This window comes from Lepisosteus platostomus, chromosome 9 (assembly GCF_059453375.1).
Source record: "Lepisosteus platostomus isolate fLepPlt1 chromosome 9, fLepPlt1.hap1, whole genome shotgun sequence".
Taxonomy (NCBI): domain Eukaryota; kingdom Metazoa; phylum Chordata; class Actinopteri; order Semionotiformes; family Lepisosteidae; genus Lepisosteus; species Lepisosteus platostomus.
In genome coordinates, this window is record NC_142619.1 from 31,980,359 (window position 1) to 32,268,716 (window position 288,358).

A 288,358-nucleotide genomic window follows, 5' to 3' on the forward strand; every position below is an offset into this window, starting at 1 on the left:
AGACAACAGCCAATGTGCAAAACAACAACAGGTAACAGGTAATGTGCAAAACAACATCACTTGTGCAAAATCATACTGTACATCAACAGAATGAAATAAAGGATAGAAAATTACGGGGAGTGAATGTCTTGACATGTGAGGTACTGTAGAGGTAGATTTCAATGTGTGTTTGGGTTTTGGTAAAGAGAGAAGCCACTGTGAGGGTTCCGATCATAGGTGAGAGAGGCTGGGAGTTTAAAAGTTTGATAGTGCTGGGGTAAAAACTGTCTTTGAGTCTGAATGCTCTGGTACCATTTTAAAGATGGTAGAGGGTCAAACAGCCTGTAGCTAATTTGACCAGGATGCCAGGGTAACACCCCTACTCTTTTTGAGAAACAACCTAGGATTTTTAATGACCAGAGAGTCAGAACCTCAGTTTAATATCTCATCTGAACACCCCCAGCTGGTCCCACTAATACCACTTCCAGCAGCAACCTTAGTTTTTCCCAAGAGGTCTCCCATCCAGGTACTGACCAGGCTCATATCTGCTTAGCTTCAATAATTTGCCAGTATTGAGTTACAGGGCGATACGGCTGCTGGCCAATACATGCATTGTAACACCTGGCACTCTTCAGTCACTTCATTAATTAGCCCCCAGTTGTTAGGTCTGCCTGCACCCAAGACATCACAAGTACACTTCCCCTGCTCATTCTGGAGCCCTGAACCATGGCCAGGAAGGTGATTTATAAGCCTCAGTCAGGGGAACTCCTGGGAACAGACTGCACCACTGGATATAGGAGAGGACTCGGACACGAGAGGGAGAGCAGAGAAAGTCTCATGCATAGTCTTCCTACCACCTACTATTACACAATATTGAACTGCAATACTGAATGTAGAAAACAGGGCTGATTGGAGTGTAAGGGACCATGTGTTTCGAAATGGCTGTGACTGAAATGAACATTTTGGACACCAAAGGGACTAGACCAGAGTTTCATATTTTTCTTCACTAGGGCAGAAAGAGGAACAGCGGGTTACCAGACAGAGTTGTTTCTGGAGAATGGCAATGCTGGACTGCTCTCTTGGGATATTGATTTTGGGTAACTGGGGTCAGTTGAGTTTTTGTCCCAAAATGTGTGTCCCTTGTGGATACTTTTTTGTGTGCTGGTTTATGATAATGTAAAATCCTGGGTTCGGTATAATGTTTCAGGCATTCATCTGAAGGACAACAGGGCTTTCACTGGCCGATCATCAAACTTTATTGATAAAAACAAAAAACAAAACTAGCCGACCAAGCCAGAAGAAGAAAAAGAATAAAGAATAACGGACACTGCGCGAGCCTGCATTCTCTCCTCAACCTTCCACACCACATTTTCCCCTGGGTCAGAGATTAAACAAAACTTTACTTGCACCAAACAAATTACCACACACTGAACACTGAACATAACCCAAATACAGCATGTCTCACAATAATATAAAGGTAACTGTTTGTAGCCTGGTAGCAAATAACAACTATAATTATGTGAGAGAACTGTCCTGTCTGGCCTGTGGGAGCACTGGAGGTTCTGTGAGACCCAGGTGGTGTCTCTTAAAGTAAGTGAATTCAATTATTGTACAGAAAATTATTGAATACTTATTATTACATCATTTTAAACGCAATCATTTGTTGCATTTTTACTGCCTCCCAGTAGGATATAAGTAAACACGGTCTCACCATCTCATCAAATCTCATCAAAAGTTTATTTGGTCATTATTTTAAATATTACCACCATTGATACGGTGAATACAGGCTAAATTAATATGCTCACACCTGAAGAAGGCTCCACGGCCGAAACGTTGGATTTTCTTTCTTCTTTTTTTCAGCATTGAATAAATAAATTAATATGTAGCTTAGGTAAACACGTTAACTAACCGCGAAGAAAAAGAAACGTGCGCGGCGAACAGTTGTCTTTTCGCAATACAACTCGGCATAGTTTTCAAATATTACATTCCTATCTAAACGTATCTAATATTTAGAGTAAAACAATATTCAAAGCATTTTAATCATTTATTGTACCTTATTAAACTACATCGGATGTACAGTATTACAAAAAAACTTTGGTGTACCTTATATCTGGTTCAAAATTATTATTGCTTATTGGATACTTCCCTATTTTTGTACCTTGTACTACCTATTTATTCATTACCGTACTGTGCTCTCGAATTAATATAGTTAGATTTCCTAAAACATAACTTAGAAATCTACACATAAAATTGCTGTAAAAAAACATTTCATTGATAATGTGGGATACTAATTTAAGTCCCTTTTGATGGTTTCTCTTATTTGTTGCGAATCTGAGACCGAAACTTACAGTAGATATTTACAGTGAACGGAAACCGGAACGAAATCACTATTTACAGTAAATTTTCTGAATGTCATTCTCTGACACACCAAATTGTTACATAAAAACATTGAACAGCAAGGAATTAAGTTTCGGTTTCTATTTAGGCGAATTTGTCAGCTTCGAGTGGAGAAAACAAAACTTAAATTACTTTTTAAGTATTTCAGACAACACCGTTGCAGTTGCTGTCTGTAAGTAACAGCTATCTGTAAACATGTCTACTGTAGACATATTAAACGACACTGAGTATATTAACTGGCTCAAATTAGGGGTCTGTCTAATGGAGATTAGACCTCTATTATCAGCTCTGATTGAAACTAGACTAGAAGACTTCCACCTAAAACTGAAAGAAGAACGGAATGATAAGAGATGTTCTTCGAGATGTTCTGTTGCAAAGGATCAGAAGGTAAAACTATTTCTCCGAAAGATAACTGGAATCGTTACAGGCACATTCCCTGTGAGCAGCAAAAACCTAAAAGAATCACCTTTCGTGATCTATTTTTTTCTTTTAATATTGTGCCTTAACAATTATGGAACTATGAACTTTGATTTGACTTATGATTGATTAATGATTGAGAGGCATTAAAACAAAACAAGTGCTATTGGTTTCCATACCCATTTGTTGCATTTTAATGTATCAATACATGTATATTTACAACTGGGACAATTAGAAGACTTGTTACAAAGCTAAAGTCTTATTTAGTGTCCACGAACAAGCTTTGTGGCATTTTTCTGCTACTGTATACTGTTTGTTCTATTGTGTCAGGAAGACCTGAAAACGAGAGAATCAGACACCAAACAAAGAAAAAACACACCATATTCTACAAAAAGATTGTTATATACATATCTCAAGTAAACGTATTTCTGTGATACTCAATCCCACTTTTGTCACACTGTGGCATTCATGTTACTCTTGGAAAGGTAACATACATACTAGTACAAACGCAATTTCATGGGTGTGTCATCCCTATTACTCCTTTCTGCCAGCTTGCGTGGCTGCTTTTCCTCAGCAATAGTCTTAAATCAGGCAGCTGCATATTCCTTTATGAGACAACTTTGACTGATGTATGTCTTATTATTCAAGAAGAAACAGAGACAATTGTACTAGCAGTTAAGACATACTGTATACAGTACACATAATCATTAGCCAGGCCATTACTGGGTACAGTCCACCTCAAGAGTACCACAGACATTTCATTCAGCTTTAGTTATCCGACTTTTTCTAACAAATGACTTGGTTTCCTCTAGTGTCCTGAGGACCGTTTTCTTCATGGTAATTTCTTCATTCTTTCAATCCATTCCTGTATTTCTTACATTCCACAATGATCTCTTCTTCTAGCATGTCACCCATGTACCTCACTATTAATATACAGTGTGATACCTGCAGTATGCTACAGGTATATTATTATTAATAATGAGTTATTGTTCTATTTTATTACAGCTTACACATCTATGTGAGATATGCAGAGAGTGGTCTACAGTGATCAAAAGTTACCACAAAAAGCCAAAGAGCTACATCTATTGGAATAACTGTAAGCCTTTCCGCTGGTGTGATGATGCCTTGGAGGTTGCCAAGGTGAGTTTCTATCCATCCTAACTGCTTCATCCAGTTCAGGGTCACTGGGCTGCCGGAGCCCTGGCTGGAGGCAGGGTACATCCTGGACAGGACGCCAGTCCATCACAGTTGAAAGCAATTTTATAATAATAATTTGATTAATGCTAGATATAAAGTTATTTGTCTTTGAACATCTACTTTTGTTATGCTTAAGAATATGCTATATTTAGTTTGCTTCACTGCTTTTCAGTGTGCAATTTCTTTTAAGAAACCATTGCACATTGAATTATCAAAAGAACACCTCCTGTATCATAACCTAAGTACTGCATATTTAAGTTGTATTAAATAGGTCAAGGCAGTACAGTATAATAAATACACGTGGTGCGCAATTAACTGAGTATCATTGGGGCTGGTAGGTTTTAGTCTGACAGTCGCTTAGTAAGAAACAATGAGACCAGCCACAAATAAGAACTTGTTTTATATTGTGGTATCCCGAGGGGTACAGTTCTGGTAAAGTGCTTTTGCGGTGTTGTAAATTATGTGTGTCTTAGAGGAGGATCATGTTCTAGTACTAGGGTACAATACTTGAGTGTGATGTTGCTGGCTGATGAGGTTACTTAAAACTGTGAGTCTTATGGCACCAGCTCTTACCGTGTAAAGCCAGTTCCTACTGGATGCTGCTTCTGGTAGGAACAGAACAAGAGAGAGGACCTTACTGCAGTAGCATGTACTGGTTACCACTGTTATACTGTGCTGGTTTCACTGCCTAGATACAGTAGGTGTCAACAAGCAATAGACAGTAAGGTGCTGTGATCTATTATCTTACTATACTGCATTGCCTGGTATACTATGTGTCTTAAGAAAGCAAGTACTGTGCTCAAAGAGTACGAAAGCTATCAATGTCTAAATACTAGAAGATATTTAATGTATTTCAGATTTTATATACTCAACAGATGAAACACAATCCATGCCTTCAATGAAATTAAAATATATTATACTGTATACAATAAAATATATATTTTCCCCTAGGCATACATGCCCAGTCGGCAGGAAGATAATAACCAAATGTCAGATTTTGATATCGCTGCACTTCTGGTTCTGATGAAGCAGTGTACACATTTTGAAAAATTAGTTCCTGAATCAGTCCTTGACAAGGTAAAGAATACTGCATGGAGATTATATTTTTAGTCTTTCTTTCTTCCAGCAAAATTATAATTAAACTATGAACAGCTAAGTAACACCAGGAGTGGAAATACTGAGCTTTGCTGTGTTGGCAAGATATCAGATGTTAGTGATATAACAATGTTTTATATTCAGCTGCACACATACAGCAAATATTGGTACTGAGTAACTTAACCAAGGTAACACATACATTTATGAAACAGAAAATCTTGATTTTTGATATTTATTATGGATATTTAAACAAATCACATCCAATACTTTTTTGGAAATAGTAAAGTCAGAGTCACTGGTTTGTGACAGTGTGGAACAGATAACAGGGACTCTGTTGTTATTATTACAACAAATGAACAAGGTTAATTTTACACTGAAAAACAGAAAGAAGAAACATAATGTCTTGGCTGTTGAACCTTCTTCAGGTGTCTGGTCAAAGGGAATGGTAACAATAAGATCAGCTTTGGTAGAGGGAGTAGATGATTTCTTGGGTTTATATTGTAGTTGAAAGTTTTGATTTCTGTTGTTGTCTGCAATGAGGAACTGGTAGAACTTGAGGGTTCTGATAAAGCAGGTAATAAGATGAATATGTTGTGGAGCTGCTTGTTGCAAAAAGTTATTTGCCTCTCCTATGTCAGTGTAAGGGTGGATCTGCTTTTTTAAGGGAAAGTTTAACAGAAAGCATTAGTTTTCTGAACAATTGTTGGAGAGATTTTTGAGTCTTGATCTCGGAAGTATCAGAATCAAAGGAAATGTGCTGAATTTCAGATGAAATCCTTTCAGGATGCCTTTGTTGTAAAAATGTCTGTAGAAGAATAGAAGGTGTTTGGAAAATCTCCTCTTAGAAAAAACAGATGTGAAGAGACATGCTGGTTTAATAAATGAGTAGGATAAGGTGCCCATGAAGGAAGAGAGATTTAATAGAAGGTATTAGAAGTTGCAACATCTTAAATAAATAATGATACATGCAAGTATTTACCTGCATTGCATCAGAGCTAAGGAATTATGCTACTTGTAATATAAAGATGTTTGAGTGGGAAGTTGTGTTAGCATACTTCTGTTTCAAAGAAACAAGCAAAGGTTAAATCCACACTAAAAAATAGAAAGGAGAAACACAACATTTTGTGTTTTGGCAGAAGACACCTAAAGAAAACAGCTGAGACATCGTGTTCCTTGTGGAACTGCTCCTTCATGGCCAATGATAGTTACAATAGGTGTCAGCTTTGTGATAGGTTCAGGGAAGTACCATCTTGTATTTCAGATGGTTTTCCCAGGTTCCACTCTATCACTCTGTCTATATCAACAGGCAACATTGCATTACAGAGGTGCAGCTCCATAAAGCCTATAGAGATATCAAGCCTGTATGACAGTTGCGATTTGGATAATAAAGTATTATACTAATAATACTTCCCTTGCCTATTTCAGTTTTTAAGTATTCACAATTCAAATTCAATTTCAGTTTTCAGTTTTAGAAATATTTGTATTTGCAAGTTCTTACGGTAAAAGGTGATTCATTCTTACACAGAGAAGTTCATTGCAGAAAATTTAAAATTCCTGATTAAAGAATAATTTGAGCTAATTTTACGTTACACACACAATTATTTTTATCATATAATTTAATTACACTTTGATATGTTATTTTTAATTAAATTTACCCTTTTAAATGAAGTATTGAATACATGTTTAATTTCAATGTTTCTCATGTTCTAAATAATGTATTATACTCACTGGACTGGACACTACTCTAAGAGTAAGTATAGACTGATATGGTTTTGATTTTCTTTTAAGATTCAGGACATAAGAAACACACTAATGCATTCACCAGACATGAAGATTTCCTCCACAGACGGTGAAGGTTTCTTCAAAGATATATTTATGTTTTTTGAAGCAATGAAGAGTACAGACCCTCTACTAGAAGAGACAGTGTGTGAAGTGGAAAACAACACCCATAAGGTATTATTATTGTTGCAAAGAGTAACAAAAAATCATTATTAGCTACCAGAAGATCATCATTTAACTACTTGCAACTAGAGCAAGTGATTGCATTACTTTTATCCTGGAGTCCTTGCATTGGCTTTCCATCATGTTTTGTGTCAACTTCAAAGTCCTCATGTTCGCCTATAAGGCTCTGAATGGCTTGGTACCTCATTACATGTAACATAACTTACCATCGCCCTACGCCCCACCTCACAACCTTCGTTTGTCTAATTCTGGTCCCTCAAGCCCGACATAAAATAAACATAAGTCTACATAATATAAATGACATAATATGTGCCGCAAAGATCTGAAATTCTATCCCTAAGGATATAAGAGAATCACCCTCCCTGAGTGTTTTCAAATCCAGAATCAAAACCTCCTTCTGTAGAAGGGCTTTTATTTAACTGGTTCTGTGTCTGCCCTTTTGTTTTCCAACTGTATTCCAAACCCAACAGTGGTATTCTGCTGTCTCCTCCCGTGTATTTTTTATAAAGTGCTTTGAGAAGCCACTTTTAAAGGTGCAAAATAAAACAACAATTCTTATCATTAATATTTCAGAGATACTGTTAAATATTTGTCATTCTATTAGATTTGCAGATCTCCTCTTAATATCAGTCTTCGGGAAGATCTTAAAAACAGAGAGATCGCTGTCTTTAAGGAAAACATACTAGCTCTTCACACAGGGGCTGACAAAGACTCTTTTCAGGAAGTAAGTATATTGTTTGCTCTTTTACTGATACATGAACAGGTTGAACAGGCTTCCTGGAGGAAGTGCTGTTCTGCTGTTTTAACTTCAGTTTCATAATTTAAAACACAAAGGCTGTACTGTGGAACCAGTTGTTTTAAAATCCAAAATTTGTTGAGAATGTATTAAATGTGGAAAGGATGGGTTCAGTGATAGCACATTAAGAGATAAATGAGTTAAATGAGAAATAATGTGATTTTATGTAAAAACAACTAATTCATTGGTAATGGAGTGCTAGATCTTGCAGTTTTCAGACATACTGTATTTGGATTATTTTATAATTACAAGCAAATTGGATTTTCTCAGTTTTAATATCATTTCTATCTGTAGATGTACTGTATAGTACTTGTTATTTCATCCGGTACACCATTGACGTAACTGTTTAGAATTTATAGCCTAGAAAGATAATACTATCAACTTTGTTTTAAAAATGTAAATGTCATGTTCATTAAGGTCAGTTCAGTCTTTGGAGTTGTTTTTGTGTCTTCAACACAACACAAACACCATCTGAAAAATTTTGAAAACCATACTGTCTAACATATTTAAACAAATCATCTTTCACTCTTTGTACAATAGTGGAAAATATGAAAAAATCAAAAGTGAAGAGATTTATGTTTCTAAAATGTAAAAACTGGTTTCTATATGCTTTGTAGTTGGCCTCTGAATCAGAAGTGTCCATTTTGTCTCCAAAGGCAAATATCAACATTGGTTTTGGAGATATTTGTTAAAGTTTTGTATATTTGTAGCTTTGTAGATCTCTTAATCTCCAGCTTCTCAAAAGCAAAGTTTCAACTTGTCCAATTGAGCAAATACTGTAATTAGTTCAATTATGTACTGTAGTAGTGTCATTACGGATTCAGCTGGAAGGAAAACCAAAAACCTTCTGGCCTTCCAGGAGATCTCTGCACTTAATTAATAACTTGTATTCATATTTTAACAGCAGATGTCTCTATTCTGGTATTTCATCAAAATAATAAAGTATAGACAGATGCAGAACAGCATGTGACAATAATTTAAAGAAAAGAAATACAGTATTAAGTCATTGAAAAGTTTCCATTCTTTTGTAGGTCAATCTCATCCTGCTGAGACGTCAAGAGTGGTGCATCCAGAATGGCAATCCCCAGGGGTTAGCTGAACTTTTAAACAAAGTTCGTGATGAGCTAAAAAAGGACTTTACAGAAATTAAACAGAAAGTGGACTGCATAGACCATAAACTTCAGAACATAGATGAAAGGGTTGCACAGCTGGAAGGTGAGAACTGGTCCTTTGTTTGAGCTTACTGAATTTGATACTGTAATATGCACAATTTTGAAACACTTATTAAAACATTTATTTCTGACAAATAGTACATAAAGCAAAACATAACGAGATTTGCAACTTTCTAATATTTTTGTTTTATGGAGGTAATAATTTTTTGTTTAAAGCTTTCCCTCAATTCACAGGAATTGTTTTAATATTGTTACAAATAGATGGTAAGAAAATAGAAAATTGAGCAGGAAAATCAATAATTAAAATAAATCATCTTAACCCCTGAAATTGTAAAAGATATGACAAAAATATACCCAAGCAGTTAGTATAGTAAGCACCATCTGAGTACTTTGTTTGTTTGGTTAAAGAGTAATGAATCAGAGGCAAACCTTTGATAAATAAATATTTATTGGTAATGACAATAACCCAAACTAAACAAAACACAACACAATATACAAAATTTAAGTTACTTTATTTACAGACAAGGCATCTTAGAAGCCCACATCCTAACCAACCACCACGTTCTTATTTCTCCAAAAACTAACAGAGGACATAGAACAACATTTAAACTACGCCCATCCCACTTGTCCTTATCCAACTAATTATATATATGCTTGTTATTTTTTTTTAACTGAAGCAAGTGGAGGTCTCTAACACAGACAATACAAGACTCACAATATTCCAAAATGGCAAAACATATCTATGTGTAAAGATGTACTGTATGCATCAGTTTTGTCTTTATTTGTTATTGTCTGCCTTCCTCTTTTATTCACAATTGCTGGTAATAAATCATGTGCTGACGATATATGGGTATGGGTCTTGGGATTCAGGTGAGTATATCTATTTCCTTGGTCTTGTGACTCAGTCATCACAGAACCATTAGATGTTTTATTCACTATGTTTGAATGAACATACCATTTTATCTATTCTTCTGTAAAGTACTGTATATGTTATTAAAATTGGATTAGAACTCAATCTTCTTAGTCTTCGTTTGTCTTTTCCATTATTTCTTAAGTAAGATTGAGCCCAAAAATGTTGAGTAAAAATTCTTTCTAGCCCCTTGTGACCATCAGTGGCAGAACAAAGCTAAAACAGCAAGAAATTTCAAAACTTCCTTTGCTCTCTCTGACCAATAAGGCTGTCAAGAGCAGTTTATGAATCAGAACATATTCAGAAACCGCAGACAAGTGTCACTCGCACACTATCAATGTTTGTGCTGATTCCCTTCCTAAACTGGGTCAGTGTGATGTGTGGAAGCTTGTCATCCAACAGCTTACCTATAAGGATCATTTGTAAGCTCTGTGATATTTACTATAATTTAAAATACACTCCTGTTTTTTTTTTTGCCTTGGGTGGTTTTCCATGCATTACTTTGATTTAAAAATAGAGCTCCTAATTGTGCAAACACAAGGTAACTAACTGTTCACATTTGACTTGTATGTATTACTTTCACTTCTATAAAGGCTTTGTAACTGTAAATACAGATAAAACAGGAGGTCCTATAGAAACGTGTTTAATTGTTGCCATATCATTAATTGCTGAAGTGTTGTGAATAATCAACTTCATTAACCAATATCTATTTCACTCCTCATTCTGTTCTCCATGTATTCCAGATCCACAAAATCCAAAAAAGCTGGTCATGTATAAGAATGATCTTATTTCACTAGCACAGAAGAAAAGATGGGAAACACCATTATTTTCAGAGGATATCAAAAATTATGGTAAGAGTCTATTTAAGCATTAATACTTGAATACTTTGCATCCATAATTTGCTGTGATATAAATTTCTATACCATCTTTAAAAATGCAACATATCTGGTACATACTGTAGTGTATTGAGATGTGAATTGTGATGTGAACTTGAAATATTAATAAGTGAATTGAGTACACTCAAAGGCTTCAAAGGATTGTCTCCAAAATGTACTTGAATTCCTATACTGACCTGACAGTGGCATGCCACATTTCGTTAGCATTATGCTGATGAGAAAAATCAGAGAGAATCAGGAAGCAAAAAGTTAACAGAAAGGAGTTTTCTGTATTTGTTAAAGGACAATTTGTATAATGTACTGAGATACTCAGGGACATTAACAGGTAACATATGTATCTTCTGGGAGCTTAGATTATAATTTTATATACTTTTCCCAGCATAGTTTTTTGTACATCTGCTTGTTATTGCATGATCTTATGAACATGACTTCCAACAAAGGATGGTTCAGGAGAAGTACCTTAAACAGAAATTAAGATTTTCTATTTCTCTGCTGAATCACACCAGAAAATGGTTGCCAACATGTTTGATCTGGGACAACAAATCTACTTGCACTTGTATAGAAAAAGAAAGTATTTGTATGCTTCCCAAGATTCCCAGAATGAAACAAATTTTAGAAGTTTCCTTTTTTTCTAAAATCCTCGATTAGTCCAAGCACAGGAAACGGTATGATCAGTCCAAAACACTGACAAAGCAGCAGTTCCCAGACCTGGTCCTGTCACACACCTGTCAGTTCTTATTCCTGCCATGTTGTCAGTTTCAGACAGTTTTTTTTTAAACCTACTAACTATTGTATTTTCTAATTAGAATCAAATCCCAAACTCTTGAGTCGAAAAAAAATATTGCAAATGTTACAATCAAGCGGCTAGTTAATTCAATTAAGGCTTCAATTAGGTAACTAAACTCTGCTGGAATGAAGACCTGCAGGACCAGGATTGGGAGCCCCTGATTTAAAGTGGAGATGCTGCAGTTAATGGAAATATTTACATATTAATCAGCTACTTCTGCTATTAACCCTGTGCTTGGATTTTATGTACAGGTTATGTTGGAAAGGTCAGAGTGAATGGAGTTGAATATAAGGGCGAGACTGTTTATCCATCAAAGGTGGACGCTCATCAAGAAGTGTCAAAAATAGCTCTTGAAGAATTGAAAAATGAATTAGAAAAACAAGAAAGATCTGTAATTCCCCATCCAAGACCTATGCTGAATCTACCCTCAGATGATAAAGGTACAGTTGAATGCATTACTAGATAACCGCATACAGTATCAATCGCAGCAGAAAAATCATTGCTGAAAAAAAGATAAGAATAGCAAATGTCAAAGGCAATTTAGTTGCAGAAGTAGCTATTTTTGCTTGAAATGTATTTTGGATTTCTACAGCTAGTGCAATAAATCCCAAATCACATTTGAACACACAATATTTATTGCTTTTCATGGGTATATGTATTATGACAGCCCATTAGCCATGTCAGAAGATCTTTAAAATAGGTAGGTCCTGGCCAACAGTCACACCAAACAGCTGTAAGTTTCAAAATATCCCTTAATTGAACAGGAAATATACACCACAACCAAACAGAAAAACAAAAGCCTGAGTTCCTTTTCCAGCTATTGACTAAAGTCTTCTTGAAGTCTCTCGCTGTCAAAGCTGACTTTTTTCTGTTTCCTGACTCAAAAAAGTCAAAATTCTTCCAAAAAAAGTCTCAGTGGCTCAATGATGAGTGACTCTGAGAGTCCTCACCATTTAAGCATTTCAAACCTGGTCCACAAAACTCACTAGTTCCTCCAGCCCATGGTCAGTCCTTCTCCTTCCTGTGAATAGTGCACAGGGAGTTTCTACCGTCTCACTTTCACCGACTCACACCAAGCCTCCGCTTCCCACTTTTAATCAGTCACCTGACCTGTGGTCTTCCTAAGTGGTCATGTGACTGAGAGCAGAAGTTCATTCCTCCAGAGGTATCTGTGGAATGTGCTCCTGACAGGGCTGTGCTCCCACTATATCCTGTATTTAAATGTGTGTGTAGTTCTAAAATATTGGAAATGGAAAAATTACATTATGACAGGTGTTTTTAAAATGTCTCCAGATGGAAAGAGATTCTCCTCAGAAGTGACTTGTGAGCTGAAGGGAACTTTTGTAAAATCTTCAGGGAGTACAGAGGAAGAAGCTATCCAATCATCTTACAGAAGAATTGGTTTGGCTCTCGGATTTTTAAATCCCAACTCAGGTATGTGCATTATAAGAGGACCCCCCCTTTTCAGTGCTCAAAGTTCCTTTGTATTCCCTTGTAATCAACTTTTATGTATTTTAATCTGTTTTCTGCAGGCTAAGCCACATTAATTTATTTCAGTTTTAAAAGAAAACTACAGCACTCTCGTGTATACCAAATTTTCATTTTTTAGATGTCTCTCAAGCTAAAAATATTGTTCAAGAAACTTCTAGATCAGATCTGGTGATTTCAGAAGACTCTACAAAGGAAGGAGATGTATATACCTGCAAACTAAAACTTAATGGAAATTGTCAATTCAAAGGGCAAGGTATTGTTTTTGACTTTTAATGTCTGAAAAGATTGTTATATCATTTATATCATGTAACTCTATGGCTCAAGTGAAGTGCACTGAACTTATGTATTTTTTTATCTAATATTCAATTGAATATTATGATGTATGGTTTATACTTTACATGTGTAAAGTATGTGTGCTCCATGTATGTGTGCTACATATTACACATGGAGTGATGGTGATCTGGTGTCATACTTAACTATATCTGTTTTTTATACTTTTATACACATTTTTGTTTTTATTATGTACTGTGCATCAGAATTGAATTTGCAGTGACTTTGCAATTAAAGATGGGACTTTAGGGACATTGCTTTATTTCATTGATTAATTAAATGCCCTAAAATCTATATTCCAAATGGACTGTGGGTATTTTACAAATGTTATTCCAAATTAAAAATGTTAACAAATGAAAACATAGCTGACACACTTTTGCATAACATTTTCACAGGGGATGATAAAAAGCAAGCGGAGAAAAATGCAGCAAAGAAAGCATTCATGGCTTTGGTTGCTATGAATCAAGTTCAAGAAGAGCAGTTGGATTTAACTGAAGACTCAAAATTAGACTATAAAGGAAAACTTCAGTCTTTCTTCCAAAAAAAAAAGCTTCCTTTGCCGAGCTATGACACCAAGGAGTCAGGTATGTTATTTGCAAAATGACAAGACAATAAGGCCTTAAAATTTCCTGCTTTTCTATTGTCTTATTTTAATATAGAGAACAGACCTTCATGCCAATGCTAATTACAAAATCACTTTCACTTTTAAAAAAACACCACATTTTAAATATCCGTTATAGCATTTTGATTATAAAGGTGAACTGGTTTGTTAGTTTTCTTCTATATACTGTAAATTACAGCATTATCAATTCTGTATATTATAAAAACATTGAACTGAGATTTTTTTAACACAATGCACAATTGTATTATGAGTAAAACAAGTAGGTAGCTGTATCAGCATGTGTAGGCTGCAAAGGAACAAGTAAAGGTTTATTCCATGCTGAAAGAGAAGAAAGGGAACACAACATTTTCTGACACAATAAAGTTTCACAAAACGTTGTGTTTCCTTTCTTCTCTTTTCAGCATGGAATAAACCTTTTACTCGTTCAGTTGTATTATATGAGCACAATTGGTTCCAAAATTTCCAAAAGGTGGAATCTTGTAATCTTGTTCTCGGTAAAATCTCGTTCAAATTGTAAAAATACCTAATTCCCATTAAAATATCTGTAAAACTCCAATTCATTCCAAGTGCTCATAACTGGACTTAAACCAGTTAAGTTTAGGTACTTTTCTAGTGTAATATTCTGCATTACTAGCTTTTTACTTTTTTATGAAAGCTGTAAAAATACTTCAAAAAGTAATATGAAAAAGGGTTGGGAAATAAAATTTGCAATATAGTACACAAGACCAAGAACTAATCAAGTGTTATTACTAAACAAATGTTTATTATGTTAGTTAATGAATGTTTTGCAGAATAAAACCCATAATTGTAAAAATAAGAACATCAAGCTGTTGGGTGTTTCATATTGCACACTCTAAAAATGAAAACATTTAATTGTACAAAATATAAAAAATGGGGAGCTTGGTTTTTGTGCAGGCAGAGTGGGGATTAACAGGATGGAGAAGGCTGTTCAAGTTCACTCACGAAGGCTTATTCTTATTACCCTTTTTATTTACAGGGGGCATGCTAGTCACTGGCGAGCAGTAGCTAAGGGCTTGAGGGAGAGAAGGAGAGAGGGTGAAAGGAGTATTTATCTCAATTTTTATAAAGGAGGAGGAAAAAGGTGAGGCTTAAGAGGAAAAGGCAGAAGTTGCTAGATTAGTCTACTCTGGAGGGTGCAGAATGCCACAATATTAATTTGACAAATTATGCATTCAAAATATTATTCTTCCCTCTAATACCCCTAGTAATACTGGCCTTAGTCTTGGTAAGACAGTTACTGTAGGGCAACAGCTGAATGGAATAAAAAATAAAAAATGGACGAACACGCTACACTTTTGGAGCTTGTATTCATTGGGAAAGTTCACACATGCAACAAAAATAGGTTTGTGTAAACTCAATAAGTAAAGCGCTTGTTTAATGAGGAGTGAGAGTATTGAAAACAGAAGAACTCAGGTACTTTTCTAATCTCTGAACAGGCAGCAGGGCAGCAGGGATCAGCACAGAGAATGAAACAAACCTTCCCAATCATTCTGCAGAAAACATAGGTAGGCCTATTGATATTGCCTTATTACTTCTTAATACACAAAGCTCTCAACACCTGATAAGTGTATGTTCTCAGATTCTCTCACGTTAACTTGGATATGCCATGGTGATAATTCTAATGGTAAAATCAGAGTGGGATTTAGTAAAGTCATAGCAAAGCATAGGCAGGAATGGTGAAACATGCTACAAATTATAGAACCCAAGGCAGAGCAAAGTACATCCAGCATGAGCATGGTCAAACTATGAGGAAAATAGAGCTAATACACTAGACAATTGTAACTGTAAAGTCATGGGTTCAAATTCTGAATTAGATGCTCTTGTACTGTTGAGCAAAACGCTTCACCTGAATTGTTCTAGTAAAATATCCAGCTGCTGAAATGTCAGCTAAATATATTAGTTTTCACAATTTTCAAAGAAGTCACAAAATACATTTCATTTAGTATTTTGTCAGTATATACTATACTGTGCTAAACTGACTAAATGGATTCAGAGCTAGGCTTTGGTTTATAGTTTGAATAGTTATATACAGTATTAACTATGACCATATGCCCTCTATACTTACCATTTGCCTTAATCCAACTCTTTCTTTTAAACTATTTTAAATCAGGGAAATCCTTTATTGCTTCTGTCACTGTGAGAATGAGGGATGTTAGAATTAGCACTGATAACAGCTTCACCATTGAGGAAGAGGCAAAACAGTCAGCCTTCACGAAACTTGGATTTGTACTTGGTGCTAACGAATCAGGTAAAGTTGATTTGATTATCTCTCCAGACGTTACGTCCTCGTTTGTCTTTTTTCAACAGTCCAACAAAATGAATTATCAGTCAGTAATGAAAAATTTGGATTGATGTGAATATCAAAAACTTAATTTGATTCAATTTAGCTTCAAAAGAAAAGTTACATTTAGTTAAACAACTCAAGGTCAACATATGACTGTAACTTGTAGCTCTTACAGAATAATTCAAAAACATTTCATCATCCTATGGTTGAGACATAGGTCTGCTTCATTATACAGAAATTCTTTGTGAAAGGATTGTGTCACTTTTGAAGAGAAACTGTCATCCTTAAATTTTGTAAACAAGTTTCCAGTTTAGAACAGATAAGTATTGTGGTGTTTGGACAAAATGATACAGAACTTCACTAAAACCAGCTAAAAATCTTTTTTCAGTTACAGATATTATATAGGCTAATAGCTCAAACATTTCTTGAATGACAACATATTTTATCTTTCTTTAGAGGAAAATGCTGAGAGGTTCGTCCAAGAGTATTTCTCCAAATCAAAAGAAAATAAAATTCAAATTGGGTACGAACATGTCCAGAACACTCTTGCTTGTGTGTTGACCTTTACAGTCCAGTGCACCTTCACGGGTCAGGGTAAGAGATTTATAGTCCTTTTATTTAGCTCTGCAGTTATTGCTGTGCTTTTGAACATGCTTCTACCATGCTGACACTCATCAAATTCACAATGTGCTGAAAGGATAAAAATTCCCAGTGGATTTAATTGAATTTAATCCAGGGATATTATGTTTTTTGAATTTCTTGCAACATTAAAGAACAAAAACAGGTGTACTAGTGAAAATATGACCAATAATTAAACTTTTTAAGTACTCTGTTTTTCTGTGCAACTAGTGTGACATGAGTAACATCTATATATATTTTTTTCTAACGCGCTTTATCCAGTACAGGGCTGCAGGGGGATTCAAAGCCTAACCCAACAAGCAACAGGCACAAGGATGGTACAACAGTCTATTGCAAAGCACACACAGGCATACAGTCACGCCAGGGCCAATTTATACAGAATAGAGTTCACCTACCAGCATGTGTCTGGACTGTGGGAGGGCATTTGATCACCCAGAGGAAACCCATGCAAACATGGGGAGAAATTACAAACTCCACACTGTTATGAAGTGTTTATCAGGACCCTATGTAGACGATAGAATCCGGAAGGGAGTACAACAAACAAGGGGAGGAGATGGTGAGGAACTGGGCAGGTTGACGAACAGGGGGGCGTGACGACAGTGCACTGGTGCTCAGGGGGGCATGGTCCAGGCGAACTAGTTCAAAACAATCCCAAAGGGGAAACCAGGAAGCAGTCCAAAAGTCTAGTACCGGGTGATGCATCCAAGAAAAAACAAATGAGGTTAAAAACCGGAACGGGATTCGGTGCAGGGACGGGGAATAAAAACGGGGGTGACGAGGCCAGGCACTCTGAGCCCCGCACTCAGCTGGGTCAGGACGCCGATAGGAGGCCTATGCCCTCAGCCGCGGGCGTAGGGTGACTTAGTGGTACAGTAGGCGGGCCTCCGGGCATCCGTCTTCCAATGCAGAGCCCAGAATAGAGTGAGCGTCTGGCTTATAAGGAGGGGCAGGATTGGAGGCAGGTGGACATGATCAAGTAAAATAAGAAAGAACCGTACCGCCCTTAAGAGGAGGGATTACAAACGTGACACACACAGATAGGACCAAAGCACCAATACTAATCCTCTCTGCTGTTCTTTTTTCTCTTTACCATATCACTCACTTCCTGCTTCTTCATGCAATTTCCATCTTATCTTCGGGACTACATTTTCTATGTCCTATTTACCCATAAAGGCTGACTTAATAATTTAACTACAATAGTTTGGCCACTGTGGTCTTTAGTGCCTTAAGGGACAAGATATGGTCACTATTATGCAAATGCTCCACAAGAAAGCCCATTGTTTTACATTTAAAGAATGGGGTACTATTATACACTTGTATACTGTGGAATTTAAACATTAAAAAACCTCCACACAACATTGTTTATCTATTTACTGATTAAGAATTGTAGCACACTCATTTTGATTTAATAGTATGTGTATAATCTTCTTTACTTTTCCAGATCATGCATCCTCTAGAAAATCAGCCCACGAAAATGCTGCTAAAGAAGGGCTTCGAAGACTTGCCCCTGTCAGTGAGTTTCACACCGGTACCAGTTTTGAACCTATGGTGAACTACAGGAACAGATTACAAGAACTTTTTCAGAAGGCTAACCAAGAGTTGCCTACATATGAAATTATTCACAATAATGCAGGTAATTTGTTGATTCTTATTTTTTGTAATTGAATGAAATCGTCATGTAAAGTAAATGTACCCTATTTTGAATTCAGTTTCTTGCTCCTCTGTTTTCATGCTATAGGGAATCAAGACAGTGCTATGACAGTTACCAAGAATCTGAAAAGTGAATGTGATAGATTGGCTCTTTTGACAGGTCATATTGGCTATCCATGTACAGTTTACCTCAAATTGTTTAGGTCAGGTTTTTTGTATATTAATTGAAGTGAATTGAAGATTTCTAAGACAAAATCCTGATCTCTTCTTACACAGAATAAGCTGTATTGAAAATAGTAAGTTTTGTATACTGTAGTTTAAGTATAGTTGTAGAAAATGCTATTTGAGGCTTTGAGTGTGTTTCTGATTATCGTAATATTTCTATAAGTATATATTAATCATTGTTTGCCAGACTATGTTTTTATTGCATAAGGTTACCAGTAATACAGTAAGTGAACAATAATACGTTAAACACATTTATATCAATTAAAACATTGTTTTAATTTTTATATAAAATAGCTTTGGATGTATTTTCTCATACATTTACTTAATTCAATAATTATTTATTCATTTATTATTTTAATATCTTGTTAATTATACATGTTGATTGCAAATTGAAGGGAATTGTTTTTCTGCAGTTAGGTAAATATGAAATTTAAGCTTCACTTTAGCAGAGTAAGTTAAGTTAACCCTTGATGTAAGTGATGTAAGTTAACCCTTTGATACCTGACCCATCGTTCACCACAGCGCACAGTCGTGTTTTAAGTATTTTCTATGTTTTATATTTGTATTTTTTATATTTAATAATGTAGTAGAGGAGTTCAGGTCTACTGTCACCATATACATAAAAGAACTTGATTTCCCAGAGGAGTATGACAGTGAACACAAAGCTGTTGAAGAAGCTTGCAAAAAACTGGATTTAGTCCTGAATTCAGCAATGGATAGATCACGTAAGTGTTTTTATTTTATTAAGAAGGTATTGTTAAGCAATATGCATCATGAAGAGGGAATAATTTAATCACTTACCTAAATTAATTACATATTTTTTAGTGTTTATAATTATGTCATACAAAGTAGTTTATCCGTGTTTATAATTTTGTCCCACAAAGATTAGTCGATCATTTTTAACTCTAAATTCTTTTTTATGGCTCTGATCACATCTTAAATTTTGCTTTAGACATGCTGAAAATGTACTGAAGCAAGTTTGTTATATATCTGCACTGTAGATAACAATGTACTGTAGCGGCTCTCGAAGAAAGTCTGAGTAGTTTCAGGCTGGGTTGTGAAATGTCCATTATTATTTAGTTCCTCATTCTTCTCTTCATGCTTTAGCAACTGTGGCTATGTGGCAGCATAAACCACTTTTCTGATTGAATCTTTGAAAGTTTTTTGTTGTAGGAAACTTCTATATTTTATAGAAATATAGAATATCTTCTATATTTTTCAACCCCCCAGAATGCTCTCAATTTATGAAGCTATATCAGTCATGCTTCACTGTGAATTGTTGATTGGTTTTCCCACATACAGTCCATTATTTGCCCAATAGTAAAATCTTGTCCTGTCAAATGCTTCGCTCTTCATTACTTGCTTTTCCTGATGCCTAGTTGTTGGTCAACAAAAATATCTTACATTTGAGGATGGGACACCAGTCCATTCACAGGGCAAACACAAACACAGACATGCATACGCTCAGATCTAGTGCCAATTTCCCAATTAACCTACCGGTATATTTTTAGACTATGGGAGAAAATTGGAGCCCCCAGAGGAAACCTTCATGAATATGGGGAGAACATATTAAACCCCATGTACATAACACTCTAGGTCCTGAACGAATCTCAGGATCCCAGCACTGCAAGGCAGCCACGTTAACCACTCCGCCACTATGCTGCCCAAGGTCCTATTTAAGATCTGTTCTTTGGAAGTGTAATGGAACCCTCTGGAGCTACACAGAGACCACCACAGGTTTCCTGTTTTCCTAGGATATACACATGGCAGACACATGGAGTTAACACATGGCAGACATTCAGGAGTAGCATGCATCATTGTGGTTAAGGCCTGAGAGCACTGACAATGTCCATTATTAAGACATTTAAGTCTACTGTGCATAGTGGGTGGCAACCCTGCCAGGAAGAGGATGTATGTTTTGTGAGGCAAGTAGTTCATGAGGTAACCCTTATTCCAAAGGTAAGAGCTGATGATCTTCAACACAAGCTGGCATCTTCAGGATACATAATGTATAAAACATCACCTGCAAGAATCAGACATGTTGAATGTTTCTTGGAACAAACCTCTTTTGAGCATGAAGTACAAAATGTGTTGACTTTCTACGTCTAATGACAACTGGAATCAACCTCCTTTTTGTTCATGCATCTCAGAAATATGATTGGTATTTAAAGGTCCTAGAGACCTTGTTAGGAGAGGGGGAATCATGAACATTTACACTGACATTTTGGTCAGACACTTGGTTCCCTCATTCAAGAAGCCAGGCCAATAATGGACATTCCAGCATTACAATGATCCAAATAATTAATCCAGATTGACAAAATTTACCCAACTATGCATTAAATGTTCTCAACTGGGCATCTCCAGACCTCAGTAAAACTGAACATTGGTGGTGTGAACTCAAGAAAGCAATTTACACATGGAAGCCAAACATTTTCAAAATCTTAGAGAAAATCATGGATAAACTGTTTAAGATCACTCCTCAGAACTTCACAGCGTACTAAAGGAGCTGTCTTGACAGTGTAATTCCTGGCATAGGAGAGTTTACAAAGTAATAAATACAAGGGTGTGAATAACTGTGATTTTCATATTTTTTTAAACTTTAATGACTTATGACAAATATGACTTTTGTTCTATTTAATGCTGATGTGAGTGCAGTATAATAATATTTTAATTTCTTTAATCAAATCACATTAAGCATTTAACAGTAAATATTTTTACTTATATAATATTTTTGTTTGTTTTTCATCAGAGAATATCTGGAGGGCTTTCAGTACAGGTATATTAGAGCTTGGTCAGCCTGGCTTCTACAATGCCATCTAACTCAAGCAGTTAAAAAAAAAGAGACAAAAAAAGTTTAAAAAATAGTTTTGCATCCACATGACGACATGAATTAACAGGACTGACTCTCAGTTTATAAGCATATAAATTAAGAAAGTGTTGAAGAGAACTCATACTTGTACCTCAAAAAACATTATTTGATCTCTATAAATCCAACTAATGCAAAATAAAGCTTCAACTAAAATAAGCTTCTTTCATGCTGCATTGCTGAGGTAGGATCATTCTGATATTTTAAGAAGAAAATAAATATATTGCAATCTATTAAGCCTAATTTAACCTTTTGAAAGTGGAATGATACAGAACAAACATCAATATTCTTGTGCGATTATTTACCTTAAAAATCATTAATTATGTATGATAACTTCTGTTTTGAAATTGTGTAGGAATGTGCACTTTGTGACAATAATTATGTTTTCCTTTAAGAGCTGTCTGCTTCTAAGGCAAGAATCTTAGAATGCTTGGGAAAAGACAGTGTGAAAGAAAAGATCGTTAAAGTTGCAAACAAATACAAATGCCAATTAATTCTCAATACACCTTTATCTTTTGAAGATGAAGGTAAGAATAATTTAATATTTTCTATTTTTCTTCAGCTATAATAATGTTAAACTACTGTATAATGAGTATATACTGTAAGTTAGGACCCAATAATAATTAATGTTCACATTCTGAAAATATTTCTGTTTTTCCCCTGGAGTCCTGCACTGGTCCCAACCATCTTGTGGGCTTATCCTTTGGCCTGGTCTCAGCCTGTTATAAATCCACTCATTCCAGTTCCAGGAGCACTTCCAGAAGACTGACTCGATGTTGAGCTCCCAATCTCTTGGTTCCGGTGCCAGGCTCCATGTTTTCCATAATGGCTGCTTTTTAAGCACTGCCTGCCAGTTACTCCCTTTAATAATTACTCATCACTTTCCCTCAGCTGTACCGGAATGCTCAACCCCTTTATAGTTGGATCTCTCTACAGTTCCCAACAATTATATCTACAGTTGGGAACTTCCCAATCCCTCGCAGTTGGATTCTGACTAATCACTTCCAAGGCTGTGTCAATTGTATGATCTACATCATAACAGAATGCTCCTGGTTACAGGAAACCCTAATTCCTTGTTGTTTTCATTACAGAGTTGCATTCCCATGTACTGTAGTTCCACAGAAGTCAAATTTAAAACCTTACTTTTCTGATTAAAGCAATTTCAGTTTAGTCCAGCTTTGTTTAGCAAAATTTAATGACTGAGGCAAGTGAGCCAGATATGTAAAGGTTGAATATCTAAGGTGGATTTAACAGGGTGCAAAAACACCTGGAGAAACACCATTTGGTCTTTGTCTGCCCCAATGAAGATAAGCTGATAGCCTGTCTCATGGGAGTTCCAATGTGATGGATACTATGGTGCTATAGTCCGATATTGCACTTGGACTGGAGTTGAAAGATTTCAAAATATTTTTTTTTAATTCTTTCCACAGTCAGGTAATTTCTGAGAAAGAGCAAAATGGTATGATAGCAACAATTGCGGATACATTTTTTCAGTTCAGTTCAGTTCAGTTTATTTGTCACATGCACAAGTGCAATGAAATGCTTATTTGCATGTTTGCTGCAATGCAAAAACATTAAAGAATCACCAAAAACATAAACACAGAAGAGCAGCAGAAACAACAACAAGTTAAATAACATACAAACATCAGTGTGAGTCAGTGGCAGGGGTAGAGTTCAGTAATCTAACAGCTTGTGGGAAGGATCTGTGTCTGAACCTGGATGTTCGTGCCTTTATGCTCCTACAATGCTTACCAGAGAGAAGGGGGGAGAAAAGTGAGAAACCAGGATGAATGGTATCCTCAGCGATACTTCCAGCCTTTCAGCCTTTGTTATCTGAGGGAGTGTAGAGGACATTAATGCAGCTTTGTGATCTCTGTATTCCAGAGAGTGCAGCTTCAAAAACTTCTGCAGAACAACAGGTGGCTTGGTCAGCTCTGCAAAAGCTGAGACCCCTGCTCCGCTGGAATGACTCTAATCCTACCATACTTAAGAAGAACTACAAGGGAGCACTGCAGGAACTTATTCAGGAAAAAGGCCAGACCCTCCCCTCTTACAGCACCAGGTGCATCTATGGTAGGTTGCTCTTTTACCATTTTAAAAGTCATTATGTTTTGTGTCTTGACTTTGTGGAATTTGTCAACCATAGTATGTTCATGTTGCACGCTAAAATATATGTTTTAACTTACAAAAGAGACATTGTGTCTGATTTGCTTGTGTATTGTGAGGTAAAGAAAAGCAGCAAAAGCACATCTAGCACAGAAGTCAGGAGTAAGTTCTGCACATTGCTGGTGGTGGAGAGGAGTCCCCATTACCTGTAAAGTGCTTTAAGTGGAGTGTCCAGAAAAGTACTATATACTGAAAGTGTAAGCAATTATTTTTAATCGTAAGACCCTTGGGTCCAAATCCCAGTGTATTGTATATGCTGGTGCTAGTTATACAGTACATTGTTTAAATAAAGCTTAAAGGTATTTCACAGTGTGTGGACATTACCCCTGTGCCCACACTCCAAGAAATAAAGTTAAATTACAAACCAAACTATCCCTGGTAATCACAACACATGTCTGCTAGTAATAATTTTATATTTTTATGAGTCTTCAGCTGAGTATATCATTCATGGTTCCATAAAAGCTAACCTAGGTAAGATTGAGTGCAAAATGTTTGGTGGTATTATCCATCTGTGCTGTAGAAATGTAAATCTTGTTCATATCAGATTAGACTCTAACGAACAGTCAACAGTATTGCTAAAGAAATGTTGCTGCTCTTGATAGGAAGGGGAAAGCATATGAAGGAGATATCCACATCCGAAACATTGTGTTTCTTTTCTTCTCTTTTCAGCATGGAATAAACCTTTACTTGTTCCTTTGCAGCTTACGCATGCTGATGGAGCTACTGTACATACAGTACCGTACTTGAAGGAGATATCTCATTGTTTCCCCTTTAAACATATCTTAACATAGCAGATAATTAAAAAAACTCACAGACTGTTAAAGTAGTAGTACAGAAACAACAAAAAGGCAAGGAATGTTATCTTAAAAATGAACATAACATTTTCCACCCTGTTTTAATTACCTGCTATAATAAGTGTATCATGGGAAAAATAATTTGAAATCCCCATAAAATAAGTTCACCCTTCCCTTATGAGCCGCCACTGATAAACACTTGAATATGAATACTGTCTTATACAGTGTCCTGTCTCTCAGTCAGACATAATTTGCTCAGTTTTAGTAGTGATGAAATTAATTTAAAATGTTTTTGTTTTTGCTTCAAGGATCACCCTCAAACAAAACAGACCGTAGAAGTGTTAATCCTGTCCCAATAAAAAACATGCTCCCCATTTCATGTTATATAACTGAGGATGAAGAAAGACCAAAAACTGTTGAAGGTACAGTATACCACTACTATTACTATGATTAAAATGATCTATCCTTTTTGTAACCTCTTTCTCCAATTCAGGATCTGAGGAGCTGAAGCCTATGCCAGGAAGTAATTGGTACAAGGCTGGGATGCCACAGATACTGTACAAAGCACACACTCACACCAGGTTCAGTTTTCCCAGAAGCTAGTTAACTTACCAATGTGCCTTTGGACTGTGGGATAAAACTGGAGTACCCAGAGGAATGAATTCCGGGAGAATATACTGTACAAACCCCACTCAGCTACAGTACTACCCCAGGAACAGGAATATCGCTGTGCCACTGTGCTGCACCATGATTAAAAAAAGTTTTAATAAAAGTTCAGGAGGGATGATACCAGCCAAGTTCCAGCCTCAGCTGTAAGTCATCCGTAATCACTCCTGACATCATTTAGTCATCTAAAACATTATAAACACTTTACGTAATTCGCTTCCCTCCCTCACATGCTTGTTGTTCATCCCACCCTCATTTCCATTTCCACCTTTGCAGCTGCCCCTTGGTCACTCCTCATCCTGGGGCCAGGAGGTTAGTCCTCAGCCAAGCGGGTCAAGCCACACTTACTCTAACTAAACATCTCCAAAAATCTTTCAATACCCTTAATTAATAGTTGACGACACTCAATGATCACTTCGCCACTCCCTACAATGGTGACAAGAATCAGGTGGCTTCCCCCAAAAAAGAATGTGCTATATCTTGGGAACAAAAGCAGGACAGATGCTACTTTCAGTGGCACAAACCAGAACAAATGGAGCACAAACAAATGTGGTGGGTTTCCTTGTTTGTGCTGGATGAAAACTTCATGGAGCTTGTCATTCCTAGTGAAAATTCTACTTGTTGTAATTATTTGTGACATGCCTGGTCGAAAGAAACTGAGATTACGGTCAACATGCCCCTAGAAGCCATTTTAGGCCTCTGACATTTGTAAAAGATCTTTGTGTGAAGATTAATTAGATAATTGGATAATTGGAGAAAGATTAGAAGACACATTCTCATTGGAAGTGTCCAAAGACATACTGGTAGATTAATTAGCTTCTCAGAAGACTGTCCCTGATATGAGTGTGTGTCTGTTTTTATGCCTGTGTTTGCCCTGCAATGGACTGTCACCCCCATCCAAGTTGTATCCTGGATTGAGCCCAGTACTTGGCGAGATAAGCTCCAGCTCCCCCGAGATCCTGTATTGGATAAAGTGGTTGAACATAAATGGATTGATGGGAATTTTATTGAATGATAATACCGAACAATATTTTTCAGCAGATTATATTGTATCATGCAATTCTTTCTAAAGATACTGTTTTAAATAAATGTGTACAAATGGGTTAACTGGATTTTTCATTTTACTTTAGAACTGACTGTAGCTTTGGCAAAACACAATATTCAAAAAGACTTTACATACTCTATTTGTAAAGGATATGCATCATCTGTAATTATTAGTAAAAAAAACATCATATTAGAATCTCTGGAATGGTGTGACACAGAAGAGGAAGCACTCAATACATCGTACAAGACGCTAGGCAGGACGTTGTATGATCTTGGCCAAATCTCAGGTAAGGATTTCCTGCAGTAGGTAATAAAGTTGTCATAAAGTTATGCTTTAGAAATGCTGGCATTTTGAAAATTTTGTCTACCGTTTCTGCTTTTAAGTGCCCACCAATACTGTATTGAATATGGACTACAAATTTGGTTTCACCAAAAATCTGTTTAGGAGCACTGGTAATTGGAGTTCTGGATAAATTGGTTCATGTCCAACACAAGACTATTAACTTATTATTGTTACAGTGACAGACCATATCAAACATTGAACAGCAAAGGGTAACATACATTCAGAATGTGGCGCATACAGTATGTTGAAAAGACATAGAAAGACATCCTTTTGAGATTTGTAAAACAGTAGCATGTTTACTTTCACTAATGCTTAGTGGAGCTAAGAGTTTATTTAAATTGAATATTAATTTAAATTGAATAACCATTCTACTGTTGCATTATAATGTTTGATCTTGGTGTGAAACAAAAAAAATCAATCTTATTACCATAATTACCAAGAAAAAGTCATACCACCTTGAAATTATGCAAAGTAGAATTTAATGTTTTTGGTTTATTTTGAAAGAGACCTTTGTTTCCTCCATTTTCAAAGAAACCTGAATAGTTATTACGTCACAAACATAATTTGACTCAAAATATGAATCAATAAATTAATCAAATTAATCACATCAGTGGCAAAGTGAGAACATTTTATTCCATGTTAAAATGACTTACATCTTCTGTGAAGAAATTACTAGCACTAGTATTAATGTATTTATGGAAACTTTATGGAAAGTCAAGGGTTTCCTGCTGGAAAATTCCTCATTCCATCAAAACTGAGATTCCAGATAAATTTCACTGGCACTATTTCTATTTGTGTAATATATGATGTAAAGTATCTATTTTGTAATGTATTGTCTGCATTGTGTGGTGTTGTCTGATGCATGTCCTTAAAAAATCGGCATGCATAAGAATCCCAATGTACGCATACAGGACTGTTCAGTACATAAATAAACTCCTCTATCTCTCTATTTTTCTTTAAGTTATACCTATTGATTGCATCTGATTGCATAAGTTATACCTATTGATTGCATCTGAGGAGGAAAACAGAAATAATAATAATTGCTTACACTTATATAGCACTTTTTCTGGACACTCCACTCAAAGCACTTTACAGGTAATGGGGACTCCCCTCCACCACCACCAATGTGCAGCAACCATCTGGATGATGTGATGGTGGTTGTGATGCCATAGTGCTCCAGGACGCTCACCCCACATCAGCTATTAGTGGGGAGAAGAACAGACTAATGAAGCCAATTTATAGATGGGGATTATTAGGAGGCCATGATTGGTAAGGGCCAATGGGAAATTCGGCCAGGATGCCAGGGTTACACCTCTACTCTTTTCGAGAAACGCCCTAGGATTTTGTAATGACCAGAGAGAGTCAGGACCTCAGTTTTACTTCTCATCCGAAGGAGAGCACCTGTTTACAGTACAGTGTCCCCGTCACTATACTGGGACATTAGTACTCGCAGGGTGAGTGCTCCCTGCTGGCCACACTAACACCTCTTCCAGCAGCAACCTTAGTTTTTCCCAGGAGGTCTCCCATCCAGGTACTGACCAGGCTCACACCTGCTTAGCTTCAGTGGGTTGCCAGTTGTGAGTTGCAGAGTGATACGGCTTCTGGCTATAGCATCTGCACGGGCATCTAGTCACTATAGCCTATACAAACAGTAGGGAGTTCAAGGATAGAGAATGTGTTGGGCAGGGGAATTAAACCCTAGGTACTTCCATTTCACATCTTTGCTCGGGTTGATGTTTAATTAAGCAACTAGATCAATTAGTGTTTGTTGCCTATTTAATGCTTTCTTTCATCTCACAGATAGAATTGAAACTAGAGATGAAATAAAAAATCTATTTGAAAGAAAACAACTACCACACCCACAAGAAACTTGGAAGAGAAAGGACAATGAATTGATGTGCTGTCTTGAGTTTTCTATGAACCTCTCATTTAAAAGTTATGGTATGTGTTCATAAATGGTTGATTCCAGTAATCTTTTTCAACTGTGGTCTAATAGCATAGAATCTTAACATAAATGAATCTGAGTTTTATATAACACCTTTGACAAAAGTTACATAACTGAATTTTTTTAATACAATATACTTTCAGAAGTGTATTTAACATTTTACTTAAACATTGTTCTAATTTAAATGTTAGTAAAAAAATTAAATACTATTTCAAAATTGTTGTACTTGGCAACTAAATATTTTATGAAATTAGCTCTGTGCCACTTTGACCTAACTGGTTTTATTATGATACTAAACAGCTATGAGATTAAGGAAAATGTTCCATGAAAACCAGAAAGACCATCTCAAACAGCAAGACAGTGCAATTTTGATTTATTACTTACAATATTAGCTAACAATGAAGAGGACTGAAGAGGATTAAGATAATACCATTACTGTAAGTCAAGATACAATAACTGGAATTTCATACACTTTTATAGGTAAAGAAGGAAAAATGGCCAAAGAAGATGCAGCAAAGAATGCATTTGCCAAGCTGGCACCCATCTTGAAATGGGATACAAATGAGAATGCAGCTGAGCGTTACGTGGAAATACTAGAGAGACATCTGAGGAATGACTGCCAGTATGAAGAATCATCGTGTGACTTGTATTCTGGGGATGTAGTTTTTTCTTTCAGGGACTTTACTGTATGCACAAAGCAAACACACCCATCTAAGAAGTCAGCTCAGAAAGAAGTCTGTGAAAGGCTCGCAAGTGTGCTGGGGTTGAATGTATCAGGTGAGAAATACTACATAATAAAAAGACTTACTATACTGTTTTAGTGTTGTTTAGAATATCTTTGTCTAAATGATTTTTAAGCTTCAATCCAGCATAATTCAGAGTGCTCAGTTAACCCCCATGATACAGTGCCTTGCGAAAGTATTCGGCCCCCTTGAACTTTTCAACCTTTTGCCACATTTCAGGCTTCAAACATAAAGATATAAATTTTTTATTTTATGTGAAGAATCACCAACAAGTGGGACACAATTGTGAAGTGGAACGAAATCTATTGGATTTTTGAAACTTTTTTAACTAATAAAAAAATGAAAAGTGGGGCGTGCAAAATTATTCGGCCCCTTTACTTTCAGTGCAGCAAACTCACTCCAGAAGTTCAGCGAGGATCTCTGAATGATCCAATGTTGTCCTAAATGACTGATGGTGATAAATAGAATCCACCTGTGTGTAATCAAGTCTCTGTATAAATGCACCTGCTCTGTGATAGTCTCAAGGTTCTGTTGAAAGCGCAGAGAGCATCATGAAGACCAAGGAACACACCAGGCAGGTCCGTAATACTGTTGTGGAGAAGTTTAAAGCCGGATTTGGATACAAAAAGATTTCCCAAGCTTCAAACATCCCAAGGAGCACTGTGCAAGCGATCATCTTGAAATGGAAGGAGTATCAGACCACTGCAAATCTACCAAGACCTGGCCGTCCCTCTAAACTTTCAGCTCAGACAAGGAGAAGACTGATCAGAGATGCAGCCAAGAGGCCCATGATCACTCTGGATGAACTGCAGAGAACTACAGCTGAGGTGGGAGAGTCTGTCCATAGGACAACAATCAGTCTTACACTGCACAAATCTGGCCTTTATGGAAGAGTGGCAAGAAGAAAGCCATTTCTCAAAGATATCCATAAAAAGTCTCGTCTAAAGTTTGCCACAAGCCACCTGGGAGACACCCCAAACATGTGGAAGAAGGTGCTCTGGTCAGATGAAACCAAAATCGAACTTTTTGCCCACAATGCAAAACGATATGTTTGGCGTAAAAGCAACACAGCTCATCACCCTCAACACACCATCCCCACTGTCAAACATTGTGGTGGCAGCATCATGGTTTGGGCCTGCTTTTCTTCAGCAGGGACAGGGAAGATGGTTAAAATTGAGGGGAAGATGGATGCAGCCAAATACAGGACCATTCTGGATGAAAACCTGTTGGAGTCTGCAAAAGACCTGAAACTGGGACGGAGATTTATCTTCCAACAAGACAATGATCCCAAACATACAGCAAAATCTACAAAGGAATGGTTCACAAATAAACGTATCCAGGTGTTCGAATGGCCAAGTCAAAGTCCAGACCTGAATCCAATCGAGAATCTGTGGAAAGAGCTGAAAACTGCTGTTCACAAACGCTCTCCATCCAACCTCACTGAGCTCGAGCTGTTTTGCAAGGAAGAATGGGCAAGAATTTCAGTCTCTCGATGTGCAAAACTGATAGAGACATACCCCAAGCGACTTGCAGCTGTAATCGCAGCAAAAGGTGGCTCTACAAAGTATTAACGCAAGGGGGCCGAATAATTTTGCACGCCCCACTTTTCATTTTTTTATTAGTTAAAAAAGTTTCAAAAATCCAATAGATTTCGTTCCACTTCACAATTGTGTCCCACTTGTTGGTGATTCTTCACATAAAATAAAAAATTTATATCTTAATGTTTGAAGCCTGAAATGTGGCAAAAGGTTGAAAAGTTCAAGGGGGCCGAATACTTTCGCAAGGCACTGTAACTGCACTTGCTTTTTTCATTGTTATGATGAGAACGATTTAGGAAAATAATGTGTTATGAAATGCTTCTCCTTATTGGCAATTCAAAGACTAAATGACTAAAACAGAAAAATATTAATAACATCCTAAAACAACATTAGTTATAAAATTGGGAAGGGTATGATTTTATTCTGATACAAAGCCTCTTAAAGAGAAAAGATTGACAAATGTGCTACTATTGCATTAGTGTGCCATTCATGTACTCAGTACAGTATTTATACTGTACCTGAAGAATTATCTGGCTTCTATGCCTGTAACTTCTTGGAACTTAACTGTGAGTCCAAATATATAATTTAGAGCCTTTTAATATATTATTGTAACTTTATTTTATTTCATATAAATACATACTGTATATGATTTCAGACATATCTAACAAAATACCCTTGAAAAACCGCATCCAGGAATGGTTCCAGAAGGATAACTTACCAATTCCTAAATATGAAGATGATGCAGTAGCAGGTGGAGGCTTTAAATGTAAAGCTACCTTTACTGCAAAAGTGGTTGTGAGAGAGAAAGGTAACTTCAATCCAAGTGCACTTTGCTTTAATTTGTATATGAATTTAAATTCAGTCTTAAGTGTTATTTTATAAAGCAAAACTAATATAACACAGACACTGAAATACTGTTCTTCCTCTGAATGCTCATGTTCATATTGTTTTCTTAATAATCATGTTCAGTCAGTGTCGCATAACCTAACAAGACAGAGCACCAATAAATTGATTCTGTGGCTGAAAACCAACACGCAAAGCTTTGTTAAAAAACAAACTCTAAAAAAGTGATTGAAGATGACATTTTTGTGTTAAGATGTCAATTTTAATGTTACGATGAATGCAGTTTGAACAATAAGCTACGTCCAGTCAGAACAAATCCCAGTGTTGGTTAGTTCAAGCTCCCTGTCTGTTTTACAAACTGGAAGCACTACTGTACTCCCTTTCTTGCCCTTGTACAGAATTATAGCCTTGAAAATACGATTTAAATGTATTTGATGCAAACTAAAAACTAAAACACCATATAATTTTGAAAACAAATATAGTAGACTTATTCCTTCAGCATGTTTTTATACTTTATACAAACAAAAAAACACTTTATGTCTTATCTATTATCATGTTTTCTTTGACTTTGACAGATTGCCTACCAACACCTGACCTTTTGGAAGAAGTACTGCACAAGTCTGCTCTGCAACGCCTCAAGCTCCTAGAATTGTTTTAAACATGAAACAGACATGGCTAAATGTCAGCATAACCCTTGTATAATCTGTAACAATTGTATACGTTTTTAAAGATTGTGAGAACACATGAATGTGTTACATGAATAAAGTTAGAAAATAGGTGTATTACTTGGGTACTGTGTCAGATTATCCCAGCTAAATTGAGCAGGGAATGCAATGACAAATGGTTCGCCACTAGAGGCTGCCAAAGAACCATTGTTAAAAGAGCTCATTGCAAATACAGGGTAACTGTTTCTATACAGGTATCTTTCAATGCTGTTCTGCGTAATTGTTAAATCTGCACATTATAGATGAAATAATACATACATATAACATATATATATATGAGATATATCAGTATATCAGATAGTTTGTCTCATCTTGATTGACAGAGGGAATGGTCTATTGGTAGAATAGTCACAAGTACTGTACACTCTTTGGTTGAATGTGTGTGCTTTGTAAGCAGTTTATTTGTACTATATTAAGGTACTGACTTGTATTTCAATGAGGTCTTGATTTAGCCAGATCTTTATTTGTGCACATTAGAACATGTTTCTTTTTATTTTGTTGGTGAATGGATCCCTTCACTGCTCAATAAAAGCAGGAACAAACCTGGAATTTCACTTGCATCTGGGTGTTGTGTTTAATGTGTTGAGATCCTCATTTGCCATCTGTTCAAGCTCTGAAGAAGTTATTTGAAGTTATTCAAACAAATGTATTGTGAAAAACTGTAGTTTAAAGCAATGCAATTGTACTGAAAGAAATTATTCATAGACCCTAAAACTATTTGAACCATCATATCAAAGTATTGACCACTATACTTTGCAAATTGTAAGAGTTTAATTTTTAACTTTTCCATGATGGTAGTCCTGATTGATTAAGTTAATTTTTCTTCCCTAAAAAATCTAACGTATCATCTAATCCACTTTAAATATGCTTGTATAATACATGCACAACGTTATACACAGATGATAATTCTTTTTTGCCATCTTTGCAAGATACCTTCAGTGCATAGCTGATATGTGGCTACAGTAGGTTTTGGGTGTGTGCTGAAACAGAGCATATTTGGAAATATGTGATTATGTTGTTCAGCTCACTAGGACTGTTCAGCTCACAGTCCTAAATAATCAATCTTAAGGCAAAATGGTGTTTGCTAGCAGGTTCAACTCTTTTCTTAATTTTCTGTTTTGAGTAGTGTTTGAACAATAGTTGATCTTCAAACAACAATGCCTACTTTAAAGCACAGGAAAACAGCTGAACTGTACTGTCCTATACTCTAGGTGGCAGTATGGAATAGCCTTTTGGTTTCTAAATCTCTAACCAACTAAATTTTGTATGTAAAAAAATTCCATAAAAAACATCAAACTGCAGTGCTGGTTATGAATTGTAGGTATCAGGGGAGACAGGGTTTAGGAATCACAGGTGCAGCATTAAAAGATGAGTTCTGAGATGGCACTGAAAGATCACATGCAGTCTTTGTCTAAACCAGGCATCAAAAGAGACCACTTAAAACTGCAACTAATTCACAGAGGTATTTGGAAAATTACATTTTTATTTAGAAAGGATGCTGACAGGATATGGGCAAATTCATGATGTTTATTAACATTTTTGTCTCCAGAAGGATTCATTTACATAAGGAAGTGTGTTGTCCTGCTGGTATGTTGTCACATCACAATAAGTCCATAGAGGGGCAGCAGGTGAGGTCCCAGGACATTTCCAATACAGTGGACTGTCAGAGAGCAGTTATGGTATCATGATGATGTGTCTGTTGATCAAGGGAAGGTGCCATGAATTGTAATCTCCCAGATAGTGTTTTGTTCTTTACACACTGCATTTAGCTGTCTAACCAAGTGAGACATTTATGACTGTGCGTATCTTAAACAACCAATTAAATACATAAATGTTTTTATACTGGTAATAGAAATGAAATATTATCAGGATCCAGCTCCAGACACCAGGCACAAAACACCAGACTGGAGTCTTGTGCAGTGGAAGATGATGCAGTAAAGCTGGGAGAAGAACAGGTTCTGGTTGAATAGATCACTCTAGAGCAGCAGAATGTGTTCTGTCATTGTAAATTGTGGATCAGAATCATGAAATGTTATTGCTTTGTTCCATCATTGAGGTGTGGATGTGAAGAAACAGTGGACTCCAGCAATGGAAAAATAGTGGTCTGCTTAGTCTGAGACTTTTGAGTGATGAGGGAGTGCAGCTAGATAAGAGCAGAGTAAATGAGAGAGCTTTTCCAAATGTACTGTATGTAAGTGTGGGAGGGAGTGGCAGGGGAGGGAGAAGAATCAAACTGCCGAATTGTGTATGAGCAGGTAGGGAAGGATCATGAAAGTAGGAATCCATTCAGGAAAGAGTTGCAGTTCCAGCCGTTGTGTAGCAGAGTAATTATTAGGGTAAGGCAGGTACTGTAAAGGCTGCTCAGGAAGAATGGACTGCAAAGGGCAGGGAAAGAGGATGGGGGATTCAGAGGGAGGTTCAGGGAAGATGAGAAACAGGGCAAAGAAGAAAGTTGGAGTCAGAACAAGTGTCTGAGATTATTTTATTGCATGCAAGATAAGGTGATTGAGAGACCGGATACACAAGGTAGTGTTAAGGGAAGAAGTAGTAAAAGAATAGAAAATTAAATAATTATCAGCATGGAAATGTTGGCAGAAGCCATAAAATGAAATTGTTGACCTGGGGAGCAGATATAGAGAGAAAATGGGTCCTAAGACTGAGCTTTTGGAAACTCCAAAGATATTCTGTGGTAGAGAGTGATCTGAGCCAGAAAATCTGGTAAGTGTGATTGAAGAAATAGGAGGAAATACTGGTAAGACCAGAGCCAGAGATACCAAACCTGGTGGGAGATGAGAGGAAGAAAAAGTCATTAGTGGATTTAAAGGAGAGAACAATCAATACAGGGTTAAGATAGGGAACCATGTAGGAGACAAGTTGAGAGTACAGAGTTAGTGAAGAGCAGTCTCTGTGGAGTGAACAGGTTGAGATCCAGATTGGAGGGGATCAAGCAGGAAGGGGGATGATAGGCAGACAGAAATCTGGCAGCGAGCTGCTTACTTGAGAGCTTTGGAGGGGAAAGGAAGCAAGGAATGAATCAATAGTTCTGAAGGGCAGAGGGATCAAGGTTGAGCCTTTTTTAGAATGTTGTGACATTTGCCTACTTAAAGGGCAGAGAGGGGAGAGGTATTAAGAAGAGCAGAGATGAAGGTAAGGGAAGAGGGACCAATAGCCTGGAGGGGGTAGTGGGGACGGATCCAAGGATAGAGGTGATGTGTTTGTGGCTGTGGAGAAGGGTATCTGATTCAGAATCTGACAGGGGTCAAAAAGAGCAAGTAGAAGTCAGGGTGCTGGTAGGAGGTGGGAGTAAGTTAGAGAGAGAGGAGATGAGGTGTCAAAGAGATTTTGAATTTTGGAGGAGTGCAGAGGAGCATGTAGGGGTTAAAAAGGGAAAATGAAGAAAATATTTAAAACAGTGGTTCCCATCCTGGTCAAGATGAGCCATACCCCTCCAGTGCAGTATTCTTCCCAGTGAGTATGTTAAAGTGCAGATTTAATGTGTGCTGGTTAGCTTCCCCTGCAACTAAATCTCAGCTTTCAGGTGCTGTCTAAAGAGTGGAGATTCCCTCCAGAAAGCTACAGTATGTCTCCAGATGCAGAACATTCACCACTGTCTAGGCTCCTAGGAGGTGACACTGTCCTCTGTAATATGCTCAGGGCCAAATGAGCTCCTGGTACACAAGGTTTATAAAAACTTCAGAAAAATAAGGTTCTCTTCTCTTTGTAAACACATTGTAACAAGACTTTTCATTTGTTTGTATGTGATTAAAAGCAATAACATTGCAAAAATACACAACCATTTTGTCTTGTGCTTTAATTTTTAACACAAACTGTTTTTACCTTGTACATCTTTGGTGACATAGCTCAGAATTCCTGAAACATGCTGTATTTCTTTTTTATTATTCAAAATCAACCATGTAAACCATGTAACCATACTGCACTGGCTACATTCAAGAACACTTTGATGACCAAGTGGCAATAACCCAATCCTAATCTAAATGAAGTGCCAACATACTTTATTCATGAACGTTTGATCTCTATGATATTAGCAGAAAGGTTATAAGATTTAGAAAATCATATCAAAACCTATGAACCGTTTAATGCTATGTATTGTTTCCAAAGGGTAACATATGACTTTTCAAGAGATATACTGTAACTTTATGAATGTAAAAGTTTGAAGAAATTAGCAGTTGGCAGGGTTTGTATTTTTTAAATTTACTTTAGCAGCAGTGTTCTTCATCCTCATTAGACACAAGCGTTCATGTTGTACTCTCGAGAACAATAGGACACAATGGATATAAAACAGAAATTACTATAGTGTTCTACTCTCGAGAAACGAAGTCGATAATCGAGGTTAGAATCGAAATCCTGACATAAGATTTAATACATTCTCGATGTTCTGCACACCACTTGAGGGCGCAATTTTTGCTTAACGGGAGAGGTGAGGCGGACCCTTCGGGAAAAAAACACTCAACAAAACACACAGGGACGTCACTGAGTTTATTTGAACATCACTAGCTACCTGGGTAAATTTTCCCTGTTTTCGGAAACTGTTGCTAACTTTTTGTAGGTTTTCTGTGGTTTATGTCCTCTCCGGATACATCTTTTTCATTCTTTTATAGGAGGTCGGCTACCCTGTGCCCTGCTGCAAGCTCTCCAGTTATCCTCTGTTCTGCTTATGTGACACATTGTGCCATGCGGTAACACTTGCCTGCTTGGGGGAAGTGCGTCCGTTCTTATCCCGTAACAGGTAAGGTAAGATTTTTGTTTTTTGTTTTACTATGCGTCTGAAGCTGCTGTTTTATTTACAGTACCTTCTAAGCTTTGTATTCATGTTTTGGCGTGTCAGAAGAATCGTGGAGCGCAAAAGTCGTCAAAGCAGAGGTTAAATGTGGGGAAAAAACTAAGCCGATATGTATTTAATTGTTAATAGAAATATATGGCGTAAGATTCTTTAGTCGGTTTTATTATACGGTAAATCAGTACTTTCGTCTTCGTTTTTCATAGCAGAAGTAAGATCTTAGTAAGCTTGTAGATTGTACTATTGTACTAAAGCTCGCGTCTGCTCAGATGTTATCGTGTTTTACTGCTTCAGTCCATTGTTAGAAAAGGCTAAGATTGTAGTTTGCTAAAGGTGAACCAAACAAAATGTCCGTATTTAAAAATGTTACTTTTAGCGATGTAGTGTGACGGAAAAAAGTGTTCCTCGAGGGCTTGCTATACTGTACCTCCAGGGTAACCTGATATCTAAGAGTTAGTATATAGAAACGCCACACCTGTATCCTGACTACTCGCCTGGCTCGGTTGCCATAACAGTTTCGACAACAGTCTGCGCTTTTTCCCCCATTCCTAACTCGTGTTATACAAAACCTATTAATACCGGGACCATGAAAGGTTCCATTTAAAGCTAACAAAGGATGCTTTATTAAAACAAAAATACAGGAAACGTTAATTGTAAGAACCCGTAGGCAAAAGTAGCTTTTTTATAGATGCAAAATAAGACGCTCTTTGTGTTGAAGCGCGGTGTTCCCCAAACTGTCAAGAATAGATATTATTGTTATCAATGAACATTGAAACTGATATGATAACATTCCATTTGATAGCCACATACAACCATATACAGCGTAGTCGTTTTTTGAATAGGGCGGTCCTGCTACCATCTCTACTGTAGACTGAACAAATTGAACGCACAGTATGGTGCCAAATAATTGAGTGCTATGGTTGTTTAACTGATTGAAAGGAGGCTCACATCATTGCTTAGCTGTCTTTAAATGGTGGTATGAGAAGAAAGTGTGCATTTATGAATATGGGTTTGTCCTACTGTCGAGCTGCTGCACATTATTATTTTATTGTTGTTGATTTAATAATAATAATAATAATAATAATAATAATAATAATAATAATAATAATTGCTTACACTTATATAGCGCTTTTCTGGACACTCCACTCAAAGCGCTTTACAGGTAATGGGGACTCCCCTCCACCACCACCAATGTGCAGCATCCGCCTGGATCCCCCCGTTTAATTGGGGGTGTTTAATTACTACACATGCCAATATACATATTTAGTAAATAGATTATTGTCAAGCCAGTATTTTATAACTAACTTACAAGTGGGCTAGTTTGCTTTTTTTAGAGATAATAAATATTTACACGATTAACCTTTTAAACTTTCTTTTTTCAGTATACACAATGCTTTCCTGTATGTCCCAAAGGTGTAACATGTTGTTACATTAAAAAAAAAAAACTTCCTCTGTGGCACTGCTCCTTGATATTAAATCAAACATCTGGGATAACCACCAGAGGCATGTGAAATTCCAAGGGTGGGCTGAAGATTACTGTTTGTTAGACACTAGACTAGGAAAAAAAAACTGTCCACTGTCTACCAAAGTTATTTGTTATTTCTGTGTATTTGACAGTTCTTTTAGAGAGTATGAAAGGTCACAAGTGTCCCATTAGTTTTCTTGCCTTGTTTTTTTAAGTATAAATCTACTAGCCTCTTGTAGGTCTCAATCCAGTTTAGAGAATATTAATCAAAAGCCCTGAAACATTTCACTAAAAAGTGGGTGAGGAACTGTCATATAGTTCATAGTCTTGATGTTCTTGATAAGTACATTGAAATTAATATGAAGTGACACTGCTTTGCATGTGCTTTTAATATGTTTTAGAAGTATTATCGCTTTTAGTCCATAGTATAATAGGATGCTTCTGGATCCTTCTGGATGCTTTTACTTCATCCATAGTGACAACTGGCATTGTATTGTTTCTGTTTTTTTTCTGATTTGCTGATTTTAGCGGGGAAAAATTACTCTTTGTGGGCTTTTTAGTTAAAAATAAATTATTTGAATACCAGAGCTTTTATAAAAATTAAATCACCCTTTTAAAAATGTCTTACTATTTTGTTATATAATCTTATAAAGGAAAGCAGTATTTTTATAAATATGTGATGGGGAGTTCCTCATTAGTATCCTGTACCTAATTTGATTTTTTCAAAGGAAGAAATGAGCTTAGATGACCTTTTAATTAAAAATTGTCTCTTTGGAGTTTTACGGGCAGCACAAGAAATATGAAAGTCCTAATTTAAAATGTGTTCTTGTTAAAATAATTGTATTCAAGTTGGGATAAACACTAACAATTGTCAGTAATAGTATGAAGTACTCTAACTCTGTACATATGTAAAATATAACACGGTATATATTTAGCATGGAATATAATATAGCATGGTTTATATGAACTTTTATACAAAAGGTGACACAAACTGTGTTGAATGTAATTACAAGCAATACTATGATCAGTTTTCATAAAACAGAATGGTCTGGATGAGAGCAGCACAACATTTGGATAACTGTTCAATATTCCATTATCTTCTTATGAGCTGTTTTCCCAGGTTTTATGTAGAACTGACTACAGATCACATTTGTGTAGGTCTTGTGCTAGTGGTCTGAATGACACTTTTTTCCAAAGTTCACTGGATACAAATATATAGGGTATAGGGTCTGAATGATTTAAAAACAATTATGAGTCTTAAGAGTTTGCAGGAGCACAAATATTAACAGAGCATTAGCCAAAGTCTAGCTGTTAATTCAAATGCTTCAGTCCACTTACTGAAGCAGCAATACAGCACAATGATGAAATGGCGACTCTTCAGAAATTAACCTACAATAATATTCAACCTTATAAACATTTGTCTATGATAGTGTCTCCCATTTGCTGTTGAAAAATCATAGCATGTAGGTTTTGCTTTATCTCAAGGGTCATTTCATTCAGTATCAGTCTATGCTGACCAGTGTACTTGAGTGATAGAGAAATTAGTTTTCAGTAATACAGTATACAGAATTAATTTTAATTCTCACATAGAATTAAAATTAACCTTCCAATACTTTCTGTAATAAGCATAAGCTAGTATAACAGTTCAACATGTATACAGTATGGTGTTAATGAGGTTTCCAGGTTTTACATTTGGTCATTAGCATTAATAGAGATTCATGTAACACATCAGATGGAATAATATCATTTTCACAACAGTCATCAAGCTAATAAATGGTATGCCTTAGAACAGTCCTCATTGCATATCAGAAAGTGAATGTAATTTAAATATGCAATGCATGTATTTTTTCTGATTATTACTACTGATAAAATTACCGATGAATATGACTCCACATTAAAAGAAAAGTCATTGCTTTGTGTGGCCAGCTGATGTCCCAAAGTTTCAGGCATCACTGTACCTTTTGTTAGTTGTTAAATAGATATTAATTCAGGTTGGAAGAAAAAACCCTTTTCATTCTATCCACTCAGAGCCTATTGCTCTTCTGTTTCTCTTGGACATTAAGGTCTCTTTACTGTGCCAGTTAGCAAATAGTTATTACAGTGTGTTTGTACAGTACGTGACTCTCTCAGGGTGTGCCACACTTACTGTTGTACAGCTTGAGTCAACGTGACCTTACTGAATTAATTTGTATTCTTCCTCAATTCTTGTTAGAAAAGTTGTCTTAACGGTTTCCAGTGTTAGCTTCAGTGTTCTGGCTCTTTTTCTACTTTCTGTTTGTCATTTCCGATGCCTAAAATATACAGTATACAGATTGTGATTACTTTAAGAAGAATCTGTTTACACATCCTACCTCAGAGGCATCCATGCTATTGTTTGGAAGGTGTATGATATGAAATAGAGAATGTTTTTCTTTGAGGGGGAGGGGTGTTGACTGAGAATGATGTCATTCGTAGATAAAGCAGTCGCTGCAGTAAGCAAATTGATGGTGCACTCACCTGACTTAAGACATTTTTGTGTTTTTTAATAATTAAAATCGGAGCTCCAAACCCAAATAAAGCTGGGGTGTCCAGTACCGCTCCTGAATGTCTGGTGTGTCTGCAGGTTTTCCCAGCAATTTTAGAGCAGCAGCAGCAGCAGCACCTGAAGAGCTGGAAGAAGCTGTTAAAACAGTCCAGTGAAGGCAGTAACCAGCTGGTTCAGCTCATTAAGAGCCGAGTTGGAATGAAACCTCATAGACACACCATCGTTCCAAGACCAGGATTGGACACCCCTGATTAAAGGGAACAGATGGCACAGAATGCTAACGCTAATGAAGAAGCAGAATCAGTAATATTTAAAGAGCTGCTGATCACTTCATCATAAAACTTTGTGTGGAGAATGTATTTTATTTTATAGCCGTCATTTAGTGTCCTTATTAAAACATCAAGACCAAAGACTTCATCATATAATATGCCTCAATTTCAAGCATGTATTCTTTTAAAACGTTTTTGTAGCCTGACGTTTTTATCTGTGCTTTGACTCTACATGACCTTAATGTGGAAAATTCTGTTAGTTAAATAAACTTCATGCATTCCACGTAAGTATTTTGGTTTTTTTTTTAAGATCTCCCAACTGATCTTACTATTTTAGCACTCCCAGCTCTTCATTGGCAGCATGTATAGAAACAAGAAGTGTTTAGATTTGCCACAGTAAACTAGGACTGACAAGCAGCTGCCCTGAGAAACTGGATCTGGAGAAAGTCTTTTAATTTGCTCCCAATTTTGTTTTTAATTTTACCCTCTACCACAATGCCTCAGTCTAATTATATTAGATTATTTTAATCTGTTTAAAGAATAATAATAAGGGTCAGCATTCATATGGCACGTTCAGTGCCTGGGACCTTTTTAATTTACCTGACCATCTCAACTTTTGTAAGATAAATTCACCTTGGGTCTCGGAGTTTGGAAAAAGCTAGTCATTTTAAAAAGCCTTCCTTTCCAACTCTGATCTGGCAAAAGTCAATCTAAAGTTAAATGGTGACCTTTAGCAAAATGCACACCCTGCATTTAATATCAAGGAGGTAGATAATATCAATGTGGTACAGTAGCTGCGTCAGTATGTGTAAGCTGCAATGGAACAGGTCGAGGTTTATTCGATGCTGAAAAGAAAAGAGATACGGTGTTTCGACTGTGGAGCCTTTCTCAGGTGTCTTCAGGCATCTTTCCTTTCCAGCTATGATCTGGCAGAAGTCAATCTAAAGTTAAATGGTCACCTTGCACCCTGCACTGAAGATTGATGTCATCACTGTGTGTAGGCTGTAGTAGTTCAGGTGGGTATCACTGTGTGTAGCACATTTTTAAATCAACAGGGTGGTCAAGAAATAAAATATCAGGAGCCCTTAAATAATTTTTGGAAAATTGGTAGACAAAGTACAGTGTAAGTGATGAGTTTTATTCACACTTGAGCTCAGCCCCTTACCATAATTCCAAGCTGATACTTAGGCTTTTTATATGCAGCATCTGGTATCTTTGGATCAATAAGCTACTGACTACCAGATGGGCCAAAAGGCCTCTTGTTTGTTTTGAGTTATTATGTGTGGGACATGGGTCTTTAAGTTTAGCATTGTGGTTAGTATTTCTTTATGAACCTTACTGACCAAATTCTGACTGGTTTCATGTCCCGCCACATTTTATTTACCCCTTCTCAGATTTGAATTTGCACTTTTTCTACATTTAATCTGGTTTCTGAGAATATTGAATAGGTATTGATGAAATCAAGTAGGTAGCTGCATTAGCATGCGAAGCCTGCAAAGGAACATGTAAAAGGTTAATTGCGAGCTGAAAGGAATATAGACACAACATTTAGGCTGTGGAGTCTTCTTCGGGTGTCTTCAGGTGTTTTTATATACCTGCAACTATCCAAAAAGTCTTGCTATCCATTTTCCTAAGGCTAACGTACCATATAGTCCTAGCACTTTAAATGGCACTTTTCTGAGTATTTTCATTATCAGTGTTGGGTATAAAAACTGACACTTTGCGTGGCTTCCACCCTTTGATGTGTGAAACTGCTGTAACCTAGACTAGTTGTGCTTTCAAAACTATAAACTTAAAGTAAACACAATGATTGCCAAATTTTAATGCTTGAGAGCTTAACCATTTCTTGGTTTTTGTAAATATTTTTTTCACTTTTTCACTTTAGATTGACTTTTGCCAGGTCACAGAACAAAGCGAAACTGAAAAAAAAAAGAATAGCATTTCTGACTTCAGAGGTCCTGGAAACAGCCACATGAGTTTTCCCAGCAAAATCTGAAGTTGCTGGGCGATGGCTCTGATTGACTGTTGAAGCCAAGTGTAACAGATATCAGAGTAGCTGCAATTCCTAAAGCATATAATGTATACAACCCTGTGACATTGTCTTCTTGTCTTCTTGTCTTCTTGTTTTACTTTTTAAAACTGGTTTGCCATTTACAGTAATTCCAGTAAAGATCCAGTGTTAGTACTATCTGTAAATTAGTAAAATGCAAAAAAAAAATATCTGCTGATTCAAAAAATGCGATCTTGCCAATACAAACATGCGTGGTGCAGTTTGTAAAGGGTGTTGATGACAAGGTGTGTAGTTGAAAGGAAGGGAGAAGTCGGAGTGCGTAATGAATTGTGATCTTCACTCTAAATGGACTCGCTCCTGGTTTTGGAGATTAACTGTACTGGAGGACAGCAGCACGTTTGTTTAGTGGCTTCCGAAATAAAATGTTGTTTAGGAAAATAAACAGTTGCTAGTTTGTCAAAAAACATGATTGCAAGTCAGACAACACTCCCGACACTCTAAACTATGGATGCTTTTGGGCCCCTATGTATTATTTATTGACAGTTTTGGAAATGAGATGAAAATACTAAAAATTTGTTATAAATCCATCACACAATCGATGTACTACCTGAAGTTAACAGTTGGCACTCATCGGGCTTATTCTGTTAAAAAAAGGGTGAATTTCTTTGTATTGCTGTGAAAAGTGTTCCCTTCCTGGGGAGGAGAAACGTTCTATGTGTGCGAGATGTTTTTTCTGTCTTTGCGCGAATTGAGCATTCTGTAGTGCAGGAAACTTTTATTACCTCTAGAGAGTTGAAATTAAAGACCTAAACAAAAGAAATTGCATTCACAATTTGTGTGGATGTTAGAAATATGTTTAATACTTTTTTCTGTAATCAGTCTGATGTACTGTACCTGCACAATGCAGGTCAGGGTTGTGGAAATCAAGATTCCAGGGGTTTAGGCAGGGTCACATTTTCACTGTGTGTGCCTGGGGGGTTGCCTAATATTAAGAGGCAGAAAGAATAGTTCTGAAAACACAAAGCGTAATAGTCCAGTTTTGTTTCTAGAGATGTAGAATTCGAGTCCCAGTGGTCTTTTTCAGATTAAACAGTGAAACATGAACAGGGACATATAAGTGAAGACTAAATGAAGGTTTCCTTAAAATTGAGAACAGGAGAACATTTCTGTTCCCGAAGAGTTGCAGTAATATGGAACAAGCTACCCAACCATATTATCGAAGCTGATTCACTGGCTTCTTTGTATAAATGGCAGGGTGAGATCCTACGTTTTAGTAACTTATATCCAAACAGGCTAGATGGAACTCTCATTTGTAACCTTTGTTGTATTCTGTATACTAACTGATTTACAGTTAACTCTTTTCACAGGTTCTCTGCTATTTATCCATTAGACTCTAATAGAGTCCTCTTGTCACAAGCACTTAGTTTAGTCTACGCAGTTAACTAGATAATTAGCACTCAGGAGAAAGTCTCTAATGACAACATTTTGTTATTAATATGTTCATCTCATTACTGTAGCAACTAATTAACAGATTGATTGTAAGGTGGCTTCTGGGTTTATTTTGCCCTTAAGGCCCAGTCATTGCACATACGTAATAACGTTGTTTAATAACAGTGATGATTATTATCACTAACCAAGTTTAATTTTTACTGCACATGATTACACTCAAAGTCACAAGTCTCCAAAATTGTAGTCTCCTATCAGACTCAATAAATGCATTGACTCTAAAGTAACAGCATTTAGAAGGAAAATGAGTCTACAGTAAGAATGTTCTGTACTTTCATTTCTTTCATCTTCTATTGTTTGCTTCATAAAATAACAGTCTAATGAGTAAAACATATTGCAAACCATCATGATGGTTTTGCCATAAGGCAATCAACATCATTTGTTCAAACAAATAAACAAAAGAAATTAGAGAGGCATAAAAGATTAAAAAGACATTTTAAGTGAAGACTCATCTTTTTTAACTGTTATAATAGATTTCACAATTATGGGTAAATTTATATTAGTTTAACTTGAATGTGCACATTATAAAAAAATATTAGCTGAACCTTTTACATTTATTTAATATTTGGTTCTCCTTGTGCACTGATACATAATCCAGTTTATCATCACAAATAAAATGTATTTGTTTTTAAAAAAATAATTCCTAGAAATTAATGACTTCCCTTTGCATTTTTACACATTTAGTTTAACTTGATTTCCTTATATTCCTTTCATGCAACAAATATTGTTTAACTCACAATGTTCAAACTCGTGGTAAAAAAAGCAACTTCTGAACTTCTGTTTCTAAACTTTTTCAGAGACTTTATCAGATGGAAAACATATTTTTTGAACATCTGAGCAGTCTTAACATTTGTGCAAATATAGGCATGTACTGTAAGTACAGTAGCTTATGGTGGAATCTGTCATCTTTTAGTCTCTTTCATTATATTTTACTCTACTGTAAAATATTTTAAATACCGTACCTTGAATAGCAAGGAGTATGAGGGGCTCATATGAATTTTAGAAGTGAAATTGGATTCAGTGATAAAGCACAAAAATATAATTCTGAGCCCTGTTTACATGACCTGGCATTTGCACCATGAATTGCAGTCCTGGTTACTTTGTTTTTTCAGTCAAATACTTAAAATTAGATAATACCTCAATCCACTCAGTTACCACCTTCTTAAGTCCTATTTAGCTTGGATTTAGTTTTCAGTTTTACAGTAGGTGTCTATGCTGACATTTTGAAGTGTAGGACTGTATTGTTAGTCTGGTGTTCTGATTTGCCCCCTGTGAGTCATATGTGCCCATCATGAAATACAAGTCTTAATTGGATAAGGAAGAGCATTGATCGGTGGTAACTGGGCTCGAACCATATATTTGAATGTAAAACCAGTCCAGGAGTTTATCAATAGGAAGTTTTTGTATTTTATCTTTCTAAAATGGAGCCAGTCAGCCCTGTGCATCTTGGTAAACTCATAAGGAACACATCTCTGTGTCCCTTAGAGATTTTGTCAGTTTGGCTGAGTGTGGTGCTATTGAAGAAGTTTCCTCTGACCTCATGTCTAGTGTTGTTTTGCTCTTTGTACTCTATTCATAGCCTTATTTCTGTAAGGATTGTGGTTGGACATTCCTCTTTGTTCTTTTTCCTGTTTGCTGTGGCACTTCAAGAAAAGCAAGATCTTTACATAAAATTGAAAGTACAGTACAGAGAATTGTGTATCCCTTGTGATCTTTGTTTACAAATAGCAGCTGTAGACTATACACTGCCTGTCCCGGAAGCAACATGATCTGTACAGTTCAGTCAGGGAAAATATTGCAGGTTTGTGTCTGATAGGGGAGTTGCTTCAGAGGTGCTTGGAAACTGTATCTGTGTGGTATACGGAGCCGGCCCTTGGCTTAGGTGACTGCCTGGGGCAAAAACCAGTCCTCATCCTGGTGGTATAGGTTTTATGGTATAGATAGAAAAATATTTTATTTTGTTATTAAAATCAACACAACTTTAAACTGAAAAGTTAAATACTTTTCAGGCATTTAGGCATAGGGCATTTAGGATACAACAAGAATGTCTTTTAAAATTGGTCTTAATTTGGTTAGAATTCAATATGAGTTCACTATGTTCACTATGAGTCTTTTTCTTGAGTGTCAACACAACTGTTTCTAGAAATCGTTATCAGCTTTTTGTATTTATAGTGCCCTCTTTTGTCTAAGTCTGAATGATTGTATTTAAATCATTATTAAAAGCTGAATCTCTTCAAAGGCGCTTACAGGAGCGGCCTATTTTCCACCAGATGCTGCCACACCCTTTCCATAATAATTTGTTATAGAAAGAACATGGTTGCCTAGCAACCAGTGATCCAGTAAGAAGTTGGGTATTCATGTCCTGGCTGGAAACCCGGTTAAAGTTAGGCTGTCAGCTTGGCAACCATTTAGGGTTTCATGTAAATTATTGTGTGAATATAACATAGTATTGGCTCACTCAGTCATTGAAGCAGTGACGGTCTTATTCTTAGGGCAGTATGTTTGAGCCCTGCGTTCAAAGGTTATCAATATGTTTTATTTGCTGTATCCATCCATCCTTATTCTGGGTGAAGACTGTGGCGACCTGGAGCCCGTCCTGGGAGCCCTGGGGGCAAGTCGGGATACGCCCTGGACAGGATGCCAGTCCATCACAGGGCACTCACAGACACAAGCGCACAGGGGCAATTTAGACACGCCAGCCAGCCTAGCAAGCATGTCTTTGGGAAGTGGGAGGAAACCGGAGCTATTTATTGTTTGAGGTAATGAGAAGTTGAAATAAAGTTTAGCTAAAAATAACTATTCATGTTATTTTCTGTTTCATTAACTTGGAAAGATATGTATATTTTTCATTTTCTTTTAGTATCAGTCAGTGAAAGGGCAAATAAAAATGGCTCGTGAAGTAATTTTCAATTAAAAATGAACATAGCAAATTACAAGTAATTGATTTGCAGTACGTGGTGGTTCTATATTAAGTAAGAGTTTCATGTTGACTCTCAAACCATTACTTGGATTTGGGTTAAGATGTTAACAGTTTACAATGTGGTGTTCTTATGAATTAATAATACACATTTTACAATTAAACTTTTACTACAATTCAAGGCCAAACATAAGCACATTTTTAACATTTTGTAAAAGGCATTAAAAGAGCAGACTTGTGGATCTCTTCTACAGATCTTACATGAGAAGGGAACCTTTCCTATCACTCTCATTTCAAGATTACATTTCTTTCATTGCTCTTAATTTTTAGTATACTGCAAGTCCTAATTGAATGTTTTCTTAAGCAGTAAGTGAAATGATAGGGGTGAAGTTGTATTGTGCAACAGCAAAAAGCAGAGTTATGTTCCTCTGAGTCGGAACTGGTTTAGTTGTTACCTGGCTATCCGAGCTGTAGTTTTTTTTGCAACTACAGGACTTCCTGGGATACCTGATTTGTAGACATTTTTACAGAACTGGCATATTACAGTTTTTGGTCCTATTTACTGTATCTTGAAAGATTATTGGCTGTACATTTTAATGATGTATTCTGATTTTAATCCCGATTGTTTGTCCTAGCGGAACTGTGCAAACCAATTTGATCAAGGATGGTTTCTTTTAATCAGCGGTCAGTATCAGCAGGGTGATTTTTTTATTTAAGAATGACATTTAAACATGCTCAGCCAGCAAGAAGCATTTGAAAATAAACTGATAAGAATGCAGTGGCTGTGCCTTTTATTAAAGAGAACTTGTGATACCCTCTATAAAAAGTCACAGTAATGCCTTTTGGTCTGTTCTTTTCTTGGTCTGTTAAATCTTGTTCAATCTGTTAAATCGGTGGTAGAATTCTGGCCATCACAGAGGACAGTCACCACCCTGGGCATGAGATCTTCGCCCCACTGCCCTCAGGCAAGAGATACAAGATCATACGGACACTGACCACTAGATTCTTCAATAGCTTCTATCCACAAGCAGTGCGATTGGCGAACACATTTAGCCCTGCCCCTCAGACCACACCTATACCATCTACCTCATTATAATTTCTTATTTATTGCCCATCTCCAGTCATTGTTTACACGTCTGTATTGTTTACATTCAAGCTGTTTACTTGTTTACTTGTACATTGTCTACTGTTTGTTTGTATATTGTCTTGATGCACTGTCTGCACTTTGTGTTTGTACACTTGTTTTAACAATCGAGAGACTTTCTGTAAGTAAGAATTCCATTGTACCACTACATGTACCGGTTACATATGGCAATAAAGTTCAAGTTCAAGCTCCTGCTCAGAATTTATTGTGTTGGTTCCCTTTTAAACAGGGAAGGTGCACCTTAGCTTTAATGCCTTCCAAGGTTCTGGTTAGAATGTGTTAGTGCTACTGTAGGGTGATCCCCTTCTTTCTACTACTACTAAAATTGGAAAAAATCATCTCTTCTAGACATGAAAGTACAAGAAACTATTTAAAATACTGATGTTCTTTCTACTTTTGTTTTTACTTTTTCATATAGTGTAGCTGTACAGTATATTTGCATGAATTGAATCTCACTATTAAATACAGTACATGCCCAATTTGCCTACCAGCAGTTTAGTTTCACAAACTATAAACTAACAATAAAAATAAATTAAAAAATTACAAACTAAGCTGAAATGTTTTACCTAGGAGACACTTAGAACTTTTAATGGTACACAGAGTTCAAATGGTAATTAAATAAAATGACTCCTAAATACTGTAACCATTAAAATGTAAGAGCAGAAGGTGAACACTACAGTCCAGTGATAGTAGACAAAGAAAAATAATTGCCAATATTTTAATGTACAGTATATCATAAATAAAAAAGCTATTGATCACAAGTAATGGTAGCAATGCAATATTCCTGTGTTGACTGTATTTTAGTCTGGAATTTCTACAGAACATTCCATAACCAGTGTTGCTTACATCAGGGCGTTTTTTTCCATTCTCTTTTTTTAAGTGGATCTATCTAGTATTGGCCATTTCACTATTTTCCATTATAGTCAGAGTCCAGAATTGAACAGGATTGTTTAACCTTTGGCTTCAGAATGACATTTTAACAGTGTACTGAATTGCTGTGCTCTGTCAATATTCTACTCTTTCACTCAGGTGATAAGAAAGCGACTCCCTAGATTGCATTAAAAAGTAAATGATTGAAAGGGGCTAAAGAACAGGAAAGCCCAGCCTCTTTATTATTGCAATAACTGTGCAGCATGCTGTTAAGTAACTGGCAGAGAGGGAAATGATTGGTTGCCTGTGTTATCAGAACTTTGTGACTAAGTTCTTTCAACATTCTTGACAAAAGTCAAGCTGAGATTTTATTTAGCCCAATGCCTGGTTACAGAATCAGTGTGTTGGGTAGTGAGACTGCGTAGGCTTAGCTGAAACTGGTTTAAATTCCTGTATTTACTGTACTCATTTTTTGTGAGTTAAACAGCTAATACATGTTTAGAATAGAAGTGTTCATGGGCACATATTGACTTTTATCCTGATGGGTAAGTAACCAATTTATTTTTTTATCATTAGAATGTTTGTTGTTTCTTATCAAAGGTTTAAAGTCTACAAGTCCAACAGAACTCTATTGTAGTCTTAAGAGGAATAATTAACTGAGTGAACAAACTTGAGTATTTTTAAAAGTGCATTTCCATGGTAAGGGATCACTTGAGAAAATTGTATTGACGAAGCGCTGTGCTCAGGGCATTCCTTCTTTACTGTAATCAGTGATCCCTTACCTACATGTTGTTTACTACTCTGTGGACATTGTTTCTCGCTGGTCTGCACTGCTGAGGCATTGCACTTCTGACTTGTTCCTGTGCCTAGCTTGTGAATCTGCTACATGTCCAGTCTCTGGGCGTGACGGCTCTTGTTCTGCAGTGACCGTGACAGGGACAGGGGCAAAAATAAAAAACAGGGGTGGAGCGGTGGCTCTGTGGCTAAGGATCTGCGCCTGTGACTGGAAGGTTGCTGGTTCAAATCCCGCGGCCGGCAGAGGAATCCTACTCCGTTGGGCCCCTGAGCAAGGCCCTTAACCCCAACTGCTCCAGGGGCGCCATACAATGGCAGACCCTGCGCTCTGACCCCAAGCTTCTCTCCGTGTCTGTGTTTCCTTGGAGAAAAGCTGGGGTATGCGAAAAGACGAATTCCTAATGCAAGAAATTGTATAGGGCTAATAAAGAAACATTATTATTATTATTAATAAACTCAACCACGCTGAGTCAAGCAAAAAATCTTGTAGCACCTATAGCTGATACACATTTTTATTTATGGTGGTGTTGAACATTTGAAGAAGAGTGAATTTTGCTATAGAGATGCTGTATCCTTGATGGTAAAGCCTGTTGAGTACTACAAAGCAGTAATTGAGGGGAGGGGGGAAAACAAGTTCCTCTTGAAAGTGTAGCAAAACAGGGAAAAATGCAAGAGAATATAAGGCAAAATTTATCATCTAAAGAGCTGTGTACAGTATATGTGTTTTGAACAACTCTGAAACAACTCTATAAAGAATTAGAATGTGAATATGTGGTTACATATTAGAACCCATCAGGTACAAATTTCATGTTCTGTCACTAATAGTAGATTCTAGATCCAAGCCCTCAGTGGTAGCATACGTAGATCTAAGAAGGAGGCAGGAACTCAGCCAAATGGGAAAATAAAATGCATACAGTAGGTGTTTTATTGTGGCATTCACAAACACTTGAATGTTCAGTGCCTGAACTTTACATTAGAGCATAGACTGGAATGAATCCTGCTCCATCTGTTCTGCACAATATGCTTCATACCAGCTTCTGTTTATTTTTTATGAATCATTAATCACAAATGATTGCATACATTGGATTGACATGCTAAAACATTATTACACAGTAGAAGTCTTAACAGGCCAAAGATGTGCATGACTTTGAATAGCATTATACTATATACTGTACTGCTGCTACTGTATATGTTTTGCACTGAGAGGAGGAAAGAACACTTTCTATTATTTTCTGTATTCAAACTATTATGTTTAAATGTTATTTTATTGTAAGTATTTGTTCATAACCTTTGATATCAAATTTGATAATTGATATCAAATTATTCAAAGAATGTTTAAGAAGGAACTAGAAAAGAAAAGGACAAGTACATGTTCTCTTTCAAACAGTATATGTAGACATTATTTGTGTAATTAACAAGCAGTATGCTATCAAAAAGTCAAGAAGATTTTATTTAGAAATTTAAATTTGATTTAAATTGATTTTCAGAAGAATTGATTTTTAAAGAAACCTTAGAATTTACAGATACTTATTGAGTATCATATAATATATGTACCTAGCTTAGCATTATCAGGTTGACTTAATAATACATGCAAAGTTGAAAAAAATAAGCACAGAATTTCTGATTTTTGATTTAACCTCTGATGAAAGAAATTGCTTTTTATCCGGATCTTAAAACTGGGAAAATAATTTGTATTGAATCTATTAGGTGCCTACTTAGTAATAATCTGTACTTTGCAGTTTACAGTAGGTAATAGTGGACATCTGATGTTTAAAATAAAGAGGTGGATTTACTGTATGTTGTGTTGCTTGATTTCTTCTTTTGAATTAAGATCTGATCTTAATCTGATCTGATGAAAGAGACCTTATGAATGTGGTCCTTAATGGATACAAGAACAAGTCATTTTCATTTAACCCACCCTCATTGTTACAGAAATACTTTGATTACTTGCTTATTGGACCAAATTAAACATTTCTTCTAAGGTAATATTTACAACTGTAGTACTTTTAAATCCCATGACTCTCAGGGACCATTCTTTTCTACAGCAGTAATTCGTCGCTTTACCTTCAACTCCTGATGTTTGACGTGTTCATCAGCAATTTCTGCAAAAATGAATGGTCTTGCATGTTGTTGCCTTGACCTATTCTCTTTTTAACCTGGAGAACTTCATCGTTATATACTGCTGAGATGTAACCAGACAATGTTGTTTTATGATGAAAGAGAATCACCCCGAGTCATTTAATCATCTAAGAACATTGATGACAATGCTTCAGTTCTATCTCTATATTAAACATACTCATTTTTCTTTGTTTCACACAATTAAGCAAACCAAGCATTTACTGTAAGTGAAAATGGCTTACTGATGAAAACTTACACAAATGCTGTAATTGTGTGTTAGGGCGAAAGGTTATCAGAAATGGCATATTGGTGTACAGTGCAAATAGTACTAACTCTGTAGGAAACTGAAGTGGCTCACAGGTTCCAGTTAGGATATATCCCAAAACAGAAGGGTTCGTCCCATTGTGTAAAGTGCGCAGTACATAATTTTATATCATTTACTTGTAAGAAACAAGGCACATTAACTTTAGTCAACTAAAAAAGACTTGTTGCACTAAGCAAGCAGAGATCACATGCACTAGGCCTCTGGCACTAAGAGATAGATGTATTTATAGTGAGTTTCATTAAACATGTGGATAGCATCTGATAAAGTGGATACAGATTTAAAACACCATGCAACTCTCTGCCTAAGCACATAACACAATCTACTTTTTTTATTTAAAAGAGTAGTTAAGGGTTCTGTGCTATAAAGCAATGTGCTATATTTCAATAATTGAAATAATTCAGTACATTGTTACAATAGATTGTTAATTTACTACAGTCATTCAATAGGTGTCACTTATTATTTTTGTTTTCTTAGTATATTTTGGTATCTGTCATGATCCTAAGAGGTCCTAAAACTTGTGAATATACTGTATGTAACTCACAATTATGTACTTTATTTGTACCTAAAGCTATTTGTTTGTTGTATATTAATACTTTTACACGGTATGTGTTGAAAATGTCTTCAAATCCCTTTTACCATAGTAACTCATACTGTACTTTTTTCCTTGGAATGTAAAATCCCAGTGGTTTTATGTTTTAGAGTCTGAAGTTCAGTTCTCAAGCTGGTGTCTTGTGTAGGATATTGCATAATGGAGACATGACCATCTCTGCTGGAGTTTGAAGCAGCAAATAAACAGATCACTGCACTCTTTGTGCATTCTGACCAGAGGCCTGGAGTGAATCTTTGCTTGTTTTGGTACTCAGAAAGCCTACTGTTATGTCTTACAACGTGTCATAAGAGGAATCAGCATTTTTATGAACCAGCACAGATAACTAAGTTAATGTACTTTATTGGTTCTAATGTTTCATGGACATGGACTCATTTGCCTGAAACATGAAGGCAGAAGGCTACAGCAACTGAAGACAAAAAGCTTGGATTTATTTTCTAATTTGAACTTGAGATGAGACATCAATACCATAGTTCATGGATTGAAGGAAAAGGCAGCACTGGGCACCTGTGTGGAGTAGTCATTAGGGTTCTGGTCTTGTAACTGTACATTTGTCTGTTCAAATCCCAGCCACTGGGACTGTATCCTCAAGCCAAGTATTTCACCCGAGTTTTTCCAATAAAGTACCCTGCAGTACAAACGGGTACAAATGCAAGTCACTTTGGATTAAAGTGTCAATCTCGTAAATCAGTAGGTAATAATACCTCCTCTCACTAAAAGTTTGTGCACTTTAATTTGTAAAAATGTTTATTCATAACTGCACCTTAATTGAACAGAGGGTAGCATGGCACAGTGATGGTTGGGGCTGCTGCCTCCCTGTTCTTCTTTCCCGAGTTTGGATCTTTGCTCCAGTTTTCTCCAGGTACTCCCGTTGCCAGCTTCTTCCCAGATGGGTTTGGATTAACACTAGAGTATGTTTGAGTGTATGGGTGCCCTGTGGAAAGTGTAGTCTTTCAGTATACCTTATAACGATATACCCTATACCCATGTTCTGCTGGGATATGCCTAGATTTCCACACATTTAGCATGAGCTTTGTTCTGGTACAACACAGAAAATCTCTTGCATTAAAGATTTTTCTCCTAATTTTTAATACATTTTTGGAAGTAATTTAATAATTCTGGAAAAATTATAGTGCTGTGTTTCTGTTTATCTAAGCTTTTACCTGCTATGTCAGAATTACAAATAACCACAGGGCTGATTGAAAAACTGCTTTTCAAATTTGTATCCGTTAAAAGCTGTTGCTAAGGAGTAGAATTATGCTTCCATGACGATAAAGTACAGCATTTTTCTCCCCGACATATACAGTATAAAAGAAACAAAACAGCTTTGCTTGCAGATTGAGTATTAACATAGCTATGTGGAGGAAACTAATTACATTTAGAATCCATTTAGAATTTTCGCTAATGACATTAGGAATGCATTGTATTATGTTGTTCTTTTTCAAGCTGAGCCATGGAATATGCTCGACTATATATGCTCAAGACTTTCCTCAAGACTGTTTTTTCCGTATTTAACAGCTGTCACATTATTACAACTGAGTCTGATTGACTTCAGTGATAGGCCTCATCACATCCTGGACCCATAGATAAAGGAGTCTGAGATAGACTCTGTTGAAGTTAGGACATACATTCCTGAGTACAGTGGGTGGTCCTGGGATATTGATCTGGTCCTCACCATTGTTTGTGTTATTATTTCTGTTCTGTCTTCTGTTGTTTATAAACAGCTGCGTAATGATGGTTACATAGGTAAGAAATCCAGTTGGATACAGTCCACATGATTGGAACAATATACAGTACATGTCTTTTGTCACACAGTCACGCAGTATTGTGTTATAGCTGCCTATTTCACTGTCATACAGAGGCTGCATGAGTTGCACCTTGAAAAAACCCTGTTCACCTGCAATTAACCTGAAATGGTGGCGACTGAAAAATCACACAACTGAATGTTCTGTCCCTTTTACTCCTCAGAACCTGTTCCTTGTCATTTGCATTTAAACGAGCTACATAAGTGGCAGAAATAAATAACAGGCTATTGTGGGAGCTGAATAAGCAAACATTTAAAATAGAGTTGTTATACAATGTACAGCTGACTGTTAACTATACTTGTAGAAAGAGCAGGACACGTTGTTTTGACTTGATCAAGATCTGCCTTTTAAGTTAAATTAAGTCTTTCTAAAGTACTGTTTATTATTTAAACTGTAAATGTTCTTGAGCAAGAATGTTTCTTTTCAAAGTTAGAATCTTGTCTTTTCTGGTATCTTTTACTTATTCATTGGTTTTCAAATGTATGATGGGGAAATGTTTTTTTTTTAATCAAAGCTAAAATTCAAATTAGAAAATGATTTACCTTGGTGTGTGTTCATTCTACATATAGTGTACATTTCTCAGCATTTACCATCTATAAACAGCTAAAACAGTCCAAAACAGTTCTCCATAATAAAATGATACTTTGTGTTTCAGCTTTTGTGAGGCATGCATTTGAGATATACTGTATAGAGAGGAGACATAGATTTGAACACAATATTTGGTAATGGTAGGTGATTATAGTATGTCGGGTACAGTAGGGAAATTTTGCCCAGTGCCTATGTATTTTTCTAGCACATTATCTTTTTCTGCTGTTGTGTAAAATGTAGTGCTGTAATTTACTTGTGAAGTTTGTTGTTTGTATTCATTTTTCATCTTTAATTGCAAGTTTAGAAATCCATAGTTGCACCTTATCAGTTTTAATTTAGAAAATATTGTGTGTGCTCTGGTTACTACATCTGTGAATGCTTGAATTTGAGTCACAATCAGGTGAAAAATATGTAAGATGGGAATAAATAAATGTTGTAGGTAACATAACATCAATACTTCCAGAATAAAATGCATATAGTTGCATATTTAGTAATGCATGATTGAGCTCTGGTAAGACTCCATTTGTGTTTGTAAGTGTAGTCTTGTGTAGTTTTCTAAAAGCATTTACACCTAATAAACACCATATCTCCTTTGAAGTAGGCTTGGTAACGTATATTCTAAACAATTATACTTGTATAATCACTAAGCTAAAGGGTTTTAGTCAATCATAACCATTCCTGCTAATTCGGGAGTGTTTCGGAGCATGCTTAAATCTCTAAACTATCAAATGTTTTGTGAGCTACAGTATGTGGTTGAGATGCCATTGTTTGTGACAAATGCATTGTGCATTTATAGACAAAGGCTTAGATATTAAGATTTGAAGTCTCTTTCCTTAATTTGAGCCATACTCAATAAGTATACTTGCATAAATACATAATATACATAAAGTACACATAAAATATGAAAAAATAATGCAACAGGACATTCACAGTTCGGGGAGTCCTTCCCAGCATGAAGAAGCTTAACCCACAGTTAATGCACACAGTATTTAATTCCAATTGGAAAATCAGCCTTTCCCTGTTGATGTTCTGAAGTACAGTAAAAGCCACCCTTCCATCGTATTTGTGATTTTCTTTTTCTACAAGGTGGTACTTCAGAAAGAAATTCCCTGAGGTCCCCACAGTCTTGATAACGTCCTTTTGATATCATGAGACTGAAGGATAACAGCCTTGGTTTACCCATGTGATTGTGTGGTAGCTGTCAAAAGGGGTGGGATCCTGTCAACAGACACTTCGTATAGATAAGCTTTCATTAGATTTCATGTGATGCCTCCCATAGATTAACTACACAAAGCGTGTCTTTTATGTGTGTTTCTGTTCACGCTCTCCCTGTCTTTAAGCACACACAGAAAAACCATGTGCCCTCCTAATGTACAACAGAAAAATAAATTATTATGTGGTGTTTATGTTTTGATAAGTACGTAAGAACACATATATACCATATATATATATACTGGGCATTATTGTATTTTGTTTTGCAAAATTCACATTTTAATACAGCAAGGTAAAAGATGCCAACAAAAACAACATTTCAGTCACAAAACCTACGGTCTTTAAGCATTGTTATAATTTATGAAACATTTGTTACATAGTTTGGAAATGCCATAAATGGTATGGTAATCTTTAACCATGTTAAAAATTATCCTGGGCAGTGTATGTATATCAGTTGCCTGTTTGTATTGATACGTTTTTCAGTTTAGGTATTTGTTATGTCAGCAAAAATCTAGAAATGATCTAGAAATAAAGTCATTTTCGTTTCCTTGCTATCATTTTTAAGATGCTGTACTGTATATATATTTTCAGAGGTTACATTTTTTTTACACAGTTTATACAAACATGCACTGTATATAAAACATTTGATTGGTTTTCTCTGTGAACTTGCCATACATATCCAACAATGAATCACAGTCTCCATTTCAGGGTGTCTGCACACTAGTGCCCTGGGCCTGAAGCAGGGTGAAGGGGAGGCCCACCGTATCCGCTCGGTTTATTTAGGTCTACATTAGGTTTGACAGTCAAAATCAAAGCCGGTATTTTAGAAGGCCGTTTTCTTTTAGAATCTTCTCTGAAGTATGCAGAAACCTAAAGATTCTTTCACTGATTTCAAACAATATGTAGGCATGAGTTTCCAAGAAATGATTATTAACTAGCACAATATTTTAATTTAATATTTTTAAATCATGGAAAGAAAAGCAAACGTCTAGCCCTAGGAATCCTTCATTTAAGAGTCAAACTTTAATTTTTGTAAAGTTTTGCAAGGCATGGAGCTAAGGATACTCTTTAAAACCGTATTGCTTTTTTACTAAGATACCGAACATGTAGTGTTTGAATCAATTAAGGTGCTCTTCTGATTTGCATATCTTTAGAATCACAGAGTGTTAATAAATGTGTTCAAATATTAACACACACGAAGAAGGAGTAATGTCTAAATTTTGATTCCACCGATGTGGGCTGGTAAGCTTGACAGGAGTAGGCCAGGGCAGTGGAAATGATTACCAGAGACTACAGAAGCAGCCCCTTCTTCGAGTGTTGTTGAGCAGGTGCCGTAAAATTAAAATATTCTTACGAGTCTCACTTTGTAGGCAGTATATTGTAAATAGTGTATGCCTATATATTACAGCATGGTAACTAATTATAGTTATTTCTTTAAACCAATTTAGACCTAAGCAGTTTACTTTACAGTCCATATGTTACCCAGGCTTTAGGTCAATAAAAGGCTTAGAATATGTTACCTCCCACTGTTTATCTAACACGATTCTTCTGGTAGTTAGTGATACAGAAACGGTTCCCATGGAACAAAAGTATATGTAGTGAGCCATCCATTTTCAATAATTGCTTAGTCCTGGGTTTTAAGGGTCCCAGTGAACCAGACCCTTACCAGCAGATAATGGGTGCAAGGCAGGATACACCCCGAATGTAACACTAGTCTATTGTAGGATTGCAGGGCACATACTGTATGTGACAATTTAGAGACTCCAATTAATCTAGATAGTATCCCAGCCAAGTATTCCAATCTGGAAATAACACTAGTTTCATTAAATTTCTGCTCACAATAACATTTCTGAATTAATAATGAACTAGTAATTACATTGACTGTATGTAGCACTGTTTATCTTAAAGGATCCCTTGAATAGTTTAACTTGAGAGATCTGGTGAGATCAAGCTAGTAGTTGGTAACATAGTTATCTTGTGCAGGGAGAAAGAAGAAAAGCAGACAAGCTACAAGCTCCTCTGACCTGCCTACCCAGACAATCATTTGTATTTTAACATACAAACATAGGAACAGGTAAAGGTTCATTCCATTCTTAAAAGTAAAGAAAAGAAACATAACATTTTGGCTGTAGAGCCTTCTTCAGGTGTCTCACAGCTGAATTTTCAATGTTACTAGCATACAGTGCCTCACATTCGGGTTAGTGTTGATCGGAGGTGCAGCTGATAGCCCTGATCATCTGACCCCAGCCCTACTTACCACAACTGCATTGTTTCTAGCTACAATTTAGGTCACACTTGCTTACTATCATGGTGACCCAGGCTTGATCCTGTGACATCTGCTTCACTGTGTATGCAGAGTGAGCTCCTCAGCTTGCTGGCTGAGGGGCTCAGGAACCACCTGGTATTTCTGTTACACTTATAAATAACATTCCAAAACACTTTGAAAGAAGAGAAACAAGCACACCTGGTTGTCCACATTGTAGGTAAGTTATTTTAGCTGACAACAGATAGGTAATTATTTGATGTGGGAGTTTTTGAACTTACTTTTATTTTTCTTAGTCCATTTACTATCATTCAGGAAAGAGAAGACAATATACTGTACATGGGTTGTGAGAGTATGAAACCAGCTACCCTGCCATGATACTGATACCTTCAAGCTGATACCCTGGCTACTTTCAAGAAACGACGGGATGTGATCTTTGGATCTATTTGCTACTACAGTGCCTTGCGAAAGTATTCGGCCCCCTTGAACTTTTCAACCTTTTGCCACATTTCAGGCGTCAAACATAAAGATATAAATTTTTTATTTTATGTGAAGAATCACCAACAAGTGGGACACAATTGTGAAGTGGAACGAAATCTATTGGATTTTTGAAACTTTTTTAACTAATAAAAAAATGAAAAGTGGGGCGTGCAAAATTATTCGGCCCCCTTGCGTTAATACTTTGTAGAGCCACCTTTTGCTGCGATTACAGCTGCAAGTCGCTTGGGGTATGTCTCTATCAGTTTTGCACATCGAGAGACTGAAATTCTTGCCCATTCTTCCTTGCAAAACAGCTCGAGCTCAGTGAGGTTGGATGGAGAGCGTTTGTGAACAGCAGTTTTCAGCTCTTTCCACAGATTCTCGATTGGATTCAGGTCTGGACTTTGACTTGGCCATTCAAACACCTGGATACGTTTATTTGTGAACCATTCCTTTGTAGATTTTGCTGTATGTTTGGGATCATTGTCTTGTTGGAAGATAAATCTCCGTCCCAGTTTCAGGTCTTTTGCAGACTCCAACAGGTTTTCATCCAGAATGGTCCTGTATTTGGCTGCATCCATCTTCCCCTCAATTTTAACCATCTTCCCTGTCCCTGCTGAAGAAAAGCAGGCCCAAACCATGATGCTGCCACCACCAGGTTTGACAGTGGGGATGGTGTGTTGAGGGTGATGAGCTGTGTTGCTTTTACGCCAAACATATCGTTTTGCATTGTGGCCAAAAAGTTCGATTTTGGTTTCATCTGACCAGAGCACCTTCTTCCACATGTTTGGGGTGTCTCCCAGGTGGCTTGTGGCAAACTTTAGACGAGACTTTTTATGGATATCTTTGAGAAATGGCTTTCTTCTTGCCACTCTTCCATAAAGGCCAGATTTGTGCAGTGTAAGACTGATTGTTGTCCTATGGACAGACTCTCCCACCTCAGCTGTAGTTCTCTGCAGTTCATCCAGAGTGATCATGGGCCTCTTGGCTGCATCTCTGATCAGTCTTCTCCTTGTCTGAGCTGAAAGTTTAGAGGGACGGCCAGGTCTTGGTAGATTTGCAGTGGTCTGATACTCCTTCCATTTCAAGATGATCGCTTGCACAGTGCTCCTTGGGATGTTTGAAGCTTGGGAAATCTTTTTGTATCCAAATCCGGCTTTAAACTTCTCCACAACAGTATTACGGACCTGCCTGGTGTGTTCCTTGGTCTTCATGATGCTCTCTGCGCTTTCAACAGAACCTTGAGACTATCACAGAGCAGGTGCATTTATACAGAGACTTGATTACACACAGGTGGATTCTATTTATCACCATCAGTCATTTAGGACAACATTGGATCATTCAGAGATCCTCGCTGAACTTCTGGAGTGAGTTTGCTGCACTGAAAGTAAAGGGGCCGAATAATTTTGCACGCCCCACTTTTCATTTTTTTATTAGTTAAAAAAGTTTCAAAAATCCAATAGATTTCATCCACTTCACAATTGTGTCCCACTTGTTGGTGATTCTTCACATAAAATAAAAAATGTATATCTTTATGTTTGAAGCCTGAAATGTGGCAAAAGGTTGAAAAGGTCAAGGGGGCCGAATACTTTCGCAAGGCACTGTACCTACCCAAAAGGCTAGATGGGCCGAATGGCCTCCTCTCTTTTGTAACCTTTGTTATATTCTTGCATAATACCTCTTATAACTACATAAAAATAATATTTTGGTGACACAACAGAAGTATTTCAGTACCACGCAGTGTTTCTATCACATTTCTGTTCAAATCTGTTAAATGTTTCATTTCTTGTTTCTAATTTATACTAGTTAACACAAAAGATGACTCCAAAAGAAAACCCAAACAGAAACATAATAACACATGTATTAACAATGTAAGGGTGTTATGTAGATACATTGTTTGTGTACGGCATTAAATTAGTTATGTCTTGACACTTATTTATTGATAATAATTTCTTACACTTATATAGTGCTTTTCTGGACACTCCACTCAAAGTGCTTTACAGGTAATGGGGACTCCCCTCCACCACCACCAATGTGCAGTGGGTTGCCAGTTGTGAGTTGCAGGGTGATATGGCTGCTGCACTTGAGGCTTGATCTGGCCCAAACAATCCAGCCGTGACTTTTCAAGTGGAAGAGCGGTGGAAGAGCAGTCTTTTAAAAACATACTTAAGAAAGTTTTGGACTTCACTGTTCCAACATATTTTTTGCTACTGTTCATAGACTTGAAAACTGTTCTTATAGTATTAAAAATAGTTTTGCTCAAGCACGGATCCTGGCTTATTTAGTGAATTGTAAATAGTTACTTAGTCATTTTTAAAGTTTTTTTTAGCTTTTAGTCACATGACTTTAATCGTTGAATGTTAAAACATTGTAATTCTATCAGCATGTTACATTGCACTTTGGGTTGTTTTTCACAGATGGTGATCTATCAGTTGTTTGCTGGTGCATGTGCAGGTTCACGGCATGTTGTGTTGTTACATTGGTCCATATTTTATAAAGGTGTTTCCATGCATTAATCTTGAAAGAAACTTACACTCAGGAGTTTTCTACAGTATGCTTTGTTTTCAGGGCTCTTAATATGGCAAATTCTAGCCAGAGACCCTCCATTTTTGTTGTCTGCAGTTGCCATGGATATGTTAAGTCTTTCAAGCAGGGACTCTGCTACTGGTGTACACAAATGCTATTTCAAGATCCCATACAGCCGCTTACACTAATCTAATGCTAATTTAGCCACATCCATAGGAGCCTGGCCTTAGTCTCTAATGAGCCATTAATTAAAGGCTTAAGTTTACTGTTCTTGTAACAACAATAGAAGTAAATCCACTGATAACCTCCTGCTGACGTGAAGTCATTGGGGTGTCTTGCCATTCACAAAGCTACATGTGTCCAGTGAGATACTGGCTATGGTGCAATGAGTAGCTATTATTGTTATTCTGTCTTTCTTCCTGGTCTACTTATTATACCAGTCAATTGCTGAATTTGGATTCTGGATTTTTAACATGCTCTAAAGCTATGTGGGGCAAAGAGTGAACAGAAGACCAGACGAAAAGGTCTTTCTGTGTCAAGTGAAACACTGTTTTGTTATTTGCTGGAAGCATTATTAACTTTTTGTAAAACTGTTTATCAGCAACTGCAGATCAAGGTACATTGGATTTTGTGTTAAGGTAGGGTTGGTTTACTTTTGTTTTTTTCATTTTTTGCTGCTTTTTGTTTTTAATTTTCTGCTGCTATGGTGTGGGTTAAAACAGTATCTACAACACTAATAATGATAATAACATTTAAGTGAATTTCTGTGTGTAGTATAAACTAGTACCAAAGTTTGTGAACAATGGAATAACATTTTTGGCTGACATTGCTAGAGCATGCTTAGTTTTCGTAGAGGCTCATATGTTTTCCATTCTACTGTATATGCAGGGGGTTATCTTCATTACATTAAGTGTGTTAGCTTGTGTGTTTCAATCTCTTTAAGTCATATTTGCGTAAAACCAGTAGTTCAAAGCAGGAAATAATGTCAGGATGTAGGTTGCCCTATGAAACTCTATTCCGTTAACTCAGTTATCCATCAAGTTATTGTTAATAATTTGACAAAATCTATATTTTTGTAAAGAAATGTTCTAATAGTTGAAAATATTGTGGGTTTCCCCTGCTGGTTTATTGACTGTCCTTTAACCTCATCATGGTTAGCTGTCTCTCTTGGGAGTACACTGTATCTATAAATGTGTAGCACAACTGCATTAAATGGAAACTTTAAGATTGAGTCAAAAATCAATTTTGCATGATTCCCAGGCACAAAGAAGCAAAGTATAATAAAACTGTAAGAATGAATGTAATAAATGCTACTATCTCTTGTTCAGTGTAAACTTTTTTAAAGGTGTGTACCTTTACAGACATAATGTACGGTGATTATGCTAAGTAGTTTCACGGTGACATCTATAGTTGGTTTGGGCAGTTGCTAGTTGCACTTTAAAACATTCTAACGACTTTCTTTTTTTAAATCTTTGAGCTTAGTCTATTTAGAAAATAACTTTCATACTATATGCTTTTTTTAAGTGTGGCTTGTGATGTTAATTCATGAGTAAGTGCTATGTGAAGTTATTGTGTCTTCAGATAATTGTAACTTTTCAGAGTGTTATTAAGTCTGTTATTAATGCCAGTCTATTTAAAGTGTGTTTTGAGCTTTGCACAGAAAAAGTGTTGGACAGAATATACTTTCTAATTTTGCATTCGCGCCAGAAACTCACTCAAAACGGAAGCTGTTTGGATTTCAGGACTTGTGGTTGTATTGTGTAAAGATATTTTCTCCTAACTGCAAGTCAAGCTCCAGAGACTTGTTGCTGAATGGAACATTTTTTCCTCCTATCCCTTAAGGAAGCTGTTGTAAGTGTTTGGAAGGGTGCTATGGGAATTCACAAGTATATTCGATTACTGATGCTGACACAGGTAACTGGGTGTTCATTTCTGTGAGATTTATTGGATTATCTTGGGAGTGTTTTATGATTAGACCCAGGCATTAAAAAGAGCCATGTGCTTCAGCTGGACAAGGCGTATAGCAGTGTCTGGGTGTGCTGGTGGCAGAATGACTCCATGCAGCATGAGTCTGATGGGCAAAAAAAGAACTTGTGAAGGTGATCTAAGTACATAGTAGTCCTGACAAAATTGTTCTCTCACTGAAACTGGGTATCAATGAAAGTTGGTGGCAGTAAACCAAATGAGTGAAGGACTCTTAGTTGTCAACTACAACTGGACTAGGACCAAACATACGTCACGGCACATGTTCAGATCCGTGCTTCTATAAGGCGTAAATAATCTTCAGCTTTATAGTACTTATACTAGTTCACCTTGGAGCCATAAGCCCCACAAACAGGAAAATTGCCATGTATGAAATCCATCCATCCATTTCTAACCAGTTCATCCAGTAAAGGGTCTCAGAGGAGCCAGAGCCCATCCCTGCAGACAAGGTGGGGTACACTCTGGATGGGATGCCAGTCCATCACAGGGCACACACAGACACAGACAAGCACACAATCACAACAGGGCCAATTTTCCTAGAAGCCAAATAACCTACCCGTTTCTCTTTGGACTGTGGGAGGAAACTGGAAGCACCCAGCAAAAATCCACAGGAACTTGGGGAGAACATACAAACTCCATGCAGATAGCACTCTAGGAATTGAACCCAGGGCCCCAGCGCTGAAAGGCACAAATGTTAACCACTGCACCACTGTGCCACTGTGAACGAGATGACTGTTAAAAAATAATATCTGAAGTAGTACACATACAGGGGGTGACCAAAATAATAAAAACAATAAGCAATATCTAAATATTTCTTAATGAATAAGAAGTTAGACCACCCTTTGCCTTCAAAACAGTTTCACCCCTTCTTGGAATACTATTATATGAGTTTTGTTTCTAGTGGGATATTGGACCATTCTTCAAGAAAGCCTCCAGTTTTTTCCGAGGTGTAGGTGTTGGAAATCTACTTCCCACTCTGTTCCAGAACTTCCCAAAAAGGTTGAATGATGTTTAGATCTGGTGATTGGGGAGGCCATGGAGGGTGTTTGACTTTATCCTGGTGTCCATGAAACCACTCTTGAATCCGTTCAGCGGTGTGCATGGCAGGGTTCTCTTCTTGGAGAATGGGAACATCATGAGGCATCAGTGTTTGCACTTTTGGGAGCCCTTGGTTGCCTAAAACGGCTTTGTCTTCCTCGGTCATAATTCTACCATGCAGAGTAATAATCGGACCCAGCGACTCCCACGAGATGGCTGCCAATTCCATAGCAGAGGCATCACAATGTGTAAGAGCTGGGTACAATCAGCATCCTTTAGCTTTCTCCAAACATAAACCCAACCAGATGTAGGAAAAGGAGTAAAAGATGACTCATCAGACCATATTTCTTTTGTTCCACTGCTCAGACGTCCCAGATTTGTGCACGTTACACCATAATGTGCTTTATTGTATGTTGGCATTGGTTAGAAGGAGTTTCCAAATGGCTCCCCTACCAAAGAGGCTTAGATTCAGTTCTGTTGTCATTTTTGAGGCCATCGATTGTGGTTTTCACAACTTTCCTGCTAAGTGTCCATCTGTGTCTGCGAGCTTTGACTTGCATCCTCCTTTCCTCTTTATGGATGCCGTTTTCCTTTGTTAAGTGTATACCGTCTTGATTTTTAACACTGTTCTTTAACGCATTAAGTAATTTTGCTGTTTTTGTGAGTCACACACCTGCAACTCAGGCATCAAGTATTTGACCTCTTTCAAAATGTGTTAGATCTCTCATCTGCTTTATAAACTCACATATTAAAGCATTGATTTTAGGACATCATTTATAGCGGAGACATGTTGGTATTATAATTAGTATAGAAATTAATATGAAACTCATGTAAAATCCTTTTTAAATTTAGTTACTTCAAAACATGAGTCCTCTTGCATTTGGAGTTTCCTTTTTTTTGTCCATCCCCTGTATATTACAATGCATATGAATAACTTGACAGATGATGAGCCAGAACTGTACGGCTGCAGACTGGGTTGCTCGGTGTGAGTTGGAAGATGTGTGTCATGGTGTACAAGGATTGTTTGGCTTCAGATCCTACTAAGCTTTATGACATTTATGACATTACTGTAATGCTTCCATTCTAAGTTAAAATTATTTTGAGCACTAAAAACTCTTTGCTTCAGCGGTTGAAATTTGTTGAACTTTTTATACATAGCTGACATGAAGCATACTGTTTATGTCCATGTCACCTGTACCGCTGTTTCTGTACAACGATAATAATAATAATAATAATAATAATAATAATAATAATAATAATAAACTTTATTTTATATAGCGCCTTTAAAGGTGGCTTCTCAAAGCGCTTTATAGGATGACAATAACAATAAATAAGAAGACTACAACAATAAATAAGAAGATTTCACCAGATAAGACACAATTACAATTACAACAATACAACAATAACAATAGAGGAGACCGTGGAAGGTGGTACTAAGAAGAGCAGAGGGGTGAAGAATGGAACCAGTTAAGTAAAGGCTTTTCTGAAGAAGACGGTTTTGAGTCTGGATTTGAAGGAGTTTAGAGAAGGTGACTCTCTGATATCCTTGGGCAAAGAGTTCTAGAGCTTGGGGGCATAACAGGAGAAGGCCCTGTCACCCATACAATGTAGATGGGCTTGGGGGACAGTAAGGAGGGCAGAATTTGAAGAGCGGAGGTTGCGAGGTGGGGAGTAGGGCGATAATAGTTCAGACAGGTATTGAGGTGCCAAGCCATGTAAAGCCTTATAGGTGAGCATGAGGATTTTAAAATCTACGTGGAATTTGACCGGAAACCAGTGCAAGGACTCCAGGATAGGAGTAATGTGAACACTTGCACTAGACCTGGTCAGGATTCTGGCTGCTGAATTTTGGACATACAGTTCTGCAGTTTGTTCAGAGTAGATTTAGATACCCCAGTTAGTAGAGCATTACAATGATCAGAAACATAGTGTGTGAAGACAACAATAGGGTTCTTACCGAAAAATGTTTTGAGGTTTTCTTGAACTCTGTTGATATGTGTTACTTAATATGTTGTGACAGGTTTTCTGAAGTGTAAGGAGCTGAATTGTGTTAAGGCATGTCTGGGCACATAGCAAAATTTGATTTCACTTCAAGTACAAAATTTGAAAACAGTTAGGAATTTCAGGTTAAGATATTTGTGGAATATTAAGATAAAGATATGGGTCTTTTCATAGTGGAATTGCATTCCCTTCAGTAATTGGCTACAAAATAGTGTCTGTTCATTTTATTTATTAAAAAGTGCCAGACACTTGATTCATTTGGGAACTGGGTGAAAATGTATCTTTTATGCCATTGCAAGGGTAGCATCTTAAAGGGGGAACCTACTTTATTTTTGTAAGCTTCTGTTGTTATTTAAACTGAAGAAAATGTTTGGGAAGGACCTAGCAAACAAGCAGAAACGGATATTGTTTTAGTAGACATTTCTATGTGGTTCTAGCCTAAAAATGTTCTAGTTTTTTGTTAAGAATGTTCTCTTTATGAGCATAAGCAGGCAGTCTTGTACAGTCAAAGACTAAAAGAAATTAAAACTTATCTTTAGTAACTGAAGTAATAATGACCTCTCTTATGATTTAAATATACCATTGACAACAGAGAATAAAAGATGGTTTCACTTGTGGCCATGAAAGTTAATTCTGTTAATTACTTCTGAACCTTTGAATCAATCTGCATGTTTTTACTGTGTCAGCCGGGCTCCTCGGCTTGCTGAGCAGAAAGACCTTCCAGAACCAAGGCACAGAGGTGGTGAAGTACCAAAAGTGGCATATGAGCAGGAAAACTGTGATTCTGAATCATTATGTATCAAATTCATGCACAAAACGTCAATGGGTTTGGGGATTGTGCTACAAACCACCCAACACAAATAGTCATTATGATCCTTTACACAAAATTCACATCTGCTTGTGACAAGGAAGAGATCATATTTTGCCGGGCTTTATTCACATAGACTAAGACAGCACAATCGATCGGGAACAGTGATCCTGTGATAGAAATGGTTGATATAGTGAAAGCATGCTTTTTTGCCTAGCCTGTCAGATCACCGACAAGGCACGATTGTTACACTGATCTGAGCTTTTCAGATGGCCCAGTCAGAAGTAATTGCCTTTTTATTTTATAAAAAATATAAAACCTTTTTATACGTGTTTTAGCAATGCTCATTAATTCAACTTACTGTATATGCTCACTGGCCAAAATATTGGGAAACCTTACAATTGAAAGATGTACACTGTAAGGTAAGTGGAATTGAACTGCACCTCCACCCAGTTCTACCCAGTTCTACCATTGTATAATACATAAAGTTACATTGTAACATTGTAATAGTTACATTGTAACTGTGACCTGGGGCATTGTTCTGTTAAGAGACGGCTATGGAAGTTTCTCTCATGCTATTCAAGCCAGCTATGCTTTGTGTGATTATTAGTATCTGTGCATTTAGTGTATTATGTTGGCCAGAATGGGTGTGGAATCTCACCAGAAACCTGAATTATGTTGTGTACCATATATTGTTTATAATGTCTGCAAAGCTGTGCACAAGTACATGGAGCTTTTGATTTGTAACTGCACATACTTTGTCTAGGATTATTATTTTCTCTGCATGTTTTACAACATGGACATTAAAAAGCAACATAATAAATATTTTAGGCTTCATATCAAAAAGTGTTCTTTACCATCTGCTTTAGTAATTAACTACATGATTAGAAAGGCACCATTTGATTATAACCTTCACTTTTAGGGAGTCATTAAAATAAGGATTGTTTTTGGTTGTTTATTAGTTTATTTTAATCATTCACACAGTTCAGGTAGAATTCAAGTAATTTTGTTGAGACTAATATGTTTGTCTGGCTCTTGAAGTTCATTTTTTCCATGGTGAGGTTCTTCCTAGACAAGAATCTTGGACTTCCCTGTGTGGGAACATAATTCATCATTACTGAGCTGGTAACTGCATGTATACAAGAACTGAGCTCCAGACTGCTGTGCAAATACATTAGAATTTATAGGAAGGTACAGTCATGCTGTGCCCCAGCATACATCACCCTGTAGGGATTATAGCATACTTGTGTGAGTATATGGTTGTAAATAGCACTACAAATCCTCTTTAGGGCCATACCAGCGGGGAAAGAGTGAAAACAGCTACTTACTGTACAAAATAAGCCACAAGAGAAATGTCAGCACAAAAGAATTAAGAATGGCATAATCTTGTGAGGACAAACTAACACTAACTGCAATGTACGATATAGGAACAGAACATCCATATTTAAAAAGTTTGTGGCTGCTATTAAATTGACACTTTTTTTTGTCAAGGGTGTCTCCCACAAACCTGGTGTTATGATTGAGTAACATTACAAACTAGGGAATAGTTAGTAATGTTAGTTAGGTAAGATAGCTACAGTATATTGCAAAGGCCTTCTGAGTTGGGTATGTGATTGTTATGGTCATGGCTGAGACTCCAAATGTTATCTTTAAAAGTGTGTTTGTGGTTATTGGGATTGTGATTCAACTGCCATGGCCACAGTTTCTCCTGTGCTCCTCAAATAAATAGCACGCTATCATTTTGTGATCTGCCTTCATCATGTTAGAAGAGGTACATGACTGAGATTATGATCTGCTGTCATGCTTTAATAAATTCTTCAATTAGTTCTACACCAGAGACAAAACATGAGGTATGTGCCTACCAGAAGCAGAAGGGCTTTTTCTCTCTGTGGTTCTTAAATCAATTATAATAGATTGTATCGAGTAAGCAGACATTATTTGTGCCATTAATTTAAAATAAATTCACATGTAGTTATAGATTGTTTGTCTCACTTTTTTAATACTGTGCAACAGAACAAGTGTTGAATGAAAGGTTATTTGATGTGTTTATCATATAGAAGCACTTGGACAAAATATTTTGTCTCTTGTGGTTTTATTGCAGTGATATTTTATGCTTATTTTTTAGCCATGCTGCTTAAAAGTCACAGTGTTGCAATCACTTAATGCTAGCTCTTTGTACTTCATCTGAAACGTGCAAATTATTAGATTTTATGATGCTTGTCTTTTAACTGAAAGAAACAAAGTGTTAGGCTCCACAAATAAAAGGAATTGCTGTGCGTCTCCCAGGAAGTAAATATTTACAGTTCTCTTTGAATTCCATACATCATAAAATTAATCTCAAACAAAAAGCCCATTTCTTTCCATTTCAGGATTATGTGCTTTTTGACAGACAGGAATGACATACAGTATGGGCCAGGGTGAAGGAACCTCTTCTGATTACACTCTCCCAAAATATGACATTAAAATAATTGTAAGCATCTATTGCTAATAAATGGGTTAAATCCATTTCTTATTTTAAAATAATAATAATAATAATAATAATAATAATAATAATAATAATAATAATAATAATAAAAATGTTGTGACTTGAATTTGTCTCCCAGCTAGTATTTCCATGTTTTTGGGACAGCAGTGTGAAAGTGCTTAGGGCTCAGGACTCTTAATGCGTTGTCATTTTTCTCTTGAGTTCTCTGTTTGAGTAAATACCCATTTACACAGCAGGACATCTTCCAAGTTGACACTACAAATGGAAATTGTTTGTCAAATGACTTAATAGATGGTTTAATAAAGTATTAAAATAAGAACTAAAAAATAAACACGCACTTATCCTTTTTCAATTCCAGTGTGTGCCAACTATCTTTCGATGAAAATCCTTCATATTTTAATCAAATTGTACAATGTGTTCAAATATGAATCATTAAATGATTTAATTGCTCACTTAATAATTGGTGGTATGCTGTTGAAATCTGAAATATTGTACTTTGAGTGGTTAAAATATGATCATTTACAGTTGTGGTAGTTATTATGTCCAGCATGTGTTACAGTGATTAATAGAATATATACAGTAAGAAGCAGGTATCTGAAATTTGATTTTTAACATTAGATTTCCGTCCCCCGATAAGTGCTTAAAGTAAAGGCTTTCTAACTGCAATAAAGGGTGGAAATGCTAGCCTGCTTGGTAATAGGGAGGAATTAAAATACCATTCTTGAAACTGAGGGTCACAACCCATTGAGACATTACAAAGGCACAATGCCCTCCAGATTTATTCATACCCCCATTGAAATGGGATCAGCAAACATAACAGAAATAATTTATCCATTGAATAATTTGCCATGCTTAAGAAGTTTGAAAGTGTTACTGTGTAATGTAACTTTAATAGCACTACACAGTAGGGCTGGGCGATATGGCCAAAAACATTATCATGATAAAAATTTTCATATCAGTCGATATCGATAATTATCACGATAAATGTCAAATCATTATTTCTTTCAAGTTTAAAGGCAGATTTTTTCTCCTGAGTAAAAGTTGAAGAAACCAGACAGTTAATTGGTAAATTAAACAACTCTTTATTTTAAGAACACAAACACTTGCCAAACAGCAGAAACATTAAACAAATCTGTTAGCTGCCCAGTCTGCAACACGCACGCGCATATCATGTGCAAAACATAAACATATATATCGGATATTTATCGAACTTCTGTTAAAATTATATCGAGGAAAATTATATCGCGATACTTATCGTTATCGAATTATCGCCCAGCTCTACTACACAGTGTGAAAATTGTAATTGACTTTGTACTTTTTGTGCTGTCTTGGGCATTTGTCATAGGTATAGGAAATTGTATAATACTTTAAAATATTTCCTTCATTCAAGAATGAGCCAACCTTGACTGTGGTGAGCCTTGACTTCCTTTAGACATGACCATCCTTTGTTGGACGTTTTTATTGAAGTTACAGTGCCATTTCTTGTATATACCTCTGGCATTCAATTGATTCCTGCTTGTTTGATTACAGTATGGCATTTGTGCTTGCACAATTTCATGCAAGCAAATACTAGGCAGCAACAAGTATAATTATTTTAATAGGTGAGTCATTTTTCTATTACTGCCTTCATTTTATTGTAGAAGCAAATGACACTTGCATTCCAATTATATGGAAATGTTTGGCACATTGGGACCTGAAGCTGTTTCTGTTCAATTATCCACAGTGAATTGATTGTGAAAGACATTATTCTGTACATAAGAGAAGGCAGGCCATCACATAACACAGTCTTGGAATAGTGAATAGGAATTACTGCATATACAGTACTGCCAGTAAAACTGGAAAAGGTCACCTAGAATTTCCATAAATGTATTACATATAATGGGGATGCAAATTGTAATAATAAGATGAATAGAGATTGATAGTTTGCATTTTCAGTTTATGTTGTAGTATCCTGTTGAACAGGGAACCAGCAAAGACTTCTTATGAAATGTAATACAGAGGTATTTGAACCTATTGCATTTCTTCGAAGAACACTCTCAGGTGGTGCTCTAAGCTAAAATGGAAAATAATATGTAATGTATGAGGTGTCTATATATACACTTTGTGTTGGTTATTCACCTCATTGTGAACAAATTCTAAGAAAGCCTGACTTCTGTTAATAATGGTGCAATATCCAGGTCCATCAGGTGTAACCTGGTCAATTGGTCAACTTGCAAAACAAAAGTCCCAGACTACAAAGACCTCCTTACAGGTAAGGTGTGATTGGATCTAGGAGTTTCAAGCTAGAGGCAAAAACGCTTGGGTCAGATTTGCAACCATTGTCTCTGATTCTTTTCGATACAGTCGATACAGTCTTAGAAATATTAGTAATCCTGTATTTTCCTGTGTTGCCTGTATGGCTGCTTGATGTGCACTGTGATATTATGACCTCTGTGTGCAATTCAACTCCATGTGGAGCTTTAGAGTGTAAAACACTTCTTGGATCAGAAATGCTGAATGCTTGCAGGTGATGTGACCACGCTTTGTTATTCACTTCCTACTCATCCAAGATGACAAATTCTGGATTTAAGGAATGTGGAGTATGTGACAAAAACCCTGGCTATCCTGAATGCAACTTTGCAATACAGCGGAATAATTTGAATAGAATAGGTCATGTTCTCTGTCTGCTTGAGGAATGTTTCATCTCATTGGACACAACAGCACTGTGTTTTTGGAAATAGCAATAGTATTGAAATTAATTGATTGGGGGAAACTTTAATTTTTGTGATGCAGTTTTTATGTGGAAGGAATGGAACAAAACTGCAGAAGTTAAACTAGTGTCAGCGAGTCGGCTGACAAATTCTGCTGCCTGCTTGGTGCCCAATGGAAAGGAGAGAGTGGCAGCAGCAGGCCCAGCTGCTCTGTGAGCTCTCCACAATGGAGTAACAGCCTGCGGCACCAGGTGAAGCAGGGAGGACTGACTGCACTTCCCAGTGGCCCACATTAAGATGTGCCACTCTTCATAAATCATTCATGTATGTCAGTCAGCAGGACATGGAAGATTTGTTTACAATTCTCTCACTCATGCTGACAAGCTGTTTTCCTGCCTTTTTTCTCTTGGCTGTTGCTGCTGGAAGTTCTTCAGCACAAAAGCAAAAGGAGACCGTAACGACATGAGGTCTGGAAAGCATTCCTGACTTACAAGAAATAAACTGTATAACCAGAAATACCTTTAGAGGAAAAACTGTACCATATACTGTAGTAAATATTAACATTTTTGCCATTTTTGCCTTTAATTAAGTGTAATGGATAGTTATTATCTTTATATTGAATATACGATCTGAATTAGCAGCTAAAACTGCTATTGGGTAGCTGTTTTAAGTCAATTCCTTTGAGCTGTTATTGAAATATAATAGGTGGAGGCAACATTTTTATATAAACATCCAGTTTAAAAACTAGTATCCACTAACTGACGTATAGATAGATAGATAAGGCTTTATTGATCCCAAAGAGAAATTGATGGTATAGTTTCTATACCTTTTTGTTTTCACTCTAAAGATCTAATCCTGTGTTGTATTGTATCTTAAGTAATTATGGTTTTGGTTATTTTAAGAAACAGAAGGGCTGAAAATACCTAACATGGATATCTTCAATTTAGAGCTTTATGTTTTCTGCATTATTGTCCTCTGTATTGTTACATTAAGGGTTTTAACATTTTCATTGAAAAATATTACAATATTTTTAAAATAAATAAGTGAAACAAACACATTTATACTCATCAATGTGCATCAGATAATATTTGCAATTGTCTTATGTAACTCCTGAGAAAAGTTACCTTAAATTGCTATTTAAGACACATTATTATAAATATATTATTTCAGTTTATTAAGATGTATTAAGTATTACGATGAATAGTCTTTATATGATCAACATAGTACAATTGTCAGAATTTTTAAAGAGTGATATTTTAACTTTACATGAACCTTAGTAGGTTGGTAAAATATAAATATTTCAGTAAAATAATAGTTACATTTATTGAATCTTGTTGAGAGGGTTTGTCAGTCTGTTGTTTTTATGAAACTGATTTCCTGTATAGGGAATCCTTAGGTTAAAATGGCCTCTCCTTCTAAGTGGATGCATTTTTAGAATAGGAAGATAGGTTTCCCATTCAATTTGTAGCATCCAGGTTTTTATATAGAGAGATTTAACTCTAGGGTGTATTCTGTGCAGGAGGCAGGTTAATCTCTCTTGTTAGTCTGTGTGGGTGTTACTGTATATAGGTTGATACTTGGTAGCAGTCTACAGTTCTCTGGTCAGGATGTAGGGTTTTGGGATGTCTTGTTTGTAATTTGTGTAATTTATGTTTTGTATTTTTATGTTGTGTGTTGTTCAGTTTGTGTTGTGTCTTTGTTAATACTGTAAATATTTGTTTAACCTAATGTGCTCATATTATTACTCTTTTCACCAAGCTATGACAGAGAACAAAGAACTCAGCTGCCTCTAATTATACCAGCCACTTGGGTATATTCTTGGTATTCTTTTTCCAATCTGGGGTTAGATTATTTATTTTAATTTTTGGTTAACCTGCTTGTTCTGTTTCTGGTATTCTCTGTTTTCACAACTCCCTATTTGTAACAGTAACCATCTGAACAATATAGTTGTACACTATATAATTCATTAATGTTTTGTGCTAAAAACAAAATACTGTCTACATACAGTTCAAATATCACCTGAAATTGTTTAAAAAATGTGGTATAATGCAAATAAGTCAGAAAAAAAGTGGTTTGTTATACACATGTACACCAAAACAACAACACAAAAACAAGTAATTTCTAAAGCTGAAGCAGTTCCAGATACCAAAACAATACTGGTTTTATATATAAAATATATAAAATAATAAAAATCACAATGGATGAATATTTTTCTTGAAGATAATTGAGAATGTATAGTCTAAAAATATTTTCCATAAAATATAGTTGTACATTTTAGTGTTTGCAGTGGGAAGATATTTTTATAAATTATTTGTTGCACATACTTTTCATTTCTATTGTGAATTCAGCAAATTTTTGAATGCGGTGTATGAAGTCTCTATAAGGTAGCAAACACAGAACAGCTCAAGTGTTGTGTTGCTCAGACCTACTGTACATAGTTTAACCTCTTTTAAGCGTTTTACACTCTCATGCCCTGCTGGCAGTAAAGGACTTTGATCACCATGGTGATATTCAGCCAGTACCTTCAACCCAAACAGAGCTATCTTCTGGTGTGGTTCCAGCTGGACTGCAGCCAGCCAGGGTACAGAGGTCTGCAGCCATCCACAAGAAGTATGGGCCTAACCTCTCAAATTGATTGCCATGCCTTTTCTTTTGCCTGTCTCTTTGTTAATTGTTTATGCGTTAGGAAAGCATACTGCATCTTACACTTAACATGGGGTTTCAATATTCATGACCCATTTTTGTCTATATTTTCTGGTTTGAAATGCAAGAGGTTGAGTTGTTCCTGAACAAATTAAGCAGGCATAAAATAAAAATGTTCTAGAACATTTTGGTTTGGCATTGGTGTCCAAGTGGCATAAAAACTATCAATACATTTTCACGGTTTACTATTACTTTTCAGATACGTTTAGTTGCCCTTGTTCATGAAGAAAGTTAAAGGCTTAGATCCGTAATAGTAAATATTCCAGTTGCTTGAGGTCTTGATCTGAAATTGTCTTTTTTACTTGATTCACAAAAAGATGGCAAGTGTCAGACACTAATTCTGCTTCTTCTCTTGCAAAATATTTATATATATATTTATATATTATATATAATGCCTGCTCAGGTTTTTTCTTACTGATGAGTCTGTTTGCGTTTTACTTTATATAGCTTGTGTCAGTACATTTTTTATTGAAAAATTAGGTTTATGGATATCTTTTTTTTTCACTCTCCTCGCTTATATTTAGTGACCAGTTCTGAGAAGGCGGTCTGACTTAGATAATCTCTTGTGTAAGATTATTCACTGTCAGGTAAAAATGAAAAATATAATTCTTGGCAGTTGGTGAAATCATAAGTCATTGTCTGCTTCAAAGTGTTTTGATATAAAGTGAAATTTCATTATGGAAATATATTTTAGAGGAAGGCATTTTGAAAACACAAAATACATAAAAGATCAGTGTGACAAATAAGATAAAGTCCTAGTTTAAATACATAATATGAAAGTTTTAACTTCCATCATACAAATTATTTCTGAGTTTTTTGAAGTGTGTGGCAAATATTTGAAATTAAAATTGATTTTCAAAGACAGCTGCCTGAATGAGATGTGTGATATTGTCATGATTTAGTCTTCAGTGTTTCATATTCAGCATTGTTGTGAGCGGTGATGTTGGTCCAGAAAATCCCAAGAAATATAAAAAATGTAGACATGTCGATCATGGACGTATGACAGGGCTCTTTAAAGAAGATTATTTCTAGGAGTTTTATGTCTCTTTTATTATTCAATTTAATTACCGGAAAATATGTAATAAATAATGCCCTTCAGACCATATAACATCAATGAGATGATTTTGTAAAAATAATTTTGTAAAACTTGGAGTGTTGAAATTTGTTTGCATTTTGTGTCTGTAAACTAGGAAGTAATAATTGCTACTATGTCTTTTCCATCCAAGATTAATCACTTGCATTATGGATAGCAGTGTCTTGTTGCTAAAGGTTAATTTCAGAAACAGCACCAGGCCTTTTCATTCCATTCGGAAGTAAATTGATTTTCTTAGTGATGTCAGATACCTCCTGTGTTGACCATTAATGAACTGTTGTGAAATGTGCACAGGTCAGTTCCTCCTTTATCAGGACTAATTACAGTGCCTTGATTAAAGTGGAGTTAGGGAATAAAGTCATGACTATATGGGACTTCATAAATCATTCACACTGGACACAGTTAAAGTAAGGTATGCCTTGGAAGTTAAATGAATGTTATAATTTAGTGGCTATATAGAGATTAAGGTCTATTATAAACTTCTAGGCTTTACATCACATAGTATGAAGCTTCAAATCTGATTGTGATAATGGTGTATGGGAAACATAACATTGTCAGCAGCCATATCACTCTGCAAAACACAACTGGCAACCCACTGAAGATAAGCAGGTGTGAGCCTGGTCAGTACCTGGATGGGAGACCTGGATGGAGTACCTGGATGGGAGACCTCCTGGGAAAAATTAAGGTTGCTGCTGGAAGAGGTGTTAGTGGGGCCAGCAGGTGGTGATCACCCTGCGGTCCATGTGGGTCCTAATGCCCCAGTATTGTGACGGGGACACTGTACTGTAAACAGGCGCCTTCCTTCAGATGAGACATACCTGTAAAACTGAGGTCCTTACTCTCTGTGGTTATTAAAAATCCCATGGCGTTTCTCGAATACAGTAGGGATGTAACCCTGTCCTGGAAAAATTTCCTATTGGCCCTTACCAATCATGACCTTCTAATAATCCCCATCAGCTTCATCACTCAGCTCTCCTCCCCACTAACAGCTGGTGTGTGGTGAGCGTTCTGGCACACTATGGCTGCAGTCGCATCATACAGGTGGGGCTGCACATTGGTGGTGGTGGAGGGGAGTCCCCATTACCTGTAAAGCGTGTTGAGTGGAGTATCCAGAAAAGTGCTATATAAGTTTAAGCAATTAGTAATTATTGCTTTCTCATTACTCTCATTACTTACTGTAGAAAATGCTGACCTAATGCATACTGTAAGTATTTGAAGATTTAGTTCTGTCATTTATCTGTCATATCCTATAGTCTCTTTGTCCGTCTGCCTTTGACTGTCTTTGTTACTTACCTGTCAAAATATTTGATCATTTTATCAGTTTTGGTCGACAAAGGCTTAAGGGAGTTTGTAATTGAATTTTACAGTATTTAGCTAAGCCCTTTGAACTGGGATTCATCATTTTGATGTTTTCCAGTTAAAAACAGTACTGTCTTTGGTTATATTCTAAGCTTCTTTTGCAAGAGCACTGTTTACTTTGTGAATATGTTTCTCTTTTACATTTGAGGTAAAAAAATAATATAAATGCATGTAGATAATGATAAACAGAGTCTGAATAACAAAATGCAGGTGAAGCAGATTGTAATTCTCTTTTGTAATTGACAGTATTTTCAAAGCCAAGTGGGAAAACCTCAGACATTTTGTCATCAATTTAATGATTAAATGGAATATTTTTAATATTTAAATTTAAAATTCTGCACATTAACATAGTTTTCTAACACATTTCCTCCTTTTGTCAATGAGAAATGTACACATATAAAGTATATATAATACATTATAGGACATATTGAGGACATTCAGAAAACACTCATTATAAAAACACAAATGACCCATGATATAATAACATCACATGTAATATTATTTGTTTTCTAGATTTAATTATATTTGCATTTAGATTTAATATTAACCTGAATCCCAATGCAAGCATTCTTAAACTGACCACAATCATTACCTTTTAAAGGCTTTGTTTAAACAGGTTTTGTTTAAAAAGGTTTGTTTAAGCAGGTGTGGGGATAAAAAAGTTTCAAGCATGTGGTGATGAAAGAATGTCTAATAACTATCAGTATTATTTTGCATGTTCTGTTAAAACATTTGCTGTTCTTTTACAAAGAGTGAGAGAAACTATTGTATCTCTTCATATACAAGGACAGCGAGTCTTAGAATAGAACTGAAGGAAATGTTCGCAATAGCACTGTGCTGGATGCCTCCCTTTAAGACAGTCAGGAGTCTTAATTGAGTTCAGCCCTTCTCATTCTCAAGTCTGAACTCCTAATTTCTGTGCGCACTATTATTGCAGCACTGTTCTTTCTGCATGTCTGCTAGTGTGAGGCTGCACGTTCGGGTGGGCAATGAGTTCCTTGAACTGCATCACTGCAATACACTGCAATACCCCAGATCTCAAAGCAAACCACATGCCATCATTTTTGAGTGTTATGACTGCACCATCCAGGGCAACTCTCATCTGTGCCCTAAGCAAATGAAGGTGTTGTTTAGAAGATCTTCAAACCTTTTGCTGATTTCTTGGAGGCTGTGTGTAGATGTATTAATAACTAGTAATTAAGGTTTAGACTGAGGGAGACTGAGAGAGGGAAGATAGAAAAATCTCAATTATATCAGTGAAAAAGTCTGTATGTTGCTGTGACACAATTTGCACCACAGTGCAGCTTTTATCAAGAGCCATCATTTTCAAACACTTCCATTAAATTTGCATAATGGCTTTGGAGGGGAAGCCTGAGCTCTTTGCTGATCAGGACAGTCATTTTGACAGGTTTGTATTATTATTTGTATTCACAGGTTTAATGAAATAAAAACTGTACCAAGACCATCTTTATATTAAAATAACTTATAGTTATTTTCTGGACACTCCACTCAAAGCGCTTTACAGGTAATGGGGTCTCCCCTCCACCACCACCAATGTGCAGCACCATCTGGATGATGCGACGGCAGCCATAGTGCGCCAGAACACTCACCACACATCAGCTATCAGTGGGGAGGAGAGCAGAGTAATTTAGCCAATTCATAGATGGGCATTATTAGGAGGCCATGATTAGTAAAGGCCAATGAGAAATTTGGCCAGCATGCTGGGGTTACACCCCTACTCTTTTTGAGAAATGCCTTGGGATTTTTAATAACCACAGAGTGGTTTTAATATTTTAATAAAAATAACAATGAACTTAAACACATGGAATGAAGGAAACTACCAATACTATTCAGATCTCAACCATCAAGTAAGGATTTCCTAAAGAGAGGCCATTGGTTTTATGTCTCATATGAAGGAGAAACTACCAATACTATTCAGATCTCAACCATCAAGTAAGGATTTCCTAAAGAGAGGCCATTGGTTTTATGTCTCATATGAAGGACACTTCATTTTTACAATATAGTGTCCCCGTCACTATATCGGGGCATTAGGAGGGTGAGCGCCCCCTGCTGGCCCCCACTAACACCTATTCCAGCAGCAACCTTAGTTTTTCCCATGAGGTCTCCTATCCAGGTGCTGACCAGGCTCACACCTGCTTAGCTTCAGTGGGTTGCCAGTTGAGAGTTTACATGTTTACATCTGAATTAAAAAGCTAAAGGAGGATTTAATTTTTTTGCAGATTCAGTGTGTATCTGGCAGTTTGACTTGTAGGCTGTAGCTGGCATTAACAAAGTAATAAATAGCATTGGATGCTGGAAAGAGACAGCCCTGAAATTTGTTCTCAGTGTAAGAACATGGTTTTAAATTATGATTAGTCATTAGTTAGGTCTACATTCTCATTGGAATCAACGGTTATGTTTGATATTAGAACACATATAAGTAACAAGGGTAAAGACAACACCTTCGTACAAATGGAACAACAAGGATGTGTTTCAATGAAGCTGTTACATTACTGTAAAGATCTTCCTAATAAAACTCCTGTCTTATTGTGGTTTGGGGTAATGACATAAATGTCACAGAGCTAAATATTCTGAACTCTTTGGTGTCTTATTCATCCTTTCTCTATATCTTTATATCACAGAGTGGTCCTTAAAAATGTTAAAAACCAACAGGTTTCTCAGAATGATAAAAACAGCAACAAAAAATGAAGGACATGAGGCACTCCTGACTATCAGTTTAGCTTAATGCATCACAAGGGCCCAATGTGAGCTTTGTTGCCAAAAGTTGATATTTATACCTCAGTTCCAGGCGTTCTGTGGGAAAATGAGATAAATTGGCTATTTTGAGAGCGTGTAGTTTACTATTGCAATGATCTAAAAAAAAGCAATGCTAAAACTTTCTTGGGAACTTCATTGTGATTGGCTGTTAAAGCTGCTAAGGCAGACTTTTCACTGGAGTAAGAAACACACATCCCTGTGGCTGTGGGTTAAGGGCATCATCATAATGTTGTTGTGCAGCTACAAAAAAGGAGAAACAACAAAACCACTGTACACAGGTAATCTTGCAAATGGTATGAATTTGTTACCCTTGCATATCACTTTCCCACATTTTAATTGAAGTGGCTTAGTGAGTGTGAAACAAAATATGTCAGTGGTCCTATGAGGCAGTACTCTCTTTGGAGGTGATCATTGCTTGGTGATTCGTTTTGTTTTTTATTAACTTGTGTTCATGCAGATGTGTGAACCGAGCTTTCAGGGCTCACTGGACTTAGTATAATAAGAAGGCAATCGCATTTGGAGGTTCAAATGTTTGATAAGCATATTTGTCTTACATCTGAGCCATGTCCTTTTAGATTGTGTTATAAAAATCTGAAATCTTGAAACTTCTAGTGCAATCTATAATGTTTAAAAGTGATGCTGATGGGTCTACTGGCTTGCTAAAGGACATATGAAGCAACTTCTTAGAAATTGTAATAATCATTACCAATGTATAGAAAATAATGTGCAGTTTCCTGTACCTATATTCTGATTGTGTGCAATTGTTTGAATTGTAAAGCTAGTCAGATGCTTTTATAAAAACGTTTTATGTATCATTAACAGTAGTTGATGATGCTGTCATGACTAGACTTTAAAAAATGGTTTCTAAGGGACAGTTCTCCTCTCTCAGAATGCAGCAAAAACCAATCTCAACATCATATTGTCAGTGCAAATACAGCTTTAATGAAAAGTCCTTGAGGGAAACACAGAAAGCATGTCTGGGAAATGTAATCATGGGACTGTACTGTACATACAGGGAAAGCTGCAGATCCTTTTGAAACCCAACTATCTTGCATTCCAACTTTAGCACTTGTAATTTAATTCAACTTGGAGATTCTAGAAATTCTTTTGAAATGGGCTATTGCTTCCAGAGTCTCTTCCAGAATTGAAGTTAGGACTCCCCTCGTGATTTCACTGGAATTTCAATCAGATTAGAATGAGATACAAATGCTTCTCAACCAGTAAATCTGATCAACCAGTTTTAACCTATCGGAGGGTGTTATTGATCCTCTCTCTTTTTTCTCGGCTTTTTTGGGCAATATTATTTGTAGTATAAAAAATGTCATCATCATAAAAAAATCTGCTGTTGAGTATTTTTGACTTTTTTGCTGTTCCACTTTTCCTGTCTTCTTTGGTGTTTGCAGTAGAAATCCCCCAACAGGATGCACAACCTTCAAGACAGGTAGAAGTTAATATAGTTATTATAATACTGCTTCTAATGTTTGAAATAACAATCGCCAAATCTACAAAAAGCTTTATTTTTCTTCTAGAATGTGCCGTGTCTTGTCCTCATATTTTTGGAATACAGAATTTTTAATAAAATAAGGATGTGTTGGTGTATTGAAAAAGAATTTCGTAGCAAGTTCATATTTTGAAATTTGTGTCTGTATCATTGCCATGTAGTATGTTCCTGTTCTTATTTTGTGAGCCATCATTTGTAGTGTTTTTAACCTGTGTGTATTCTGTGCATGGAAGCGTTATCTTTCCATATCACAACTTACAGGCTTATCTTGCAGATCGTCACGTTTTGTCATTTCATACTCAGGAGGAAATAAAAAGGGCACATCAGGGAACAAATGTATGAATGTATTGTATAAGGCGTATCATGATCGCAGCATTACCTTTGTCAAGGATATTCTCATTGGACCTTAGAAGTTAAGCCAGACTGGGGCAGGTCAGTGTTACAGCTGGTGACTTCTAATGAAAATCAGGTTGCTGTTTTAAGTGCTGGTGCTGGAGGACTTGGTTGCATTCTTCTCTCTGGACCAGAATGTTCAAACTAATGTCCTGGTATCATGGTATTTATACTCCAGTAGTCATGTTAATCCTTGTGTCCAGTATATAAATTCTGCTCAGGTTTTACATGCTCGGTCATACAATAAATTCCCCACAATTCAATTTGTGAAGCAGTTTCTCGCTTCTCTACTTGATCTGCTGTGTAGTGGGGTTGTTGGTGCATAATAGCTGCCTTGCCTTGCATTCATCAAAGTTACACTTCAGTGGTGCATGAAGTCAGTCCCCTCCTATACGTAAAGTGCTTTGAGATCTGTTTAGAATAAAACCACAATATAAATACAATGAATAATTCAAATATTATAGCATGGGTGTCACGGCGGCACAAGTGTTAGTATTGCTCCCTCACAGAGCTGGCGAGCTGGTTTCAGTATTGGGATGCTATCTGCATGGAGCCTTTGTTCTCCCTGTGTTCCCATGGATGTCCTCCAGATGGTCTAGTTTCCTCCCACAGTCCAAAGACAAACTGGTAGTTTAATTGCCTTCCAGGAAAACCGGCCCTGGCGTGAGTGTGTGCTTGTCTGTGTCTGTGTTCCCTGTGATGGACTGGCATCCCATCCAGGAGATACAGAATACTCCTGTGTACCAGTGCTTGCCAGGATAGGTTCTAGCTCGCCCTTCAAAATGGATTGATGGATAGATATTATAACATAATACTCCAAAAAGAGGAAAATATATGTATTGCATTTTCTAAAGTCTTACAGTATATTCTGTTTAGAGAAAAAAAACTGATCAGTTGGAATAACTCTAATGACTAGTTAAATGTATATATTAAACATGAGTTACCTGCTGTTAGGTTTTGAATTTTTTTGTGTGCTGGCTTTCTTCATTTTGCTTTTACTGCGTATTGATTAGGATGGCACAGACTCCACCTTGCCTCACTGTTAAAACTCCTTTGTACCTTTTACAGTACCATTTACTGGCGCCTGTGCTGAGAAACCCTGACCTTCTGAGTCTGACAATCAGCTGTAAACACAAGGATTGCAGCCTCAATACTGTCTTGCCAGCATGACACATGTAGGATGGAATTTAAAACTAAATATTTTTCTATTTCTGCCTTAAATTTATTTTTGATCTTGGACATGACCAGAATTTTGTGTGAACAAAGAAAAAGAAAAATACATTTTCCCAGTAAAGAGAAAAATATATTTTTTGCAGACTTTTGGGAACGCAGGGAATCAAGATACATGTTTTACTTGTTTTATTTGTGGTTTGAATTTAAGGTTAGCCAGTCTGACATGCATGAGTGGGGAGGTCTTTTTGAAAATGATCACAGTTTGGTGGGTTGATGCAAACCTGTGGCAGGTGAGGGTAAAGAAAAAGTGTGTTTGAGACATTATATCTCAGAGTGTCCTAATTTCAAAACGCATTTTTACACACAGATAATGCTTGTAAATGTTTTGAAAGAAATTTAAATCACTTTCAAACTGAGATGATGAATACCCGCCTTCCTCCTTAACCATGTTTTTTTCACTGGTTTAACATATTCTCAGTGTCACGCCAAGCCTGGCATTAGAAGCATTCTCGAAAGCTTCTAGAACATTCTCACAGGCCCAAAGCTTCAGATCATCTCCAAGGCATAAATCATTATTTACATACATTTTACTACGTAATGTCTGTCTAATCACTTTAATAACATCCCTATGTAGGAAAAAACTGTACAGTACTGTATTTTCTGTCACATTTCTATGTGGCATATTGACATTGATTTGCTCAGTGTATTAGCTATGCCCATGGCATATTTATGTTACAGAAGAGCTTTTTTCCATTATACATGTTTTCTGTTATCCGCAGACAGTTCAGGAACATGTCTCCTGTGAATAAGGAGGACTGGTGTAATGCCTTTCTCCTTAACTTAAGATCAGTCACAAAGAGAGCATGACGCTTGAAGTACAGTATGCCAGTGGTAGCAAGCAGACCTTGAATGCTGATGTTCTCATGTACTGTAAATAATGTTGAACGAGATTTGTCCATTATAGGCCTCCGTGTGACGCTGAGACTGCAATTATAATATCTTGCAATCTGATCCAAATTAAAGAGGGCAGTAAAGAAAGTTTTTTTTTATGGTTAGAACAATGGAACGATGGGAACACTGAAGCAATACAATGTTAAATACATCGACTGCTATGTGTGACAAAGCAAGGACGATAAGTCACAAACAAATCATGGCATGTTCTTTGCATATTGAGGCATAGTATCTACAGGTTTGCAGAGCATAACTAAAATTAAAGAGGAATTTAGAAACTCTGAACTTTGAAACCAGTAAGATAGACTTGTTCAAAACACTTTGGTTTTCTGTGCCTGTAGCCTTGATTTGTTTTGGCTAGCAGCGGTTTTGTAGATAAAGTTTTGATTAAGTGTTCTCATGAGAGTACTGCATTTCTAAGAGATTAAACCTACAGTCCTATAGTAAGCAAGTTAAATGTCTGGTATCTACAAACAGTTCTTTTTTCTGCTGTGCATAATTTCTTTTAAAGGAATTTGTTTTTTTGCCCAGTCTTCAACCAAAGTGGTAAAGTCAGTTTGTAGACTTAAGAGATAAATTTTAAAAACGTATAATAAGGTGAATCCTTTACCTTACACAATCTAAATGTACTTAATGCAGTATACAAATAAATTATTAACATTATCTGTGTCTTTGTTGAGACATAGTGTAGAAAGTTATTGTCCTGCAGTATATCTCCTGTTAAAAGAATCACTTCTTTCAGATTACATGGTATAGAAGTCACATTAATTCCACATTTGAAGATGGGTAACTGCTGATAGACAAACAATACACCTGAAATAATTGCTTATTATCCAGAGTTATGATCTTTAAACTCCGTTCATACTGTAGATCTAATATTTAAGGACTGAATTAGTATGACTGTTGTCAAGCCACCAAACCCTGTATTTCCCTGTTGATTTCACTGGCAATCAGCTGATACCTTGCACACATTTTGCTTCGTTATCAGTCAGCCTCAGGAATGATCTAAGCCCACCTGTTACCTGATTATGTGTGACTCGTGTTCCTATGACTTGGATAGAAGTTGGCCACCCGAACTGCTCCACGCTGTGTTCAGTATGTCAGAACCTGCCGCCCAAGCTGATTTGCAGATGAAGCGGGAGTTTATTAACCCAACAATGCAGCAGCTGAGGCTGAAGAGGTACGAGACAGGACAATGGCTACACACACCAGTGGCTGGTATCTAAAACTGTGTACTGAACACATATTTCCCTGAATGAAAATCTAGCTTTTGAGTCTATGAAAGTGTTGTAGGGTCTATTGACAGGACTAGACAGAAATCTAACACATTGTATAACTGAGAGCACCCATAATGCCAGGATTCTGGCTAAGTGAATTTTAGGGCTGGTCTAGTAGTATGATATTTTTTTCTATTCAGAATTTCTTTAGAGCTGTGATCCTGAGTTGTGTGCTCAAGATTATTATTGTGCTAAAGACTATGCCTTGTATTTCTGTGATGAAGTTAGTAGTATATTTTGTTACTTAGCAGCATTTCATTTTCTTCTCTCACATACAGGTTTCTAGTCTATGAATAGTTTTACCATTAGATGTAATGAAAATGCAATAAACATTTCATTGTCCTTGTTTTGTAAGCAGCTGCACTTTTCATTTATGAAATCTAAGGATATTGTCATAGGTTTTACATGTTCCCTTCAAAAGAGGTTTGCAACTTGGCCTTGTGCATCGATTGGACTTTTGTTAGAACAGTATTCCCTAGTTACATTTTTCCTAAATTATTCTGTAGAACTTTGACACATACTGTATATGAAAATGTTAGCAAACATTTTAGAGATACCGGTTCCCACTTTTGCACATATTTTGAATGCATCTTCCAGACCTGTGTAGGATCCTATATGTAAATTCACATTGTATTATTGTCTTCCCATTTGCTTTATTTCTGTATAGATTACAAGATTGTTTATAGATTGTCTGTATAGATTACAAGAAGTTTTGAACTTTAATGAGGCTTTTTCACAAGACTTTTTCATTTTGTTCTTTGTGAATGAATAAACTGTATTTAATGTGTTCCCCTGAAAGTCTTAGGTTGTAAATCTTTTTATCACCAAAGAACAGATGCTTGATTTATGTTTATATTAATGAACAACTACACATTGTACTTTGTAATTCTATCAATGACTACAACTTAGGTTTGTTAAAAAATAATAGATATTGCTGCTATTGCTGTATTTTTCTTTAACTGTAACAAGTAAGAATGCAGTTTAGACTTTTATCACACTGCATAATCCTTATTTGATTATAGAGCATATATAGTTATTTTTTATATTTTTATGTATTGCTTAGGTGTGGTGATGGATCAGTAAAACTTAACAGTTCTACTTTTGTAAAACTCGTTTAAGAGATGCTAAAAGCAGGATTATTACATGTAAATAATTTGATGTGATATGTGCTTGTGTTATTAAACATTTTCTCAGCTGTGTGATATGCATTACCTTCTTCCTGTAAGCATTCTTTGTTTAGAAAGGATGTAATAAATAACTTTGTGCCTTGCAGGGAAATATGAAATAAAAACTGTCTTGTGCTCTCAAGAATGGACTTATGCTGATTTATCTGAATTCTCATTTTTTGTTAGTCACTAAAATATTTAAAGTGGTAAAAAATCTATTTTACCCACCTGTGCTTCATTCCACTTCCACTAAAGATTGAAGTATTTAATTTCTAACAATGAGGTTCACAAAGTAATTATACCTTACATGTCCTCGATTTTATTTTTTTGTTCCTGGTATTGCATTATACAGTACTTCCTTCTGGAGTTCTGTGTTGTTCCAAAAGCATAATAATATGCTTTATTTGAAAAGCCCAGTGAATCATGTTCCAAAGTTCATCTTCAGGATATTAACAACGCCTTACTCACTACTCTTTTGACAAATAAATATTTTCTGTCAATACTTCTTGTTTACTTCCACTTTATTTACTATTCTGCCAAAAGTATTGTGCAATAATGTGGAACGTTCCAGTCTGTCTTTACCTTGTCCTTTATACACTTGGCATCTACATACCATTAAGAACCTTTATGTGTTCTTATTATTTGAATGACCTATATAGTACTTTGTAACTTTTTCCAATACAAATCATTTGTCATATTTTTTGTCTGGTGTGGTAGGTATCAGGCTTTCTAGCTCAACAGAATTTTTTGGAATTCTTTGTCATTGTTTTGATATTTTTACTGAATTACTTTACTTTTGTCTGTGTAGTAGTGAGCTGAGTACTGAATACTGAGCAGAATACATTTATTCCCTGTACCATAGAGGTACTAGAGATCAATCACAATATTGCTTAATATCAGTCAAAATATCTGAAGTATCTCAATACAGTGATTTCTTTTTCTAACACTTTTTTTTACGTGTATTTGGTATTTATACAGTATGTAGGTATTCTGAGCCTTAATATGAGAACTCAGTAAAAACTGTCATTTTGTATGGGTTAAAAAGTTGTTAGGCTTTTAATGTAGTGTGGTAGCTGCAGTGCAGTTTACCCTCTACTTCTGTCACATAGTTATTGGATGAGATTAACACTATGTTGGAAATACTTAATCTTATTTTAAAAAGAAATGATCCATGTTTGTGTTTATTGCAGGTGAAGTCTTTTGCAGAAGTTCAGAATGAATGGATACTCTTCTCCAAGCTACCCATCTGGAGGGTTTGGCTCTTACTCATCCCAGCTGAAGTGAGTACATGCAATACCTGTCTGAAATAATCTGAGAAACTTGCACATACAGTAACTCATGTTGCATTAAAGCCAATTCATTTCTTTATAGGAATTTTCACTGAGTGGAGAACCTACTGTCTCAGTAAGCAGTGCAATTTAGAAATACAGTCTGATTTAAATATTTTAGGAAACAATTAAAAAAAATAATTGATAATTCAAGTAAACACAGTCAGTATTATTAAATATTTTATACAACTTTCGTGTATTTACTACTACATTTCAAGGGAAAGATGTCTCTCTGTAATACCTCTTAAGAAAGCATTATGAATTGGATATTTTTTGAAAGATATGTGACAGTAGCAGAAGAGGAAGAACCTAAGAAATATAAAAAAAGGTCAAATTGCAGCCACCTAAACATGGAACATGAACTACATGCGTGTTAATTTATGTGCCTGCAGACACAATACAAATTGTGATTAACGTGATCGGTATAAGAGGTATCATTGGTGCCATTATTCTCTCCCTTCACATGCTTATTTTCTTTAACAGTGGATGCAGTTCAGAGCCACCAGTGCACCCAGGGATCGACCAGAGCTCTTCCTCCAAAACAAATGCAAAAGCCTTATATGGTAGGTACATAGCCTGAATCAGGGATGCTTTCTTACACAACAGAAAATTGTGAAATCTTTGGCATTGTTTTGTTATTTTTATTTAATCTGTGACTTTGGAAGGTTTTGTGGAAGGTTTTATAACGTCCTGACTTTACAAGAATAGTGAGTATTGCTGTTAGAATGTACAGTACATATGCAGTAGGTCCTGTATATTTTACATTGACAAAAAGTATCAACTACATACTGTATACAGTACTGTGATTTCACTTTGACGTCATCCAATTACAAAGTTCTGTAAAAACCAACATACTCTTCTGATTTTACAGGCAGACATCAGCTACAAGAGCTGGCAACAAATAAGTATTCTTGAACTTACTAGAATACAACCCTAACATGCTAAAACAGTTCTTGTTTGATAGCTAGAACCCCACTATATACCTATGCTTGTATGCCAGAATCATAATCGATATTACCCAGCGTACTGTATATAATTAGCATGTGATAATTTACAGGTATTTGACACTTGGAATGTATATGTTTTTAACCAAGATCAGTTTCTTGTCAATGATTGAGCACTACATTACAAATTGTAATTGTGAATATTGTAATGTGATAATGTGAAGTTAGGTGTATATTAAGTATTGTAATTGGGTAGAAGTGCAAATTCTTGAATTTGTGGGGAAAATTGGGAGACACAAATAACAACCTATTGTATGTGATATGAGGAAATGTGGTACTTGGTGTCTGGCAAACTATTTTGGAATTTAATACAATGTTATTTTGACCTTCTTAGGATCTCAATTAGTATAATCTCGTTATTTTTATAATACAAGGCCGTAGAACATTTGCATAGAGTTCACTGATGTTCATTGTAAGGTTTATGCTGCACAATCTGATTAGAGTTGCCACCTCTGCAAGGTTACCTGAGATAAGATTTTCTCATTTTCAGACATTTATCACTGGCACTGTATTTTAGAAATGTAAATGAAATGTCTGTCATTTAAATTGGATAAATGTTTTTGCAGGTTTTATTTTATGCGTTTTCACAATAGGGTCCATTTCCTTAAGATTTCATTGTCTGCTGCTAAATGTTATTTTCCAGCAGGAAAATTAGAAATATGAAGAACTAATTGAGTGGTATGTGGAGTGACACTGAACAGATTATTGTCAAGTCAGAGTGCTTCAGAACTAACAGGCTTTGTTCTATCAATGAAAGCTGAATTAGATCTTTGGATCAATTAGCTGCTAACACCAAATGTACTGGAGTATATTGGTAAATGGCCTCCTCTCTTGAAACCTTTCTTATGCTCTGATGATCAGAATATTCTGAAGCAAATTGGTTTGACGTGATATGTAGGGAGAAAATGAAGTCATATTTGTGTTGGGAAAAATAAGAAAGTGATCAATCAGTTTTATTCTTATATAGCACCTTTCAATCCAGAGCATTCTCAAGGCACTTTACATAAATTATACATGTAACAAAGTACAGTAAATACAAGATACTATGAAACCATGTATTAATGTGAAATTACATGAAATAGATAGTACAATAAAGAACACTGAAAAAAGTTCAGGATTTTAAAAACATCCAAATCAAAACATAATCAAGTCCTTTACAGTATTAGAATTTCATCATGACTATAGAAAAATGGAATCCTTTACCTAAATGAAGTTACAGTTCCACCCACAGTAGGTTTTTGTCTCCTTTATTGTGCACAGGGATGGATGGATTGTACTTCCTCAGATCATCTTCCAAACATAAAAAGAAAGGTAGACACAAACAAACAATAGCTGGTTTGGTGATTGTACTGTTGGGAGTAGTTCCCCAAACCTTTGCAAAACCAAAAATGCTGAAAGGCGAGTTGTTGATCATGTTAATATTTTTTTACAGCTGTCTGTGTGATTATTGGCAAGGGACAGAACAAAGCAAAAAGGCATATTACATATTGGGAACATCCATTATCTTACTCTGGTTATATGAAAATGAAATACATTTTATAAAAAAAAGACACTTAAAGAATATTTTTTGGTTTTGCAGAACTGCCATATATTATATTCTCTTGTAGATAGCCCTGCTTATTTTTTTTAATCTGTGATCCTTTCCAAGTTAAAGTACTGAAGCTGTTTCTAAATATTTCAATCCTTATTTAATTTTCCAGTACTTTTAAAGATGATGTGTATAAAGACTTTAACATCTTGACATTTTTATTGAAGGATTCTCATTGTTTCTTATTATCTTCTCTTAACAACTGAGCATGACTCCCTTAAATCTTGGTTACATTGGTAATGGTTTCAAAACACAGTGTTTTCATTACGTATAAGATATTAGGCTATCTTATATTATATAAGTGATGGTTTGCTGTGCTTTTCTGGTATCCCAACATGATGTGTCTAATGCATGTTTATACTGTAGCTTGGGCTGTGATACTTTTTTTCTAGAGTTACAGTTTTTAACAGTAGTGCAATATGGTGCATCATCTTTATAGAACCTGCTTACATGCCTGTAGACCCATTTTGTTTTGGTTAAATATAGTGCTTAATAATAGATAATGAGTACAAGTCCTATTTTTTCATCTGATGTGTGTTATTTTAGATACAGTACGTGTGTTTTAATGTTTAGTGAAAAACAAACCATAAGCAAAGCATCTGATTGCGTTTTTAAGTTTTGAACAAATAATAAATAAATGAATTATTGTTTATTCATTTATTTTTAAGCTCTTTTAGTTCTCTAGTTTAGTACTACAATGTGTTGTACAGCATTTGTATTAAAAAAGGTCAGGACAAGCTCTGTTCATTTCTGATGGGCTTATCTTGAAGTGATAATGGACATGTGAGGTGAAAATCTAGGTTGTTTGTTTTTCTGATTTTCTGTGTTTATTGCATTGCTGTTTAAAATCCAACAACTAAAATGTCTAATGAGGTCTGAAAAGGTTTAACATTATTGTAAGACTGGGAAAAGACCATACTCAGGGCGTCATATTCTTGTTCTTATAGTAATAATCCTGCTGAAAATATTACCTTGACAAAGATACTCCACCTGTGTGAAAGTTGTATTTTTGTATTAATACTGTATGTGTACTTTTGTGCACAACAAATTACAGTTCATTCCTCAACTATGTACTGAAGGTTCTCAAGGTGGGATTCACCAGAATTCTCAGTTTCAATATCTTAAAAAACTATGGATTTCCTGCTTCTGTAGCCTTTTCTGGCTGAAGCCCTGTCAGTCAAATATGCAAAAGAAAAAGAGTATTATTTCATTTGTTTTTTTACTGTTCAGTACAGACTTGATTAAAACAGAAACATAAAATATAATTTCCAATATTTGTCTCCATTGCTCTTATTTGGAAATGTTCTTGATAAAGAGTCAGAAATTAAAGTTAGGAAATTGAGATTTTTTACTTTCTTCTAAACTTGTCAATTATGTGACTCTTTTGCACAGAGCAAAGGAAGAATTATGCGAAAAACAGTATTAACAGTATGACTGATACATCGCAGTACCATGTGGAGGTAAGGATGTGTACAATAGTTGTGGACTAAAGTTGAAGAGATTTGCATTGAAACTACATGTACTGTATACAGTGGTCTGACTTTCTTTTCTTTACTTCTTTGCCATTTCTGCATCTCTCAGTGCATATTATCAGGGCCACAACAGATATTATCAGGATTTATAATACTATAGAAATCTTATATTCCAAAACATGATTATCTTGATTTCTATAGCTTTCTTCATGATAATTCCAAACATAATTGAGCTGAGAATCTCTACATGGCTGGACAATAAAATGAGTCAATTAGCGATCTGGTGTTTCACCATTTGTGACCAAAATTATATAACTGCTGCTTAATACCACCATCTTTGTCTGGATCTTTTAGTTCATTTTACAAGCTTTTTAATTAATATTTGCCTTCAGATTTTAATGGTAGATAAAATTAATTATCCTCTCCCCCTAAGCATTTTTCAACAATGTTCAAAAGAAGTCTTAAAAAAAAGTGGCTTATGTTTTGTGATTTTGGCCGTTTATTCTTATTAAATTTCTTGTGGAAAGATCTTATGGAGGGCACAAAAACAGAGGTTTTCTCATGATTGCTTGTTTTTTCACTGCATCTAGCACTTAACAACATTTGTCATGGACCGCAAGGAAGCTATGATAACCATTGAGGATGGCATCCGGAAACTCAAACTTCTAGATGCCAAAGGCAAGGTTTGGACCCAGGACATGCTTCTGCAAGTGGATGATAAAACAGTCAGTCTGATAGATGGGGAAACCAAAGTAAGAATACAGATTTGAACTTCTTTTGTTGTCAGATCTTAAACTTTCGAGATTTAGCACAAGCAGAAATGAAACTTAAAAACGACGTAATCGTGACTAGCTATCACTTGTTTTCAGTAGCACTCTATTATAACATTGAGAAATGCCTTTGTAGTCAAGTATGAGTATTATTTTTGTAAGGACTGAACATCTAATTATTTAATAAATAATGTGGCAATATTGAAATGACAAAATGTGTATTTTTTCTAATTTGAACAGTGCAATTGAGATACCAAGTGAAATGCATTAAAATTTGATTAATTAGATCAATGCCTCCAGTATTATGCCTGCTCCAGAGATGATCTAAAGGACGTTTATGTGGAAAACTTTACATATACATTTACATATACTTACATATATGGAGGCTGTGCTCAGGGTATGTGAGATCTGTGACCACTATCGATTAGATTCTGTTATTTTGTTTCCTTTCATTATTTTCAAAAAGCATTTTATACAGTTATATTTAGAATGGGTGGCACAGTGCTGCAGGAGTTAGCACTCCGGGGGCTCTAGTTTTCTTACTGTGAGGTTAATCAGCTTCTGGGAAAATTGGCCCTGATATGAGTGTTTGCATATTTGTATCTGTGTGTCTGCCCTGTGATGGACTGGGGTTCCATCCAAGGTATATCCCACCTTGCTCCCCTTGTGACCCTGTAATGGATAAAGTGGTACAAAAATGGATGGGTGGCTATTGAGAATTAAATGGCCTGATTTGTGAGAGCACTCACATGTTAGCATGAAGCTCAAATGCCAGTAACTGGAGAGCCTTTGAGAGTGAGTTGTGCTGTCAATATCTTCCTGTTGATTTCAGAATGAATTGGAAAATTTTCATCTGAGCACTATTCAGCATTGCCAGGCGGTGATGAATGCATGCAGCTACGATTCAATCTTAGCTTTGGTTTGTAAAGAAACAGGACAAGGAAAACCAGACCTACATCTCTTTCAATGCGACGATGTCAAGGTGGGTCTCATAAGGATGTTCTCAGACTTCTTTGTGCTAATGAAGAATTTTCTGCTTGTTTGTTTTGTTTTCAATTGGAAATGTTTGTTGAAGAACACTTTAATCTTTATTAGACTTTATTTTCTTTTCACTTTATTGAATGAAGTCTTCTGTTGTTTTAATCTATTCATTTCCATTAGGGTAGAAGTTACCTTTCTCATGAATGCAGGCTGTGTGAAATGAACAAGCTAGTTTGTTTCCTGGAACCTCTTCATCTACATCAATGTGCTAACAAATATTAATGTTAACAGGTTGTTGACAGTAATTTACATTTAATAGATGGTACATGTGATACTCATATTAGGGTTTGATTTGTGCTATTATTGTGATGTACTGTCATGTAGACGTGTCACAAATCTATACAGTTTTGAACACACTGTATATAAATATATTATTACAATATGAAATTATTGGTGAATCACATCAAATAGTATTGCTCAATTTGTTCAGGTCTTAAGACCTAGCACTTGCTTAAAAAGTATTATGAAAGCAACAGTAATTAAAAAAAAAATAAAAAAGAGAGAAAGACTCAAGTTATACAGTAGGTCTGTATCCTAAGATTATCTTGGTTTGATATGGAATACACAGTAATGGGTACACGATGAACTGAAAACAGTCAGTAGATCCACATAATTTTTCAGTGGAATGCTCTTTTATTCTATTTTATTCTCTCACAGATTTTTTTAAATATGTAGAATGTTGTCTTTGGTCTCTGCAAAATTAATCCTGGAAATTCACAAATATTTACTGTTTATAAGGGCACTGGATACATTTTTATAGTTTCTTAACATGTCATTGAAAATTACAGTGTTTACTCTTATTTATTATTTACTATTTATTACTTATTATTACTATTATTTATTATTTACAGTATTGCTAGTGTTTATACCATTTACAGAATGCTTGTCTTGAGGACAACGTTGTTACAAACCTGCCTTCTTCGTAACTGGCCAAGGATAACCCCTTTTTGGATCTGTGCTCTATAAGTACTGTCTCACTCCTCCAGTAATGTGGTTCACACTAGTTTATTAAGGGTAATAAAATGTTAATCAATACTTGACAGGGGTATTTCATCATGGGTTCTGCTGATTGCTGTAGATTTGCATTGATAGAGTACATAACAGCACCCTGTCTTTTAAATTAATTTACTAGAAAACCTAGATGTCACTTGCTAGAATGCTTGAACGTTCAATGAAAATAAATAGATTTCAAAGTCAAATATATATATATACACAGCTTAAAAAACAATATTTATTACACTTAATGAATTAGTGAATTACTCTGTCAAAGATGGATGGTGCTATTACTTCTGTCTGCAGCTGTAGATCCCTTTTGACTTTCATTAATTGCTGTATGTGTGGTTTCGACTAATGTCCTATTGTTGCAAATTGTGAAGGGTGAGGTTCTCAAGAAAATAGAAAACAGAGCAGAAAATGAAATAGTTCGAATAATCACCTCAGATGTAAAAAATACACCCAAATGGTAAGGTATAATTTTAGGAACATGAGTTAATTATTCTCTGGCACAGCTCTGGCAAAAGAATAACAAATTATGGAGACATTCAAGGACCAACAAATATTTATTAACAATAACACAAAGCTAAACAACACAAAATGTTACACACATACTGTACAGTTGTGTGCAAAAGTGTAGGCACCCCACACGTTTGGTAAAAGGAAATGTCTCAGTGAATTAAGTGAAAAGAAGTTGGCACAACCTCTACTATATGGTATCAGCATCACATCTTTCTGCAAATTGTAATGCACAAATTATTATTTATTTACAGTTCTGAAGATATTCAAAATACTAAAACAGTGAATATGACACATCAAATATTTCTTAGGTCTAGGTTCATGGTATATGCTGTGCAAGAGGCTGCCACACAACCCCAAAGCATAACAGATCCCCCCCCCCCCCTTGCTTAGCGTTTGACAGAGTGTTCTTTTCTTAAAATTCTTCATCCATTTTTCTCTAAATGTACAGTATCTTCTGTGGTTGTGGCCAAAAGTTTGATTTTTATTTCATCTGTACACAGAGCTTTGTTCTGCGGGTCCTCTGCAGTGATCTGTGGGTTCTGCTTTGTGGATCTGACCAGTTTTCTAGCAGTTCTATCAGATTATTCTGGGTCTAAAAGATCTTCCCTTGACTTCAACGGTTCCCTTTGACTTCTATTTCTTATTGATGTTTCTGACACATTAAATTGAAAGCTGGAAAAGTTTAGAGACCTTTTTAAAGCCTTCCCCTGGTCTGTAAGAGTAAATTATCTTTATTTTGAAGTCATCAAACAGCTACTTAGGAAGGCTCATGGTTGTTGGAAGTAGGCAGAAAACAATCACAACCTGAGAAGGGTAGAAGGGTCAGGGGATTTGTTGATTAACTTTGGTTGATTAATTTAAGGCCTAACGCGTCAATCAAGTTTTGGGGCTTTTGAAAAACACAAATTAAAAAAGTGGTAATGGATCAACTGTTTTAAAATAAATAGAAAATTTGCATTAAAAGTTGCATAAAAGATGTTGGGTCTAACTTTGTACCATGTAGAGGTTGTGTTACCTTCTCTAGTTTAACCAGGGATGCCTAGACATTTGGACAGAACTATTACATTTAATGTTACACAATGTTTTAAACAAGGTTTATGAGTTGAAATACTGAAATAAATAAGGTTTATGAGTTGAAATACTGTATGTATGCTGAAAACCTTATTTCAAATCTAATAAATGACATCCCAGAGTCATAGCTATATTTACTGGGGGTTTTTGGTAGCTTTATGATTAATTGTTTTCTGACTGAAAAAAAGCCAAATATATCTTTCATGTAAAAAAAGAAAGAGTTTAAGAAAGGTTAGGGTGGCAGAGTAGGGCTGTGGTTAAGTCAGTCATATATATGTCAAATACAGGATGTGTGGGAACTGAATAATGAGATATTTTTTTACAGATGCCTTAAGGGAACTTAATTTTTTTTCTTTTGTTGTTTTAAATAATACATATCAGTTTCAGTTTTATTTAAGTTAATTTTCATGTTAATTTTTTTCTTTTTTATGTAACTGAGCCTTACAGTATGTACCTGATGGCATAAGACCTGACATCATATCTCATTAGGTTGCTGGTAGTCAGACAAAAGCCTAAGAAACTTAAAACGTTATTGCCAAATGTATGAAATATTCACACTTTAAGGGCTACAAAGCCTTTTCTTGCTGCTTAGCATTGCTATCTTTTTGCTAAAGAAGCACTACTTGTTTTCTTCAAGGCGAACCTGATCCAAGCTGATATCGAAAGTGCCATCAGTGATAGCAAGGGAGGGAAACAGAAGAAGCGTCCAGACACTCTGAGGTATAAAGCAGGTTCTTGCTTTTGACTTAACCAGCCCTTTTTAAAATCAGTTTTCAATATCTAATCATATTCCCCTTTCTGTTGGCCTGTCAGTGACTGCCTACACACTTGTATCAATTTTTGTTTGCCCTTTGATTCTAATATTTGAAAGACACAAGGATATGTTTGTATAGGAGAACAACTGCTAGTGTAACATTGGAACCCTGCTGGCAGGAGGCATCTCTGTTGTACAGAAGGGATCTCCCAGTAGATTTTACCCTGGCACGGCAGCAAAGTCTGTACTGTCAGCCAGACAATTTGTTTTTTATTGATGGAACGAATGTGCTTTGATTGTTTGTTTCTGGAATTTGGCTGTTTAAAATCAAGGATGAGTTCATAATATCATCTGTCTTATTGTAAAAAAAAAGTAGTTGAGAGAAGTAGGCACTACCTTTAAGAAAGGATATGATGAGTTATATTCCTTAATGTTATCATGCATTTCAAGTGTTTTCTGAGGATCATATGAAGAGCCACTTTTCCTAAACATATTTCAAGGAAGAGTAGAGATCTTTTTGTGGCGTTTTCCTTTTTTAAAAAAGTGTTCAGTTTCAGATTTTCCCTCAAGCGGTACTCAAATAACCCTCTGCCTCCGTTGCACATTGCTTTATTTATTTTTTTATTCCCAGGATGATTTTAAAGGCTGATGCTGCTATCCCTCCCCCCCCCTCGGCGCCGGCGCCTGTGCCCCCAGCTACGGTCACGCAGGTGGATGTGAAGAGCCGAGTGGCAGCCTGGTCGGCCTGGGCCTCGGCGGAGCAGCACGACTGTGAGAACAAACACTTGGAATGATGTTTCTCAAAATAGTTCGTTAAAACTGTTCGGTATCACTAGAAATGTATCAGTACATATAACTTCCACCTGCTAGTTCAAGTATTGGATGGAAATAGTGTTTAGTTTGATAACCTCATTTCTGTTTTATGGGGCTAGATTTCAGCAGTTGAAACCACTTTCAACTGTACCTTACAACTTCAAGATTGGCCTGAGTTTTTGACTCGTCCCTGGCCTAGGTTTTAAAAGGCTGAATTATTCAGAACTTTGAACCTCTGTATACCTTCTTTTCAGAAATTTCAAGGGCACCAGAAAGGCTTACTGCACTGAGGGGCAATAGAAAGCAATTATACACACAGGGCAGGCATGTCATGCAACAGGGAAATATAATCAAATCCTTTAATATTTTCTAGGCCTGGCTTTCTTGAGTAGTAAATCTGTCCTCTACTCAATATGAATAATGTTGCAGTGCTAATGAAGTTTTGTCTCTGACCCATTGGTGATCATATACAGTATACTGTACTATATTTGATTACATATATGAGTATCACAAGAAACATATCGCTTGATATTTCTTTGTAAATCAATGTACAAATAATATATACAGGTTTTCAATATTGATCAATTGTTTTGATGTCATTTTGATGAATTGATCATTCATGACTGACTGTGATACACTGTTGCTTTAGCATTACATTATCTCATTAGTGAGAGAGTCGATTTGGTTTAGGTGAGAAGGTGATTTAGCCTGTTTAACATCAAGACTGGTGATAAGAAGCAAAAATACAACAACTAACCAATGTGCATCAATAGAATAATGCCTTTGTGCAATGAGTATGTTAGAGGCGAGACTTCTGTATGCCATCTTACTGTAGGTTGACTCACCAGCAATGGAGCCAGGTCTTCTTTTGCAATGTAGAGGGTTTTTTGCCGGGTGTCAGAAAATAACATTTATTGGCTATTCAGGGAAAGACTGAGCACACAAAGCAGCCATAAGGTAAAAAAATGCTGTTTTATTTACAGTGTGCAGGAAAATGTTCAAATCATGCTGAACACAATCCTAAGCTCTTTTTTGAGGTTATTACTCACCTTTTTCCATGAACCTGAGAGTAATAACAGGGCAGCTAAGCTGTTAACCAGCCTCTCAAAACAGTATATCTCTTCTCTCAGTCTCAAATCTCTAGTCTCCCTCTTCTCTAAAGCGCTTCAGAATGATTCAGAATTACACGTTACATAGCGCCTTTGAGCCCAGGTTGGTGGCTTCCTACTTCCTTCCATCTGATGAATGTGCACTGCAGAGGATCTGCCCTCTGTTCCCAAACATTGGATTGACAGTTGGAAACCTGAGCTTTCTTATTTTTAAACTGACACCTGTCCAGTTGTCTTTCACCAACCGGTTAGGTGACTGAGGGCAGCAGCTCATTCCACACGGCATTCTGGTGAATGTGGTCCAGACGAAAATCTGCATCTTGTCTGAGCCTACTGCCCTCACATACCATCCAAATTAACACAAGCAATTGCAGAGCAAAAACAACGCTAAGTTTTGTGAAAAACAAAACAATACATACGGAGGTCCAAGCGTGACGATCTGGACAGGAGTGTCTGTCTGGCACAGAACTCCATTTGTAGTGTTGTGCAATTCGATAACCAGCAAATGCTACAGTTGCAACTATCCAGAATGTGCGTTAAAACCCATGTTAGTGGTGAGCAAACTGCAGTGTACTGCGGAGGTGGCATTTGTGGTCCATTAGACATTGGTGAAATGGTAGCTTCATTTAGTCTTTTATACTATTTTTTTTAATCCACTTAATATGGAATGTTAATATGGAATCGTGTAACTAAAGAGAAATGTTGATAGCTGGAAAAAAATACTAAATATATTAATGTTTCCAAATGTTATTAACAACATTCTTTTTTTATTCAATATATTTATATAAATACTTTTATATATAATATAATCAAATGTGTACATTTTTAATTAAAATCTAAAAAAACTAATATTCATTTCCTACAGTAAATCTACCCTTCTAATCTTTCTCTCTTAATATGTGTATTTTACCTGGTGGTTATTGAAATTACTGTTTTGTAGACATGAAATAATGGATCATGTATTTTTGATATCTGAATATTACAAAAAAGTTTACAAAAAAGTTTATTTGGTAAAATCGCTGAGCAAGAGAGCAAACAATGCAGAGATCCAAGTAACATTGGCATTTCCATCCAGAAGAGTCATTGGGGCAGCCTGTCATGAGGAATAACAGCTGTGGATAGTGGGTTTGCAGAGAGTTTATTGTGACTTCCTGAACTTGATTTGCTCCCTTTCTTTTGGCAGATGACAAGCACAAATACTTCTCTGAACATGACGAGCCACCAGAGACAATGGCTGCCCGTGTTGACCGAGATGTGGTATGTGTTAGTGTTCTTTTTAATGCAGTATTTGTGGAGTCAGCACATACCTATAATATTTCCGGTGGTACTTTAGACAGAGATAGTTAGTGATCAGCATGTTGTTGTTTTTTCATTTTTATTCATCATTTGACATTTTTATTTAGATGCGTTTATAATGCACAGGAACCAAACAATATACAGTGTCTCAAAGAAGAATGTGTTCACCTCTTAAAAATATTTTCTACCCTTTTCACCAAATAAAATGACAGAATAAAAAAATGTAATAGGAATGTATTAGGAAATGGTACTGTTTCCAGTCATTCTGCGTGATTTTATTTATTAGCATTTCTGACATAAGTTAATGCAGACATGTTTGATTATACGTGTACAATACATGCAATTTAAACATTACGCTAGCTGTCATTAAATCTCGTTAAAAATCATTACATTAATTTTAATGTAAGAAAATACTGTATGCAAAAGCTGGTATACAGGCTAGAGAAAGCTCTGTCTGTGGAGTCAACATTGAATATTATAGTCAACTCATTTGCGGTTTAACTGTTGGGTGAAGTTGGGTGTCTTGCAGTCAGATTTTTCACTTTGGTGCTTGTGACAGCTAAGATTGTCTGGTTGCAGCATTTATACTGTTTTCTTGATTTGTTTTTTAAATTTGTATTTCCATGTAAACTAAAGTGTGCATGTTAACTTTGATATTGTACATTCTCATTAGTTCAATTTAAAGATTACATTTCTCCCTTTCTCTGAAATATAGTTCCAATAGCTTAAGAATAATACTAAATGTAACATGAAAAAAAGACACAAAATGTTAAAATGTCTTCAGAACTGCAAGTTTCGTTTTATTTAATGTTCCAGCAAATCCTGAACCACATTTTGGATGACATAGAGTTTTTTGTCACTAAACTTCAAAAAGCTGCTGAAGCTTTTAATGAGCTTTCAAAGAGGAAGAAATCAAAGAAAAACAAAAAGAAGGGGCCAGGGGGTAAGAACATCTTTATCAAAATAACTTTGATCCCCTTTTTACCGTTTCATTATTAGACCATTATTTCACCAAAATCACTACAATTTATTTTCTAATTATGACATTTAGTTCTAAAATCATTTAAGCCTTTCATAAAGCTAAAGCATTCATCACATTATTTTGTAGGAAGTGTTAAGAAGTATTAATTACATTTATTTGTTTATCTTAACTGAATTAACTCACTGAGATTTCCCATCAATTAGTTATTAATAACCAAGTAAGCAAACTGGGCTTAAAAATCTTATATTTTCACTTGTAAACTTTCTTATATTTAAATATGTATCACAATTATTACAGGTAAGATATTCACATAAGTTATACAAAATATCACAATTAAAGCTTAAAACACAAGGATGTGTTTTAAGGAATGTCTTAGGAATTAGAAGCCCCACAGTTGTTGGTGTGCTTCCGTTGAGTATTGGCCAGATTGTCCATAATAATACTTCCTTGCACTTATTTAGTGCTTTTCTGGACACTCCACTCAAAGCGCATTACAGGTAATGGGGACACCTCTTCCAACAGCAACCTTAGCTTTCCCAGGTGGTCTCCCATCCAGGTACTGGCCAGGCTCGCACCTGTTGACCCACCTGCTGTGGGTTGCCAGTTATGCGTTGCAGGGTGATATAACTCTTGCAAACAAAAAGCATAAAGAATTTTTTTCATAGATGGGTTTCATTTTATATTTATTCTGAATATTCAATTATTTTAGCTTTCAGCTCCTAAGAAAGGGTCCCCAGCCATGTGGGTTTTTCAGGTCTCTTAAGAATCAGCAGCTGAAGTGAGAGTAAAGCTGCTGAACTGTTCCAGTTAAGTCAAAAATGAGCTGACAGAGGTAGTCGAGAGCTCAGCTGGATTTAAAACCCGTAGACACACTGACACCACAAGACCATATTTAGGGACCTGTGACCTAAGACGTTGTTCTTAGTTTATCCATTAAATAATTTAATTATCATTTGAACTATGTCTTTGCAGTAGAATTCATATAGGTTTTGAAAAGAAAAATGATTATTTTATTCTGTGGCTTAAACAATCATGTTTTATTGCCCCTTTGCTGGTTTTATTTTATCTTCTAAGTTGCCAGTAAACTTGGCAATTTAGTGCCCCACTTTGTTGAAAAAACTATTTTTGACAGTTTTCTGAACAGCAGTCTAGTTTAGAGGTGATTTATAGAACACTGAATAAATGCAGCATTTGTCACCCATCCAACAGCATTGTGTCCTCTGTTTTTTTAAAAACGTGTGACCACATCACAGATCACAGAGACAAGTCGGGGTTTTCAATGTACTCTTCAATATGCAGAAGGTTGTCCATGTATGATGTTAGTTTGTGGGTAACATTCTTCTTTTGTCCACTAGAGGGTGTCCTAACACTACGGGCAAAGCCACCATCTCAGGAGGAATTTGTTGATTGTTTTCAAAAATTTAAGCATGCGTTCAATCTGCTTGTAAGTTTGCGGTGAATTAAAGTCTTTTTAGTTTGTCATTACAATGTTCAAGTATCAACAATTTAAAAAATATATTTCAATTTCAAATCCAACAGTTTATTATGTGTATGATACTCATGTTTTTAAATGTTTAAAAGAACATACCAGTCAGTTTTTTTAATTGTTGTATTATTGTATTAGATTTATTTATATTAGTTAAACATACCAACACAAAATAGTTTGATGATTTTAAGGGTCTGTCAGTCACTCACAATCCTTATTTATGGTAAACCATAATAAAATAAATAAAAATAAAATATTTTTGAACGGAGATTAATTTACTTTCTTCTGCATTATGAAATTCAAGTACCTTTTCTGCAAGTTCACTTCACCACATGTCTAAACACATCGATTGTTTTTATTTTTATGTGGCTCTTCATACTTATTTCAAATCTAAATTTTGATGTTAAAATGTTCAATATTAAATGTTAAAAATTGTAGCTCCCCTGAGTTCTTTAAACTTTACATAAACATTATAGGTTAGACTTACAGTATTTATGATTACAGAATTAGTTTTTAACAAAAGTGAGGAGAACTGAGCATATGGATATACCGATATTTGGTACTTAGTGTTGTGTTTTGCTGTTATAAACATATACATATATTCTCAATTCAAATCAAATAAATTCAACAAAGGAAACCTGGAAGAATGAGGAACTAAGCATGGTCCTTCCAGTTTGCATGGATGGCAGAACATATCATACCACATTCTGTATAATATAAAACCAGAAACAATTAAAATATACCTTTCTGAAATTGCTGTCTTTTCAGTGATGAGTGACTGGCAGAAATTCAGTAATAACTCCAGTAAGGTCAGTGTAATCATATTTAGGCTATATTGAGAATTTCAGGGCTAGAATAGATACATAATCATGTACATTGTGGAAATATTATTATTAAAATTATTGTACTCTGTCATAACAGAAGAAAATGACATTCTGGTAACTTTCAAAAGCTGGAAAAGCTTCTGGCTTTCAGTTTGAGCTGTTTAGTAAAATATCTGCTCTTTTGTCCAGGGCAAGTTAAAATCACACATTCAAAACCCAAGTGCTTTGGAATTGGTCCACTTTTTGTTCACACCACTGAACATGGTAAGTGAGCACTTAATTACCTTTTTCGACTGATCTTTCGTTTGGTATTAAGTGCAGTAAGGGTCTTGGCAATTGGGCCTTGAATGAAAGAAGAGCAGAGTAGGTTGAAACTAAGCCAGAGGTTGTGAACTGCACCTTTCAAACGAGCTGGGCCACAGACAAATCTACCTCTACCTGCCCCCTGCCCACGTACCCACTACCCAGCATCTGCATCTCAGCATGGTCTTGTTTTTGTATCCTTGCTAACCCTCCCAGTTGTGTCGGCAGTGTGGGGAATGACAGACTGGTGATGACTTCACTTCATTTTGCCTGATTACTATAAGTTTGTGATTGCTGTTGTTTTAGTGGATCAATGTCATTTTAATTAACTTAAAACCAAAGCATTTGTTCTTTAAGGATCATATAAAGGGAGGGTTACTTACAGTATGTGACAGACAGTAAGTAACATATATACATTATGTGACAGTATAGGGCTGTATAATAATAATAATAATAATAATTGCTTACACTTATATAGCGCTTTTTCTGGACACTCCACTCAAAGCGCTTTACAGGTAATGGGGTCTCCCCTCCACCACCACCAATGTGCAGCATCCACCTGGATGATGCGACGGCAGCCATAGTGCGCCAGAACGCTCACCACACATCAGCTATCAGTGGGGAGGAGAGCAGAGTAATGTAGCCAATTCATAGAGGGGGATTATTAGGAGGCCATGATGGGGTAGAGGCCAGGGGGGAAATTTGGCCAGGACACCGGGGTTACACCCCTACTCTTTTCGAGAAGCGCCCTGGGATTTTTAATGACCACAGAGAGTCAGGACCTCGGTTTTACGTCTCATCCGAAGGACGGCGCCTGTTTACAGTATAGTGTCCCCGTCACTATACTGGGGCATTAGGACCCACATGGACCGCAGGGTGAGCGCCCCCTGCTGGCCCCACTAACACCTCTTCCAGCAGCAACCTTAGTTTTTCCCAGGAGGTCTCCCATCCAGGTACTGACCAGGCTCACACCTGCTTAGCTTCAGTGGGTTGCCAGTTGTGAGTTGCAGGGTGATATGGCTGCTGGTATAAGGAAGACATTTGAGTGAATAGATATTTACTTTTTAGGCAATAAAGTATATGCAGTGCTTTCATTGCTTCTCTGTATGAGTTAATCTCTGCTCTGGAAACAGTTTTAAACTTTGGGTCAAGTGTTTTCTCTACATCATTTTTAGCCATGCCTTATTTGAAATAAGCACCTCTTGTTGTACTGTATATACAGTACATGTATTCTACTGAGGTTTTTCCAGATTTTTCAACACTGTCAAAATTCTTATATCAGTTAGTCAACTTAGACCCCTAAGTCCTTTTCACAGGTTAACCCATCAAGGTCAGCACGCATTTTTGAATGTACAAATGCAGAAACATTTGATATCTGTGTAGAGTCTTCAACAAACCACTTACTTTGTTGATATTTTAACTTCTCTTTAGGTATTTATGAAGGGCACTGTATAAATTCCTGTTCCTTATTTATGCTAAACTTCATGTTCATGTATATTTTAAATGTTTTCATTCATTCAGTCTCTGTGTAAAGTAACATGTACTGTAGATGCATGTACTATTCACTTACAGTATACTGATACACTGAATATGTTTAAGATTCAATTCTGGACGGAGGTAAGCTCCATTAATTCCCATTTCCGTAGCATGGTCTGTCAGATGTCTCAGTGCTGTTGCTTTTCATTACAACAGGTCATTCACACTACAGGAGGGGTGGAGTTGGCCAAGAGCATCCTCAGCCCTCTACTCACCAAAGATGCAATTGACTTCCTGCACTCCACTGTCACTCCTGAAGAAAGGCAGCTCTGGATGTCACTTGGCGATACATGGACTAAGTCAAGGTAAAAAAAAAGCTTCAGGGCTTCTCCACAAGCCTGCATTTGTTTTCATAGCTGCTACAGGCAAGCATGGTAAGCATTTCTGTGACATGATAAAGTAGTTATTTAAAATGTGATGAGGCATATTTTTGTAGTTTTACATAGAATACAATAGTTTCCACAGTCTTTATTTTATTTACTTTATTTCTTTCCATGGAATATCCTCACGTGGTATGAAATTAGAGAGATATTCTGTTTAAATATGTAGAAACTTTTCATTCTATTTAGTCTTGGTCTGGAAAGTATAAAGAGCTTTGCTGATAATACATCTAGATGCTGTAATAATGTATTTCAGGAGAAAAATGCAGATACAATTATTTTTCCTGAGATATAACTTTCTAATCTGAATTTAAGTTCCTGTCATATATCTGCTAAAAACTAGAAATAGCTGTTGTTCAGTAATATGACAGGACATTTTAAGAATATGCTATTTTGGTGATGGAAAAAACAATGTAGTAGAGGAATATTTTTTGCCAGGAATAAATACCATAGAATCCTTCTTCCAGTGTTCTGCTCTGTTGTCTCGTCTTCTCCAGGATGGAATGGCCCAAAGAGCAGTATGTTCCCCCTTATGTCCCTCATTTCCGCAATGGCTGGGAGCCCCCACTACTCACTTTCATGGGCACGTCCCGCGAGCAAGAGCTCAACCAGCTGGCAGAGTCTTTAGCCAACGTCGCTGAGCACCAGCGCAAGGAGGAGCTGCGCAGACTGTCTCTCGAGGTGAGCTGTGTGTGAGAAGCATTTGTCCCGGAGTTGCTGCTGTGTGTTTGAGATGTGTTAATATAGGAAATGCCTGTAATGGTAAGAGAAGTCTGAACTTTTCTGACAGCTACATGTGAAGTTTTCCTTTGTATTGATTGATGTTTATTAAAGGTGTGTGTGTATTCCCATCAAGTTAAGGAATTTCGGCAGCAGGAAGTGCTGTCAACGTATTTGACTTTCTCTAGAAACAGAAGAGAATCTCAAGAATGAGTCGGCAGTGAATTAAGGAAGGGAAAGTAGTTGTCAAGACAAAAAGTAGTGGTTGAGAAATATTAGTGGTAATTGTGGTAAAGTGATGGGTAATGGTGCTTGACCTGCTTTACAGCACTTACAGTAAGTGGTAGAAAATAGCACAGAAATGTTCAATCCTAGGCTAGACCATGTGATGCCAACACTGCAACTACACTCAGAGTGTAATCAGCTGATTTAGGCACAGAACTTGGTAAGGTGGTTTGAGAGTGTTGTGGTGAATGTGTTACTTGCAGGTGCAGGTGTGAGATTTGTGTTTGATTTTGTTAATTATGGGGGGCTATGTAGGTGCGAGAAAAGAACAGGACAGTTGTTGTGTATTTATAATACTGCAGTATGTGGTTTTCTTTTTTTCAAATGTACTGTAAATATTGATGCAGTGTCTATATGTAGATGTGGGGATATGGTTGATGCTATAGGGTCAAGTCATACTACAGTCTTTTGATGTCAACTCAGCAAGAGTTGCATACCTCTAGATTCTGTTTATGTGCTGTGTGTAATGGAAGATACAGGTTGGATATGAAACAAGTGTGACTATTTAAACTCAAAATGATGAAGATATGCTGAGACATGTTATGGGGTGACATAATATTGATTGCATTGACATCTAATACTCCTTGTTTTTTTTTCTCTTTTTGTCTGCAATTTTTCAGCAACCCAGTGTCCAGGACTTTCCTCCAAGCGATGGGTATGCATTCAGTAACACAGCTTACAAAAGAGGGCACTATCTGGACCAGGAGATGGCTGTCGCTGCCTTTAAGCAGGCAGTCAGTCGGCATGTAGATAGGTAACAACAGACACTTGGCTGAGTGACAGGCCGTGGATAACTGTCAGGCTTTACTGTCAACCTAGGGAATGGTGCTGGGATTCTTTTCTCGCTCAATAGTGTTCATCCTTCCTTGTTTGTTAGGAATGCCTTTTTATTCTCTTATCAGTGTAATGAAAAATCTCACAAAAAAGGAAAATAAGAAAACAGATTCCCCCAAGTAGTTCATGTATATGAGAATCAAAGATATGTAGGAAACAAAAAAATAGAAAACTGATTATTGATATGTTTGAAGACCAGTGTACTTGTCACAAAACCAAAAAATAACAGGAATTACCATGCAGACCTGGAGAATTTGTTATTCATTAACTGTCATTGACTTTCAGGTCAAGATATGTATTAAGTCTTCTCAGAATTGAAAAATATTTAAACATGATCTGTTTTGTTCAATTTAATATGTTTCTATTCTGTTCTCCCAGTAAACATAGCAATCAGTTTTTGCCTTACATTTTTGTGATGCCTGAAAGAGCTTTATTCAAAAGGTTTTAATTCTGTTTATGATATTGTACATGGACAGTAGCTTTAATTTCAATAATGCATCTGTCACCTCCTGTTCACCATTCTTTGTTTATTCTCTGTCCTCTTTCATTCTGTCTACTGTGAGTTTGCCAGATAATTATTCCAATATTATTCTGTGAAACTAACATCAAGGTCAGATAAAAGGAAAGCATACTTTTTAAACTTATAAGATTTGTATTGAAATTTTGACACTCTAAATTATTGTGGTACTAGAAAAATAGATAAATTCTTTCCAGTTGATGTTTCTGATCACACTGATTGGTAATTATTAAACTTCAAGAAAATTCAAAATTATATTAATTCATACAAAATGTATTGTAATAAAACTTAAACTTTATATTTTTAAGTTTGTCCATTTTATATCCTTTATATTCCCTCTTTCAAGCATAGTTCCCCTATTCTTCTCGTGTGTTTCTGTATAGCACAAATAAGCAGTGCATTAAAAATGGAATAGAATAAAAATATAATGTTTCCAGTTACATTAAAGAAAGTAATCAGTTTGGGAAAGGCCAAAGCATTTAAACCAAGATATTCTTGTAATTTCAAATGTTACATAATATTTCTGTCTGCTTGTGTAAATATTACATCATGGCAACACAAGCTTATTGTAAATGTAATAACTGAAATATCAAATGTAAACCAGTCAATTTAGATAAAGAACATTTCTCCAAAAAAGGTAGAATATCATAAAAGTTGGACAATTCGATTTTAATACTCTTTTTACTAGATTCTTATGGTGCAAACATTTCTCTGTGGTCAGGCATGCAGCATATACTGTACTCTTTACTTTGTACTCTTCAGGTACAAAGTCATCCTTTTTTCCCTCTAAATCTCCTCCTTATAGGTTTGCTTTTCCAAATTTGTCTTTATAAACTATCCTTGAGACATCAAAGTGTTACTTTTTGTGTTTATTCTTTAAAATCTTGTATTTTCTAGATTTCCTTCCTTTCTGATATTAAAGCACGGACACTTCTCCACGGCTGTGACAGTCAACAACCTAGTTAGCCACCTGTTTCATGTTTGTTTTGGGCCTGCTGATGAATGTGTTGCACTGTGACAGAAACATCATCTACGTGTCTTAACAAAATTGTAATTTTTTTGTTACGTGAAATATTTGTGTGGGCGGTGGTGCACTGGTTAGCATTGCTGCCTCGCAGTGCTTGTTCCCTGGGTTCGTGTGTTCTCCCAGTGTTTGCAAGTGTTTCTTCTGGGTGTTCTGGTTTCCTCCCACAGTCCAAACACATACTGGTAGGTTAATTGGCTTCTAGGAAAAGTGGCCCTGGGGTGAGTGTGTCTTTGTTTCTGTCTGTGTGTTCCCTGTGATGAACTAAATTAGCTTCCCAACTTGGGTGTAGTCTGCCTTGCAGCCGTAGCAAATGTTTCTGGATATGGTAACAGCTTGGTTGCTATGGCATTACCACCTTGTAACCTGATCTGATCAGATCTCATAATCTCAAGAAATATTCGGCCTTTTCAGTACTGGGTGGCCTGTAAGGAAAACCTGGTTCCTCCTGTGTAAGTGGTGTTTGTGGACCGTAAGGTGGTCTTCACCCTGGACTAGAGTGTACATACTAGACCACCAAGTTGGTGACTGGGGACACTATGCTGCAGGTGGTGTCATCCTTTGAATGAGACATTAAACCAAGGTCCTAAATATTTGATCATTAAATGACCCATGGCAATATCCATAAGAGTATAATTGTTTTGTGGGCTCCAAACTTAATTCTAATTTGGGTTTGAATACCTTAGCATAACCTACGTTTTTCCCTTAATTATTTTTTTATAGATTTGTTCAACTGTCTAGATGGGAGTGAAAAGTAAAATACAAATGCATTTATTTTTTATTTCTGTTTTTTTTAATTTAATGTGTATTCTTTTTTCAGAAATTATGAAGCCCATGGAAGAATCCAACCAAAGAATTATGCCAAATCTAAATACGATTTTGTAGCAAGGAACACCACCGAATTATCTGTTGTGAAGGATGAAGTTTTAGAGGTAGAGGATCTAATGTTTTCTTGGTTTAAGAACAAAGCAGTTAATATCAATGAGGGAACTGAATGTTAATGTGGTTTCTGTTTCAAATTTGGAGATGTGAATAATGACCTTCTTCATTCAATTATTGAAGCAATTTTTCAGAGGTCCACCTGATGGTGTTGTCCATATGCTGGTGTTGCCAGCTCATAATGGTCCCCTACTTTGTGTAAAGTGTTGTGGAATGAAAATTAATGCAATTAATGCAATTAATTCTTAAATAATTATGTTATTGTGTATTGAGCTATAATTTCTTTCAGGACTAGTTCACAGTTATCAGTAACCGGTAATTCAGATATCTCTGGTACAGATCCTAAGGTTCAGGTGTTTTAATCTTATGCAGGATAAAAAGTTTCAATTTGGAACAAATTGTGGTTGAAGGCTGTTTTTTGCAGGTGCTGGATGACAGAAAGCAGTGGTGGAAAGTTAAAAATGCAAGTGGGGCTTCAGGGTACGTGCCAAACAACATCCTTGAAATTACCAGGACTGTGGATATGGTTACAGGACGGACAGACCCTGTCTATAGCCACACCATTCAGGTGAGCATCAGGGCAAAGGTCAGACTGTTCGTCAGCACCAACTTAGCTTCTGCTTGGGGAGGCTTACTATATGAAATATTTGCCAGTTGAGTGTATGTACAGTTCCTTATATTCTATGGATTTATTAATGTTAATCAATAAATATTGCTGTTGAATGTAATGTGTGAAATATCAGAGTGATTTTGTAAAAGCAATGCAATTAATATGTTTTATCACATGACAGACAGATTCTACATCATTAGTGAATTTACAAAAATAATATATTGACTATTCAAAAACATAATTGTTGTTACCCACAGTTTTTTGGATTCTTCCTTTAACACAGCCTTATGGTAATGAACATCTTTTCATTGCGCTTTTTCAATTTTTATTATTGCATTTGTTCAGTGCTGCTTATGATGTAGCCATTCTGAGGATGGAGGCCGGGAGTTTGAATGCTGAAATGCAATCCCTTACTAAAGCAGAGCCAATTGTGCTGTATTCTGAGTGTTCGGAAGTGGTTTATTAATTCAAATGTACTAATTCAAATGCATAATCAACAGAACAAAATAGTTCTACGTATTCGTTTCATCATATCGGAAAGAAAATAGCATATGAATGCATTGTTTATTGTACTGATCCAGACACCCAACTTAATCTGCCATATTAAGAACCTGTCATAAAATACTTAAAAGGACTTGCATACTGTCCATTATCTACATTTATTTCATTTTTTAATATTCTTATTTTTCCTTACTGTTTTTGAATAAACTACATCACACAGTACGATTATGCTACTGTAGATTAAAATTCCCTGTAAACACTTTCCCAGGCCCTTTGGAACTGATATTACTGTTTTAAAGAAGAGTGTGCACTGGGCATATCAGCACAGTGTGAAACATTCTTCGTTCAAATGTTTTCTCAGATTCAAACTGGTTCCACAATTATTTTGCCGGAAGCAAACATTTGTTTGGTTAATCTTTTTTTTTATGAGCTCTAGCAGATGACCAGAGTATATAAAAAGCTATGGAACAATAAATATTGGTAAATCCGGTGTTATGAGCCTGTCCTGTCCTAATGTTCTATAATATTAAATGGGTTAATAATGTCTCTCTTCAGCTCTGCATTCTAATAATAAACATATTGCAAATCCACTGAGAACAGATTTTTTCAATTAAATGTCCTAAGGACTACAGTATATACAACTGCATAACGAACTATATCTTATTTAATTTAATGATGTGCCAAAGTGGACCTTAAAAATGGGGAATTATATTACAGCTCTGCCAAAGCAACGTGAGTATATGATTAATTTGTATTAATCATATTTGCAATATCTTAATTTTTCCTCCATTTTTTTCCTTTGCTTTTTTGTTTTAAATATATAAAGCTAATGATGCCAAAGAAGGAATTTGAGTTGTTCAAGGTAGGGCTGTTTTTGTGCTGGATTTGTGCTACTAGAACCCTTCCCTTTGTTTTTTTTATCTGCTAGACATGCAGTCTTTTTTCCTTTTTAATGACAAAGATGTTGGCAGATTGAAACCCTGCTGTTTTGAAAATCAAATAAATCTTAGATAACACTGCAACAGGCTCTCAGCTATCTTACCGTTCTTCAAAAAAGAAGTGGAGAGCAGAGGATAAGATCAGTCATTAAATCAAAAAGAGTGGCTAGAATTCATCATACAGTTTCCAGTCCCCCCTTTCAGTACACAGTATGTATTTACTGAGGTTTGTTTAATGAATAGAAAAGAAAAAGATCAGGTATTCACTAGATTGAAGGAATGTTTAGGTCTAGATTGCCTTGAAATTGACATGCTGCTCAGTAGTTTAGGATATTCCTGTCTCTCATGGAAAACTTAATTTGAAGACAGTTTTTTATATAAGAGAAAAGTGTAGCTTTAAAACGACATGGTAATTAAAAGGTTACTTATAAACTTTTAATGTTTTAGGCAAGCTTTTGTCAAACTACAGTGTGGAGCTGTATTTTTACAATCTGTCAGCTTTAAGTCATTAGAAACCCAAATGTCTTTTCTAATATAAAATTGTATTATGATATGTGGCCTTCTCTTGGAAATCATTTCTAACATTTGGTCTGATACACTGATGTTTATTAAAGTTGTTATTTCTGAAAAACACTCTTCAACTATTCACCTTTAGTGCAGCACCTTATTGCTTTTAGTATTGTCACATTTTCTTTATCAACTTGGAGTGCTCGGTTGCTGATGATGTGGACATAACAGAGCATTTTATAGGACATTCCTATAGAGAATGTAGACTTATTTAGCCCAAGGCCTCTGCAAAATACAGGTCCTGCCAAAATATATTTAATATAATTAAATTACATTAATATAGCAATTGCAGGAATATGATACTGTATGTAGTATGATTAACACTCTCTAACATCTAAAGGCATAAGAACATTCACAATTCTTCTGCTGTTTTTAGGGAGACCATGTTTCTACCTCGATTACCTACCTTCTCATCAAAAATGATGGTGTTTATGGTGTCCGTTACATTTGAAACCTTACAAACTATGAGAAGGCCACATTCCAGTTACACACTTTTTCAAATTTGTTTTGCAAAATGTAAAAATGTACATCCACAATGTAAAAGGACAAATAATTGGCAAAAAATAATAAATTAACACAAATTTATTTTAAATTGTAGACATTTGGGTTATGTTTTTTTTAACAAGGCTTGAATTTGCTTTTATTACTGAAGTTGTCATCCTTATTATTGTACATGTACAGTATATGATCACACCTCCACAAAAGTATTATTTTTTTTAACTTTAAAGTACATTTATGAATATAGCTCTAACAGTGGTGTTAGAGATTATTTTTTAAATAATCGAAAAAAAAATGTTTTGGATGTCAATATTTCATTAATCATCCTAAAAAAGAGAAGTGCAAAAAGGTGCACAAAATACTTATAAAACTCTACAGAAAACTAGATGGAAGGCCGTCTAAGCCAGGAGATTTCCCATTTCCATAGACAGTAATGCTGTATTATAAAATATAATGCAGACAGGGGAATCTAATCCAGTAATTTCCCCCCAGGAGATTATAGGAATATATTAATATAATATAATATAAATGTACCATTTATATCGGTTGTATCATATGTAATTTTCCCATCCTCCTTTAAGATACTTGTAATTGCACTTTTTCCCTTCCCTTAATTAATTGTTAGAAGATGTCCAGGTTTTTTGCTAAATTCAAATTAGGTTTGATGAGCTCTTAACAGTAAACAGTTTGATGAGCTCTAAACAATTTCCTTTTCACTTCTTTGATTAAGTTGATGTCTGAACTCCAGAACTTTTTTATGATGTACTTCAGAAGGAGTGATCTGATAAATAATTTCCATCTTCTTTAGTTCTAATCAAAAATATTATTTTTCCTAAATGAAGAAAATGAGTTAAGTTTACCTCTGAGGACAGCTTATGCTGTTTTCCCAAAGTATGGCGAGAGAGCACTCCATTGAACTATTATTTTCCAGAAAAGGTTCCCATTCCTTCTGAATAAAATATGAAATGATTCATCCTTTAATAATGAGATGTTAAAGCAACATCTATATTTCTTAAACTGGCTTTGATTAAGATGTTAAAATGTATAAGCACATGGTCAGAATGTATTACTGGTTAAACAGTATGAGAACTTGAACAATCAAATTATTCATAAGAAAGAAATGAATGTGTTTATGGGTTTTATGATCTGGAAAGAATAAAGTATATTTTCTATTTGTTGGACTGAATAGACACCAAATGTCACATAAACCCAAATCATTGATATACTTATTAACTACGAAACTTTTAATTGAAAGTTTAAAATATTTGACATGACTGATCTGTCTAAACTATGCTGTAGCATTAAATTGAAGTCACCACCATGACCAGAATCTCATTAGAGCATACATTAATTTCTGAAAAAGTGAATAAATTCAGGATTGTCTTCATTTGGGGTATATATGATTATTATTATAAAATGCTTTGTATTTATTTCACCATGAATTACAATATAATTCCCTTCAGGACTGATTATTGAAAGTACAGGACTTATTAGTGAATAGATTTATTATCATCAAAATGTCTCTACCATCTGACGAGGCAGAAATTACATTCAAAACCCATTTACATTGCAAAAGTTGGTTATGCTCTAATTCCAGCAATTGTGTTTTCTGCACAAGCTTATTATTTCTTACTTTTTAATGGAGACAATGATACCATTAACATTCCAAAACTAAAAATTCACAGATTGCGATTATTAACTGTACTTTTTGACCAGTACTCTTATTCAATAACATTTACATTACAGAAACAATTAAATATGAGGTAAAGAGAGAAAGGAAAATGAAAGGGGGTGAAGGGGAGGAAAGTGAAAATAAGTTGAAAAAGACAGAAATAAGAAAGGGGATAAATACAAAAGGATAATAATTAGGCAATGAATACATCAGCCCCCACAAATACCCACATACACTGTAATGTATAAAGAATCCACATATACTGTACATACATTTACTTTTTTTACACAAAACAAAACAGCAAAATCAATGAAAATAACAAAAACAATGACCAGCAGCTAGTAACACAACAAAACGAAAAAAAGATATTAATTAATAAGCATAGTGCATTTGACAAGTACTGTATATGAACCAAAACATGGTATCATACATAACAGTATTAATGCGAACAGTTAACAACACTACAGTAGCCTTAAGCCTAGATTTCTTTAATGGTGGAGAAGTTCCATTCATTTTTAAAACTGCCATGGAGTTACCTTTGAATCTCTAAGAAGGTGACCACCTACAGTATGTATAATTTGTCAATATTATAACAGTGCATCCGTTTAGTTGTGTGTGACACTTCAACTCTGGAAGGAGATGATTTCTTCCCTCGTTGATTTCTAGAGGGAATTGTGCCAAACCAAGTATCTTTTCGTTCCCTTTCACTCCTTCTTCCACCTCCTTCTTATCTCCCTTCAGAAAAGTGAGAGGGGTGGTCAGGAGAAAACATTTATGTACTGAAGCTGCAGCACCCTTATTTGTAGGAACAATGCTGTCTATGAAGCCTTATTTAGCAGCGTGATTCTGTTGCTGATAGCCTCCTTTAGTAGTGAGAGTTTTGCAGCTGGTGGTTTCAGCTTATACTGTCCTTCTACTCCCTCTGTGACAGGAGTAGACCTAACAATACAGCTGCTTGCATTGATATCGACCGCCTGCTGAACTTATGCCAATGCTGCTATTTCCTTACTGTTTTTATTTTTGAAGAAAGGAGTGACGATTTGTAAATTTTAATGTAATTCTACTTTATTTCTCCTTTATGAATAAAAATCTATTTTATTTTTTAGTTTTTCTCACACACTTGAATAATTTAATTTGATTTTTTCTGGCTAACATTGCCCTTTTAGGCTATAACATAGCATTAGTGAGATTGATGACATATGAGTGTTACTTTTTAAATAAATATGCCAGACTAATAGTGGTATCTAGACCAATCACATGGTCATTGTGAAAAAATACCACCTACGAGCAATAAAGGAGTATCTTATTTGCAAAGCTCTGGTAGGTATTTGGAACTAGTTATTGGATTTTTTTTGCTATTAGAGAAAACTAAAATACTGTTGATAAAAGCACTTCACCAGGTTGAGCTAACAAAAACAGAATAGTAAGTTCTCTCAGCAAGGTTCAGATAAAGAAAGGGTCACAGAGCAGCTTTCTGTAGAAGACAATAACTGGCTTACCTATTTCAAGCCACAAGTATATAAAATCCAACTCTTGCTTTTAGGAAGAGCAAATCTCTACCTTGTTCTAACATTGTTTTAATATGTGTGACATAGTGTCTCAACATTAGTGGTTCATGCCACACCATTGTTGGCTTCAGTTTGGTTGACATTTACTGGTTCAGCTATGACTTTACTGTGAAGCACTCTTGAGTTCAAGGTGTATGATGAGAAACACTAAGCAATAATGATTTTATTAAATAATCAATTTTACAACAGGCGTAATATGAGCTTCCTAGTTTTTTTTTTCCTACCACCAAAAAATATGCTGGGCATCAAAAGAAACATCTGTTTTGACATTTTTATAAAAGTAAAGATTTTAATTTTGAATACCGTTTAAATGTTTTTATTGTTTATATTAATTGATAAAAAAGAGGGTTCCCATTAGCAGGTGTGGTGCATACATGAAAAAGTTTAATTGCAACAGACCATTTGATGGGGAACTCCAAAAGTCATGGTCTGGGTAGGAGTATCTAATTGTTACAGAACTAATTTATTATGGATGGCAATCTGACCACACAATTCTACATTGGCCAAGACTTGGGACGTGACAGCATTCCTGCAGGACAGTGCAAGTCCTCATGCTGCTCATGTAACAACAGCATTCAAACAAGATAAAAAGGTGACAATTCTGCCATTGATGCTGTACTCATCACACTTCACACCTGTTGAACATCTGTGGGATGAGCTGGGGTAGTGTGTGGCTCAGAGACCAGGGCTGTTCCAGGCAGTACAACAGAAATGAGTCCGAATCCCACAAGATAAAATGTCAGAGCACATGCTACAAAAAAGATTGTTTTCCAGATAAGTGTTTTTTTTCTTGCTGTTAAAAGCAATATGTTTCTTTGGATGCTCAGTAATTCTTTTTTGCTTTCCTCTTTTGTCCTCTTAAAAAAACAACACATCTACTCTAAACATTTGCTGCCTCTTCAGTAAATGAATTTTTCACCCCGAGAGAGTGTTTTGTAGTGTGTTTGCAGTGCTTTCAGTTATGATTTACAATTTTGTTTTGCTCATTTTTAGTTTTGTTATTATGTTTTACTTTTTTCCTGCAAGCAATTACTTGGGGAGCTATCAGAGGTAATTAAGATATTTCTGTGTAGATTAAAGAATATGAATTCATTTGTATGTATGTAAATGTACACGTTATCTTGTGATTCTAGCTAATCCTTGTAATCTAATACAGTAATGTATACAGTAGGTCAGAGGACATTATAAAGAGGTGATATTGCTCCAGCATGGGAGGTTACATAATGGTTGCCCTGTATTTACTGAGAGCTGTTAAAATTAATCAAATGCTATTGGTTCCAATGATTTATAATGCCTCACAGTATATAGTTATTCATTGCTAGTACAATGGGTATCCAAAGAGGCCTCTGTATCAAGAACTGTATCCAGAAATGGTACCAAAATATGATTTGAAGACATTTTTCTTCAGTAGATCCTTACTTCATTGAGCATACCTCTAACTGTCAAACTTAGCAGTTGTGGTTATGTGAAGCATACAACTATTTAACTGTATATTCACATTTATAATATGAAATTAGTAACTTAGTATTTAGTATATAGTATGTATTTCATATAATTTTACATAAAAGATTGTGTTTTTTTATAATTGCATTCTTTTATTTTTTGTGTGAAAAGTCTAGCCAGTGACATGTATAAGACTTTGACTTCTTGCGTAGAAGACTCAAACTGTTTACTGAAAGCAAGTTTCCTGGATATTTGCCAAAACTTTATTATTAAAAAGACATTGTTATTCTTGTAGTAATTGTAATGCTAGTTGGCACTAAGAATTTGAAGCACACAATACTGCTGTTACTTATCAATTTTAAGTTTTAACAGTGTGAAAAACACACGTACCTTATATTCTGGTATATTGGTGAGCCAAAGAACAAATTAAAATGTTTTTTTTTTTATCTATCAGTAATCTCATTTACTTCTGACAGTCCAAGTCCTCATGTTTCTCATGTAACAACAGCGCTCATACAAGAGTACAGGCATAATCATGTGTTTTGTTGGTTACACTGAGGTAAATATGTTGGAATTTTGAAATTGTGTGGCTTTTGTGACAGATTAGAAACCCTTCCATTCTTGATGTAGTTAAGCCATTCTTCTGTTCCACAGAAGCAGAAAACGGATTATGTTCCCAAACCAATGCACCCCATCCCTCCGGCCCCGTCTCCACCGCCTGCCGCCGCTCAGCCCCCCACTCCTCCCATGCCTCCTGCTGCTGTCCCCTTGTGCACGGGTCAGCGGTCCTCCTCCACGGGCGTCAGCCGGCAAAACAGCAGCAACTCCAGTGACAATGGCAGCATGAAGCTGAGGGACAGGCAGCAGGAGAAGCCGACCCCGGTCACCCGTGAGTCAAACTGCCAGTCGCTTCCAGAGGGGTAGAACTGCAGGAACAGAGGTCCGGCAGTGCTCCGCATCTCTGAAATCTGATTCCTCCGGGAACAGAAGTCCAACCACACGGCCAGAAAACACCTTTCAGTTTACTTTTCAAAGACAGCGAGTGATGAGTTAAGATTCCAGCTAGGCAATGGAGAAGTGGAGAAGTATGGGAAAAAATAATGGTTATGTGTCAGATTAAAGCAAGGGAATGGCAAAAAAATTAAGCATAAAGTTAATTGAACACTATTTGTCTGGGTGCAATGCAGCTCAGTTCATAAGAGTTGTTGTTCAGGATGTTCAGGGTAACAACCTTTCCAGCAGTTGTAAAGACTTTTGGAAGCACTGGCATGGACATAATGTGTTTAGGCTACATATCCACTAAGACAACATCTAAAAATCTTGAGATTAAAACTTTTAGCTCTAGCCAGAAAAACTTTGATTATGAATGCAATACACTATGTACAGTTCAGTAGTGTAAATCACATTGTTTTTAAAAGTCAAACCCTCAACCCCAACAAGCTGTCTGACTCTTGTTATAAGAGAGAGTTTGTCTCTCATCCTGCAGAACTCAAAACCACAATCCTGGGCAAAAGGGCAATTGCCCAATGCATAAAAATGAGATAACATGAGTACATACATACTGTATGTCTTTAAGGATATAGGTCCCATAAAAGCAATGAACCTGTCACAATGCTTCAGTAAATGTTGTGAAGAGGTTCAAAGATATGCAACCACTTAATACTGTCTTGGCAGGATGTACAGGAAGATGGACAGAATGCGCTGCTCTTGCTTTTTATTTTTGGTTTGTTTTTGTGATTCAGAAAGATAAAGATAATCTATAACCCATCATATTCAGAAATATCACTAAAGACACAGATGAAAACTCAAGTTTCATCTGTTGACTCACAGAAAAAGCTGTTTTGTCTCCTCTACAGTTTTAAAAAAGACATACAAAATAACTTATAAATAAATATAATTTATAAATGCTTTGTAGAACTGTCTAAAATATTAAGGTCATGAACATGAGGCACCATTTTTACTTGTCAGCTTTTAAAATAATGAGTCGTAGGTGCTGTGTGAGAAATCGTGTACATTTGGGAGTTTTCTTGAAAGCCAACATTTTTAGCTATTACTGTTTTTATTTTGAAGTGTTTCTTGGTTCAAAGAAAGGATTTCTTGACTGATTACACATTGCTTTGCTATGGTAGAGTTCATTTAGTTGATTTTTACAATTGTATTGTTTAAAAAAAATCATTTCTGCTTCTTGCTTCTTATTTCTTTTTATGCACAATCACAAAAAATAAAGTGTTAATTAAAAATGTACATATGGCCCTGCAGGCAGAAAATCCCATATGGAGGAGGTCCAGGATGAGCTGATGCACAGGTTGACCATTGGACGCAGCGCACAGAAGAAGTACCAGGTTCCACGTAGCACCAGCCTCCCTGCTGCTAATATCACTTATGACTCTTCCCCTGAGGAAGTGAAGGTGTGGCTACAGGCCAAAGGATTCAGCTCTGTGTAAGTTAAAGATTGTGTAAAATACCTTTAAGCCTTTAAGAAATTAAATGTCCAAAAGTCAGAAAAGGTAAAAAACAGTGGGCTTTAAAATCATTGTTCTAATCTGTTAAATTGAGACTATAAATCACTCTTTTACAAAAGATTACATTTTGTGCTTTTACAAAATTATAATTCAGTCTTAAGTTAGTAACATGACTTTTACTTTAACCTTTTTTGTTTTGACAAAAGTAAAATTCAAATGAAAATTAACAATAAGATCTTCCTTTCTTTGACATATAATAACACTGAATTTATAGAGCCTTTCATTTGAATACTGTAGTAGAGAAAATAAATGATTAATATCTTATCATTTTCTTTTGGAAATTATTCAAAAATATCTTTTGTGGATAAGTCCTAGTGTTTGAATTGTTTTTGCATCACTTTAACTGTAAGAAACTAACTGTTCTCTATCATAAGAACAGTTATAGATAGATCGTTACTTTATTGTCCACTGCCGTGGAAATTTGTCTTTGGCTTCTCCCACAGAAGTACAAAACACACAAGCAAAATATAAGAGTCACATAAAATCACAAGAAATCACAACAACAGTATGTGATATATTAATAGATGTATAAATAAATAGGTAGGGGGAATACATTCACATACATTCATTGAATAGTTTTATTGCTGTGAGAACAAAGGACTTCTTATAACTGTTTTTATTTGAATTTGGTTCCCTATAACATCTTCCTGATGGGAGTATTATGGGTGTGTGGAGTCAACTGTGATGTTTCTTGCTATTCTCAGAACTTTATTATGATATTAAATCCCTGAGCTGGGACTGTTGTTGTATATTTTCACAATCCTGGACAGTTTGGTTTTGCTTTTCATCCCCAGGTTTCCATACCAAACTGTCAAATAAATGAGTGGAAGCTACTAGCCAATTTGGTAGTTAGTAGTTAATTGATCTATGGATCTCATCTTGAAAGAAACCAGGATATTGGCTTCAACAACACAGCTGGGTACCTTGATCCACACTCCTACAGCCCTTTGTTTAAAGAAATGCCTCCTGTTCTTGGGATGAAATGCACTTCCACAAAGTTTCTCCTTGTGCCCTCAAGGTGGTGTTTCACTGTCCATTCTAGGAAAAAGAAAATCTGGCTTTTTCAGTGCCTTTGGGGATTTTGAATACTTGTATCAGGTCTGCATGTAGTCTTTTCTGTTGAACACTGAAAAGGTCTGTGCTTTCAGCCTGTCAGTGTAGAAAAGCCCCAGAATGTACTGTATTTAGTTGCTCTTCTCTGGCCAGTCAGCAATATATTGTTACAAATCGGGGTGTTACAAAATAGAAAAAATCAGAAAATTGACCAAGAAGGTTAATCAGTAAGTAAATAAACGTAAATAATCATAACCCCCATTTTGTAAGGATTTTGCCAAGAATATACCTGAGTGGTTAAAATAGAGGCACATTAGTTCTTTATTCTCTGGCACCTCTTAAGGTAATAATTCAGGCACTTGGATAAACAAATATTGATTAACAGTGACAATACACACAACGTTTATGTACAACACAAAGTTACCCTATATACAATAAAAGTTTACAGACAATGCATCACAGAGGTCTAATGCCCTAACAACCCAGAAAAATCCCAGACTCTTACCAAGTATTCAATTTTTAACATATGAAGGACAGAACAAGGCAAAGCTGCCTTCTGAACTAAATGGAATACAACTTGTGTATAAATCACTCTCTATTCAAACAAAAATGCCACAAAATAAATGGGAACCTATTTCCCTATTCTAAACTGTATCCACAAACCAGGAGAGCTTGTTTTTAACTTAGGGTTTCTTTATTTAGGAAATGAGAGTTGCCTAGCAACTATAGACTAGCAAACTCTCTTAGCAAAATTCAAATACTTAACCCCAATCCGGTATGTTTCAGATAATATGGACTAGGACCTCTCAACTGGCACATGCTTTATATTCTGTGTCCTCCTGTCTTGCTCTCTCTCTGTGTTCTGTTCTGATTTATTCCCTTGTATCTCCCTGTCTTTTATCCTACACCTTTGACACTCTTAATCATTTACGCAGAACTTAATCACCTAAAGTAAATCAGATTATTTTGATCAGTGTGTCTCACACCCAGCATAACTAAGTAAACATCCCTTGGTTTGAAGCTCTAAGAAGTGAATGAAATCCATTCTGTCGTGTTTTCTCAGAACTATCAACAGTCTGGGAGTTCTCACAGGTGCCCAACTCTTCTCCTTGAACAAGGATGAGCTGAAGACAGTGTGTCCTGATGATGGGGCGCGAGTATACAGCCAAGTCACTGTACAGAAGGCGGCTCTGGAGGTACGTTTTCCTCCGTCTATGATGAACTATTAAAACCTGACATGCTCTATTGTCTTAAATTAGCAAGAATGTAAATACTTCAACATGCAATATGATGGAACAAATCAAGTTTGTGACTTTGCCCTCTGTATTGTCTTAAAGGATATAAATGTCACTTTTTGTGAGTCCCTTTTCTTTGGTATCATTATATAGTTATTACCCAAATATGCTCCCACTAAGAAAATTATATAATATGATATAATTTAAATATAATATAATATATAATATAAATGATATAATATCCCCTTGGTACAAATAATTATAAATAATACAGGACTATTCACTGTTTTCAGAGTCTTTACATACAGTATGTACTGTTTGATTAAAACAACAAATGGTTTTCACCCAAAGTTGTTATATTTAAGGCAATTTTATAATTTTAGGCTTGAATTTTTCTGACCTATTTTTTCAAAACTTGACTAGAGGTAAATTCATTTTCTGGCAAAATTAAATAAAGAGGCATTGTCATTTACTGGTTGTATGTTATCAGTATGAGGCAATATATGATACCTGGCAAAAGCAGGGGTCAGCTTGCTTTAGCCAAAAAAGGCAAGAGCACAATGTAACACTTTAATGCTGACCAGTGTGTCATCAAGCTAACATTCAGTGAGGTAAAAAGGGCCTATGTAATCCAGGAAGATTGTCCTGTTTTCCAGCCTAAAGGCTTAGAGTTATTTTAAGCCTGGATCATAAAATAATTGACATGGACCTTTGCTTATCCCCTGTCATATCACTTTAAATATGAGAAAATGAAAAAAGTAATCAATATGAGAATTCAGGCATTTCAGATCTAAATGTCTACTCTGTTCAAATCATTTAGGTATTCTAACCAATGATGGGTTGTGGAAAATTGTTCTTGTGAATAATAAATTGAACTTTGCACTGTGGTTACCCATGTAAATCTATTTACTTTCTGGATCTAAAATCTTGATCTTGAAATTTAGTGCCCTGCATCTATGAAAATCAAGTAACAGCAATAATGCAATGATTTTTCCTGTCATTTTATTTAGTTGCCATGCGTTTGTGGCTGTGGGCATCTGTGTACAGTAGGTGCTGATACTATGTGGGAGAGTAGTAAAGATAACATGTCCCAGTGCTCGCATGGCCTTGGGTTTCTGTGGTATCTATCTCCTATTTACAGGTGTTCTGCTGATTCCACTTGGCAACTCTTCAGATTCCATTCAAAAACCTTTAAAGGTATCATGTTACAAAAAGACAGGTGGATTTTCTATGTTGGCCAGGTTTTTATAGATGGTGCACGGACATAATTTGTATGGTCAGTAGTAATTACATATTTAATCGAACATTTTATCTTTTAGCTTTCAATAAATTTCATCCACTTATAGCATTGCGTCTGGACAGGTCAGGTGACTAAATGCCAATATATCCATCAACATGAGCAAAATACAATCCTTTGTGGGAAATCTGAGGTCCCTATTAATGAGTCATACATCCTATTGGTTATGCATTTACTTTGCAAAACCTGAAATTTATTTTTGTGTTAGTGACATCTTAACTTTTTGGAAGGGAAAACATGAATTAGGTGGAGATATTGCAACATTGGCATAGTTTGCTTTAATTATTGGAGAAGATGAACTAAAACATTATACAGAGAAGCTCTGAAATAAATTTGAAGAGGCTCTTCTTTAAACAAAACAAAAACATTTCAAATACAATGTTGTCAAAATTTCAGTATGTTCCTCTGCACTTGAACTGTGAACAACTGTGGACAATGACAGACTTATTTACCTCTTTATTGCTGGAATATATACAGTATACAGTATACTCACAGAACTACTTTTGCAGCAAGATAAAACTATACATATAATTAATATGTTTTTTATCTATAGAATAATATGTTCTGTGACATATATAGACTAATTCAGCAACAAATAAATGCACATTTTATTCATAGCTTACACAACATTGTCATTCCGGAAGATTTTGCTTTTATTTATCCTAAATGTAAAGAATCTGGCCAACAGAGATTGTCTTTTTGTCTTTTACTATAGAAATAAAAATAGTTTGTGTTTATTCAGCTAGTGTCCATAGCCTAGTTTTACCTTGTTTGTAGTAGTTACTTCATCCTCAAATAGAGTCATGGAGTCCAGAACCCAGTAGGTAATTCTTAGCTTGCATCTTCTGTTCTCATTCTTCAGTCTTTAATGGTAAACCATGACATTTCAGTCAACATTTTTTTGTTTGGAAGGAAAAAAATGTTTCGGTGTAACTTTGTTTTTCGAAACGGCAGTCTTCAAAGTTGTAGAATACCATTTTATTTTTTCTTATTACCAGTTTATTGTTGTGTTCTGTTCTTGTTAATCCACCATTCCAGGAGGACAGAAAAGGCCATGAGTCCCGTAATTCTAACGTTATGGGACTAACTGTGATGTAAGGTGTAGCATAGGACCTGTCTGTAGTATCTAGTATCATGTTGTAGTAGTACATAAAAATACTTGCCATGCTGTTCAGAAACTGAGCATTATAACTACCTTATTGTTGATTCTTAGTGGGTTTGAATGAATATCAAAAAAAGATTAAAAATTTGAAAGGGTTGCAGACAGACCAAGTTCAAGCGAAGACCACCTTAAGGCTCAAAGATTGGAGACCATAGGCCAAATATTGAGGGGAAGATTCACAGTCATAAAAAAATCAAAGATATACTGTTTAACCTGAGAGTTTCTCCTGATTCACTCTTTCGTTAGCGTAAGAGAGTGGTTTGAAAGATTCTGAATATAAAAATAGGGAGAAACTGATGAAAAAAGTGTTGTCTCAAGCTGCTTCCATATGGAAGTAAGAGGCAAGTCACAGTGATTTTATTGTGCCATTTCTTAATTATGCTTTATCCTTTGGATGGTGTATAATCTAGGTTTTGTGCAGAACTTTCTCTCCTGTTTTTGATTTAGTATAACCTGAAATTTCCAGTGGTTTGGCTTAATCTCATTATACTATTTGTACGAGATTTGATTTGAGTGTAATTTTCACTTGAGATTTGCATGGATATAATGAAGCGGAGCTATATAAGCCATTAGAAAACAATATTTTCTTATCTTTTCCTTTATGGTTGCCATGGTCTTTTAAAGAATTTGTTCCCGTTCTTCCAGAGTATAACCCTGTAACTGGCTCTCAGTTTCAGTTTAGAGCATTAGGTGTGAATCCTCCATATTATTCAATTGTGCAGTTCATCTCATTTTAATTTTATGTGTTTGTCTTATTATTGTCAAATGTTGGTTAGGTAGTATGACTGCCTTCTTATTTAAAGCTAAAAAAATACAAATTGTATTATATCGTTTTATAAATATTTAATAGCAAACACTATACATTAAATTAAATCTCCTGCTTAAAAATAAATTCATCTTTTTGTTCAATGTACATTATCTCTAGGTTACCCATCAATTTTTAAGTCTGTTTTAACGAAAAATGCATTGTTTGAGATTTACCTGGAAATGGACCACTAAAATGACAGATCTAGTACTGAGTTTCTTAAATAATTGTTAAATATATAAACACCACACAATTATTTAGTCTACCATGATGAAAGATAAGCAAAAATGTTTTAAAATTCTGTGTATGATGGTAGTCTTTTTTGCCGGATGGGACTCATTATTCTAAATTGAATGCCATTATTTTTTTACTTTGAAGTCTGAATAGTTAAAAGTTAAATAGTTAAAAGATGTTTGGAATATCCTCTTAGCAGCTAATCATTTTGGCCTTCAGCCTCCCGAGGATATGATCTGAAGATTTTTTTTGCCTTGACATTGTGCAAGATATTTTTTATATTTTAAGGAACATCATAGATGAGGAAAATCAAAGAGACATTTTCACATCTCTGATTTCTGTAAGACAGCAGGGGTGCTCTTAGCAGTTTATACCAAAGATGGATATGTTGTAAAACATCGTTTTTCTCTCTTTTTGCAGAGAAGCAGCGGGTCAGAGCTGCAGGAGATCATGCGGAGACGCCAGGAAAAAATAAATGCAGCAGCATGCGACTCTGGGGTGGAGTCGTTTGATGAAGGCAGTGGTCACTGACTTGCTGTGAGCTAACACTGGCCCTCCTGTATGTTGTATTCCAGGACACAACAGAGCGGACCTTGGACTTCACAGAGATCATGCGCCGCCGTCAAGAGTTAGCAGATCAGTGATACAACTAAAATACTCCCAGAAATCAGTCTTACTGTTGTGAACTGGATACACTAGTCACATGCTGTACCAAAACTGCTAAAAATTACAGAATTGAATATTCAGATCATATAGAATGAAGGCAAGTGCTCTTGTTTGGAGAAAAAAGCAAACAGACAAAAGTTTTGGCTTTTTTATTCACAAGTAAATGCCTACAGCATAAATCTGATACAGCATTTCTGCTTCCACTTTGAAATAGATTGCCTTTTGGAAATTCCCATGGCCCATCCTCTAAAGAGAGAGCAAATATAATGTGCAATGTACGTGCTTCACATAGGCATCTTTGACCCATTAAACAGAATGGAACCATAGCTTCTGAGTAATGTGGAAAGAGATAAAACAAAGATTACTTTAGGGTATTGAGTGTGAATAATTGATTGTAAAAGATAGTTATTGTTTTCATTTTGTCCTTTGGCAAAAAGAAGATTATATTTATGTATATGCATTAATGAATGTACTTATTTGGTTTAATTTTATTTTAAGAATTGCCAAATTAATACTAATTGTAAATTTAAGCAGACTTGGGGAGGGTGTGGGGCAATAATGTAGTGTTTTTTCTTTTTTAAAATGACTGATGGAAAAAAATTAAATATATTTGACAGGAGACACCTTAGTTTCACAAGTCCTTTAGATAGTGCCTGCTTTATTTTTTATAGATGCAATATAGCCTTTTATTTTCCTTAGTTCCTAGGAAACGTTTCTTACACTTTTCTTTCCTAGTTTGGCTGATTTCCTTGACTGTTTCATCACCCTAATAATTATCACAAATACTCTCGTGTAACGATCTTGTGCTGTAATGTGAAGATGTAGACAACTAGACGAAGAAGGAAAGGTTTGCATTTATCTATAGTGTGACAATTTAAGCTTGAGGATAGTAGGCATTTCGTAGTGTCAGACTGGACATCTGGCAGAATCACGTTTTGCAATGTTCGTATTATTGAAATTTCACTGGGCTGAGCATTTTATCTGGTAAAATATCTTTATAAGTTATACTGACCACAAGCCTCCATATTTTCACTTATTTCTACAAATCATGCTGGTCTGACATTTCAAAAAAACTTTATCTTACTCTTTTTTCACAATATACTTTTACAGTAAGGCAAAGTTGTTCCTTTTTGCCTCATCTTCTGGGGACCTGCTTTCATCTTCATAATGTCCAAAGATTAGGATTGTTCTTTCTGAAGAAACATCTAAAGGATTCTTCAGCTGCATTGTGAATGTTATTTTATACGAGATGGTTTTAAGCCCCATCCATCTTACGTTAAGACATCACTGCACACAAAGAACAGTTTGCCTGTTCTTACAACGAGGCATTAGTACTGTAATATCAGAAATCCCAGGGTTTACTGTAATTCAAAAGACATTATCTGAAATCTGATTACTGAAGTTATTGTAGAAAAAAAAGAAGAAAGAACAATCATTGGAAGTTATTTTGATCAAAGATACCTCCGCACTGACAGTATTTAAGTAAAGATTGGTCAGATGCATATAAGAAGAAAGATTAGTCTTTATAGATTTCATATTAAAAAATGTTACCATCTATAGGTTGAATAATTGCTAATATATCAGTTTTTTTATGTTCTGGGAATGTTAAAAAAAATATTTAACGAAGAAAACTAAATGAACAGATTGCAAAACATAAACAGTGTTGTTGTGCGATTTCCTTCCATATGTAATACAATGTTTTTTTCATTCAAAACATTTGATACAATTTCAGGAGATTTTAGTGACCTTTCAATAATTAAAGTAGTTATTAAATGTAATGGATATTATGTTGAGCATTTACAGTATTTATTCTATATTAAATAAGGTGTGGTGTACAAAAGAAAATTACACTACTGTGGATATTTTTAAAATGTACATTCAGTATAATTGTCTCTACCTACAAGTAATGCTATTGGAATAAAGTAAGTGCGGTGATAAAAATAGTTATATGAAACATTCAAGATTATTTTTTCAAGCTTCTCAAGTACTCATATATGCTGTGTTTGCATATTAATCATTGCTATTCACAGGAAGGCCTCTGAATGAAAACAAGGAAGTGGTTTTAAAATGTATCAATGTGGAGGAATTGCATATTTTTCTGAATATACAGTAAAGCAAGAAAGCAACACTGTATAATGTTTTAGTAATAGGTATGTTTATCCAAAGGCTTCTGCTGTTACAATTTAACATTTCTTGGAAATATATGCATTTATTGGGTTGTCAGTTTCTTTTAGGAAACAGTTCATAAGGGTATTTTGTACAATATAATGGTTTCCCTTCATACCATATACTCTGTAAAATATTTTCAAGAGAGTGTTATGTTACTGTTATACTCCAAGATAATGACTGAAAAAAAAGTCTGAGCACATACAGTAAGTACCCCCAAAACTTTTTAAGTTTGAAAAAAGGTTATGAATTCAAAATGCCTGGCAATTCAATAACATGAAGTAAAAAGTAAAGAAAAAAAATGTTTTAAATACAGCCTTCTAATCTTAAAACCAAAGTTAGTTTAATATATTTATTCTAGGCTAAACAATATTTTAAGGCTTTTTGTTACCTGGTTCTGCCCTAGTTGTAGTTACTTTGTTTTCATGTGTTGTTGGTGGCATTGCTATTAGCAGTGGGCCTGGTTAGTTCCTTCATGATTGCTTTATATTCATGTCCACATACAGTACATAGCACTTTGATGTGACCTAGCAATATTTGATTTAAGTGTTTGCTAGATGTGCTACATTTTTTTACTGAGTAATAGCATCTGGTTTGTGCCAGTGGATAGGTCATTGCTTCTGTCCTAGCCAATACTAGTCCAGTTTTGAAAGTTATTCTTGACCTTGGTTTAAAAAGAACTCCTTCTTAGATGTCAAGATAAAGTATTTGTGTTTGTTTGACTCACATTATTTAGCTAATTGCCTAAAACGTTACCAGATCTTTCAATTTTAAGTGTGCTTAGTTTATCAAGCATGTATTAATCACTGCAAAATTGAAATTATATCACAAAGACTGTACCCAATGATTAAAACAGACCCATTCTTTCATAGTACAGCAGTACTATTGCATAATGTTCAGTGACTTTTGTTTTAGACGCAAATACACTGCCAGTACATAATTGAGAAAATGAAGGTTTCTAGTTATCCTTTGAGAGTTGATAGTGCTCATGTTTACTGTTCTTACAGACTCTCCCCATTCCTTCCATAATAGTGGATGCATTCATCGGATGTTGTCTGAATTATTTTTCAGTTTCTAGGAAACCTAACCACACAGTGTACATTTAGAACTCTTCTTATATGCATCTGTTTTCCTAAGACTTTCAAAGTTGTTTTCTTGCCATACTTATTTTTGTTATTCTTGTATTTTGTGCTTTTGTCTTGAAACAAAATACACCTTGTTTGAGTGGACAGCTTTCTCTTATTTAAATTTTTAACAATTTAAAAAGTTAACAAATTTAGAAAATATTTTGAAAGAATAGGTTGCTATTTTGTGTTGTCCTGCCCCCCTCTAAAAAGATGTGCAATTGTAGTCTTAATGTTGTATGAGTTACATACTGTAAATGTATATTTGAGGAAACAATTCAGCACATGTAGTATAATACATAATTGTACTTGTATAGTTTTCATGGTGCCTTTTTCATATGATCCTGCTGAAATTCTGCAATAAACACTATTCTAAAAATGTTTTTTTTTTATTATTAAGAAGAAAACGTTGTAAAAGAACCATTATATTGATGTTGGCTTCATCACGTACTACATTGAAATGTAATGGATTTTTATTACGTTTAATAAGTGTGGTGATGAACCCTAGGTTTTTCACACTAGTAAAAGACTGCCCTAATAGTCAACCCCAAGGCCTGGAGACAGTGATGACTAGAAAATATAGAACTGACCACATTTTTAGTGACTTGGTCAATAGGAACAATTCGAGTAATTGGACTACAAAGGGGTACTTTAATATGTATGAAAAGTTTCGATTTAAAAAACGAATGCAAATCCAAACATACAAAAAATAAACATATTTTTGAAAAAGTTAAAAAATGTTCACTTGATTACTTGAGCATGTTCTGAACATTGATTTGATATTGGTAACAAAACTGGAGTTAAAAATAACATTTGCATACAAAGGATAGATGTTAAAGCCTTTATCCATAACTGTACGAGAAAACTGAAGATGTGTAATCTGTTAAATTGTTAAACTGTCTTAACAGTGTAGTATCATAAAACTTCTTTTCTCAAAAATAATCTTAATCAATTTTAAGAGAATAAAAAGGAAGCCATGTTTGGGTCCTGCTGGACCTAAGAGTCTTCATCAGTTTCATCAGACTGTTAATAAAAGTGGTTCTATGTGTAGAGATGTAAAAAAATTAGCTTGCCAAGGACTTGTCTCTAACCATGGATAACAGATTATATTCTCTAGTTTGTTGCTTCTCCATGATTTCTGTCTCCAAGCCTTTTCACTATAGTAATATAAAAATATTACTGAAACATTCAATATCTTAGTAGAAAAAAAACATTATTTTTTCATAAGAATGATATTCAAACGTTTATTTTTTTTTAAAGAACACGTTAAAACTTTGTGAAAAGCAACCATTTCTACTGTTTAAAGCAGTAGATATCTTTCCAGTGACAAAATGCACAAGAATGGCACCAACAACAAATACAGTTGGAATCTGACACACGAGTAGGGAGAACTGTGAAAAGTGTACCTACCTGTACAGTATACAGCTATCTCTCTTTATGGTCTGAGTAAACAAATGGATGTTTCTTAAGCACCACTGAATTCTCGACCCAGAAGAAATTACACATAAACAGTGGGAAGAAATGCCTACAGTACAATCTTTCAGTTTAACATTAGCATCTGACATTTTTTAGCTTTCTTTATCCAGACACCATAAATAATACCAGACCTGAAGGACAAAAAGTCAAGACAGCACTCCAAAACAGCCTTTTTGCTGTGTATCTCCAGAGAATTCATATTTATCTTTCTCTGTTTTGAGAGGTGAATGATAATTTATAGGATACTTTCAGATAATAGATCATGTAAAACTGCTCATACAGGCAATAAAAAATGATAACATTTTTTAAGCCTATATTTCTGTATTTTATACTGGTTAAAAATTAAATATCCTCAACAAAACTAATTAGGGCTGGGGTTATTCAGGATTTTAAACCAATGTTTCTAGTTTTGTAGGTAAACCCCTAGCAATGCTGCAACCCATTCATATAGCTAAACTCTGTACATCACTCAAGAATACAGCAACAGCATTCAAACTGAAGAGCTACCTAGTAATCTAGTAGTTACAGAGGTCTAACAACTATTCCATGCTGCTTTATGTAATAATTGCATTAGAAAGATTACAAGGGGCATTTTAAAGCATGAACAGTACCACAGAGGTTTAAAAAGTTATGAGAAATGGGTGTTGTGCACCTGGCTTATAGCGGATATTAAGAAAGGCTGTGCTAGAAAATCCCAAAGTGGCCCATAACTAAAAAAAACAGTATGCCCTGGCGTGTGTACTATGAACAAGAATTGAAAAGGCGAGTGGAGTTCAGAGATCAGCACCACTTCAAGCAATAGCATTTTTCATGGACAGGGCATCCATGTGGCAGGAGGTATGAAACATTTTCACTTTCTGGAGGGGTTCTGTACTCTCATCATGTGGTTTCACTTTCCCACTTTCCTTCAGGTAAAACATCAGTTTCACTTCTGTATGTATATCTCCCACTTTCACCACAGACAACGATGATACCTGCCTTGCACAAATTGCTGAATGCTAATGGGATTGAGCAGCAATCTAAACTACTATAGGGTGAAATATTGTGACACACAATATTTGCTAAGTCACTGCTAGAGGGACTCAAAGCACCAGGAAGTTGGCTCACTTCTCATCTCTTACAGCAGCTTGGGAATGCTCTTATAAGCTTATGGCCAGCAGCTGCTCCCACTTGGGGGAGCAGTGATACAAGATGCCCACTTGTCTGATGTCTGTGGACAGATGTGACCACCAGAAAATGGCACAGCCTAGGTAGCTCTGAAATATGTCTGATGTGATGGTCCAGGGCCTTTTGCAATTCTGCCTCCGTGTACAGTGGCATTATCATCCTAATTACTTTATGGGCTTTCTTTTATGAGCTGGCTCGTTTATTAGTACTAGAAGGCATGAAATATGATTGGTCTAATCCATTTTTCCATTCACAACATCAATTGAGGCTGATTTTGCTTTTTTTCTGAGAAATATGTTTTATTTGCAGTAAATACCCTGTATCCCCCAGTGTAAGGGTGCTACAAACATATCTTCCAGCCAATGATGAATTGAGTAATTTTTCCCAAGTCTTAACTTTTTTCTCCTTCTCTAAATATGTACTCTGTCCCTTTGGTCCAGCAAAATATTGCTGTGCTTCCTGTTGGTGTTTTATTTATCTGCCAACCACTGTTTGTAAGCCCTTGAGGCTCTCCAAAATGACATTAGCCACATCTGCTGTTGGCTTCATTGATACATAAGAGGAACACACACTCTCAATCTGCCTTCTTTCACACAGCAAAGTACGGAAAGGGCCTGTAAAATAAGAAAACTTAATATTTTATACGTTTAAATGATTCATTTTTAGAGTAGTGTTGTTTGTGCGTGCATATCCTAGTAGTAAGACACCATCTGAAGAGACCTAAAATGCTGCAGTGCTTTCTGTCCTGCTAGTTCTTTGTCCCAAAAGCACCAGAAATAGTGTAAACCGAACTTTTAAAGGTATACATGGGTGTCTCTAGATTCACATCAACAAGTTACGATAAATCCCAAGAACTCCAAAACATACACAGAGAAAAACACAGATGCTCAGTAGAATTAAACATATTCTCACTGGTATCCCAGTTCAGCTTGGGAGAATGTAGCTTTAATTTAAACAGTTGCTTAGTTCCGCCTATCCAGCATCCTTTCCAGTTGATCTTTTGACATGTAAAACCTGCCAAATCAAAAGTTTACTTGCCACAGATTCTGAACATGCGAGTTATACTGAACTATGTTCATTTGTTTGTCGTTCATGTCAAACTATATTTGGCACACCAATGCAGTCGTCATGCTATGCAACTGACAAGGCAATTTGGCAACAGACATAACTGTTTAGCTTCTCGAGGAGACTAAGTGCACCATCAATATCCCAGACTATCTACAACATTATATAATTCTTACAGTATCTATACAGTACATGTTGCTGTGCCTTATGGAATATAAGTTTCCACTATACTTCGGTGGCAGTGTTATTCCTTCGTCTGTTCATGTCACACTAAGCATCCCACTCCATTTTACAATGACAGTATACTGTATCACAAAATATGTGACTACTAAACCTAGTTTGTGAAATTAGGTTAATGTGTGAAAAGGTCATCCATATTGTTTAAATGATCATATTACAACCTAGAAACTACATTTTAAAATTGTTAAACTAATCCTGAGATAAGGTAACTAATTATAATCTGTTCATACTACTAAACAAACCTCCTTAACAGTAATCACTTCCTATTCAACTTGTATGTAAAGAGATAACTTATTGCCCTTTTTGATTTTCAAAAGATGAAGGCAACATCACTACTACTGGAAGGGCAGGTGTTGCGCTAAACAAGTGGTGTGTTGTTGACCATCTTGATCATCGTTCTCTTCCTTGTAGGCAACTATTTGGTCCAGCACTGAGGAGAACAGGAGGAGCGGGACGAGTACAACATGGTCAAGTCAGGTTCTTTAAGGCAAAGCTCCTTCCAGTGCTTCCACAACTCCAAACAAAAAGTCTCTTGTCTCTTTGTTGTTGGTTTCTTGTTTTTGGCATTAATGGCAGTTGGAACAAAAAAACCTTTCTTGGCTGAAAGCGAACAGTAAAGCCTGAAGCAAGGGAAGGCAGGTGAACCATTTAAATCTACAAGAGAGAAAAGAGAAAAAGAGTGCAATGTAAGAAACTCCTCCCTTATAACAGCTAAACAGTAGAAGTGTTTTCTTTTCTTCTCTTTTCAGCGTGGAATAAACCTTAACTTGTTCCTTTGCAACCTATGCATGCTGATGCAGCTACAGTACCTACTTCAACTATTTTTAATGAAGCCTCATTGTCGAGCATTTGGCTGTCAGGATCATAGTGGTTGCACACAAAACAGAGAATCGAATCAGCAGAAAGTCAAACTGTCTCCCTCTCCAAGGGATTGTCAACTAGCCAAGAGATAAGTAATAAGCATGGGCACTGATGTTGGTTCCACCGCCACGCTCAATGTGATTCAGCATGATGTACAATCAAATAAGTACAAATTGTGTAGCAGACATTTCACCCCACAAGTGGTCAAACATGATCTGCATGCTGAGTTAACAAGTAAATAGTATTTGTTGGTAAAACTGTCTCAAAGTCGATATGAATTAAATTCAATCACACTCATTCAAATCAGCTGTTTAGGTGACAGCACAGGCTACGGCGCAGCAAGTCCTCCAAAGATATTCCTGGAATTTCTTTTAGGTGTGATTTACCATACAATTACCACCAATGTAAATGATAGAGCGAGTTTGCATAACTAGATAATGATTCTGAGTGTATTTTAGTTGGTTGGCAGGTTGCTCGTTTTTGCAATACTTAGATAAAGCATTGAAAAATTGTCAGCTTGTATGTGTCAGTTTCATTAAAATATTTAATATTTATATGGTAGCAACATTCACCTGGCCTAAAGCATGTCTCCAATGTAATAGGGTCGCTTTTGTGTCACTGGAGGTTTTGTTGCCTCCTTCTGAATCACAGGCTATGATGACAATATGTCGCTATGCATACATTGAAACTTCGTCTATTTGTAGTGTATCTTGGAGGTTGTACATGTAACCATGTACTTGGTAGTTTCATTGTGGTTTGAAATGCACTCATTACTACCAATTCATTTTAACCCCGAAACATAAAAATAGTGTTGCAGTTTCCCTTTAATTTCTTATCCTTCAGTGTAAGTAGTTTCTTACTAAACTACTCTAATTACATATATACATATGCATATATATCGACATTGCTTGATACATACGCTGTAAGACACCACATTTAGGATTTGCTGACATTCTCATATATGATGTCACCAGCACTGATCTGCTGCTTCTTCTTTTTCCACATCAGCTGAACACACTGATGGATGAAAATATACTGCTCCTGCAAAGGCACAGTAGGTAAATTGCATTAAAATATAACATTTCAACTTGTAACCAGCATGGATTAAAGAAAAGTTACTCTGGGCCAGGAGCAGGCAGATTTACCTCTGTTTGGACCATTGAGAGTCTGTGAGATCGCATCTCTGACACAAGTCCCAGAATATCTACATACTCATGTTCTTGTATGTGCTGCATTAGACGATCTAGAGCTATGAAAGTTCCTGTTCGTCCCACACCAGCACTGCAAAAAGAGACAATAGCATTTACACTAGCATTTCATTTGTTTCTTACAAAACATTGATCGTGGTCAACTTCAGAAGTTTGCAAACCACGTGAATATAATTCAGCATTTATAAAATGTTTTTGCAATGAACAAACCAGATGATTAGGGTGAGTTTTGATTCTGATTTTCTTTCCCCCTTGCCTTCCTCCATGTGTTTTTATGCTATATCATAAAAGAAGATTAAAAAAAAGTAGAAGAAGCAGCACACTTTAATTCTCTTCTTATTTATATCAACCTTAATTGCTGAGCAGCAGCAACCAGCAGGTGAGAGGAAGTCAAGTCAAGCCGCTGATGGAGTCTTCCACAGTTTTATAACCGTGACAAAAGAGGTGGCGTGCTTAAAACTTTGGCTTTAACTCACCTGGCTGAGGAGATGACACTGCTGTTTGGAGATCAGTGCTATCACATCCCCACAAAAGAATCCACAAAATACCAGCACACATTTCGAATACTGAGCTAAATGCAAGTCAGTTCTGCTCCAGTTTCACCGGAACGAGAAGAACGTGTGTGTAGCGTGGAATGAACAAGAAGAGTGTAGGATGAGGGCTTCAGCTTGTTTGAAGGAGTCGATTCATATACGCAGTGCATGAGAAGCACGTATGATTAGGGTGCCAAAAGGTGAGCTGGCGAACATTTGGCAACACTATAGCATCCATCAGCAGGACCTAGCGAGGCTAGCTTGAAAACAGAATTCTGTGGTGGGCAGCAGCAAACATTGCAGTGACCCGGAAACTGGAAGACAGTGACCGCTTGCTGGACAGAACAGATGAGAATGCATTCCGAGCTGAACCACCCCCAAACAAGAAATATCAGCCACATCTGTGGCTGAAAGCTTTAAGAGAGAGAAGAGTCGAGGGCTAACACATATACCAACTGGACACTAGAACTGGTGGAGATAAATAGGTGAGGGGGGACTCATCACTTTAGCAACCTTGGTCTGAGTGCAAGAGTGCGCAAGATCTGGAGGCCGACTGTCCCATTGTTCTCGGACCCGTAGGGAGGAGTGGGAACCGGCGACCAGGAGCTCCTAGGGGGAACAGTAAAAAAAGGAATAGGGGAAAGGAAAGAGATGGAATAGGCTGGAGCTGTATGTGCAGTGGCTTTGAGCCTCAACCAGAAACGGGAAAGAAAGGGGGAGGAAGAATGGAGTGAGAGAAGAGAGAGAAGGAAAGGGAAAGGAGAGATGAAACTACTGCAGAAGTTCACAGCGTCTGGAAAGCTTGGCGACATCAGGAGCACTGAAAGAAAAATGCAGGTGACTTCGTGGTAGCAGAGCCACTTGTTTCCCTGAAGGGTCGATGCTGAAGAGGCGAGAAAGTGACTCCGTTCTTCACAGGAGAGGAACGCAATAACAGTAAGGTTCCAGCAGCACGAAAGAGTGCAAAACAGGTCTGTCAGCAATGAAGCGAAATGCTGAGTACTAGAAAAGAAGTGTTCAGTGTCACATGCAGCAAGGGTGTTTTATGAGTGTGGAAGCAGAAGTGAGAGATTAGAATTCGACTTCCACTAAATAATTTTGTCTACAAGCATATACAAATAAACTACCTTCAACACATTAAAATAACATTATATTAATTTTTTTCCCATCAAATCTGCATCAAACCTTATTACCAGATCAAAAATGTCAAAATATATGTCCAATTTAATTACTGAATTAATAAGCAAAACTCCTGATTTACTCAAATATCCTGCAGGTGGGGAGAGCTGGGGTTAGTCCCATTAACCATGTTATTAATGGTATTTATGCTCTTGCTTCAGCATTTTTAGTTCTAAATAACATTTTTTAACCTTTTCCACGATACATGCGAGAACTGAGACTATGAAAACTTCAGGAACAGTTTAACGTTTCTTTAATTTCATATTACATCGCTCACATTCATGAGCATTACTCTCATAACAGGTCTACATATAACACACATCAAATGCTTTCCTGACAGTAACTGAATAACTAAAGCATAACCCATAAACAAGTTAACTCTTTGTTAACCAAGCTACTGTATGCCTTTACTGTAGAGACAAATGCAGGTGAGGTGAAGTAGATCTCTGAAATGTAGGTGCACAAGTGGGTGCCTGCATTTATGCCCATACTGCACAACCCATGAATGACAATTTTGGTCAGCGAATGCAGATACAGATGACATTAATACTTTTGAGCTTATAGGCAAAATTGCAAATGTAAAAGTCATAAATATTGAGATTTTACTGTATAACAGTGCTAAATTAAAGTTCCCTAAGGCTGACTGACAAGCGTGCAGTCCTTTTGGTTGCATTAAAGCTTTGCATAATCCAGAAAATGTGCCATATTTCAAAAGACCGATACTGAAACGGCAATGGCTCTCTGCAATTTCATACCTCTAATGTCACCTTACCTGCAGTGCACTATTATGGGTCCTTTACTCCTTGCTGCTCGATGCCTGACAATTTGCACAAACTGCAGAATGCTCTCAGCAGCATTGACTGTTGGAACTCCGTGATCAGGCCAGGATGTATAATTTAAATGCAAGACGTCTTGTGTCTCATCAGCCTGCAGAGAAATCAGGAAATTAATGTAAATAAACATTACTAGTACAATGTATCGTACAGGCACTCTTTTATAAACACTCATCAAAGTAGCATTAGTAGTGATGACTCATTCCATTACTTAATGCACCCTCCTCTTAATATTGTTTTGCTACTACACTCTAGTCTACAATGTATTTATTTGATACCATGCCAGTCTGAAAAGGTTTATTAGATTAAATACTGTACATATCAAACATGAAAAATACAAAATGATATTAAATTTCCAAGAAAAAAACTTAACCATTGTGCTTGCATCCCTTCACATTTTTCCAAAACTTTAAAGAACATTTGCATATTTTAAGGATCTTTTTCTTCATTTTATTTTGGACAAAAAAAAAATGTGCATTGAAGCAATTAGTTTTTTTTTCTTTCAAATCATAAGAGATTCAAAATACTGTTAATGCCCTTCAGTTCAGAAATCCCTTTAGCACCATTCAGTTCTGTGCTGTGAGAGATAACATGATGTGTAAGATTTTAATGAAGAATTTGCTATATACAGTAGTGCATTATTCCAACAAAAACAATTTCTGATAATCATATATGTTATAATCATATACCCTAACTGAGCTGCTCAGATGTACTTAAAGGTGAGTATATTACATACTAAACACTGTATGATAAAATATATTTTTGTATTGTTAAAATAAAAGTAAAACAGACGTAAGAGATAACACTTTTCAGTTATTTTAGTATATTGCAAAACTATATTGTTAATGCTAGATTGCTAGCAATACAAAAAGATTTCTCAATGAGATTATACACTTAGAGTTAATAATATCTACAGTAGTATAAGTGAAAAGTGCTTCACAATTATTTATTTATTTAAACAAACCAGCAAATCACTTAGTGAATCCAAATATTAAATCTTATCTGATTACTTTAATATTCTCTCTGTACACCTCTAGATCTGACTGGCATGCTGCAAAAGGAAAAAGTATTTATAATGGAATACAAAAACATGAGTAAACGTAGGAACATAATATCAATCTTATTAATGTTTTTATTAATAAAAGTCAAGAAGAAATGATTACAGTTTAAAAATCTCAAGAACTATTAGAATTTCCTTCCGTGAGTGACACAGAGCTCTTGGGAGTGCCTGTCTTGGTGTCTCTCAGTTTACCTCACACACTGGCAATCCTGAATTGCCATAAAAACTACAAAGGATCATTGATGTTTAACTAATACTTACATAGCCAAGTCTAAAATTTCTCACAGTCCATTCAGTGGCTTCCTTTTCAGAGGTGATTTCAACAGTGATTTCTCCATAAGTAACAGGTTCCTCTGTAAATGGCCAGTAATGGTCACATTTAACCTGCAACAACAACAATTAACAATACGTATTCATGCCCTTCATAATCTTGTTATAGCCTCCTCAATCACAGACGACAAGGGTCTATCATATTCCTCAGCAGCCATGTCTATTATCAAAAATGTATACTTCTTCATTTGTAGAACACATTTCACAAAACACCAGCTCCCTCAGAATGAGAGTTTGTCCTGCTCACAACAGCTGATCTCAGGGGGTTATCACATACTCTTAAACCTGAAGGAAGATAAAGGGACTTACTCTTCTCCGTTCATTGCACTGTGTCAGCATGACAATGATGTGGGATTTCTGCTGCAGGACCATCTTCCAGAAGTCATTCTTTGTCTCTGGCAGCGGCCCCTGTGTTGCAATATATTCACGTGGAGACCTGTAACCCTGAGAGGGCAAAGCCAGGGAATGGGACAAAAAATTTACTATTTACTGTAACAATGCACCACTAAAGCACAAGATTTGTATATATTCAGCAGGATTTATTGAGGAACAAGCCAACCAGACGAGACCCCTAGGAATATCGGTGCTATACTGTTGATTGCTGGACCATTTTCCCCAAGCCAGAGGGACAACACAAAATATGAGGCAAGGACATTAGATAATGAACAAGGAAATTAGATAATACTCTTGCTCTTGATATTTGAGGGCTACAGTACTAATGTTAGTAATGATACTCATATGAAAATCAATATTTTGTTATACTTTTTACTGGATGAGAAAAACTGACCACATATTATATATTATATATATATAGTGAAAGTGAAAGAGAATAGGTTTACTGTATGTGCCTTCTCTAAAGTTAAATTGAATGATTCCAGATTTCTGTATGAAAACATATTTTGATATTTTATTTATACATATGCTCTACGATACATTGCTCTGTTGCTGCTTGGTGCCTTGCCTATCAGATCTCCCTCTGCATGATAAGTTGTATATCTCTGTAGTATGATATACTGTAGGTGTCTGTTATGGCATTCCCTGGCTTTAAAACCATAATGTCTAAAACAATTTCTAATGTTGTGGTTTTTGTTTTAAGTGAACTTTGTAAGCACTGTGTTTCACTCGTGTCAAAACAAAATGTGTTTTGTTTAAAAACTCTTTCTCTGTTTTTACTCTCAATTATTACAATGACACTATAAGTAAAAAAAATATCAGAAATACTCAGAAAGGAACAGCAGAGGTCAGTATTGTAATAAACAAAACTCCTGTTCTTCCCAGTTAATCAATGGATTTTGAGACTTTCCTAATATAATCGTGCTGTATCTTGTTGTACAATGTTTAGCACAATCTGTCACAGAGGTAAAGAGATAGAACCATATTTCGATGACACTTACTGGTATATAATTTGCATTGATGTAATCGGATCCTTCATCGTTGTGCATTGATATTAGTTTCACTCTGCTAAAGTCATCTGTAAATGAAAGAAAATGTCAGGGAATATTATTACATTTTCAGCACACACCATCAATCTGTTCATAAAACACTTAATGTCACTAAATATGTCCTCCACTGGAGAGCATAAATGCCTAAACATTTGACAAAGAAAAAACGTTATTAAATTCATCCAATACAATTATATCCAATTTTGTAACTCATGTATTTTAACCCAATAATGACCAATAATCTGTTACAAAACTACAAGCAGTATGCTATAGTACTTGTTTCATCTGTGCACTTGAAATACCTAGTTATGGTTAACACATTAATACATCAAATTACAACAGAAGTTTGTACTAAAAATGTTTTCACTAGAATGAATCACAACTTTTTAAATGAATGCAAACTTCAATAAAAATGACTGAAGAAATACTATTGAGAAATTCTATTTTGATAAAGTGGAAGTAGAGTTTAAATTTATGAACACTAAGATTAACATTAATATTGAGAATCACACAATATTCAAGTGAAGTTGAATATTTTTTTGTGAAGTGAGATGTTCCAACTCACATGGCAGGATATTTGTATAGCGGTTTTTTGCTCTGTTCACTGGCAAATCAGCTGCTTCATGGGAGATGTCAAGTCCTACACTTTTGAGATCCTGGGAACAGAAACAGGATACCTGTATCTCACCTTGGAATCAATCACCTGTTTTCCCTTCTAAGATTGTTTTTCTGACATGAGCAGGACAATTATATCTCAATTATATCTTTCCTCAGGCGTAACATTAATCCTTTTATATACAGTACCAAATTCGTGTTTCATTGTCTCCATTTACAGTATATATTGTAATTGGAGGTTTTCAATTAAAGTTACAGTTGGCTTTAATTTTCAAAGACACTTACAAAATTTCAAACTGGAAAAAATGCTCTGAAATGATCCTATTAAAATGTTCAAAAGAAAAATACTAAAACCATAATAACAATAACAAGTAACAACCATAATAAATAATTGTCCTCCGAAATGCATCAAAGTGACATTTTTTCCTCTACAATATTTTTTTAAAACTCACATTGTATTTTCTGTCTTGTTTTTATAAAGCAAACATGTCATATTTGATTCATTGTGATCCAGAAGACAGTTTGGAAAATAATTTAGTTCCATCTCCTGTTCAAGTACATATTGTTACAGAAGAACAAATAGTGGCATTATAAAAGAGTGCCATCATACTTAGAAACAGACCAAAACTAAAAATGTTTTCTTTCACAATAAATGTTTTCTTGATTGGTCTTCTTTCTGCTGTCCTCCCCTTCATTCTTCACACAGCAAGAGCTGGAAATTATTCTGAAGACTTTCTACAAAACCTCTATTCATGCCTTAGTATTCTCGAGCAGTCAGCTGGATTAACAAGGACTTCACCAGGTAAACTTTCTGCTTGATCCTTTATTCCAAAGACATGATGTAATCTGATTTTAACAATATTTCCAATCTACAAACTACGTGTTATCGTTTCCTCCGAGACCATGAGAGGATAAAATTATTTTTCAGTTTTGACTCTTGAAGTTTTTCCTCTTACCTCAAACTGCAGAGAGAATTTGTAAGCAGAGTCCTTGCTCATATCTTTGACATATGCATCAAAATCGTCTAATTGGACAGGGCTAGAGATGGAGATAAGATAATGGTGTTTATTTTCCCTCAGATTTTATAATAAAGCTTTTAGTTTACAGGGTATTCCACAATCATTAAGTGAGAACTAATTTCATTTTTTCATTGCTCTTTGAGGATTTAAATAATGTCACAGGGAATAATAGCATGACTCAAAGTTTAGGAATGTTAAAGATGGGACAACCACTGGCTGAGGATGAGGGAGACAGGAACTTCATACAGAGGAGTTAACTGAAATAGAAACTGGACTGACTGAAGTAGGAATGCAGAACTTTACAATGGTTTACAATTTCCTATTTTTTAGGAAATGATGTCATGGACAATTATGAGATGCAGAGATGAGACACACCTTGGTTGCTATGATCCTTCTTGACCTTTCCTTAAAAACTCTATGAGGTGAAACATTATTTTCGATTTTTTGCTGCTGTCTGAGCATTTAAATAATCTGAATCCATCATCTCAATATATTCAAAACGTTTTATATTAGAGAAACAATAAATACACCAATGCAATTTAAAATACTGCAAAGAAAGTGGTTAATATTACAAGTTCCAACAACATATCAGAAATTGAAAGACTATTTTCTCTAAAAACATCTGTTAGTGGAATGTGCAAAGAAATTTAAACATAAAACCAGCTATGTGTGGAACGTGTTACATCAAGCATCCATTCCATCAAACCATTTTAATTTTTATTCTCTGATTATTTTTTTTAACTTCCATACCAAGTGTTTTCTGCATTTTATATCCGTGGTGAACATTTTTTCTTTTGGCTTTTTGTACTAATTCATCAAATGCTGCAATTAAAACTAGTATTGCATTTTAATGCCAAGCACATTACAATGAAAAGAAAGCAGGACCAATGAGCTCACCATGACTAAAAAAAAAAATTCACTTTGCTTACCCGCCACAAAAAAATTGATAAGACACTGCTAATTCACAAAAAACAGCTATATAAAATTGTCTTCATGAATGCATGAATAAAATTAGATACAAATCTTACTTTGTTAGCTTCTTTTTCTTCAATGCAGTGTTGCCCCTTCAATTAAGAACAGAAGATGATTCTTTAGCCCATCATATGCAGCATGTAATTACTGTATAACCATTTAATGCTTTTGCACTTTAATCACATTTCTTTTAGAATTTACTACAGTAAATATCTATGATGAAGACATACTTGTACACTGTGCTAATAAAGAGACTCCCCATGGGTAGATTGGCAGTCAGTGTCTGTACAAATCAGCCATACCTGGCCAGCGTGAGTCACTGTTCCATATCTGCCTCAATTTGAGAGATTGCACCCTTGAGCACTATATAAATGAGAAGAAGGATCTATGCCAAACACTCTAAACAATGTATGTCTACATTGTAAATGAGGAACTACATCAAGGATAAGAATAAGCACAGAATACACTCCACATGTCAAGAATCAATTCTAGTGGATTATTTGTCTCTGAAGGCTTTTACCCAATATCCCTCTGGTTTGGGAGCTTAACACATTATGTTGCAGCACTATATTACCTGTTCATGGGTAATCGTTGATTATAAATGTGTTTTGACATAATATATCAGTCTGTATCTGAGAAGATTCTTTTCAGAATTAAAAAAAAAGTTACATTGTAATGCCTCACAAGCACCATATGAGGTTAAAGCAAGAGCTCTCACATCCTTATTAGTGTTTTCTTGTTAGTGTTAAAATTCAGCAGCTTGATTTTGTATTTATTGACAACTTACGCAAGCTCAGTGCAGTGCTAAAAGCTTTGTGAATGCTACCGACAGCTCTTGGCAAAGCTAATGTGACCTTAGAGCACACAAGGAAGGAGAGTGACGGGAGATTTTTTTCTTCATAGATCTGTTCCATTAAAATGGCGTGGGTGTCTGGAAGCAAGACAAAGTGCTACTTACCAAGGATTAAAATAAAAAGCCAAAAGATAATCAGTCCAAAGGCAGGATGGTAGAAGTGTAAGGAGGGCAAAAATGCTCCTTCGCCTGAAGAATTAAAAACAGGTACAGGTAGGGACAAAGTTGTGCTCAGTTAGTACTTGTCAATGACAGTGCCCAAGAACAAAGTTAGTTGGTCAATAGTGGTTAATACAAAGACATGCAGCTTGAATGTTGTTGATCTTTTTTCCTAAATTATCTTTCCTCCTTCTTTCCTTATGACATTTTTGGTGTTATTCATTGTGCCTGCAGCACTGCAATAGGATATACTTCGATTAATTCATTTTGTTTACACTGAGAAGTGAAAGGTTTTTCTGAATCTGATGAGTCAAAGCGGACTTACCGCAGAGTTACTCAGCATTCTATCCTACTGCTTCTTTCATTTGTTTATAAATATTTAGGGCTTATGAAAGATGTATGGCAATAAAATATGGCTGTGCACAGAGATAGTGCAACCACAAATTACGGAGGCTTTCATACTGTAAGTGTCTTTCAGTTAACGATAAAGTCTCTCACAAGAACTGAGCGAGTCGAGATCCTTCAGTCTAGCTTTCTTGAGTGTTAACTGAAACAAAGTATAAGACTCTACGTTTTTGGAATTGTAGTTAATCTGTTTATCTTCCCCCCAAAAGAAATTGTAGTTCCACAGCCACTGTGTTCACAGCAATATTGCACCGTATGGCCTCCATACTCTTAGTTTGCTCTGAATATGTGGACACTCCAAGGCATACAGTTTCTCAGTAAAACATCACTGAAATGTAATAAACAAACCACCTCTTGTTCTAAGGAGAAAAAAAGTGCTGGATTTTGTTCCAGCTGTACTCATTACATAATTGAATCCTTAATTAATATAGCAAGTAACTTGATTATAGAATCATATAACCTTTCCAAGTGTTTTTTTTCTCCTCAAAAGTCAGGGAACTCGGGAAACTAAAGAGGGCAAGCTCTAGCATCTCTTAAGAACTGAAAAAAAGTGAATGTGAAGCATATTAGGTTAGTTTAATCTATTTGTGCTTCAGAGCATGGTGAATGGCATGGTCAGAGCAGGCTAATTTTCTAAAAAGAAAAATAAGAATGATAACACGGGTAATATGCATTGGCAACATGTTCCTACCAGTTATAAGGCAGCTTTCCATCTCTTTCAAATGAGGCAAAGTTCACAAACGTTCCAGCACCACACTCTCTGAAAGAAAATTTAGAGATGTTTAGTTTAGTCTTTCAGAAGCAATACAATGGTACCAATGTGCTCGGTTTTTCAAGTTTTAAAACAATAAAATTGTTTTGAAGTTTAGAAGCTTAATTTTAAGAAAGAACGAAACACCCAGACAGTGGGCCAACACCTACAGCTATGTTAACAATACTGTAAAAATATAAGGGGCAAGGTAATAGAAGGGGTATATAATGGGCCCAGGTTAAGGAAAAGTTCATACCCCTTTAACCTTGCCATGATAATATTTGTAGTTCCCAACTATAGCCTGCAAACCAGAAGTGTGCCGTAAATAGCCAGAAGCTGAGGGCCTGATATTGGTTTCAATGAATTGATTGCTTACAGGTGTTTTCCATTGCCCGTGGAGCTTGTGTTTAAAAAGGCAGCAACACCCACAGCTCCAGGTCTTTTGTTTGGAAACAAAGACCAGCGTGTTGTAGATAAACTGAACAAGAAGGAACTTTTTATTTGAAGGATTCACGCTTTGTCATTTAAATGAAAGAGGAACACAGTTTCTTAGTCGAATTGACTACTCTCGAATTGACTACTGTAATGCTCTACTCGCTGGGGTATCTAAATCTACTCTGAACAAACTGCAGTATGTCCAAAATTCAGCAGCCAGAATCCTGACCAGGTCTAGTGCAACTGTTCACATTATTAATATCCTGGAGTCCTTGCACTGGCTTCCGGTCAAATTCCGTGTATACTTTAAAATCCTCATGCTCATCTATAAGGCTCTGTGTGCCTTGGCACCTCAGTACCTGTCTGAACTATTATCGCCCTACTCCCCACCTTGCAACCTTCACTCTTCTAATTCTGGTCTCCTAACTGTCCCCCAAGCCCGTCTACATTGTATGGGTGACAGGGCCTTCTCCTGTTATGCCCCCAAGCTCTGCAACTCTCTCCCCAAGGATATCAGAGAGTCACCTTCTCTAAACTCCTTCAAATCCAGACTCAAAACCCTCTTCTTTAGAAAAGCCTTAACTGGTTCCATTCTTCACCCCTTTGCTTTTCTTAGTACCACCATCCACGGTCTCCTCTATATATTGTAATTGTGTTTTATCTTGTGTATTCTTCTTATTTATTGTTGTTGTCATCCTGTAAAGCGCTTTGAGAAGCCACCTTTAAAGTTGCTATATAAAATAAAGTTTATTATTATTATTATTATTATTATTATTATTATTATTATTATTATTATTATTAGTCAAGTACTGTCACATTGAATCAGGGTATGAGACCAACCTTTCCTATTCATAATTGAATCTGGAATATAAAATAGGAAGGAAAGGAAATAATAAATAAGGAAAGAATGTTGAAATAATGCAAATATCAACACCCAAAAACACCCCATCCTGTAAAATGCTCAAACTCATATGAAATTACCATGTTAGTTTCTACATTCTATCAGCAATACTGTATGTACCCAGGTTCCTCTTTTCAAAGGAAACTGATATGCTGACTTTATATTGTGGATGAACTGGCATTGCATCTTTATCTAGAAGCAAATAGTGGTTATGTTAGGATATTCTTTCATGGTCTGATGCACATGTTTTAGCAAAACTGAGAAAGTATGCACAAATTCCATTGTATTAATGTGTCAACCAAATTCATGTTAGACAACCCTGGGAGTCAAAACTATTGTTAATATACAGTATAATAGAAGTAATTATATTATGGAATACCCCTATATATCAGGTTTTATGGCAAATGTTAGAGCTTGTACAGTAATCATTCATAGGAAAGGAAGAAATGAGACTTGACTTTTAATATGTGAACTCACCAGTTTCATATTTTTTATTGGAATTTATTAAAGTATTAGCTGATGGGAAAAAATGTTCTACCTTACATTGTTCCTGCTATAATACCACAAAATCATTTTTTTTTCAGTAGCAAAAACCATACTGTTTTGTGTCATTGAACCTTTTAAAATACTTAAGTACTGAATGAGAGGCTTTTTAAAAATGTATTCTGTCCATGGGGATTGAAATTACAAAAACTGGTCATATTATATGTGTAAGCACAAAGGCAGTGATCATTGATCATCCACACAATAAATAAACTACCCTGTCAAAATAAAAATAAATATTCATCTATGGTCATGCAGATGCTAGTTCATAAACATGTTGACTGAAACACAACATGTAATGGCTATACAGGATTTGCATTGGCAACAAAAGATTTTCTTTCAGTCTGCATAATCTACCATATTGTATCCATTTTAATATTCAGTCTAAAGCCAGAGAAGAGAAATAAAACATTCAATTTTCTGAACCAGAACAATGTTGAATTCTCCATGGATGGAGATTTATTGGGGTTATATTACCTTTATGACAACGGAGAGAGTCTGAAACACAGCTAGACTGGCCAATATTTGGCCCCAGTTAAAAATGGTTAATTTTCTCTCTCACCACCCTGTCATCAGAAGCTGCAGGCCAGTGTTTACAAGTGTCCTTACAAACTATAGCTTAGTGAATGATTTTCTACCTACCCTCTCTAGCTTCTGTTGTAGTGCACATATTACACTTTAGAGTAAGCAGATAAAGGAAGAAAAAAAGTTAGCAGACTAACTACAGGTGTTGCTCAGATTGATTGCTAATTATTAGTTAGACAATCTGTTTAAATCAATCAATCTGAAGGTTACCAAGGTGTTTAGTGACAGAGGACATTTTTCTGTATCATAGGACACAGGTTCTCCAGCTATCATTACAAGTTGAAAGATCAATGACAGAGGCAATGCTGGCGCAAAGCAAACAGCACAGCACTGAGTGCACAGAGAGAAGTCCTTCTCGGATGTCCTAATGAAAGACATTAGGATGCAAATTGCAGGTTTCTGCTAAGTGACCCTTATTGTGACCCTCATTAACAACCAAGATAAACTGAATCTGTTCTGAGATTCTGAGCAGAGATCTATCATCACCATGAGGCGACATGTCTTGTCAAGCAGTTGTTGCAGTGGAAACATATTTATACATAAGTGCCACTGCAGCATAATAAAAATAAAAATAACAATGAATTCAAATTAAAAACAATTATATATTCAAATTCAAACAAAAAATATATATATACTGGTGGTTTGGCAGGAAAAATACAAATTGAATAGAACTGAGCCTAGTTACAGTATATTGAAGTAACAGCTACAGTATGTATTGCTTCTTTCAGTTATAAACTAGGTTCTTCATAAAGAAAAGAAGCTTTTTAAAATATTTCTTTAGGAAAAGTGGTACCATACAATTATATCTCTTTTTAGTTTTTTTATTCTTTCTATTAAATTGTTAATTTTTTTTGTTGAATTGTGAAAAACTCTTTGTACTTACATTGTTGTCATCTTGTCAAGACTTTAAAAGCTACTTGCAATCTTACATGATTGCTAAAAAGATGAATTATATTCAATATCTACAGTATGAGTGTCTGATGTTTTGTTAAAGGTGAACTGGCTTTTCTAGCTATACAGACTGCACGCCTGCGTTTAGACAGACTGGCTCCAACTAAATAACCACAAATTAAGAAGTTCAAAATACTGTACTTTTTTCAGATCACAAGTGAAAAGAATAAAAAAGTATGAAATTTACTTTAAACAGTATGAAATCCTATTATGTATTCATATATACAACAGAGAGTACCTCATAATAGTTAGACACAGAGAAGAGGCACTTTTTTATACATGTTGTTGAAGGATTCTGTGACAAACTACTCAGTCAATTTGATAAAGCTGATACCCAATTATTTCGAGAAAGATTTCCCAGACTCAATCAGCTACTGGCAACCAAATGAGGAAGATGGACCAAATGGTCTTCTCCCAATTGTACAGTATCTTTCTTATGTTCTGAAATCATAACTTAATCTGACTTGAACTGCACTGTTGCGGCTGGTTGGTTCCCAGACACTCACCTGGCCATCTGAAGGTGCTTCTTCCTGAGCATAATGAGGATGAACAGTAGGAGGCTGATCAGGACAATACTCAGAATGGCCAGGACTGAGATCACTACCACGTTAGGATTCATCTCTGTCACTGCAAAACACAGGACATTGCTGTAGACTGAAAGAAATAAACTGGTCCTGTTCATAAAGAAAAAAAAAACATTTACAATATCCAACATAAAATAGCAGGTACAGTTCATTTTAGTAGAGAAGCCGATCATCTATCAGTAATATTTTCTGTAAGTGTATGGTCTACACATAAATTATTTCATGTTTTAAGTTTTGGGATACTATTGTTTAAATGTAACAGAAAGACTGACCCTTTACTAGCAACAACATTGTGTACATAGTGATGCACAGTGAAAAAAAATCATGACATGTCTTATTTTATTTTCATGACATTCATGATATTTTCATGATCTAAATTTTACATTAATGGCTTGCTAGGATGTACGTCCATTTATTTTAGCACTCATGTAAGTTTGTAAACATGCCAGGCGCTCAGTGCTTTATATTTGAATTCAATTAAAAATCTTCAGAATGAATTGATATAACAATTAATAATGGTAATTAATGCTGAAACAGAGAAGCCATGCCTGGCATGAGTAACGAGGACTGGCTGTTCCTGACATGGGTATCAATCCCCTTTTAGAAGACGTACAACAAAGTGCTTATTATTAGACAAATATCCATTAGCACATAGGGAAATGTGTTTTGCTTTTAAAATATCCATGAAGATATTGTTCAATCTGTTGTAAAAGAAAAACACAGGCTTGACAATCCTCTGACCAGAGGTAAAGACATTCAGAATACATTCACAGGGGACATCCCCCTAGACTTGCAACATCTTTGCTAAACCCCAGAGTCATTATACCTGATTTTCTTTTACAACTTGAGTTCACTTCAAAAATCACCTCACTAAAGAACCAGGAAACTAGCTCTGTGAGGTTTTCTCAGGCTACATTTTACAGGGCAGAAAGTCACCATACCGGCCCAGGACCATCAAATCCATCTACGTTACTTTTTATCATCACTTTTCAGACTATAGTAGCTACAGAACGAGAACTTAAGGGACGCCAAGTCTCTGCAGAATGACTGTAGCACACTGTCTGCATTAAAAATGATCTGCATGCTTAGGTGCTGTAAGAGGACAAGAGGAAGGGTCATCCAGGACAGGTATTTTAGGAACGATCTGCTCACTATACTTGACTTAGACCTGACCAAGATGGCCGCTAAGAGAAACCAGCTGACCCGCAGATGGAAAGGGCTCAGTCTGAAAGACAACGAGACGCAGGTGGGTCTCATCAGGAAACAAAATATATATGCCCCGGAAACAGTGAACCGGCGCGGAAGCCAGTAGGTGAATGCATTTCGGAGAAGAGAGTGGAGTTTGGTTGGAGTGGACAAAGATTTAAGGACAACGGATTTACAGAATAAATAAAGGATAAAGGTATACAGCTTGTGATTTGGACTCGGTGCGGATTTGTTGGATCTTACGAACTTTTGGAACATGGACTGAACAAGGACAGAGAAAACGGATTGCGGACTGGTTTGGAAGACGGCAAACGAAGGAAAAGGAGGAAAACTCACGAAAATAAAAGAAGAGTGTGTGGTGTGAGTACTTTCGTACTTATTACATTTATCTATTCCCCCGGAGACACCACAGTGCCTACAGTGGTAATATTGACAGCTGCAGGACAGAGACAACTGCTGTCTTCTGTGTCACAGAGTATATCTAAAGCAGGAGACAGAAAATTGGTTGGTTTTAAACACCATGATTACCATTTTGTCCTTGACAGATCTGACATCATGTTGAGTGTTATCCAGACCGAGTTATTGCTCAAGACAATCAGTGGACTGGTGGAAATGTGCTGTTGTAGAAAGGAATCAATAGTGCTGGAATTAAAATGGCACGAGAAACAATGCTGAAGACTTGCCCTGGCCAGCCTTTTTTCTGGAGCTGAATCTAAAAGAACATTTGTGGGAGCAACTCACCAGTGTTATCAACTTGAGACAACCAAGCCTATTCAGCTTTCACTACATGATTGGAAATGAGTGGCAGAACATTTCACAGCATTCTGTCCAGGGCTTATCATATCTATGAGTCAACACTGTCAGGACTCTGTTAATGCCTGACCCTAATCTTCCAGTGTTTTAATTTTGACAGTGTGTCATGTTCAGGCAAACATTTTAGTTTTTTAAATGCTTTTGTTGTCACGATTGTAGTCCCTCCCCCTTAAGGGTGCTCCGGCTCTTTCACTTCGGACCTGATTTTGTGCACCCGCCCCTTGTTCCAGCCTCCTTCCAGCCCCCCTTAAAAGCCAAACGCTGACGTTAATCCGGGCTCTGCACTGGTTTCCATATCATGAGAGCCCGGGACCTGGATGCGCCTGGCTCCGTTATGGTTTTAAGTTTCTGTTCCTGTTTCCGTTCCCCCTGCCAGTTCCGATCCGGTTCCCATTTTTAATGGGGAGTCTCGGATGGACCGCCCGGCTTTGGACCTTTTGCCTTTGTCCTGGATTTTGCATTGGACTCTGTTTTGGATCGTTTGCCCCGGACTCACCCCCCCCGACCACCAGCACACCATGGACACGCCCCCCTGTCTTCATCTCCGCTTCCTGCATGCCTTTTTCCCTCGTGTATTCTCACTCAACCCCGGACTGTGTCGTCCGCATAGGGTCCGGAAAGAACGCTTTCGTTACATTTGTGTTAACATCTTCTGTATTTATTATTTAAATCCATCAGACCTCAGTGTTGGTTTTCTTCTGTGCATCACACATGCATAACATAGCATTGATTTTATTTCTGTCAAGTAGGATGAAGGAGGAGAGAGCTGATGATCATTAATGCATACTGAATGTAGACATTGTGTGTGAGAATGCATGATAAGAAGGTTTTATGTGCTTATAAACAGAAGACCTCTACCCCGTGTGGAGACAGCGATGAACGTGGGCTCGCTGGGTGTGTTATGGCTGTAGCTAGTGACGCTGCAGTTATAAGCAGTGGAGGGCAGTAGACTGGATATGGTCACCACATGAGAGTTCACTGTCTGGGCTTCCTTCTCCTGCAAAGAAGATTCAAAGGTGGGTGAAACAAACTAAGATATAGGAACACGACTTGGATTGTCTGATCACATCCTGAGTACATGTTATCAAACTCATTTGGTAGATGTTTATGCATACAAATACCCAATAACATTGAAAGAAACCAACAAAACTAAACAAAACAAGACAAGGTGGGCTTTTTTTTTTTCAGTTTTCAGGGGTCTACTGCAGCATAATGTATTGTCTTATTTCATTTTCTCCTAACTGATGTCCTTAGCATGGCAGGTCTATTTACAGTCACTGCATTTAATAAAAGTAGGGCATCACATATCTGATCAAATGATTGACTGAGCAAACTATTCTCCTATTTCATCAGTCTCAAAAGAATTTGTTTCATATAGCGGAGTCTTTTTGAATCCAGAACGACTGAAAATATTTATCCTCACTGCTGGGCATGGCCTGATTTTAAAGTCCATTGTAGTTTAAGGATTTAAAGTCTTAAAGTATTTTTAATGCATTATTCCCTATTTAATTGCTACTGTGAAATTACTTAGCAATCCACCCAATGAAGAATATATGAATTCCAACACACAAGACAATGTGCTAAAAGTTTAAACAAAATATAGTTTTAAACATTTCAGCATACAATTTTCTTTCTTTTTGTCATTATTGCAGTATAAATGAGATTCACATAGGCATAGTGAAAAGATATTCAACATTCTACAATCATTGTTACAGTTTATAGACCCTTCAAGCGTAATGATGCCATTTTAGGTGAGTTTGTTGATTTATTGTCTCTGTTATGCTTGTTTTAATAATTTATTTTTGGTGATTTTGCATCATAGCCTTCCAGCATAGAAAATGACTTTCTAACTTTGTAGAATGCTTTGGTCTCAAACAACACTTGCACTCAGTCCAGGTCACAACAAAGGTCACAACTTGGACTTATCTAGACCTACCGCAGGTGTCACTTGGCTGTTCTCTTGATCAAGAATTCCCTGTCTAACTCAATTTTCCCTTATGCTCTGTAAGTTTTAGCATCTTTCAATCAATTGAGGAGACTAGTTATATGGATTCTGTTCATCGTCTTGCATTTCTGATGATATTCTGGAAGACTACTGTTTATACCTTAGCTCCTCTTAAAACTGGAACTATCTCCTATACTCACTCTGCACCATGGTATACTGACCAGTTGCATTCAGAGAAGGCTGCTTCCCACAAACTAGAATGCAGGTTGCATCTTTCTGGCTCAAGTGTACATCTTCGGTTTTGAAAGGAGGATTGAATACATGGATTCAATGGAGTCTGCTAGATCCAGCTGTTTCTTCCATATCACTGAAAACAGCCATAACAATCTAGATGCCTATTCTCCACCATCAATTGACAGCTAAAGCTGCTACTACATTACCTGCATCATCGCAACTTTGTAGCACTTTCTTTGAGTTTTTTACTTCCAAGATCGATAACATCTACCATCACATTCTCTCCACTATGCATCTTACTACTACACCACCTCCTTACATGACTAATTTTGCCAGTTCTCCTCTTTCTAGTTTCTAGTTGACACTGAGTGCCTTACAAAACCAAACATGGCTCTGACACCTTAACAATATCCAATCTACCTTTTCTTGCAAAAAGTTTAGAACATGCGGTGGCTAATTAAACAACCAGCTCTTTACAAATAACGTCCTGCAATCTGGTTACAGACAATTACACAGGACAGAAACTGTCCTTGTTAAAGTTACTAATGATTTTATTGTGGCTGTTGATTCCATTTTTCTATCTATCCTTATCCTCCTAGACCTCAGTACTGATTTCAGTACTGTTAATCATGGCATCTTACTTTCTCGTCTTGAGACTGTTTTTAAAATTTCTGCCACTGCTCTTAGCAGGTCTTACCTTACTGATTCCAAACACTTTGTCTCTCTTGGGGGTTTTTGTTCTGAAGTTGGGTTCATTTTGTCTGGTGTTCCTCAGGGCTCAATACTGGGCCCCCTACTATATAGTATGTACATGTTCCCACTTGGTTAGTTAGTAAAATAACATGGTCTGAATGATCATTTCTCTGCTGATGATACTCAAATCTACATCCATTCTATACATGACACTGAAGTAGCTGTTTCTGCACTCTCTGACTGCATCTCTGGCATAAAAACCTTAATGACTCAAAATTTCCTTCATTTAAATTGCAAGTCACGCTTCTCAGCACCTCCCATCAGCTATGTAATGCTACTGCAGTAACCCTATCTGTGGATGGCATTGTACTTGAATTTCAATCTAAAAATCTAATTGACAAATATAGGGGTGATATTTGATCTGTGCTCAGCAATATTGCCAGACTGCGTCCTATGTGGTCTCTGACTGTAGCAGGAAAGCTGGTCAATACAATTGTCTTTTCTATGATTGATTACTGCAACACCTTCTTGCTGGCTTATCTAAATCCATGCTGAACAAACTTACTGTATGTTATGACAATATGTCCAGAATTCGGCAGCCAGGCTCCTGACCAGGTCGAGCACAAGTGATCATGTTACTCCTGTCTTGGGAGTCCTTGCACTGGCTTCCTATCAGGTTTTGTGTAAATTTCAAAATCCTAATGCTCACCTACAGTATAGTTCTACTTGGTTTGGCATCTCAGTTCCTATCTGACTTATTACCTTCCTAGAATTCTATCCCCCAGGATATCAGAAAGTCACCTACCCTGAGCACATTCAAATCCAGAATCAAAACCTCCTTTTCAGGAAAGCTATTATGTAATTGGTGTCTGTGTCTGGTCCTTGTATCTTCAACTGTGTTTAATCCCTTGTGTTTATGTGTTCTAATTTTGTTATCCCCTAACTTTGATAAATGTTTTCTTTCTTTTGTCTTAACTGTGTTTTTTGGTTACTGTAAAGGGCATTAAGAAGCTACTTTTAAAGGTGTTGTAAAAACTATTAATAGTTATTTTAAAAAGACCATTTAATAACAATACAAAATACAGCTAAACATACATTAGTTTATGGATTACATGGTTCTCCATTCTCAAAGACGTTTTTAGAATGTCATTTCTCATTTTACAGCCAGCAATGAAGACTACTGAAACTGTAGATATGTGCTTTCTGAAAGTGATCGGCCAAGCAAAGGACTTAAACGAATATGACACTAGTAAAACAAACTATTTACAGATTTATTTTTTCCTATCCTTTATTTTACATACACGCATATGATTTCCACCAAAGAACACTTTCTTGCCATCTGAAATTTGCCTCCGTTTAACTTATGATGTTGCAAAAGTACCTATTAACTGAACTGACAATACATTGAACTGGGAGACATGAGAACTACAGTATTTATATCTGTTCATTAAAACATTAAAAGCTCTTTACAGAATGACTTCCACTTAGAATGTAAGATATGTATTCAATTTCGCATGAGCCATTTGATTTGAGAAAGATAAAGAGGGTTAAAATGACAAAAAATAAAACTAACAATTTTAACATAAGCAACAGAATAAGAACACTTAAAATACAGATTGTTTTTTATCTTTAATGGAGATTAAATAATAACTGATTGATAAAAAAGTAGTGATAGGCATTAAGAAGAAAAAATAAATTTAAAACATTACATATTGCAGTTGAAGTACAGTATCTGTTTTATTATTACTTCAAATCTTGTGTAATAGAGTTGTGTGCCTTACCTTCAGCTCTCTACTTGAACCAACTTGCTTACAGTAAACCTGGTAGAAATCCACTACTCCTTCCTCTACCCACAGGAGAGTGACTGAGGTCTGAGTTGCATTCACGGCATATAAAGACTTTGGAGGTGCAGGCTCTGTAAAGCAAAAAACCTTTATCCAGTAAGCTTTCAGGCCTTTGTAGAAGATAAAAATAGTGTTTCTGAGTAGAAAAGAAGAAGCTATTTTGAGTCTGGAAACTTCCTCTTCACAAATGAAGAAATGCAATTTTCAGTTTCTATTACAATAATTCTTATTTAGTCCTGCTCTGTTTAAAGTGTTGATAAATCTTGTGATTGAAACAACAGTGTCAGGAAACAATACTGATCATATTTAACTTACAGTTTTTCTTGTGGTATTTGTGTTGGATATTTTATATACTGTTGAAACATTTGAACGATGGAAATACTGTATTAGTGAGAAAAACTCATTTTTTACAATAAAGCATACTCTGAAAGAAATACTGTGTGTAGCAACAGACCTCTTCATATCAACAATAGAAAAGTTCAATTTTACTTATTTGCAACTGAGTTTACAGGCCAGTAAACACAAATGATCACAAATGATCTGCTGAATTACTCTGGTTAATCATAATAAGATAAGGTTATATTTTCAACACCCAGAAAGAAGGGAACAGAGAGTCAACAGAGTAGCAAAGGAAGAGTGGAAATAAAGAGAAAAGCAATGAAAGAGAGAAGAACCATGCCAGGTAATTAGAGGTAATTTGCACCTTGGTTAAGAGAGCCTGCTGTCCTATTGTTAAAGGAAATTCTGATTTCTTTTTGTTGTGGAATCCTCAGGCTTAAAACATTCTTTTCAAGTTCGTGATACAGTTTTAGAACAGTTCTAAAAATTAGAACGTTTAGAAAATTTAGAAAGTAACATTTTTACAATAGCTCTAAAAATTGGAAAGTTAGATTCCCCTTTATTTGTTTTGCCTGTTTAGGCATTATATAGAATTTCAGATTACATGGTTAGGAATAGTTTTTCAGTATGTACAGTAGGCCTCTGAATGCCTGTAAATAGGGTAACGGTGAATGTTGTAAGTGTGTAACATTGTATGCCATATTGTTTTGTGTCACTGTCATATTAATAATTACCTGTCCTAGTTTGCCTCTAATTTATTACTCACCAGAGCTGTGCCAGATAAAGAACTCACATGCCTAATTATACCAACCACTCGAGTATTTTTTTGACATTTGGGGTTTTAATTATTTGTTTATCCCACTCTAATTTCTTTACTCTCTCTTTGTAACAATAAAAATTCTAACTAAGGAACATTCAGTGGAGCCATTATAAATACAAAAGTAAAATAAAGAGAAACTCTATGTGCTACTGCTATTTCAACAAAAACAAAGTTGCCATACAGACGTAACAGAGCAATGTTGATAGGCAGATGCCCACATTTAGTGAAAATAGTAAATTCTTGAACCACATATTCCATTGCCACAATATGAAAGGGGCTGATACTTTTTGTGGTATTCTTTCTCTTATGCACAGCAACAGAATACTACACACAGGACAGTGAGATACCTGCCCATTTTAGGCATGGAATCAATATTAAAAGACCAAAGCAGTGGGTTCACATGGGTTCTCTGGAGTGCTACAGCTGATAGTGGTGAAGAATCTGGCTTATACAAATATATTTTCCAAAGGGACTTTCATGTGTAAAAATAAATGTAAGGCAATTATTTCATACACTAGTGATTAAAAAATGATGCACTGCAGTGCTTCCCAGGAGAATGCTAACTCACTCTTGTACACTCAGGTACTGACCCACTTTAACGATGTGTGGTGCAGATGTGTTCTTGCTGCGCTCTGTGCAGGCTGTGACAGTTAGGTTGTAGATGTCTCCTGGGGGTAAACTTAGCACTGCTTTCATTACAGTCCGGGTCACCTGCAGAGATATGGAATTCAGTTGAAGCACTTTTAACATTTCAGTAGAATGTTTATAAAACCCAATGGCCAGAATTATGGATGGCCATATATTAATATATGAAGTAATAAGTAAAGAGAAGTAATTAGTTTATGCATAACATGGAAATAAGACTACATTTTACAGCTTTCACCTGACACAGCCAAGAAAGCTGATTAAGAAAAGGGCTTTTGTACTGCTAGCAGATTAAAAGAAAATCATGCTTTTGAAAGAACAAATTGTTTCTGTCCTTTTTAAAAAAAGAGATAACATAATTTCAACTAATATCAAATAGACTACCTTCAATACATAACTATTAGACTAAGAACTGAACATTGCATCCTTTCATCTCTATTAATCTATGTCCCCCTAATGACTGAATACTGTTCATTTGTTGCACTTAAACACAGAATATTATCTAATTATCTAAGGATGTTTTATTAAATCATTGGTGAGAGACTTCTGCATCGTTCTTTGCTCTTTTCATCTTTAAAAATGACCATTGCAAGTCACACAAATGTGTTTTATTTGATCATGTGGTTACTTCTTTTATCAATTCTCCAGAAAATACTTCAGCTTTTTTACAGACTTTTAGAGGCACAACTGATCTCTCAAATAGAAAGCTGCTTGGTACACAACTGCTACTGAATCTTTAAGAAATGTTTGAACAAAATAGCTCTTCTATTGTGATGTATTTGGTCAAAACTCTTCACCTTTATACTCTCTTAAAACGTAGCAAAAACTAAACATAAATGTAAGAAATTGAAGGAAAATTAAGATGTTATATTGTAAATGCAGCCATTTCAGAATTTTATTAATAAAAGCTCTATCTAAAAATAGAATGAAAATAAACATTTTTGCAATTTAAATTTGATTACACAGTTAATAGAAAATCAGATATTACAAATTACTATTAACAGAAAGTGATGTCCTCATTGTGAAGTTATGCTTCAAAGTACTGCTTCTAGAAGTATGTATACATTTCTGTTCCATTTCTATTGACTTTAATTTGCAATTCATTGCATATCCTGCAGGCATTCATGGCCTCTCACTGTCACCTACAGCTTCAGAGCCACACAGCTCCACAGCCTGTACACCGAAAGGCCAGTCCCCCTGCTGTGGGATAATTGAAGCTTTCCAAATTCCAAGAGGGCTGACATCAACTTTTTAGAAGGCTTGGTGCTTTAGGAGCAATGGTACACAAACATTGAATGTGAAAGTGCTTAAGGATATAGTGAAGTGATTCTGCCTTTCTAGCTTTTATCCATTGCCGACAAATGAGAATGACTTACATCAGATGATATGCTCTTTTTGACACCCTTATTGCCTTCTGCGACAACCAGCCAGTGGAGCATTCTGGAATGCGACAGGTCTGTGAAAACGTCACCATATGTCCACCTGATGTACAGCATGCTGTTGGAATAATCAACTGAGGAAATGTGCGGAGCTTCAGGAGCTAAAAACAAAAAGCAAATTATTTAATTTTTTTTAGAGGGACAGACATGATTTTGAACGTAATCCTCTACATACAGATGCAGTCATCTAGAATGTGCATAAAAAACTCACAATAGAGGAAAGCACACTGCGGTATACTACATTTTGGTCTGGTGTGCCACTACACCCTTCACAGCTCAAAACACATCGATAGGTGACACTTGTGCTCTGTCAGATGTTACTGAAATGGTAGCTTAATTTAATCAGTTTTTTCTTAGTCTAATAATTATACTTTTTTAAAATATAACATTTTATACTTTATGTAAACATTAAAAATACATACCGTAACTACTGTTTTAAAATGCCACGACTGGATCCTGCATCACACCTTGTCATTTATTGTGCCTGGTTTCACACCAATTCTCAGAAAACAATGATTTCATGGAGTGATTATAAACGAATCAAAGCAAATGAAATTGTTGCAATTTGCCATTACATAGTTGAGGTACAGTATGAGTGTGCTAAACATTTTAATATCATTTTAATGATTTCTTCCCACACAGCATGACTGAAAAGCAGATTAGCATGTCTGGGTGAAACACTAATTAATAATTTCTGAAATTCAGAAATCAAACATCCTTGTACTGCAATCAATTGGTGCAGAAGAAACAATTATTTACTGTATCTCTCCCTAACTTAAATATTGTGTGAGTTAAAATGCGTAAGAAAATAGTTTTAGACAATTAAAAAACACTTGTTATGCACAAGAAACAGTTTCTTTTCTGAGGGCATTCAAGCATTGCAGGGATTCATTTTTTTCTTTCCTTTTGTCTGCCTATCTCTCTCTAGCCGTGATTCAGACATTCTGAATGGTGAAAGATAATACAACTACTTAGATTTATTTTATACCCACTGTAAGGTGCTTTGATATTCTATTAATAATATTAAAAAAGTATATTTTATTAATAATACATATAATACATATTAAACAGCATGTAGTTTTTAATTTCCCGGAGTGGCGAGCTCAATGCCACCGGGCGCGTCCCCAGGTTGTGGATTAGGGAACTACCTCCTGGAGGTTAGCTGCGAAATAAGCGGGCTTGCCCGACGAATAAGTAGTCGTGGACAACAAACGGTGGCACTAAAAGAGCGTGGTGGATTCATGGTTGGCGACCGGGTCTTCTATAGAAAGCCACCTAAGCTTGAATGACATTACTGCTACATGGTGACTGTTACCCTGCCAGTAAAGGGTTTCACTTGCCTCAATAACCCATACCGAGCAGCAGCAGTATGGGACGGTGCTGGTGGCAACAACGCTAACATTATCTGCGTGGAAGAAAGGCCTGGCAACCTATTTCCGTATCTCGCCAAGAAAACTCTATGGATAGCGATGATAAAACAAATTGCGATACAGTGCTGGAAAGGTGAGCTCCTCAGGTTAGAAGGCACTCAACGGGCAACTGGGGAAGAGCTGAAAACTCTTCAAAGTAAAGCCAGTGTATGTGACGAGTTTGGGTCAGTGCCTTCGGGACGTCTAGCTGCTGATGTTGCTGGGCATGAAATGAGGGTCAGAAGCTGCAAAGATCACTTACACATTGGAACATGGAACATATGAAGTATGAACCAAGGAAAGCTGTTGTGGTCAAGCACAAAATGGAACCTATACAACTCGATCTGTTGGGTGTCAGTGAACTGAAATGGACTAGCATTGGACACTTTAAATCCGATGAACATACAGTATACTACGCCGGAAATGAAAGATAAAGAAGAAATGATGTCGCATTTATAATCAAGAAGCTTGCAAGAACAGTAATGAAATACAATGCCGTTAGCAAACGCTTAATTACTATTTGTCTTAGAGGAAAGCCCATTAACATGACTATCAATCAGGTATATGCGCCAACAACAGATGCACAAGAGGACAAAGTTGTTCAGTTCTATGAACAAGTGCAAGCTGAAATCGACAGAACATGCAAACAAGACATATTTATAGTCATGGGCGACTGGAACACAAAGGTTGGAAACAAAGAAGAAGGCCAAATGGTTGGAAAATATGGGCTTGGTAACAGAAATAAAGTGGGCAAACGTTTGATAGAGTTCTGTAAGACCAACAACCTGCTTCTTCTTGCAAACACCTTCTTCCAGCAACACAAGCGGCGACCTGGAGCCGATTGTGGTACAGATCACCAACTATTAGTATGCAAACCCAAGCTAAAGCTGCAAAAGAGCAAGCCAGTTAGCTGTGTAGGAAAGTATGATCTTGAAAATATACCACCAGAGTTTAAAACCTGCCTATGAAATAGATTCTCCACATTGAATACAAATGGCAGAGTACCAGACAAATTATGGGAAGACATCAACAAGGTTGTGCTTGAAGAAAGTGAAAAGTCCCTGCAAAAAGTGACAAAGCAAAAAAATGACCAAAATGGATGACTGATTTTTGAAAATTGTCCAGAAACGTAGAGACGTAGAGAAAATAAAGCCAGAGGGGAAAGAGAGACACCCATGGAACTTAGCCAAAATTTCAAAAGTGCCACAAGACGAGGCACAGAGAAGTACTATAATGATGTGTGCAACAAAATAGAATCAGAAAATACTAGAGGAAGAACACGATCGATTCCTAAAACTACTAGAGCTAAAGAGAAAATTCCAGCCTCTAATTGGAATGCTAAAAGACGTTCAAGGATTCATGCTTAACGACGCTGAGAAGATCAAGAAAAAGTGGAAAGAATACACAGTCATTATATTACAAAGATCAAGCAGATCAACAGCTGTTTAAACCTGTTCCTTACGATCAGGAACCGTTGGTGATGAAAGAGGAAGTAGAAGCAGCTTTGAAAGCCTTACCAAAAAAGAAAGCACCTGGCATTGACGGCATTCCCATCGAAGTATTACAGCAATCAGAGGCAGCAGTTACAATACTCACAAGGCTCTGCCAGGAAATGTGTAAGACAACATCATGGCCGAATTACTGGAAAAGATCCGTATTCATACCAATCCTGAATAAGGTGATCTGAATGATTGTGGAAATTATCACATAATCGCTCCAATTTCACACGCCAGCAAGATTCTACTCAAGATCATTCAGTGGAGACTATATCCATACTTAGAACAAGAATTGCCCGAGGAGCAAGCAGGATTCAGGAAAGGGCAAGGAACAAGAGACATCATTGTCGTCATTGAGACATCGGGTATGAGATGGATCCTTGAAAAGACAAAAGAATATCAGCAGTATATCTACAGTATGTGTTTCATGGACTACAGCAAGGCCTTTGAATACGTAAATCATGAAAAACTCTGGGCCACATTAAGAAGCATGGGTATACCGGAACACCTGATAGTTTTCATGCACTACCTTTACAACGATCAAGAAGCAGTAGTTTGAACAGAACAAGGAGATACAGAATGGTTTAAAATTGGCAAAGGTGTAAGACAGGGCTGCATACTTTTCCCACACCTATTCAACTTATACACGGAACAAATCATAAGAGAGGCAGGACTGTATGAAGACAATTGAGGTGTGAAATTTGGGGAAGACTCATCAACAATCTTTGCTACGTGGACCACACCACATTACTGGCTGAAAGTGAAGACGATCTGAAACATCTGCTAATCAAGATCAAAGAACATAGTCTCAAAATGGGCTTGCACCTTAACGTGAAGAAGACAAAGATCTTGACAACTGGTCAAATCAATAATTTCATTCTTGACGGTGAAGAAATAGAAATAGTAGACAACTTCAGCTTGGTTAGATCAATCAACAATGAAATGACAAGCAGTCAAGAAATTCAAAGTCAAATCGCTTTTGGCAGAATGGCTATGAAGGACCTAGACAAGATCTTTAAGTGTAGAGATGTATCTTTGCATACAAAGATTCAACTTGTTCAAGACATGGTATTTTCAATAACGTTATATGGATGCAAAAGTTTGAAGGTGAAGAAAAAAGCCAGGAAGAAAATCAGCGCCTTTGACTTATGGTGTTGACGAAGAATACTGCGTATACTGTGGACTGCCCGAAAACACTTATCAATCGGTATTGGAGGAGATCAAACCTAAGTGTTCCTCTGGAAGCTCAAATGACGAGACTTCGACTTTCATACTTCATCATGCGAAGTGATAGATCCCTAGAAAAAGACATCATGCTTGGCAAGGTTGAAGGCCAATGCAGAAGAGGAAGACCAGCAATGCGATGGACTGATACAATAACCACAGCTATGATGCTCATCTATCAATGATTAGCCGTCTGACTGAAGACCGAACGCAATTCAGGAGAACTATCCACAGGGTCGCCATGAGTCAACACTGACTCGACGGCACTTAGCAGCAGCAGCAGTTATTTGCTGAATGAGCAGAATACATGGACAAGAAAACAATTCCTGACATGCCGCACACATTAAAGAATTCAGTGAAGTAATATCCCGAGATATCCATACTGTACATCAACTACAGTATTAGCATCTTTTTGCAGACAGCCTTAATCTAGATGCCATTATTACAGTATGGAACAAATCACTCGTAACTTTTATTTTAATCTGTCTTCTATTTTGTGTTTTACATGGTTATTTGCTTTTAAATATTATATTTTTAAAGCCACTATTTACAATATATTTTTATAATTAATATAAAAAATAAAATTATGTTTCCTCAAAACTATACACATATTTCATATGTACTTAAAAATTGTAATTCTGTTAGTGTTATACAGTGTTGTGACATATCTCATTTGGAGTTGTGGTAGCAATATGGTAACAATATCCTGTCTCAACAACATAATCCCTGTATTTAACGAAATTGTTGCTAGTGTGCATACAATCTGATTTGTTTATTGCAGGCAGCTATATCACTCTGCAACGCACAACTTGCAACCCACTGAAGCTAAGCAAGTGTGAGCCTGTCCAGCGCCTTGATGGGAGACCTCCTGGGAAAGCTAATGTTGCTACTGGAAGAGGTGTTAGTGGGACCAATAGGAAGTGCTAACCCTGTCGTCTGTGTGGGTCCTAATGCCACAGTATAGGGACAAAGACACTATACTGTACTGTTAAAAAGGCACTGTCCTTAGAATGACACGTTAAACCGAGGTCCTGTCTCTCCATGGTCATTAAAATCCCTGCACTTCTTGAAAAGAGTAGGGATGTTTACCCCGTTGTCCTGGCCAAATTTTCCTCTGGCCTTTACCAATCACAGCCTCCTAATAATCGCCATCTATGAATTGGCCTCATTACTCTTTTCTCCTTCCCAATGATAGCTGATGTGTGGTGAGCATACTGGCACCACACTTTGGCTGCCGTAGCATCATCCAGGTGGGGGCTACAAATTGCTGGTGGAAGAGGGGAGTCCTGCATTATATTATCTGAAATAATAAAAAAGCCATGATGCGCTGCTGTCTGTGACACCATGGTACCTACAGCAATACACCAACTGACACCTCACACATTCTAGTTGGCTGCATTTAAACATCAGGTTCCGTCTCAATGTCTCAATGTCTCAATGTCACACTAGATTGTACCTGTTATGAAGCTCACAGTGGAACTGTCACAGCAACTGAGTTCTGGTTCTCCCCAGGTTACCATGGTAACACGGAAGTTGTAGTACCAGGCAGGCAGCAGGTCAGTCACTCGCTAGAAAAAATCAATCACCACTCAGTGCTCTAATGCAGACTATCAATTGAATATTGAGTATTGAATCCTAGGGTGGTTTATTTGGTAAATGCCTCTGATCAGAAACAAAGACCACCCTATTACCTGGGGTTGGTCATATGGTATAGTATGGGCTAGAAGCTTCCATAGTCTTTAATTATAAAGCGCTGTGCTTGCTGTACCAGAGACACAAAGCTGTTTGCACTCAGGGATTGCAATGTAAAAAGAAACAGATGGGACTGTGATGCATATTTTGAATGCCGTGTACTGTAATGTATCTAATTCATCATTAACAGGGGTTATATTGGGGATGTAGCAATGAGTCAGCATGACTAATGTTTTAGGAGTTATGAGTAGTTCGATTTTAATTTTAAATTCAAATAATACAAAATCAGCAGGCCATTACCATAAACATACTGTACTTTATAATTGTATAACATTGAATAAAACAACATATTACCACAGTGGATGTGAGGGAATGGGTAGCTGCGATCTCATAGTACGTGGTCCACTCTGAAGTCAAGGTCACTGGGTTGAAGAAGAACATTTCCACCACATACTTCCGGAAAGCCACATGGTAAGGCCGTCTCCAGCTAAGGATCACTGTTGTTGGACTCAGGGGATAAAGCACCAGGTCCCTAACTCCTGTGGGCTCTGAAGCACAAAAAAAGGTTTCAACTAGCTGTGTGCAGATGTCTCACTTCAATATTAGGGCTACAGTCTTGGTTTGAAGATTAAAATCAGTAAAATGTTCTTAAAACCCTTGGACTGTGACACAGCTTCCTAAAAACTGAAATCAATCATTAATGCAGTCTCACATCAGTCTTTAAGCCAATGTAATCTCCTAAACATTAAAGCTACCAGTTTTACTGTTAATAATACATTGTATTATCACATTTAAGGAAACCTAAATGTGCTAATAAACTTATCCTTCAAAAAAGTGAAAGGAGAAAAATATTCTGATTTAGAGAAATCAGAAGTTAATTCCACCATAAAATCCTAATGCTAATGTGTGGTGCCTGGTTGGGTATTCATTTCAAAATTATTTAGAATTAGAATTAAAATACCAGTTATAGTTTTACAGCCATCTTTTTGTGAAAACCCATGCATTTTTTAAAAAGGAGACCCTTTATTCTATATTCACATTGTAGATAAAGATTTTATTTTATTCAAAATAAATGAATATATTAGAACAATTTGAAAGGGGTTTGTGATCATGTGACAGTAACTGCACTAATATTACCTCCTTCTACAGTATATACCATATGAATAGCAATACATTTATTTAAGTTTACCTTAACCCACTAATGAAATAATCACTTCCCCACCTTTTCCCAAAAGAAAAAATCTAAAAATCACCCTTCACTGGGTTATTTCATACCTAAGCAGAAGTATCAGCACCTTAATGTAACCAGATCCCACTAGCTAAGCAAACCTCTAGACTACTGTCCTGAGATGGGAGACCTCAAAGAAAAAACTGCTTGCTGCTTCAAGTGGTGTTAGTGGACCACTAGGCGGCACCCTTCCTTCTGAAACAGAATTTCTAAAACCAGTGCCTCAGTACACTGACCAGGGACACTGTTGGACTGAGTTGAGTTACTGGTATACTTTAGTAATCAATGTTCTAATTGCACTTTTTGAAAGCAGTAGTTTTTCACTTTTTCACGTGATCTGACACTTTTATATTTTTAAGCTATCTCCAAAATTAAAGAGGGTATTGGATACAAATACAAAGCACATTCAGTCATACAGACGAGTCAGAATGGGTGATGGAAGAGGAAAGTGGCCACAGGTTTTCCACTGGCAAAATGCAACCTGCCTGTATGTTTTTCCATAAGATCAATTCATCAAATTGAATGCCACCAAACGCAATATAAAGGTATATCAGTTTGTCCCCAACCTTGTAGTGCACCATGCCTGAAGATTAATGGTAAATTGAGAGTCATCACTGGAAAGGGGGATGCAGCAACACTGTCACACCAGTGAAACCCAGTGCATTAGTCACTTACACCCAAAAGCATTCTATTATAAGATTAATATGTAGGAAGGTGCTGGGACACAGAATGTGACAAAGAGGAGTGAGAGCATTTTTCTTCTGGGAACTCCAGTATGGTGTTCCATATGTTCTAGGCAGATTTTGATCAAACTAATTTATAGATACAATTTGGCACCAACTTGCTTGGCCAAAAAATGACAGACTGACAAACAGGATGAGAAGTTCAGAATCTTAATGAGATGTAAACCAAGATGTTGCAACAGCAATTATATTAATTTTAAAGGAAAATAAAGCACAACAAATAGAGCAGGAAGGAAGACGTGCCTTCATTTTAGATCCAGTGGATCATAGACAAAATTCTGTCTATAATTAAAAATAAAATTAACGTTTTAATATTTTTCAGGCTTGTGATTCTTTCAAATGATGGGATGACAGAGTATTTACTTCTCTGAAGCAAAGTGGGAACAGATGGGTAACAAGATATCAGGTATGCTTACCTATTTCAAATACAACTGGATCTGATGCTGGACCCATCAGTGGGCCATTCACATGACGGACAACCACCTTATACTGAGCGCCAGGAGTCAGGTTTGTGATGATGTTACTGGTGGAGTTTTCCTGGAAAAAGAAGGTATCCCATATCTGATTTCAAAGGGTGAATTGTGAGTTTAATCTGAGAACCTCAAAAGATCCACAATATTTTCCCCAACTGATAACTGACTACAACTGACTCAGTACTCTGATCTAAAATGGACTGTGGCAAAATACACAACTCCATGTTGAATTTACTACAGCAATTCGGCTACATGTCAGCCCTAGCAAAACTGCATTTGAGAGTTGTCAAAAGCTCTTTGGTCACTATGGTCAATCCCAATGTGAGATATGGAATTATGAAATTCAGTGTTCTGAAGTTAAAACACATTTTATTGATTTTAGGGTTTCTTTAGCAATGGAATTGAATACTTACACAAATGAGAATCTTCTCATTTTAATTAAGATCTATTTTATTTACATAATTTCAGCAGTTTTTACCTTTATCAATTTGGAGTAGATTGTGAAGCTGAATAAAAAGTACTAGTCTGAGGCAAAATGTACATCAATTAAAGTAAAAAACTAAAATCACTTTCATGCTTTATTTTCAGAACAACCATATTTTCTTCAACTGAAGATCAGACAAGCAATGAAAATAGACAAAATACATTCATAGAGATTGTGCACTGAAAACGTAAGAGTTTTGCACACGACATTTATCACAAACATTTCAGAGTTTATAGTTGATTAACAAGTGAGATATTGTAGCTCATATTGCAGTTTTACATAGATCTGTAAAGTTCCATGCACATGTATGTAAAATACAATGAGAAGTCATATATGAGTCTGAATAAAAAAAATGTTTCAAACCCATATTGCCAATAATGCAGTGTTATTTTAAATAAACAAATACTGTAACTGTCTTGTTGGTTTTGATACACTTCTCAAATTGCTGAATATTATTCCAAAATGGTTTGTCTTAATACATTGGTAAAATTAAAAAGCATATACAGTAATAATTGTTTTCCAAAGTAGTTCAGGTGGGTAGCTGCGTCAGCATGCGTAGGCTGCAAAGGAACAAGTAATAGGTTTATTCCATGCTGAAAAAAAGAAGAAAGAGAACACAACGTTTCGTCCGTGGAGCCTTCTTCAGGTGTGAGCACCTGAAGAAGGCTCCACGGCCGAAACGTTGTGTTCTCTTTCTTCTTTTTTTCAGCATGGAATAAACCTATTACTTGTTCCATTGTTTTCCAAATATTCTCCTTCTATGGGAGAATGAACTGCGCTCTCAGCTTTGAGCTTTGGGAGGAATCTTCTGGATGTGGTGACACTCTAGTCGTCACCAAAAAAATGCAGATAAAGAAAGTGCGTGGAGAACATGGACACATTTTGCAGAAGCAATATCCAGGACAAATGCTGGCTTAACAGATGGAAATCCAAATCCAGTAACAATCTTCCTCAAGCGGGCACTGCTAGAATCTACAGGATCCAAAGTCTGCTGCAACTTTGTTACCCAGAGCTCCTGAGGTCAATAGCGGTGACAAGACTCTCTCCTGAAGACTGACAGGGAAGCCACTGGAGCTGCCTAGTGGGTCGTCTAGATCTCGGACTCCTCCAAAGCAAAGAGATCTGCTTTGCCACATCAGGCACAAATGAGATAGACCCCTTACATGGAGGGCTGAAGGGTGAAGGCACCACAGTGAGTCCCATGGTACCTGGAGCAGGGTGGAGTCAACGCTCTCTATGCTCTCCAGTGACCAGTTAGCCATAGTCAGCCAAGCAAGCCATAACTTGTTACTGGTGAAGAAAACTATGTATCACTCTAGCAAAGACAAGCCCCATGGTGTTAGGAGCATTTAATAGTGGCATATTATACAGTTTCTTTACTATTCTTTCCTATTCTAGTATAAAATGATATGTAAAATTAATACCTCTGCATCATAAGTTTATAATACTGTAACATTACAACTTCTAAGTAGCTAAGATTCCAATATTTGTGGTACTTATGTGAAATATAGTATCAGCAATCCATTTGTTAATTACACTGAACAGATTGACAATGTTTCCTTTTGAGATATTTTTCAAAATACAATAATACACTACTATACTGTATTGTATGTACAGTATGAGGTGGCTGGCTGTACTGCTAGCGCTGAAGAGATACCTGACTGGGAGCTGTGCTTACTTCACTGCAGTATCTGCTCTCCATCCTCTGGTTCAGGTTGGGCTTGTGGCAAGTGAGTGAGATCACTGTCACCAGGGTGGTGTTGTGGCTCTCTGCGGATGGAACCCAGGATACCTCAGCTGCGCTGGAACTTAGTATCCTCACATTGATATCCTGAGGCTTCTCTTTCAACTCTTCAAACCACTCACCATTAGGACCTACAAGATAAGATACAGTACACTGATATGCTGCACACAGTGTGCTATTGAATGTATTAAATTATTTTTTGGTTTAAGGGGAACTGTAGTCAAAGTTTCTTTCCGGTTATTGAATCTCGGTAAAAAAATAAATTCATTGACATGTCAAAAAGTTTACAAGTTCTGAATTAAGCACAAAATGGCGAACTTTGAAAAAGTTCCACCACCATGTCACCAAGTCACCATGATGTCTCAACTCCTGGTCTCACCACAGGTGAGAGTGAGAATAGGCGAGAATGGCCACATGAAGCAGCCCTTCCTGCTCACTTGGAACTGTAATAATATGAATAATGTAATGGGATGTACGAGTGAAGAAGTACAGGTTGTGCAGCAGACGTTTCATGGCAGAAAGTTTCCAAAGTGATCTGCATGCGGTTAACAAGTAAGTAGTATTTGTTGGCAAAACTGTTTCAAAATCGAGAGCAATATTTCTATGGGATTGAAAGAGATGTATTCACAAGCCTGCTTGCTTACAATGTAACAGGGCCGCTTCATGTCACAGATTTGATGTCTCATTCTGAAACGCAGAATATGGCGCTGCACAAACCTGGAAATTTAGTATTTTCTGTGATGTAAATTGGAGGTTTTATAAGTTACTGTGTACATTTTAAATTATATCTTAAACAAAAAATGAAATGTATCCAGGTAATATTACTCAGTCATAATCTAATCACTCTATTAGCAAATCAATCCCAAATTTTTTAATTGCATCTAGCCATAAAACAAAATATTGACTGCTTTACTTCAACTCAAAGATAATGATATTTGTTATAGTACTGCACAGAAGTCCAACAAATTTTTCAAATTGGTATGTACAGTATATATATTTTAATTTTAAATGCTTCTCAGTTGATTAATTTTTATACTTGAAATAATTATTGGCTTTCAATTAAGTAAAATATAAAAAGGAACTAAAAGTGAACAAATTAACAAAAAAATGAACTCCAAGTAATTAGGACTTCTGAACTTATGTCCTTTAAAAACTTGTAAAAGGAGCTAGACTATTGTTTATAGCAGTGGCTAGCATATGTGTAAAAGACAACTTACTGAGATAAAAAGTGAAGCTGTTGTGACTTGTGCTTTCCCGGGGTTCACAGTCTCCAGATGAGCTGAATGTCGTGACAGAGACTACATATGTCCCAGGTTCTGTCAACTCAGCAAAAAACTCATGAACGTTTTCATCTACAGTAGCCATTTCTGTAGAATTTCCTGCAGGAGCAAAATATCTAATTTGTGAATATAATAACATATTGAATATTGGACTTATAGAAACAAACTATGATGTCATATTTATAGAAGTCAGGGCAACCATCAATTTTGTGTCCAAAACATTAACCTCTTTAATACTTATCTAACCATAATTATTTTTTTTCTTTTACAGTGTACAGTAGGTGATGTCACCACACAAAAGAACAACAAATGTGATTTCAGGATGCCCAGTAACATTGCATCCTCTCACACTACGTCAAGTGCAGTTTCATAAGTTTTTGTCTTTTTCATATATTTTGTTAAATTGGACGATCTCTGAAAACTGTCATATCACAGTGTGGACACAAACATACCATCCCTGTAGATGGAGATGTTGAAGCCATCAAAAGCAGTGGGAGGGTGAGGGGGCAGCCAGTGGAGCTCCAGTAGCAGGGGGGGGAGTCTGACCGAGGGTATAAAGGGTAAGGGCAAGTCCCCAGCAGAGCCCAGCTCATTCTGATCATCGTACTCCGGTACCACCTCGTTGACAAACTCATCCTCATCACTGGAGGCTGTTGTACCCACACGTGGCCAGTAGGGTTGAGTGGTGGTTTCATAGTCTGTACCATTACTGTAGCTATAGTCCACCCAACTGTAGGAATCATTCAGGTTCTGTGTAAGGTTACGGGGCCGCTGGCTGGTGTCAATCTCATCGTCTCTCATAAGCTCCTCCTTGTTTTCATCTTGTTCTTCCTCCTCCAGCAGTCTGACCTCTTCCCTGACTTTCCTGGTGTGAGATCTGCTGTGAGCCCTTTCTGACAGGCTACCCCTGCCAAACTGCACTATCTGCAGGGTGACATTGTTGGGGGGATTTGGTACTGCAAGAGAGACACAAGGAGCAAATATAAGACGGTAGCTAACTGCGATCAGCCTGAACATGACACAGTGTACACTTTTCACTAGACTTCTCAAATGTTTTTGAAAAGTACTACACTTCTCAAATGCCTGTCAGTGACAAGTAATTAATGATGAAATAAACGTCAAATGTGCCTTCCTAATATCCTCATTCCCCGCACTCCCTCACCTCCTTTGCCTTCTGTCAGCAAACATTCACTACAGAAGCGGTAATAAGGCTCCCCTTGCACAGCAGTTTGAGAGATTTAAAGTTTTTTACCATCTGCAAGCTCTTATTAAACCATAAATATAACACATTGCTGAGGAATGGTGTGCTGGAGAAAGCTCTAGCATTTTTGGCCACTGGAATCCTCTCTATAATAAGGTTATCTGTACAGATGTAATGGATTATGATTGAACAAGAAGGGCACCGAAAGGTTTAAGGCAAGAATCAGAGCAATTCTAAAACACTTGATGATGGAAGAGGGTAGAAACCAAAGAAAATGTACATGAAAGATAATAAGAGAATAGAGCCAAAAAGAGAATCCCAAGGAGAAATATCCAAGCCCCATGGTAATTAAACACCTACAGTATATTTAAATACCAGGAATATTGGCAACAAAATACAATTAATAGAAACTACTGCATTATCAGGTGAATATGAGGTAATGGGAGCTACTGAAACATGGCTAACATGATAACAAATACAGCTTCTGAAGATACACAGCATTCCAGAGTGACAAGAAAGATACTGTAGAAGAGGTGGACATATAGCTGCATATATCAAAACGTACATTCAGGCACAAGAGCATAACATGGATAAGTCAAAAGTATCAGAAACTCTTTGGATCAGACACAAACAACTAACCCAAACTGAACTGCGCAGTATACTGTACTTGATTTACTATGGACCTCCAAATTCACAGATTAATTTAAAATCAGTGGCGTGCGTGCAGAAGAACTACTTATCTGAGATAAAAAATGGGATTAAACACAATTAAACACACTCTCGGTGTGTTTAATTGTAGAGGTATAATTTTTTATGTTGTTCTCGTCATATTATGTTTAGAAATTCAATAAAATAAGAAAAAAAATAATCAGAAGAAAATAAATCTGGGGCTTTTCTTTTATGTATTTTGTGTACAAGTCAACAACGATTTCTGGATGTTAATATCTATATCTGTCTTAATTATGAAGACAGAGACAGATATGTAAACTTCAAACAGTATAAAATATTTACTATTTTATCAGTTATTGAAAAAAAATCAAATCTCAAGGACATGAAAAATTCCATTCAAGGTTTGGAAACAATTGTGTAATACACACACATAAAAGAACTGATCAAATTTAAAGAGCAAGAACACTGAATATCAATGTGTACTGCACCTATGCTTTATGTTGCATTAGTATGTATAATGGATTACTGTCAAGATTCTGACATACAGTACAAATTGTAGCACAACTTGTTTTGGGAGTAGAAAACTTTACTGATGCATCATACATTACTGTAATTGCAGCTCATTCGGAAAATCAATTTGCATTTGGGGAAAGTCTCACATTTGCAGTGGTCAATTTTGAGAAATGTGCGAGTCCCATTAACAGCAATTTGCAGGCACTGGAACTGTCTTCCTACCTGACAAAATGGTTTGTTAATGTTTATACCCTGACAGGCATGTGGAAACACTTTATATATAAAGGCTCATTTACAAATCTCCAAGTGGTTACAACAGAACATCTACCAACAATAATACAAAACATATCTGTCATCTCCATCTCACTCTCCATGGGATTTCATGCACATAAAACACTGTGTAAAATCACATATTCAACAGAGCATCAAAATGTTCTGGAAAAATTAAAATTCTTAGTAATGTACAGCATAAGATCTGTAAATATTAGCAATGTTTTATTTTTTAATGTATTTATGTTTGAATGCATTTGAAGTTTTGTTTTAGAGAAATGTTTCACTGCTTCTCACATGCAACACAATAAGGGTACCGGGATCTAGAAAACGATAGGGTAAGAAGGTATCATGATGCTGAATAACAATTAATAAATGATCTTTTATTGTAAGCTTCTGGTATTGATTGTGGATATTTATATGGAGATATTCGAGTTCTAGCCATGCTAACTTAACAGTTTTGGCTGGGAACTCTTAAGGAGAATCAGCAGAGAGTGTGTGTGGAGAGTTGTGTCTGATAGGAAGGTGAAAAGGGAAGAAAGGTAAAGATGTCTTAGAATAAAGCCTATAGTTCTACGTTTAAATAGAACCTCTAATATCTACTTTTCTATATGTTCAGTGAAAAAAAGTCTAGTATGACAAGGAAATATTAAGTTGAAATATTAATAAAAAAAACTACAGTAAAAACTCCCAAACAGGTGAAATCCAGAGTACCTGTTCTGTGCTGTTTGGGTTCGTGACCCACACCACTGTATTGAACAAGGGTGGTCTTGTTGACAGTGGCTTCAGACATCAGCTGGAAAGTTATGTTGCTGTAGCACATTCCAGGCAGCCAGTGCTTGAAAATTGTTTTTCCCCTAAAAAAATCTGGAATAACCATAAAATACCTTATTAATTTTTATATACCATTCAGTTATTAAAATACAAAGTAAGTTATTCATATATCTCAGCATTAAATAATTCATCTACTGTAAAATGTAAAATACTTATAAGGAAATGGTTTGAATAACAGAATTCTTACTATTGCATACAATTATCTGAATAAGCCCAATAAATGATATTGTCTTGGTTGTATCTTTCAGGTTCTTTCACTGCTTATTGTTATCTGTAGATTCAAACAAAGAAAAACATGCAAACAGTGTGACATACCTTTGTACAGCATGGAGCGCTGCTCTCTTCCTTCCAAGTAACTTATGTTTACTCTTGTAAAAACATTGTATTTCTCTGCACACTTGATCTCAAAGACTACGCTAGTCTCAGGGGAGGGCTGATAGTCATGAATAGACACACTGTTCACTGGAAGAGGGTCTAGGAAACAATAGATTAAACATTAAAAATGTTGGTTGATGATGAACTCCCAACCCAATCTAATACATGTGATAGCTATTAAAATAATAAAACAATATATAAGCGGCATTAAGGAAACATTCTTCTTTAAATGTGGAATTTTAAATTATTCTTTTTAGTATAAATAAATTATTTTTAGACTCATCTCTGACAGTGACAATGAATGAGGAAAAACTTTAAATAAAACACGCTACTCTAATGGAAACCTAGCATAAGTGCACAGGTTAAAAAGGCAAAGAATGCATGAAAAAATAACATGTAAATTAATTTTTCAACACTGTTAATTAATATGTAATGTTTTGTTGGTATTTTATTAATAATCAAGGTGGTATTATCAATTTATTGACAAAATCGTAATATTTTCATAACCAATGAATACAGTATTTTATATTACACTTTTTTTTACATGACCTGTAATAGACCTCCTGGGAAAAACTAAGGTTGCTGCTGGAAGAGGTGTTAGTAAGGCCAGCAGGGGGAGCTCACCCTGCGGTCCATGTGGGTCCTAATGCCCCAGTATAGTGACGGGGACACTATACTGTAAACAAGCGCCATCTTTCGGATGAGACGTAAAACCGAGGTCCTGACTCTCTGTGGTCATTAAAATTCCCAGGGTGTTTCTCGAAAAGAGTAGGGGTGTAACCCCGGCATCCTGGCCAAATTTCCTATGTCTCCTAATAATCCCCCTCTATGAATTGGCTTCATTACTTTGTTCTCCTCCCCCTCCTCCCCCACTCCGACGGCAGGCGGAGCGACGCGCCGATTGGAGTATTCTCGGACGCATTATAGGCAACGTCAGCTCAAAGATTTGGTTCAAACCACCAAATGGAGACGGGCGTGCCGACAAGCGGACCATGCTGATGCGGGATTAACGCTAGGATGAGAGATACATGACCTGTAATGCCTGGTTAATTTTCATAGACTTTTTACTAATTCATATTTTGTCATTGTTCTCACTTTTGTCTCCAGTGCTTTTGTGAAGACTTTAAAAAGAAATAACACTGTACTGTACTTACGTGCCACTGACTATAAAAAATAGTGATAATCGAGAATATAGCAGGAATGTAAGAAGGATAGCATGTGCAAATATTCAAAGGCCAGAGAACTAAAAAAGGAAATGTCACAATGTTGCAGGTCCGCACAGCTTAAAAGCAGGCACAGTTGTCAAAGTGAGACTGTTGGTAAATCAAGTGGTTCTGCTTTATACTGTAGTTCCATTACTGTATTTCTGCTCTGCCTGTGTCTCTTGTGAGGATACATATACTGTAGATACAGAAGCCTGTATTTTCCTCCGACAATCCAGGAAGTGCTGATTCTGGGTACTTTTGTCCTTCGGGCTTTGGACCTTTCCTATGATAACTGCAACGTTCTCTACTGAAAATGAGTGCCTACTCGTGCTCTGCATGGCAGCTATTTATAAGGATTTCAGCTCATTACACCAGATGTGTAACAATGCAAATATGCATGGAAGTTGGGTGATGCTTATAGCTAGAAGGTTTTTTCATACTTTTTGTGTATTGTTACTGTTATTACTTTTTATCTTTCCACAGTATTTGAATACATTTTTGTGATTTTCACACATTCAGCACATGCACATTTATACATGGTGTACTGTTCATGCATGTGCCAGTAAGTCTTTCAGATACCTATTTTTGTAGTTTGATTTGTGAATACAGCGTTTCATTACGCATTCCTTATCTTTGGCTGGCACACGTCTAATCGCATTATACCCTTTTATGAATGAAGCCTGAAAATGGGTGATAGAACAGACTGGAAATTAACAGACCCGTCAAATTAATTTTTTTGCTGCTGAATAGAAATAGACACAGTGACAAGTAATCAAATCATCTAGCTTTACTCACTTGTCAGGACAGTGACAGACTTGACCGGTTTTAATTCCACCTTGGTGTTCTTCATCATGAGGGTCATGACATAGCAGAGGCCGTGGTAGCTGGCATTAAAGACTACAGGAGCAGGCAATGCGTCGCTGAGATTCTTAAACTCAAGGAAATAAGGCTTGGTCTCTCCAGTGACCTTTACCACATAGGTCACTGCATTTTCAGTTAGGTCTGTAGGCTCCAAAGACATCACGATAATGTTGCCATCTCTGATACGGACTAGAAAAGACACAGTGGCCTGGAAATTAAAATAAAAAGATTCATTAGCTAAGACCATACATTATTTTCTCTAGATTGAATTTTTTTTTTCTGAACAACAATGGGCAGATGCTTTTATAAAAAAAATCAAAGAAAGGATGTATTTTTTTAAAGTAGGATTTATGTATTTTTATTGACTAATTTTGGTATTAAAAGTATATTAATTCTGTATATAATATTTAACTCTAATTGTAACAACACAAATTGTTACTGAAAATTGTAGGTCTCCCAATTAAAACCCAGCTATTTTTTAAATCTTTTTCCTCCAATAATAAGCCAATTACAATTTCATTGTAAACAAGAAAGCCAACCTGTCTTGAAAGATAGAACTGCTTTTCACAGGTACAAATGAAACCAGTGAGAATGTCAGTGTGACAGGCTTCATAACATTGAAATAAGCTTCTGAAATCTATAGAAAACTATGTCGCAGGTAAAGAGTTAGAGGTGAAAAATCTGTTGTACTGTAAATACCACTTGTTTTGATTTGACATCAGAACAAGGCAACTATTTTGTGGATAGCTTCTTACATAATCTGCTGAGCAGTGCTGTTATAGGAGATGACAAGATCAATATGGCAAATAGAAATGGCATTAGTTCTGGTCAGTAAGTCTTGCGAAAGCACTCAGCTTTGCCATACTACTCTCTCGGCTTGTTGTCACCCCGAGGAAGTTGTTTGTGATAGGTTGTTATAGAATTTGTGCTTCCGTTCGGGTCCGATTACAATCCTGTATATTCTGATACTATGAAGCCCTGCTCCCTCCAGCTATTCCCGTTAGATGAAATCAGACACATTTGACAGTAAACAACAGTGATAAGAGTTTTCAGTAATGCCTTTGCATCACAGGCAGGCAAACTACTGTAACTCAAATGCCCTCTGAATAAGCCCTTTCCCAATTATGCTTCATAAATGTAGCGTGTAAATAATGCTAATGGTGGAAATAAAAACACTTTAGTGAAGTTATCACAAATATATTGTACAGTAAAGGTGACCACAATCATTGGGGGTGGCCTGCTGAAAGAACTGCTGTCGACTGGGGATTTTGTAGTGCATGATATTCTTGAATAATGCTTCAGTGAACTTGTGCACAAATAATGACAATATATAAAATACCACAGATGCAGAAAATGTGTAGTACTTCATGCATAACACTAAACACAATACAAAATAGCTGACCAATATTCTAAAATACTTAATGCAAAATTATAATTCACTGTTATACTTTTTTGGCTGTTAATCAAAATTAAACCACTAATGTAGAAACAAAATACAAATGTCACACAAAGCAGAAATCATTCTTCCACAAGCCTGTCCTGTCCGTTAAGAGGCCTGGCAATGCATTGTAACTCCAATGAACGCCTCCAACTCAAGTGTCTCTAGCTACTCCCACTGTACAAATTGTTTGCTAAACAATTTAGGGATTAACAGTTTATGGATCTAAATTATGACAACAGGTAAAAAAAATGTATCACTAACAGCAACACATAGTATTTTGTGCTAATACTGGAAATACTGCAGTGTAGTGTTCCATTCTAAGCAAACAGTAACAATCTTTAAATATCTTTAAATTATGGTATTAAAGGATATAAAACATTAGAATTAACAAGACAATCTTATTCTTAAAATAAAGTTTATTATAGTATTATGTACTTTATTTAACAAAGCTTGAATTATTTCAAATAACAGTGTATGCTATAACTACTAACATTGTGTGATAATTGGATTAATGTGTAATCCATCAACAATAATGTATTAATAGATTATATTATGTTTATAATTACTTATATCTTGTTTCTATTATCTGTTAATCCATGTAACCATTTCATCTAATACAGGATTACAGACGACCCGGAACCTATCCTGGCAATGGGCAACGGGCACAAAGCTGGATACACCCTTCACGGGATGCCAGTCAAATGTAGGGCACACACAAACATGCACAAACTCACACTAGAGCCACTTTAGTCAATGAATCTACCAATATGTCTCTGGACTGTGGGGGCAAACTGGCGCACCCAGAAGAAAACCCACGAACATGGGGAGAACATACAACCATCACACAGACAGCACCCCAGGGGTTGAACCCCGGGCCCTAGTGAAGCAAGGCACCACCATGACACTCCTTATCTGTTAATAATCACTTCTCAGTTACTGTATCTCTACTACTCAGTATATTCTCTGTCAGCTGTGATACAGGTTTAGATGTTATACCTATTCATCCATCCATTAGCAGAAAACTGCTTATTCCTGCTATTCCAAACACTATCCAAGAAGCACAGGTAGAAGTTGGGAAGACACTCTGGGTGAGACACCTGTCCATCACAAGAGACACACACAGCAGCAATTTAGAGACACCGATTAAGATAGATTTTTGGAAGGTGGGAGGAAACTGGAGACAAGAGAAAACCCATCTGACCACAGAATAAGATGGAAACTCCATACAAAAGGTGTCCAGCCCCAAAATGAACCTAAGATCCAAACACTGTAAGCCTGCAGTGACACCCTCATAATTTAATTATAAAGCAACCTGTATTGATACAGCAAGAAACAATATTAAACACAAAACCAAGCATGCAAATACACTGCAGTATCTCACAGCTTTTCCACACAATTAACATTTACTGTATGAAATGCTGGTATTAAAGCATTGCTCAAAAACTGAAAGAATCCACAATGTTTACGTTGTAAACATTCTAATACAACTCAAGCTCTGTTACTCTCTGTTACACTTTGTTTCTTTCAAGAAGCTATGTTGTAATATTTGTAATAGCAACAAAAATATACAATGTCCAGCTATTCTATGACGGTATTTTAATTAAATGAAAGTGTTAAGTACTCTTGGTATAACCTTGTTTTTGCAGATTCCATACCTATTTATCCATCCATAAGAAATTATACAGTATTGTTTCTAGAACAGTTATTCTTATGAATCTCAAATTATGTAGGAGTTCTGCCTCCCACACTGTTGTTCCATTTACTTCAGACTTCCTATAAATTCTTTCAATATGTTATTTTCTTATTTTATAGGTAGAAACACAATTTGAAGCTAATCTTTCACAGTTCTAGATATAAAGCAATCCCTCACTGACACTTTTTTTTCAACTGACTTTGTACACATTCTGTGGGTGAGAAACAAATAGCCTGCAGTGCTCACTGACTGCTCAGACTGTCCTTGGGTTTAGAAACTAACACAGACACAGAGGCTGCATGAAGGCCAGATGTTTGTGGTGGTGTGAAAAGGTGATTGTGGATGTAGCAGACAATGGAAACAAAGAAAATGATAATGTCAAGCCTGTGATGGACCCTGTGCAGCATTTTCGTAATGAACTAGGTGTTAAAGGATTTGATCTGTCCCTTACAATAACCTTTATGATTTTTTTTTTACTGGGAATAGCAGAAAACTCTCACCCTTGTGATTAATTACATACTGTATAACACAAATTCTCCCATCCCCTGAGATGAAGTTCTTTCAGTGTCCTTAGATCAGGGCTTTCACTGACCCGTCCTCTTGACCCAACAATCTTGAAAAGATTTCTCATTATCTTAATTAAATGACTGTCTGAAAGAATATAGATTTGAAAATAACAAAATTGTTTCCAGTTTCTTAATAATATTAATATTAATTTCTTAATACTTAAAGGCTCCAGAATTAATTGTTCTATGTAATTTGCAATTCCCAGTATTTTTTATTAAAATTATGTCAACAATTTATCAATTGATTTAAAGCTTTAAATAATCAGGAGCTAAGATGGATTGAAAACTAAAAGAAACTGATTGTCTAAGTAAGACAATATGGAAACCCTGTCCTTAATTCTCCACTGCTGCTCTCTTATATACTGTATACTGTAAATTACATTTCACAGAAGGCCTAAAGTCTTGGCTAAATAAATCTGCTTTAACATGTTTCTGACTTTGCTCACTTGCAGTAGTAGCAAAGTCATCTACTGCCTTTGTAAAAGCATCACCTTTACTCGTGTGTTCCTGTTAAGAATGCATGAATTAGTTGTGTAGTTGAAGAGCGAAGTATTTTTTTTTTAGAAAATGAGTTGATTCCTGTATTGTAAAAACAGACTAACATACTTTTTTGCCAGGCACCTGTTACACTGGAAATGATGGCACATGGCTGTTGAATTAAGCATGCCCTCTAGCTATTCTCTTTTTTCTCTTGTATAATAAAAGCACCAAGTTCGGAGTTTTAAAGCAAGCCTGAATATCATTACTTTATCACCACAGGGGGCTAATCCTGCCTAGTGTTGCTTCTCAAAGGAAATAATGGTCATCTATTCGCCCTTTTCAGGCTGACTCACAGTATCTTTCCAAAATGCCAATATTTACATTTTAATCTTGATAAAACGGTGCCTTCATCTGGCAGGCTGTGTTCATGGTGACCACAGAGATCGAAGACAGTCCTTGTCATTTTTATTGCCATGGCAACAAAAAAGAGCAATTGAAGTAAGATGTGTACCTTGACACTCCCATGCTCTGCATGTGTGTGTTGTTCTCCTAGCTTAATTTCTATATTTAATATTAACAGTGCATATACACTTAAAGAAACTTCTATAACCACTGGTTCATTTCCTAATGGCTAAAACATGTTGCTCAAGCAGAGTGTACAATCTTGCATGACTCTGTGTGTGAAAATGCAGCAGGTAGTCATGTCTTATGAGAAATATTGTACAGTTCACCCCAATGTCATCCAAGTTCATTACAAGCGTTTTTAAATAAGCTCACCTGACTTTCAAGTATTTATGTGAATAAAATACTAGTTTAAGTAGTCAGGACTAACTATCATTATTCATTATTAACATTATTCAGCCACTGAAGATGTACAAGACTCTCCGGAACTAGAATTAGAGGAATCTCTAATGTAAAGTGTTCAATTAAACCAAGAAAAATAGCCTAAATGAACTGAATGTATTGTAGTGTAGCCTGAAGACCAATATCATTTCTGACTTAAAAAAATAATAATATCTCTGCTCTCCAGAAAGATCAAAGATTTAAAACATGAATCCTTTTAATATTGAAAAAGAAAGATACTGAGGAGATTAAAACATTACATATCCGGGAAGGGATTTACTAAACCAATCCAATTTTTCCAAATTCAACATGAAGACAGAGATAAGAAGAATTAATGAAATAAAGTGCACAAAAAACAGAAGTGATGACAAAACCACCTTTAGATTTCAGGGCTCACACCTGAAGAAGGCTCCACGGCCGAAACGTGTTTTTTTTCTTCTCTTTTCAGCATGGAATAAACCTATTACTTGTTCCAGTATAGGATATACTGTATTTGAGTCTGGGAATGTGTCTGGACACTCTAACACTGCACTGATTCCTGAGACATATCATTTTTGTAACATGCTATTTTATAAAATAAGTTCAACTATTCTAAATGAGCTGAAATTTTATCATAAGCTTATATTTTTTTCTTAACTAGCTTCTTTATGTTTAGTGTTTCCCATCATATATTTATAGTTTATGTTTTTGCAAACACTGTAACCACTTGTCATCTTTACCCATCATCTGCCAGATATTTACTCAGTCTTGATTTTGTTTCTTAAAGTGATTTGTTTCTTAATCTTGCAGATGAAACTGCTAAACACACATGATAATGGGTGTTTGGACATTCAGATATCCAATTACACAAGCATCCTATAACCCAGAGGTATCTAGCTACAACTCAAACACATGGAAACCAGAAGGTTGGTCAACTTATGAGGCTAGAATTTCCCTGGAACATTCCCAGCTTTCCCCAGCTATGACAGTATAGAAGACAGGGGACAGTAAAAAGGTGGAATATTACAGTGGAGAACAGAAGAAGGAGAAACAAAACAGGAGAGAGCAAGTTACAGCTTTACTGAATTCTACTTATATCTACTGGATTCATGCTTTGAACCAAAGTTTGCCAGGAATTGGGCATTGAATGGAATAAGACTAAGTTTAGGGAAAAAGAGACAAAGTTTGCACATTTGCAGATACAATTAAGTTTCCTTTCTAAATCGGCAGTTTGTCTAAATTGCATTTTTGTTAGGGACCAAAGATTGTCTCCTTTTTATCATTGGTTTAGAGGGCAGGCTGATCTGTGCAAAATTAGTTATTTTATAAAAGCAGGGTTACTTTCCTTAATGAAGATTGACAGTATATTCACTGAGTGTATTTGGGTGGTAAATGTTAACAATCTAGTGTAAAATTACAAATGTAATGCGATGGAATCAAAGACTTCACTAAAATTGTAAATATTAGTGTGTTTTTATCTCCTGTCTGTAGTTTATGTAATAAATGAATTCATTTTAATTTATTGCCTATTAATCTTACTATTGCTCACCTAAAACGAAAGAAGCCTAACTCATATTCTTTGGCTGCTGGAAGTACTGTATATTATTATTACATGTTTATAAATTGCTTGCACTTAAGCAGGTGTCAGGACAAATATTTGCCAAACATTTAATGATTGCATAACCTCTTCTAATTAAACCTACCTAACATATCAATATACTCTGCTTGTATCTATTACTATAACTTGTTAGAAAAATTCTAAATCGATAATGACCCTAGAATGAAAAAAGACCCTAGAATCCTGTTACCATATAGAGCATCCACCAGTTGTTTTAATGACCATTTCCATAACACTGCAAATAATAAAAGAAGATGAATTGGTCTACAGTTACTTGGATAAGTTTTGTCACCTTTTTTACAGATGGGAGCTACATTAGCAAGTAGCTTTAGCAATTTTCCAGTCAATGGGTATTACCCTTTAGACTGACTGATTTCGCAGCCTATGGACAACAAATGTAATTTTTTCCCTAAAGAACAACTTGTAAACTATGCTGTGGTTGTTTTGTTGTTTTTTTTTAATTTCTGCCTTTCCGATATTTTTTACTTGTAGTCAGCACTTACTCTTTAAATTCCAGGTCTTTTTTTATTCATTGTAGGAAGTGTTTTCTTTCTCAACACATTTTGACTGATCAATTTAAAAAAGCTTTTGGGCCAGTGATTTACTTTCTGTTTGGAGGAATATTTCATTTGAACCCTTTCTTTGTGGTAACGTTATGAAAATAATCTTCCAGAAATGTGATACTTTGATACAGTTTGTGACACAGTGATACAGTTGTAATGGTGTACATGGTGTAGATCCATTATGTTTGTATTTCCCCTCATGCTCCCTAGCTCCTGCACAAGAATACATTCCAAACAAGTTTGTTCAAGTGAATTCTACTTAAGCTGATACTAAGTCAAAAACTTCAGAAGCAAATTACCATCTACTCATTTAATGTGAATCAAATCTGCATTTCATTATGTTAATGAGCAAATGGTGAAGTGGAAGCTTGTTTGTCAATAGTTTACTTTAAAACCTCTCACTTGACCTGCCATTCTTGGATATCCTGTAAGTTTATAGGCAAGTCCATCTATTTTGGGAGATTTGGGGATCTCCTTCTAAAGTACCATGTGGTTCTTTCCCCATGCAAAAATAGTATTTAGGATATAATTAAGTAAAATTACCAGCTATCATTTTCCTTGTCTCTATGCGTATTTCTTGCCAATATAACTGGCATTGCAATTACTTTCCACTTGCTGCTTTTGCTTTTGGACTGCAACATCACAATTTAGTAACCACACCTGTGAAATGCATCCAGCAAATCCAGAAAAAATGTGGAAAGCACTGCACTTGCACTTGTCAGTAACTTTCATATATATATAATCTAAATATCTTTTATTTAAGATCTGTACACATTAAATAAATAGAAAATGTGTTTATGGGCAACAATAATTTGAAATCATGTGATCCCAACTATGTCTAGAAGAATATAGAAGAATAGTATGAAAGGTCATAAATTGTCAGTCATAAATTCCTTGTATTTGTGTGTATCAACACTGGGAAGGGTGGACACAATGGTAGTCCTATAGAAAGCTACAATGTTATTCACTTTACATTAGTGGATTGACACTGTACACTTGAGCAAGTGGAAAACTCTTATTGTAGGTAGCTGGATAGCTGATTACTGATACCAGTTAGATTAAACTAAACTTATAGCAGCACGGCTGGTCTTTTTTATCCATGTTATCTTGGATACCCTAGCAACTACAGTATAAAAAACGTAAAAATGTGAATTGGCAAACTGTCATAAAACAGTTTAGTCTCCTGCAGCATTGTGATTGGACAACAGATTTTTTTTGTACACATAATGCATTGTAACTGTATGCTCCTAAACCTGAAGGATTCTCCTTCAGACTTTTACAGCATTTACCAACAATAATAGCAGACATTAAAATATTTTATTTGAAATGAACAACCTAATCTGGACAATCAAGTTTATGGTGATAAATCACAACAAGAAACATCCTTCAAATGGTTTCAAAGTAGGATTTGCTGTCAAAAACGCTCATTTGTTTTCAATATGCTCCAACATATCTGCCATCGTGTCCTCCTAACTAATTTAAATTCCTCCCACAGAACAGCACATCACACCTGAGATGACTACCTCCACTTGATAATCAATCTTAATAGTGTCCTAAGACAGACTGCAGTCTTCCAACCTCCCACTTGTGCATTCCATCAGCGAGTTTAATTAAAGTCTCTCAGACAGCCTGGACCCCTCACAGTGCTCCTCCATGGCAGGGAACAAAATGGAAAACTGCTATCCATGTTCAGCTTTGTTTACCATCAAATGCCAGGTGAAGGCAGCACAGCACTTTTAATTAGCCACCTTCCCCCTCCTCGCTTACAGATCCTGGATCTTCCTTATTTTCACTGTCATGCTGGAACTGCGGTGAGGAAAAGTTTTTTTTTCCAATATCTTATTGCTGCTAAGTATAGGCTACAGAGAAACACATTTCTTGCTTTTCTTAAGGACAGAACAGGAAGTCCTGCAATTGCATGAAAATGAAATTACTTAAAATAAATGTTTAACTTGAAACAAGAAAGTAACATATTTGAAAATATGTGAATCAATCCATTAACAATATTTCAAATAAGTTAATTGTTACACTTTCGCTCATATACATATGCTCAATTTTTAAACCAAACCTATTATATTAATGATAATGAATACAATTAATTATAATAATGAGTCTACATGAAGTAACTCAGGTAAAGATTTCAAGCTGAATTAGAACATTAAAATACTGATGAAACATACAGTATAGTACGCAAAGGAACAAGTAATAGGTTTATTCCATGCTGAAAAAAAGAAGAAAGAGAACACAACGTTTCGGCCGTGGAGCCTTCTTCAGGTGTGTTTTTTTTTTTTTGTGAAGTCAGAATGGGTGCAGAGAGGTGTGAAATGAAACTTCCAATGTATAGTACGCACCTGAAGAATGCTCCACGGCCGAAACGTTGTGTTCTCTTTCTTCTTTTTTTCAGCATGGAATAAACCTATTACTTGTTCCTTTGCAGCCTACACATGCTGACGCAGCTACCCACCTGAACTAATACAGTATAGTACTACTGATACTTAAAGTTTCAACATTTCCATTAAACATGACACAAAAAACTGTTTGGTCCTATTTCTTCCAGTTGGGATGATAGATCTTAAGGCCCTTAGATGATATAGGCCCTATTCCTCCAGGATGTCTTAAGGCTTGTCATTAAGCACATCATTTACACTTTGGTGTCAGATGTTGGAGCATCATCTGGTCTACCAGGTAAAAGGTCAGGGAGTAGCCTTGAGGTCACATGGAGCCTTCTGGCACACTTGGGATTCGACCGAGTTATCCTTGACAAAGGAAGTCGCTTTTGCCTTTTGCTTTGTAAATGTTACCATATTCAAGAAGATTCGGCTTTGACAATCCTGGGGTCTTCCACGGATTCTGGGTCATATCAAAGAGAACCCCTTAGAAGCTTGGGGATTCCAAGTTAATATATTAATATTATAAACTTTCAAATATTATAAGCATTATGCCCAAAATACCAATTATCTTTGATGCAGGCCTTTGAGAAAATGTGCACTGGAAAACAATCTTAAACAGTATTTATTTTGTAACACAAAAAAATTGTTACTGAAATTCATGTCTGATTTTTTTTGCTGACAGCAACTCGATGAGGTGATACTGGCCCCAGTGCTCCTCTGGTACTTACGTATAAAGTAATTTAATTAAAACTGAGATACCCAGGACATACACTACAGTCCTTTAATTAAAAGCAAACATGAAGCAATTTTAGAGTCACAACATTGGCAACTTCAGCAAGATACTTGCCCACTTAGAAAACAAAACCTTTATTAAGCTCTTTAAAAAACACACAAGTAATTAGTGTACAGTACTCTTTTACTCTGTAATCCAAACACTCCACATCAAACTGTAAACCTTCCCAGTACCACTTTCAATTAGCAACTCCCAGATTTTAATATGATTAAGGATTTAATATTCTGTTAGTTGCAGAGGACAAACTGTCGACTCCAAATTCATTACACGTTTTTAGATCAGTTGATGGTTGGCAGCCTTACAATGCAACAATGCTCTCTTTACCCTCTGGTGTCAGTTTTGGCCCTGTTGACTGTTAAAATCAGCTCTCATGTACAGGTACTGTACATTGTTAAGTGCTTTCATCATTACTGAAAAAGGACAAGTGATATTGAAATGCTACATTAGGAAAATGTTCATCATTAAGAGATATTTTGCTTTTCTTCGGTTAAGTTTATGCTAGTTTTCCTCATGTCACTTTCTACAGCTCCCTTGGTTTTAGATCTGTGTGAAAACAATGAATAGTTTTTTTACTAATCATTAAACACCACTTCCACTCCCATTACAAAACAGAAAAATGGGGAAGGCCTGCCAATATCCTCGTGCTTTGGCACACATGGTGGCCATTTTTGCTTAGCCGGGGCTTATCCAACCTTTGAGAAATAATGTGGCCTGACATTGGGATAAACTTGGTAGCAGACCAAAGATAGGCTGATGGAAAGACAACACTTTAAACTGAACTTGGAGATGAAATAACAGAAATGAAAGCATGAATAAACTCTTAAGGGCTAATGAGGAGAGGCCACTTTGTAGTCACATGCTTCTGACACCGTGAACACAATAGAAATGGTACAACACAGTACTATAGCAATATTATTTAGCTTCAAGTTGTACTCGGTATCCCATCATGGTTTTTGTCAATTTGCCACATACAGGATATTGTAAAGTCCAAAATGCTTAACACAACCATAAACAGTAGTGTGGAAATGTATTAAAACACCTCATGGTGTGTTATTTATTTAGATGTGCACTCACTGTTTAAACCAAGTATTAATTTTCGCAAGACTGTCTTACATCAACAATTCAGAAACGAACTAGACTCATTATTTTCATGGAATAGAAATATGTTTTGCAATAATAATGACTTGAATCCATTTCACATCTGGGTATTTCCATATTTGCTGCTTTAACATTTAATGATAGTGTTTACTGTTGTAGAAGGCTGTTTCTATTTTTAAATTAATATGACCTCATTATCTTATGTTTATTCCTCACCATCAATAAATAATTAAGATTTCATCAAAGGCCCTTTGATCTACTGGCAACTGTTTTCTAATTGACTGGAGATTATGGGGTTAATTGTAAGACACTTAATCGCACACTGGTTTTGTTAAATTAGATTATTAGCTATGTAATGCTATCACAATTCAGTCTTAATAAAGTTTCACTGTACTGATTTACTGACAGGACTCTACAAAATCCAATAAACTAAAAAAGTGAAATTGAATGCATGGTATGAAAAACTGATCACCACCACAGAACATGCAGTGATAATTGCTTTTGATTAACGCAAGAAAGTAAATTTTCCCAACTATTTCAAATTCTAAAATAGTAAGTGAATTTATTCATTGTTGATCTAACAAATGTGAAGACATCATCTTAATTAACAGGTCTGAGTGTGAACATTTGGCAAACACATTTCTATAATCTTTTATGAAAACATACTTTATTAATTTATGTGGCCAGTTCTTTTATACCAAACAAATTACTTTTGTACTCATTATTGAAACAAACGGGGTGAAACACCTGTGATTAAGGATGCAACAACAGTAATACAACTGGGGTTTGAACCCACAGTCATCCAATTATAAAACCAGAGCCCTACCCACTATTCCACACTGCTGCCTGCAGAGAATATGTTGACCTATTTTATGAGGACAACCTGCACATTTTGAAATGCGCATTATCTCAAAGCCTAAAGGATAATTAGTTCAGTATAAATGTGTCTGCTCCTATCCCCCTCTTCCACTATTGGCCAAATGTATCCTCCTTTTACCCAGGATACCCTCTTTAAGGTTTTTTAGCCTCTTCTACTGTTAATTCAGTGTCTGGGTCTTGAGTTTGTAGGCACCACATTACTGATTAGATAATTAACAATTAGAAATTAAATGTAAAGCTGACACATGTTCATTAGCTGTCTACTCGTGGAATTTCATAAAAGCACATCACAGAACCTTTCAGCATAATTCATGATGGCAATAAACACCAGGACACGCCGTTAAAAACTTCAAAATGAGAATTAAAAATAACATGACAATTTACTTAATAGAAAGCAGAACATGTTATTTACTGGTTGCTTTTGGAAATGACTGATTTGATAAAGAACACACCAGTAATGTTTAATTGTTATGCAACAACTTCCCCTACCCCCTGATAACTGTATTTACTTATTCATGTTGACCGCACATTTAGAACAGCATGTAACTGATCTCTTAGATCCCTGCTGTAGTTTTTCATCTAACACTGAGGATTTTAACTTAATGTTAACTCAACGTAAACTAAAGATTGGCGTTGTGTTGCATGCAATTTGTGCTGTTGCAGTCTATTGTGAAGAGTAACTGTCAGGGGTAACATTGTATTTATCAGTTTAATGTTCAAACTAGTCATTGATAATACTTTTGGATGAATTAATCAAATATGCTGTTATATAGTATTTTAAAACCTGATATAATTCATTCTCTTTTGATTACAGCAGAATACGGCTGTATTCCAATCCGTATAAAAGACCTCACATTTGGTGTCTTCTGTACATTATGTTATGCAGCATATACTGTATAGTGTGATGGGATGTGGGTTTGCTATAGTTTAGAATTTAGAGCATTAACAAGGTTCAGTAAAGACTTGCCCCGTCTGTCAGGATCAATAGAATGTAGCTCATGTTTGTTCCTTCACACTTAAGCAGATAAAAACAGTGCTGAATGGAAAGTTCCAATTCAATTCCTGGACTTCATGAGTACTTTCAGTATTCTTAAATCAGCTATTCACTTTGGCAGTCTACCAATACAGGAAACACTAAATTTAAATCGATATAACATGCAGTGAGAAATGGGTTTTTAAAACCATGGTGACAAGGCACAGAGTCGTTTCCACTGTCCTTCTGGTGCTTAAAAGGGGGCTGGGAACATGCCAAACTAAAACGTTGTGTTCAATGCAAAGGTGCACTGCAGGACATGAAAACACAAGCAGAAATGTTAGCAAAGGTAAACTAGATTCTTACATTCCCTCACAATCATCCCTTCGATTCTCATTAAGTGCGGTGAATACTTCCAATTCAACTATTTTAATTCATTTGATGAGAAACTGTAAAAACCAAGGAGTCATGACTAATATAAATGTGAAACCTGTCAAAACTAAAAACCGAACACTATCATGTGCCATTCACAATTAACAAATAACTGTGGAAAAAGTGATAAAATAATCAGTGTAAGATCGTAACACACTAAAAAATAAAGCAATTTATAACACAGCATGTACATATCCTTAAAGTTGGATTGATAAGATTCAATATAACACACTAAAATACTTTTAAAATATACACATTTGTTTTCACTCTGACAAAAATTTCTAACAATCAAAATGCAGTGATCAGTGGCAATTTAAATATACATATTGTAGCTGTGCTGTATGTCTCTACCTGATCTGCTGTGTAGTTGGGTTGCTGGTACATAATGGCTGCCATAGGTCACTCAGGTGGGTGTTGCACTTAAGTGATGGATGTGGTTCCTCTGTTTTATGTATGGGATTTTGGAATTCCTTAAGTGAAAAGTGCTACATACTGTCAATATTACCTACTTGAACTACTTCTTATAATCTTGACAAGGGATTATGACAGAGCAATTAAATACTGATATATGCAGGTGACCTTCTTGTGTTGTGTGACATATATTAAACATACAGTATATCTATAAAAAACATTAAACATAATGTTCAAATTTTACTGGAACTTTATAAAGCATACTAACATAGAACTAAGAAAGAAAGAATCAAAATGAAGTTGTGATTTATATAAACATAAATACATATTCTCAAAGTACAGAGAGCGAAGGTGAGTGTTTTAGTGGCATTCTACTATAATAACACATTACTACATGTATCGTAGCCAAATGTGAACAACACACCTTGTATGTACAGACAGCAACATTATTTTATAGATATGTCCCTTTCAACCATTGCTACAGTACACTGTAGACCACCAAAAGACTGGACTCCTCACTCAAAATACATAGCTTGAAACACTTAAAACATTTAAAAAGCCAACCATGAATGCTACTTCAGAATTTAAATGTCAAACATAAATGACATGAGCTTATGTCAAATATTACTTACTGATCAAGATGCCAGCTTGCTTTCATATTCCCTTTCTACAATTAGAAAAGTAAATTCTGTAGTTCATTTTGTAATAAGGAATTATTCTGGAAGATTTTTCATGAAAACATCTTCCGACAACTTGCCTAAACTGAAATTAACCGTGTAGCCAATATACAGTATACAACTTTTGCTGAAGAACAGGCCATATTTAAAATGTTCCAACAAATCCATTGTATAATAATTTGAGGCCCAAATTGTGTTATAGTTTGGGAATATCAAATGAAAACCACCTCACTAATCCTAAAGGACATCAGTGAAGAAGGAAAATTGTGTATTATAATAGGCACATATACTGCTTTTGTGTAATTATTCTAAGTCTAAAATGTACAGAATTTGTAAAATACAGTAAATAAGAAACATAAAAAGCAAAAAAGCAGAGTGCTTCAAATTTTACATTCTAAATCTCACTTCCCCATCAAATTAAGGCACTTTCCACAAGCCGTTGATCCGTGCCATTAATTACATTCTGCTTCCATCTGATTCAGTGCATAATAAAACAACACAAAATGGACTTTTCCTTTTACCAGATGATGAAAATTTTATTAGAAGTCTAAGTGAGAGATGTCCAGAGATGAAAGACATGCTGACGTCCTCCCTCATCTCTTCGTCAGAGGAGGGGCGTGCTTGACCCGAGTGTAGTTAAAACGCCATTTATTACAAACTCCAGCAAAGCAAGGATTTGACATTTAAGGAAAAGTGGAATTCAGTACTTTCATATTTAAAATAAAACACTTAATCAATAGCTATTTAATTTGTAAAGTTAATATACAGACATGTGTCTTTTGTACATTACTCTGTATACAAAAAATATGTGCTGTTGAAAACACTAAATATTTGATTTCTATACCTCATGAACAAACAGTGGCTTTTTGTTCAAATGAATGAAGCTCAGCTTATGATGTGGTATTATACTAGTTGTACAATTGTTCACTTTTTCCTATGATTCACAAAAACATAATGCTTACAAACCATGAAACTACACATACTATATCTGCACTTTTAAATGAAATGTGGTGAAACTGATGGAAAACCAACCATCAGTTCACAGTTTTCGTAGTCCTAGCACACTTGACGGTCCAGTCCACTTGAAGTTGATGTGAGCTATTGTCTGGTCTCCATCGCCCATAGTACAGCAAATCTGTAAAGCCTTTAAAAACCCTTCTCATTAATTTAGTATTGAAGCAGATTGAAAAGAAAGAATCAGTAAACTAATTGTGCAGCTTTCAGATAATAAAATAATTTTAGTGTCAACTACTTGATTACGCAGAAAAAAAATAATGTTCTTGTTTAATTATGCTTATTTGGCAAAGGTTAAAACCACAATAATAGCCAGTTAACCTTTTTTGTTCAAATATTTGTATAGCATTATATTTCACTCTGAAATGGGTAAGTCCCGCATATATGCTAAGTTTTATCCTAGATTCAATCACTATTATGATATTTCACTACAATGATTAGAAGCAAGGAAGATAAGTGTGGAATATGAGATCCCATTCTGAGCAATGTAGGGAGATGGGTGAGGTGGTGTCTTCAAAGACAGGATGAGTCAGAAGAAACAAGAAAAGCCAACAAGTACTGTACTGTACCTGGAAACATACTGTATATGACCCAAAATTTCATTCAAGCTTTATTTTAACGACACAGACGTAAATACACTGTTGGTTAAAAATTATAAGATCAAATGGAATTCTTACTGCAATACAAACAAGAAAGGAAGAGCCAGCATAAACTTGAAGTACAGTATTTCCTGCAAGAGCACACACATAGGCACAGAAACACAGGGAAAGTTTAGAGATGGCAACTAACCTAATCGGAACCTGTTTGCAAGGTGGAAGGCAATGCAAAAGAAATACTCCACACAGAACACAGGATCTATGAGCCATGAAGTAGCAGCACTCACTACCATACTACCATGGCAAGCACACTTAAGAACATTTGATATTTCCAATAGAAAATGATACAAAGTGTATTTTGGTCCCTCTAGTCGAAATCTCCTCTACTTAGTAAATACAGCTGCACACTATAAAGAGACTACTAGTCTGAGTCCCAAGTGCAAATCCAAACCCATTACACCATTCAGAACTGATACCCCAAAGGTCTGGCCCACTTAGGTAGGCTACCTCTATACTCTTCATGTAACCACCTCCAAGTTTACAGTGCAGCCATGATAGAATCTCTTAATTGCATTACTTGTCATACAGTATATTAATTTAAGAGCTGAAAATCATTGTTTCACTTATCCATTAAACTCTTCCACCAATCTTTATGGTTTAGTTCCCATTCGAAGCAATGTTGGGGGATTAGAAATAATTTCAAGCTTCAATCTCTCTGTTACACTAGTTTCCCAATTAAAATCCTTTCCATGTTTTTTTTTCTTTGACACACTGAGATTTCTGTGCCGGTAAGTAATCGTTATGCTAAATTTTTTTATATTAGTCTTATTTTCCCCATGTCTCCCCTGAACATTTAGCTTTAAGTTGGTATCAGTTTTTAATTACTAGATAAAATGTAATGAATTCCAGTGTAAAAAACATTAGTGCTTCTAGGAATTTCACAGACCTAATGGAAACAAAACCTTATAACCTTATATCTACATGACACATATAGTAAGTTCACAAACGGAATTTCTAGTATTCCTACTATAGTATGCATTTTTTAATGGTTGAAGGTTATTTTAACATTCACAATGTACTGTATATAATTATATCTTTAAAGAAAGAGTAAGAACATGCATTGTAATATTTTCTGTATAGTATTAAATAATGTTCTAGTCAGGAAACTAAAAAAATATTAACTACAGCACAGGTCAGGCTTTCATTAAAAATATTATGTTTAAAACCATCAGGCCTAATTCAATTAACTGATTCAGAAGAATAACAACGTGGTATTAGTACAGAAATTATTATTGATATTTTATCCTATAATAATACTTTATACTCGTCATTCATTCATTTTTATTAACATAAACTAAAGTTTCTGTTCAAACAAATTATTTTCATCTCACCCCCTTTTTTCAATACAGACCTGTTAATACATTTTATGTAAGGGGCTACTAGATTTTAATACTACTCAACTCATACAGTACATGTTACAGGTGGAACGATACCGTCATTAAGAAGGCAAGACAGTTCAGAGTTTGCACTTAACTTCATTAAAGAACTCACAAAAGAGCAAATGCTACAACATGCACTTTTTCTTCCAGTTAAACGTGTTAAAACTGTGCCGCTTCAGAATAAAACATGCATTTTCATCAAAGGCCAAATGATGAGAATGGGTGAAATCACAATGCAGGATAATAGCGAACAGTCTCAACGGAATGACCCCATTTTGCCTGAAGAAGCATTTTGCAGAAACGCGACAACATTTGTCAGACCATGCTTCTCTTTTAACATGGAGCAATACTGCTAAAACAAGATAATATGTTTAATAATTGGATTAAAGCTTTAGATCCATCAGATACATTGAAATAGCACACAGCTTCAACACAAGTTGTACAAAAATACCAAAAGAAACGTGCAACGGTATAATCATGGCAGTCCCGTCAAGCGCTGCTTGTATATTTTAAAGGCGAAATAAGCAGGAATTTCCTACCTGGATGCTGAAAATGAGGCATATGATACAAGGCAGCATGAAAATGGAGATCCTGTTAGCCACTTGGCAAAACATTGAAAGGGTAACTATAAATCTAAGTAATGATAAATCGGCTTCTCGTCGAAACAATGGCGAATTTTCTGCAGCATCAGATCGCTGGCATTGCTTCCCTTTCACCTAACCTAAGGCGCACAGTGATGTTCTCTCCCTAAATTTCACCTTTGTTAGAGCGCCGCTTAAAGCTGTTTTCAAAACACCAAAGAAGTTCTGATCTCAGTAGACAGTAAAATCGCCATCAGTTAAGAAGAATACTTTACGTCGGAGATGCAAAGCTACAATCCCTACACGGCTTTATGAGATGAACAGAGAAACCAGCATCTCCCATCACATTCCTGGTGAGACTGACACACGCAGGGGGCACATTCGGACTCTCCTCCCCTCGACGCCCCGCCCAGATCTCTCACCAAATGGACTGGGGAGTGAAGAAGCATATTAAAATAGAATTCACTTTCTCATGCTGAAGGGGGTCCTTGGCAGCCCGACGTGTTTCAATTTTACCAAGATGTAGAGACTTGTTACATTCATGTATTGCATAAATAACATTTTTATATTTGAATTAGAAATCTGAGTGCACTGAGCTCAAACCATAAAAACGATACCGGCCAAGCAGATTTCGATGCCAAGAAACAAGCTGATTTATTAAACTGAAAATACTATGATGACTGCAGTAGCTCTATGAAACAATAAAAAAACAGCAGAAACAGGGTGTCTTATCTTATTCTCTGCTCTCCCGGGATTAAGACTTGATTTCATCGAGTCTTCTGTACCAAGTTAAAACGTTGGTACTGTATGTTCATCCTGAAAACTTCGGTTTATACATTAGTTTGAAATACTGTATTTCCTTAATATAATTGTTAATTTTTTAACACCCACTGCACTCCCCAACCTTCTTTAATTAATTACTGAAACAGTTACAAGCACTGTTGCTTAGACAGCGAGATACATTCACGAAAACTCAAGTACAGTATGTCCAAAACTCAGCTAACGTTCTTGGCCTCATTCTGGTGAACATAAAACCGCTCTTTTGAGACAGCTGGAAATTTTCACTTAGTATAGACACTGCTGCTGACTTTTAATGCCATGAAGCCCCCCTCCAATTTCTGACCTGACAAATCATGACCCTCAGCCACACTCTATGGTCCTCAGACAATATTTTATTGTGTTCTCAACAGAACAGTGGGTGAGAGAGCGTTCTCCTATAAACGTACATGTAGGTTACGGAGTACTCTTCCCTGAGTTCAGGGATTTGAGTCTCTTAAATTCTGCTTCAGAACCTGCCTGCTTAAACCAGCACTCCTACAGAGTTTTATGTTGTACAGTATATAACTCCTTATACTGTATGAGTAATAATAGAATCTAGAATCTTATAAAATGATAAAATCTTACATGGTTCTTTTGTTTAGATTTGTATTTTCCATCTTTTTATTACACGGTTGTTTGATTTTGTGTATGAAAGGAAATACTGTACATTAATTCAATGTATTATTATGATAAATTGGAAAAATATATATTATTACTGTATAAAGACCCTTCCCAAGGTAAGAACCACTCTTTTTTAGAAATGTTATTGACTAAAGAATCTTTTTTTATCCAAGGGGCACCATGTAGATACAGTATACTGTACATTTTATTTTTGATAATATGAAATAATACAGTACATAGTGTTGAAGGGAAACATAAGTGAATACCAGTATATTATTAACTAGTACAGCAGTGATAGATTATCAGGTGATAGATTTCTGCTGTAGCTGGGAAAAAAGGCTCTGATTTTTGTTAAGATTACGTTTCAGATCCTCTTGCTGATAAAAACTTTCAACCAAGCTGGGAAATACAGACCCACTACCGTGTGCAAGGTTAGGAGTGTAAGGTTATCAGGGAGGTCAAGGTTTTAGTTTTAAATGGGTAAAATACTAACATTTTCTATCACATTTCTCAAACATAGTCAGACAAAAGGCAAAATAGCAAATGTCAGCACTACATTATGTATTTAGTAGTGTGCAGAACCAAAATTGGCCTTATTAACAGCATCAGTACTGGAAGGAAGGTTTTTTAAAATGGTGACAGGAATATTGTACCACTCCTCTATCTGAGGAGTGCAGAGAATCTTAGCTATTTTTCAGTTCCAGTTCATTCCAAAGCTGTTGTGTGTGAATAAGATGCATTTAAGGAAGTCATTTAATATTTCTCATGCACTGTTTTTTTTTTCTTTCAACCACTGTGTTAACTACAGTACTAGTTGAAAAACACCAGCCAAACTCACACTTTTTACTTTGAATTGTACTGCATGTAATGTACTGTATATAATTAAAGGTGATCAGTTCAAGACAGATTCATGCCAATATTGCAATGGCCCAAGGAATTGCAGCTTTTTCTTTAAATCTTTGTTTAAAACTTGTTATTGCTTAACTTTTGAAAGCACCACAATGTCATTATTTGTTATATTGTTTTTGCTAGAATTATTTGTTTATTAAACATTTGAGGTACCATGTAAAATATGAACACAAGGAAAGTTTCAAACAGGAAATGGTTTCAATCAGAGTTAGTTATCTAGTGAACTTGAACTTGAACTTTATTGCCATATGTAACCGGTACATGTATGGGTACAATGGAATTCTTACTTACAGAAAGTCTCCCGACTGGTAAAACAAGTGTAAAAACACGAAGTGCAGACAGTGCATCAAGACAATATACAAATAAACAGTAGACAATGTACAAATAAACAAGTAAGCAATATGAATGTAAACAATGCAGATGTGTAAACAATGACTGGAGATGTGCAATAAATAAGAAATCATATGAGGTAGATGGTATAGATGTGGTCCAAGGGGCATGTAGGGCCTAGTGGCCCTAGGATCTTGAGCAGCCATTTCTTGAAGGATCCCAGGTATATTAATTGATTTCAACAACAAAGTTCAGTCCAGTCATCCACAATGGTACTGTATGTCAAGAGGCTTCTCCTATTTTCGGTCCTGAATGCACTTTCTTTACCTTTCCAGTTGTGTTTTTGAATACATGCTCTAATTGCTAAGAAGGAAGTAGTCAATTGTGTTGACTTTGTTAGTATTTCTCAGGATTTTAACTACTAAAGTGATGTTCTCACAGGGGTTGTGATATTGCAGTAGAGGGAACTGATTAGTGGCTCGTGTTCTCACTATGCCTCCCATTTCAGACAACCATGGGGGTGAATCATACAGTACATGTACAGTATGTTCAAAGGGATTAGGGCTTGGGACTATAGTCAGATAGTAACTAACTGAGAGACAAGCAGTAATGCTCTGTATATATATATATCTTTCAATTCCTGCTCTCTGTAGAAATCTCCAACTTATGTTTTTCTTAAAAGTCAGTTTCCACAGACAAACAGATTGAGTGCAAGTTCTCGTGTCACTTGATTATAACCGGCAACCCCCCCCCCCTACTATGTGTGTGGACTTTCCCTCAAGCACAAAATGCAACACCTGAAGACATAATGGCTTCATTTATTCGATTGTCAAAATTATAATTTCACTTCCGCAAGAGTATCCCAAATCATGGATATTGATACAGTAACTTATTCCCATAACTGCAATTCCAAGGCACAAGGGAAATTCAAAAACGAACTTGATATTTTTTGGGCAACTACAGTAGATCTTGTCTCACTTAACACAGATACAACCCTCATTTTACATGTCTCTTTATCCCACATTTGTATTCAAGTTTTACTGGCAATACTTTAAAATTCTGTTTTGAAATCAGATTTCACAGGTCTTTCAGTAGAACATGAAATTCTGTTATTCCTGTAGTGACTGTGCTAGTTTAAGAGTGGTAGTACATTAGACCATTCCCCGGTAGTGAATTTTATGAGTAGAGCCTTATGAGTAGAATAAGTATTGTAATTGTCATTTGCATTTTCTTTGAGTTTCTCTAATTTTCATTTTCACGGACAACATTTTATTTGACCTCATTTGGTATGTCCTGCTCTTGAAGACATATAAGCTGTCAAATTCAAAGTCATTTAAAAAAAATAGCAAGTTTAATTTGTACTGTCAAGAAAGATAGGAAGAATCATACCATGGGATCTTCCATCTGAGTAAATAAGGCTAAAACTGCTGCCTCGTAAGAAAAACAAGATATGGGTATACAAATGTACAGTATACGGTATGTGTCCTTGACCGTGTGCTAAGACAATAAGAAAATGAACAATTTACGTTTATAGTTGGAACCTGCTAAAGGCATTACAAGAAAAACATCTGGAATTATGAGAAAATAGTAATGAGTCAATATCTTTCTCTACTTTTTTCAATGCTTGCATATGCAAAAGAGGCAGTCCAGAGTTGTAAAAAACTGAAGGGTTTTTCATCTAAATCCACACATTTCTAGAAGGCTCCACAATCAAAACTTTTTTGCTTTGAGGTATGCAATTTGAGATATGGAATCCCAATAATTGACATAGAATTTTCAACAGATAGTTTAACAATATGTTCAATAACACAGCACAAAACACACAAATGCTTTTTCTCTGCTGTTGCAGATTTGCTAAAATACATATCTATCAATCATGTCTGAAGGTGGTGCTAAAATTCCTTTTTGACAGAAACATCATTCTGTTTCTGAAATTTAATTTTTGTATGTATATGTTTATAAGCTTAGTTCTTGAACTTGCAAACACAATCAAGTCCACCACAAATTGACAAATCTCTTGTTTGCCATTCTTTGTGTAGTGATGTGATTGTTTAATTTACTGGAAGAATTAGAAATTGGAACTGTAGATTGCAAGAGTGCTTTATGGCTACTAAGAATCAATCAGAAAGGCAGTTGCCACACACAGATGTGCAGTATACAGTACCAATAATTAATATAATACTAATACATGCATAACAAACCAACACGAGTAATAGTAAGTATGTGAATCAATCACCATAATATTTGTTATGGTCTACCTTGCAAATTAAACTTGTCTCATTAAGAACTAAACTTCATCAAACACGTTTAATGAATAATACACAATACATGTGACACTTGAGATTATAATGTCAACATGGAAGTTTTACTCATCTAAAAAACAGGCTGTCCATATCGGTCTTCTGGTGAGTTTAAAGTCTCCACAAAAGACAGAGCTTTGTTCGTTGCAGCTATCTCTATAAGATGGTTCTGAACCCAAGCTGTCCCATGGTTCCAGGAGAGAAAAAGCATTCCTTAGCTTAATGCTGAAGACAAAACCTCAAGGAAGTTAGTATTGCACTGAATTTGGCTTTTTAAACACTTTCTGCACAGCATTCAACTCAGGTCTGGCCGCTGGTGACATGGGTGGAGTGAACTCAGTTTGTCCTGGGCTGTAACACTATTATCGAATATCCTGTGAAACTGTGAAACAGAATATTGGGCAGAAGTTCATTTACATACGGACTCAATCTCTCAGCATGGTGTCTTGGACTAAAGTTCTAAGTGTAGTGTCTTTCCCCACCCTGCAGAATCCTCATTGGCTGATCATCTTTTGGACCATGATTGGCCATGACCTTTGACTCAGAGTTTTCGTCAAAAATGTTTCCCTTGGTGTGTTCCAGACTGAGATATGCCATGATGTATGTTCAACCATGAGAAGTGCCAAAATAGACTCAATTTACGATATCCTAGTTTGTGTTAGATACTCAGGACATGCTGCTTAGGACACGCAAATCAATCAATCAAAGAGTCCCCTTTCATCCACTTTCCTACTGCTTTACCCAGAGTCTTAATTTGCTAAGGTTGTTGTCCTGTCAAGGCAACAGAATGATTATTGAATTTTTTTAATAACACTTAATTCTTCATGTAATAATATACCTTGCTGCTACATTTTTGTATCCTGTACAGTATCCTGCTGTACATGTATTCCATAAACACAGATTTTTCTATTTAAATTGGAAAATAAGATGTGATTTAGTACTGTCCTTCTTTGGTGAGGGTACCCTTGGCAAATAGGTGCAGGAGAAAATAAGTCAATCCAATGATGGCACACAGTAACGCATTCAGTAGTAGCACTTCAGTGCAAATGTTTATTTTATTGGGCCCTTCAAAAATACAAGGGGCAATATACTGTATACATACAGTATATAGTATATAGTGAATGAGATCTTATAAAAAGTTTTAAAACCAATGACAATGAAAAATACAAACACTACCATAAACTAGATATAGCTGTGTTGTAACTTCCCAGCTCACTTTCAGCATACCTTCTGTATTACTGTCCAACTCTTCTCCCAATAGGAAGGGTCCCCAAATTACTGGGTGCTTACTGCATTTTATGTGAGACAAAACGTTTTCTCCTGAATTAAATGTTGATTTTTTTAACGTGGGAAATGCTAAGAAATTGTTTGAATTTCCATATACTGTATGAATGTGAAGTTTTTATTTCAATATGGTATTCTTCGTAACTGCAAAAAACAATAAAATATAGCAAAAACCTGTCCTTGAATGACAGTGCCAAATTTTTTTTTTTCTATAATCCCAGTGTATCAGATGTTTCCATTTTACAGTGTTTTGCATGATGTGTCCTTCAATGGACACGATATTTTTAAATTTACAATATGGTTCTATTATTGTGAAATGAAAAGAGTTTTGAACCATGACTAGATAAGCGATACAGCATAAATAAAGGTGTTTTTTCACACCACCTTTTAAGGAATACTTTTCTGTATCACTGCAAATCTAATAAAATACACTAGAGGCATGATTTATTATTACCATGTTTCACTTTCAATTTCCTGCTACATTTGTGATATAATGTACCTGCCAAATGGTCATGGACTGAAGGCATATTATATCTTCCTACTTTTGTGTTTTGTTTTCTTCATTATTAAATTGGATGGTTGGCAAACTGACACTATTGCCATTGTCAGCACTCTATAAAGGCCAATCTGATAATATTCTTTGACTCTTCTAAACAGTCAAGAAGTGTTACCATTTCTATTTCTAATAGAAAAAAGGGACTATGGATATATGGTCTAATTACTGTACATCAGGGGATGTTGGGATGTTATGTAAATATTGTACTAGTTACTGTATAATTAAACATTCTGTAGTCAGAACTCACTTAATATATTGTGTAGAATTTTGTACACCATATTACGAAACATATTGCTGGTCTATAACTAGTCCAGAAAATACAAAACAGATATATTCTCGGACTTGAAGAAATGTCATACAATACACTGACAGGCCGAAAGAATCTTCTTAGTTATGAACAGAGAAGATTATGATTGGGCTTGATCCAAGTATTCAAAATCCTCAAAGTTACTGATGAAGTCAACTCAGAGGACTTCTTCAGAATCAACAGAAAAATATAAACCAAAGGGTATACAGTAAGTGGAATCTACAGTAGGTCAAAGTGCATTTAAAACACAGAAGATTATTTTTTATACAAAGTTGTTGGAGTATGGACAAGCTACCCAGTCACGATGACGAAGCCTACAGTACTGTATATCTTGAACTCCTTTAAAAAGGAGATACTTGGATCAATTAACTACAGTATTAACTACCAACAGGCTAGATGGGCTTCATCTTGCTTGTAGCTGTAATAATGTTCTGAAGAATGTCTGTAAATGAGAGGAGCCCATTCTACCCAATTAACTTGGTTGGTCTTGCTTGATTGTTAGTTACTAACTAATCTGAGTTTGTCTAATTGTCTTAGTTAACAGTCCAGTTATAATAATAATGGTATATAATTTTTCATTTCTAATAAGGAAGATTCTCTAATCATTAATTTACTGACTTACATGATATTTTGTTCCTATTTTAATGAATGTATGAATAAATGTGGAGGACACTCTATACTCATATGTTCTATGAAGGTGGCAGCTACTTAAAACTCCACTGAAGTAACATACAGTATTATGAAAGTAATGTATTCAAAGCATGAACTTTACATCAGTACAAACAAGAGTTTTTGTCATGTCATATTTGGTCGAGAAATATGTCTTGATCCAAAACTGTTTTCTTAGTTCTTAGTTATTTAATAATTATTTAACTGACTAACCCCTAATTATACTTAATTATGTAATTCAGTGATATCTCATCCAGTGTGTATCCTGCCTATATTCCATTCCTTGCTGTACTGGATAAAGCAGTTAGAAAACAGATGGGTGTATTCAGTGGAGACTTCAGGTTAAATTGACGGAGAATGAGACTGATATAAGAACATATTGCACTCCATGATCAAGGATGGGAATCACTGATTGAGAGGTTTCTATCTGGTGAAGAGCTTAAGTGTCTTCAACCGACGGTGATATTGTCATCATACTGTACATCGCAGTAGATGATGAATTTATTATTAGACCTCCTCTTATACTTGAGAGGTCTAAAGAGAAATTCACATTTTCATGTAATGCTATCTTGATCATGTACTGTATGGACTAATATTCTTCTACATTATTCGGTAGGTCTATAGTCTTTTTTTCAAAATCAAAAGTGAATCATGAACAGAGGATACATATTGAAACTACAGTAGTTTTAGTTTTAGATACAACACTAGGAATTTTATCTAAAATGAAGAACACATGCCACTTTTTTACACAAGGTTTTGGTCACTAGCAGAAAACTACCCAACCCTGCTGTTAAAGCCGAAACCCTGGCTAATCTGAAGAAACATCTGGATGAGATGCATCAATTAAAAACTACTAGCAACCAGATGAGTAAGATGGGCCGCTTGGCTTCCTCTGATTTGGAACCTTTCTTACTGTGTTTTGTATTAGGATGTAGTTTAGAGTATTTATGGGCCACTTGATTGACTTCCTGGGTTATGGATACTTTGGTAGTCTCACACATTTGCATAAAATTCCATACCTGCTCATTAGCTTTTGTCTCATACCTGTTCATTAGCCTTTATCTTTATCTTGTGATACATAACTGTGCAATTTTATGTTATCTCCTCTTTGTGTGACCTCAGAAATTGAATCATGAATTTATGCAAAGTGAAAAAATAGAATGTTATTCTTATTTTTATTGGCTTGGGATTTCATGATTTTCTGACCATTAGTTTGTCTAAAATGACTCAACTTTACAGCATTTTAACTTTTGAAAGCTGGTGTGATTATTCTCATTACACATTTTGGAAGCATTTCCATTTCTTTATATCTTTTCATTTGAAAAGTACTTTAGTCCATTTTTAAATTTTAGTCCATAAACTTCCCTAGAGCTACAATAAATAATTCACAATATACCCTTCTATCACTATCTTACAGTCTCTCTTTTTCTCTTTTGTTCCATTTTACAGAGAATTTGATATTTCACAGCTCACACCATCTAGGGTGAGTCATATAATAAAATATTATAGGTTTGCAGTGTTTTAGACCTCTCTAATTCCAGTCCATGTTTTTTAGTGTGCTGTCGCCTATGTTCAGCTCTGACGCAGCAATTGCCCTAGCAATCTAAACGGTGCAGAGAATTTAAAAAAAACTGCTGTGCCTAAGAATACTACTGCAGCCTCTTATCCATGTCCATGTGTGAGAATGTCTGATGGCTATTGGATGTGTTGGTAATTCCCTGGATCACATACTGTATTCTGCCCCACCCAGAATGGGGCATTCCTGTCTATTGCTTTCATTCTAAAGGAGGTGGACTTGTTATTCTGAAATCCTTCTATAATAAATAATTTTAATTAAATAATTTGATACTTTTCTTTTGGAGCCACTGTATCGATCAGGATTTCTTCTATTTTCCTTTACTATTTCTGCATATGAGAGTAATCAGTACATTTGAGGCTGACAAAATTAGCTCAGATTACAATTTTTAATTACAGTAGCTGCAAATTACAACTCCAGTTCTTGATGGTGGCTTTTAGTTTGCCATAGGCTGTTTTATTACATTCATTAAATACTGTAATTTCCAGTTAACAGGAAGGAGAATGGATGAAATTTAGTAGGGCTTCCAAGATGTGTCTGAAATACTTCCAACTTTCAAGTGTCTGAACAACTAGACACTTGCTTAGAGCACAGGCTGAACCCAGTGGTGCAGACATCATCCATGTAGGTTTGGGTTATGTGATTATCTGACTGTGGATAGTGTAGTGTTGGAGTGTGTGGCTATCACTAGTACGGTATCTCTCAAGACACAGCCCAGTTCATTGAGCTTGTAACATCTGCTCCTGTCCATGCTGACACTTTTGTAAGGCACTGTAAAGTTTGCAGCATACACAACATTGCACATTCGTCACTGATTCAACAATAGGCATGTCAAAAAAGAGTATTTACAGTTTACCCTGTGCTGCTGTGGAGGTTGTAGCAAAGCAGAATTCAACAAATGACTGAATTTCAGATTGTAAGGTTATGAAATTCCAAATTATTATGAAAACAATGTTTAAAATGATTTAACCATTAGTCCAGTGGTCAGCACAAGTAATAAATTGTAATAAAAATACAAATTTTTTAAAGATGTTTTAAGACCATCTACGGACATCACATCAAAACACTGAGCTTCATACACTAATGGGAAATGATGAGGAAACCAGAACATGTGGAGAAAACATGTGGCAAATACAGTACAGATTTCACGCAGAAGGTGCCCCCAGTCCAAACGTGAACCCAGAAGCTGAGCGACAACAACACTAATCACCACACCACAGCACTATTCTTCTGCAGTGCTAGTAAATGGATAATTTTTAAGAGACAACTTTATGAGAAATGTATTAATTAGAATTCAGTCTCTTGAGGTTTGAAATGAGGTCATGATGATAATCAAATAGTAACAGTGAATTAATCCAGGAAATCAGTGATGTAAACAACTCACAGAACAACACGTTGGCTAATACAGATATTTATTTTGTTTTTGTCCGTCCTTATGGAATATAATTTTTGTGCAAAACAGATACTATATACTCACTGGTGTAATATCAGAATGAAACAGTTAATTATATAACCTAAATAATATGAGTCCACTAAACTGATTCCAAATTTGTGGGCATTTGGTCCTCAGCAGGCAAATCAATAGTGGCTTTTGAGCACTGACTGTATAAAGCCTGAAGGTCACATACAGTATCTGTGTAATATGAAAACAGTGAGTGACACTTTCAATGTCACTTCTGCTCCTTCCTACTGTACCTAAACTCCCAGAATAAACAATGTAACTTTACATTTTCTCCTGTCATCTGGTTTTGCACACATGACACAATCTAAAACACATCTATGGAAAAATGAAATAGGGATTAAATTCCATATCTATACCATGGTGAGACAGTTTGCATTCCCTTTTGTAGTCTGAAGTGCCAAGGAGATTCCTGGAAGAAGAAACCACTGCTTCAGTAATACAGTAAGACAACCTCATAGTGAAACATAAGACAGAAATCTCTATGTGGAAATCTATTTAAATTGTAAATTTAAAGGTGGAAATCCATTCAAAACTGAAACAGGAGGCACTTTCTTTTACACAAAAAGTTATGAGAGTCTTTAGAACAAGCTCCTCAGCATACTTTCAAATCTGATAGCCTGAGTTAATTTAAGAATTGGCTGGGTGGGATATGGATCAATTAGTTCCTAGTACCCAAGTGAGCTACAGTGATTGAACAGCCTTCTCTTGCTTGTAAAGTTTCCTGTGTTTTCACTACCACTTCACCTTCTACACATTGCTAGGCTTGACGAACTAGTTTTTTTTAAAAGAAAAGGGCAGGCTTTGAGACAGAAGACATTAATGGCCATCCACCAGCTACAGTACAGTAACCTCTAAGGAGCTACTGTATGGAGAAATGTTGTCTGTGTTTAAGGAAATGAATCCTGGTCTATGTGACCCATTCACATTTGGCTACATGGTGATGCTATACAGTACATCCCTATGTTTTTATTTTGTGTCTGTAATGAATTGCTTTCGTAATTTCATATAGATACAAACGGTGATTTTCAGGATGTAGGTCTTTTGTATCTGAAACATAACCATTAGGACAAAAATTTACATAAATAAAAAGCTCATAATACAAAAGATCCTTTAGGACTGATCGACTTCCATAGTTATGTGCTTGCGTTTCGGTAGAGGGCACTCTCTTGCCTGGTGCCTGCTATATGATGCAATGATATCCACATCAGCATTGTACCTCAGGAGTAAAAATATTTTGCTGCCTCCTCACAAAGCGATTTTTACAGGAACTCCAGCCCGTATATTACGACTGACCATAACCAGGAGAACCCCAGTTAGCATCACCGGTCGCTTCCAGTCCGTTTTGAGCGGACAGTAATCAGAGGTGTGCCCTTCACAGATATCACGCTATATATGCTGCCAGCGTTTCTCTTTATTGTAGGCTGAGAACATCTTTCAAGGACTTAAATAAATGGTGTTCTTCAAAAACCGCCGAAGGTCATTGAACTTTGATTGCAACGCACTGTTATTCTTCCGAAACGAAGGATTATTTCCAATTCCCGTCGAGTTGGGTAAGAAAACATTTTTTTATTGTCCTGTTTGATATTTCTGGACGAGTCGGCAAACTGTACCGCATATACAGTACAACAATGCCATATGTAAAATATTTGGTTTTTTTTTATCGTAGCGCTGTAGGAAATGGAAATGCCTTCATATTCAATATGATCTATTCAGAGTTTGGTATTGTAATGGTTACTGAACTGTAGATTCTGATAAAGCAGGTATGCTTAGTTTATTTGGTGTGTACAGTACAGTATTTTAAGCTAATGACAACTCCAATCATTTAGCTAAAATTGCGAAAGTCCTAATAGTTTGTCCTCTTATTGTTACTGTTTTCTCAAACAGCATGTTTGCTACTGTATAAATACAAAAAAAAAACTCCGTTAGTGGAGAAGTAGGTAATCTAATATCCACCTGTTGCTATACAGTATGTCCCCATGTCCCCAGTAGTGGACAATAAAAACGCGCAAGAGATTAAAATTACAGCTCCTCACAGTATTGACCATGGGATCACAACGCACAGTAACCCGTTTATGTAATCTCGTCCACTCACAATAGACTTGTAAAGATAAATTCGTCATGTTTCTAATTGCAGCCATAAGCTTTATTTATTTTATTCCATCAAATTGTGTAATGGATGGTGTTAAAAATACAGGTAGGTGTTTTTTACTTTTACAAAAAAAAAAATATATATATACCTGAAGGATATTTACAAAGAGCGTGAAGGACAACTGCAGATTTTAAGATTACAGTTTATGTTCGTAATTACAAAAACAAATGCATGATTTGTTAATATAATTTCACTTGTGTGGGGACTGTAATTTGACCTGATGTTCCCCATTTTAGGATAATTTTGATTTCACATTCAGTTGCGTGCACTTTTTATAAAAAGGTACAGGCAGCTTAAGTATCTTCCTGCAGTGTATTTCTCTAGAAGAAGAAAGTGGGAATGAAGTGGTTATACATGTATAAAGTCATCTTTGCAACACTTTAGTTTTCTACTGCAGCATAGGGCAACATGACTGGAGGGAGTCTGTGAATGCACTCGTGGAACTGGCCATTCCCAACAGCACAATCTCTGGCATGGATGCATTTCAAGGTCACAAAATCATTTATTTTGTCTGAGGCCTGGTCCTTAATGGTCTGGGTTCGGAGCTCCTTCTTTAGGATCCGATGCGTGGAGTCAGATACTATTATAGTCCCTCCCAGTGGACTTAACTTTAAGTCATGAAATAAGCATATTGGTCTGTGTTGCATATGCAGTTTATTATTTTCTTCTTCACTGAAGTTCCATCCAACACATCTCCAAACTTAGATTTTTTTTGATGGCAGCTTATGTTCAGAACTCTGCCAAAAAAAAAATCTTCCATAAACTGGTAGCTGTTTATAAAGTACCAAAAGGTACCCATTGCAATAATGAAATTAAAACTGGAAAGTGAGAGAACCAGAACTGATCCTTTTGTTAAGCTTCAGGCTAAAAAAGGCCAACCTGTAGCAGATCAGGCTTAACGGTTGGATCCAGAAGGAAGATATACTGTAGTCGATACAAACAATTGAGTGAACTGAGAACAGCTTCTGGTATCACAATTCTCCCAGGGTATAAGAGATCTCGCTCTTAGGGGTTAGGGCTGCCTGACTTCAGTGGCTTTGATGAACTAGGACGTTTCCTTCTTAAAGACACTAAAGAGACAAACAGTGAATTGTGCAGAACCTGCCTAAAGAAAACATGGGCAACCTCAGAGCACCGGTAGCAGCACAGAAGAAGCACTTCGGGCTTAGGAAGAGTATAACAGGGACGAAACTGTCACAGGACTACCATACAGAAAGATCTGGAGAGAGCCTGGTCAACATGCCACCCAGTATCAGGCCAAGAGCAAGTCTAGCAGTAATTTCATTAGGGTCTAGGGAGTCCAGAAAAACCTAGCCACCACAGTGACCCAAAACCTCGCAGGTTGCAGTGCTAATGAGTCAAGAATGGCATTAAGTGACCAACTGTAGACACTGTGATGAAGACCATTCTTTTCCTGTCGTTCATCATCTGGCAGATGAATTTAGTCTCTCTAATTAAAGGTTTCTGACATTCAGCGCAGACAACTCTACTACTTGTGGGAAGTGACGGCAAATCTGAATAAAGGGAGAACTGAGGACCCAATGCTATTTAAAACTGCCCTGTTTTTCAGCTACAGTAGGTTAACTTGATGGCCTTCCTGTCTTGGATGTTGGGCTCATCTTGGTGAATCAGAGCATTCTTAGTGGGCAGAAAAAAAGAGAAAATTCAAGCTGTTGTACAATTAAAAAATTTAACTGAGGAGATGTTAGATGTGACCTTTTCCCTGCTGCAAATTATTATACCTCTTTACAGACTCTCTAAACAATTAGTTTCTGTATTTATTTTGCTTCTCCATTAAATATCAAAATGTTACACTCCTGAGATCTATCTAGGGATCTTTGTGAAACCAATTACTTTTTCAGTTTGTGACCACAAATTCAGCATGCTGCATACAGTATCTGTATATAATTTAATTTTATTACATTTCTCAAGCTTGCTATTAAATTACCTTATGCCATTATGCCTACTGAAACCTGACTAAAAACATTGCTTGTAAAAGTGTTTGGAGATTTTTGACGAAAGTCTTTTTTACACTTTTTGTGACCCAGACCATCCATTGTGTCTATCTTTTTCCATTTTTTTTTCCAGAAAAAAAAACAGAACAGATTCTATGAAAATTTGGAGAAGTACTGACTTTACTTTGTCATACTTGCAGTATTCATGAAAAAATATACAGTGTACAATATGAACAGAACCATGTTTATATAGTGTCTTCAAGTCCATCTAATACTAACAAGATAACTAGCAATTAAACCAAAATTGTATTTTATATTTTACTTACATTTTTAAATGTGGACTGTAAAGTTATCAGATGGTAGAGGCAGAAATCAAAGGAGACACAATCTCATGTTTTCTTCACTTTTGCCACAACTTTTTTTCTTTGCAGGAGTTTTGAGATTCCTTTGTATGTGCTCCTTAGAACGTTCAGTGAAACAAGCTGAACATGCCATCATGTTGAAACCCTTGATTTAGAAGATGGTGAGATGAAATATTTAATTTCTTGTTTTTCTATTTATATATATTGTTCTTTTTTATTATTTACAGAATCAAGAGCACTAATGAAGCTGAAAATGAAATGTTAAATTGGGAGACAGCGGCATACTGTGAAAGCTGCCCGTATCAAGGCTCCATACAGGTGTTTCAGTTTCTATATTCTCCTTTCCTTTGCCATGGCTAAAAGTGCAGAGGTAAAGCTTGCAGTGTTTGGCCGAGCTGGAGTGGGAAAATCAGGTAGGCTTTGCATCTATGTTTATCAATATTTACCAGATCAATCACAATGTGTTCTGTTCTTTTTCAAGGTATTTTAGAAATGTGTTATAAGACGTACTAGTTCTTTGTGATTAACATTATAAAACTTAACATATTGTTAACAAATATGTGAAGGTTTTGTCACTAGTTACTTCACAAGATTCAGTCCCTTGTACAGTATAGTTTTCACATTTTGTTGCTTTAAAGCTTGCAGTCTTGGCATTTTGTAGTAGTTAATATTTGTTATATACATAACCTACTACACATATTCAAAGCTAAAAGCAAAAATAAAGAAGTAAAATAATAATGTATATGAAATAAAAAAATGGTTTGACTGCATAAAAATTAAAACCCTTTGCTGTGACAAACCTAAACTGATTTAGGGCCACAAAACTATTTTAACAATAGATATGATTAGTTTAGTGGCCTTGTCGAAGTCCTGACTTGAATCCTTTTGAGAATCAGTGGAAAGAGTTGAAAACTACTGTTCGTAAGTGTTCCCCAAGATTGAACAAATCTGCCGATAGGAGTGATAAATAAATTGCACGAAGCCAGTATGCAGTTGGTAGAGACTGATCCAAAAAGACTTGCTGCTGCCAAAGGTGCTTCCACTAAATATAAAGTTCAAGGGTTTGGATACTCATGAGATCAAAATATTTCATTTTTTCTCTTTAATTTATTGCTGACATTTGCTGTAAATTATCTAAGTTTTAGACGTCTTTAGTTTTAGCATTCACATTTTGAATAAAATATTAAAATTATGTATGCATTTGCAATTTCATAAAATGGAACTCCATAGGTAGGATGTAAGTAATTTTGCAAGACACTGTATACCTTTTGTCACTAATGTAAAAATGCTTTATGCATTTTTTCTGTTTTGGTTATTAGCCTTTTAATATTACTTTCTTTACTACAGTTAAGGAAATATGTTTTAAATACTATGCCCGTAATCATGTGTATTTGAAAGATGAATTCAGGGCTGAAAGTTCCCCATTTAAATAAATATCTGGGGAGACTGAGTTGCTATGGCACAGCATACAAGATAATGTGTTTATTACTCATACGGTATACTGCTAGAACTGGTGAATTAGTTCAAAATCTCATAATGGCCGAGTATAATTATCAGACTTATATTCTGTGCGATACTGTTGATAAACCCATAAAAGTTAACTACTTCCCAGAGTAATATGCCCTGTGTAGTATCTTATATTGCAAGTTTGGTCATATGGGGGACATATAAATACTGTTTTCATATTTATATATACTGTAAATATATTTGGGCAGATCAATTGCCAACTATCTGTATCTGCTTGGATATTGAGATCTCTGTTGCTGTAAAATCCTAATTATACTGGAATTCTAGAAACAGCATAGAAGGAAATGTGCCACTTGTTTGTCTTTTATCTTTCATGATCTTTCATTTGATTTTTTGATGAATAGAGAGACTGCCATAAAAATGAAATGAAGGAAACAGCAAATATTTTCAAGATTTCATATAAACAGAAGATAAACCGTACAAACTCCATGATAAGCACTACACCTGTGAGTGGGCAGGCATCTATTGGTCAGCACTCAAGACTGTCTATGCCAGTGTTCTTTGAAAACTATTGAAATCACTATAACAGCTATTAAAAATATTTTAGAACCAGACAGCTTTTGCATTTGCCACATCTAGCAAAAGCAATTTAATAGTCAATTTCATTTCCAACTAGAATTAGCAAAACCATTTCATTTTTCATCTCTGGCCTTTGAAAACCTTTAGAAATCCCTGAAAAATGCCATGAATACTGTAATTTTATTGCCATTTTGGAACTGCATCTGTGTTGCTTATTAACAATGAACAGCTGTGGATCTGTTGAATTATTACCTTACCTCATACCCAAAAATCTGCACATTTTACAACATATGAAGTACAAAGTACATAATAAATTATGTGAAACATTTTATTTTGAAGTGGATATTAATTTATTTTTCCAAAGACAAGTACTGTATTGCAATACTACATGACCTGTATAGTCCCTCCATTTTTAGTCCATCCAGCTCTAGCCAGTACAGGGTTGCAGGGGCTGCTAGAGTCTAACCCTGGGCAAGAAGCTGATGCAAGGTGGGATACACACTGGACAGGACACCAGTCCACTACAGGGCACACACATACAAACACATATTGTACGACCACTTGTACCAGGGCCAATTTTTCTCCAATGTCTTTGTGGGAAGAAACTGGAGCACCCAGAGGGTTACAGCTGATCGTACCATAGTGACAATACAATAACTCAAACATAAAAGTATTCTGGTGGCATGTTGGCACAGTGGACAGCATTGCTGGCCCGCAGCGTTGGGGCCCTGGGTACAATTCCTGGGGTGCTGTCTGTGTGGAGGTTCTATATTCTACCCGTATTTGCATTGCTTTCCTCACAGTTCTCCGGTGGACATTTGCTTATTTCTACGCAAAAAAACATAGTCTTACTTTTTACCTCTGAATACTTTATAAATTCTTCCATTTTCTAACTGGTTCTTTCAATTCAGGGTCTCAGGGGAGCTGGAGCCTATTCCAATGGGTGCAAGGCAGTATTCACCCTGGACAGGACAGCAGTTCATTGCAGATAACACACAAACATACACACACTTTCCCAGAAGCCAGTTAACCTACCAGTATGTCTTTGGACTGTGGGAGGAAACTGGAACACCTGGTGGGAATCCTCACAAACACGGGGAGAATGTACGAAATCTACACTGATACCTGTAGCTTCTCAGGTCCAGGATTAAACCCAAGACCCCAGCGCTGTGAGGCAGGACTGCTAACCACTGCGTCACCGTGCCACTCTATAAGATTGTCTCTATACCTATTGAAGTCAAGTTATCGATAATCACTGTCTATGATTTCTAACCATACTTTGTTGCAGTCTACGTAGTCATACTTCTACCTCTAAACTGGTTCACACATGCAACTGTCACGTATGTCGGAAAGGATGAACCGTGGAATGGCAGGAGAGCGAAAATAGACCCTATGCGTAGCGGCGAGACGGGGGTTAGCCCGGGCTCAGCTGTTCAGGAGAAGCCGTATAGAAACCTCAGGCCAAGGACAGGAGTGACCTGGTGCTAGGCGGGTCTCAGGACATCTGAACCTCAATGCTGAGCGAGTAGCAGAGCAGAAGCAGGAAGTAAATAGGCTACACAACAAGACACACCAGAAAGACATGAATAATCACAGGGAACTAGGAACAGGAGAAAAGTAGAGCGCCCTCTAGGTGGACTGGGTGTGACAGCAACACAAAATGGGTGGATGTTTGTGGCCGACTCTCAGCCTACTATTGTGCTGGAACAGATAGACCCATGAATCTCCACTTAACACAAGATTACACCGGATTATATTTGGCCAGTTTCTGGTGAAATGTCTTCATAACCAGGCATGAACATTGTTTTCTTCCAGTTATTTAGTACCAAGGCAACGTGAATGGTAGACTTGTTGGAGCTGATCTGGCCATGGTGTCATCCAGGTCTCCCTGTGACAGTTTGGAATGTTGGGTAATGTTGATCCCAGAGATGCCTCCTCAGTCAGATACAGTACATGTACAGTATATGCATCTTGTACAGGTATCGCAGTCCTGGTTAGTGTCCGTCATTTGAATGAATCAAGACTCCAGGCGTAGTATTGTCAGCCAGTGCATACTAGAGTGTCTTGTGATACCGGGACTTGATATCCTGGCATTTGGCAACCCAATGGCCTCTTCCCTTTTACCATGGGGCAGTTGTCCATTGGGGTTTAGCTACAGTATGATAAGCACACATACAGTACCTCCCAACTTTTTGTACCCACACGTGTATTAACAGCAACATCTTCAGAAACACATCCACCTTTGCTTGTCAGCAAACCATTGTGTAAAATATGTTTTTTTTCATATTTGATTAAATGATTGTTTGGAAAATTAAGCTAATTTAAGGATTTTCTAGGTGTTTTTTGAATATATACTGTACTGTACATACGAAATAACGGATCCAGATCGTTGCATTTTCAGTGCCTCTCGGCACATACAGTACATGCAAAGCAGAAATGCAATTTGTTAAGTTACAGTAATTTCCCAAAAATATTACTATTATTTTTATCATCACTGATTTCTCATCCAGAGAAACTTATGATGCACCAGGAGTTAAAACAGATGTATTATCATAATTAAAACATGTGCTTTAATGCCAGAAAGCCTGAAATGTGAAAATTAGAAAAGCAGAAGTTTTAAATGAATGGAATGTAACAAGGAAAGGCTAAGGGGCTTTATCACCAAATCATTTAAAACTCTTTGTCAGTTCCTTTAATGTTCTTAACCAATGATTTAATTAGTGTTGAGAGCCTTGTACCTTTGGGATTGGAGAACAATTTCTTGCAAAGGCATGGGAAAGCATAATGAGGTACTCTGCTGTACATCTGTAGATATGAGTGGAAGTGCTACAAGTGCTCGGCTTTGTCTGTAAAATATCCAGGAGCTAGGGTTGGAAATTAGGCTAGTAATGTGTAGAAGGTGAACTAACCAAAGGGTTTTGTCATTCGTGATGAATTTCCAATTTATCATCATGCTCTCCAAATTTGTTACTCTCAATTGTCATTTAACTTTCTCACCTCTGTGATCTGCAGAGCAGCATGAAAAAGGCATTGATGAGCTACCAATCTCTACCTGTTTCACACTGCTGACACCAGCGGACAGCATTGAACAGAGGACTGGTGCTGTTTTTGCTGATGATAGTGCAGGATTACAGGCAGTGTCAAATCACAGGAAATGGCAGTGCTGTCCTGTTGTCTACTGCCTCCATGATCACAGTTAGCTATAGACCTAACCCACACTCAACCATGCAATATCTGTATTATAGGGTTAAGGGATGAACAACTGTTGAGAATAAACAGCTGTTTTCTTTAATTGATTAATTATGGATAATCTTATAATATGTTATGAGGAAAACTGTTTTGTTTATAGTATAAATTATAATAATATATGGAATATAATATATTTGAGGGATTAAATCATTGTTTTGAACTGTGTTGCCTTTTGTATTTGGATTATTATTTCTTGAAAAACTCGGGTTTATGACATTCATGTGATGCATTCTTCTTTCAGGATTCTAATCTTGTGAGAAGTAGAATCTGAAATCATTTTTATGTGGTGTTCTAAAGCCTACCCTGTAGTTCATTGCCTCCATCTGACTGGGGACCAGCATCTGAATATGGTGTACAGTAAGTTGAAAGATAACTTACATTAGATATTTTACTTTGTTGGAGAATAAGATCCATCAGAGGTTTCATGGTGCATGATGCCAGCATCCAATATTCTCCAGATATCAATGAAAGTCTTCCTGGTACAAGAGTTCACATCAACACATAACATGCTTTTATGTTTCTAACTATGTTCAAGGGCTGGCACAATAGCACATTAGTTAGCATTGCTGCCTTGAAGGGGCTCTGGGTTCAGTTCTGGGCCTGGGGTGCTACCTGCTGTACTTGGTTTGTATATTCTCCTCATGTTTGCGCATGCTTTATTGCCTTAACTTGTCTTGCATAGAAAACGATGATCTGGCCATATGAACGATGCTTTCGGATGAGTCAGTGAGCTTGCAAGGGTTAAAATGAGGTAAAGGGGTGGATGTAGAAGCTAAATGCACAATTGGGCAAGTTAGAATTGTGGTGCTTACATGTATGTACTGTACATGTACAGTAGGTGGAATTGGATGAGATTAGGTTTAGACTTTCTCCATGACTTTCATTTAAAAGTCATTTGCAAATATGAACTTGCTCTCTGCAATGGTATTATTATCACAGTACACGTTTAGTTTTTTTAAGCAAGACACATTATACAATACAGTATGTATTTTTGTAATATTTCATTGGATAATTTGTCACTATACAGTACATATACACAAACCTGAAGCAGCCTCAGCACTCAAAACATTGTGTTTTTCTTATTTCCTTTTGGATGCCAACATGGTATTAACCTCCATTTGTTCCTTTGAAGTTCACACTCTGACACAGCTTTCCAACCTAACATATAGATAGGTAGAAATATACATACTGTGTGTGTCATGTAGTGTCTGCAATAGAAGGACTACCACTTGAAAATCTTAATTTTGTAGTCTACTTTCAGAGATGCAAAAGTAATAAGTCAAATTTTTTAAGTAAACACAGATTCATGTAGTCCAATTTTCATCCATCTTATTGCAGGTTTGTTTATAACAACAAGCTTTTTATTCTCTCTTGTTTCACCAGTTGTCTACTCTGCACTTATTCAAGTTTCAGGATGTCCAATGCATACTAATCTAAAGCCTCCATTGGTTATAAACTAAAATATAATATTGATTGGCAATTTGAAAAACATGAAAGCTGTTTTCTGGTTTTCTTCTCAAATGTTAGTTGTAACAATAACTTCATGTAATACGGCAAATAATGATTAATTAGCCATTTTGTTAAACATTTAGGGTCCTTAAGATACACTTTACTAAATCAAAGTTAGAAAGTAAGCCACATACTGTATACCCGTTGATGCTGTTAACCCTGTCTTCTTTCAAGAACAGCTGGAGGAGATCCTTGGATCAATTACAGTAGCAATTAAGTATCATACAGGCTAGATGAGACAAAAAGCCTTCTCTTGTTTATAGCCATTCTTAGGTTTTTATATTTATAATATAAACTTTTGTACATTGTTAGCATGTTTTTTTGGATAAACAGATGACCATCATATTAAAGATGGAATGGAAATGGAATCATTACTTCTAACTATTCAGATTCACTATGACCTGGAATTGTATTTGAGAACACAAAAGAGATTGACCATGAATGCAGTTTCACTTCAGGGTGGCTGTTTAGAAATTTTAAATTAATTATGAATGTATACTCTTATAAACTATTGACTGGATAAAGGAGTAAAAGTCTAAGTTATTTTTTTTGTTTGTTTTATGGGTATAGCACTGATAGGACAATTACAATATAAATGTATAACATGAATAACAACACTATGTCAGATTGAGAGCAGATACAATGATTTTATTTTCAGCTGAAGTCTAAAATTCTCCTGATACTGCTAGGAATTTAAATAGTTATACTTAAGCCTGAAATAGCAGAACTGTATTCGTGTACAGTTTGTGGACTGGTATTTACTTGAAAAGTAAATTTCTTACAACTGAAGGATTGAGTAGTGATTGAATTAGAATCATTGGAGAACCAAAACTACTTTCCCTGGATATTTCCAGGTTTTTATTGATATGCATAGATGGAATAGTACCTGAGGGAAAATACTGCAGATGGGCTAGTGGAGTGCTTTTTGGCTGCAGAGCTAATGTAATGAAATGTTGATCCTTATCTTCTTGCATACTTTTTATTGAAAATACAGTAAATCTCTTTTTGAATCTTTTCAGTCTTTGTGCCTTTCATTATGATTGTTTCATAACCATTTAAAATGTCTCAAAACAATTAAGGCAACAAATGACAATGTATTACCTTAGTTAAGGGTGAATAAGCTTCTTGATATAGTTAACTGTTGCTTTATGTTGCAGATTGTGTTACATTCTTTACGATTGTATTTGTTTCCTGTTGAAAAAGTAGTAAGATCACTATCTCCTTTCTACAACAATACTTAAATATTTTCAATGAATTATACTGAAGAATCTCTTCCAGTTTTAAATACTGCTAGAAACGTCATGACATTATTTATAGCCTTTGCAGTCTTCTTTGCAAAATCATTGTTTATGTTACCAGGTGTGTTCATTACTCTCACTATAAGTTCATTATAAACACATTTCTAAATGAGAAACAGGACCACGAACATTACCTTGAATATCAAAAGTAACTCATTCAGTAGCTGAGCACGACTGAAATGTTGTTTTGCATGGCTGTCTTTCTTTCTCTCCAGCATGTTACCAGAGTCAACTAACTGTTAAAATACTGCAGTAATAGTGCCTTTAATCAAAGCAACTGTCTGAATCAATGCCCTCACTCCATTTTTTGGCCTAAAACCTCCTCTTTACCTTGTGGGGGGAAAGCTTAGTGGAGTCTGGCAATTACAGTATATTGCAATGTGTGCCCATAATTTTTATAACTTTAGTATAACAAGAAATTTAGTTGGATTCTGGACTGAATATTATCCTCAAAACATGTTGCAACGGTATGAAAGTTACAAAAACCCCCACTAATGAAACTTTATTTTTGTAAAAACAATGATTTGTTAGAACATATTTAATTGCACTACCATGGTTTTGCCAGCACATCTGCAGTATGTACAGTACTTAACTCTTATTTAAAATGAAGCTGATTAAGATCCTCTGAGAAATTATTTTAAGAATACTAGGTTTTGTTTTTCATACTATAGCAATCTTAAAACATTTGCAGAAATGCTTAAAAATGTGAATAGACGATAATAAATAGCACAAATGATTTTCCATTTTTTGCATACATTACACTTTTTAATGGAAATTTTGAAATAAAAGGCAAAGTTTAATTATAGCAATACATTATCAGCCCTTAATTTATTTTAAAATGCCCAGCATTCATACACAAAGACTATGAAAAATTAAAAGGAATTCATTGCTTAATTTTTCTTTTTATAAACCTATTTTCTAAAATTAGAAAATTATCTATTCGAGATTCATCTTAATTAACAGACATCATGGTAAATTAAAAAAAACTATCTTAAAAGGATATTTACTTTTACAGTTGACAGATTTTACTTTAGTTTTTAAACTACAATCACTTTTTTGTATTTGTTTTGCATCATGGATACTTGCATATACATTTCTATACTGTCCTCACTCGTCTGTTACATCAAATTATTTGTAATAATTTCTGGATTTTGCTACACTGCTCAAAGTTTCTTCTACATCTGTAAACATCTGGTTTCAACAGTTCCTGTTCTCTTGTTTGTATCATAATTGTCCACACTTTGGATCTGTTCTGTCTTTCATTTATCATTTGATGAGGCAGCGGCTGCTCTATTTAGTTTGAACCACTTGTATAGGCTGATGCTGATTTATTCAACAAGTAATAATTTTCAATGATGATAATTGTCAGTTATTAGCCATGAAAGGCCATTCTACCAAATATTTTGATTTTGTCAAGCTACAAAAATGCAATTTTATTGTATTTTTTCATTATATGCAGGTTACATAATAATCTTTTGTTTTCATGATAAAGATGGATTTCTTATTTACAGTACACTGTATATGTATAATTAGAGGAATTAGAAACTGTAGGTGATTATTTGAAAAATAATTATGTGAAAAATTGGAAATGTCTTTGTTTAATTGACATCTGTTGTTTGTATGATAATGGCTCAGATTGGTTTCAAGCTGTGTTGAAGACAATGTTTTTCAAAGTTTATGACACAGGAAAGATTTACTTTTCTCTAAAGCAGCAACTAATAATATGCCTTTGTTCGTCAAATGGGTTCTGGGTATATTTATTGAGAGCAGAATCAGATATACTTTTGGTAATATAATTTTATTTTGGCACTCAATGAAAATTACTTGCCAATCATTTGCCTCTTTATGTACAAAATTGAAAAATACTAATTTTAAGAAAAATGTTTTTAAATATATAGTTCCTTCCAGTTGTAATTAAGTTTTTTGCTTTTGCTTTTTGCTTAAAGAGCTTAACTTAATTATAAATGTTAGAAGACTTATTCTAGGACAACTATGTGCTCCTCTCCAAGACAATGTTTGTGCTGATGGAACAGATTTATTATCTAGTGCTTGGCTTTAACAATGCAGTTTAGATGTAGTAATGGAACAAGAGATCATCCAGAGAGCAACAGACAACAGTCCAAAGCACGCAGCCTGACTACTAAAAAAGCTAAAGTGTTTTTGATTTAGGTCATATTCTTAAATTATGTTTTTTGATCTGGTATTTCAGTAGTTTTGTAATTATATTCTTTGTAATTTTGCTTATTGATTTTCCTAGGCTGTAATGAGGAAAATATGAGTTTACTGTGTAAATGACACTAGAGAATATGAGTGGATGATTGATTAGTAGAGATCTAAAGAGCAGATTTCACTGGGATTTAACTGGGAGTCAATGTAGTTTGCTCAGAGATTTAACTGAAGCAGACACAGCTTAGTTGATACCATGCTGAAAAGAAAAGAGAAGAAGGCTCTGCAGCTGAAACATTGTGTTTCTTCTCTTTTCAGCATGGAATAAACCTTTACTCGTTCCTTTCCAGCCTAGGCATGCTGACGTAGCTACTGTACCTACTTGAACAGTTTAGTTGATATACAGTAGTTTTCGAGTGACTTAGAAACGGGGCTGTTTAGATTGCAATTATTAATACAGAGCAAAAGAATCTGACAGCAGTTTTATAAGAAATCTTTTTGCCTTGTGTAGTAAAACACATTTTCCTGATTCTGAAGAAGCCCATAAGATTGCTTTACCAAAGTCTTTGTGGATTGTGAATACATAAACCAAGCCCCCTTGTACTGTAGTCTTCTCTGTTTGAGACTAAAATATTTATTTCTTTGTGCTCATTTTTTCCCCAACCTTGGTCTCGAGGGACAGTTGTGTCTTCTGGTTTATATTTATAAACCATATATCATATATATATAGTTCTTAATCACAGGGTAATTCATTTAATTTTCTATTTCAAGCTTATTTTTGAAATTGCTAATGGCTCCTAAAAAGTTGAAAGGCATTTGTAATTGGTATAAATTCTGTGCCCATTCAGAACAACTCCTATTCAGGTAATTGATTAGCTGAAATGTAAATGTCCCAATGTTTCTTTTAACTTTATATCCAAACATTCTGTTCGTCTTTTTAATCAATTCCCCCTTATTGTCTAGATAGAACATTGATTCCCAACCCCAATTCTACTGCATCTATGGGTTTGTTTAGACATTTCTTTAACAAAGTTTGGCACTGAGTCCTAATTTCAAAAATACCCTGCTTCAGAAGTATTTTTTTCAAAAACATCAGTATCAACATACAGAACTTTAAGCATCTTCCTCTCAACATGCTCATCCTTATTTCTGACTAAATTATTAATAGGTGATCGGCTTATGATGTACTGTAGATTTGAGACCTGAATAAGGGAATTGGACAGCTAACCAACAAACATAGGGCCTGCAACCCTAACAAACATTTATTGGATGATTAAATCAGGAACCCCACTATGTTCTGGAAATGTTCCAGAGAACCCACCATCTGTTAGTTTATTTCTTAGGTATTGTTGTGGCTTAACAATCTTTTAAACACTTTTTAATTATATTTTTATATTTGAACTGCTCTCTTCTAAGCTTTTAGGCTTTTCTCTCCCCCATTATATGATTCACAGTTTAGTAATCCTCCCTCAACAGGGATTAGAAAGATCTCAAAATGTAATAAAAGGCTTATTTGACTTTTTTAGACCTCAGGCCAGCAAGGAAAGGAAGGTCATCTGACTAGAATATTTTGCAGGGGTATGTTCTGGTTACAAATCAGATATGATTTTTCAATTTACAATAAACAACACAGCTATAAATCAGTTGTAGAATTTTAAAATATATGTTATAAATAACAGTTAGATACTACATCTTATACTTTTATCAGATAAAGGGTACCTACGAACAAGCTTTCTAGTTTTTAACCATACTACTGTGTTCAAATACATGTTGTGCCTGTTACAAATGATTACTATATATAAAAAAGCAATACCTTTGCTATATAAAAGGCCTATAGTAGCATTCATGGACACTAAGTTTTTTTTTATCTTGAGACAAAATAAAAAAAAATAAACACTGAAATTATTTTCAGCATTTTCAAACTTTTTGACTTCATTGATAAATATACAGTACAACTATTTATTCTGTACAGGCAAAATGAAACCTGAAAAAAACATCCTTTATTATGTTTTAGAATTTACATCTCAAGACCATTTGCATGCTTTAATTTCTTCATACAGTTGCCTGTGGCATTCCCTAGTGCCACAGTTAGACTATTTTCCACCACAAGAAACACATAGAAAAGGTCTATATTAAGTGTTTTGTAAATTTCAAAAACAGAAATAGCTAAAAGATATGGCTGAAAACACAGAAGGGAAAGGGCAATGGATCTAATTCTTGCTTCAGCTAAACATGCGATTAGAAAGATATTGAAAAATAGTGTAACGAGAGCCGGCCCAGGCTCCCGTGAAGCGTAGTTCAGGACCCTATGCCGACAGTGTAATCCGGAAGTAAGTGGAAAAGGACAACAGGGAAGAGACGTAGAGGATCAAGACAGGTTGACAGACAGGGGGGCGTGATGATGGTGCTCGGGGGGCGTGGCGCAACCAAACAAGCTCAGACAGTCCAGGGGGAAAATCCGGGGTGCAGTCCAAAGTCCAAAACCATCCATCCAAGACTAGACAAAGTTAAAATATGGAACAAGGACCGGGACAGGGAGTAAAACCAGGCTAACGAGCCAGGCGCTCCGAGCCCCGGACTCAGATGGTCAGGACGCTGTGATGAAGCCTATGCCGTCGGGTCCCTCCTGGTTTCTGGGCGTCCGTCATCCAGATGCTGAGCGAGGCATAGCAGGAGCACCCGCCTTAAAGACTGACAAACAGGGGACAGGTGCACGTAATGAACTAAAATACGAAAGGGTCGGAGCGCCCTTAAGAGGAGGGATGAGGATTTCAATTTCAATTGAAATTTTGTTATAAAAAAATAATCAAACATACAGTAGTAACAAAAATATACCTCTGGAGAAGGAACATTGCTTATCTGTTAAGCTTCCTACCAAGTAATAATACCATGTCTCACATTTCCAGTATATCATATTATGTTGTTTGACTGCTTATTTGTTAATATTTTTATCCATAGTCCTTGTGTATTGTATATACTGTAGGTAGGTAATTCTTATCCCTTGGTCACATTTGCCCACTGTACCAGAACCCATCCTGGTTTCTGAGATGTTAAGTGATCAGCACGTACACTACTCCCCCCTGGATGGGACACCTGTCCATTGCAGAACCAACCTCCAGCAATGCTGGTTCTCATTTATATGGGAATTTATGTTGTTCCTGACTCAAGGTAAACCAGCAGTGTCCACAGCACGGAATTGTACCCACTACCCACCAGTCATGCCTCCAGTATGCTATGCTGCCCCTGGCATTTATATAGATAGTCAACTATATAACTATATGTAGATGAAAACGGAGAAAAAATTAATATCAGGTTGATTGAAAAGATTGTGATATTGATGTTCTAGTTGTAACAAAGTCATGTAAGTTGCTAAGAGAAAATATGTTGGGTGTCAGAGGTGAAAATGTAAATTCAGCAGGTTTAAAAAGTAAATAAAGCATAGATCTCATGGGCTTCCATAGAGTAGACTTTTACATGTTTTGCCAGGATGAAATCCATGTCCAGCTCCTCAAAGTCCAATGTAAGCAATAAGATTTTTTTTTTTACTGCATTCATTTGAATTGTCAAAGAAACAACAGGAACTGGGTATACTATTGAAAATCAGGAGTACTTTGCGCATAGATTAAAAAAAAACACTGGACAACATTTAACCTGGAATAGATAAAGTTTTAATGGTTGTTAGTTCAGATATGGTGCAATGCAGCTCCTTTACTGTTTCATTTATAATAATAAGGTATATTAGATTTTGCAAGTTATCAGAAATAAAAACCACAATTGCACCATTTTCTGAATCAAGGTGAGGATTTCACTCCTACTGCAGTGCCCTTGGCAAAAACAAACAGTGTAATAATACATTTTTCATTGCACACTGGGGCTGATGGTTCAGAATAGCAGATCATTACATTCTGGTTTATAGTAACTTCACAAAAAATAGAGCTGACCTAAATCAAGAAAACTTTCTCTTAACCTAGAAAAATATCTATTGTAAACAATTCCAGTTATGTTGTTGAATGGGAAATAAGTGCTAACAAATTCATATCACATGACCACTGAAAAGTATGTAATTTAGGCATATTTACCAATTAAAGTTATTTGTAATTGATAATATAAATTGTGATGTTTTTATTAGGTGAGAAGTCATTCTGAAATTCATCTGCAGTTTCATATTTTATCAACAATACTATTAGGCAATATGAGTAAATACCGCATGTGAAGAAACAGAAAATATGTATCTTAATTCTTCCTGAGACATGTAGCATATTTCTTTACTGAAGTAAAGTATACTGCACATATACATCATTAGTTGTAGGACTGTTATACTGTATGTTTATTTAGTCATTTTATTTACTTGACCTAATCTGTAAATGCACAAAAACCAAGAACAATTACTTATTTGTTCAGAAAACAATCAAAGTTTGTGTTTGGATTTCAGATGGGCACAGGTGTGGACACAGGCTTTTGACCTCTTGTTGTATTTTGGACTGTTTTCAAGTGAAAAAAAGAACCTACTGTACATAGCCCTTACATAGCCATTACTTTGGTTTAACGGGCGTGCAGTGCAAAATTATCAGATACACAACAATAAACAGTAAGCACACTGAAGTTATGTATAATAAAGCAGATCATATACTTGCCTTGTGGTACTTATTAAGGTGCCTGAGGGTTAAGCAAGGGGGATTGGACCCTATGCGGTGCTTAGCTAAAGTTGATCGAGAGGGAAATTTAGGGGAGAGCGGAAGCCGGGTGTCCTTAGCCGGGTCGCGTTGCCAAAAGTCGTGGCCAGGAGGATGCGTAGGTCTAGAAGCCGGGATTTCTTAAGACGATAGTTTTCTGAGAAGAAGAGGTTTAAACGAATGGGAGCTCTATAAGTACGAACATAATACTGTGCGAGGAGGTTCAGGTGAGGAGCCCTTAAGAAGTGGGTGGTTGGGAGGTGTGGTGCAGGACTAGGGATGTGGTTGGATAATTAGGATGTGTGTCTGTGGGAAGAAGGAGGGGTTTGTGTCTGATTAGTGGAGACCATGACAACTTAATTTTAATGATTTTTTCCTTATTAAATAAAACTTGTTATTCTTTATGAGCAAACATATTGTTAATGTAAGTAAAAAGGTTGGATGTTGAAGTGAATTTACAGTATAACTGAATAGGTTAAAGAACAAAGATACCTTTCTTTGCTGACCTGTAACTTATTTTTTCACAGTGGTGGACCTTGAAAGACAGTAGTATCGTAATAATGGTGCAGGTACTAATGGACATTGGTAGTTTTCTTTCCTGTTGTTCATTCTTGCAATATTCATTATGTTGTCATAATTTTGTCATTTCATACAACAATAGGTGTGATAAGTTGACATGATTTCTATTATTTTCAGCAGACATTTTGTATTCTCTCATTTAATACTCCAACAAGTTAAACATTTAACATTCCATAAAATTGTGAAAGTTTGTGTTGCAGTTCCAAAGCAGCTGCACTGGAAGGTTGTCTTTTATAATTGCACAAAACACACCGATGAGTGAACATGGTCTTTGTTTGGACAACAGTATCATAGTACTAACCCTGTATGAAATGCAATATGACAGTAGACTAAATGTAAACAGCAGCCAAAGCTATTGACATTTATTTTGTGTTGATGCTATAATATGAGAGATAGAAAACCAGGCTCTAACCTCAAGCTAATTCTCGTTTTTAAGTTGAAAAGATATATACCGTTTTTATTATTTACACATTGTGTATTTATTAAATTGTTGTGTAATTGTATCCGCCTTTCATTAATAATAGGAGTGCTGAATATGAAGATAAGCTTTGCTAATGTGTCAGAAAAGTGGCTGTTAAAGGTTAAAGGTTTCTTTGAAATACTGTAGCTATTCTTGTGAACACCCTGTCTTTACCACCCTCTAGCTGAAGAATGACAGTCTTTAGTGTGAATGTTTTATTCAGTTAGGTTTGCCATTGCCATTGTGATAATAATTATCAATACAGTTTATTAGATCTGATTTACTAATGGTACTTTGACTCTGATTAGTGCAAGGATAAATCTAATCTAAAAAATAGAAGGATTGTCTGTAGCATGGTTGACTCTGACAGCTGTTTCAAACTTTGTACATAGAGCAGGATTTCAATGCATACATGTAAATACAGCCAGACTGTATTTTAAACTCACATAAGGAAAATCTTTAAGCAAAGAGGCTTGTTAATGTCTTAAATTGATTGGTTATTTGTTGAGTCTAATCAATCAGGGATCTTCAAGCATGAATTATGATAATCTGAAATACGGAGTATGTTTGTGCTGCTGTTGGCTGAATGGCAGTACCTAGAATGGAGACCTCCTGGGAGAGCAGGAAAAGGTGTTACCAGGACCAGTACAGAGTGCTCACCCTGCGGTCACTGTGGGTCCTAATGACCCGGTATAGTGATGTGGACACTGTAATCTAAAAATGGCACTGTCCTTCAGATGAGATGTAAAACTGAGGCCCCGACACTCTGTGGTCGTTAAGAATCACAGGGTGTTTCTCAAGAAAAGTAGGAGTGCTACTCCAGTGTCGTGGACAAATTTCCCCATTGCCTACATCAGTCATGGCATAATAATCCCCATCTTTGAGTTGGTTTCATTCCTTTGTTCTCCTTCCCCATAAAGCACTTTGTCCTGAAATCACTATACTGTATCAGTGTAAGGATGTTATTAATTATTATTATTATTATAGGTTTATTCCATGCTGAAAAGCACAGAAAGAACACACAATGTTTTGGCCATGGAGCCTTCTTCAGGTCTGTCTTCAGGCTCCACAGCCGAAACGTTGTGTTTTCTTTCTTCTCTTTTCAGCCTGGAATAAACCTACTACTTGTTCCTTTGCAGCCTACGCATGCTGACGCAGCTACCCACCTGAATTATTATTATTATTATTATTATTATTATTATTATCTTCTGAAAGTCAAGGGCAATATGCAAAGAAAAGATTGTTAACTTATTCAGCATATATAAAACAGCCAATACATGATCACTTTTGTGTTAAACATCTGCTATTCATGGTTCTGCACAGTAAGCCAATTTAATACCTCACAATTTAAGCACAGTTCTTGGGTCCTGGGTTTGATTCTTCTTTGGAGCATCTTCTGTGTGGGGTGTGTAACATTTCCTTGGGTCAGTGTGGTTTTATCAGGGTGCTCTGGTCCTCCCACACTCCAAAGACATGCTAACCAAAGTATGTCTGGTTTGCTGTACAATGCATGTTTTAGGAATTTATGTATTTGGGTCCTGTGATGTCTGTAAAGTAGGTTGTAGTCCTACTTTAGACCCTGTGTTTTTCAGGTTGCCAGGTTGACCATCTAAGGTTAAATTGATTATTTAATAGAACATTAATGGATGAACAATCGAAGTAGCCATATAAGTTTGATATTCAAGGCCCCTCAGGACAATTCTGGATCACCCAGACAACATCTTGTACCTCCAGAACCTTATTTACTGTATCTCTTGCAGTAAATGCCCAGCCATCTACATTGGAGAAACAGGAAGGAGACTCGGAGACCGCTTCAGAGAACACGTCAGGGCTGTGAAGATTAAAGATCTCTCCAAGCCCATTGTTTCTCATTTCACCTCTGACGGCCACGACCACTCTAATCTCTCCGTCTGTGTTCTCAAAGACAGTTTTCCGAACTCATACTGTACATCAGAAAGACCACCGAAACCAAAATTATTCTGCAGCTAGGATCACACATTCTCCCTTCTCTTAACGACAGACTACTGTTCTTTAAAATTTTCTCCATTCATTGGAAGTTTCATTTCACACCTCTCTGCACCCATTCTGACTTCACACCTCTTGATTGGCCTCTCTTTCTGTCCCCTGCTCCCGCCTCTCACTCCTCCTCCCAACCTTTGTTCTCCCGCTACTTTTTTTTGCCTACTGCCCTGTCTCTCTCACACTTGAAGAAGGCTCCACGACCAAAACGTTGTGTTCTTTTTTTTTCAGCATGGAATAAACCTATTACTTGTTCCTTTGCAGCCTACGCATGCTGACGCAGCTACCCACCTGAACATATAAATTTGATTGTACAGTAGGTTCAGACATCTGCACAGCCTCTATGTAGAGCAGTTAAAGCATATACTTTTAGAATTCCTTTTAATGATCTTTTATTTACCAAATACAATACAAAATAGAATGCTCTGTACAGAATTTTAACAAATGTCTATTATTTCCCCTGCATTCCCTGTTTTGCATCTGTTGACCTCCCTCCTTTAAACTTTGAAGACACAGGGGGGTATTGATTTCACTCATTGATTCTAGTTTTTTGTTTCACCTCAGGCAATCATTGATGCTGAATCAATTTTACAAGAGAAAAACACAGAGATGAGGAGATATGTCATAGGGAAGACAGCTGAGACACACTGCAGCTAGTACTACAGCCAGATCAAAATATTGACAACCGTGTTCCCTTTAATAGGCCCTTTCCGTATGCCTGCAACATTTGTGGCATGGCAGCTACTGATAATACCAACATAACAGAAAAGCAGATAAAGAAGGTACAGTAATGAAGCAGGTAGTGAAAATACCACATTTTTGGTTTTCAAATCAATGTCCAATTCAAATTACAATCTAGGTTTTAACATACAGTATGTGTCTGTGTTTCAAACACACACCTGCTTTCTTTTCCTAATAGCTTTCCTCTTTGACAATTTGCAGTCACTTTAAGAAAATCTGTATCATTTTTTCTGTGATATATACTGTAAAACCCGTTATGTGTAATCTATAAATGCTTTTACCAATAAAAACAACAGCCAATGACAGGTATATTCAAATAGTAGATTTTTTGTTGTACTTTAATACTTTATGAACTGTTTACACTAAATTGTGTTACATAAACGGTTCTATTAAACTCTTCACTAAGGTTACAGCATCAGTACAGGTGTTGTTTACATCACAGTTATTGAACCAAATGTCTATTGCAGTTACTGTATGAAGAGTTAGAGTACCTAAAACAGCTTCCTACTTAGATTAAGCTAGATCATAAAAGCAAAGCAAAAGTTCTTCTGACATATTTGTACTTTTGTGTTCTTGGTTTTTGCCGTAGAAACTGTTCTGTTGTATGTAGGCCTATACAAGAAGCTCATCAGTGTTCTATTATAACAGTCATTACTGACTATGAAATGTGGCTACACAGGTAACTCAAGCACATCGGGGTTATTTGGGACTGTGCAAAACAGAGATTAGGGAATGGACTTGGGGTAAGCATTGTATACAGTTAAATTTATTTCAATATACAGTATGTACTGAGAGACATTATAAACACAACAAATGCAATTGGTTCCAATACTCATGTGTTGCATTTTTAATGTCCCTCAGTATATTTCTCTAGATGCAACAGGTGATATTACTGTTGCCATGATGAAGGAGCTACTCCAGATGAGCTCAGATTCTGTACTCCCTTTCCAATACGTCGAAAAGAAAAGCACAATTACCAGAAAGCTCACTAGTTTGAATGCACTCAATTTTTTTGCATGGGTAAATAAGAATAAGAAGAAAAAGACGATTTACCAGGAAATACTATACCAAAACCTCATCCAAATGTGTAAAAAACGTTTACACATTGAAAACTAATGTGTTGCCTGTCTCCATTTATAAATCCTCTTTTTGTTAAGCTAGAAATAACCTTAATCACTTACTCTTGCTGCTTTTCACTGTGATTGCTGTATGTCAGAGCTCTATAAGTCATAATAATTCTGTCCGCAGTTCATTCTTTAATCTTTTTCATTGTCACCATGCAGGCTACATGTAATCATGTAGTTTCTTGTTGTCATTTTTCACATATACTTCATAAGATCATATGGTGTTTTGGAGAATATTTTGTAACATTTTGTTACAAGCTCTAATTACAAATGCAGCCATCTAGAATGTGTGAGGAATTAGTAGGTACTCTATACCATTGTAGGCACCACAGTGTCACAGACAGCAGCACACTATCCTTTTTTTAGTTTTTCGAATGCTTTTTTAATCTAATGGAGGACTGCACTACTCTGTAAGACTGCCAGTTGGTGCAGTGAAACCTTAAAGAAGCCCAGCTGCACTAAGTTGTGAGAAACATTTGTACAATCAGAAACCCATTAACAATACAATACAATAACTAACCCATTAGTGCACAAATAAAAGTTCCTTATTATTACTATTATTATTAGGTCAACTTGGTACACAGTGCCCCAGACATACAGTACAGTATAGTCCAGTTTTCATGTTTGTGTATTGGTATAACCAGGTAACGAGGTTGTGACACAGGAGTAGCATCCTTGCACAGGATGGCTGTTAGTTCTTCCCTACCCACTGTAATACTGTCCTGTACCATTTTATGGATGCATCTCGAAACCTTCCCATATTTTCTAATTTTTTTATTTAAAAGAACATAAGAAAACAAATGTGTTTTCTTAAAAATAAGATTTTACTAGCATGTCATAATACTTCATAGCTGTGTCAATATTTTTCTAAAACTGAACAAGTAATAAGAATCTTTATAATTATATATATTTTTATTATTATTAAAACCACAACTTCATGCAAGCCCTCCCCAGTCCCCTTAAGAAGACATAGACCTCGCCAAAACAGTTAACCAATCACCTTACCTGTTCAGCACCTCCGGCTTTACCATATTTTAGGAACTTCTGGCACTAAGCTCACTGCTCAGTATTGGGTTTACCTATTCAGAGCTACCTCCTGAGATTCTGGTTTGTGTTCTATACTTTGGTTTTGCCTTAGCATCCTTTCACTACGATTTGTGGATTTCGGCTCCTGGTTTCAGCGTCTGTGTAACTCACCTGTTTTCGTTACCTGAACTCCTTGGCTCTGCTTTTGACTACGGTTTGTGGATTCCAGCTTTCAACCATCGCTTTGGTAAACTCTAAACTTTTCCCCGGTAATCTTTTTTTGGAACTCTGCCCAGGATCCTCTTAACTATAAACGACATGCTCCCGCAACAGAGTGTAACAATTATATTATTCATATATAACGCTTTTAAAAGCAGCATCTCAGAACAACTTACTGTACAGTAGGTGTAAAACAAATCTAAGGAGTTGTACAGTCTTTAACCATTCAGAATGTCAGCACCATGGATAGAGAGAGATGGACAGACAGAAGGAAAGAAAATTAATCCCTGCGAGAAATGTTTGTGTTCCCTAGTGGTAAGGGGAAGCATTTACACAGATTCTAAGCGGATCACAAGGATGGAAAAACATCTGTTTTTCCTACTAAAAAGTGTCTTTATTTATCTAAAACAGTTTTCTATATCTTTTCTAGCCCTGTAATGTTAGTTAGGCGGGGACAGACTGTAAGTACAGTACATTGTTGTTTCTTATTTTTTTATTTTAAAAAAATCACATGAAAAGATGCTCAGTGGTGCTTGCTGTGTGTGATACTGTATTTGAGAAGCAACACTAATCTTAGCAAAGGTATGATTAACAAGTGTTTCATTTGCAGGTTAATTGGTTTTTGTTTAGGGCATCTTTAGATTCCCTTACTCTCTCCAAGCATCCTGGAAATCGGTGGTCTTGTTGTCTTTCACGTACTGTACAGTGCCTTTCACTTTTCTGATGTACCATGGGAGTGTCTTACACTTGCTGGTTACAATATGTCTTCTCAGTGGCGGGAATGGGTGGTGGGCCGCACCATTTTTATAATCCGTGATGTGTGAAGAGTCACAAACTGAAAGCTCTTTACACTCTAAAGCTTGTTGTACATCTTTGTAGCAATTTGCAAGCTATGTTGTCTTTATAATGCCACTTACAAATGTTATGGAAAATTCAACTTATTGTCAATGCAAAGAGTTGGCTTGCAGTTCTATATTCACTCGATTTTCATTTTTGGAAATTGAATTTCACACCCTTCACTTTATCACTTAAATGCCTATTTTTGACACTTGAGGAAAACACAGAGTCTTCAAACCACTGGCATTTTAAAGATTAAGATTTGTGAAAATGTTCAAAACTTTTATTTTATCTATAACCTCATTGCATTTTTAGAAACCATACCATTTTGGATGCATCTTGAAATGTTAGTTGAAGCTGCCTTCCAATATGGACACTTTTTGCACATTGAACGCAACATACTGTAGAACAATTAGTCCTAAGACACACAGGTTTCGAGACGTGCACAAATTTAGCTATCAATTTATGCCGAATCTGTAGTGAAATGGAAGTAGTGTCACTGTGGTTATCTTTATATACTTCAGGTGATAGAAGGCATTTGGCAGAGGTCTGTGGTGTTTGTTGATGCAGTTACAAGCCTTCCTGTGGGACCGCCAATTGGGGATTTAAATCTGTCTAAAATTGTCTACCCCTCTAGCATTGCTAATATTGAGGACTTTCATTTGAAAATGTTCAAGGACGGCAACCTCTTTCTTTGAAACAGAAAGAATCAATACTATGCTGGCATAGTAGGTGCAGATTTTGTAGCTGTAGTGGACAGATGTTTCTTGGATTATACCATTTTTAGTAGGTCTTAGGGAAATTGCAGCCATCAGGAGTCTTACTTACATACTGTAGGAGCGTGTGGAAAGAGGATAAAACACAGGGCTGATACCACAGCCACAACACGGACTGTGAATGAAAACCCAAACATACAGCCTTTTTTCATAATGTATCACTTGGCTAATTAAAGGCCCCTGGACAGCTATAATAACAACCAAGTTATTTTCTTGTGTGGGAGCGAGAAAATCAATAGTGGGTGCTCGTCAAGAAAAATGTCAGTACTCCAGGCACAGCTCTTGGGAGTCATTAATTGCCTTTGCTTTGTGGTCAGATCCACATATTTTCTAACCTAATTCGTTTATCCTGCACAAAGGGGCCTGGCTGTGTTTAATTGTATCCTACATTTGCTCTGGTGAAGGAGAAGGCAACATACTGTAAGATGTAGTCAGTGAGGGAGGTCTTCATACGCAAGGGAATGGGTTCAGGAATACAGTGCATGAAATTATGACCTGTCAGTTACTAGTATATTAGTTCAGAGTAGGAAGAAAGTCTACATGGTTGATAAATTATAATAGACAGTAAATTGTAGTTATTTCATAGGCAAATGATTCAGAAAAGAGCATAATCTATCACATCAACAAATATTGTTGACTGTTTTCCTGTTCTTATCTGTCTCCTTAATGAGCTAAAGGAAATGACTTGTACCCTCTACCCAGAAGTATGTCATAGTTACATGGTAACACATTTCTGCCTGTAAAATAATTGGTTTGTGTTAACAGAAATTTATATGGAAACTAAAGCTCTGTAGTAAATATTTAAATGTATGCAGTAATAGATGTATAATTCTGTATTTCTTCTTCTATAATTCTCTGTCTAATAACAGACTTGAAAAAGCAGATGCATATTGGTAAACACTTCCCTATTTATTTCATTTGAATTTAAAAGTGCAGTGTAATGGTAATTGTAATACTCAATGGTAATGAGAATGACATATGCTGTGTTGCATTGATTGTAACACATGGAGAAAGAAAAAAAGATACTGACTGATTTGTAAGATAATGTACAGTATAACAGAAGTATTACATCCTTATCACAATACTTATGGTAACCAACGTTCATGCTGGTTTTCATCTACATGACAGCATGCCTTGCATATTACCATTCTTTTTTTACAAAATAATACAGTATGTTCTGTAGTGCAGTAATACTGCACTCAGGTGATTCATTTCTTTGATGTGATAATTTTTTTACACTTTGGAAACAATGCTATGTATTAGTATAACAAAGAAAGACAATCCAATTGTCTCCAATGCCTCCCCTCCTCCATCTAGAAGACATTTCTTAGGTTCTGTTTAAGGTGACTCATATTGTGTATGATAAAAAGTTTTGTAAAGACCTGATGAGTTAATAAGAGAAACCTTCATTTTATCTGAAAAATCACATTAACAATAACAAAAACTAACAAGTAATGTACAGTAAATTACTCTTACTAGATTAATAGCAGCAGTTACCATTTTTTAGCATCTTACAGTGGACCTAGATGTGCAGTATTTCAGTTGTTTTTAAATTAGTATAAACTAGTTACAAAACATTAAATTATACATGTATGTGCTTCTGACATTTGAGTTGCAAATTTCATTATCATTTTAATTACAATCTTAGAAGACTGACTTTATAAGCATTACACAATATGTTACTGTAATAGAAAACAACAAATTTCAGACTTGCCTCTACTGGTAGACTTTTAAAAAGCAAGGTGCCATCTTTAGCAATACACTCATCATAATATTGCTTACAACAGTATTAGATATTTAAAGACAGTGTGTCTTAAGCATTCACAGACATCAATGTTATGCCTCTACCACCACTTGCATAGAAGTGGTCTTGCTTTATTCTTAAATAAAACAGTTGTGTGTTAAGAAATCCATGTATTGTAGTGATTACTGAACTCTTTACTGTTCAACAATAATATCTGGTTTACCAATATCGTGCAGTCAATATCATATTGTTCTAATAAAGTTAAGGGCAAATTTATCCTAAAGGGAGTATAATGTCATGGCTAAAAAAGAGGAAATTATCTTTAGGCCTCAAGTAATCAGTGCTTTATGTTCATAACAGTGAGCGAAATCTGAGACAGGCTCTAAATGTTTTGAAGCTAGGGTGTGCTACATTGAATAATTCTCAGACTAAAAGTCATGAGTGTTAGTCATGGCAAAAAGAAACATATTGAAGAACAAAAGCACTGCAGATCTGGCTAAAATCCCATAATAACAGTTTAAAGGAAGATGTGATTTGAACCATTTCATGGGTAAGTTGTAAGAGCCAAGACATTTATCTACAGTGAACTAAGAAGAAATGAAGAAGACCCAGCTATACATTTTAATGTGAGAGAAAAATAAAACAGACTAATGATCATTGCTTTTTAATTTAAGATGATAATCTAAAAAGTCAAAATATTAGTCTAAAAGTCTTTAAAAAATCTGACATAAAAATTTAAACTAGGAAAAAAGTAATAAACTTACAGTATTAATAAACATATGGATATCCAGTTAAGACATTATTAATACTTCCACCATATTAACAGTGGGATAATAGCAGACTCTGTGCTGTGGTACTCATTTCTGAAAGAGCAGCTGGTGATTACATGTTCCAATACTGTTCAGTATATATACTGTTCAGTGCCTCGTGTAAATGGGCATTTGAATGCCTAATAAAAATCTTTTTGTAGAGTTACTTTAAATTTAGGGATTATAAAACATTTTCCACATCTCTTGAAAATACAGTATGTGAGCAGTCTCCTGTAGATTACATTTTGGTAATTAAAACAGATGGATTTTATTGTAAATATAAGAAAAAATATTTATATCAATTCAAAGGAGCTGATGTGGGAACATTTTTTTATATGATTCCTTTAGGATGTACTGTATATAACTGGCCAAAGACCGGCGCTGTCACACCCCCCCTCACTTAGGAATCAATCTGGGAGGAAGCTGCAACAGTAATGTTGAGGTGAAGGGAGGAGTGCTAAAGAAGATTTCTAGAGAGTTATGGGAAGCAAGGGAGGACATAAGTGTAGGGTAGTAGAGATGAGTGAAGAGTAGCTGGTATGGAAGGAGCAAGGGAAAAGTAGAGAGTTACTACTTGCTGGAGTTTGCTAGAATTTAATGGATGAGGATGAGGATCCAAGAGGACCCTCCAAAAGAAGAAAAAATATCGCCTATGTTTATGTCACTTAGGGGAATGGCAATCTGACATTAGTATTTGACCTCTTCCGTTAAATACCACCATTAAGTGGAGTCAATCCCATATTGTCACCACGTTTGTGGGAAATGAGAAGATGACATGGGGTTTAGAGGCCTGGAAGAGAGGAAGTCCTTCAGGAAGGATGCAGATTTTAAGATGAGTCATCCTCGCAACTACCCCTTTTGGATTGGGATAATGTGCTATTGCTTACAGTTTTTATGTTGCATTAATTCACAGGATATTACTGAGACATTTTGCAAAGCATTATGAATGATTGGATTCCAGTCTTTACTGCTGACAAGGAAAGCTGTTGTGTTGATCATGCTGTCTTACTGGAGGCAACTGCAGGTCTGATATTACCATAGTGTGGTAGAAAACCGAGCTTCTGCCATGGCTTAAATTGGAGCCTGCAAACTAGAAGGGACTGATCCCCTTGTAATCCAGAACAGCAATTTCATTACTGATAGGAAATGAGATGGGAACCGTGCTTGAGAAGCTTGTGAAGGAGGTTGGACCAAACTTCACTTAAGCTTACACAAATGTCTGTCTATGTTTACCAAGGATCATTGTACACATGGTGAATACGTAGTAATCACGTAAATGGACTCTAAGTGTAACATTATTAGTCCAGACCTCCAGATTTATTTTACTTTTTAAACCTTACAATTTTCTGTTTTCTGTACATTTGTAACAGACTACCCGTAATTTCATAAGGATATGACCTTAACCTACAGTATGTGAATACTGTATAAATGTAATGTTTTTATTTTATTTTGACAGAGTAGACAAATTGCAGCCATTCATTGCTGGTTTGATGCCTCTTTGATACATACTGTATGGAATTTTAAAACACTTTTTTTGTAAAATGATTACAACACTTAACTTAAAAAGAATTGATTTCTGTGTTAAAAAAATGAATATTTTTGCTGTTTCTTTGCTATTAACAGATTGGCTTAGTACCTACCAGTAAGGTACTATGGTACCTTATTTTACTTAGGTAAGGTACTCAAATTTGCAATAATAAAATGTCCAGTTATATAAATAGAAACGAGCATAATATACTGTAGATTAGGATAGTTCTCAGCTAAATCAATTTATAATGACAATTTTATTTTATATAGTTATAGTAATTGTATTCAGTATCATTTAAAACAGAAAATTCTGATAAACATTTTGTGTAATAGATTTTTTATTTAAAGCAAAAAAGAGACTTGCTTATTAAAATTGTATAGCAAGGCAAAACTGCAAATGCATGGCAAAACATCTAATGAATACAAAAGGTAAGATCTCCTTATACAAAAATGCATCACATTTTTATAGAAGAGAATATGTTTTCTATTAAAGTATTCCACTTATAAGGAAGTTTTAAAGCAACTCTATAATTGGCAATGCTAGATAATGAGATCTGATAAGAGTAAATGTATTTTTAAATGTAAAGATAATCTAAGATTTTTTCATACTTTTGGTGTTTTAAATCATTCTATTTATTCAAAATAAAATAAATAATACAATATATTTTATAAGTTCAGGTGGGTAATCTCTCCGTCTGTGTTCTCAAATACGGTTTTCCGAACTCATACTATACATCAGAAAGACTACCGAAACCAAACTTATCCTGCAGCTAGGATCACACCTTCCCCCTTTCTCTTAACGACAGACTACTCTTCTTCTAAATTTTCTCTACTCATTGGAGGTTTCATTTCACACCTCTCTACACCTATTCTGACTTCACACCTCTTGATTGGCCTCTCTTTCTGTCCCCTGCTCCCGCCTCTCGCTCATCCTCTCTCCTAACCTTTGTTCTCCGGCTACATTACCTTTGCCTCCTGCCTTGTCTCTCTCACACCTGAAGAAGGCTCGACGTCCGGAATGTTGTGTTTTCTTTCTTCTTTTTTTTTCAGCATGGAATAAACCTATTACTTGTTCCTTTGCAATATATTTTATACTGTGTTTCCTTTCAAATGTACATTTGAGGGATTGCATTTAATTCATCTTTGCGTGAACCCTTAGCATTGTACAACGTTCTATTAATTGACTATTGTTTGTTATGTATTAAAATGTTCTAATTAGATGTATCAGTTAAGTGCTTGTTAACTGATAGTTTTGTAGTATCTAGAAAACATGTTTTATCCATGATGTAAGTCCCTATACAGTATGAAAATTAGTTGATGATAAAAGGGCTACATGAGAATGGTATGATTTCGGTGTGTTCCCTGCCTAGGTAATATGCCTGATAGTTTTGCAAACAATAAATCATCAGGTTTATTGAACTAAAACTGAAAGAAAAAACAATTGTTCACAAAATAAGACTTTTGGTAATCTTTCTGGTTTCCCTATATTCTTAAACTAGTGTGCCATTGGTTAGGAGAGTTTCCAGTGGGCTGTTCATGTTTATGTGTAAAGTGAGTGGCTATATTATTAGAGAATGCATTAATAAAAATTACATTATTTTCTTGTAGCACTTCTATATCAATGAACAGACTATTGTCTTTGTACAATTTATGGGGAAATTTCAATTTACGGCATCATTTTCAGCAGTAGAAAAATGTGTAGAAAAATGGGCTGGAGGGAAGTGAAAGCTGAACACTATTGTCTCCTGGTGACAAAGCAGAATTGCACCCAGGTATTAGATCCTAAGGGGAATATTTTATTATTCATTAATAATAATGAATGTAAACATATTCATTACTTAGTTTCTGTTTACTTCTGGTGATCACTTGTACCTTCTGTCAGGAAGTGTCTTCAATTCTGATCAAGTTTGAAAATGCCCATGTAACAATATTTTAGAATAAACCCATTTATGAAACTTAACTTTGAAAAAAAAATAAAACATAACAAAATGACAGCCCTGTCACAGCAGCACAAGAGGAAAGTCTCAACATTTAAACATACTAAATACATGAAAGTGAGGAAAATAAAAAGGATATAAAGAAGAGGTTAAAGGAGTGTGATGCAGTATGTCTAGATTAATGATGTTCGGAGGAGTTTCATTATATTGGAAGGAAAAAGCTATCTTCAAGATTGATGTTGTTTTTCATTTTTTCATTACCACAAAAAATGTGTACCATATCAGTGATTGCTGTTTTTTAATACATTTAATGAATTCGGCCCTAAGGGACAGGATTATGTTTAAAGCATTCAGCACAATAATTTCCGATTTCCATTTTCCAAAGAAATTATTTTCTATAGTCTCTTTCAATAGTGAAAACTTATCATCTTCTCCTGAGATTCAAACAGGTTCTTCAAGTTACATGAGCCCAAGGTTTTAGCTGTGTTGCTGGAAAAGAAATATCCCAGAGCAAAATTCAGTCTGTAGAAACTAACACTATGAATGGGAGGTTGAATGAATTATTGTTTGAAGCAGCAAACCTCTGAAGTCACTGTATAAAGTGCCTTGAAAGGCTTTAACATTTGCTCTAAAGCTTACAGTCATCCCACTTTGAAGTAGCAATTAATGTTTGTTATACACACAACTCTTTCCACACATTCAAGGCAAGAAACAAAATTAATGAAATAGATAATTAGGTCACAATTGCATACATATTCCAACCCTTTGCTGTGGCAAACAAATTAAACCTAAATAAGTGGCAACATAATTTTGAGCCATTTAATTGAGTTTAATAGAGCCTCTGTGTGTAATTAGGGTTCATATGATTTCTGAATAAATAAATAACCTACTGTACAGTATATCTGTAAGGTCTCTCAGTCAGGTAGTTAATTTAAAGCAAATATTTAACCAAAGAGCTTTCAAACCACCTCAACGTTAAAGATGTATAAAGGCACAGGTTAGAAGGATATTAAACTATTTCAAATATTTTTAATATCTCTTTGAACCCAGTGACGTCAATCATTAAGAAGTGGAATGTACCCAAACACTACCTCCTGTAGATCTGGCTGTCCCACCAAACTGAGCAACCTGGCCAGGAAGAAACTGGTTAGAGACCCTGTGAGGCTAACTGACTTATAAAGAGTTATATACTGTAGCTCAGTGTCTGAGTTGGAAAAAATATCTGGGTCAACAATATCGAGGTCACTCCACAAAGGGAACTACAATAAACATCTCAAATCCCACTTGGGGCTTGCAAGAAAGCACATACAGTATGTAATACTACAAACATGTGGAAAATGGTGTTGGTGTCAGTTAAATTTTTTACAAAATGTAAATGTTCTTTAATTTTCAAAATGCATTGCATTACTTTAATTGTTTACAAAAAATTATATAAACTGGATGAAAGTGGCACATGTAATGAAAAAATCCAGTATTCTCATTCTCATGAAGCTGTACACGGGAGTATTTTTTGTATGTCACCAAGTATCACCTAATAAAGCAGAGCATTAAATATGAATTCTGAAGTTAATGAATGCAACATGCTGAAACATTATAATAACATCAAAATATCAAAGTAATTAATTCTGGATGTATTCATATTTAGGAACAGCAATGTGTTCAACAGATGATAAAAGTTGGTGACGGAAAATAAATTCTAACCAAAACGTCCTGCAAGCTGTTATATTACTAGTTTTTAACCATTATTTTGTATAAAAAATACTTTAAAGGCTGCAAAAGAAGGAACATTTATTAAGAAATAACCAAACCATTTACATTTCTGAGGAAATAATATTCATGAATTCCTCAGGTTTACAGAATTATATTATTCATATAACTCAAATCTAATTCCTTATTGATTGACACCTACAGGACTACTTTTTGGGTATAGTATTGACTTACTACTGGTTTTACATACAACTACTGGTCTTTACGTACAAAGATTGACACAACCTGTTTAGCATGTTCAACTGTTAAAACAGAAGACTTCCTATCTAGAATCAGGCTAATCTTACACAATCTCAGTTATTAGAATACACACACTGCTGTGACGAATGTGGACTAAACAGGTTACCTTGTAATGAGCTGGAGACTGGCATGTATTAGGCTGTATGTGATGAGCCTTAATAATATGAGTTACCAAACCTTTCCATCTTTGTTAGGATACAGTACATTATGCATCTTCTGAAAAAATGTTATGCTCAAGTAGTGTGTGAGTAATGCATTTACAGTAGATGTCAGAGCTTAAGCATTATATCTGACCTTTGAATGAGCAACATGCTACTATTGGACAGAAATGAAGTGAAAAATGAATTAATTGTATGCAATTGGATCCTTACAGACATTGAACATACAGTACAAAGTCTTTCCCTGAGGAGAAACATCTCCTGGTAATTAAGACATGTTTTATTTGCACTCGCGCAAAAGGAAGAAACAATCTTATAAAAAAGGTGAGACTTGACTGAACACAGTGATGGGATAAAGGCTTACTGCTTAACTCTTATTTTCCCCTGGAAGCTTAAAGGTCATAATTAATGTGTTTCTCTTTACTTACAGCTCTTGTGGTGAGATTTCTGACCAAGCGTTTCATCTGGGAATATGACCCAACGCTTGGTAAGTGACAATTTTAGACAGTATAAGGTAATCATGTGTTACTGGAGTTCCATAATATATTGCTGTTGTAAGTTTGAACTTACCACCAAAAACATTTTTTATATACTTAATTGTAGGCTTTACTTGGTTATACAGTACCTATTAGGGCCAAATCTACATAATTTATTAGTCTGATGCTTTATCCATAGTAATTTGGATACTTGGCTATGAACGATTTGACATTTTACAAAAACAATCAGAGTGTAGTCCCTTGTTCAAAGATAAAAAAAGAAGTGCCTCACCAATGATTTCAACCTTTGACAGCCTTTCAGTCATGAGTATTGCTCCACACTGTTGCCCTATGTGGGACAAGTAAAGGGAAAAAAACAAAATAAGATCAATTAAAACAGGTTACAGTGATGTTCTACAATGATCTTGTTAGACCACAGACCTCTACCAAACAAATCAGGCTGTCCTAGACAATCTCTAAAGGGGTTACTGTATGTTATATATAGAATTTGTTGTTCAGTTGATATTTTCTTTGGTTAGGTACAGATGTGGAAGATAACCTGGAAAACTGTTTTTTGTTACTAAATGTGAAGCTCTGCATGTACAGAATAAATGGCTTTAACACTGAAATGTGTGGTTACAAGTTGGAAAAAAATAATGTACAGTGGATTTTCCATTCATTTTGGCATCTGTATAGTGGCTGGAAGCAATTAATGAGAACAACATGGTGCTTGAGAAATACAGACTAAGTCTGTCATACTGTATGTAAATCACTTTATTATTATTTTATTTTGTATCTCACGTGGTAGGACATCTCGTGAATTCAAGATTCAGTTGGGATCAAGATTTATGGGGGGAGATTAAAATAATTCCATTTAGCAGACAAAGTAGGGGTGACGTGACAGAGGTGTTCAAAGCTTTACTAAAGAAATAAACATTATTTAGTCCAGATGTCAATTCAAATGGTTTTTCAGACTGCAGAGCAAACATAGACTGAAACTTAGTAAAAAAAGATTTAGTATTTAATTAGGAACTGCTGAGAATATAGAAACTTAAAATGTTTTGGAACTCTCTTGTTTTTGAACATATAGTTCCAGTGCCAGAATTAAAAAGAAATGTCAACCCCACCATCAATCACAAATTCTAAACCCAGCATTGGGTAGAAAGGAAACAGGAGTCAAATTAAATTCTGCTAATTTTCCACTGTAATTGAACTTTTTTCTAATGTGCTTTTATTTCTAATTTAATTAAACATGGTTTTATTAAATATTGTGTTATATTTGCCACTGTATTTATATAGTTTTTATATTGAATATTGTTGTTTGCTTTAAAATGTAATTAAGTTTGAATGTAATTTATGAACAGTCTCTTTAAATAAATGCATCACTAAAACAAAAAAGCCAAATATGAAATGTACAGTATAGCTCTATATCAGATGAGACTGATTAATAAGTGAAAACTGCATTTTTGAAAATAATGTCTTGTTCCCATTATTACATTTAGGTAATGATTAAATAGCCTAGGGAAGCACTTAAAATACCTTTTAAAATAACTTGTAACTGAAATACATTGTTTTCTAAAGGTACTTTTTCCCAACTCTGTACTGTATTTCTTTTTTAAACTGAACATTAACAATTCTGAATCTGAATGTCTGAATCTGAGAATAAAAATTAAGTACTGATTTAATTTTAAGATACAGTATACATTCACACTTTTGGTGGTTATTTAAACTAAATAACTTTCCTTAAATTTCCTTTTACTCTCCCCTTTATTTATGGTTTCTGTAGCTTTTGTTTGAATATTATGAAATGTTCATGAAACTTTGAGCAGAAAAGACATTTAGGAATATATTTCGATGTGAATTAGCTAAGTGCCAATATTTCTCTAACTTAAAAAAATGTTTTGCAGAGCGACCACTAGCAATATACTAGATACTGTATATCATCTCGTACTGTACACTTGAAAATTAAGTTATATCTTATAAATTAGATACTTCATCCAGTCAAACAAGGTAAGGCTCCATTTGCTCCGATTGTAGAGAAGAATAAATTATCCAATACAAAACTGTCTACTGATGTGGTGTGAAAGTCATTTTTCTCTAGGAAAATTTGAATTTTCAGACATTTTTCAGAACAGCATGCAGGGAAAGCAAATACTCTTTCAATAATTTCAAGTAATTTATTAGTGAAGCCCTGCTCAAGCTTGCTTTTCTACTTCCCTTTGTATACTGACCCACTAAATCATCTCCTTGTCGAAGCTTCATCTCAAAATCTTGTCAGCCAGGAGCAAAAGAAAAAACATGAAGTGTCAGGACCCCTCAAGAGATTATTCTACCTAACTGTGTGAGACCAAGCCTCACTCTACAGGCATACTCTCCATTGTGAGGCATATGCTTTAGAAATCAAAACCAGTGCCTCCAGCTAATCCAATCCATCAAACTCATTATTTGGCCCAGTTAAAACATGCAGTGAAATAAAATATCGCCCTATTGCTTACATTGCAAAGGTATTAAATGACAAGGCGACAAATTCATTTTACAATACAAAATTGGAAAATTCTGCAATTCTATTTTTTATGGCCTCCAGATGTTCTGAATAGATAAGACCCAACATTGTGGACTTTTGGATTTTTATTTTATGGTACTTTTCTAGCCAATGAGAGATAAGAGGAATCTTTAAAAGGAAGACCAGACACTGGTTCTCAGCTACTACTTCCTTTATCATTCTATTAGCCCCAAGCTACCTCTCACCCTGTTCACTCGTTTTCTGCTCAAAGCATACAGTGTAGCTATTCTTTCTCTCCACTCTCCTGTGCTGCTCATCCTCCTCTTTTGCACCATCAACTTTGTGTTTACCACTCAGGGCCACCTCAAGACCCACTTTATCACATGCATTTCATTTTGGGTTTAGATTAATGCATGGTACTGAAACAGAATACATAGTTCGGGTTTTTTAGTCATTCTTGTGCTGTAGGATATCATTACTATTTTGATGTTGTTGAATACTCTGCATTACTGAAATGACTAAAGATGTTTGCTGGTATTATACAGGAATTGCTTTGTTATGGTTTATGTGGTTATGATAACTAACCACCATACAGTACCATAATAAATGGGTGACAGAAATTTATGATTAGAAAATTAATGGGATTTGCTATGTTACTATATCCAAACATATTGATCCTTTGCTCATTGTATAAATAAACCTCTACTTCCCTAAATAAGATTTTGATAAGATGCTTTTCCCATTTCCACTTACTGTTTATTATATCACTATAAACTGAAAAGAAGGTAAACGCAGTTAATTAGGTTTTGCAGCTAGAACATTATATCTATAATATACAAATATTGATAATTAGAAACTTAATTAACATAGGCAAAGCACAGCAGGGATCTAGTGACTTCAGTCAACAGCTAAGGAAATTTCTCTCCATTTGGCTGGGAATTCTAGCCATTGAAGTACATTGTAGCTGTATGACACTAAAGAATTATTCAAAATAAAAAAAGCACTTAATACATATCTACTGCAAAGAGTAAGAAAGCTTATTCTCCTAAGAGTTTACTCTTGTAGTTAAAACTATTGTAGTTTTGTACAGATACTGTATTGTACATGTAGATCTATCAGCTCTTTAAATAATTGGTTTAGTATACATACATTTAGTCAAATATGGAACTTTATATTGGATACTATAAGGATATTTCCTTGTAGGACTGAATGTTTCTTTACAGTATATGACTTAAAAAAACTGGGTTTGAAAGGTCTTTTTAAGGGAAATAACTGCAGGCACACTAACTCTAAAATAACTTAAAAATACTGTAACTTAAACTTTAACATAACTTAAACAATCACAGTCCATTTTCCATATTAAACTTGTCCAGTTGATGTTGTTTGGATGCTTTGGAAGTAAACTGTATATTTCACTTAAACCACGGGGAAACCAAAGCCAGTCTCCATATTTCAAATGCTGTTAGAGGCCAAGAATAATTATATTCCCTGAAAGCTGGGGGGTAATCAAATAGCCTTTCAACAACAGGGTCTGAATGTGATTAAAAATGTAAATGACTCAGAGGAAATCGGTTCAACTGATGGCCTTTTAGCCTTTACTCTTTAAAAAAAAAAAAACCCTTTCATTTAACAGTTGTCAGGTACGTCCTGGATTTTATTTGTAAATATCCTGATACATACTTTCCAACTTTGTACAATAATTTAATTAATGTTTGTATAATTGTGATTAATAATTTTAACTACAATCCTTATGCTTCTATTGTGTATAATTTTATCTTTGATTGGGCTTTAAACCAATACATTAATGCTTCGTGGGGTATGCAAGATTGGTGGTGGTTTTCCTTAGTCAGTTTGCTATTCTCCTTTTTCTTTCACTTTCCTTTTCTTCTGTTGTCTGCAGAAACATTATCAACAGACAATGTACAGCGTGTACTATTCTTGTGTTGCGGTACATGAATATAATTATATCGTTATTAATTTCTTTAGATACGCGATTCCATATTATATTCCCTTTTAATCAAATTCTAAAAGTATGCTTGTTGACTCCGGTATCACGTTAGTTAAAGACTTCGATGCTTAAAATGTTTAGGGAGAAATGGAATACTGGTGTGTATTTTTTCTTTAAAGTACCAAGACCAGCCATATACTGTATGTTTATGTTCCAAAATTAATATCGTTTATGGCCTTCACACACGTTACAGTATGCTCCTATTCTTTTTATGCTCAGCTACTAAGATTTCCCTTCAGTGGTAAAATTCCATCTAAATATTCAATACTAAAACGGGCACAGTAAAGACATTTACTGTAAATCTTTCTACGACAGACCAACGGACCACGAGTGCCCCTGTCGGTCAACCAATCACGTACCGCAGTGCCGCGCGTCACCGTGCGTCACACGCCGCAGCCAATTACCTCCGATACGTGTCTGTACCGCGCACTTTGAATGGCTGCATCTGTATGCTCTATAGCACACCACTTCAAGTTACTTAAAAAGCACTCACAAATTAAGTTGTATTATTTCCAGCAACCCATCAAGTCTTGTAGCAGCTACCTGCCTTATTGCAGGCTGGATTCTGATCTCATCCATATTACCAAGCAGGTTAAAGCCAATAAGTTTTTCAATGGCACACACTAAATCAACTATATACCAGGATTAGGCTGTTAAAATCTGGAATATCATTTTAACATGTAATTTCTACACAACTGTTTATATCTTATCAAATAGGTGCTAAAAACATCTTGTTTAAATGTGTTGCAAGAATACATAACCTTCTTTTTGCTGTTAATAGACATTGTTACGTATGTTAGATACCTGTATATACTGTGTACCTTAATCTCAGTCAATTACAGCTTTTAAAGGCAAGCAATAAATACTGAAAACAAAGCATCACACCTAAGATTGATCCCCAGTCTTTCTTTTCATCTGTCTTTCAAATCAGATGTTGTTCCAGGAAACATGTTTTCCTGTAGACATGTCTTGGCAACTCCACAATGGTGATTAGATCGGTTTGCTTTCGTCTTCTACAGGTGTCCAAAGATGAATGTAAACTTGTAAAAAGAATGTAAAAGTACAGTGAAGCCACTAAGTTCTCATTCCTTCACAAACACACCTTTAACTTAAAAAGTGGATTTAATTTACATATTTATTGTGAGGGAAACATTGAAAATGTTATAAATGCTATTGATTTCAGTACTCTGTATACAATTAGTACTAATATTATTAATATTATTAATAACTATTTAACCATTTTAAATTATGCAATGTTGCACAAAGTGAACTATAATGGTCAAATATAGAATTTAATTAAACTCAATTTTTTATATACTGTACATTTTTATATTTTACCTTAAATCAGTGGTTGTTTTACTCTTCTGTTATCCGTGTTTATTGGCATCACCAACTGTAATATTATTAGTACAAGATATTTAGTAATTTACTATGCTATGTAATATCTCCACTATTTCTAAAAGGTGTGTGGTATAATGTAAACTAAAATGTATTATTTACATATCAGTGTTTTGGTAAACTGAACATACTGTAACATCAGTGATTCAACAAGTCATTCAAAAGAAAAGTGATTTTGGCAACCTGTTCAAGTGGACTATTATGAGTCATTTAGAACAGCTCTCAACAGAAACTTAAGAATATTAAGATAAATTTTGTTCGTTAATATCCAATGAACTGAAATACTAAGATTTCTAAAAATTTCATGAGTATATTAAAATCAATATTGTAGTGTATACTTTCTTTATACACATATGTAAAATAAAGATAAAATGCTTAGAAGCCAAAGATGGTGATCACAATTTTAAGATATTGTTATTTATTCTTCACTAGCTCTTTCCTCCAGTATTTTGACATTAAGAGATAACTGTGGGCTCAGCTGTGGCATTATACTGTAGCTCCTGGATTCTTGGTATTGAGTTTGCATGTCTTTCATGCATTTGTCAGGATTTTTTCCCCTGTAGTCTGGTTATAAACCGAGTCGAAAGACATGCTGTGCAGCTTCATTAGTTTCACTGTATTGCCCCTTGCATGTGTGTGTCTTATGACAGATTGGTATCCCATCCAGAATGTAGACCTGACTTGTACCCTGTGCCTGCAGAGTTACTCTTTAAAGTAAAAGCCATTACATACTGTACATGTGCGAATTCTGCTTCAAAGGCAAATCTGGCATTTCAATAATGTAGGTCAAAGTTATTGTGACCCAGAGCTTGTTTCTATTTCTGACATTAAAACAGGAGACGGCTTAGTTGCTGAATTATCTATTGGAATTTTGTATTGTATTAAGACATATTTGTAGTCATGCAAAACTGTCTGTAAATTGCACACCTGTCTTGTGAACAAAGAAATTAGTTTTAACATTTGTGCCTTTTTTCTGTATTTTAAGAGTCAACATATCGACATCAAGCAAATATTGACGATGAAGTTGTAAGCATGGAAATATTAGACACTGCTGGCCAGGTGAGTTCTAACTCCTTAGAAAGGTGCTGTCTCATCCTTATGATCTACACATCATATCAAATGTCTGTAAAGTGGTAAAATGCAAACACATAGAGCAAATTGAGCCTTATTGAATACTGATAAGACACTCAAATAAAAGACCGTCCATATACAGTGTTTAATGAATTTTACAGTAAGTAAACATGAAAAATGTTAATTTAACAGGAGGTAGTCCTGGTCCACCTGTGCTAGAGAGCCCTCACTTGAGTTTTTCTTGATTCTGAGGTGATTGCTCTCCTGGCTATACAGTATATTAAGGTTATTGCTCTGATGAACTAGCAGTTTTTTGTCTCTGGTATTCGTGTTGTGGTTTATTCCAAATCACATTTGATAGCTCCACAGAAAAGCGTGGTCCATCTCTCTGTCTCTGCCACTGAGTACTCAGCTCTTCTTCTCTTGAACTCTTTTCAAATACAGTATTGCTACTATTATGAACATTTTATTTTTTTCTACATGTATACTTCTGATACTTTGTGTGAATATTGACTGAAACTAATAGACTTGGTTTATAAAATGAGTTTGCTTTTTTACTCCATTTAATTGTTATTGTTTTTAATGTTGATTAAATAATTTTTTATATGATATGATATACAGTACATGTCCCTGGCCTGATGTGTCAGTATGATGTGACAATACCTTATCATTAATTTGAATTGCAATAGTAAGAACATCTAGCTAAGGAAAATTATTTTCATACCTTCACAGTTATAAGAAATTTGTTTGCATACTAAGAAGCCAGTGAATTATATGGGGAAATGTATTGTATGTATGCATTTCCATCCAAATCGTTGCCTGTTTACTGTACTTTAAATTCTAAATCTGGAAATTACCACATTTGAAATTAAGTGAGCCAACAACGGATGCATTCCACTGAGCTCTCTGTTCGTTTAGAACTTTTACTTAAGAAAAATCTTTGCTTTAATATAATGCCAATGATTGTATTCCAATGGTGCATAATGGACTATTAAAATAATATGGTGCTAAAATCCTGACCTTAACACAAAAATTACTTTTAGGCCTGTCCCATTAGTTCATTTAACTGGGGTTTAACCTTATTAAAAAAAAAAAAATTACAGTAGGTTAATAATTTTTTAAAACCTTAAAAACTACACTATTGCTAGCTAATTCAACATTTTTCTGCTACTCTACTATATGTTATTAATGTCTCTGCTTGTGGAATAACTGCATGTCTGAAAAATGCAGAAGACGTTATTTGGTTTTTACTGTGTATTTAGTTTATTAACTTCTAATTTTACTTTCACAAAAGTACACAAATTGCAAAGAGTAGCAATGTTTCATAGTTACTGAGAAGCAAATGTGTGTTTCAGGAGGACACGCAGCAGAAAGAGGGGCACATGCGTTGGGGCGATGGGTTTGTCATTGTCTATGACATCACAGACCGAGGCAGCTTTGATGAGGTGGTGCTTCTCAAGAACCTCCTTGATGAGATCAGGAAACCCAAGAATGTGACTTTAATTTTGGTGGGCAACAAGGCTGACCTGGAGCACTCAAGGCAGGTGAGCACTGAGGAAGGGGAGAAGCTAGCTACAGAGATGGCCTGCGCTTTCTATGAGTGCTCTGCCTGCACTGGAGAAGGCTGTATTGCAGAGGCCTTTTATGAGCTCTGTAGGGAGGTACGGCGCCGCAAGATGGTCCAGGGTAAGACCAGGAGACGGAGCTCTACCACTCACGTTAAGCAGGCCATTAATAAAATGCTCACCAAGATCAGTAGTTAAAAAATGCGGAAACACTCATTACTGATGGCCTCAGATAATCCAAGTATTAAACCAGCATGTGTGGGATATAAAGACGATTGAAAATGCTTTGGATTGAAGAGAAAGAAGCAATGACTAGTGCTGCCAGCCTGCATCGTGAAACTTCCCACCAATTCATTCTTTTGTATTTAAGTTTTATTAATTCACATCCTAGCAGAATCCGTTTTCTACTGTATGTGGTCCAAGGTGGGGGTAGTAGAGAATTCTAAACACAGGTCCTATTCACCAAAGTAATTACTTCTCAGATTGTAAAAACCCAGCCTTAAACTTAAAGCTGAAACATTGGAAGTCATCGGGAGTCAAGCTACGTTTGTTGTACTGTAGGTGATGTAATTAATGAGTAAGCAAGTGCCAAGCATGTCAATTATCTGCCTTTGAGAGAACCTGAGAAATGCAAAGTCTTCCTCTGAGGGGGTTAACTGAGAGGCTATTAAGGCTTAGAAATTTGTTTATACAGGCATTGTTTAAAGAGTGGGCACAAATCCACCCCAGCAAAATGTACCTCTAATGTTATGAGTTTTTTTTGTTCCATCCTGAATTCCTATATATGTGCATTTCCTATCAGATTGTCATGTAGTTGTAAATAAAAACGGCAGCGCTAGGAGTGTCTCTGCTTTCAGTCTCATTTTATCCTTCTCATTTCATGCTCTCTGTCTTATACTTTGTTTTTTTGTTTCAAAACTATACGTTCTAACTGTATAGAATGGTACACCATTCTATGTACAAAGAGATATATTATGTATATACTTCATCAGAAAAGTGTAATGATTTTGTACAGTACCAGAAGGAAAACAAGCACACCAAGATATGCTTGTAAATACTCTACAGTATATGCCCATAGTAATCAGCACAATGTAAATTAATTTATGCTTCAAAACAGATTCTAGTTGTATTCAATTGTGGTCAGAAAATTACAAAACTGAAAAAAACTAATCCTCTTTAGTCTTGAATAAAGATCCTTAAATCAGAAGCTTAACTAAAATCTGAGTTATTAGTAAGAAATACTGTAATTCTACAAGGAGCTTTGATTGTATAGAACACACTACAATGCTTCATTGTAAATACATATTCAAGTTCAATATGTACAAGTTAACACCATTAGTTAAATGGTTGACATTTTTGTTTTGAACTTCTTCAATGTTAAATTTGTCATTTAGACATTAGCTGTTTATCCTTAACTTGAAAACTCTTAAGTAAATGGCAGGCAAGTGTTATTACCACAGTTTAAAACTCGAAACACTCCTTTCTTAGTCAAACACACTGCAAAGGAACTTATACTTAAATAGCGTTTAAAAAAGCAAGAGCAGTGCAGTACAGATTAAAAGCTCCATATACTTCCTGCTGATATGCTGTAAATGAATTAAAAACATTTATGGATCTTGCAGCAGCTGCTGAACAACAAAAAAGATTAAACATGCAAAAGCTGCAAAACTGCAAATGTTTGAACTTCCTGGTTTGACCAATTGAGCTCTGTGATTAATGAGGTAAAAATATAGTTGATTTACTTTACTTAAAATGAAGACTGTGTAGATCTTAGATGTTAGAGTATGTAGATGAATTGAAAGGCATTAAATGTTCATGTTCTGGCATTATTCTAACAAATGGATATAATGAAACTCATGTGGGTGTGTGATTTCTTTAATATTGTCAAGAGATATACAGTTTATTTAAATTTGATTAATTATTGATTACAACTTAAAATTAATTTCTATACACTGTTTTTGTTGACACACACCACAAATATTTTTTTATGCTGAATTCTATGAGGATTCCATATATAAGCTATAATTCTATGTATTAATGTACTTAAAAAAAACTTATTGTAGCTGCATGTTGTATTTTGCATGAGGGAATTGCTTTATTTTTCATGAAAACTTACTATATATATACTAATGCATAGAGTTAAAAGTAATGCCTTTGTTCATCTTCATCTGGTACAGTATGTCTGTCACTTGACTTATACTAGAGTGTTATAATATGTTTTAAATAATCAAGGGCAAATACAAATTTCTTATGTTTCAATAATAAAACAGTGAGACATATTACCGAGCTTCTCTCCTAAACAATTTGACCGATAACTTTGTCAATTTCTGAAAACATAAGAACTTTGAAGAACAGCTCCCATGTAAAACACTCAAACTTTTCAAACTTCAGCCATTTGTTAGAAAAAGTGAAATGTACACTGTAAATGCCCTATGGCTGACTATAAATTAAATTAACATTAAAATAAATCGTTGTGTCAATTATTTAATGCAAGAACAATACACTTACTACTTGCAAAGCTTACAGGTTTTGTCAAGGACATTAAAGACGGAAAGCTACAGTATCTTTCCGATTTGTTTTAAAATGTCACAAATGTAAAATTTTTCATACTTTTGTTCATATTGTTGTGACAAGGAAGCTAGTTTTTTTCTTTTTTATTTGTCTTGTATTTTGATTTTTTACATTTTTTTAATTTCTTAACGTGTTGAGGCCAGTCAGATTATTCAGCAACATTACCATATTTATAAGACATTTAGTTTAAGGAGTATGCAACTTGGACACCAAGTAGAACTGAAGACAGCCTGGAGACAATTACTCCATGTCTACAGTTAAATGGAGCAGCAAGCAAACTGCACTGCCAGCCGTGGAATCAGAGGTGCACTGAATAAAGCAAATGAAAGCCAAGACTTGAGTAGGTACTGAAATGTGTTTAGATATTGTGGTTCTGGGTACTGTAGGTAGTTCATTCCACCTCAGGGGAGCAAGAGTGGAAAATGCAGGGGGTACATAAACTCTGGTGGAAGAGGAGGGGCTGAAAGGATGCAAGGAGAGATAAGGGACTGAAGACAGGAGCAGCATGGAGAACAAAGTGGATGAGACATAGAATTCTGGGTGAGTTGGAGTGGATAGAAGGGAGGCCAGCCAAGAGGGGATACAGTAGTCTAGGAGAGCATCAGGACTTTTTCTGGTATAACTTGTAAAGAAGGAACTTCTGTCCTAAAATAATTTCTGTTTTATTGTAATTGTAACCCCATGTTCTTGTGTGTCTACTGAGTGTGAATAGTGTGGAGGTTGAAATTATTACCATGTAACAGAAACAAATCAACCAAAACAAAGCTGGATAACAGTACTAAACTACAACATATGAGAAAGAGGAACATTTCAGTGAAAATAAAAGTCTGACAACTCATAGAACACCCTAAATTTAGTACTTGAACACTTGAACTTTAATACCAACTTGTCACTACTGTATATTTGCTTAAGTGTACTGTATACTTTCATTTTTCCCATAAAATTTAAAATAAACTTAATTTCTTTTTTTTCCTTCCTTTACCAAATGCCAAATCCAAATTTTATCACTCTGTTCCCAGCCCCTGAGTCAATAGGATCACAAGAGTACTGCTAATGCCAATTTGGATGGAGACACTCTTAAAAAAAAGTATTTTAAACTCTGCGTTTTGTTCAGCTTTCTGTCCTTGATACATTATGTATAGTCCATCTGTTGCATTTGAGATTTTACTGGTTTACAGTACATATAGTAAGAGCAGCACGAATGAGAGAAGGCTATTTGACCCACCTTGTCCACGTGGTAATACGTTGCTAATTGATCCCAGATTCTGATACAGTTGTTTCTTGAAGGAAGAAACAAAATGGTAAATAGTGTACAGTTCAGTAGATGCCTGAGGAGAAAATGTTTTAATTCTTTTATATAAGTGTTAAACTGAATTATTCATAAGCTTGACTTGACCATCCTGAGAAATGCTGACAGTACCAGTTTTATTTAGATCTTCTGGTTTTTGGACGTTTATGGGAATATCATGGCAGAGGGCAGAAGACTGCTTTTGATGTTCCATAATTATTCTGTGTGGTTGCCTCGTTACGTAAGCAGAGCACTCTCTTCTTTACAGAGTGTCTGACCAGCACACAGCTGCATGCAATTTGCTTGCCACTTAAAATATGATTTTTGTGTCTTTCCTAGGTGCCCAGAATGAGGATGTTGTGCTTAACACATAACATATGATGTTCCATATGAGATTAAATTACAGTTTCACAATAAATTAATTCATTTCAATCATAAAAATATAAAAAAACACTATATTGTCATTCTTAGAGAGGCTTTATGTACTGTACATAATAAATGTTGTAGGTATTAGTTACTGTGTTTGGCAAACAGTCTCGTTTCTTGGTCTTTTTTGTATTTTGAAAATACAGTAAACCAACTCTGAACAGGAAGGTAAGTAATATCCTCCTTTCAATAATTCTCAAGACATATATCATTCAATGTGACAGTTAACTAACAATGAGATTTTAGAATTCTATGCTCTTCAAGCATTAAACAAAATATCTTGAAATGATAGGAGTGTTAACCCCAATGTCTTGGCCACATTTCTACCTTAAGTTATCAATTGTGAGCTGCACATTGGTGGTGGTGCAGGGAAGTAAAGCGCTGTGAGTGGAGTGTCCATAAAAGCTCTATATAAGTGTAAGTAATATAATAATAATCACATTTAATCATAATTAATATCCCACAAGAAGTCTACTCATCTGTTTTTACAGACACAGTTCCATACTCATGATAAAACCAGTAGGCTCCCTAATATCTTATTTTATATATATTTTTATTAATTCAAGTAGGTACAGTAGCTGCATCAGCATGCGTAGGCAGCAAAGGAACAAGTAAAGGCGTATTCTATGCTAAAAAGAGAAGAAAAGAAAAAGTTTCGGCTGAGGAGCCTTCTTCAGGTGTGAGAAAGAGGAAAGGGGGGTGGGGGGTGATCCTTATAATTACAAAAAATATTTTTATTAACATTATGAAAAGCACCAAGCATATTGATCTGCCTGAAGGTATAGCAAAACAATTTTAATAATAATAATCCACAAGCCAATTGTATAACAAGTTGCCCTTTGGGAGACCAACTACATCTTGTTCTGTATGTTATATGTACATTTTTCTCAAGACAGGATATTGCCCAAAGGAAAAATGTCTTAACGTCTTTCAGCAGTTTAAATGTCTAATACTTTGGATTGAGCACTCTGTTTAAAGTTAACTTCTTTATCGGAATTTTGAGGGACCTGTTGTACACTGTTCAAATGAGCACTGAACAAAAGTGACTGAACAGTATACACTATAAACCCAACAGAAAACATTCCTCATGTTTATAAATATTTTAAAAATGAATTCCAGAACACAAAATATGCCCAAATTAAAAAAAGATCTAGAGGAAATTTGGAAAGTTAAATCCTAGGATTCAGCCTTATCTAATGTTACTTATTATTGAACATACATTATTATTAAAATTGAACCCAATATGAAAGGTCAGCCACGTCCAGGAATATTTTTGTTAGTTGCCCTTAGTACAGCCAATTATGGGTAAATAATCCACCTTTAATGGTATATCTAGATCATGTTAAGTTATATATTTTATGTCTATTTCTGTAGTACTTTGTACAGTAATTTAAACCTTAAACATAATATATATAACGTATATGTAAATAAAGCAATTCACATATAATATTTAACAATATCCACATTGTATAGATTTCTAATAAACTGTCACACAAAACTATCTAATAATTCCAGGACTGAAAAATATGAAAGAGCAGGTTACAAAAGCTAATTAGCTTGAAATGGGTTTTGAAGATTTCACTACAATATTAAAAAACCCTACAATAATGACTTGAAATAAAATAAAGACTCTAACTAGGACAGAGGACACATTTTATAGCCTTAAAAGGACTGTTTAATGGAATGGAGTTCCTATAAAAAAAAAATTGTGGTTGAACTGAACATATTCAGCCAGACCACAAGGATCCTTTAAAACAGTTTGATGGGGTTCTTGGATCAATTATTTATAACTCTCTGGTACAAATTATTTCAAAAGCTTGCTGCATTTCATTCGCACCACTGGCATAACACCACATACTGTAATGCTCCTTCACATATGGTACCTTTGATCTTAAACCTTCTGTTGTATGTCCTGGTGACTGCTTTCAGTGTCATACTCTATTAGTCTCATTAGATTCATATTGTTTTCTGGTATGAAACTGTAGTTTGTAATTAAAGACTTTTACTAGTCTTTAATTTGTTTCCCACAATTTTTTTTTGTGCTGGCATTGCATAGCATTTCCACAGCAAATTCTCAATGGGACCCTCATGCTATTGACAATCATTTTCATCGAGCTGGACCTCCCAGATCACCTTATTTTAACCTCCTTTCTGGTTTGAGTGTGAAGAGTCTAGAATAAATGCTTTTAACAGTTTATCTCCTAAAGGTCAAGCTGCATATTCTTTGCCTGTCAGCAGGAAACTCATAGCAACCGCTGTCCATTCATGATTTCACATGACGTCTATGCAGAACTTGTAACATCCTGTTTTGTGAATGCTGAGTTCTGGCAAAGTGCCATATAAGGAGGTCTTTTCTGTTAGACCAGCATAAGAACGAAAAGGACTGAGTTGACAGTTAGCAAGTCATATGATGTATGTGCTAATACTTTGTTACACTGTATAAAAAGACCAACTTAATAACCATTCGGGGAGACTGGCTTTGGTAAGCTACTCTCCCACTTGCAAGCGTAATAAACAACTTCTTTCACCAACATCGGGACTCTGTCATATAACACTACAAGTGTAACTAGACCATTGTATGCCGTGTTCTACAAATTCCTTTATTATAGGACAGAATAATACTGCTTTTTGGAGCAAGAAGGAAAAAAAAGAAATGAAAAAAATAAGAGCTGCTGTGGAAGGCAACGTTCCTTTAGGAGAAGATTGGTTTTGGGTCATTTTTATTGGTCACTTTTGTCACTATTAAACCTGTGGTAAAAATAGAGTCAGCTTCTGCACTTTAATGGGTATACTGAAGACTGTCTTAAGAAATCCTCCTACTTTACCTGCTATTGTTCATCGTGTAGGACATTTTGAAATTACAAATCAGAATATCTTGTGATAATTGATTGCCTTTCTGAAATAATGACAAATAGGGCCTGCAAACCTTACACTCTACTAATTGAATTTGAGAGGCAGGTATCTCAAAATGTACAGCTAAAGGAAGTCCTGCTCTGTAATATTTTGGTATTTTGGAAATTAACCTTCTAGAACTACCAATGAGAAAAAAATGGAGACTCATTTTTTAACAGATTTCTTCTATGCTATGAAGGAGATAATCCCCCCAGAAGTGTTGTCTTTGTCTTTGTGGAGATGGGAGGAAATTGGAGCACCTGACAGAAATCCACGTGAACACAAAGAGCAGCTGTGCACTCCACAAAATCAGGCACCTAAGGCCAGAATCAAACTTAGGACTTAAGCTGTGAGAGAGCAGTGATAGCTACTGTACCACACCACTATGCCACAAGCCATATACTCATGTTTTTGATGAAACCTCAAAAGTCTGAATTTTCTGTATCACATTGATACCGTTACCATGAATTATGAGACAAAGAGTCACTATTCACAAATGGTAAAGATCGCAAAAACATGTAATCTATAGTGAGATCCTATATGCCTCCTCCAGAGTATGGTTACTGCTGCAGTGATCAAGTCTAAGAACCTTTTTAGACATGAAACAGTGATTCTCAGACATATGTTTATTTTAGAAACCTTGCACATTTGCTTAAATCACAAGATTATTTGTATTTTGCATAGTAGCTTGAACACAAGGCTTGGTATCTGGATATTTTATTTAATTTTTGTTTATATGATTTGGTAAACAACTGTGTGTAAAGACTGTACATGTATAATCTGCTGCAGATGTTAATAATGTGAAATAAAAAAAATATTAACAAAGTGTAAAGTAATTGTCATCTTAAGTGTCCCAGAATGGAGGACACAGAGAAACATCATTTACAGTAAACGACAAAATATATTAAGATAGTGTCTAGTCATTCTACAGTTGTCTCAGGTGTTAAAACTATTTTTGATCAGTTTATGATACAGGTGGATGTTTCATTTGTAAACACTTCTACAATGAGTATTTTTTCCTTCTCCTTCAGACCAATTGGTTACATTTCCACTGGCATAGGATTGATACTAATTATAATGCCACTTAAGATGAAAATTTGAATACACATAAAATAGAAAAATAAAATCCGACCCTAAAATGGCTAGAACAAAAAACAGAAGACATATCTGTCCACCTAACAGCATTAGATCATACAGACAAGTATTTCCTTCATTCCAGAGCAGGGATGCCCAATCCTGGCACTGCATGTTCTCTAGATTCCTTTAAAGCACAAGCATATTGAAAGCTAGCAGTTAAACTGTGTGGCTTAGAAACCTAAACCAATAATGAGCTAATTTAGGCTGCTAAGAGCCCATCCAGATGTTAACCCTGTAGACAAACTGGCCCTCCAGGAAAAGGATTGGATACCCCTGCTACAGGGCAATGGAGCCCTTAAAACAGCATGCAAATGCTCCGAAGTATGGACGTTCGTTACTAGCACTATCACAACACTTGGGAGATAAATAGTCTTGATTCTAATCCTGCATTTTGTTACAAATATTGTAAGTGCCTATTGAAATGGCTTTATAAATCTAGATACAATGGGTAACATCTGGCCAGTGTCAACATTTCCAGTTCTCAGGAGCTTCAAAGCGAGGAGATGTTTGCTCAGAAGTAGTGGTGTGAGATTCTTTGATCAATGCAATTATAAAGTTTACCTTGGTTTACTCTAGTTAATTAAGTTCTGGGCAAACGATTGTGAATCAACAGTCCATGAAAAAAGTATTTAACCGGTAGGGAATAAAGAGAGGGGAAAAACGGGAGAGGAAGAGAAAAGGTGAGAGCTTCTTGTTCAGATCATCCAGAAAGACCAGGGTGGAGTTAAATATTTGAACCTTGTTAAGACAGCTTGGCATTCTATTGTTTTAGGAACTCTGATTTCCTGTTTAGAAAATCCCTTGGTTAAAAACGGCCTCTCCTTATTTATGTGTGCATTTCTAGAATTGCAAGATAAGTTCCCGTTCATTTTACAGGTTTACAGAGAAAGAGATTTAGCCATAGGTCATACAGTATTCCATTTGGTTTAGAATACAGCTTTATCTCTTATTGTGTCCTTGTAGGCATTATACTGTATAAGAGTTTGAATGCTTAGTAGCAGTCTAGGATTTTAAATGGGTGGTCAGGATACAGGCCTCTTGGAAGCCTTTGTAAATTTGTACAGTGTGTGTTGTACATTTATGTTGTGTGCAGTTTGTCTATTCTGTCATTGTTAATAAATATTTGTTTAACCCAGTGTGTCTGCATTATTACTCTTTTCACCAAAGCCACTCACGTGGCTCAAATTATACCAAACACTCAGGTACAGTATACAGTATTTGGGGGTTATGATTGTTTAATTTAATTATTGATTAAGCCACTTGGTCATTTTCTGATATTTGATATTTTTCTAACCTATGTTTATAGTACTTTAAGTATTAAAAATTCAAAAGGTAGCAGCCATGAATGCCCTTATTAGGATTCATCAGCATGATATACCTATACAGATGCAGCCATTCAAAACCGGCAAGGTGCACTGTGGTTCAACGCGGTGGGTGTGTCACATCATAACGCATCATATCCCATCATTATACTGCATGCACATTAGGTTATGTTAATAGTATCCGGAATCACCTTGTAAAACCGCCAGTTGGAGCTAATAAAGCTTAACCTCTCATGTACAGCATTTGAGCTGTCACCAGAAAACACTCGGTTTCGAATCCCTATCACTGCTGAGGGACAATCTTTATTCAATTAAGAATTTAAGTTGTATACTCTTTAGACTTTTACATTTAAACTGTGTATTACAACATGTTAATCATTAAACATTAAAAAGTTTGTATGTTTTATAAAAGCAAGCTTGCTCAGTTGGACAAAAGTACACAGCCTACTGTACCACCTTTATCATAAATATTTTAATTATGCAGAAATATTTTATACATTAAAGTCTTTATCGAAGATATTACTAATAGTATTAATAATGAATGACCTTGGACAAGCTGTAAGCTCAAAGTATTACCCTGGTCCACTTTCTTTGTAACCGTCTTTGTAATGAAAATACTTTATTTTTTCATAGACAAAAAGTAACACCACAGCATTTTGTTGATCCGATCACGTATTTGTTTCCAATCATACAAAGTAAGTTTTGAGAATCTCCGATTTACCAGGACTTTCACATGCTCATAAACTATTAATTTAGGAACATAAACATATTATGTAAACTGTATATGGCTGGTATTGGTACAGTATTTTAAAGAAAAAATACACACCAGTATGCCACTTTCTCCCTAAACATTTTAAGCATCAAAGTCTTACATGTGGTTATTTTAGAAACATTTTTACGTGCTCCTTCTGCCCATATTGTAATGCAACGTGTTCACGCGGGCACCCTTGCCTAAAAGCTTGGCCCCCCACCATCGGGGGCTCGAACCCAGGACTCCGGTGTCACTCAACAGGGACCTAGCCCGGTGAGCTAAAGAGATCTCTCCACAGCCCAGTGATTGTGGGCCTGCTATTACAGGGAAGGGCGGTGACATCACTGCTCTGGTAAGCCGGCTCTTACACAGTGCCTGTCGGCCGTATGCGTTACACTCTCCCCCGCTTAACTCGCTGTCCTTGGCGAAGGGCTATCCCATCCCACTGCTGACACCAATGTAATGCAACGGGTTCAGGCGGGCGCCCTTGCCGCATCAGGTTGGCCCCCCACCGTTGGGGGCTCGAACCCAGGACTCCGGTGTTACTCAACAGGGACCTAGCCCGGTGAGCTAAAGAGAGATCTCTCCACAGCCCAGTGGCTGTGGTCCTGCTATTACAGGGAAGGGCGGTGACGTGGCCACTCTGGTAAGCCGGCTCTTACACAGTGCCTGTCGGCCGTATGCGTTACAATATTAAGGTTTTTATAGTTTGTGAAAGTATAACAACAATTAATTATATTCATGTACCGTCTGGTGGAATAAACTGAAGAGTTAGTTAATATGACATGGAAGATAGAATTAATTATATCGTTATTGATTTGTTTAGATACGTGATTCCATATTATATTCCCCGTTAATCAAATCCTAAAAGTATCCTTTTGTTTACGCCGATAACAAGCGAATTCCCAGAAAAGGTTAAAAGACTATCACTTTTCACAAAGTATATAAACTTAATATGGTCAGAACGAGAATGTAAAAACGTTTCCAAAATAACCACATGTAAGACTTTGATGGAATTAATCCATATTCATGAGGCTGAGAAAGACACATAATAGTAAGGAAATGTGGAAATTGTGTGTAAGGTTTCATGGTGGGCGTATACCTTTAAAGGCATTTTCAGTTAGAATTAATTTTAAATTACAATTGTTACAAACATTACAAGAGTCCAAACGTACTTCAGTACAGTATGTATTTACTTCCCTGTCAAGGCTGGGAATTTGTTAGACATTTTAGTATTTTTATAAGATAAGATTGATAAAATATTCTATAATATCTTCTTATTTTGTCTTAAATCTTGCCATTTTAATATATTTTTCAATTTCCATTTTACAGTATTATCATTACATTTGTTCATACAGTCCTTGTGATTTTTCTTTATATTGTTTTATTGAATTAACTGAGTAATTCTTATGCACCTGGTTACATTCACTGGGCTTTCAAAATTGTTTTGTCTTTTTTTTTTTGCAATTATTTGGATTGTCAGGTATTCCAATCCTTTGAGTGGACAGTGCCTATTGTTTTGTCATTTAATGAAAGGAAAACTACATTTGATTAATACATCATGGTGATATGTCTGGTTCTGACTGACTGACCTGAAAGGCATGCATTGGTGTTCACAAATCCACCTGTGACTTGCACAATGAAAGAAGACAAAGCGAACAGTAGAAAGCAAGACTACAGCGAAATAAAAGGACATTTACCGCGTGCCCTGGGGGAGACTCCATGAACAGCTCTTGTGTTCCATCGGAAAAAAGGGTAATGTTGCCTCCTGTAGGTAACCAGACATAATATAAACTTTCCTGCGGAGTGTTATCTTTTTCTTTTGAACAATTTATTTGTATTTATTCAAACCTGTGGGGGAGGAAACGGAAGCAATTACAGGACAAACCAGATCACATGTACTTCTTCCAGAAATACACAATTTACATTACAATGTTTTTGTCAAAATAACCAAAACAGGCCCTTTCCTTTAGTTTTAGTAATATAAAGAAGTTTCATTCAATCCAAGATGAGCTTCCCTTTCCTATTTCTGGCTCTAAAAGGTTTTATATGCATTAATGAATTAATAAAATGTTACAAAATGCCTGTTTGGAAAGTGAAAGATGGATTAGTTACCATATCTTTGATTGTGACAATGTGGTAAAGAATGTTTCCCTGAATCTACAAATTGCATTTCCACTATGATTTTGTACTAAGATAACTGTTTTCTGTTGTTGCCACAGTTATTTGTTTAGCTTTTTCAGTCTATGCAAGAGTACTTTCAATGTAAAAATAATATGTTTAGATCAGTGCTCTTTAATGTAATTATTAAAAGCATGAGATTTGACTTACTTCCTTTAAAAGACATAAGTAAAATGCATTATAAATAACAAGGTAATAAGATATAAGAGTCACAAATGATTCCTGAAACATTATATGATTATATCCTGGCATTTTATGTAATGATTAGGCTGTAATTACATTCTGTTAAGCTTCTCTTATCTATCGTCTCCTACAGCTTTTCTTTTTTACTAATTGTGTTTATTCAATGAGGAAGTCTGATTTGAAAGCACAGAAATTGTTTCTGAGCATATCCCAAAGCAGTAGCTGATGAATTCTGGCAATACGGTGGGTCATATTTTGTACTACAAAGAGATTTTACCCTTATTTTCAAGAAATTTGAAATCCCTGTAGTTTAAAATTTCAGTTTGGATTCTATGTTCTATATATATATAATAGCAGCAATGTATTTTCACTTTATATGAGTGAATTTATCACTCATATAACATATCATGTTACTTACTATATTTACATGGGTGAATTTACTGTATCTCCATATGGGTGCATATAGCCATGCACTTTATGCACTTTGACTTTAAGGTCCAGCTGCCATAAAATGTCAAATGAACATTGATTTTTAGTTTTGGAGTAATATCAAATACAGTATATCTCAGTATTTATTTAGGCCATGTCAGGTTTGTTGATAACCAGAGCTAGGATAGATACACTTGGCTGATATATTACAGGTTATATAAATAAAACTTTGCCTACATTTTACATTGAAGTAAATATTTATTCACAGGGCTTTTAAATACAGTATTTGAATACACAGACAGGAAAGGTTTTTGAAAACAAATGGTATCAATTTCCATGGGACTTCCTATTTAGTGCGGTGGTCCTATCTATCAAATAATAATAGCTCTTGTGCAATGTTGGCTGAATCTATTAAATAACCCTGGTGCAGAACAAACAATGTCCAACCTGACTGGTGCAGTTCAAGTGGGGGCAATGTAGGATAATTTGTGAATATTAGATACTGTAAGTACCTTCCATTACCTGTATTTTGTAAACTAGCATCTAACACCCCCAGGGCAATCAATCCAATCGAGTTGACGACCAAATAATTTGAAGTACAGTACAACAGAAAGAAACAACAAAGTTCTGTATATAACATGTTGTGATGCTGCAAGGCCCATGTCCTTGCTGGGCATTATTTTCCTTAAGAACTCTTACAATTTTTCAAAGGTTTCCCTCTACCTAATCTGTGCAGCCTGCTCCATATACTGTATAGAGCGCCGAGCCAGGCAAGATGAGTGAAGATTGGCGAGATGCTCTGGCACAAGTGACACCACACGTATACATCAGCCTCTGCCCTTGCACTGGGTGATACACAACTGAGGGATCCCAGTCTTCTTGCCGAAGAGAGGCTGTGCTGTTACCATCACAGCCACTTGGACACAGAGTTAGCTGTTTATTTTCAACTGCACCCACAGATCCACAAATCTCCAGGCTAAAGCCCATTATTCAAATCCAGCCCTGTAGCTGCAAGCCTCTGGACTTAAGAACAACTATGCATGATTCTTTATTGTAGCATAGGCTGCAGAATCTACAATAGAGTCACCAGGCTGAAAGTGTTATTACTGCATCAGCCTCATATATACAGTGTAGGCTGCTGGCTTACCACCACAGCCAGAGGGATTAAGAGTGCAGTCTCAGGGTTATCTAAACGCGACTTTACTGCACTTTGGACCACGCTGGACAGGATAATAACCATCCTTGGTACTATATTATACAAAGCTGCAGTCGTTAAACAACAGTTTAAGACTTGTACTGTATGTGGGGTGAGACTGATCAGGGCCCCACATAGAACTTGTGCCCTTATTGTAAGATGGCCCATTGTTATGGGAGCTGGTCCTGAATCCCGTAAAGTGCGTAGTTTAGGACCCTATGCAGACGGTATAATCCGGAAGTGATAGGAGTAGGACACCAGGGAAAAAACGGCAGGATCAGGATGGGATGACAGACAGGGGCGTGACGACACCGATTCAGTGCTCAAGGGGCGTGACGCAGGCAAACAAGTCCAAAACAGTCTAAATAGGGCAACCAGGGCCTGAAGTCCCTGCAAAATATTCACAAGGAAACAGAATGTTGATTTTTTCCAATGTTTTTGCTAACACTTTTCTGTCTAACTGCAGTTGTGCTAGTTATGTTTGCAGAAAGAGATGTAATACCTGCAGGAGCAATCACCTCTAGTGAAACCAGTGCTGTTAGTCATTTGTCCTTGGATATAGATCTTGTACTTGAGGTATACTGTATAAAGCTATGTTTATCCTAATAAAGAAAAATGGAGAGCAAGACATCCGCTCTAGCTGCGGGTAAGTTTTAGCACAAACATACAAAGGTTACTGCTTTTCTCAGTGTCCCTTTGTCACCTTGGAAACCTCACCTTCTCTCCCCAGTGTGTCTCTGTGCGAAACTTCAGACGAGGACACTGCTACAATATTTAATATGCAAGTACACCACATTGAATTTTTAGGTACCACACTCACTGTCCCGACACTACAAGGACTCACTGGGCATCTGAAAAACATCTACATCAATATCATTGGTGTATTGCAAAGGCAAAGTTCACAGAACTGAAAGATTTTAATGATTCTCGGAATCACAGTGAAGAATGAACAATATTGTTTTCTTCACAGTGTCACTATACATGTTTTTTCAAGATTTTTAAACCTTATTGTAATCATAGCTTACTCATTAGAATATGGCAAATTATAGCTAAATGAAGCAGGGTCTGGTGTTCTTGGAAATTAACATGATGGCACGGTGGCTCATTGATTCACATTACTGCCTCACAGTGCTTGGGCACTGGGTACAATTCCAGACCTGAGATGCTACTGTATGTGTGGAGTTTGGTTGTTCTTCCCAAGTTTGCCTGGGTTTCCTCCAGGTCCTCCATTTTTCTCCCACAGTCCAAAGATGTAATGGTAGGTTAAGTGGTCTTGGGAAAATTGGTCCTGGTGTGAGTCTGAGCTTGTGTACCTGCCCTGTAATGGGCTGGTGTCCTGCTCAGGGTGTATCCTTCTTTGCACCCGTTTCTTGCCAGAATAGGCTCCCCCCCATGACTCTAAATCAGACAAGCAGTTAGGATGGATACAATGCACATATACCATGGAATGTTTCCATGTAAAGACTTTGGTAATGAATATATGAAAGTAAGCATAAGTAGCTCATTCACTGATTTTATCATTTGTTTATCTGCTTTGGCCAAAATGTATTTCATATATACTGCACCTGATATAACTGTCTGTTTTGGTTAATTTAGTTTTGACAATTAAAACTGTTAACTCAATGTACAGTATATAATAAAATTTGCAAAGCAAACCTTTCAGTCATCTGTGGTTGTAATACATACCTTTCTCATATGCTCCTCAGGCTAGAAAAAAAATGCATTTAATGCTTCAATTTGAAAGGTTTGAACTTCAAGCATCTTGTGGCACTACATTGCTACTGAGATACATGACCAAGAAATAACCTTTACAAAGTAAATCTCTCAACAAGATGATTTACATGAGGCTTCCAGAAGCTGCTCTGAGTTCCAGGAGGCAATTAATCTGTGTGCGCCTGAAAACATGTCCAAGAACGGGGTAAGGAACATACCACTTTGAACCTCAAAGAATTTAAATTTGTCATCTTCATTGGGAAAAAAAGAAGTTTCTTGTCAGTGTTTTAATAAATTTCCTGTTGAAGGCAGAGAAAGAAAGAGCTAAACATTTCTAAATTTATAACAATACCATACTTATAGAATTTATAGCCATGAAAGTTAATTTTTTGTTCTTTTGATCTCATTGTGAACCAGCAGTCTCAAATTTTATTTTGGTTGATATGAATGCTTTAAAGATTACCCAGTAAATGATAAAAATCAAGAGTGATTTTGGTTAAAACAATTCTGGCTGAGCCATGCAGAGGAATTTACAGCAGGAAATGACTAGTGTCTAGTGCTTCCCACAACAAAAGGATGTCCAAGATATTCTTATCCATCTCTCACAACAATGAGTGCACTCAGTGATTAATGAGATGTATAGACAGTTGAAGTGTCATAGTCTCATGCTGTAGGTAAATGATCCAGATAAGGAAAATCGAGTTATAAATATAGTTCACAAATTTATAGGTAGAGAATATGACATGCTACAAAATTCTTCAGTGTAATTCAGTATCTTATGTAATGCATATTCTTATTATATATTGTTTTCCACCAGAAAAATGCATGTCAGTACAATCTTAATGTAAATAAAAGAGTATGAGATCTCTTAAAATAGAGAATCCTGTTCAATAGAAAAGGATGATTTTATAAGCTACCAAGGAAATTCAGATATTTAGTATATAGGTTATGTTACTCATGGCTTGAAAACGTGACCATAAAGTGGTCACATTCCTTGCAGTTGCTTAAGTCACTTGTTTGATTTAAAATATGAAGTGTTACACAGGTGTGAAGTCCATGCTAACTACATGTAGAAACTCATTGCTTACATCCATGAAAATGTTAATGTGGCTGAAAGCAATTCTGGCCTGATTCAAAAAAAAACAAACAGCCAGCTACCTGAATTGTTGACAGATGAGGCTTTTCAGAAAGTTTAATATGCTGCAGCAGCCTAATTGTGCATCTCACTTTTAAGTTGTTTGGTTCGCCAGAGTATTCTTAGATCTACAGCATTATCTTAAAAGATTTAATTACTTTCTACCAAAGTTTATACTGCATGTACTGTAGGTAACAATTGAACATCTTTAGAAAACTAGTCTTAAAAAATTCTGATAAGTAATTCACATCCAGGAGATTTCTAGCTGTGCTTATGCCAATGTTTTACTTGACTTTCCCTGACATTTCTTGTGCTGTATTCTTCTGTATGAGTCATAGAATCAAACTTGTATTGTAAGTGATGCTGTGGCAGCACCAATTAGTGGATTTTAATTGTACATTCACATTTTCTATATCTATTTGATTTCCAGGACTTAAAAGATACTGTATTATGAAAATGTAATTTATTGTTTGAATGTGTGACCAGCTTTATTGCCGTATAAATACTTTTCTTCATCATGTAATGACTGAGGAAGAGCCAGTCATTTTAGTTAGGCCAGAGAACAGTCTGTGACCACAGGAGGCCAGCACATCATCTGTTGCATGTTGATGAATGCATACAGCGTTAGAAAGAGGCAGAATGGAAGTTAGCAAAATTCAAAAGCTTGTCCAAACAAGGCAAAGTGATAATATTGCACTTCACATTGACAACTGAGACATGATCGGGAACTATTCTGAAGATTCCAAATGGTGGAAGCCTACAGTATATTGATTAGAAAGGGATTAATAAATCATAAACATGTTTTTCTTTTCCATTTTTGGCCTGATCCATGAATTGGAAAAAATCTGCAAATTTTGTAATTAACTGCTGCACATACTGAATTTAAATCCTAGCACATTTCATCAAATCAAAAGCTTTTTAAAGTTTGCACCTGAATAGTTTTGAATTAATTGATCTTTCAAATCATTCTCCATACCACTTTCACAACAAAATGCACTACATGTATAACCACTTCTGAAAAAAATCTTCATCAATAATCCCACTGTGCTCAGAATTCTTTACTGTATCTTCATTGGCAGTCAACAAAGCAACAGGCAAAATCATAAAATAAACCTCACTGGTAAAAACACAAAAATGTATCTTCTGCCATATAGTTAGGAGTTAACATATAAATTGTATGATCATTAACAATTTGTTCAGTCTTCACTAATACTTTCTACTTGTAGAGCAGCTTTGTTATTAATACTGATTAGTTTGTGTGAGAAGAAACTAGCTTAGACATTTAACTTAATACACATCAAATCTTCACAAACCTGATTACAACAAAAGTAAAACTGCACAGGAGTAGCTTGTGTGAAGTGTTATCTTATCTAGCACAAGTACCAATTAAATCTAATTGATTTATTGCCATGTGATTCCTGCCATTAGAAAATCTCATAAGAATATGAGGATACTCCTCATACTGAAAAATACAGATTTATTATGATTTACTGTTATCATCACTTTGATGAAGAAGGAACATACAGTACAGTTGGTAGAACCCTGTAACACCTGCTGAAATCAGACATGAATGTAATAAACATGCAGACTCCACAAAGACAAATACTCGTACTTTCAGTACGTTCTTCTCCCTACCAATCAGCCACCCAATTAATCTGTATTCATTAATTCTCCATCTAATCCTGAAAAGCCACAGAGCAAGTGCTCAGTCATTGAGGTACCAGTGGTAGTACAGCTCTCTGCACATATTTCACTGGGCTTGACTAGGGGTATGATGCTGCTGTCCCAGATCCTGCTGTGTCCTGGACCTCTAGCACCTGGTCTGTTCTGTCTTATATAGACTTCTGCAGCTCCAACAGCCACATCAGCCTGTAACCAGTTGGCAGCCTTTCTCCTCACTGCATCCTCAGCTGCCTCTGGCATGCTCCAGCCCCTCTGCCTTCAGGCACTGTTAGAAACCTCCAAAACACTCTGAGGTCTAGCAACTGGGTTTCAACCTGCAAACCGTTGCTGCTGCCTCCTGTGTACTGCCATGCCTTAACACAGTATATTTACTGTGTGACATTTCAGGACGTTGCCTGCTAAACCTTAAGGCTCTATTTCCATAAACACATTCCATGTGTCGGGCTACTGGCAAATCCAAAGCGACAGTAGCTCCATAAATAAAACCTAGCTCTACCTGCAAACACTCAAACTGGATAGCTGGCTAAGACCTTATTTTCTGACCTTTTTTTGGTCAAAGAACACCATAGATTTAATCCTGAAAACAGCCTTTTCTCTTAGACAGCAAGCAAGATTCAAATAACCCACAGAGTCCTACAAATAAAAGAAAGAGTTTTTTCAATTTCAGTTGCATTCTCTTAATCTAAGGATTTATTTCCTTTAAGTAATGTATGCAGTGACTTTGTACAGATTAACATCCATTTTATTACCTTATGTTTCTGTTGCCTGTAGCAAAATGTAGAGCACCATTTCTATGAACATTTTTGCCTTCTGTAAATGAACTGTACATTACAAAGATTTCAATATCATTTTACTTCTTTTATTTCCCCCCCCAATGTTTTAATCCAAAACCACACAATTATGTTAAGTCTTAATTAAAATTGAGAATTTATATCTTGGTTTTAATGTATTTTCCATAACTTGTTCTTATGGTTGTTTCTTCCATTTCATCTTTTGTATGGCATTGCTGTTTCCATGGTGACCAAGGCCCTTCCTAATTTAAGCCAGAAGTGACTTTTTCTCAGTGACCAAAACAATACACAGACTTACTGTACATGTTTTTGTTCAACGGCAGAAAACTAAATGTGCTTGTGTAGGAAAACAAAGACAGAAATTTCACTGACATACAGTACAAGGCAGAGATAAATTTGGATCACATACTGTAGGAATAACTACAGTAGGTTTTTAATCTCTTGTTCACCTGAGAAGTGTTTCTTGATCCTTTGATGTTCGAGCAGGGCCTTCAAATATTTTTCAACAGTCTTGTTTTTATTTCAGACAAACTGTCAGAATCAACACAGAAAACATCCTTCTCAGATACCTGAGCCAACCTCTCATGCTTAGACGTTGTTACAGCCATTTAAAAGGAGAACAACATTAAAAATTAAGATAGTAAACAAATGCATTGAATATTCACATGTATTTTTGCATAAGTACGGTACAGCAGCACAGTGGTAAGCTTGCTGCCTTGCAGCACTGGAGCCCCAAGTTCATTTCTGGACTTGTGGTGCTAATTGCATGGACTTCGTATGATTTACCTGCGTTTGTGTGACTTTCCTCTGGGAGCTGTGGTTCCCTGCCATAGTCTAAAGTTATACTGGTAGGTTAATTGGCTTCTGAAAAATTGACCCTGGTGTGAGTCGGTGTACCCTGTGATGGACCGTCCAGGGTGTATCCTGCCTTGTGCATGTTGCTTGCTGGGATAGGATCTAGCCCCAGTATTGAATGAAGTGGTTAGAAAATGAAGGACCAGATTGTTGCATACTACAGTGATATTTAAGGTACAGTAACTGGCTTTGTTCCACCTCATTGTAGACTGTGGTAGGTCCCCTTCTCCCTTTTTATGTGATCTCACAGATAAAAGAAAAGAAGGTTAATTAAGATTAAAAAATCAGGTAATGCTGCCCTGCCTTCTTGTCAACAGTATGTTGGAAGTTGGGTTAAGTCACCAGACTTTCATTTTTTGGGGAGGTCTTCTGTTTAATAAAAATTAAAATTCCAATTTTGTGTTATACCCTTCCGATTTGGAATTATCAGTTGTGTGTTTTTTTCATCTCAACTTATGGCTACGAACCCTGCAGCTGTGCATGGGGGAGAAGGAGAAAAGTCTGTGCAGACTCATCTTCCTTGTCTTTTAAAAAAAGATCTAGGCAAAAATACTGTAAGTCACTCAGCTTCTGAAACACGCTAATTTCCATAAAAAAACCTATTTGTAAACATGTTTATCTATTACTGAAAGGAATTTGATGTCCAAACCACTTCAAAGGCACCCTATGAGCTGGAGCCATCACTGCCTTTAACACATTTGTGATAGAAAATGAGATATTGCTAGAAAAATGCATGTGCAAGATCACACTGGTCTTGAAAGTGATAATTATCACAAATCAAAAGCATGAAGGAAAGAATGTAAAATCAGTTCTTCCAGTAACTAGGGCATTGCTTGCTTAAGGGCTTTCCCCTTTTTTTGTCTGCACAGTCCTCACTTATTCGTAACAATGAAGTGTTGTAGAAGCAACACCCTAAATACCTCTTGGGAGTTTCCACTATGTTATTGTGACCCTTTCTCACAGGAATTACAGTATGACAGAGTTTCAGCTATAATCAAATCCATCTACAAATGACCTATTGTTTTTCAAGCGCTTCAAGCAGGTATTTTAACGTCTCATTCCTGTGAAACATACTTAACCGAAAACTAGAGTAGTTCTTACAGAGTGCTTTGTCTCATGGCAACATGAAAGGGCTGGATCTAGATAGAGGCCAAATCTGATAGACTTTTGTCTGACTTTTTTTACTGTAGGTGCAGTAAACAACAACATTGTATCTTGTTGGGTGTGGGTTAAGCATTGCTTTTGACACAACTTAATACATTATGTTATTGCTAATTATTAAATATATCAAAAATAAAAAACATCAATTCTATAATAGCAGTAAATTAAATGACCTTGGGTTTTTCACATTAAAAATCCCCTCCTTGCAGCTTATGATAAGCATAATACTGTATAAAAATGGTACAGTACATTCTGCTTAAATTTTGTAAAGCTTATCTTTTAAAATGGGATTTTGAAACTCATTTGATACCCAAAGTGTACAGTAAGTGACATGGACATCCTCTTTGCTGAATAGGCAGAGGCTGCTGGGCTCAAGGTTGATGTACACTATTTGTGGAAATAAGGGCATGAACTAGCTCAGGTCAGGAGAATTGAGTGTTTCAGAGGTAACTTATGATTTGTCTTCCAGCATTGTCATCCTGCGTTTGAGTCTAGTAATACTGTAACCCAATATTTGGTTTCTTCATTCTGTCCTCAAGTTAATATTTGGCTTTGGTCCCAGCCTGGTTTAGAGTGCTGCTCTCCACCCTGGTGTTACCCCATGAAGGGCTGGAGTTCACACATTTTCTGGTTTTCTACTTTAAATTTCAGTTTCTACACTAGACACTGTAAGTCAAGAATGAAATATTCCACATCAGATTTTTCATTTAGTTTTTTTTCAAAGCTATCCATATTTAAATCTATTCATAAAATCATACAATACAAATAAACAAAGCGTATACAATAGTTAACATCAACTGAGTGTATCATGGTTAGTCATGACGATCTTTTAATCAAAATGATGCCAGACACATTGAATGTACAGTACAAAATTGATCTACTTTATTTCTAAAAACATACACCTATAATGATGGTTTCAGTTTACAATGGGATTTTTATATGCTTCCAAACATTCTTACAAGAAAACAAAAATGAACAGACAGAATGAAATACAATTTAAAAGTATGCTTTGTGAGCCTCAGTAAAGGACTATTTCACTTACAGTAGTTTAAAGATGGCTGGGTGTTTGAATTGCGGTTTTGTTATTTCCTGAGTATCCCCACAAAACTCCAATCGTTTTATGTCTGTGTACTGCCTGAATGGCTCAGGTGATGTGATTTCCTAACTCTGAGAAACACTCTTTACCAGTCATTTGCAGGCATCCAATTCACGCTGAAGCTCCTGTGTTTGTAAAAAAGAATGCAGTGTCATTCAAAACAATTTGGCATAGAAATGTACTTCTGAGATCCCAGTTATGTGCTAAGTAAGAACAGTGTACTTGCTGTTTGAGTTATCTTACTACATGTGGTATCAATTTTTTTATGCAAAAATACTTTACTTTTTTGATTACTTAAGTTTTAAGAACTGTTTTTGATTGAACAAAATCTAATATTAATTTAGTTATGGAAGTAGTCAACTATTATTCAAATGCCTAAACAACCTGCCTTTAAATTATTTATTTTATTACAAATTATTTTTCATTTGGGGGTTAATTGTGGACTCACACATTGGTTGAAAGATTTTGTTAGCAATTAATTACAGAGTGCTTGTGAATGGTATACTCTTTGTTTATCCATTGTTTAATTAATGGTGCTCCATGAGTATTTTTTATCACCAGTATTTTTTCCAAGCTATACAAGTGAAATGAGTTTAAGGATGGTATTTATAGCTTGTTTAAATATTCTGATTACATACTGTAGCTTTGGTTGGCTTTCAGAGAAAATCCAGACACTTTACTTTGGAAAAAAAATATGATATCTTAATTGGTGAAAGTCAAGCACTTTGGAAATAAATATCAAGAAAACAAAAGAGTTAGTACTACACTCAGTCAGGTTTGAGTCAGCCACACTTCACCCTATAAACCTTCAACCTACCATATAAACCTATACAGTATATCAGCTTGACAGGATTGTTCCTTGTTTTAAGTATCTGGGTACATACATTGATAGCAAGCTAAATGTCTTTAGACAACACAGAGTATGTTTTTTTTTAAATCATGCAGAGATAATTTCTCTTGAGAAGACTAAGGAGCTTTTATGCAAGCAAACATTCTAGAACTGGGCTACACAAGTCTGGCAGAAAGCGTGCTTTCTTTTAACATCTCCACTTGGTTTGGGAATCTTGGAGTCGGGGGCAGAGCTAAACTCTCAAGGATTATAAACATGGGCTGCAAAAATATTAGTTAGAAACAGAAGCAGCTGAGCCACTTGTACTGTATAATAAAAATGTTTGCAGGAAAGCAGTGTTAATAGTAAATGATTCCTCATACTCATTACACTCACAATGTGAAAAATTACCATCATAAAACATTTGATAGATGCTTTAGAGTACCATAGGCTATAAAATACATTTTTATGAAATCATTCGTTCCAAGTGCCGTTACTCTGATGTATGAGCCCCTTCAGAGAGCTGTATTAACAACATATATATGTATGTCACATTTAGCTCTTTTTGTTGTACTGTATGGTATCATTATTTATGTATTGTATACAGTACAGTACATCTAGTAGAGTCCATTGGATTCTTTGGATTCAATGGATTGGGTGTATTCTACTTTTATTGCCTCAGTGAGGCCAAAGGACAAATTCCACTGCAGACAAAGTAGAATACATTGAGGCAGAATCTTTCTTATGCTCTATAAAAAACAACAAAAAAATACTTCTCCCGCAGAAGTCATTTTGGTACATCTTGGTCATTTTGGCAATTTCCATCTTAATCCGAACTTGGTAAATGAAGAAATTGTCTAAATGGTGACCAAATGATTTGTCTTTGGTTGAAATGTATACCCTAGCAAAGGTTAGTATAAATTGATATACATTTGTAATGAATTTATACTGTATACTACAGCAAAGGTTGTTATAACACATACTGTACATGATGCGTTTTCCCCAGGAAATATTTGATACATGACTTACGTCTCTTCAAACTATACTGTATAATTAGAATTTACACTATCTTATACATCTGGTCAAGTTTGTTCTTTTCTTAAATCCATAAGTTAAAGCCTAGGACAACCTAATATACTATAGACCAACATTATGAATTTTAATGTTCAACCACTGTGTATAAGGAACATTGTATGTAAACCCTTTCAGTGCCCAAAGTTAGAGTTCACATTGACTTCATGTTTGATTTTTCTTGGTAATGGGCTCCTAAAGTCACAAAGGCACAAGAAAAAACCTACACAATATCTAAAATTAATCAAATGACAGTCAGACAGCACAGTAAAGAAGTTTGAAATTGTAATTTTTAATACAACGGAGACCTTTGTCTTTCCTGGTTTTTAAAGGGAGTAATTTTAAAGAAATAACCTCCCCATGCCATACAGCTTGACAAATTACTTGAGCTGTACTGTATGTCCTTCCATGATATCTAATGTTTTTTGCTTTATACTCACATGTATATTGTAATCAGGCAGTGGACCTAACAATTGCATCATGTAAAAAAAATAAAAAGTGTTAATATGGGCATTACAAGTCTGATGCATAGATCTTGACAAGAAAATTGTTTTACTGTATATAGCAAACCAACAGTCTACCACAAACCCAGTGACATTGATAGAATCTACTACAACTACAATACATTGAACATTGGTCATGCTCTGCTTCCATCATTTTAATGAAGTATTTTTCTGAAAAATCATAGTTTCTTTGAGGAGTGTAGTTTCTTTTTAATTAATTATTAACACACTCAGATCTTTTTCTCAAATATGACAGTGCTATATATTGGGCTTCTCCTAATTTTTTTACTGCTTCTTCTTTTCTGAATGACATCCAGTCTTTCATCTACTGTGTTTTGTGATAAGCGGCAAGTGCAAATGAGTATGAATCAATGAATAAGAATGAGAAATCTGTCAACTAATGTTATACCGGATGGCACCCAATTTTTAGCAAAATGTAAGAAATAAAGCTAATTACAATATACCTAGAAAAAAAAGAGCTGAGGATTATGGTGAAGAAGTGAGTAAAAACATTTCTGTTTCAGCAGAACTGTAAATGTAGTCTGAGTTTTCTGCAGCATGTACAATAACAAAACCCAACTCCACAAAACAGTTTATTTTAAGTATTGAAGCTAGTCTCCTGATTTAAAGTTCTAAGATAAGCTAAGGACTGTAAAATGGAACACTTTTCCTGCAAAATACAGGAAAAAAATAAAATGTTTAAATTATAAATGCAATATAGATATATGTTCAGGTGTGTGGCCTCTCCCCTGCTACCGCTTCTTCCACTCTCCCAGGTTTTGTTCTCCTGTACTATTTAACCTTCGCCGTCTGCCATGTCTTTCTCACACCCAAAGAAGACTCCACAGCCAAAACTGTTTTCTTTTTTCTCTTTTCACCATGGAATAAACCTATTACTTGTCCCATAGATATTAAATAAGCACCAAAACCCAATAGAAAGGATTAAAACACTTTATAATATTATTTAATTATAGTAATACATTTATACTATAATATTAATTTATTCAAAATAAATAAAAAATAACCTACAATATAAGTTTTTACTCCTAGAAAGAATAATTTGATTCTATTAATCACATTTAAGCATAACTAGCATCCCTACAAGAAGTCTACTCTATTTTTACAGTCAAAGTTGAATACTCATGGTAAAAGCAGCCAGGATTTTCCACTGTAGGCTCCCAAATATCTAATGGCAAAAGTTAGCACCTGGAAAGCAAGCAGAGTCATAAAAAGTACAGGTCTAAACCCATGCCGTGAGACTTGCCAGAACCCTGTATGGGGGGTTCAGTATGTGTTCAATGGATGGAGTGTGTTAAGCAGGAGCTCCTGCCAAGTGAAGAGCACATATGGGCTGGACAGCTCATCTCTGCTCTCTGGCTTCCATTTATGATCAGCGGCTTCTGTTTTGAAATCACCAACTGCAAAAGTAGGCATTAGGCTGAAAGTACATATTGTAGAACGTGATGTTTAATTGCTATCTTGAGCAATGTTTATCTCCTCTTCCTGATATAACTAGTCATTTAAAAATGATCATTCCCCCCCCCCACACTTTTATATATTTGTCCTGTTGAATAATAGAAAAAGCATTTTAACACTACCCCATAGTCCACCCTGTTCATACATTTTTATTTCTAAATTTAGATCTGTCCCATTTTAATTTTCATAACTTTTTGTGTTTTTTTTGCAGTATGTACAGTACTGTATGTTAACCCCAATGAACAAAGGGGAGAGCTGCATTCACAGAAATGATGTTTTTTTTTTTTTTTGGGTTTGCAATGTATGCGTTTTATGCTATTCACACTCAGAATCCCACTTTTATACAAACTGTTCCATCTGACTGCTTCAGGTATGGTTGCTAAGTGCCCACTTCAGGCAAAATGCATCCATGCAGCACAATATTTCAGCAATTGGTAATTTTACACTTCTCCCTAGGATCTTTCAGTACAGGGCATGCGGTGCTCTGAGCTGGATGGATGAGTAAATGTTTTCCATTCCGTTTTCACTCAGCCATGAATCTACTCAAAATGGGTAATTAATTATATGGAAAACGTGCAATGCATTTAGCCAAGAATTTGCAATTTGACATTTTCACCAACCTGATATACAGCCAACTCCTTGCCATAACTGTCAAGCTGCTTATTTGATTTTCTTTCTGATATTAGCCTACAGATACAGTAGCATCCCATGTTTTCACCTCATAGTGCAATAAACATGTGCTGTTTGAAAATAGTGAAGCACACTAATCTACATCATTGCATCCATGAGAATAAAAGATTAATTATACAAACCACAGGAATAAGAGATGAGAAAATAAGTACAATAATAACTTGCAAGTCTATAAGGTTGCAGCTGGAACAGTCACACCCTTTTCAGCCCTAGTCCACGCAATACCTGCACTATACTTGGAGAGATAAAATAACAAGTATGTTCTCTGAAGTACTGTATGTATTGTGATTTTCATATACTGTGATCCTAGAATGGAAACATCAGGGCTTTTTTCATTCACTATCCCCCATTTTCATAAATGTACTGTACTCTTACTTTTATTTCATTCTTATTTTACATTAATAATATAACTATAGTAAAAAAGAAAATTAATGAAAATCGCCATTTTATCCTATGAAGCAAAAAAGCTGGTGCTCTCAGGACCAGAAGTTTGATACTACTGTACCACCATGTCACCTTTCCACATTTAAGCAGTCTATTCTTGTTGCAAGATCTGACATGGTGTTTCCCTTTAAGAGACGAAAGCATGCTTAGCCTCCTTCTCAGTTGCTTTTTACTCGGTACCACTAATACACAGCCAACACTACAGCTTTTGTATTTACTCGTGTAGTGCGTGTGGATCTACTTGACTGCAGATGTGGACCTTCCAGGATGCGCCTGTAGGAGTGCACACAGTATGTTGTGCTTTGGAAGAAAGTTCCAATACAGTTTAACTGAAGCTACAGTACGACTCCATGGTTTTATTGTTTTATGTACTTGTGTTAAAGAGAAAAAAAAACCCACTATAGCTCATGTGCACCCAATTTCTTATACTTTTTATCTTTACTCTTAAATCGTTTTAATCAGTGGGCATCAGATAATTCAACTCAATCAACTCCATGCTACCAATATTTGCAGTATTTACTTAAATGTTTGAGACTCTTTAAGTTAGTGATGATTTTATTTCAGCTTAACACAATGCACAGTTTTCAAGCTTTATTTCAATAAACTCTGTAAAAAAAAAACTCACTCTTTATCAAGCAACATCATCATCAGAACCTTTATCAAGTCATCATCAGAAACCTGCGTTTTTTTCATATCACTAACTCTTCAGGCTGCTCCAGGTCATTGTATTCACTCTCATTTCACAATGTAGTGCCACCTGTCTATCTGCTGGGACACAAGGAATAATCAGGAGTCAACCACTGTCACCTGCAGTGTATTTCATAAAGCAGTTTTAGGATTTTCTCAAGTTAACTGAATTGAACTAACCCAATATTTGACTTCAGAATTGCAGCTGTCTAATTAAAGCAAGTTAAGTTTAAAAAATCTGAAGCATGAGGATAGAACATCGAATCCTTCATCTATTCAACCAAACGACGGTAAAATAATGTACATATTTCAGTGACCATGAATTACAGCTCCTTATGGAATTCTATAAGTAGGAAAAATCTGTGCAAGATTGGGATACTATAGCATTGCAAAAGTCAGAGAATACTGTATGCCTGGCAAAACATCCCCAATCAATTGAATGAAGTTAATTATGTAATGCAATACCAAATTTCAAGATATAACAAAACTATCTAAATTGCATATGCACACATGTATTATTACTTAGCTTAGTGGATCTCCTATTTAAGCCATTGTGTATTTGTACAATGTTCTTATGCAGCAGCAATTTATACGTAGTTCTACCACTACTGGAGGACTTGGCAGTAGGTCGAGACAAAATACAAAAATATTATCCAAGAAGTGGTACTGTATGTGGTTCTTCTTAAAAACTACTGTACAATGTAAGCACAGTGCAATCTTTGAATGAAAATGTGCCCCATTTTCAGCCAGCATCAAAAACTGTGAATAAAGAGACTGGAGGGGGGAAATCAACCCAATATACTGTATTACTTTTGTAGTTAGTGTTTTTTTTACAGCATTATTTGGTGCGAGTTAGTTTGCATAGGTGAAGTTCCCCCCCATGTTGCAGAAAGTCTGAAAGGTAAAATGGGACTTAAATATAATGGCTACCAAACAGCAGCTTATCACACCCCTCAGTACAAACCTTAGCTCTATTTTCTCAATTATCCTAAGTCAGAGTCTAACAATGCATAAGCCAGCTCAATCCATTACTAATAAAACCCCCTACCACAGCACTCTATCACCTTCTTCCAACAAACTACTACTGGTTCTTATAAGCCTTCAAGAGGTGTGGCTAATTCCACACAATGCCTACCCTTCTATCTCTTGTCCTTCACGTGGAATGTTGAAGTGCTAATTCTCCAATCAGCCCATGTGTCTCATTCCACAGGTTTTCCCTTTAACAGGTGGTCCTCTCATAAACCCTCTCTAGCTCAAATGTTGCTATTCTACTTTGCCTAGGTTGCAAATACGTTTGCAATAGACCTATTGAATAGTGGGAATGGGTTGCTTTGAGTCCACTAGAGCGGTTTACTTCTGTGATACAATTACTCCGTGAAAGCTTTTAGTGTCTAATATAAAGGCCCTCACTGAGAAGCAGTTTTCAATTAGGAGTTGGGGCTGTTTTTTCAAGACCTCTTTGTACTTTTCAATTTTCAAACTCCTACATTTATTGTTGAGGAGGTTGGCTTGACAAATGCACCTGGAAAGTGGGAGGAATTAGAAACAAATTGATTTGTATAAGTTGTAATCCTCATCTTTTGTCACCTCCCTTTTATATTTGAGACAAGGTAAATGAAGTTCATGAAAATTCAGATGGACAAGCATTTGAGGTTATAAACATAGATCTGTATACCACAATGTTCCAGAGTTCATTGCTCAATGACTTCAGATGACTAAATCTTGAACTTAATGTGTCCTTCCACGGGTTCATTCTAGAACAGGCTGTTTACCAGACATCTTAAACAAGATTTTGAACATCAAATACCAGCTGCATCCTAAAGCTCTTACAGTATTTAAAATGCCCAACTTTTGTAGTGAATTTAACCAGACAAACATTCGGGAAAATATTACCTCTTCAATGTCACAATCAGTTCTTTTCAAGCCCTATGTAGACGACACAATCCGGAATTGTGAGGAAACGGTGGGAAAAAGTCATGCAGGAGAGAGTATGGAGACAGGGGGCATGTCCAAGGGGTGCAGGTGTCCAGGGGGAGTGAGTCTGGGGCAAACAATCCATGAGAAAATCCAAACAGGTAATCCAAGACAGAAGCCAAAGTCCAAGACCAGGAGATCCATCCAGGGGATTAAAACCATGAACCGGGTTGGGACCAGCAGGGAGGGAGGGGGAATCAGGAACAGCCAGTTAAAACCATAACAGAGCTAGACTCTCACAAAGCAGAATTCAGTGAAGAGCCTCAAGTGATGTCTGCGTCTGGCTTTTAAGGAGGAACTGAAATAGGGAACAGGTGTGGGTAATGGGAGAGAACGAGGAAGGGCTGGAGCACCCTAAAGAGGAGGAGTAGCCATCGTGACATTCAAGATCCACCAGTGCACTGAATCCACTTCTGCACCCATCATCTTGACATTATTACATGGATCTGCTGTACTTATTCATCTGTCTTCATGATAAGTCCCCTGTTGAATGCATCTGCAACCATTGAATGCAATTGCTTATTGTTAGATACATACTTTAAATGTCAAAGAGTTTTTGGAATCCCAATTATTCACAGCTGACAAACATTTTATTAATCTCATTGCATAATTGTTGTGACCACTGCCTTCTCTAGATTTGTGATCCCTTTCAGTTTTTCAGTAACTGAAGGCTTAATATGATTGATGTGTTTTAGGACATAATATTGAATGCAAAATTTTATTTTTCTGTGAAGGGAGTGTACTAAAAATCCTCTTAAGGGTATACCTGTCTCATACAGTACATGTCACCAGATATTAACCCTCAAACCCAGAGAGTTACACCCAACATGAATTTGAGATAATTGGTGGCTAGATCACTAACTTTCCTCATTTGAGGGCCGATTGTCTCATCCTTGTGGCCAGGCAGTGACACTTTTAGACATTTCTGTAAACACTTTTTGTTGCCTTATTTTATTTTAACTGTTGGAAACTACTGATTGCAATACCCCTTTACAATTTCAAACACTGTATTGTAATTGTGACAGTTATTCAATATGGCATGAAGGGGTTGATTTGGAAATATTGACTTCCTTGTCCTATGGTCATCTCTCAAACCAAGTGGGATAAGATCAAAATATCACTAAAGACTTTTTTTTTCTGCAAGGTGTGTTGATAACGTGAAAAGAAGGGGTGTTATCCAGCAATGGCCTTACTAATTTATAAAACATAACTTAAAAGTAAACTAAATGTGGAACAATATTTACTTTTGACAGATGAAAGAAAAAAAATACTTTGATACATATTTTCACATTCTTTTCCTCAAACATTATGCTCTATGATGGGTTTCTCAGGTGCACTATCATTTTGAGGTATCTAATTAATGCAAAAATGTATATATTCTCTTTGGTTTTATAGCACATGGTTGAGAAAATAACAGATCCAGTATTAAAATTGAATAGTGCTACCTTGTCATTAATTGATCTACTGCACATATAAAGCCCCAAGTTTCATAAACTAATGTTTTGAAGTTACAAATATTGTCTTGTCAATTGCGTAGTCGAAGTACTGAGAATTTACCTTTTCAGTGAAATCAAGTGTTTAATTCAGTTTTCATTTTACAGTAAACTTGAAAAACAATCAAAATAGTAGGTTTTTGTATGTTTTTTATTACTTTGTTACTTGCAAATAAAAAGTTTTATTTTTATCTTCTGTCAGTCTTTATGGAAACTTGGAATATTTTAAAACTAAAATCCTGTATTTGTGAACACTAAGTTAAAAATAAAGAAACTCCCTAAAATAAATATTCAAATGACAGTAGGTCAGAAATACTGCTGTGGAAGGATGAAAAATGGAGTGGTGATTTACTTTACTTAAAGTTTATGTATTAACCTTTTTTGACATATTGTACTCTTCCACCCAGGCGGCTCCTAAAATGGATTATCAGCAATGAAGAGGATAGATCCAGACTTCCCATGATGAGAGCAAGGCCAAGAAAATTATTCATTCTGTAGTTTAAATCTTGCAGAATTTTCAAACTGGATTGATTCAAATTCTCAACTCCTCATTTGTCTTGGTTTCTCTTTGACACGTGCTATTCTGCAACAAATTTTCTCAAAGTCTTCTTGTTAGATTTACTGTTATAAAGTAGGCGATCCAAAAAAGAAATGTCCTTACAGACTGATATATTTGAAACAGAAGGGATTGAATGGTGTGTGTGTTTATGGTGGAAGGGAAGAATATCATTATTTTAAATGATTACTGTTAATAACATCAGCTTCATCTAATCTTCATCTCCTCAAGACAGTTCAACATTTCACATAAGTGGTGAATTTTATTATTGTTTCTAAACATATACGCGACATTATAAACACATACTGTAGATTTATTATTATTAATGCAGTGGGAATTTTATTGTGATTGTCATACATCATACTGAGAAAATGGCAAGTCTGCTCATTCAGCAGAAAGCTCTTACTAGCTAGCTTACTTACTAGCACTCCGAATAAAGAGAACCTCTCCAGAATCTGAGAACAACCTCAGACTGCCGTTGAGAAAAATGCTTTGATAATTTACAACATCCTTCATAACAATTTCACCTTAGAATACTTTGAGAATCTATTAATTTCAACTTTCTATGACAAAAGACAGTTAGCCAAGTAATTTCTTTATGGAGTAACCTTATGGATACCTCAGAAATCAAGTGCTGTATTCCAGGCCAACCTGCACATGACAGAGGATTTAACGGAAACTATTGAAGAGAGTGTGTTGCAGAATTTTATTGTCTGCTTGCTGATTTTGCCCAGAGATAAATAGCCCCAGAGAAAGAGAGACACTGGAAGGAGAACAAAGCACAGGAAACTAGGGGCAGGACAGAGTGGGAGCGCCCTCTGGCTGCGGGGGGCGTGACAAGAGTAAGACATACTGTACTGAACATGTTTTGAAACCAGGCATATTTAAAAATTCATTTGCATACTAACTGCATACTAAAACGACCCCATAATGAAATATGCACTGGGTAACTTCTCCTACAAAAAGGTATGCCTGTGTTTATATGTTAATTTAGAGTGAAACCATGGCAAAAGTGGGCAATACAAAGGAAAACTTCCGTTTTTCTGAGTTTATTTTTTACAAATATGGCTCAGACGCATTCGCAAATAAATGGATCAGAAGGTCATGTTGTATTCGTTACATAGACAGTATTTTGTACTGGAAACAACCCCCCAAGGATGGAAGCCTCCTCTAACTCTTTCTAGAAAGGGGCAGTTTAGAACATCCAACCAAACTTACTGTATGTTTATGGGAGCTGAAAGGAAACTGGAGTGTCTGGTGAAGATGCATCTGAACATGGGGACATTGTGCGTACATCACACATACAAGTGAGGCCAGCAGCTGTGAGACATAGCAGCAACCACCTTACTACTGTGCTCCCTAAAACATGGAACATTTTTCAAATTTACTTTTGTTTTCGTAACAGCTGTCAACAGGGTTGAGGCATACACAGTATTCCTTTAGCACCCTGTCACTTGTTTCCACATGCAGAGACTTCTCCAATGCTGAATATGCATGCTTTACTGATGAGCAGCAGTAGACAAGAACTGCTGATTTGAGTGTTGACACATTTGTTAGCCATTCAGAACTTACAGTACCAATGCGGCCATCTAAGTTGTACAAGATGTCACTCAGTATACTGCTGTAGGCACTGTGGTATCACAGGTGTCTACACAACACAGCCTTTTCATTTTTCAAATAATCTGACGCAGGACTGCACTATCCTGTAAAACTGTTGCTGTAGGTGGTGCAGTGAATCCTTAAAGTACCACAGTTACATGTGGTTGTCAGACAAAACAGTACAGTATTAAATGTTTATTCACCCATTAATGCTTTCTTTTGCTCATATTATTGTATGCGTACTAACAACAATTTCAGTAACTATAATGATTACATTGTTGAGACAGGATGCTGTTATCATGTTGCTAGCATAACTTCGAATGAGATATGTCACAATACAGTACAACATTGATAGATTATCATTTTTTTAAATTCCATACAGTATACCAAATGATTAGTAATTGTGTATAAACAGTAATCAGAAAACAGATAATTTTGATTTTGAGAATAAAATATACATAATGGCTTTAAGACAATGTATTTTAAAGCAAATAAAAACATAAAACAAAAAAGTAGCTAATTTGAAATAAGTGTAATATACTCAATAAATTAAATATACTCAAAAGTTTTATATTTATCTGGCATCCTCTTTGTTAAAGCCACTATATACTGTATTATATAATGTTATGATTATTGGAAGTTGTTCTAGATACAATGGAAAACACTTGGGTCATTATCAACATTTGAAGTTCTAGGGAGGTTCAAAGCAAGAAAAGATCTAAGGTTTTTACTTGGTTGGTTAATTAAATTCTGTGTAAATGATTAAGAATAACGAACAGGAGGAAAAACAGGCAGGAAGGACATGGAAAAGCAGAGGAAAAGAGAGAGTTAAGGACAGGAGAGAAGAGACATACTGTAGCAAGAGAGAGGAGCG

At 35.9% G+C, this 288,358-nt stretch overlaps 4 protein-coding genes across 21 annotated transcripts; 3 read left to right on the forward strand and 1 right to left on the reverse strand.

The window, feature by feature from the left end:
- The first annotated feature begins 2,329 nt into the window (after positions 1-2,329).
- LOC148654794 (uncharacterized) lies at positions 2,330-33,103 on the forward strand. 6 transcript variants are annotated; one of them, XM_088644740.1, is made up of 25 exons: positions 2,330-2,375; positions 3,799-3,933; positions 4,942-5,067; positions 6,874-7,038; positions 7,652-7,771; positions 8,875-9,058; positions 10,669-10,776; positions 11,860-12,048; positions 12,902-13,042; positions 13,218-13,352; positions 13,825-14,013; positions 15,509-15,577; positions 16,183-16,320; positions 16,813-16,950; positions 18,437-18,628; positions 18,734-18,805; positions 19,458-19,595; positions 22,132-22,263; positions 23,621-23,809; positions 25,005-25,118; positions 26,493-26,693; positions 28,550-28,690; positions 29,175-29,471; positions 31,631-31,783; positions 32,394-33,103. In XM_088644740.1, exons 3-25 carry the CDS (start codon positions 4,948-4,950, stop codon positions 32,474-32,476), a joined length of 3,408 nt encoding a protein of 1,135 aa, XP_088500866.1. In that variant the 5' UTR covers positions 2,330-2,375; positions 3,799-3,933; positions 4,942-4,947; the 3' UTR covers positions 32,477-33,103. The 6 variants fall into 6 exon arrangements, 5 of the variants coding, with proteins under 5 accessions (XP_088500866.1, XP_088500862.1, XP_088500863.1 ...); XR_015941152.1 differs by lacking the exon at positions 2,330-2,375 and adding an exon at positions 2,392-2,763 and having other exon boundaries at positions 31,669-31,783; XM_088644736.1 differs by lacking the exon at positions 2,330-2,375 and adding an exon at positions 2,394-2,763.
- A 3,870-nt stretch (positions 33,104-36,973) lies between these two features.
- Positions 36,974-132,196, forward strand: eps8a (EGFR pathway substrate 8a, signaling adaptor). Of its 10 annotated transcripts, none has more exons than XM_088644747.1 (25): positions 36,974-37,066; positions 37,163-37,295; positions 89,356-89,445; positions 89,977-90,056; positions 91,758-91,808; positions 93,478-93,545; positions 94,148-94,309; positions 95,160-95,309; positions 98,592-98,674; positions 99,340-99,479; positions 101,814-101,887; positions 102,743-102,869; positions 104,264-104,352; positions 105,408-105,482; positions 107,214-107,362; positions 107,935-108,118; positions 109,063-109,196; positions 111,638-111,749; positions 112,181-112,324; positions 113,694-113,729; positions 119,137-119,160; positions 120,208-120,442; positions 121,813-121,993; positions 124,192-124,324; positions 128,282-132,196. In XM_088644747.1, exons 3-25 carry the CDS (start codon positions 89,381-89,383, stop codon positions 128,390-128,392), a joined length of 2,607 nt encoding a protein of 868 aa, XP_088500873.1. In that variant the 5' UTR covers positions 36,974-37,066; positions 37,163-37,295; positions 89,356-89,380; the 3' UTR covers positions 128,393-132,196. The 10 variants fall into 10 exon arrangements, with proteins under 10 accessions (XP_088500873.1, XP_088500872.1, XP_088500878.1 ...); XM_088644746.1 differs by having other exon boundaries at positions 37,163-37,290; XM_088644752.1 differs by lacking the exons at positions 36,974-37,066; positions 37,163-37,295 and adding exons at positions 50,326-50,592; positions 125,505-125,560.
- An 851-nt stretch (positions 132,197-133,047) lies between these two features.
- On the reverse strand, positions 133,048-198,503 carry ptpro (protein tyrosine phosphatase receptor type O). Of its 4 annotated transcripts, none has more exons than XM_088644742.1 (27): positions 198,088-198,503; positions 179,598-179,871; positions 177,538-177,696; positions 177,103-177,255; positions 174,188-174,691; positions 173,673-173,834; positions 172,390-172,586; positions 170,171-170,291; positions 168,138-168,331; positions 167,548-167,659; positions 161,900-162,063; positions 160,469-160,589; positions 158,657-158,790; positions 154,862-155,000; positions 151,907-152,027; positions 147,926-147,994; positions 146,776-146,859; positions 145,874-145,909; positions 144,783-144,864; positions 143,777-143,867; positions 143,164-143,240; positions 142,079-142,213; positions 141,701-141,823; positions 140,319-140,473; positions 137,772-137,907; positions 137,546-137,667; positions 133,048-136,419 (listed from the first exon to the last, which is right to left on the reverse strand). In XM_088644742.1, exons 1-26 carry the CDS (start codon positions 198,160-198,162, stop codon positions 137,563-137,565), a joined length of 3,723 nt encoding a protein of 1,240 aa, XP_088500868.1. In that variant the 5' UTR covers positions 198,163-198,503; the 3' UTR covers positions 133,048-136,419; positions 137,546-137,562. The 4 variants fall into 4 exon arrangements, with proteins under 4 accessions (XP_088500868.1, XP_088500867.1, XP_088500870.1 ...); XM_088644741.1 differs by having other exon boundaries at positions 172,369-172,586; XM_088644744.1 differs by lacking the exon at positions 146,776-146,859.
- An 11,659-nt stretch (positions 198,504-210,162) lies between these two features.
- On the forward strand, positions 210,163-255,821 carry rerg (RAS-like, estrogen-regulated, growth inhibitor). Its single transcript, XM_088644756.1, has 5 exons — positions 210,163-210,512; positions 213,656-213,841; positions 244,763-244,819; positions 251,703-251,776; positions 253,144-255,821. Exons 2-5 carry the CDS (start codon positions 213,781-213,783, stop codon positions 253,549-253,551), a joined length of 600 nt encoding a protein of 199 aa, XP_088500882.1. The 5' UTR covers positions 210,163-210,512; positions 213,656-213,780; the 3' UTR covers positions 253,552-255,821.
- The last annotated feature ends 32,537 nt before the right edge of the window (positions 255,822-288,358 follow it).

What these genes read in the sequence shown, in the direction of transcription:
- ptpro (XM_088644741.1), bottom strand. Translation starts at nt 198,162, where the DNA reads ATGTTTTGCCAAGTGGCTAACAGGATCTCCATTTTCATGCTGCCTTGT. An exon ending in CAGCTTCACTTTTTATCTCA is followed by an intron (nt 172,587 to 173,672) that starts GTAAGTTGTCTT and finishes CTTATCTTGTAG; the next exon opens with GTCCTAATGGTGAGTGGTTT. An exon ending in GTTCAAGTAGAGAGCTGAAG is followed by an intron (nt 155,001 to 158,656) that starts GTAAGGCACACA and finishes TCTTCTTTGCAG; the next exon opens with GAGAAGGAAGCCCAGACAGT.
- eps8a (XM_088644747.1), top strand. Translation starts at nt 89,381, where the DNA reads ATGAATGGATACTCTTCTCCAAGCTACCCATCTGGAGGGTTTGGCTCT. An exon ending in TTCCAAACATAAAAAGAAAG is followed by an intron (nt 91,809 to 93,477) that starts GTAGACACAAAC and finishes TCTTTTGCACAG; the next exon opens with AGCAAAGGAAGAATTATGCG. An exon ending in CAAAAAGAAGGGGCCAGGGG is followed by an intron (nt 102,870 to 104,263) that starts GTAAGAACATCT and finishes TTTGTCCACTAG; the next exon opens with AGGGTGTCCTAACACTACGG.
- rerg (XM_088644756.1), top strand. Translation starts at nt 213,781, where the DNA reads ATGGCTAAAAGTGCAGAGGTAAAGCTTGCAGTGTTTGGCCGAGCTGGA. An exon ending in AGCTGGAGTGGGAAAATCAG is followed by an intron (nt 213,842 to 244,762) that starts GTAGGCTTTGCA and finishes CTTTACTTACAG; the next exon opens with CTCTTGTGGTGAGATTTCTG. An exon ending in TATTAGACACTGCTGGCCAG is followed by an intron (nt 251,777 to 253,143) that starts GTGAGTTCTAAC and finishes TGTGTGTTTCAG; the next exon opens with GAGGACACGCAGCAGAAAGA.
- LOC148654794 (XM_088644736.1), top strand. Translation starts at nt 2,572, where the DNA reads ATGTCTACTGTAGACATATTAAACGACACTGAGTATATTAACTGGCTC. An exon ending in CAGCACCAGGTGCATCTATG is followed by an intron (nt 23,810 to 25,004) that starts GTAGGTTGCTCT and finishes TTTTGCTTCAAG; the next exon opens with GATCACCCTCAAACAAAACA. An exon ending in AAGACCAAAAACTGTTGAAG is followed by an intron (nt 25,119 to 26,492) that starts GTACAGTATACC and finishes ATTTTACTTTAG; the next exon opens with AACTGACTGTAGCTTTGGCA.